At 40.6% G+C, this 288358-nt stretch overlaps 1 protein-coding gene across 1 annotated transcript; it reads right to left on the bottom strand.

The window, feature by feature from the left end:
• Window positions 1–59906: 59906 nt before the first annotated feature.
• LOC126175036 (uncharacterized) lies at window positions 59907–275399 on the bottom strand. Its single transcript, XM_049921538.1, has 11 exons — window positions 273395–275399; window positions 246432–246516; window positions 240990–241049; window positions 223437–224212; window positions 223285–223340; window positions 196324–196452; window positions 192382–193498; window positions 159516–159703; window positions 104434–104598; window positions 77499–77662; window positions 59907–64934 (listed from the first exon to the last, which is right to left on the bottom strand). Exons 1-11 carry the CDS (start codon window positions 275382–275384, stop codon window positions 60929–60931), a joined length of 8736 nt encoding a protein of 2911 aa, XP_049777495.1. The 5' UTR covers window positions 275385–275399; the 3' UTR covers window positions 59907–60928.
• Between the last annotated feature and the right edge of the window lie 12959 nt (window positions 275400–288358).

The raw sequence follows: 288358 nt of genomic DNA, 5'->3' as shown, positions 1-288358 counted from the left end.
AATACGATGACTAGTAAAAAAACCTTGGGTGACAGAAGATATATTGAATTTAACTGATGAAAGAAGAAGATATAAAAATGCAGAAAATGAAGCAGGTGGAAAGGAATATAAACGCCTCAGAAATGAGACTGATAGGGAGTGCAAAATGCCTTAGCAGGAATGGCTAGAGGACAAATGTAAGGATGTAGAAGCACATATCACTAGGGGTAAAGTAGATAAAGCCTACAGGACAATTAAACAGAATAGAGAACCACCTGTATGAATATCAAGAGCTCAAATGGAAAACCAGTCCTAAGCAAAGAAGGGAAAGTAGAAAGTTCAAAGGAGTACATAGAGGGTCTATACAAGGGCAGTGTACTTGAGGGCAATATTATGGTAATGGAAGAGGACATAGATAAAGATGAAATGGGAGATATGATACTGCATGAAGAATTTGACAGAGCACTGAAAGACCTAAGTCGAAACAAGGCACCAGCAGTGGACTACATTCCATTAGAACTACTGATAGCCTTGGGTGAGCCAGCCATGACAAAACTCTTACATCTGGTGAGCAACATGTATGAGACAGCCGAAATACCATTAGACTTCAAGAAGAATATAATAATTCCAGTCCTAAAGAAAGCAGGTGTTGACAGGTGTGAAAATTACAGAACTATCAGTTTAATAAGCCACGGTTGCAAAATGCTAACACGAATTCTTTACAGACGAATGAAAAAACTGGTAGAAGCCAACCTTGGGGAAGATCAGTGTGGATTCTGTAGAAATTTTGGAACAAGTGAGACAATACTGACCCTACAACGTATCTTAGAAAACAGATAAGAAAAGGCAAACCTATGTTTCTAGTATTTGTAGACTTATAGAAAGCTTTTGAAAATGCTGACTGGAATATTTTCTTTCAAATTCTAAGGTTGGCAGGGGTAAAAAACAGGTAGCGAAAGGCTATTTACAATTTGTGGGTTGTAGTCTATCCCTGATGTTGTTCAATCTGTATATTGAGCAGTAAAGGAAAGAAAAGAAAATTTTGGAGTAGGAATTAAAATCCATGGAGAAGAAATAAAAATTTAAGGTTTATCAATGATATTGTAATTCTGCAGAGACAGCAAAGGACCTGGCAGAGCAGCTGAACAAAATGGACAGTGTCGAAAGGAGGATTTAAGATGAACTACAACAAAAGCAAAACGAGGATAATGGAATGTAGTCAAATTAAATCAGATGATGCTGAGGGAATTAGATTAGGAACCAGAACACTTAAAGTAGTAGATAAGTTTTGCTATTTGGGGAGCAAATACCTAATGATGGTTGGAGTAGAGAGGATATAAAATGTAGTCTGGCTACGGCAAGGGATGCGTTTCTGAAGAAGAGAAATTTTTTAACATCAAGTATAGATTTAAGTGTCAGGAAGCCTTTTCTGAAAGTATTTGTGTGGAATGAAGCCATGTATGGAAATGAAATGTGGACGACAAACAGTTTAGACAAGAAGAGATTGGAAGCTTTTGAAATGTGGTGCTACAGAAGAATGCTGAAGATTAGATAGTTAGATCACATAACTAGGAAGGAGGTACTGAATAGAATTGGGGAGAAGAGGGATTTGTGGCACAACTTGACTAGAAGAAGAGATCAGTTAGTAGGACATGTTCTGATCCATCAAGGAATCACCAATTTAGTATTGGAGGGAAGCATGGATGGTAAACATCATTAGGGAGACCAAGAGATGAATACATCAAGCAGATTCAGAAGGATGTAAGTTGCAGTAGTTGTTCGGAGATGAAGAGGCTTACACAGGACAGAGTAGCATGGAGAGGTGCATCAAACCAGTCCCTGGACTGAAGACCACAACAACAAAGAACAGCTGTTGGTTCATTTGTCAGTTATTATTATTGCACACATTTCCCTGTACATAATGACTCTTAGATACTGACCTGTTCCTGACACCTTCTTACATGAAATCAATAGAATAAATAACTAAAAGTCTTCTAAATTCTCCTCTGAACTTTAATCAGTTTCTCTCTTACATGTAAAATGGATTTCAACATTCGTAAAATGTCCCTTTGTGGAAATGGATCACCTTGCTCTACTTAGACATTTCTCAAAGTACCAGCCTAATGTGCTGTTCCTAAATGAAAATGGTTCTGAACTGAACACTTCTTTCTGAAGACATTATTGTATTTCTTTGGACCAATATTTTGTGAGGCATGCATGCTCACATTGACCACAATTTTCATATGAATCTATTAAATCTGTTGCCCATGGAGTGCTGTCACTTGTAAGTATCAGGAAACATAACTGATTTTCTCTCTCGCATTCCATACTCGTAGTAATGCACTGTGAAAACTGCATATAAATATGAATGAATTTATTTTCTTTCCATCCAGTAAGAATGGTTGGAACTTTTTGTATTTCATTAACTTTTCTTCCATTAACCTTGCTGAATAAATATTTGTGGATGGTGGTGACTGAGGGTGGTTTGAAAAGTTCTCGGAACAGAATAGAAGAGAAGTACTTACATCACTGAAACTTTTTTTTTTATTTTTCAATGTAGTCTCCTTGTAGATTAATCACTTGGTCCAATAATGTTCCAGTGCCTTGATACCATATCATAAATGATTTTCCTTCAGGCCTGCAAAATAGTTGTCAACTCTGGCTATCAATTCTTAGTTTGAAATGGATCTTCAGTCCACCAAAAAAAAATTTTCAGTTTTGGGAAGAGATGGAAGTCTGACAGAGCCATATCAGGTGACTAAGCCTGGTTGCGGCGGCGCGGTTCTTTCCATCCCTTTACGACGAACTTGCACCTACCTGTGAACATTGTCTCAGCAGATCATCAGTAGGAAAGCCGAGTGAAAGCTACTGTACTTCGACGTGAACCAGGCTACAATTGAAGTCACTAATCTACATTTCGGGAGAAATACGAAATGAAAGTTTGGAAATTTTGTCCTCAATTAATATATTCTGAAACTTAGGTGAACAAGTATCACTGCCAAGCCCATGCTAGTCTTAACACAGTCACTGGCAATCCCTTTCATTCATGTTAGCAAGTTTATGGTGTTGCATTTCCCAAAAACGTAATAGCTACAAAAATACTGATTGTTTTTGATTGATAATGCTCGCCAAATATTAAGTCTGTCGGTACCAAATACAGTCACAGTTTTTAGCCAGCGACCTACTCAATACGCCGTGTGGAATATATGTCTTTCCTCGTCACAAAATTCACTTAAAAATTCCGAAATTTCTGCACACACATCGGAATAATTATGTTGTCACTTTCCAACACTTTTGATGTTTGAAACACTGCTAGATCTGGCAACTTATCATTTCCATCAGAACTACTACTACACACGTCCGATTTGTTTCATGGCTAGGCTTCGACTCCTTCTCTAGAACACTCTAAGTCTTCTCTACCAGCAGAGAAAAGCGCGCGAAGAATATTGCTTTACCATTGGTCAGTTTACTTAACAGCCAATAGCAAAACAACATTCTCCCGCGTCAGTCCGCACTTTTCATCCATAACCAATTGCAAAATAGTAAACCTCATGACTGCACTTTTTACCGACATTATTATCTAATATGCTGAAGTTTTGTTTATGCATAAAGTTATTTACTATTGTTATTTATACCTGAATTAACTTTCCCTTTACCATAAACTTACTTTACAAATCTATTCTACAAAAATCCCCTTTGTCCATATCCATACTTCTTCAAAATGTTCCCACACTAAATCCTACAACATAACTCGTTAAACAATTATTTTCACATTAACCTTAAATCACACTCATGCATCATTCATACTGCTAAAACACATTTATAACATTTTACATACACAAAAAGACATAACACTTTATGAAAATACTAGAACATTTTATGAAAAACATTCTATTACTTTAGTGCACTCTAGTGGTCACAATCGAAACTAAAATCACATTCCCCCTATTCAATATTGTCCTCTATTGGCTGATACATAAACTATGTACGCATCCCGTCTTGTGGCACCATCTGTCACTCTCCAGCTCTGAGACACATCTCCCATATAACCGCCTCCAAGGCAGGATCGTTATACGGCGCTACGCCTCACGGTGTGGCAACACGTCATACCTTAGTTCAAGTAATTTTGCCATGGCGACAGCACATATGCACAGGCGTGCGTTAAGAGTCGCGGCACCCATCTTGCAGATAATTTTTTCATTTCTAATTCTTCAGTTAAAATGTGATGTACCCTTTCACATGACATCTGGCATGCATGAGCAATTTCATGCACTTTCAATTGGCAATCCTCCACGACCATTTTATGCATTTTTGTAATGATTTCTGGAGTAGTGACACTTCTCGGCTGGCCACAGTGTGGATCATCATTTAAGCTCTCCTGACCAAATTTAAATTCATTTGTCCACTTGGCAACAGTTGCAAATGAAGGAGCAGAGTCCCCCAGTGTATTCTGGAAATCAGCATGAATGTCCTTTGCTTTCATATCCTTCTTTACGATGCACTTAATCACTGCTCGAATCTCAATTTTTTCCATCTTTGCAAATCACTATGCAGGAACAACAACAGAGCTACATAACCACCACAGCTTTCTTCCAAGAGCACTGATGTGACACATGTTTACATTCAAAAGCCCAATGAATATCACATGAACAATTCGTTGCACTAGCACTAACCTCTCATGGTGATTCTGAGAACTGTTGATTGTTGCTGATCAGCTGATGTGACTGCTCCTCACTTGTTTCTTAACTGTGGGATGAATCTCAGTATGCTGTAATTCAGTGTGACTTTCCTTTATAGCCCCCTGCATTTCTTCTACTTCTCTGCTCTTCTACTTCTCTGCTTTGATAACTGTGCTTTCCACTCCAAGAAATCTGAACCAATTTGGCTGTTGACTTCTTGTAGTTCATGTTTTACAAAACTCTCGTCAGGTAAATTATCTACATACAAGTTAATGACTGCTTCAGATATGCTTTTATTTATGCTCTGGATAACTTGTCTCTCCTTTGTCCTAGCCCAAGTATATATTTCCTGTGAAAGAAACTGCTTATATTCATTGAAATTCTGTTTTATTTGCTTTTTCTTTCCCTGAAACAAGTCCTTTAGTTTCTGTGATTTGCACTAAGTTTGATTTCACATCATCCTGCCTTGACTTAATGTCTGAAATTTCCTGATTTATCTTCTGTGTTTCCTGCAAGAAACTCTGCTGCATTCTTCCAAGTTCAGCTAACTTCATAGAGATCTCCTCTTGTTTTTGGACTACTTCAAAAACTTGAGCTCAAATACTTGTGACTTGAGACGACATCTCTGTTTGTTTAGTTGACATCTCTGTTTGTTTGGCTGAGATACCTTCAACTTATTAGAAGCGGTAACTTCTGCAAAATAGGGTCAAAGGGCCTACCTCTCCTTGACTAGTTGTAGAGGCTGAGCAACTTTTCCTGTTGCTTCCTTGGCTGTATATTACCCTACCTTTTGTTGTCAGTTTTATACTGTTGTCTAGTTAGTACCATAACCCGCAAGAGTCCCTCACTAATCTGTTTATTTAATGAGCAATACACTTTCTAATAATTAGTACCTAGATAATACTGTACAATTTTCACCCATAAAACATAAATATCTAATCCACAGAAAGAAGTACAGGATTTATAACACAATTCTGTGGAAACTGTAGAGTCCAAGTATACTATTCCTACTCAATGCTTAAATGTTAAAGCAATTCAGATTGTACAGAAGAATAATTCCTGTGCATGTGCCTGCTTTTCTGATGATCACTGCAACAGAAATTTGTTTATGATGTACCCTACTGCACAGCAATTTGCTCTTTGTATCCACCAGATGCTTGCATGAAAAACAGTGCACCTGTGTTAGTATATACACCTAACATGCACAAAACACATCGAAAATCATTAACTTCTATTTCATTTTTATATCAGTTCTTTTTTATTTATCTTTCTATTTCTTGTTATTATTAAATTTCTTTTTCACCATTACTTCAGTCTATACTTCTTCCTTTCTGTGGTCCTGCACTAGGTCTCCATTCTACTATACTGATCAGGCCTCTGTAGATTGAGCTCATTCTTCACAGATTGGTTGACTTGTCTGATGATTTAGACAGAATTCAAAAAATGTGATCAATGTTTACATAAATCTCATGGCATCTGTTTGTGTGCATTCACAGAGCTCAAATGTCCATTGGATATCCGAGCCCAAGGACTTACGTATAGAAAAATTATTTTTTTTCTTCTCAGAAATTTACTTTCAAAAATGAATTTGACCATGTAAGCTGCAACTCTCCCTGACTTTCCAATATGCATCTGCCTGTTTAGTTTACATGAGTCATACCAGTATATGAATATTGTGTCTAGTTATCACTAAAATGAAACTCCAAAGTACCTTTTCTGTCTTGAAATAACCTTGGTTACATTGTCTTAGTTCCTTATATTCTAAATTTTCCTTTTACAATTGTAACTTACTCTTCTTTCTACATACAATTTAACATCAAAATCTCAGTAATTGAAAATTCAAAATGTCTGCCATTAACAATGTAAGATTCCTTTTTTGGCATGTTTGTAGTACATTCATCTTCTCTGACAGCTCAGACAGAAGTAGTTTATTATCTTTGTTCTTTCTGTGAATTGTAGCATCATGTAATACTAAAGCGCACGACACCGATTATTAGTGTTCGCACTCGCAATAGAATGTAACCGTCTTTTTACACAATTTTATCACAAAACAACACTTTCAGTTAGTGAGATGTCTTTTCCTCTCCCACATGATGCAAACTTCCTTTCACATGCAGCCTCATCTGTGGTATTAATGTGATATCAATAATATTCTGATATATTGTTATTTGCCTGTAGGCACCTTTTGTGGTTTTTAAAAAGCATTTAACTATGTTAATTATAAATTACTATTAGTGAATGCCTTTTGCTATAGCATTAAGGGGCCATCAGCAAATCTCCTTACAACTGTAGATCAGACTGGTGAGTTATTATTGTGCAGTCCCTCACGGTTCTGTCCTCTGCCCTCATTATTCTGGATGTGTATTGACAATCTGTCCTCAGTTTTTAACCACAAATGTAGAGTGCCCTTGTTCTCTGACAAGACTAGATGTACAGTGGAAATGTATTGTCTGTAGACAGAAGCAGCAGCAGCAGCATCTCATACAGCCTTATTTTCTGGGGATACTCTACTTATTCACAAAAGGTATTCCTTGTTCAAAAAACAGAGTAATTATAATCAAATCTAGGGTAAATAGAAGGACTTACTGCTGTAAAGTGTTCAGGAATTATAACTACTTACTCCCTCTCATATGTTTCATTATAAAGACCATAACCTCTGTGAAACAATTAAAAAACCCACAGTCATGAAACCAGTACCATGAAGTGTATCCATTATAATAATAAGACAAATAGTAATAAAAAGACTGTCATTAGTACAAAGTACACTGGCAATGTAATGTTCAGTCCACTTCTCACAAAGATCAAACATTCAAAATATTTTCACATCTCAGTAAAAATAATATATTATGGAAAGGATACATCATTAATCACAGTAAAGCTGACTGTCAGTCTAGCTTGAGTGGCTGTAGATTGCAGTAGAGGGTGGGGAGGGGGGCGGGGGGGGGGGGGGGGGAGAGAGAGAGAGAGAGAGAGAGAGAGAGAGAGAGAGATTGGGGGGGGGCATGCTTGCTTGCAAGAATGCATGTTAATTTTTATTTTCTGAAGAAGGCTTTGACTGAAAGATTATACATAACAGTCTCCTCACTGTGTGCCTGTCTGCAACTCAGTGTGTCATCTTTACAGCAAATAGTAATCTATCCTTTTCATAATATTCTTGATATTCCAATCTGGACTTTCCACTGTTTCAAAACAATGTATGTATGCATGTTGGACTATTCTTTTTATTTTGTTGATGAGCTTGTAATGCAAATTTACCAGACAGTTTACCATCTTGAGCAACTCATGCTTCTTCTAAACTATTATTAGCTACATGCATACTGCACAAGCCACAAAACTGTGCATGGCAGAGGGTACCTTGTACTACTGATAGTCATTCCATTTCATGTTCCACTTGCAAATGGATTGAGGAAGAAATGACTGTCTAGATGTCACCATACAAGCCCTAATAATCTCTTATCTGGTCTTCACAGTACTTACGCGAGATGTATGTTGGTGGCAGTAGAATTGGTCTGCAGTCGATCACAAATGCTCGTTCTTTACAACTTCTCATTAGTGTTTCATGAAAAGAAAGTATTCTTCCAGGGATTCCCATCTGAGTTCAAAAAGCAATTCTGTAATATTCATGTGTTGATCCAGCCTACCCGCAACAAATCTAGCAGTATCACTCTCAATCACATCAATGCTTTATTCCTTTAATCTGACCTTGCAGGGATCCCAAAGAAATTGAGCTGTATTCGAGAATGGGTTGCAGGAGTCTTCTTTATAGATGAGCTACAATTTCCTAGAATTCCCCAAATGAACCAAAGTCAACCTTCACCTTCCCTACAACTGAACTTATGTGCTCATTCCACTCCATATCTCCTCATCTGCACTATCTTACATTTTTCTACATATAGAGCAAGCTGTCATGTAGCATACCAACAAGAATTTCTGTCTGTCATCTGCTATCCTCGTATAGTCACTCAATGATAACACTTTTCCTGTACACTAAAGCATCACAGCATCACCTGCAAACAGTCACAGACTGATGTTCACCCTGTCTGTCAGAATGATAATGTGTGTAGATAACAAGAGCAGTCCTACGACACTTCCCTGGAGCACTTCTGACAATACTTCATCTCTGATAAATACTACCATCCCAGACAATGTATTGTGTTCTTTTACTTAAAAAGTCTTTGAGAAACTGACATATCTCAGAACCTATTCTGCATGCTTGGACCTTCACCAACTGTCTGCAATAGCACACTGTGTCAAACACAAACAAATCTTGGAATATGGAATCTGCCTGTTGCACTTCATCTGTGTTCTGCAGTGAGAAAATGGTAAACTGTGTTTTGGACAAGTATTGTTTTCTAAATCCATTTTAATTTGTGGATAGAGGTTTTCTCTATCAAGGAATCTCAAAATATTTCCAAGAATTCTGCAGCAATATGACTACTTCTTCTCCAGGCCCAGTGGACTGCATGCTGCTACAAGCTTCCTCCTCCATTGCTGCTATCCACCATCTGTCCACATCTATTGATGCTTGGTTTAAATCTTCATCGAGGCCATCCCTCCAACACTGGGGTCTCTTTCCTGTAGGTGTGAAATACAGGAGCTGCCAAGGCCATCTGTGATCTTCCATCTGGCCCACTGCATTCATTTGGCTTTGACAGTTCCTGCTTTGTTGGGCTGCTGGTATAGTTCCTCAAGCTCTTGGTTGTGTCTGATCCTCCATTCCCATGTGTCTGCATCCAGAACCAGACCGAAGATCTTCCAAAGCACTTTTCTCTCAAAAATGAGGAGCTTATGGAAGTCCTGTTACCAGATACTCCATGTCTCACAGCCATATAGAACAATAAACAGGGTCAGGGTTTTGTATAGTTGAATCTTGAATTGTCTGGAGAGATATCTGGACCGAAGCAGTTGTGCTAGGCCATGGTAAAATCAGTTTCCTGCTTGTATTCTGGCATTGATCACATGATGGGTTCTCAGTGAAAAGTAGCCCTAGGTATTTAAATTCTTGCAATCTCTTGTAGGACTGGTCTCCCACCTGCAATGATTGTAGATGACCAGCAGTCTGACCTTGACCATGTGTCATAACAAGGTACTCTGTCTTGGCTTCGTTTATGTTTAGCCCAAATTTGCTGGCAGCCTCCTTTAGTGCTCTGGTCATTTGCTCCAACTCCTCTTCAGACCTAGAGAGTAAACAGATGTCATCTTAATAGGCTAAGTATGTCAGTCTCTTTCCTTCATTCTCTTAGAAGTCTTGCGTACAATCTTCTCGAGAGCAAAGTTGAACATGATAGGGGACAACCCATCTCCTTGCCTGAGTCCTGTCACAATTTCAAATTATCAGCTACGCAATTTCCCATCTTCACCTTTGCACGTGCTACGCTCAGACAGATCTTTATCAGATTGATGAGTTTATCTGCCATGCTAAACTCCCTTAAATAGCTGAGCAGACTCTTGAAACGTATACAATCATAGGCCTTCTTAAAATCAACGAATGAAATATGCAAATCTTCACCATATTCACCCAGTTTCTCAGGAATATGACACTTAGGATATTTGTCTGTAATTTTGCAGGTGCTTCCTTTCACCCCCTTATGTATGGGAGTTACTTGTACTTTTTTGGAGGCTCGTGGGACTTCATGCTGGGTACGAGATTCATGGTAAATGCAAACTAAGTAAGGGGTCATTACTAAACAGTACTCTCTGTATAACCAAGATGGGATTCCATCCAGACGAGGTGACTTATTTGTTTCCCAATTCTTTCAGTTACTTCTCATTACCAGAGATGTCTATTTCTTTGTTCTCCATATGGGCGTGTGTTTGACAGTGAGTGATGGTATGTCTGTACAATTCTCCTGCATGAAAGATTTTTTAATCATAGAATTTAAAACTTCGTCTTTCCTTTTGCTGTTTTCTATTGCCACACCATACTGGTCAAAGAGAGCCTAAATAGACCTGTAATGCACTTAGTGATTTTACTTATGAATACAGTTTTTTTCAGTTTCTCATGAAGGTCTTTCATTGATGTATGATGGTGAAAGCTGTACTAACTGTTCCCTGTACATATTTCTGCATTTTTCTGGACTATGAGTAGAACAATCTCTATTTCCTCAGCATTTTTCGAATTTTATTATTAAACTATAGTGGGTCTTTTTCATCCTTAATCCACTTACTCAGCATACACTTCTCCCAAGAGTTTACAATCCATTAAAACTTTATCCATATGGAAGAAGGCAGGATGGAGTGTAGCGAAAGAAAGAATGAAGTAAAATGAGTAGTGAAGGAAATTAAAGGAAATCTTGAGAGAACAACACAAGGAACTTCTGGAAAAGCATAAAAGTACCAAGAAGGAAACATGGGAAGCAAATAAGAACCATTAAGAATGGAAGTACGCTAATGTCAGAGAAAGCAGCAATGCTTGAGGTGTGAAGTTGTGGGAATACAAGAAGAAGGAATTATCACCATGCAATATGAAATAATACAAGACCAAGAAACTAAAGGAGGTAAAAATGGCAGTTGACTAAGTTAGAATAGAAAACACTGCATGCTCTGATTGGATAGCTCCAGAAATAATCAAGTATGCTGGAGAAGAAGTGGTAAAGGTACTTAATTAGCTATTCCAGAGATTGTGGGAGGAGAATGGGATCCCAGAGGAATGAAAGAACAACTTATATCATTGCATAATAGGGGACCAGATATGACTGTGATAACTAAAGAGTTATCTGTCTATCATGAGTAGTCTATAAAGACTACATTCGTATATCGGAGAGGTTACTGATAAGGGTGGTGGAAGAGGATATGGAGGAGGGGCAGGCTGCTTTTAGGCTGGGATTGTAAACACAGGACCACATCTACATTATAAGAACAATCATGGATAAGAGCACTTTCCAAGAACTGGGATCTTTATCTCATGTTTCTTGACTCTGTGCCAAGATAGTACTTGGGGGAAGCACTGACAGTAAAGAGTGTACCAATGAAATAAACAATACAAAAACCAGTAGGAGTGGTTCTTAGTCATGATGAAAGACCAGGAGAATTCCCATTGAATAAAGGAATCAAGCAAAGTGAAAGCCCCATCCACTTACTCTTTAACATCTTTCTATATAAAGCAACAAAAACATGCAAGAGGCAAACCCAAATAACAAAGCTTGCAATATGGAGACTATGACCAGTCAACCTGCAAAAATTGCTCTATGCAATAATGTAGTATTGGTGGAACGGTATGAAGAACTGAGGAGGAAAGTTGATAGTGAGCATAGATAAAAGCAAAGTAATATGGCTTACTAAACAGAACAGACAGGACAAAGAACTCAGTGTATTAAGTAGTGATGGGAAAATAGAACAAGAGGTGCTAAATAGAACCAAAACAGCAGTCTCAGCATACTATCAGATAAGTAACACAATAGTAAGGAAGAAAGAGATAATTTTGAAAACTAAAATGCAAATTTACAATGCCACTATGGCACCAAAGACTCAATTTTGACCTCAACGGATATATTATTTTTGGCATGTTTTTTCAATTCACACTCGTTGCCTAATTAAATATTATGGAGCTTTGTACTTTGGGCCCACCAAGCTATTGGTTCCATGTATAACTTGAGAGTAATAACTTTCCTGGAGGGTAGTAAATTTAATGATTTCTTTATGAATGTTTCAGCAGTCTGCCATTACGGTCTTGACATTCAAAGCGTCTTTACTCTGAATGTCTGACTTTGCAGTAAAGACCCGTAGGTGTTCAACAGAGGATGTCAAATATCACCTAGCTTATGAGACCTCCACATGTTCTCCGCAAGTACTCTGCCACGCGAGTAGTTGTTCCTTCTTTCTACTGCATCAAGGGGAATCGTGAAGTTCCCCACCCAAAGTACAGGCCCAGAAACATGCAGTCACAATCATCACAGAATCTACAGAGCATCTAGTTCAGATGTTCGACTTGGCTGTGAACCAAATGACCTCAACTATTTCTGGGTACAATACTGAAAGTTGTAATGTCTGCTTGCACCCTGTGAACAAGGCCAGTATAGTTTTCACCACTTCTTTTAGCCACCCATATGAACTAAGGATGGCCTCAGAACCCAAGAGTTAGGAGTAAGTAATGTAGACATGAGCCACAATGTGCAGATGACAGCAACCCAACCCTCAATAGCCACAAGGCAGGGTTGCCCCTACATCTCAGATTATGCTCACTGGTAAACATATTGAGTGCACATTGGACTTCTTGCAAGACAGGGATGCTGTTTCCCTAAGGGGCTCCATAATAGCATAACACTGAAGCTCCATATAACAAGCAAAACCATCCATTTGCCTGTGCTGTTGGATCATGCTGAAGAAATGACCTCTCGTCCCCTCGAACAATGAATGGGTGAGGCCAGTCAACATGCCGCCCTCTTCTTTGAGTGATGCAAATGAGTTACAACCTGCCACTCACATTAAGGTGAGTGCAGTTCTCCTGTGTCAAGTATTATGGAAGGTGCCTCGGGAACAGACCCCATGGACAGAACAAGTGATGCTTAAGATGGTCCATGCAATGTACCATCATCCTCACACCCTGAGGCAGCAGCCTGTAGATGGCTGACCAAGACCAAACTGCATCCACACACAGCAAGCACATTCCATGTCTATTGCACATTATCAACAATATAAAAAGGATAGACTGTTACTCACCCCATAGAGGAGGCACTCACACTCTGCCATGCACCTCACAGTAGTTTGCAGAGTATAGATGTAGTTGCAGACAAGCACATTGAAGACTGATAAACATTTTAGCTTTTGGATAAAAAGTCCTTCTTCCCAAATAGGAAGCTGTTTCCAGCTGCTGGGGCTGCACTGCACGTATGTCATTATCATTTAATGATTACGCTGGTTTGCTTATGTCAGTACTGTATTTATGTTATTTCTGTACAACTCTATTTATTGTCTCATTTCTAATGTTGTTAAGGATTTTTATTACTGCTGTATCTGTGTTTTTACTGTACAACTGCATTTATTGTCTTGTAAGATTACTATACTAGCATCTTTAATGGGTAAAATTTTGGCACATTCCACATCCAGGGCAATTAATCTCTGTATGGATCCATGAAACTTGTATCCAGTAAATAAATAAATGTGTGTCTTTTAATTTCAGGTAGAAGAGTTTGGGTATCGAACCGGGAAACCACGCAAAAAGGTAGTCATAATAAACTGTGGACAAATTTGAAATCTGACTTCACTGTTCTTGTTATATAAATTTGTTGTGTTTCTCTAAAAGTGTTACAGTGTAAGTTCTGAAGTACATTATGTTTCCCATAAATTAGGAAAAATCAGTGTACGTTCAAGCTGATTGTGTCATTGCAACAGTAATTCTGCACGACACCTTGGCATGAAAACCATCATCTGCACAGATCAAACAGTTCCAAGTTTAAGAGTAAATAGAAAATGATGCTGTGAGAGTGAGAAAGAGCAGGTTGATGGAGTAACCATCATCAAATGATATTGGGTGATCATTTACCAGATAAAATTTGATGAAGTCGCATTGCCATTCTACAGTCAGAGACAAGTGGCTAAATAATTCAGTGTTTGATCTTCTATTGTTCATACGCTTGGACAACAATTTTTAACCACAGGTTTGGCATAAAGAAGATATGTCCAGTGATGACCAATTATAATGGTAACATATGTAAGAGGTTTGTGAAGCATCACAATAATTTGGTCAACCTTGTCAGCATGAAACCAAGCTAACGAGTTTATTTGAAGTGCCTCCTACTCATACACAAAACAACCCTTGTTGCAATTGTCAGTGTAACTGTTGCTACTTGAGTGCATAGAGACAGTCATAAAAGAATAACATAGCCAAAATTACACCTTATTGTCTGCAGTTTGATGATATAGATTTTATAAGCTTCAGTTAATGAATGTGAATAAACCAGCTTTTGCTATTCAGTTTTGCACTGTGAATTTCACAATTATTCTGAGAATTCACTCAGGTTTATAAAAATTGCACCTACTTCAGTTCCCTCATTTGGTGGTGATCCAAATGAAGGAATCCAACACTGGTTTGTTGTTACAGAAAAAAACAAAATCACTTCATATGCATGTCATCATATTACCTCATTATTGGTTAATAACAATAAAAATAAAACAAAAATCAAAGAAGGAAGGAAATACAACTGTAGTATTGATTAAGACCCACCCATATAGCTGCTTGTGTTAGAACTCAGGGAGGTATGCCAGCCCTGGCTCGAATCTGCCCAACGGATTGACAATGAGGGCTGGTGTGTCAGCCAGCCTGAATTTGATTTTTAGGCACTTTCTCACATCCAACTAGGTGAATACCAGGCTGGTGCCCAAATTCTGTCTCAGTTATGTGATTTGCTAACATTTCAAACATGTAATCACACTTTAATATGGGATAACACTGTGGAAACAGATGGTGTGAACAAATTTCACTCTGTGTGTGTGTGTGGGGGGGGGGGGGGGGGGGGTTGGCATCCAGTCATCTATTGCTAAATTCAGAATAACATACTGCTCCTATGAAGATATGGAATAAGACCAGAAAAGAAGAATTTTACTTGTGTGTGACAAGAAACACACAGTAAGTAAACCTGGCTTGGTGCTGTACAGAATATGTTATTTTGGCAAATAATTTAATAATTTTTAAATTATGTGTGCTCACTGCTTTTCATAACTTCTGTTGCTTTTGATACTGAAAACATGCTAAACTTTAATAATAGGACCCAAGTGACATGGATGAGAACAATGACAAGGAATAATCCTTGTTGTAAGTCTGTCCAATTTTCAGTTTTCAACATTAACATTCTGAAAAAAAGAATAATTCATAAAAATACTCATTGGTAGAAGAATTATATAAATCCTAATGGGAAGCAAAGAAAGGAAGTTTAGGATTTCATGTCCCTCTGTTGATGAGGTCATTAGATGCGGACCACAATTTTGGATAGGGGATGGAAATGGAACACATTCTTTTTAATGGACCCATCCCAGCATTTGCCTTAAGTGATTTAGGGAAACCATGGCAAACATAAATCTGGGTGGTTGGACAGGAGTGTGAATTGCTCTCCTTCCAAATGCGAGGACAGGGTCTTACCAATGCACCAGCTCACTTTGTCTAATGGCCTAACACCTCTTCATGACTACATCTGCTGCCAGAGCTGTATAGCTGAAGGTATCGTTGCACTCACAGGTGGAATTGTAGGAAAATGGCTCATCTGGGACAGATCAGACTCTCTTCCATCATACAGACCAGTGAACATATCATACAATTTATTCTTTTTTCCATTGTCATTACTGAACATGTAAAGCTGTGGCTGTTATGTACATTGTGAATGCTACTACCTACATTACTTTCTTTGTGATCACAAACATTTTTTATGATCACAAACAACCCAAATTGTTTCCAGCAATGCTTATTCACTGCCTACAATAATGATACCCTTAAAACACATTAACATAGATATGTGCCTAGATTTTTATAACAGAAAATTTGAAACTCACATGCCAAGCAGAGAAAACTCATGATTTATTAATAATTACAATCTAATATTGCACAGAGTTTTAATACTACATAAGATTTCTTTGGCTGCAGATAGATTATTATTGTAATGATTTAAGAGTTCCCCATGTGTAACACAGCCAATGTTCTTGCAGGGAGGGAAAGGGGGGGGGGGGGGGGGAAGGAGGTGGTAGAGTGAGAGAGAGAGAGAATGAATGTTTTCACAACATATGGGGCTACATACTTTACAAAAAAAGTTAAGTATGTACCAATGGTCAAAATTCACTCTTAACACCCTCAAAGGAATAGGGCCATGATAAGCATATCACTTAAACTTTGTCCTTGCTTCAGTCACTGAGGGGAAGCTTTCATCAAATGCTGTGTGCAGATGCATTTGTGGGGACATAACTCTGTGGAGTTGCCTGGAACAATATTCCTTCCCTGACGTAGCTCAACTAACCTCCCTGGACCTGCAGTTAGTTTGCTTCTGATTGATGTTTGTGACAATATGCTTTGTATGTTGTAAGACAATAAAATATATTTGTATGGAATCGTGATGACCTAGTAGTTGTTATTATATGTAACTACTATCCCAAGTACTGTACTTCCTACATATTCATGATGACAGTTCATTTTTCAGACAACATGCCAGATTTATACCCAACAGCATCAATGTAAAGGATTGAATGAGTTCCAGTTTAGCTTACAGAATGGAGGCAGGTGTGTTTTAATTTAATAGAAAGCTGGAACCTATTACCACCCATCAGTTATAGGTGCCATGGATGCCTCTGGATAAGGCTGTATCTGTATGTGAGTTGGTTGATCTTTATCTGTGTAAAAAGGAAAATACCAATTTGTTAAAGTCACATAGACAGATCAGATGCTCAGTACTTACCTTAAGAAGGCAGTATGTCCAATAGAAAAATGTGTAAATAACTGAAAACAAAGACGATATTACTAGCTATTGAGCCACAAGTTTTTTTCTTCAAATAAGAAAAGAGGAATTAGTTGGGCAGGGGGAGAATTGGAACTGGTCATGCAGAACCCAAGTTAAAAAGAATTTATGAAGAGTGATGAAGGAAAAGAGCTCAAAACAACTTATAATTTAAATAATGAATGACACCGTTGCAGGCTTTTCAAAAACACTGACTATGATGAAACAAATTAAAACAATTGAGATGGCAATGACAATAGGTAAATAGGAATTGTACCAGCTTCTGATTGAAAATGGAAAAACATGAGAAGTAAATGTGAATAAATACAGAAAAGGAAATCTTATGTCAGTGGAAAAGAATAAAATAAACAAAATTTAAAAAGTAAATAGAGTAAGTTTGAGAAGGGACTAAGGGGGAGAGAGGGAAGAAAATTTTATTTGTACAAGGAAGAATAATAGTGATGATTTTCAAGTTAGGGCAGGTGACAGACACCATTAAGAAATCATATTAAAACTTTATGCAAGTGAGTGTGGTTTAAAGTGATAAAACAATCACAAATGTCCATTGAAATAACAACAAAATTTTTTTGTAAACCATGTAAGCACACAGAATCATAACAAAAGTAATTCTGAAGGATAAAGCAGCTGAATAATAAGAACAACTGTATTAGCAATTAACAGAAAACCAAAAACCTGCAGCTTGGCCACACAATGGGTAAAAATAATTTGGACTTCATTAGAGCATAAAAAATAAGGTTCCCATACTACCACAGGAAATTGCAAAGTCAAAAATATGCAGATCTCTTATTCAAGAAACCACATAATTTAAGAGTCATAAAAATTAAGGAGATGCATCCAGGACACTAGAAGCTGAGAGGCATCCAGGAGACTAGAAGCTAATATCACATTATTGTAGGCAGAGTATGAAGAGAGGGCTGCCTACATATAGTAAAGTGGTATAAACTTTCAAGCCAGTTACCCAAAAGAGTATTGTGTTGAACAGCTCTGTGAGTGCTGTGCTGTAGTATTAAACCTGGTAAAACACAAAAGAATGGTTCTTACGATTTACATGGTTCCATCAGGAACTTAACAAAAAATTGACTCTGTTGAAGTAATTCATCCCATGTGGTCATATCAGTACTAATTTCACCTCTGGCAGTACTGGTTTAAAGCACCTGAGTGTAACTAAGATTGACAAGCAATTTTTAAATACAATTTTCTTCCGCATAAAATATGTGAGCCTCGTAGTGAACTGGCTCAGTGGTTAGCACACTGGACCCACATTCAGGAAGATGGTGGTTCAACCCTGCATCCGGCTATCCTGATTTAGGTTTTCCGTGATTCCCCTAAATCGCTTCAGGCAAATGCCACAATGGTTCCTTTGAAAGAACACAGTCGACTTCCTTCCCCATCCTTCCCTAATTCAATGGGACTGATGACCTCGCTGTTTGGTCCCCTCCCCCAAAACCAACCAACTTAATAGTAAATAGTTCATCTGATGGTCAACTGCCAATAATAAATCAACCCCTCCCAATCAGACTTAGTTATGAAAGGGTAAATACAGTTTCATAAAATTATAAATACAGGCTCAGTCATATCATTCAGTCAGAATTTAGTGGGTAGATAGGAAGTTTTTTACCAAATCCGCACAGTAAATCAAACATTGGAAATTCCAGATTGGAATATCAATAATATTAGGAAAAGGAGAAATTGCAATTCACACTAAAGATATGTTGAGTTGTACATAGACACAAAGAAAAAGGATGTCACACAGCTTTTCAGTCAAAGCCTTCTTCAGAAAGAACACATACACACACACACTAGATAGAGAGATCAGAAGACTACCAGGCACAGCATCGTGAGGATGTGGGTATAGAAGGGGGAAGAGAGAGGGGGGTTGGGTATGGCTTGGCAGAGAATGGCACACAAAGAGGGTGAGGGGACATGAACAGGGAGGAGGTGACAGGACAGAAGGGGTGGAAACTGTTGTGGAGGGTGTTGGGACAGTAGGTTACCGTAGGTTGAGGCTACAATAATTTCGAGGGCGGAGAATGTGTTCTAAGGATAACTCCTATCTGCATAGTTCAGAAAACTTCGTAATGGAGAGGAAGATCCAGGTGGCTCATATTGTGAGGCACCCATTGAAATATAGTGTTACAAAGGTGTACTGAAAACATTAGAATTATCTTTTAAAAGCTCTATATTTTCAAATTGTTCCCAAAACAACCTTATCCCCTCCAAAATACTCTTCATTACATCTAATACTTGTGTTCACCAGTGTTTCCACTGTTCGAAACTTTTTTGCAGTCATCTTTAGAAATGGCTGGCAGCTCCTCCATCATTTTTTTCTTGACTTATTTAGTGTTGTCAAATTGGTGTCCTCTCATGCTCCTTTCCATGTGTGGAAACAAGAAAAAGTCACATGGAGCCAAGTCAGGTGAGTAAGGTGCGTGGGGCAGCAGAACCATGCCATTTTTAGCCAAAAACTGTCAAACAGAGATGGCTGTGTGTGCAGGTGCATTGCTGTGGTGGAAGAACCAGTCTTTTCATTCCCAAATCTACCATTAAAATTCACTGAATCGAGCTCCAAGATAACATAATAATCTCTGACAGTTGATCAGTTCCAGAATGATATTTTCACTCTACATTGGAGTGTGCACTGATATGAAACTTCCTGGCAGATTAAAACTGTGTGCCGGACCGATACTCGAACTTGGGACCTTTGCCTTTCATGGGCAAGTGCTCTACTGCTGGTAGAGTCTCAGTCCGGCACGCAGTTTTAATCTGCCCGAAAGTTTCAGTAGATCAATTATCTGTTCACGGTCTGTGAGCACAAGCTCTCTAATTTTTTCAATATTTTCATCGATTTGGGCAGTTTGTGGATGTCCAGAATGAGGTTTGTCATCAATCAACATATCAGCATTTTTAAATTGAGCAAACCAATCGTACTCTTCAAGTTTTTCCCACATCATCATATGGATGAACTGTTTTATTGTTGAAAACAGTTTCAGAAGCATTTTTACTGAGCAGAAAACAAAAGTTCACTACACAAGCTCTGCCCGCGCCAATGTGTTTTGTGGGTACCCTCTCATATGTTCGTTGTACCACTGGGTGGTCTACTATGCTGCTGGCCAGAGTTTGAAAGTGGCCATTCATCCTAGTGGACAGCTGGTTCCTAGTCATACCAATATAAAAAGCTGTACAATGATTGCAGTGCAATTGGTATACAACATGGCTGCTTTCACAGGCAGCTCAACCTCTGATTGGGTACAAAAAGCCTGTGACAGGACTGGAATAGGAAGAGCTATGTGGGTCGATTGGGCAGGTCTTGCACTTCAATCTTCCACAGGAATATGATCCATGTGGCTAGGGTTTGGGATTGGAATAGGCATGGGGGTGGACTATGATGTTGTGGAGGTTGGGTGGACAACAGAACACCACTTTAGGATGGGTGGGAAAGATCTTGTGCAGGATGTCTGTCATTCCAGGGCATGATGACAGGTAATCAAAGCTTTGATGAAGGATTTGTTCAGCTGTTCCAGTCAGAAGTCATACTGTTGATGATGAGAGCACTCCTTTACACCTGGTTCTTGGGGTGGTGGGAGAATTGGGTTTGTGTGGCAAAATTGCACAGGAGATCTGTTTGTGGGTTAGGTCTGAGGGATAATGCCTGTCTGTGAAGGCCTTGGTGAGATCTTCAGCATACTAGACAAAGGAGTTCTTGTCACTTCAGATATGCCAAGCTTTATGGGAGGCGTTTTTTGGCATGGAACGGATGGCAGCTGTCGAAATGCAGGGTACTGTTGGTGGGTTTAATGTGGCCAGAGGTGTGGTTGGAGCCATCAGAGAGGAGGAGGAGGTCAAATTCCAGGAAGGTACCATGTTGCATTGAAGAGGACCAGTTGAAGTGAATGGGAGGGAATGAGGATAAGGTGTCTTGATCCTGTGTTCAGATCATGAAAGTATCAATGAACCTGGACCAGACCAGGGGTTTGGGAGACTAGGAAGGTTTCCTCTAGGTGACCCAGAAGCAGGTTGCTGTAGGAGGGTGCTATGTGAGTGCCCATGGCTGTACCACAGATTTTTCTGTATACCTTTCCTTCAAAAGAGAAATAGATGTGTGTTAGGATAGAGTTATTAAGGTGTATGAGGAATGCGCTAGTGGGCTTGGAGTATGAAGGGCATTGGGAAAGTTAGTGTTCAATAGTGCAAGACCACATGTGCAATTGAATGTCGGTGTACAGGGAAGTGGCATCAACAATGATGCTAAAGTGGTGAGGAAGGTGAAGAATCGGTGAAGGAAGTGGATGGCATCTTTGGATGTGGGAGGCTAGATTTCAGGCACCTGGATGGAGGTGTTGGTCAATGAGAGCCAAAATTCTCTCAGTTGGGACATAATAACCACCTCCAATTGGGCATCAAAGATTGTTGGGTTTGTGGATTATGGGGAACATGTAGACAGAATGAAGTGAGGGACATCCTATCCAAGATCCTTCCCACCCCTCCTAATGTGATCGTTATATCGCCCACCAAGCCCCCACAACATCCTCGTCCATCCCTAATGCCACTTTCAATACCAACTCCTTCCCTGTTGAAGACCCAGTTGCAAGTCCTGCCCAATCCAACCACCCAGCACATCCTATTCAAGTCTTGTCACAGGCTTATCCTACCCCTTCAGCAGCCAGGCCACCTGTGAAAGCAGCCATGTCATTTACTAGCTCTGCTGCAGTTATAGTGCAGCTGATTATATTGGTATGACTACCAACCACCTGCCCTGCAGGATGAACAGCCACTGCCAGACTGTGGCCTAAAGCATGGTACACCATCCTGTGGCACAACATCCAGCTGAACATAACATGATTGACTTCAATTGCTGCTTCACAACTTGGGTCATCTGAATCCTCCACTCCACCCCACAGCTTTGCTGAACTATGCAGATGGGAGTTATCCTTACAACACATTCTCTACTCCTGAAATTATACTGCTCTCAACCTATGGTAACCTAATGCCCCACCCTCCACCCAATAGTTTCTGCCCCCTCTACCCAGTCACCTCCTCCGTACTCAAATTCTGTCATCCTCTTTATGTGCAGCCCCCTGCCAATGCACCCACCCTCCTTCCCCTACCCTGTTCCCCTGCTTCTCCACTTATCATTTCCCACTCTCCCCCTGTCTGAACCACAGCAATGCTGCACCTGACAGCCTTCTCATGCCTCCACCTAGCTCTGCACACTCCCTCAGACAGTGCTCTTCTTTCCCCCCACCCTTACCCTGCTATACCTTCCTCTTTCGTGCGCCCACTTGTCTGAGCTGCCATTTGTGGGTGTGAGGTGTGCCTGTGTTTTTTCTATCCTGAAGAACATTTGTAACAGTCTTCTTATTTGTGCCTCTCTGCAACTCAATGTGTCACCTTTATGGTTTGCAGTCTGTCCTTTTCCTTATATTAATTTTTCACATAGTTAATCAGAAATTTAAGACTTTCTTAACCCTTTTCCAAGGGCATTTTTTGTAGCAACTAAGGAAAGTTAATTTTTTTGATATCATTTTAGCATTGCAATCATTTGATTATATTTATTTTTTGATTATTTTTGTGAGTTAGGCTCAAAATTTATGGTGTTGTTGAGTAGCTCCCAAAGCACTTTTGTGAACAGTTAAAACTAAGATGGTAAGGGGATTTCCCACTTATGTGTTTCCATTACACATGATAAAAAAATAAAAAGCATTCTGTGTTTCCATTTTATTTTATTTCAAATTTATTTACATTTTATGTTTACAAGTAGTTTATATTCAATGTTAACAATATAGTACAGGTAAACAAGTAATACTTCTTTCCCAAACAATGTTCAAATTGTAGTGATTATTACACAATAAAAAGACAGCATGCAACAGTTAACACTTTTTTTATTGGTGAAGCACAAGACTTACATAGGCAATATACACAGAGTCCAAATAGTAGTAATTCAAGCAAGTTCCAGCAATGCATCAGGTGTAAGTACTATGATGAGTCACCCCAGAGATGTGACTGAAGAGTAATTTGTAAAGGCAGGAGCAGCGGCTGATATAGCCACCTGTAGTTCTTGGAGGAGCCCATGGTGCTACAGATTGAAACAGCAAGTGCAACCTGCGTCATAAACTTGCACCAGTGGTGGTGATGCTGCACCAAGTGGTGTGCCGCTCAGCCAGCCAGGAGTGAACATTTGTAGCTAGTGCTGGGGGTAAAGATCCAGGAGTGGAGCAGCTGTCAGCCTCTGGGGATCTGGAGGCTTATTGTGTGAGCTTTACCACACAAATGATTTTCACATTTTTAAAAATTTTCCACTAAATTGATGAAAGCATGGTTCAATACACAGAGGCACTCTGCAGGAGCTTTTGTCTCAAGCTTTTATAGAATGTTTCCAGTGCTGTATGTACATTTTTCCGTAAACTGGCACACGATGATCTACCTTTGCCAGTTGAACAAGAGGTGGTATGGAGTTCTTCTTGGTTGTAAAGGTTAGTAAATGGTCTTTCTTTGTATGAGATGTGTGCCATCTATCAATCCATTTAGGGAACATAAATGAAAATTCAGTTGATCTCCATATCCCCCTTGTCATTTATTCATTCTGCACAACATAAAGGCATTTACAATTGGCGCATCTAGTAGGAAGTAGAGGATCCAGAGCCATTCCTTACAAAAACATCTACCTATTGTATGATGTTCTCTTAGCTGATTAAAGTGTCTCCCATTATGTTACTGTATGTTGCTACAGCTCTTGGACAACTAATACTGTTGGTAGCACCATTCTTAATCTTCCTTGAGACAAGTGTGGTGTCTCTATGGTTGTCTGAAGTTGTCAAAATGAAGACATGGTTGTTGTCCATCCATTTTATAGCTGCAATACCACTTTTGCATTCGAAGTGAAATTCTTCTCTTTCATGATACAGTTCTCTTTCATAATTGAAGACAGCCCTTTCCCGTTTGCTCCCACAGTGCCTATAGAATAGATATCACTGTTCCACAGTAGCGAAGTTGTCAAATGCTATCATGCTGCCCAGTGGCAGCCACTGAGGCATTCCAGTGGTGGCCGCTGAGGTATTCCACTGGTGGTGCCAAAAAAAAAAAAAAAAAAAAAAAAAAACTTATTTTGGCAGCATCAAACCTATTACAGAATTTTGTCAATAATTCATATATTTTATAAGATACTATATCAAACAAAATGTATAGGGAAACAGAAATAAACACTTATTATAACAGTGCCCTTCTTATGCACAGTAAGAGTTTGATACATTCCTGGAAAAAAAACGTAACACTAACTATGAAAATCTCTCTTGCACAGACAAATGCATGCACGGGCACACGTATCAGCTGCACAATTCTTCTGCTCGCAGGGTGTGTGGGGTCACTTTTACATGGCAGTTGTAAGTAGGGGGTGTTTTGATGTTTGGTTGCTTAAGATACCGGTGGAGATCGGGCCTGAACTACCACGTTAATGACACTGGCAACCTCGGCTAACACTGCGCTCTAGCCTGTACCGAATGATTTATGTGCTCCGCTTTGCTTTGAATTGTCCTTGCTGCTTGTTTCCTTTTCTTATTTTGAAATGAGTGCAGAGAGAAATCTTGTTCTGTCACAGGGTTCGAATATGACTCTCACAACAACAGATGGAATCAGTGATCCATATGTCCATTATTACATCGGTTCTGCCTTCCCAGGAGCATAGAACATGGATGTAGGCTGCCAGCCCTGTGAGGAGGCGGTGTGGCTTGTCCCCACACTCTACTCTTCTCCCCTCAACAGCCAAAACTACTCATTTGTTTTACATACACGGCCAACTGCCAGAAAAGAGTCCGCTAAAACATGAGTGCCAGTAGTAGGAATAATAGAGCATGTATAAATTATTCGAACTTGTAATCTGGAGCCGGCCGGTATGGCCGTACGGTTCTAGGCACTTCAGTCTGGAACCGCATGACCGCTACGGTCGCAGGTTCGAATCCTGCCTCGGGCATGGATGTGTGTGCTGTCCTTAGGTTAGATAGGTTTAAGTAGTTCTAAGTTCTAGGAGACTGATGACCACAGATGTTAAGTCCCATAGTGCTCAGAGCCATTTGAACCATTTTTTTGTAATCTGGATTTTGTGAAACAAATTTAGTCAAATTAGCAACATTTAAAACTAAAAGCATTGTACTCACCAAAATTAGCAACTCCATCACTTTGGGAATATAACTTCAAAATAATAACTGATAATTAGTAGGAACGGTATTGGAAATCCATTTGTCGCTACTTGTTGTTGGCAAATAAATCTGTCACTCTCAAATTGAAATCTTCAATTTTACACACGAATGACCTCACAGGATAGCATCCCTAAGGCACTCAGTCTTCCATGGTGTTTCATAGGAATGTTTTAATTCTCTTGAGCACTGAAAAGCACCGCTCAGCTTCTGATGTCAAGATAGGCATTATGATTAGCAGTTTCAAACTCTTAACAGTCTTCTCGAATATGTCACAAAGTTCATCCTCCAGAATCAGCAAAAGACGCGGAACTGCACCAGAAACTGCTCACAACTCAGGCCTGGCACAGAAAACTTGAAGCTCATGGTTCAATTTTCTTTTTTCCAGAAATGTATATATGTCTGTAATTTCAAAGGTATTTCTTTAAAAAATTTGTGATGTATTTATCAAACTGATTTACATTAAATAAGCTGGCTGCAGTGAGGTGTCCAGTGAACTGAAAACCTAATTTTAGATTAGATTAGATTAGATTTACTTTCATTCCAATTGATCTGTAGTGAGGAGGTTCTCCAGGATGTGGAACATGTCAGAAAAACAACAATACATGACAAATATTTACAACTAAAACAAATAAGCTAATGTACCATTCCACAGGTCCCAAGTGGAATGATCGTCATTTTTTAATGAACACTAAGAGTCATTTTACAAATATTAATGCACTGAATTTAAAATAAAAAAGTTTTTCATTTATTTATAAGGTAATAAACATGTAATACAACTACTGTAATACTTATTTACAATGAACACATTACTGCACTGAAGTGGTGCAGAAGTTAGATTATACTTACACACAAACAAACAAACACACACACACACACACACACACACACACACGCACGCACATTTTCAGTGAACACATTACTGCACTGAAATTGTGCATAAGTTATGTTGTACTTATATACAAATCAGTTGGTTTTACTAAGAAATTCATCAATGGAGTAGAAGGAGTTGGCCACCAATAAATCCTTTAGGCTTCTCTTAAACTGAATTTCATTGGTTGTTAAGCTTTTTATGGCTGCTGGCAAGTTATTGAAAATGTGTGTTCCTGAATAATGCACACCTTTTTGTACAAGACTAAGTGACTTTAAATCCTTGTGAAGATTATTCTTATTTCTAGTATTGATTCCATGAATTGAGCTGTTAGTTTGAAAAAGTGATATATTTTTAATGACAAATTTCATTAAGGAATAAATATATTGGGAAGCTGTAGTTAGTATCCCTAGTTCCCTAAACAGGCTTCTGCAGGATGTTCTTGAGTTCACACCACATATAATTCTTACTGCACGTTTTTGTGCCCGGAAAACTTTAGCTTGGCTTGATGAATTACCCCAAAAAATAATCCCATATGACATTATGGAATGAAAGTAAGCATAGTCTGCCAGCTTTTTCATTTTTATATCCCCTATGTCTGACAAAATTCGCATTGCAAACAGAGATTTGTTAAGACGCTTCAGCAGTTCTGTGGTGTGCTCCTCCCAGTTGAATTTATTATCAAGCTGTAATCCCAAGAATTTAACACTGTCCACTTCTTCTATCTTCTTGTCATCGTATGTTAGACATATACTCTTGGGACACCCCTTACAAGTTCTGAACTGCATGTAGTGTGTTTTTTCAAAGTTTAGTGACAAAGAATTGGCTAGGAACCAGTGATTAATGTCCACAAATATTTTATTGGCTGATCTTTCTATGACTGCACTTGATTTGCTATTTATTGCAATGTTTGTATCATCAGCAAACAAAACAAACTTGGCATCTGGTAATGTTACTGATGAAAGGTCATTGACAAGAAAAAGTAAGGGCCCCAAAATGGAACCTTGTGGGACCCCACATGTAATTAGTTCCCAGTTGGATGATGCCTGATAGCTTGATACATGTCTCTTTCCTAATAACACCCTTTGTTTCCTGCCAGAGATATAAGATTTGAACCATTTTGCAGCATTTCCTGTTACACTATAATATCCTAGTTTACTTAAAAGGATATTGTGATTTACACAGTCAAATGCCTTTGACAGATCACAAAATACACCAGTTGCCTGCAATTTTTTGTCTAATGAATTAAGTACATTTTCACTGTAAGTGTAGATAGCCTTCTCAATATCAGAACCTTTTAGAAATCCAAACTGTGACTTTGACAGTATGTTATTTGAGATAAGATGGTTATAAAGACGACTGTACATTACTTTTTCGAAAATTTTTGAGAATGCTGGCAACAGTGAAATTGGACGGAAATTTGATGCTATTTCTTTATCTCCCTTCTTAAACAGTGGCTTAACTTCAGCACATTTCCGCCATTCAGGAAATATTCCACTGATAAACGACTGGTTACACAGATAGCTTAATATGTTACTTAGCTCAGAATCACATTCTTTAATTCACTTTGTTGATATTTCATCATACCCACTAGATGTTTTTGATTTTAAAGATTTTATGATGGACATTATTTCTGTTGGGGTAGTGAGGGTCAAATTCATACACTCCTGGAAATGGAAAAAAGAACACATTGACACCAGTGTGTCAGACCCACCATACTTGCTCCGGACACTGCGAGAGGGCTGTACAGGCAATGATCACACGCACGGCACAGCGGACACACCAGGAACCGCGGTGTTGGCCGTCGAATGGCGCTAGCTGCGCAGCTTTTGTGCACCGCCACCGTCAGTGTCAGCCAGTTTGCCGTGGCATACGGAGCTCCATCGCAGTCTTTAACACTGGTAGCATGCCGCGACAGCGTGGACGTGAACCGTATGTGCAGTTGACGGACTTTGAGCGAGGGCGTATAGTGGGCATGCGGGAGGCCGGGTGGACGTACCGCCGAATTGCTCAACACGTGGGGCGTGAGGTCTCCACAGTACATCGATGTTGTCGCCAGTGGTCGGCGGAAGGTGCACGTGCCCGTCGACCTGGGACCGGACCGCAGCGACATACGGATGCACGCCAAGACCGTAGGATCCTACGCAGTGCCGTAGGGGACCGCACCGCCACTTCCCAGCAAATTAGGGACACTGTTGCTCCTGGGGTATCGGCGAGGACCATTCGCAACCGTCTCCATGAAGCTGGGCTACGGTCCCGCACACCGTTAGGCCATCTTCCGCTCACGCCCCAACATTGTGCAGCCCGCCTCCAGTGGTGTCGCGACAGGCGTGAATGGAGGGCCGAATGGAGACGTGTCGTCTTCAGCGATGAGAGTCGCTTCTGCCTTGGTGCCAATGATGGTCGTATGCGTGTTTGGCACCGTGCAGGTGAGCGCCACAATCAGGACTGCATACGACCGAGGCACACAGGGCCAACACCCGGCATCATGGTGTGGGGAGCGATCTCCTACACTGGCCGTACACCACTGGTGATCGTCGAGGGGACACTGAATAGTGCACGGTACATCCAAACCGTCATCGAACCCATCGTTCTACCATTCCTAGACCGGCAAGGGAACTTGCTGTTCCAACAGGACAATGCACGTCCTCATGTATCCCGTGCCACCCAACGTGCTCTAGAAGGTGTAAGTCAACTACCCTGGCCAGCAAGATCTCCGGATCTGTCCCCCATTGAGCATGTTTGGGACTGGATGAAGCGTCGTCTCACGCGGTCTGCACGTCCAGCACGAACGCTGGTCCAACTGAGGCGCCAGGTGGAAATGGCATGGCAAGCCGTTCCACAGGACTACATCCAGCATCTCTACGATCGTCTCCATGGGAGAATAGCAGCCTGCATTGCTGCGAAAGGTGGATATACACTGTACTAGTGCTGACATTGTGCATGCTCTGTTGCCTGTGTCTATGTGCCTGTGGTTCTGTCAGTGTGATCATGTGATATATCTGACCCCAGGAATGTGTCAATAAAGTTTCCCCTTCCTGGGACAATGAATTCACGGTGTTCTTATTTCAATTTCCAGGAGTGTATATTTGCTTTGACATCCGTATTACAGTCTTTAATATTTTGCAGTATTTCTTATAATGTGCTATAGCATTCAGCATTAGTTCAGAAAGGATGGCACTGCACACTTCCAGAGCATCTCTTGCTTATGCCCATCAAGAATCCATGCCTTCTGGGCAGGTATCATTTCGTCTTTGCAAAACTAATCTCATTAAAGGATAGAGTCAAGGTCATCTCTGATGTTTTGCATTACCGCTTCAAAGTTCTGGTTGTCTTACTTTGCTTTAGCAGTTCAGTTATCTTCTTCTGAAGCTGATTAAAAAGTATGTTTGCATAAGGCATTATCTTATAGAAAGCTGACTGCCAGAAAATGAATTTGTTATCTTGCAGTCTTTATATGAACCAGCTTTTCAACATTAGAATATAGTTCTATGCTTTCACTTGTTTGAATGACTTCCATAACAGAAATAAGATTTTCCCTGTTTTCAAAAACATCTTTTACTACTCACAAATGGTAATTCCATCTTGTGGCACACACACACGGGGCAAGCTTCTTTGAATAATGTTATGCAGCACTTTTGATCTCTTTGGGGAATGGGGGGGGGGGGGGGGGGGGGGGGAAAGAAAAAGAAATACCTTAAAGATGAGCAAAAAATATGCAGACTTTGCAATTAACAGAGGCTGCCACAGACATAACAAGGTTGAACTGAGCACATAACAATGGGTGTAGTTTGCATTTGAGTATTTGTCTTTAATTAATTTCTGAACCCCATCCGACTTGCCACTCATAACGTTTGCTCTGTCATAACTCTGAGCTATTAGTTTTGCTCGGTCACTGTAAGTTAATGGTTCAGTTTCTTTCAGAATACCCTTAGCTTGGAGCATTCTGACTTTCTGGATAAACAAAGTTACAAAATCTTTCAACAGGTTTTCTCTCAAGAGCATAACACAAAACAATAACTAATTGGAATTCACAAGGCAGATCTGTGGTTCCAGCCATGATTATTGCAACATAATTTGTGCATTTTATTTCTTTGCAAACTTCATGGTACAGTTCCAACATGCATTGCAGTAGTTCTTTCTGAACACTGATGCTTGACTGAGATGAACTTTATGATCTTTATCCAGTTCTGCACTGAACTGAATTAGCTCATGAAAAAGCCCCTTTATTTTGAGCAGCATCAGAAGCATCGTGGCCCTCAAGAGCCATTTCCAAAGCACCATAGAACTGAATACAGTTTACAAATAAATTCAATATATATCCATTCTTTTCTACATGTTTATTATGACTGACAACTGTTTGTCTATATTGCGAATCTAATTTCTGCTGAATGTTGGTTTTGCCTAGAAATGAAAGACTAAACACATTATTGAAGTGTCATTTTGACATTTCATGTACTTTCATTTTAGACCATATATGCCCAATATCAGTTTTTCCGGTCTTACACCAATGAACATCTCCCCCCAAATAGCACACAAGGAAAACATGAAACAGCAGTGGCTTCTTCATAGCCACAAATCCATTCGTTCTTTTGGAAAATTTCTGGATTGAACTTACAGCACTGATTTTTTGTTTACTGCAGTATACACAGATTTGGGAATGGCCTACCTAGTGTTTTTTATCTGAATTTTTTCACTGAGAGTCATGTCGCTAAATGGCGTTTTTAATAATTCATTTATTTTATTGGTTGGAAGGATCCATATGGCACAGGCTGTGAAGCAGTCATTGAGATGAGGGGTATCATGTTTGTCAGCGTGTTCAGCAACAGGGTGTTCCACTTGTTTTTTGGCCACAGTTTGTCGGTGGCCATTCATGCGGACAGACAGCTTGTTGGTTGTCATGCCTACATAGAATGCTGCACAGTGGTTGCAGCTTAGCTTGTAAATCACATGACTGGTTTCACTGATAGCTGCCTTTGATGTGATAGGTAATGTTAGTGACCGGACTGGAGTAGGTGGTGGTACGAGAATGTATGGGACAGGTCTCGCATCTAGGTCTATTACAGGTGTATGAGCCGGGAGCAGGGGTTGTGTAAGGATGGACGAGTATATTGTGTAGGTTCGGTGGACAGCGGAATACCATGGTAGGAGGTGTGGGAAGGATAGTGGGTAGGACATCTCTCATTTCAGGGCACGACAAGAGGCAATCGAAACCCTGGCAAAGAATGTAATTCAGTTGCTCCAGTCCCGTATGGTACTGAGTTATGAGGGGAATGCTCCTCTGTGGCTGGACTGTGGGGCTTTGGGAGGTGGTGGGAGACTGGAAAGATAAGGCACGGGAGATTTGTTTTTGTACAAGGATGGGAGGGTAATTACTGTCAGTGAAGGCTTCAGTGAGACCCTCGGTATATTTAGAGAGGGACTGCTCATCACTGCAGATGCGATGACCACAGGTGACTAGTCTGTATGGAAGGGACATCTTGGTATGAAACAGGTGGCAGCTGTCGAAGTGGAGGTATTGCTGGTGGTTAGTAGGTTTGATATGGATGGTAATACTGATGTAGCCATCTCTGAGGCAGAGGTCAACATCTAGGAAGGTGGTTTGTTGGGTTGAATAGGACCAGGTGAAGCAAATGGAGGAGATGTAGTTGTGGTTCTGGAGGAATGTGAATAAGGTGTCCTCACCTTCAATCCAGAAAGCAAAGATGTCATCAGTGAAATCTGAACCAGGTGAGGTGTTTAGGATTCTGGGTTCTTAGGAAGGATTCCTCTAGATGGCCCATGAATAGGTTAGCATACGATGGTCACATGCGGGTGCCCATAGCTGTACCACAGATTTGTTTGTAGGTAATACCTTCAAAGGAGAAGTAAATGTGGGTGAGGATATAGTTGGTCATGGAGACTAGGAAGGAGGTTGTTGGTTTGGAATCCATAGGGGTCTGGAAAGGTAGTGTTCGATAGCAGTAAGACCATCGGCATTAGGGATGTTAGTGTACAGGGAGGTGGCATCAATAGTGACGAGCAGGGCACCGTGTGGTAAAGGGAAAGGAACTGTGGAGAGTTGGTCGAGGAAATGGTTGGTATCTTTTATATAGGAGGATAGGTTCCGGGTAATAGGTTGAAGGTGTTGGTCTATGAGAGCAGAGATTCTCTCAGTGGGTGCACAGTAACCAGCCGCAATGGGGTGTCCTGGGTGGTTGGGTTTATGGACTTTAGAAAACATGTAGAAGGTAGCAGTGCGGGGAGTGGTATGGATGAGGGGAGAGATGGACTCCGAGGAGAGGTTCTGGGATGGGCCTAAGCATTTGAGTAGTGACTGGAGATCCTGCTGGATTGCTGGAATGGGATCACTGTGGCATGGTTTGCAGGTGGAAGTATCTGACAGCTGATGGAGTGCTTCTGCCATGTAATTCTTGTGGTTCAAAACAACGGTGGTGGAGCCTTTGTCTGCAGGTAGGATAATAAGATCGGGATCAGTTTTTAGATTGTGGACTGCGGTTCTTTCTGCGTATATAAGGTTAGTATGCATGTTGAGGGATTTGGGGAATGATGGTGAGGCAAGGTTCGAGGATAAGAAATTCTGGAAAGTTAACGGGGGGAGCTTTGGAGGCAGTGGGGGTGGATCACAGTTGGTTGGAGGAGTGAACTGAGCTAAGCTGCAACCACTGTGCAGCATTCTATGTAAGCATGACAACCAACAAGCTGTCTGTCTGCATGAATGGCCGCCGACAAACTGTGGCCAAAAAACAAGTGGAACACCCTGTTGCTGAACACGCTGACAAACATGATATTCCTCATGTCAAGGACTACTTCACAGCCTGTGCCATATGGATCCTTCCAACCAACACCAGTTTTTCTGAATTCCGCAGGTGGAAACTTTCCCTGCAATACATCCCATGTTCCCGTAACCCTCCTGGCCTCAACCTTTGTTAGTCACTGTCCTCACCCATGCAACCCCCTCCCTGTTCCCATTCCAGCACTACACAGCCGTCATTTCACCGTCACACCCAATCTTTTAATTTCTCTCCTTTCCACTACTTACCCCCTCCCCCTCCGCACCTTCTCTCCTGCCCTCCATCTAAACTGCAACACTTCACTGTCCACCACTCACACAATACTATCCTTCCCCCTCCCTGCCCCAGCCTCCTCCCTACCCCCACCCCGTTGCCACTCCCATCATGCACTGGTGCTGCTGCTCGTAGTGTAGTTTCAGCTCTCTGAGAATGCAGACGTGTGTGTGTCTACTGCTGTCAAAGGCCTTAATGGCCAAAAGCTATAAGTGTGTGAATCTTTTTATTGTGCTTATTGCGACTCAGCATCTCCGCTATATGGTGAGTAGCAACTTTCCTTCTCTGGTATTGTTACATTCCATCCTAGATTTTCCATTGTTTGACCTCACAATAACTACAATGTGTTTGTACAGAACTGTATTACATGAACGTAACAAGTATAAACAGAAATACTACTCTGTTGTTTGGAAAACAGATACTCAACAGGTGGTGAATATGTTAGTTTCTTCGTTCTGTAGCAATAGCTCTGCTGTTGTGAAATATACCAATATTGAAATAATGCCCCTTAGTTTCAAAGTCTGATGGCATAATTATATTCAAATTATATATAGCTATTTATAATGATATTTAAGTGTATTATTTCTGTGTTTGATTTAATTATACATTAATTTGTGTTTAGGATTGCATTAGCATTAATTTGCAGAAAGATTGTAAAACTTGATTACAAGAAATTTGCACCTCGATGTACTCTAACACGATTGCTAGATGGCAGATCACGCTTCTATAGGTTCTGCACTTTACTGCCCTCTGGCGGAAGAAACTTAAAGCTCTGACTCAGACCAGCTGTGCCTCCATCTGCACCTTAAGAAGCATATAGAAACTGATGGCTGAGTCCTTCAGACAGTGCTTATGAGGGTAGACGGTGACAATCTGCAGTTGTCTCCAAGCTTCAGAAAACTACTGCGAGAGCACACACAGCAAAACACGGCTCTTCAAATCAGAAAATACATACTCCAAAAAAATGTTTTATGTGCAATTTGCATAGATTTCTCTTTCTTTCTTTTTCATACAAGTGGTGCCACGGCACAGTGGTACTGTTGTGACTCGCCGATTATTCAAAGTGCCGCTGCGCAATTACGCACGTCCTCTACGTGCGGCGCTGTCTGCCAGCCAGGCAGCAGCTGCGCCACCTAAGCGGCCAGCCGAGCAGCGGCCACTAGACTGAGACTCAGTGTTTAATTGAATGCCGACTTGTACACAGGTCAACTTACTCAGTGACTTATATGTGTTGTTGTGTTGTCCGAAAAATGTGTTAAATTTGAAGATATAAAAATTGGCGACGAGGATGGGATTTTTCCTTTTCACCGTTGACTCACAGGGTTCCATGGCTACTGTCGAGCAGCTCTTGCAAAATCTCCTTGAACAGCAAACGCTTCTAACAGCGGCGATTCGCGATTTCGTCGCGGCGTCCAATGCGGGGCGTTTCTCGTCGTTGGCTGTACCTCCTTTTCCACCTTACGACGAGACGGCGGAAGACTGGTCTGATTATGAAAAACGTCTTCGACAGCACTTCTTGGCATTTCATGTCACGGACGAACAACCATGTAAGTCTCTGTTCCTTTCCTGGATTTCACCTCAAATGTATAGGTTGTCATCGCAATTGGCTCCTTTGAAGGATCCTGCGTCTTTGTCCTTTGCTGAAATGTGCTCCCTTCTGTCTGTCTATTTTCAAAAGCAAACGCATGTGGTAGCCTCTCGTGTTGCCTTTTATCGTTGTCAAAAACAACCAAATCAGTCCTATCGCGCTTGGGCTGCTGAACTTCACGGCCTCAGTCGAAAGTGTCAATTTGTTACTGACGTTCACAAAGAATCCAATGCCGATTCCATGGTACGGGATGCTATTATCCGGTCGGCGCCCGACAAAGAAGTTCGGCAACGTGCCCTTCAGTTGGCAAATCCGACTCTCGATGAAGTTCTCTCCATTGCGCAGTCTTCTGAAATTTCTCGCGCCGCTGGGGCGCAAATAGAGGCGTGGGGTGACGTCGGGGAAATACACCCTCTGTGCGCTGTTGACGACGTGTGCGGCGCATCCCCGCCGGCCGACGTGGCCGCAGTACGCTCCCACGCGCAGCCGCGGCCTAGCCGTAAACAACCCACTAAGAAACTGCAGCAAAATCCCCGGCAACTTCCTTCATGTCCGCGGTGTTTTACGAAACATTCACGCGAGGATTGTCCCCAACGTTGGGCTGTGTGTCACAATTGCAAAAAGAAAGGTCATGTGTCTTCCGTTTGTAAATCCGACCGCATACATGATGTTCATGAACATGACGCTGATTCTGATTCTGTGTTGTCTGTCAATTGCACTTCTTCCCTTTCAGGGAAGTTATTCCTCACTGTCCAAATCTTTGGTTGAGATGTTCGCATGCAAGTGGATACCGGTTCTGCTGCCACTATAATTAATTCTCAGACGTATCTTCAGCTGGGTTCTCCACCCCTGTCCTCTGTCACTCGGCAATTACGGACGTACAATAAACAGAATATTTCTCTCTTGGGACAGTTTAATGCTGAGGTATCTTACAAATCCGTCATTCGCACTGTTCCCATATTTGTGGTCGACCAGAGCACCGCAGAAAATCTTTTTGGTTTCGATGCCTTTCGCGTTTTTGGGTTCTCCATAGATGACTCTGTCAATATTGTCTCTGATGCTATTCCTTATGCTCAGCTGGATTCCTTGTCGACGACATTTTCGTCCCTTTTTTCTCCTGGGTTAGGCCGTGCAAACGACTTTGAAGCTCATATCATGCTCAAACCCACTGCTCGGCCTAAGTTTTTTCGGGCTCGGCCCATTCCTGTGGCCCTTCGTGATCGGGTAAAACGGGAGTTGGATCGTCTCACTGCTTTAGGGGTCTTGCTTCCTGTCACTTCCAGTGAGTGGTCCTCTCCTGTCGTTGTAGTTGCTAAGCCCAATGGTGATATTCGTCTCTGTGGCGATTTCAAAGCCACTGTAAATGCTCAATGCCTCATCGACACTTACCCTATGCCCCGTCCTGAAGAACTGTTCACTAAACTCGCTGGAGGACAATATTTTTCTAAAATTGACCTGTCGGAAGCTTATCATCAACTTCCTCTCGACGCTACTTCCCGGCAGTTTCTGGTCCTTAACACGCCTTTCGGCCTCTATCAATACCAACGCTTGCCATTCGGGGTTGCTAGCGCCCCTGCTCTTTTTCAGCGATTCTTGGAACAATTATTGCTCCCTGTCCCTGGGTGTATAAATTACATGGACGACATTGTTGTCACTGGCTCCACCACTGAAGAACATCTTCAAAATCTCCGCACACTTTTTAATGTCTTACAGACTGCCGGTCTTAAGTGTAATCTTCAGAAATCACAATTCTTTCAGGCATCTATCACGTACTTGGGGTTTCAACTCTCTCGGGATGGTATTCGTCCGCTTCAACACACTGTTGCTGCGATCGATGCCCTTCCTCGCCCTACATCTGTTAAGGAACTGCAGGCTTTCTTGGGGAAAATAGCATACTATCACAAGTTTTTACCGTCTGCGACGTCGGTGGCTCAACCGTTGCATCGCCTGTTGCATAAAAACGTGCCTTTTCACTGGTCCGCGTCATGTGACGCGGCTTTCCGGAAATTAAAGACTATGCTGAAACAGGCCCCATGCCTGGCTACTTATCGACCTGGCCAACATCTTGTTCTTGCCACAGACGCCTCTCAATACGGGGTCGGTGCAGTCCTTGCGCACCGTTTTTCTGATGGTTCGGAACAACCCATCGCTTATGCCTCCAAAACGCTCACGGATGCCCAACAAAAGTATTCTCAAATTGAGAAAGAAGCTTTGGCCATCATTTATGCTCTTCATAAGTTTGGTGTTTTCCTCTATGGCTCAAAATTTCATCTTGTTATGGATCACAAACTGCTTGTTTCCTTGTTTCATCCATCAACATCACTTCCCGACAAGGCTGCACACCGCCTCCAGTGTTGGGCTCTTTACTTGTCCCGTTTCAATTATGAGATTCATTTCTGGCCAACGGCTCAACATGCGAATGCTGATGCTTTGTCTCGCCTTCCCATGGGTCCTGATCAGGCATTCGATAGGGACGAACTTTTGTGTTTCCACCTGGATGTTGCCGAGCAGCGGGTTGTGGACGGGTTCCCCATCACTGGGGACAGGCTGGCGGCTGCTACGGGTTCTGACCCTACCCTCTCCCGGGTTTTACGCTGTATTCAGAAGGGTTGGCCAGATCGCCCGTCCTCTAAGACTTCTGATCCGTTGCGGAACTACTACACTTTGCGCTACCGCCTCACGGCTAGGGATGGTGTTATCCTCCTCTCCACTGACAATGCTTCGCCGCGTGTTGTGGTACCTGCGTCTTTGCATGCTTCGGTCTTGCGCCTCCTTCACCAGGGGCACTGGGGTGTGTCTCGCACAAAATCTCTGGCACGCCGTCATGTGTACTGGCCTGGCATCGACTCTGACATCGCACACATGGTTGCTGCCTGCGGCCCTTGTGCGTCACAGGCCGCTGCCCCGAAGTCATCTTTGTCACTGTGGCCTTCGCCTGAGAAGCCCTGGGAGCACAGTCATGCTGACTTTGCGGGACCCTTTATAGGTACTTATTGGCTCCTCGTAATTGACGCCTATTCTAACTTTCCTTTCATTGTCCGTTGCACGTCACCTACCACCGCGGCAACCACCAGTGCTCTCGCCCGCATTTTTTCTTTGGAAGGCCTCCCCTCTACTCTTGTTACTGATAATGGTCCGTAATTTGCCTCTTCCGACTTTGCGGATTTTTGTGCTCGTCACGGCGTTACGCATGTCACGGCCCCGCCGTTCCATCCACAATCCAACGGTGAGGCTGAACGACTGGTCCGCACATTTAAGGCTCAGATGCGGAAACTTCTGACTTCTTCTGCTGCTGATGACGTGCTTCTCCAGTTCCTGGCGTCTTACCGTTTCACCCCCATGGGCGATCACAGCCCGGCTGAACTCTTACATGGCCGACAGCCCCGCACACTACTTCATCTTCTGCAGCCTCCCATCTCACGACCGCGGGTGCCTTCACTTGGCCGGTTCACCGCCGACAACCTCGTCTGGGTACGGGGATATGGCAGGCGGCCAAAATGGAGCCCGGGCCGCATCTTACGACACCGTGGCAGACGCCTGTATGAAATCCAGACGGACACGGGTGTTGCAGTGCGTCATTCAGACCAGCTTCGGCCTCGGGTGCCAGCAACACCTGTTCCGAATGCCGCCACACCACCTTTGGCTCTACCTCATGCTCGGGATCTTGGCATCTCTCAATACTCACAACGCAGCCCTCTCACCGTCATCGCGATGCCAGCACCAGAACGGACGCCACCAGGAGACGTGCCCATGCAGGAACCGGAGGACCGTCCTCTGTCAGAGTACATCTACTCGCCTCCTCCTCCAACAGACGCCGACACATCGCTCATGTCTCCTGTCATATCAACTGGACTTGCCGCAACGGGCAGATTGGTGCAGGGGGCCCCAGCAGATTCAACCCCTACGTCTTCTGTCATCTCGACCCGTTATCATCGGGGACACTTCCGTCCGTACGGGAAGCCTCCTCCTCGAGACTTTACGGCGAGTCAAACAACGCCTATGGACGTTAGCCATCTCCAGGACACCTCCATCAAGACCAGTGCAACAAATTCAAAGGGGGGAAAAGTGTTGTGACTCGCCGATTATTCAAAGTGCCGCCGCGCAATTACGCACGTCCTCTACGTGCGGCGCTGTCTGCCAGCCAGGCAGCAGCTGCGCCACCTAAGCGGCCAGGCGAGCAGCGGCCGCTAGACTGAGACTCAGTGTTTAATCGAATGCCGACTTGTACACAGGTCAACTTACTCAGTGACTTATATGTGTTGTTGTGTTGTCCGAAAAATGTGTTAAATTTGAAGATATAAAAGGTACTACCTCAAAAGCCACCCCTGATGCTGCCACTATGATTCAGGTGTTGTGTTAGGCTAATGACTACTCATTCTCCAACAGAATTTTCTGTAGACTTATCATACTATTTTCCTGTGTAAATATCAATTTTTGTGACACAGCCTGTCTTTGCATCAGCTAACTGCCACACCTTGCACCCTTGTTTTAAAGGCATATACTGCTTGTGTGGTATTTGTCCCTTGAAGGTATCATTCTTCCATCTGCAGCAAATACCTTACTGCCAGTGTATAGCTTACAAACTGTGTTGTTCACAAAGGTTATAAGTGGTCTGACCTTACGAAGTTTATCACGATTTGGATGCCCTCTTGGAGGATTCATCCTGTTGTCATTTATATGAATAGTTTACATATATTTTTGAAACATTTCCATGTCATAGGCTTTGATATATAGGGATGACCTAGAGCAGGTTCAGAACTACAATAGTGCCATACTCCTGGCAACACACTGATCCCCGTCAAGCTATTCATACAAATTCAAGCATGTAACTCATCTACAGATAAATTTTTCCAGTTATTCATCACATCAGTTCAGGTCTGACCAGAATGCTGTTCTTGCTTTTGGATTGCTCCAGATACAGATTTGACTGCTGAACTACATTATCTAATATCTCAGTGCTCAATAAAAAGGAAGTTTTTTCTGTGTTTCATTTTGTCAATGAACTACCTCCAACTGGTTTTCCTTGTGTATCACTGTGAAGCAAGTTGGAAATAGCAGTATCATCTGACAGTTCTTCTTCTGCCAATAACTCTTCTTGATTTATGGTATCATATCAATGTGCACAGCGCACACACACTGTTTACACTATTGTTGTTATCAGGCTGTGAAACAAAACAGGTCACTGTCCTGCAAAGTGTATGAAAATAATTCATCAACTGTAAGTCTATCAGTTTCTGTTTTGGAATCCTCCTGATCACTAGTCAATGATTGACACTTACTTCACTACAATGTGAAAAAATCCCAGAAACTTCATTTGGCACACAATAAAGAAACAAGCTGATATGTTACAATAATATATACTACAGAAATGAAGCAATGTCTTCCAACTTTGCAACTGACAACAGCAGTGATCTCATGAGAAACAAAAACTGATTGTTGCAGTAGTTTTTATACACCTGGTGCAGCTCACTACCACAAGCTGTCAGGCACACCCAGAATTGGTGAGACATATTCCCATGAACATTGTAGAACCACTAAGTTGGTGATAAGTACATTTTTCCAAAGTTCACAACAGAAGTATTAATTTTGTGGTACGTATACTTCCTGTGTCACATGGAGAAACTATTGTGGGGTAAGTATCTCTCCCAATGCCCTTTAAAACATCATTATTTGGCAGTGTGCGTTTTCCCACAACCCCAAAACATGTAATTCACAACAGACAGAAAATATAGCTGGTGCACAGAATGCCACTAGATTCCAGGAGTGTACAGAAGTGGTACGGCATATTCCCATAAATGCAGTAAACAAATACAGTTACTGGTAAGTATATCTCCCAGGGCCTCTCAAAGGGTTAATATGGTAACGTAAAGTCCTTGGTGGAATACAGGCAGTAGTGGAACAATGTAGTCTTGTTTATGTGCCTATTGACTAAACTATTTGGTGAGTTTTCTTGCAACACTATGAATTCCTATGAATCCATTTTTCCTTTACACCAATAACTACAATAAAAAAGAGAGAAATCTTTGAATGATTTTTCTGCCATTTAACAGTATAAACTTTTTTATATTATTATTATGATTTTGGCCTCAAGCAATTATTAAGTACAACACTGAAAGAAATGTTTATACAAATGCTCAGAAAGTGAAACAGACCACAATTTTGCAGTGAACACATAGTGCATAGTGTGGGGATCACTCTGTTGTAGAAATAATTCAAAAGCCAAGATTGCTTAAATACAGTTTACTGGATAACCGGTTTCAACGCACTAAAGGTGCCATCATCAGATCTGTGAAGATATAACATGACAGGTTTGAGGAAGGGCTTACATGAGTTACACTATATACATTACTGTTAGCACAGTACCACATACCTGAATGTAGCTTAACATTTATAAACCATTTAGACATAACAAAACATGAGGCAGACCAGCTGATATAAAATCATTGTCACAAAAATAAAAACAACTTCTCTCATGGTCATTCTTTTCCATCAGATATGTAAAACCAAAGTCACAAGATAAAACAATTTGGTACATGACCGCTGCTCGACTAACAACGGTCAGCATCACACTGCCATATTCCGTGCCAGTTTACCTGCTGTGATTTTAGTGGTTCACAACTGATCACTAGATAGTGCCGTCCAAGCAGTGCACACACAGTCCCACAGTATAACCACTCAGTACTACTACAGTACAACTTTACTATTACTGTTAATCAAATACCCATGCAAAGAGCACTTTCGCATACATTCTCCAGTCCTGCCCCTGGCATCTCCTACCCCATCAAAGACTGGATGTGGATGTACCCATGTGATATACAAACTACATTGCAACCATTGTGTTGCTTTGTAGATGGGCATGATAACTAACAAGTTGTCTGTCCACATGAATTGCCATTGACAAACTGTGCCCATGAAACAACTGGACCACCCAGTTGCTGAGCATGCTATCCAACACAATGTGCTTCACTTCAATGACTGCTTCACAACCTGCACCATCTTTTTTCTTCCTATCAACACCCACATTTTTGAACTGCAAGTAGGAACTCATCCTACAACACCTCCTTTGTACTTATAACCCCCCAGGCATCAAGCTTTGATAGTCCCTGTCCTCCACCCAGTTATCCCCTTCCCTCCTCCCACTCCAACAACATTGAACACACCTTCTATTACACCAATTCACTTAACAGTCTTTTCCCCTTCTCTGTTTCTCTCCCCCCCCCCTCCCCTCCCCCTCCACACACACATTTTGCTGCCTTGTCCCTCCACCAGCACATCCTACCAACACTGCATCTAGCAGATTTATTCTCTTCCCACTATGTCCCTGCAGGTTCCTAAAGGCAGCACAGCATCTTCACCCCTCCTACCCTGCTATGCCTGCCCGTCCCCTCCCCAGGCTTCCACCTTACCCTGACCAACCACACCAGAGAAGATTGTGCAGAAGCAGATGAAATCACAATCAGGTCATGTGTGTATAAGTTGTGCTTTTTTGAATGTGTGTGTGTTTTTTATTTTGTGTGAAAGTTTAATATTTCAGTAGAATTTTTATTGTGCCTATATGCAGCTCAATGTTTCCTCTAGGTTGTGAGCAGCAATCTATCCTTCTATGCTGTTATTCCATCCTCTGTGTTACATTGTTTCAACATTCCCAAACAATTTATTAGATGGGACTGGAAGCCCTGCAAGTTTATTTGCTGGCAACAATGTTGTGTAAAGGAAATCGAGGACCCTCTTGGGTAAATTTAGAGAACCTGTACTCAAAGAAGACTATGCGACCACTACGGAGCCACCATTGTACCCCTCTCATTAGGTATTGTAAGTACAAGAGAGATCAGGGCATATACAGAGCCATTCTTTCCTCGATATTTTAATCAAAAAGGAAAGAAAACTGTACAACAAATACCATGGAAGGGGAAGTAGATTTTTAGAATAATAAATTTTTTAAATAATAATAATAAGGGAATAATAAAAATAAAGGGGAATAATCCATTAAATAAATAAATAAATAAGAAGCAGCATTAATAATGTATTGCATGCTTAACTGAAAAATCACTGTTTTGCAGGCTTTCACATTGACTTTCTGTCAGTGATGTCCAGATTTGAATTGTTTTTCACAGTAAAATTCTCTATGAGCATTGAAGGACATGGCACATCAACTATTGACAACTTGTATTTAGATAAAGCAACTTGCAGCAATTTAGCTGTAAAACCAATGTCGATAACTTATCTGGCTGTGATGGTTAAATTTTAACAACAGAACGTACTGACCAGTTAGATACACATCATAAAAGAAAAGTAGTGTATCGCAGAAATCCAAACAATGGTTCAATTACTGTGTTTAGAGAGAAATTACAAGAACACTGGAGAGGTGTGTATGAAGCAGTGTTTATGGAAAATGTAACTCATTCTTGAACATTCTCCTACAGTACTTTATGTCTTGTTGTTCTCCAAAAAGTAAGGGAAAAACTGAATAGAAGCAAGGATTAGCAGTGGATAACTCTGAAGATTAAAGTATCTTGTGCAAGGGGAAGAGATCTCTACATAATTTACAGAACAAGCAGTATAGTCAAGACATGCAGCACCATTACCACTCTGTAATAAAAAAGTCAAAATTCACATAGTATGCTCAAAAAATAAAACACTAAAAGAAATAAGCAACGACTATTTGGAACATTTATAAAAAGGAACAAATGTAACTAGTGTAACACGTATGAAATGAACCCCACAAAAAATAACTATGGCAGAAATGGTGACACTTTGTAACCATTGGCCACCAGATTTAATGATTGATCCCTCAGAGTGGTTAAAAACACAGAACCCAGTAATAACCAAATACAGAAGTATAAGATTTAGTTGTGCACACTCTACGTGCACCACAAAGAGACAATGGTTTCACAAAGAAGACCCATAAGGAGATTACAGAAATCATATGATCTCTAAATAGTAGTATTTCTGCTGACTACAATGGTGCTTTTATCAGAAAGTTAAAATCTTACTCTGACTTGATAGGATTGCCAACAAACTATCTTGATAATGAACTGATGACTCAGGATATATTTTCTGACCAATATATGTTGTAGTAACACCTACATACAAGACTATAGATAAGCAAACCACCTCTAATTAAAGATATATGTCAATCTTTCTAGTGTTTTCAAAAGTATTTGAGTAAGTTAGTATGCCAGAATACTGAGTCAATTAACTGAGCAAAACTTGTTAACCACTTGTCAGTTTGGCTTTTGTGAGAGATTTTCAACACATAAAGCAATACAGTACATTATGGATGAGGTGTCAGCTGAGCTAAACAATAAAAATTATCCTGTTGGTATATTCTGTGACCTTTCCATAGCCTTTGATTGTATAGATCACAAACTATATTTAGTAAAATAAAGCCTTATGGCACTAATGGCATCCCTTTAGCATGGATGCAATCTAGCTCCATAACAGAAAGCTGAGGGTCTCATTAACAGAATACATGTCAGACATGAAAAGTGACTCAGACTGGCAAAACTTAGTAAGTGGTGTCCACAGTGATCGGTACTGGGTCCATTCTTGAATCTAACCTACATAAATGATCTTCCAATGACTTTAAAGTGCAGTTCAAAAACTGTAATATAATGTATAGATATGGTGGCTGCTCTTTCAGACATGCATTATGGCATATTGATCTTTCAATGCAGATGCAGGAAGGGGAATACGGGACAGGGGACACTATTCTGCTGTGTGCGGCATATGGAGATTTGGGTCAGATGGGAGGACATGCTCAGATAGCAACCAGGAAATCCAGGTTCTAATCCAGGTGTGGCACAAATTTTCATCTGTTGCCACCACATTATCTCAGTGCCCCATTGCAGCAAAAGTCTGAAATTTCTTTCGTCATCTGTAATCTTTGCTGATGGCACAAGTAAACTTATCAAGGGTCCAAATACTAACAGACACAGCTCAGATGAAAGCTATGCAGACATACAACTGGTTCGCAACTAACATTTTAAGTCTTAATCTCACAAATACATTACACAATTTCAAAAAAGTAATAATGGCATTTTAGCACCAGAAATAGACATTATTAATTGTCATACATGGAGTGAAGCACAGTGTATAAAATTCATTGGAATCCAGCTGGATGAAAAGTTAAAATGGAGACAACACATGGGTAAGCTAATCAAGAAGCACAGTTCACCACTTTATGCCTAACCTACAAACTCATCCTTGTCGTATGGAACACCGTCTGGGACAGTGAGCCTAAAGCAAGTAAATGTGTTTCTTCAGAACACTTGAGCAGATAGAAAATCGTCTAAAATGGATAATCCTATAACTTGCAGACATCTCTTAAGGACCCTAGAACCCCACATTCATTTACTCATTAATGATTTTGTTCAAAAGGATGCTCTTGTATTGGAATAAAACTGTTAAGGAGTAAATGTACTGGGAAGTGAATGTAAGGATCCCAAGATCCTTAAGGAGGCATGAGGTAGTTGCTGGCAGAGAAAGGTGTAAGGTATCCTCCTTCAATAAACACCCATTATAGTCACAATGTCTTCCCCCGGTAGCTGAGTGGTCAGCGCGACAGACTGTCAATCCTAAGGTCCCGGGTTCGATTCCCGGCTGGGTCGGAGATTTGCTCCGCTCAGGGACTAGGTGTTGTGTTGTCGTAATCATCATTTCATCCCCATCGACGCGCAAGTCGCCAAAGTGACGTCAAATCGAAAGACTTGCACCAGGCGAGCGGTCTATCCGATGGGAGGCCCTCGTCACACGCCATTTCATTTCATAGTCACAATGCTGCTCCTCCTCCTCCTCCTCCTCCTCCTCAACCAATCTTCAGGAAAAAAATCATGGAGACAACAGATAACATTATCCAAAAGATGTTCCCAATTATCTGTCTCATGGAAGATGAGGACTGAACACCACTGGATGATAGCATCAGAAAACGTAGCTGCTGGTTTCACTGAAGATTGACCCATCTGGAAAACTCTGATCAGCCGCAGAATTGGAGTCACAAGGTCGAAAGACAATTTGCAAAAATGGTGTTATCCTACATCATGAGCCCTTTGTAACTGTGAAGTTAAAAAAAACTATGTCCTGTAAGATTTACCATTAATGACTTGATATCTACAAGCTCTGAAGCTGTTGTGATTGTCAATTACAGGGATAAAGTTACTTAGATTGTCATATCTGTCTTTATTTCCTCTGTTTAACATTCTTTTAATGTATACAATGTGGACTATGATCTGTAACATGTAACACTGTCTTCAATTATATATATATTTTAAATAGCAGTTAGTTTATATATGTTATTGTGTGTGTGTGTGTGTGTGCGCGCGCACTCGTGTGTCATGGTCTTCACTCCAGAGACTGATTTGATGCAGCTCTCCATGCTGTTCTATCCTGTGCAAGCCTCTTTATCTCCAAATAACTACTGTAACTTACATCCTTCTGAATGTGCTTGGCGTATCCATGTCTTGGTCTCCCTCTACAATTTTTATGCTCCACACTTCCCTCCAGTACTAAATTGGTCATCCCTTGATTCCTCAGAACATGTCCTACCAACTCATGCCTCCTTCTTGTCAAGTTATGCCACAGATTCCTCTTCTCCTATTTCTGTTGACTACCTCCTCATTAGTTACGTGACGTACCCATCTAATTTTCAGCATTCTTCTGTAGCACCACATTTCAAAAGCTTCTAGTCTCTTCTTGTCTAAACTGTTTATCGTCCATGTTTCACTTCCATACATAGCTGCACTCCATATAAATACTTTCAGAAAAGACTTCCTGACACTTAAATCTATATACTCAATGTTAACAAATTTCTCTTCTTCAGAAATGCTTTCCTTGCCATAGCCAGTCTACAGTATATTTTATATTCTCTCCACTTCGACCATCATCAGGTATTTTGATCCCCAAGAAGCATAACTCATTTACAACTTTAAGTGTCTCATTTCCTAAACTAATTCCCTCTCCATCACCTGATTTAATTCGGCTACATTCCACTCTCCTCGCTTTGCTTTTGTTGATGTTGATATTATATCCTCCTTTCAAGACAGTGTCCATTCTGTTCAGCTGGTCTTCCACATCCTTTGCTGTCTCTGACAGAATTGCTATGTTGTTGGCAAACGTCAAAGCTTTTATTTCTTCTCCATGGATTTTAATTCCTACTCCAAATTTTTCTTTTTTTTTTTTTTTTTTTTTTTCTTTTACTGCGTGCTCAATATGCAGACTGAATAACATCAGAGATAGGCTACAACCCTGTCTCACTCTCTTCCCAACCACTGCTTCCCTTTCACACCCCTCGACTCTTTATAACTGCCATCTGGTTTCTTTACAAATAGTAAATAGCCTTTCGCTCCCGCTATTTTACCCCTGCCACTTTCAGAATCTGAAGGAGATTATTCCAGTCAACATTTTTAAAAGTTTTCTCTAAGCCTACAAATTCTGAAAACGTAGGTTTGCCTTTCCTTAACCTACCTTCTAAGTTAAGTCGTACGGTCAGCATTGCCTCATATGTTCCAACATTTCTATGGAATCCAAACTGATCTTCCCCTAGGTTGGCTTCTACCAGTTTTTTCATTCGTCTGTAATTCGTGTTAGTACTTTGCAACCGTGACTTATTAACCTGGCAGTTCGGTAATTTTCACACCTGTCAACACCTGCTTCCTTGGGGATTGGAATTATTATGTTCTTCCTGAAGTCTGAGGGTATTTCAACTGTCTCACCAGATAGAAGAGTTTTATCATGACTGGCTTTCCCAAGGCTATCAGTAGTTCTAAAGGAATGTTGTCCACTCCCGGGGCCATGTTTCAACTTAGGTCTTTCAGTATTCTGTCAAATTCTTCACACAGTATCATATATCCCATTTCATCTTCATCTACATCCTCTTCCACTTCCATAACATTGCCCTCAAGTACATCACCCTGGTATAGACCCTCTACATGCTCCTTCCACCTGAGCTCTTGATATTCATACAGGTAGTTCTCTTTTCTCCAAAGGTCTCTAATTTTCCTGTAAGCAGTATCTATCTTACCCCTAGTCATACATGCTCCTATATCCTTACATTTGTCCTCTAGCCATCCCTGCTTCCTTTCAATCTCATTTTCGAGATGTCTGTATTCCTTTGCGCCTACTTTATTTACTGCATTTTTATATTTTCTCCGTTCATCAATTAAATTCAATATCTCTTCTGTTACTCAAGGATTTCTACTAGCCCTCGTCTTTTTACCTACTTAATCCTCTGCTGCCTTCACTATTTCATCTGACCGAGCGAGGTGGCGCAGTGGTTAGACACTGGACTCGCATTCGGGAGGACGACGGTTCAATCCCGCGTCCGGCCATGCTGATTTAGGTTTTCCGTGATTTCCCTAAATCACTCCAGGCAAATGCTGGGATGGTTCCTCTGAAAGGGCATGGCCGACTTCCTTCCCCATCCTTCCCTAATCCGATAAGACTGATGACCACGCTATCTGATCTCCTTCCCCAAAACAACCAACCAATCACTATTTCATCTCTCCAAGCTACCCTTCTTCTTCTGCTGTATTTCTTTCCCTGTTCTCGTCAATCATTCCCTAATACTCTCTCGGCAACTCTCTATACCCTCTGGTTCTTTCAGTTTATCCAGGTCCCATCTCCTTAATTTCCTACCCTTTTGCAGTTTCTTCTGCTTCAATCTACAGTTCCTAATCAATAAATTATGGTCAAGAGTCCACAACTGCTCCTGGAAATATCTTACAATTTAAAATCTGGTTCCTAAATATGTCTTACCATTATATAATCTATCTGGAATCTACCAGTATCTCCAGGCCTCTTCCACGTATACACCTTCTTTCAGGATTCTTAAACCTAGTTTTAGCTATGATGTATGTATAGCGGATAAAGAAAAAATGCCACATTTCGTGGTCGGCATGCGAAAGACAAAAGCGCATCTAGCAAAACCTAGTCACACCAATAGATATAATGGAATGCAATTTAAAAAGACAAGGCTGAGGCAATGCTTTAACTGTGTGCAGTGTTGCCAAGAATAGATAACAAGAACTCTGTTCTGCACTGAGGCTGTCCCATTAGTTCAGTGAGACCAAGCGATGCTCTGGGGAATAGATATTCAGACTTGCCGAAGTCCTAGCCGTGTTATCGTCAAACTTCTTTTAAAAATAATTATCCTTGTCCATAGTCTGTCTCCTCCAATCTTCACCACGTGTTCTTCTAGGATGATACAGAGCCTTCAAAAAAAAATTGTACCCAATTCATACCTCCACAATGCGTACCTTGTGTATTACTTTCTGTTATGTTACCTTTATTTAAACATTAAGACATACCATGAACTTCAAACATGCAACACCAACTTTCCTTCATCCATGACACAAATAAAGCCAATAGAACATAATAGTGGATAGAGCAAAATCGTCTGTATCCAATGAGCGAGAAAACAGCACAGTAGGTAGGCTACACTAAACTGCACATTACTCTATGAACAATAATTACATTCTGTACCTTTCATGTCCAGTCTTATCTTCGCAGAGATGTTAAATACATGTACGAACAACATTCATTTTAGGAAAGATGTTCAAAGGGCCTACCTTGCAATTGCAAACAGTTCGCCAATTGCTGGATCATGCTTTGCTAGACCCTATGCAACATACCTGCATGCATGAAAGATATTAGGTCATGTACATATATGGGCAGAGTACTATAAACTTGTTCCTTTACGTGTCATCGCAAATAAAAATCTACTGGATTAAGGTACAGGGGAATGTGGTGGCCAGAGCACTGGGCCACCATTACCAATCCATTTCCCAGAAAATGCTTCATTTCAATAGTTATGCACATTCATGCCATAGTGTGGCAGTGCACCATCATGCTGGAACCATAGCTGTCCCTCAACACAAGTGGAACATTTTCTAAAGCGGCAGGCAAAGTACTGCAAAGAAACATACAATACAGGGGCACATTCAACGTGTCCAGCAATAGATAAGGGCCTAAAAGCACTCCTTCCACGATTCTAGCCCTCAGGTTTGTTTGTTTGGTTTATGAGGATTGAAGGGGCCAGACTATAATGGCCATCAAACAAAAAAGGAAAAGTCGACCACCAAGAAACACACTAAGAACTCCAATCTAAAACTGTAGGCCAAAGATCGGACTCAACACAAAAAAAGGAGACAAACGCTTAGATCGAGCGATAAAGGCCCCCTGCACGAATAAAACTCAAAACTAAGTCTGCCATTGCAGCGTCATCTGCTAAAAGCGCAGGGAGGGTATCAGGCTGCGCAAATGTCCACCTGGGCGGAGTTAAAAATGGACAGTCCAACAATATGTGGACCACCGTCAATGCTGAACCACATCGACAGAGAGGTGGGTCCTCGCAGCGCAATCAATAAATATCCGTGCGTCAGCCAAGTGTGACCAATGTGAAGGCGGCAGAGGACCACAGAGTAACTGCAAGAAGCCCGCAGACAAGACTTCCACTTAGTTGTGCTCTCCTTGATGGCGCGGAGTTTATTGGGCGTAACTAAGCTGCACCATTCAGCATCCCAAATCCCGAGAACTTTGCGGCGTAACACCGATCGGAGGTCAGGTTCGGGTATTCCAATCGCCAGAAGCGGCTTATGAGTGGCCTATTTGGCCAGCCTGTCAACAAGCTCATTTTCCAGGATTTCAACATGCCCCGGGGTCCATACAAAGACCACTGAATGACCAGATAGTTTAAGAGCATAAACCGACTCCTGGATAGTTGCTACCAGAGGATGGCGTGGGTAGCACTGATCAATAGCCTGTAATCCACTAAGCGAATCACTGCAGACCAGGTAGGACACACCGGGGCAGGAAAGAATATGCTCAAGGGCATGAGAGATGGCCACCAGCTCGGCAGTGAAGACACTGCAGCCATCCGGCAAGGCACACTGTTCGATATGCACCGAGAGAGTATAGGCAAAGCCTACGCGACCATCAACCAGCGAGCCGTCGGTATAGATGACTTCAGAACCCTGGGATTCGTCAAGGATTGATAAGAAGTGACTGCAGAGTGCCTCAGGAGGAAAGGAGTCCTTATGAAAATGCGATAGGTCCAGCCATAGTTTCGGCCAAGGCAGACACCATGGAGGCGTATGTTTATGGACTTGCACAAGACGCTGTAAAGGAAAGGACTCTAGTTCAAACAATAGGCAATGGACACATAGAGCGATAATTATCCCTGAGTGAGGTCGCTGTTCCGGGAGATTAACCACTGTGTTCGGGAATAAAAGACAGTAATTCGGATGCTCAGGCGAGCTATATGTGCACTGTATAGTGGGCGAGCAGCTGGATGTGCCTGATGCACAATGGAGGGACTCCAGCCTCCACTAGCAGACTCGCCACTGGGCTCGTTCGAAAGGTGCCCGCCACTAGACGGGCCCTGCAGTGGTGCCCAGGATCAAGCAACTTCAATGCTGAGGGCGCTGACGAACCATACACCACACTCCCATAGTCAAGGCATGACTGAACTAGGGCTTTGTAGACCTGCAGCAATATAGAGAAATCTGCCCTCAAGTGGTGTTGCTGAGGCAGCGAGGAGGGCGTTAAGATGCCGCCAGCATTTTCACTTAAGCTGACGAATGTGGGGGAGCCATGTTAGCTGGGCGTCGAAAATGAGTCCTAAAAAGCAATACGTTTCGACTACCTGTAGTGGATGGCCATCAAGAAAAAGTGCAGGGTGAGGATGGACTGTCCGTTGCCGACAGAAGTGCAAAATGTAGGTCTTGTTGGCAGAGAAGTGAAACCCATGGGTGAAAGCCCATGACTGTGCATTCTGAATGGCTCCCTGTAATCGGCGTTCAACAACACCAATGGTTGAGGAACTGAAGTAAAGGCAGAAATCGTCACCATATAAGGAGGGCGACACTGATGGCCCTACAGCTGCTGCTAGGCCATTTATAGCGACTAAAACAGCGGAACAGTCAATACAGAGCCCTGCAGGACCCCATTCTTTCAGATATGGGAGGAGCTAAAGGAGCCTCCGTCTTGAACACTGAAGGTACGAAGGGAGAGGAAGTTCTATATAAAAATCGGGAGTGAGCTATGGAGGCCCCAGTCGTGCAGCGTATCAAGATGTGGTGGCACCAGGTCATGTCGTAGGCCCTCCGTAAATCAAAAAAGACAGCTACCAGATGTTGGCGCCTGGAAAAATCCGTTCGGATGGCAGACTCAAGGCACGCCAAATTATCTGTCATTGAGCGGCCTCAGAGGAAACCACCCTGGGATGGAGCCAGAAGGCCCTGAGACTCCAGGAGCCAACACAACCTCCGACTCCCAATTCAAGACAAAAGCGTATCCAGCAAAACCTAGTCCCACCAATAGATTTAATGGAAATGCAATTTAAAATGAGAAGGCTCTGGCAATGCTTTAACAGTGTGCAGTGTTGCCAAGAATAGATAGCAAGAACTCTTTTCTGTGCTGGAGCTGTCCCATTACTTCAGAGAGACCAAGCGATGCTCTGGGGAATGGATATTCAGACTTGCCGAAGTCCTAGTCGTGTTATCGTCAAACTTCTTTTAAAAATAATTATCCTTGTCCATAGTCTGTCTCCTCCAATCTTCACCAAGTGTTTTCCTAGGATGATACAGAGCCTTCAAAAAAAAAAAATTGTACCCAATTCATACCTCCACAATGCGTACCTTGTGTATTACTTTCTGTTATGTTACCTTTATTTAAACATTAAGACATACCATGAACTTCAAACATGCAACACCAACTTTCCTTCATCCATGACACAAATAAAGCCAATAGAACATAATAGTGGATAGAGCAAAATCGTCTGTATCCAATGAGCGAGAAAACAGCACAGTAGGTAGGCTACACTAAACTGCACATTACTCTATGAACAATAATTACATTCTGTACCTTTCATGTCCAGTCTTATCTTCGCAGAGATGTTAAATACATGTACGAACAACATTCATTTTAGGAAAGATGTTCAAAGGGCCTACCTTGCAATTGCAAACAGTTCGCCAATTGCTGGATCATGCTTTGCTAGACCCTATGCAACATACCTGCATGCATGAAAGATATTAGGTCATGTACATATATGGGCAGAGTACTATAAACTTGTTCCTTTACGTGTCATCGCAAATAAAAATCTACTGGATTAAGGTACAGGGGAATGTGGTGGCCAGAGCACTGGGCCACCATGACCAATCCATTTCCCAGAAAATGCTTCATTTCAATAGTTATGCACATTCATGCCATAGTGTGGCAGTGCACCATCATGCTGGAACCATAGCTGCCCCTCAACACAAGTGGAACATTTTCTAAAGCGGCAGGTAAAGTACTGCAAAGAAACGTACAATACAGGGGCGCATTCAACTTGTCCAGCAATAGATAAGGGCCCAAAAGCACTCCTTCCACGATTCTAGCCCACAGGTTTATGCCACTGCATGCCCGTAGAGTTAACTAGTAATGATATGGCTGTAGTTCTTCATTATGCGACACTTCAACCAGTCTTTGAGATATCTGGAACTGCCTTGAAATATCACTGATGCCCAAACAACAGGGAACTGTTAATTTGGGTATCAGTCACAGTTCTTTGAATACCCAGTGTGACTGACACCCAAACAATAGGAACTGAAATGTATTGAGACTAGAAAATAGGGCATTGATAATGGCTAGGCACCAGCCGAAATCTGGATTTGCCAAATAACACTTGCAACAAACGGTAACTGACTGCTGTGCTCTATCATTTATAAGTCAGATCACAGTCGCTGAGTGCACCCACATTCGTAATGGAAGATAATCTGATGTTTCAGAATGGAGTTTTGTGCTCTGGTTATAACAACTAAAGCGAGATATTGGGAATTCTTATTGCAAGACAAAATGAACAAGTTACTTGGCCAGGGTGGCAGCTCTGCCATGTTTATGCCTGAGAAGCAGGGAGGGAAGATAACAATAGTTTGCAATCAGATACTCTTCCAAATGGAGCACTGTCACATGCTACACATCTTTACATGCCATTGAATGAAGAGCCCATTTAGAGCATGAACAGAAACAGAATATCTAATATTTCTCATCGTAGCTCTTCACAACACTTTACTGGCAGCATCCATAAAACTACATTCCCAAGTGACGTCATTATTTTCCTCAGCAGAGTCTGTGGATTTGCCATCTGCTGCTTCACTTACAGATGATAATGCCGATCCTTTTATTGAATCTATGCATGCTGATTTTACTATATTTTAATTATCCTTGTCCATAGTCTGTCTCCTCCAATCTTCACCACGTGTTTTTCCAGGGCGATACACACAATTTTTTATTTCATAAAGACATTAACTCAGTGATATGTGCTCCGATGTAATCAAAGGGAGGCAAGGGGAGAGGGGGGCGACCAGCTGATCACCAATAAAATAAAAATAAATTATAGATGGATGGCTGTATTGCTTACAGGCCAAAAGTCAATTAAATGTTTAAAATGGTAGGGATAAGGATGTGGCTGTAATTACTTCAGGATCGATGACAAAAATCTGCTTAAGTTATACTAACAAACCCAAGATCAACGTCTTTAACATTGTCTCCCCTCAGTAAAGGAATATTCAATCTGTCTGGTTTTAATGCCTGCATAACTGAAATTGATGGTAAAAGATTAGCTATTTGAAGGTTCTAATTAAAAAGTTGCTCATACTGACATATTACCCAATGTATCACTCATGAGCGGGGAATTTTCTGTTATGTGATACAGTTGGTTACCACTGCATACTTGTGAGTTGTACCCCAGATCATCCACATGATGAATAATGTACATCTGAAAGATTCAATTAAACGCATTGGGGGGGGGGGGGGGGGGGGGAGGAGTAACCTCTGGGAGCTGTCTCGGTTGGCTGTGTAATTATCTGGTGAACCTAGGGTTCCTGAATTGTGGGCTAGCAAGTGTTGTCAGTCCTATGTAGCTGTAAACTTTTCGACGGCTTCACCAACCTTGCAGTGTAGGGGTGGAATGTTGTGTGTCACAGGGTTGGGTTAACTGCATGGATTATGGTGTTCTGTGTACCAAATGTGGTTGATGGCTCTGTAAGTGCAAAATTCATTAGTGGACATCTGTTGCATCCCACATGCATAAGGCTCAGACAAGGAAGTGAGGATCCTTCTAGATGGAACATCACTTACCTATGTGCTCATGAGACATATGGAGCCACTAATTCTATAAAATAAAACTCGAGAAGAGTGGACTAGGTGGACCACAGGAGAGCATTCATAGCCAACCAACGAAGTTTGCTCAGATGGCTAGCCTCAAAGAGGAGGGAAATCAGATTTGCACCAGAATATGTACTTACATATTAAAAGAGGGGAAGAGACAGCTGAGAAGTTGTCATCATTTACATTGAGAAAGTGTTACAGGCAGCTACAAAGACATCAAGTCTGTAAAAAAGACTTAGAAATGGCATCCTTGCCACTGAAATGTCAGCATCTTAGCAGGCAAGATGTATTCTTAAATGTAAGAAGCTGGGGGAATGCTGTCGGTGTTGAAAAGCACACTGTTCTTAACACAAAGATGTCAGTCTGGCTGTGACAGTGCGTTGACTGATGAGAGTGAACTGCGAAGTACTAGTCTGACAAGTGTTGCAGAAATGAGGAACATTCTGAAATGGGCAAACAGTGAGCTGGAAAAAAACTGGTGTTTATTGCAACATTTGATTCACAAATTTTCCTAGACCATATGAAGGCAGATTTCCTTTGTTTGTCTCAGTTTACTTAAAATTCTATACATTATCATTAATTTCTAAGACGTGCATACTACTCTCAAGTGTAAGGGTATATGGCACAGCAGCCCTCTGTGAAAGGATCATGTGTTCACTAGTCTCAGTGAGCATGAATCAAGGAAACAATATGGATGTCCTATACTGAAGCAAAAAACACCAAAGAGGTACTGCCACCTCGTACTTTTGCTTCAATGGTGAAGAACACAGCACCTTAAGTTCACTCTTAAACGTAAAAGACTCAAGTAATGCCAGTATGCAGACCCGCACCGGCAAGCACATGTACAAAGCTACAGTTATGCGCAGCAAACAAATTTAATAATAATGATGGAAACATAAAATTGGAAAGTCAACAACAACTGCTACAAGTAATACACAACTTGCAATGTCAACAGCATCGTTCAGACAGAAATGGACCAAGGCTAGGAACCAAAAAGTCCCTATATATACCCCCTGATCATTTCAATATCTCTAAGTGAAAGTAAATGCAAATTGGGAGACAAAGACAAACCATACTAACGAAACGGTTCCCATCCTACAGTGGAACATGAATGTATTTAAAATTCACATCAAGGAGATGAGAAACTCTACACAAGAGAAACTCGTATGTCTGCAGGAAACCCATTTCGAAGAGTGTCACCCCCGTACTGAGGGGGTTATAGTCTCCACAGGATGGTTGACTTTAATGGGGAGAGGGCTAAAGGTGACGTGGCCATATTCATAAAAAAATAATCACTCCTCATCTCCTATCCTACTCTCCAGCAGCAAGCAGTTGCTTTAATGTTGCATATACTGTATACAGTGATTATGTATTCTATCTGCTCCTAATGAAGATCTTCATTCCAAGTTCTCAATATGGCAAATAACCTGCTATGTGCTGTGGGGATCCATTACCATATGCCCCTCTAACAAAGCTATCGAAAACCTCATACAAAAAGAACAATTATATCTTCAGAACAAGGAGAAATGTATGCAGCGAAATAAAATTACAAGATCATTCTCCGTGTCTAATTTTTCAATACTCCCTCCAGACCTCACTGACACTACACAGTGGGATATGATTAATGATTTGCACTCCAGTGACCATTTCCCTATCTGGATGCACCTAGCCGACTAAGCAGTGTCCAGAAGGAAGCTGCTCATATGAATGATAAGCAAGGCCAACTGAGCAATGTACAGCCAACTGGAAGCTGTGACTCCGTTGCAGATTGTGTCCATTCCACAGTCACCAGGTCACACACAGCAACCACCTCTCCCCAGATGGAATAAGGAGTGCTTTTCAGCACTACAATGATTTACATGTTAAGCAGATGCAGAGAAATTGCAGAGTCTCATGTGGTAATAGGAAAATGCCACTGCAGTATTAAGGAGAGCAATACGAGATCCTGGCAAGAATTCCTTAATTCTGTAAATTGTTCCGTGAAGTCTACATCAGTATGGGAGGATTTTTGGGAGGGATGCCCAGTAACTGATATAGAATCCTCAACAGCCTCAGGAGCAGAGGAAACATTCTGGAGCTATGAAGTTTATCTGTTGACTCTGTAAGTGCACTCCAGGTCATCCAGTTATCTAGCACAGAAAGCACTTTGGAAAATCCTCATTCATCTACAAATTTTGCTAGTTACTAGTGCACTTAGGAATTCGGGCAATGAATAAGTGCACACTGAGAACAAGGAACATTACGCAATACCTACAGTGGCTCAATGTTAAGTCTCTCCACATGCAGTCATCTCACTTTTGATCAAACAAATCCCATGTCATTGGGTGATAAAGTGGTTGAAGTGAAGTAACAGATTGCAGTTCATGAAACCAACCATTCAGTTATGGCACAGGTTCTTTCACTTACATGCAGAATGAATTATTCTGTATTGGTTAACCCCCCCCCCCCCCCCGACACACTGATTTTACCTCCAGCAAGAGGACGACTCACTACTCTGCAGTGCTTAGGGTGTTACACAGACAACACACAACATTTTAGTTGACTGTACGCTATTTGCTGTTCCATGGACAATTCTACTACTGCCTATTGACTTGCAGAAGTGCAGCAAGTAGCATGATATTTTCTGAGGTAGCAAGATTAATCCCTAAATTTTAGGGCACAGGCCACTGCTGGAGGAGTGGCTGGCTCTTCACCCAGCCACAAGCTTTTGCAAAAAAAGGTTTAACTACTTTGATTTTACTTTATTTTTTATATTTTGGTAAAAATATAATTTTAAACATTGAGATTGTGTGTCTGACTGAATGTTTAGAAGTGTGTGTGTGTGTGTGTGTGTGTGTGTGTGTGTGTGTGTGTGTGTGTGTGTGTGTGTGCCACTTGCATGCGGGGCTGCTATGTCTACTATTGAGACTTTAATGGTTGGGTACGTAAGGTTTTATTAGTTTCTTACACTCTGAAGTCCAAAGAACATACCTGCGACCGTTAACATCCAATATGATGAGTGTCACAAACCCAAAAGGAAAAGGAAGGTTGGGATTAATGTATCTTCAACACCGAGCTCATTAGAGATGGAGCACAAGCTCGGATTGTGTCAAAGAGGGGTGAGGAAACCAGTCATGCCCTTTCAAAGGAAGCATCCTGGCATTTTCCAGGAGCAATTTGGAGAAACCATGGAAAAAATAAATCTGATTGGCCGAATGTGGATTCGAACTGTCATCCTCCCAAATACGGCTCCAGTGTGCTACAGCCCCAGTACCTCACTCAGTGACTCAAATTCAAACAACAACAACAGCAACAACAACAACAGCAACAACAACAACAACAACAAAGGCACAGTGAATTTTTGCCAACAGCTCAATCAGTGGTAATTGTTGTAACAACTTTCGTTTCAGTACAATGCATATCAGTCTTTGTGTGTGTTGAACACTATTATTGAACTAAAAGAATAATACTGTTTTGTATGAATGTCTGAAGTTAAAGATTTCTAATAAAATATAACACACACATAACACACACATGGCTCCAGATCTGATAGTTCCTGCAGTATGTCTCCCATATCAGTTTTAGACAAACAATGGAAAATCCAGGATGGAATGTAACGATATAATGAGAAGGGAAGTTGCTACTCACCATATACTGGAGATGCTGATTCACATATAGGCATAACGAGAATACTTTCAAAATTAAAGCTTTCTGCCATTGGCCTTACCCCCCCCCCCACGCGCACACACTGAAGCCTCAGTTGCCCGAGACTGCAGAGAGAGAGAGAGAGAGAGAGAGAGAGAGAGAGAGAGAGAGAGAGAGATGCGTTTTGTTTTGTGTGTGTGCGGGGGGGGGGGGGGGGGGGGGGTGAACACTCGCATGCAGGGCATGTGCGTGTGTCCATGCACATGCTTTAATTGCAAAAGTCTTTGTTGTGCCTATCTGCAACTCAGCATCTATGCTATATGGTGAGTAGCAACTTTCCTTCTCACAATATAATAACAGTTTTAGATCATTACAATGCTGCATATTTTGTCTTATAAGCAATACTGAATGGACAAATTAAGATAAAAATTCTAGATTTATAACAAGCCAAAGTCTGCATGTACTTCAGGTTCTCTATGATAACTAAGATTTCTTGAAAGCTGCTGCTGCCTTTGTTACACTATTGTCCCACAATACACTATCTGCTTGACATCATTATGGTGTCAATTGAATAGAGTATGCTGGGACATCAGCTTGATATGTTGTATGTGTTATTTTATTTGTTCCCTGCCACTTTTTACTACAATTTGACCTATCATCATTATGGACTTTCAGTGCTGTAACAATTGTGTACATCTAATAATGTTAGAAGTTCCAATCAAAACCGGTGATGGTAATAAAATGAATTGGTAACAATCTTACAAACTAGATTCTTCAAGAATAACTTTCAAATCACCCTCAAAGACTGACACAAAGTTGAACATGTATAAACATAAAACTATGGAAAATCCAGGATGGAATGTAACAATATAATGAACAGGATAGTTCTTACCATATAGCAGAGATGCTGAGTCACAGAAAAGGGGACTGTTGGAAAGTTAGGTTTCGGCCAACAAGGCCTTTGTCAAAAATAAACAACATACACACATGCAAACACAACTCACAAAAACATGACCACAGTGTCTGGCAGCTGGAGCCAGCTGCCTGAGACTGTAGTCGTGTGTGTGTGTGTGTGTGTGTGTGTGTGTGTGTGTGTGTGTGTGTGTGTGTGTGCGCGCGCGCATTTGTATAAGTGTGTGCGTGTGTGTATGTTGTCTATTTTTGATACAGGCCTTGTTGGCCAAAAGCTAACATTTAGACAGAGCTCCTGTTTTGCCTTTCTGCGACTCAGCATCTCCACTATATTAGCAACTATCCTTTTCATTATATTGATATATGTAAACATAATAAGAGTGTAAAATAGGCTTGAAAAACATGTCAAAGAAAAACTACAGCATCTCCTCAGTATGTTTTATTATGAAAAAGGAAAGTATTGTCTATAAAAAATGTACATCTTGTTCGACAAGGTAGAAAATAACAAACAAAATAGATTAGATGTATTCACAATGACATTAACCCACATGTGGTTCAGTCTTCTTTTACCAATGTGTACATTACAATGGATTATGCTCACATTTTCCAATGTAACTGAGAATTATATTAAATTAACAGATACAAATATTAACTCTATATTTACTATATACAGTAACACGGCTTGAAGATATGGTGCAGATGGAAGAAAAGCAAACAAACAACTTGCACCGCCAAGCATAGCCTGACATGCAGCAAGCAAATTTAAGTGCTTTATGTATCACAGCCAAAAACTGTTTCTATTGACACCAGGCCAGCAGCTGCCATAATAAGTTCATTTCCATTTCAACAAATGGAGTTTTAAAAGAACTGACTTAAATTTAAAACTGAGTTATAAAAAGCAACTGGATATAAATTGCTACAATGCACTTACAGAACAAGTACACTTAGAAACAAATTGACAATATTCCATCCCATTTGTTCCAGACATCGACTGTACATGATATTCACAACAATAAAGTAAACAACACAATAACAATCCTGTATACAGCAGCCAAGTAATGACTATCAGAAATATAAAATTCAAAAATTTTCTCATGTGTTGTTGATGCTGTCACAACAATAAAGTAAACAACACAATAACAATCCTGTATACAGCAGCCAAGTAATGTCTATCAGAAATATAAATTTCAAAAATTTTCTCATGTGTTATTGATGCTGTCTTAACATTGGCAGGAGGAAGAAAAAATACTGGAATTTTTCCAGTTTGTCACTTGTGACAAAAGTTGTAACATTCTGTGTAATCATCACTTCCCTCCTTAACCCAGTCAAAGTCTTTCAATGTTCTCATGTTTGGGGTTGTTGGGTGACAACAGTGTCCTACTATAACTGTATTACTCACATTTTTTTGCAGAGGTTTAACTGTGGTGATGTTTTCGAATGTTGAAATCAATCCAACAGATCAGGAACCGTTTCGTTTTCATTAATTAATGCCTCAGGGCTACCAGCATCTGCTGGAGGATGTTCAAACACTTTCTGTGAAACAATGTCTTCCTTGGTCTGATCTGATAAAGATTGGACTTTAACTTCAACATTAAGGTCCTGGATTAGTGTTTCACTATGCTTTGTCTTGATCTGATTATCATCTTTCTGTTCATTTTGTAATAGTTCCAGGCTTTGAACTTCTCGTTGCATGTTTGTAGAGTGCCTGTAACTGTTCTCTATACCTTTAATATCTGGAGATACAAAATCACTAGAGGTCTTCATCTCAGATGCCTCATTTTGACAAGAGTCACCAGATTTAAATTGTGGTGAAATACAGGTACTGATTTCATTATGTGCAATGTTTGTTTCATCATCCAGAATTTCAGATCTTCCAATATCAAAATTTTTATTTTCAGATGTATTTTTTACCATACATGCAGCAAGTTTCTCTTCAATTTCAACTCCATCTGCACTTAAGGTAACCGGCTGAAGTTCTGTGTTGTGTAGTGCAGTTTTATCACACACTGATGTTCCATTCACATGCTCTTGCAAAACTAATTCTTCTGCTGTGTCTGATGTTTGATCCTTTAGTGTACTGAGTTTTTCCAAGTCACTTTCCTTCAAATATAACTGTTTAAGCATAAGTTCTACTGGTTCTCCATTGTAGTCAAGACTTACGACATTCACAGGCCCTTCTTTCACTAACTTCATATGAAATTCTGTTTCTCCTCCACTGACTAGACTCAAGAATTTTGAACATGCATTTTCAGACCATTCATTCACCTCATCAGGAAACGTTAATGAACAGTGCTCAGCAATGCCTGGCATTTGTAATAAATCAGATGGCAAAACACGTACTTCGTCCGTGGTAGACGTGTTCCCATAATCTATGAACCTTACAGACATATCATCATTATTACGTGAAAGAATTTCAGCTCGATACCAAAAACCATCATCTTTAAATAGCGCAGCACACAGTGCACCTTCCTTTGCATCTGGAAACACACTAAAATTTGTAGCATTTTCCATTTTCTCTGTTACATATTGCAAGTTTCCTACAGCGCTTTTGCGTTGTATCCAGAAATCGGCAGGGGTTTCACAATGGCTAACAAATACTAAATCATCATCGTTTGCATTCTCTTGTAACCCAATGTCTCCACTTTTCTCAACTTCGAAAGATTCATTCACTTTAGGCATCTCACTGATTTGAGAGTCATCACTTCTATTTTGTGATAAAACTGTGGGATCAATTTCTTGAGACGCTTGGTGTATTTCACCATCTGGAATTTCAGATCCACTAACAGCAAAACTTTTTTTCTCAGATACTTCTGCTGTGTCTGATGGTTCATCTATTACCATACTGACTTTTCCCAAGTCACTTTCCTTCAAATATAACTGTTTAAGTATCAGTTCTACCAGTTCGCCATTGTAGTCAAGACTTACGACATTCACAGGCCCTTCTTTCACTAACTTCATATGAAATTCTGTTTCTCCTCCACTGACTAGACTCAAGAATTTTGAACATGCATTTTCAGACCATTCATTCACCTCATCAGGAAACGTTAATGAACAGTGCTCAGCAATGCCTGGCATTTGTAATAAATCAGATGGCAAAACACGTACTTCGTCCGTGGTAGACGTGTTCCCATAATCTATGAACCTTACAGACATATCATCATTATTACGTGAAAGAATTTCAGCTCGATACCAAAAACCATCATCTTTAAATAGCGCAGCACACAGTGCACCTTCCTTTGCATCTGGAAACACACTAAAATTTGCAGCATTTTCCATTTTCTCTGTTACATATTGCAAGTTTCCTACAGCGCTTTTGCGTTGTATCCAGAAATCTGCAGGGCTTTCACAGTGGCTAACAAATACTAAATCATCATCATTTGCATTCTCTTGTAACTCAATGTCTCCACTTTTCTCAACTTCGAAAGATTTATTCACTTTAGGCATCTCATTGATTTGAGAGTTATCACTTTTATTTTGCGATGAAACTGTGGAATCAATTTCTTGAGGTGCTTGGCATGTTTCACAATCTGGAATTTCATCAGATCCACTAACAGTAAAACTTTTTTTCTCAGATACTTCTGCTGTGTCTGGTGGTTCATCTATTACCATACTGACTTTTAACTGTTTAAGTATCAGTTCTACCGGTTCTCCATTGTAGTCAAGACTTACGATATTCACAGGCCCTTCTTTCACTAACTTCATATGAAATTCTGTTTCTCCTCCACCGACTAGACTCAAGAATTTTGAACATGCATTTTCAGACCATTCATTCACCTCATCAGGAAACGTTAATGAACAGTGCTCAGCAATGCCTGGCATTTGTAATAAATCAGATGGCAAAACACGTACTTCGTCCGTGGTAGACGTGTTCCCATAATCTATGAACCTTACAGACATATCATCATCATTATTACGTGAAAGAATTTCAGCTCGATACCAAAAACCATCATCTTTAAATAGCGCAGCACACAGTGCACCTTCCTTTGCATCTGGAAACACACTAAAATTTGCAGCATTTTCCATTTTCTCTGTTATATATTGCAAGTTTCCTATAGCACTTTTGCGTTGTATCCAGAAATCAACAGGGCTATCACAATGGCTAACAAATACTAAATCATAATCATTTGCCTTCCCCTGTAACCCATTATCTCCACTTCTGTCAACTTCTGATGTCTCAAGTAGGGACTCAGACTGCTTTTCCAATTTCATTGATGGAGACATTGCTAGCTTCAGGTCAATGAGAATTGAGGACACATTACTTTCATCGGTGTAGAGAGTCACTACATTCACTTCTGCACTTTTAAGTACCTCTGCAACCATCACACCACCTGTTTCATCAACTATTTCATTGAATTTTTTGATAGCAGCCTCAGACCATTCAGTTTCACCAGGCAATGGTGTTACATCCAAAGAACATTTACAGCCAAATGCTGGTAGACTAATAAGATCAGATTTTAGAGGCTTCAGTCCACCAGAAGACAGAGTTATTTTGTCTGTGTTACCATAATCTATGAAACTTACGGTGACTGTAGTCTGTTCTACATCCATTACAACAGCCCTATACCAAGATGCATCCTCTGAATATTGAGCTGCACAAAGCATACCTATTTCAGGTAACGTCTTCATACTATCAGCAGTATTTGCATGCTTCTGCAACATATTCCGCAGTTTTTCAATTTCATCCAAATTACTTCCAAGTTGCACCCAAAAACTGGATGGACTTTCTACATGGGTAACGTAAACGGATGCCTTCACACCCTCAGTTACAGATTTTACCATAAAGCTTCCAGTGAATGGTGAATCTTCAACTTCTGTAATCAAGCCTAAATTTGAAAGCTCATCTACCACACGTTTCCCTTCTGATATTAGGTCAATAAACCAGTGATCCTCTTCAGAAGTTTTACTGAAAAGTTGGGCAAAAAATTCTCTCTCTGCTGTGTAGTTCTGAAATTCAGTAACTGTTCGTTCATTATCAAGTACATTAACAGGAAGGCGAACTCTCAATGCCATTGCATGTGGGCTATAAAAGCCATCATCTAATGCTTTAATGTTTGAAATGGGCACAATTTCACAATTTCCATAGTCTATAAAGTTCACAGACACATTTTCATTGTCCACTGAGTTTATTCTGGCTCGGTACCAATTATCATCATTTCCTGACTTTGCAGCACATAACTTGCCTGGTTTAATGTCTTTTAAATCTTTTCCATTGCCTTTAGTTTCATAGAAATCAAACCATGATTCCAGTAATTGAGTAAGCCCAGCAATGTCTTGAACATTTTGTATCCAAAAGAAGGGTGCTGTCTCTTCCACATGCGATACACATACCATCATTTTTGAGGATAGCACAGGCAGTGGGCACACAGGTTCTACCTCTTGTAAATTATCATTATATAATTCCTTGAGTAATTCTAGACGCTGACCTTCAATGTCAAACAGACGTACACACAACCTGCACAAATGAAAAATAAAAACAAAAATGTATTACAACTCGCAGAAAGAAATAATATTACATTTGAATTACTGTAATGCTCACATATCCACTAATAAAAAGAACAGGAAAAACTGCAATTTGGGTGGAGGGGGTGGGGGATTGATTTTTGCATACTGACAGTGTAATATTACAATACATTTACCAACAATGAAACACTTTAAGATCAATTTCCAACTGGGACAAAGGTTTCTTAAATAGTGATGTTGTGACAGAACAGTATGGACACTTAGATTCAAGTGGCATGTGGCAGTAGAGGTAAAATACCTCACTAGAATTCATACATCATAATGGATACAACACACTGAAATAACTTCAGACCAACAAAAACAGATTTACGATACATAATAAATATAGGATGAAGTCACTTCATCTACAGCAGCTCAGTATGTGGATGAAGTCACTATGAACAGCAGCAAGGTCTTTCATACATTGTGGCATACAGTCAGTACAGGTTGTGGCACTGAATTAGTACACATGTGAGATGTGTTAAAAAAGAAAGAAAGAACGAAAGAAAGAAAGAGTGCAGCCTCCCTGTTCACAGTTCATTCATACTGACTATTGGAGAAAACCAGACCCATACATTTTCAGTTTTATCTATCCGCAGCTTAACTTCTTTATCAAATCACACTTTTCATTAAATGCACAAACATTGCTATACCCCAATAAGATAATGGCTGACTACATATAGACACATGAGTATAGAAAATCACCCACATGCATATTCTGCCCATTGGGAAAAATGCACTTATGTTGTAGACATCATTGCATCAACAGTATTATTAAAATGACAGATTGCTAAACATCACATACAGGAAGCACTGAGTCACAGACATGGAAAGATTTCTACACATTTTGGGTTTTGGGCAAAAGGCCTCCTTCTGAAGCACAATTCAGAAAAGCTGGTATTAGTAGGAAGGGCCCAGATTCATTCACCTCTGCCTTTCTTGTGTTGTGACCTGATATTTGTGAATGTTTCGTATCGAGCAACTTAACCTCTTGCCTATGTTTACATTCCGCGCTGACCAGTTGCAGCTGTAGCAGCACATCGAAAGTTAAGTACTAATTAATTGTTTGTGTATAGTGGTTTATTTAGGAACTTTAGTAGTCTTCAACTACTTCTTGGTGTTTTCTGGTGAAATAATTTCAGAAGAACCTTTTGGGAACTGTTTACAGCTTCGTTACTGTGTCATTAGACGCTTGATTCTCTTTCTGTATTAGTCTTTTGTTATATTCACATTTGTTGTTTATTAATACTGTTAATAATAGTAGTTACTTCCCTTGTAGAGTAAGTTTGTGATTATTGTAGTCAGGTTTTTAACATCTTCTTATTGTAGTAGCGGAACTTAGAAAAAGTAAAATTTTACCATGAGTGAGAAGTGTGAGCTTTGCCGTAGGTTCGTGAGTAGTGGATTGCAGTGTGAGACTTGTTCGAAGTATTTTCACTGGGGGGGAATGCAGTGAGGAAGCCAGTGGGCATTCTGGTGAGATCCTCTCCTGGAACTGCAGATTATGTAGCAAGAGTAAGTTGATAGAGGAGCAGGAGCGTAAGATCTGTGCCCTTCAGGTGCAGTTGAAAAACGCACAGGAGGAGCTAGATAGGATGAGGAGGGAGAAGGGGGTTGGGGAATGGGAGCTAGCTGTGGCAAGAGATCTGCTAGGAGAAGAAGATTTTCAGATAGTTTTACTATTGGTGTTTACAATAGATATGACCAACTGTCAAGAGTCTAGTGGAGAGGAATCTCTAGTAGCTGTAGATGTAGGAAGTATGCAGCAGACCTCAGTAGTTACTGTGCCTAGAACAGTTGCAAAGTCGAAGAGGAAGAAGAAGGTTCTGCTGTTAGGTAGTTCTCATGGCAGAGGTGTAGGCCAGCAGTTGCAGGAAGTGCTGGGGAGTGAGTACCAGGTCACCAGCATTGTGAAGCCTAATGCAGGGTTGGCTCAGGTGACTGTTAACATAGGGGGGTTATGTAGGGATTTTGCTAAAGAGGATCAGGTAGTGATTGTGGGTGGGGCTGGTAATAGTATTGATAGGGATGGGGAGTGTAACATAGATGGTGACCTGGAAAAGATAGCCACTCAGACTGGCAACACGAATGTGCATTTCGTGGAACTGTTTCAGCGTCATGATCGGCCTCATCTTAATACAGCCGTCAGGCGTAATAACATGAGACTTGGGGGTGCGCTGATGACAGAAAGCATGGGTCACGTTTCAGTGGTGTCGGTGAAGTCTATCAGCAGGACGGGTTTCACTAGACACGGCCTGCACCTCAACAGGTATGGGAAGGGGAGGTTGGCAAAGCTTATAGGTGACAGCATAGGTGGGGTTGGTGGGATCACTCATGGGAAAATTCCTGCAGTAGTAGGTGTTAGAGCTGTACCTTTTTTAGATTGAAGTCAGCTGATAGGTATTCCTGCTTAAGGGAAGTCTCTCTAACAAGGGAATCACTTTTGGCAAAGCTTAGGTATTCGAGTAATGAGGGAATTAGTGTATTTCATCAAAATATACAAGGTATTAGAGATAAAGTTAGTGAACTGCTTATAGATGTTGACTCTGAAATTATTGGTATATCTGAATACTTCTTAAATAAGGAGATAATTCAGAGGCTTCCTTTACCAGGATACAGGTTGGCTGGCTGCTTTTCGAGGAGCTCTTTGCGGTGTGGGGGAGTAGCCATGTATGTGAAAAACAGCATCCCATTTGAGTCAATTGATGTTTCAAAGTACTGCACTGAAAAGGTGTTTGAATGTTGTGCAGGTGTGGTTAAATTTAACGGAGCTAAACTTGTAACTGTTGTTATTTAAAGATCCCCAGACTCCGATTTCACAACATTTTTGCTAAAGCTAGAGGAGGTTCTTGCTTCACTTTATAGGAAATACAAAAAGTTAGTTATATGTGGTGACTTCAATATTAACTGTATAAGTGATTGTGCAAGGAAGAGGATGCTGGTAGACCTCTTTAATTCATATAATCTTATGCAAAGCGTATTCTTTCCAACGAGAGTGCAAGGGAACAGTAGAACAACCATAGACAACATTTTTGTTCATTCCTCACTACTAGAAGGGCATTCTATTAGCAAAAAGGTGAATGGCCTTTCAGATCATGATGCGCAAATTTTAACTTTAAAAGATTTTTATGCTGCAACACGTGTTAAATATAGTCATCAGCTGTTCAGGAAAGCTGATCCAGTTGCTGTAGAGACCTTTGTAAACCTTATAAAGGAACAAGAGTGGCAAGATGTTTATAGCGCTGATACAGTAGACGATAAATATAATGCTTTTCTCAAGACTTTTCTCATGCTCTTTGAAAGTTGCTTTCCGTTAGAACGTTTAAAACTGGGTACTAGCACAAACAGGCAGCCTGGGTGGCTGACTAGAGGGATAACAATATCTTGTAGAACAAAGTGGCAATTATATCAAAACGTTAGAAACAGTCAAAATCTAAATGCAGCAGTCCATTACAAACAGTATTGTAAGGTGCTTAAAAATGTTATTAGGAAGGCAAAAAGTATGTGGTATGCAGATAGAATAGCTAAGTCTCAGGATAAAATCAAAACCATATGGTCAGTCGTAAAGGAAGTTGCTGGTCTGCAGAGACAGGTCGAGGATATAGAATCAGTGCGTAGTGGGAATGTCCGTGTTACTGATTAAAGTCGCATATATGTACAGTATTTAATAATCACTTTCTGAATATAGCAGGTGAACTAAATAGAAACCTAGTCCCAACAGGGAATTATATAGCGCTCTTAGGAAAAAGTGTTCCGAGACTGTTACCTGAAATGCTCCTCCATGATACTGACAAGAGGGAGATTGAGTTAATAATTAAATCACTGAAGACCAAGAACTCTCATGGATATGATAGGGTATCTAGCAGAATACTGAAGTATTGTTCTATGTATGTTAGCCCAGTTCTCAGCCATATCTGTAACTTTTCCTTTAGGAGTGGTCGGTTTCCTGACCGATTAAAGTACTCAGTAGTGAAGCCACTTTATAAAAAGGGAGACATTGATAATGTTGACAATTTTAGACCTATTTCTATGCCATCGGTGTTTGCTAAAGTTATCGAGAAGGTTGTATATTGAAGGTTACTGGAGCATTTAAATTCACATAATTTGCTGTCAAATGTTCAGTTTGGTTTTAGAAATGGTTTAACAACTGAAAATGCTATATTCTTTTTTCTCTGTGAGGTTTTGGACGGATTAAATAAAAGGTTGCGAACGCTAGGTGTTTTCTTTGATTTAACGAAGGCTTTTGACTGTGTTGACCACAAAATATTACTGCAGAAGTTGGACCATTATGGAGTAAGGGGAGTAGCTTACAATTGGTTCTTACTTTAAGAACACAAAGCAGAGGGTAATTCTCCGCAATATTGAGAGTGGTAGTGATGTTCAGTCCCAATGGGGCACTGTTAAGTGGGGCGTTCCCCAAGGGTCGGTGCTGGGTCCACTGCTGTTTCTTATTTATATAAATGATATGCCTTCTAGTATTACAGGTGATTCAAAAATATTTCTGTTTGCTGATGACACCAGCTTGATAGTGAAGGATCTTGTGTGTAATACTGAAACAGTAACAAATAATGTAGTTCATGAAATAAGTTCGTGGCTTGTGGAAAATAATTTGATGCTAAATCACAGTAAGACTCAGTTTTTACAGTTTCTAACTCACAATTCAACAAGAACCGATATTTTGATCAGACAGAATGGGCATATTATAAGCGAGACGGAACAGTTCAAATTCCTAGGCGTTCGGATAGATAGTAAGCTGTTGTGGAAAGCCCATGTCCAGGATCTTGTTCAGAAGCTAAATGCTGCTTTATTTACCATTAGAACAGTATCTGAAATAAGTGACACTTCAACACGAAAAGTAGTCTACTTCGCATATTTTCATACGCTTATGTCGTATGGTATTATTTTTTGGGGTAATTCTTCTGATTCAAAAAGGGTATTTTTGGCTCAAAAACGGGCTGTTCGAGCTATATGTGGTGTAAGTCCGAGAACCTCTGGTCGACCCCTATTCAAAAATCTGGGAATTCTGACATTGCCCTCACAGCATATATTTTCTTTAATGTCGTTTGTTGTTAGCAATATTAGCCTATTCCCAAGAGTTAGCAGCTTTCACTCAGTTAATACTAGGCAGAAATCAAATCTGCATGTAGAATGCACTTCCTTGACTCTTGTGCAGAAAGGAGTGCAGTATTCTGCTGCATCCATTTTCAATAAGCTACCACAAGAACTCAAAAATCTTAGCAGTAGCCCAAACTCTTTTAAGTCTAAACTGAAGAGTTTCCTCATGGCTCACTCCTATTCTGTCGAGGAGCTCCTGGAAGAGCTAAAAAATTAAGCAAATTCCAGTGTTACATTGTTGATTTTCTTCATTTAAACTTACGACTTGTCACCTGAATATTTTTTTTTTTCATTTTATCTGTTTCTAATATCGTGTTATAATTTCATTTATTGACTTGTTCCATGACCATGGAGACTTCTCCTTATTTTGGTCCCACGGAACAATAAATAAATAAATAAATGGCACAGGCTGTGGAACAGTCATTGAAGTGAAGCACATTGCGTTGTCTAGCATGTTCAGTAACTGGGTGGACCTACTATCCCTTGGTCACAGTTTGCCTTTGGCCATTCATGCAGAAGCAAAGCTTGTTAGTCATCATTCCCACATAGAAGGCAGCACAGTGCTTGCAGCTTAGTTTATAGATCTCAAGACTTTTCACAGGTAGTCCTACCTATGGTAGGATACAAGATGCCTGCGACTGAACTGGAGCAGAGGGTCGTGAGAAGATGTATGGAATAGGTCTTTAAGTCTACTACAGGGATACGAGCCATGAGGTTAGGGGTTGGGGGCAGGGTGCTGTACAGGTTTGGGAAGGATAGTGACATGGCATGACAAGAGATCATGTACCACATAGGACAGAAGCAACTGAATCAGTCACTACCAGGATTTCAACACCTCTCATGTCACCATGGCTTGAAATGCGAATATCCTGTCCAATGTCCTTCCCACTGCTCCCACAGTGGTACTTCATTGCCCACCAAACCTACGCAATATTCTTGGCCATCTCTACTCCACCCCTGCCCTAACCCCAGGTCTCATGGCTTATATCCCTAAAACAGACCTGTTCCACACATACCACCACCACCACCACCAACACATACTCCAGTCCGGTTATACGCATCCCATATCCTTATCAAAGGCAGGCCTACCTGTCAAAGCAGTCATGTGAACTACAAACCCTACACTCCAATCACAGTGTTGCTTTCTAAGTGGGCATGACAACTGACAAGTTGGCTGTCGAATACCATCCAGTTGCTGAACATGCTACCCAACACAATGTGCTGCACTTCAATGACTGCTTCACAGCCTGTGCCATCTGGGTCCTTTTTACCAACACCAGCTTTAACGAAGTGTGCAGGTGGGAATTCTCCTTGCAATATATTCTATGTTCCCGTAACTGCCCTGGCCTCAACCTTCTCTCGTCTCTGTCCTCCACTTTCTTTCCCCTTACCTGCTCCCACCCCACCACGGCACAATCTCCTATTCAATCAATGCAGTGCACTCATTGGACCTTTTTCCTTTCTCTACTTTTCTACTCTCCCCCCATCCACCCCTCAGACCTCTGACTGCATGTAGCAACCCTAACCTCTCCCCATCACAGCCCTACTCACTCCCAGAAGCGGCACTACACCTTCCTGCATCCCACCCTGCTTTCTGGCCTCTTCCTCACCCCACGGCTCCTCCTTACCCTACCACCCACTTTGGATTGCTGTTTCCATCAGGTGCAGTTATAACTCAGTCCAGTTACAGTGGACGGTGACAGTAGTCATGTGTGATTTGTACTCATATGAATGTGCACGTTTTCTACTTCAGAAGGATGCTTTTTGGTTGAAAACTAAATTGTATAGCAGTCTTCCATTGTGCCTGTCTGTGACTCAATATCTCCTCTACATTGTGTGTAGTGATCTCTCCTTTTCATAATATTCTTGTTTTTCCATTCTGGACTTTCTATAGCGAGATATGATTCTATTATATTTGTTAGAATGTAACAACATAAAAAAAATTACAACTGCAAAGAATTTTGTCTTTCAGCTGTCGCTATGACAGAAAAATGTTCTGACTCTTAATGCAGCAGCTGGGATTCTCGGAGAAAACTCGACTGTATCCATATTATACATTTTCATTGCACAAATTTTTGAATCAAATACCTTACATGGATAGCATGCATATCCACAGCATTTCCTTTGTCTTCAGCACAAGAGCTGGTTTACTCATAATTAGCAACATATATCTCATCTTCTTCGTTAACTCCATTCTTTGATGTCAGATTCAACTGGAAGGAGTGGTACACCAGGCATTGTAGGAAAGACATTAATTGGAGTTATTTAGCCTTGTTGAGGCTCTCTCTTGCACGTCTGCCTTTTGCTTATGCACCTCAAGATCATTTTTCAGTGCTGCTCTTCATCCTTTATTTGCAATCTGATTATCAATTCCAGATTTATCACATACTGGTCAAATGCCTTGGAATAGGGAAAGTCAGATCAAAATGTTTGTGAAAACATTGTTGGTACAATTCTTAATGAGCTGCAATTCTCTTTCTCTGCAAAAACCCTAAGTACAGATCACTGAATTTATTTTCACATTTTGTATCATACTAAACATAAAATTTAACTTTCATGTTTTACTTACTTTTGTCATCTCCAGAACTACTGCAAATTTGAAACTCCAAATCACAGTCTAATATATTTAACATTCATGGCCCATTACATTACATAACAAAGAGAGTTCACTTCAAAGGAGAACATGAACCTGTCAACAGATGGTATGGAAATATACATTCCACACCAATCTATCCCCCCTCCAAGACAGATCTGTCTTAGCTATGTAAGACGGGTGTTCATTAAGTAAAGCAATACTTTTTTTCTCAGCCAATTTCGGTAGACAAAATGCAGAATTTTTTGTGGGACATTATGGAATATTCCTGCTTCAGTCCCTGTAGTTTAATGAAATTCCAATATGTGGCAGTGCTATAGGTACCCTTTGAAATGGCACCTGTAAAGGTGTGCTTCAAGCCATTGCTGAGTTTCTTTTTGCAGAAAACCAGAGCATCGCACATGTACATGATGCTTACAGGATGTCTGCGGGGACCTAGCAGTGAACGAAAGCACAGTGAGTCTTTGGGCGAGGTGTCTGCCATCACTGAAACATGTCACGTAAACTTGTCTGATTTCCTTGTGCTGGCTGGCCACATTCAGCTGTGACCCCTGGAATGGCAGACATATTCATTCGAGGTGACTGACAAATCACAATAAAACACCTCACAGCTCAACTGGATATGCCTGTTGGTAGTGCTGACACATTCATCCACCAGTTGGCTACTAACAGGTGTGTGCCTGCTGGGTTCCTCACCCCGTAACAGAAGACTTCCATTTTTAAGGTCCAATAAAGGATGCACTCCACGGGAAGCAGTATCGGGATGACGACGACATTACTAATGTAGGAAGACATTGGCTCCAACGTTGACCACTGGATTGGCAACGTGTGGGCATACAGGCTCTCCCATTAACATGGCGTAAGCCCATCGCATTGAATGGTGATTATGTTCAGAAAGAGCATTTTGTAGCCAAAAGAGTGGGGAAGAATATGATTTGTTGGAAGCCTGGATAAAATGAACCTGCTTTCAGAAAAAAATCGTTGCATTACTCACTGAACACCCCTCGTATACATAAATTGGCAATATTGGACGTAACTCCTTTTTTACTCAAGTGTCCACATTGTCACATATCTCTAAGAACTCTTTGTCACTGATCAGATATGAAATCCCTTCGATCTTCTCATTTATAGTAAAGTTGGCAACTCGAGATTCTCTTCAGCATGTCATCATCAATATGTAGTGATGTCAAACAACAACCCATGATACAATTTACTAATACACTAAGAGGAAAACTGCCACACACAGCGAGAGTTTCTACTGTTCATCTTCGTGCTTGCCAAACCCTAATTTGGCCAGCAAGGTTGCTGGCATCTCTCACAACTGAGAACGTTTGGAGCATTATGGCCAGATATAACACAAAGTCATGATGTGCAGACATTCTTATCTCTGCTACCAGTGACTAATCAAACTTTGAAAACAAATTCCCTGAGAATTCCAGGTATGCGGAGCAAGATGATGCCATACGAAGCACCTACGAAATTTAAAGTGAGTGGGTGGGGGTTAAGTATCACACTATTATGACTTTTCTTTCTTCTCAGCTGTAGTTTAACAGCAGTTTTTAAACACTAATATTTATATGGACATTCAAATAATTAACACACTTTGAAATATTAAGTATTTTAAAATTTGTGATTTACAAAGCTCAATAAAGTTAAATTCCAATGTTAGGTTAAAAACACAGAATTCCCTGAGATTTTACAAAATTTCTGAAATTCCCTGAGACTTCCCTGGCTTTTCCACGTAAAATGTAATTCCTGAGAATTCCAGGTTCTTCAGAAGAATCGCCACCCTGGATAATGCAAAATGCAGTGACAGTAATGTGGCTGCACTCACTTATCTTTCATGGTTTAAGTTATACAATGGCAAAAGTTTTCGTATGTAAGTGTCATAATACTGGGTTTGAACATCTTGCTCAGTTCCTTACAAGCTCGATAAAAAAAATTTTAGAAGCAAATCTTAGTGCCAAGTTCTAAATTGAACAAGTAAACTAATTCATACAAGAAGTTGTCAATGACTAAACAGCAACCTGGGATCAACTTGTGATGTCCTGTCATATGCAACTGTTGTAATGTAATGGCTTCACTCAACCGTCATCCAAGGGCCTCCAACCTCAATTGAGATTCAAATTGATATTCTTTGCTAACATTACATGCACCCTGTGAACGGAAATGAATCACCATGTCTTTGCTTCAGATCAGTAACAAAGTGCATGAGTCAGAAATGGAAACACCCAAATGGGATAGTCATCAAACACACGCTGACCATATTCAATGCCATCCTTAGAACAATAATTCCAAGAGAAATGAAAAATACAAAGTTGTCTTTAAGGTCCACAGTAATCACAGCCATACCCAGCCATACCATCAAATAACACACTTAAAATTTTCTACACAGCATTATAGCCTGCATCGCATAGGATAACGCTTCCGCGCATAGTGGCAGAGCAGAAAGGAAGCTTGGTGGGGGGGATGAGAACTGTGCATGCACGGCAGCAGAGAGCAGACAAACAAAGTCCATGTTACTGAACTGCATTGCTGCGGACAACAGTCAGGCACATTTGCCTATGGTACGTCATATTATATGTTCAAATCTATCAGGGAAATAGTAGATTTTAAAACCAATTTCGATCAGTCATTATGAGAGAAATATTAATTCACGTCTTGACAACATTGCATCCACTGCTCCACAGATTTATTCTGCATGACATTGGGAGAAGAGAACAGCTGACACAGCTTTGTGAAGATGTGAAGTACAATTTTTCTCAAAATGACAATTGCCTAATGACAAGATTATTGAAACTGCTTGCAATAATCATCAGTTATTGCTATTGGAAATGTATTATAAGTAAAAATTTAATATACAACAAAATTAACTTAAAGCACAAACCGAAATTATTATATCTGTGCGACAACTGCTTCTACTCAATGGAATTTTTAAAAATGCGTATAAGGTGTATATGTTGATGTATTTGACTAGTTAAGTGTAATCACTGCATGTCAAAAAGAATTAGTGGTGTAAAAGACTATTGTAAAAATGGTCAGTAAATTGTCATATTTTTCACTGTTAAAGAGTATTATGAGTGTAAACTAACTCATTCGAAATTACAGTGAGAGACGGCATTTATAATCCACTGAACAAGCAAACAATTAACCATTATCTGCAAATAACTCCAGGGAATGCTAACCGATAACATTGAGAACCTACACTACCTCAAAAAGTAACAGTTCTGTCATTTTAGGGCCATATTCAGTTCATACTTTGAAAGTCACAGGTGTTTACATGTGAAAATATCAGACTTCTGATGAGTTTATCCAACTGCATTCTCTCGTATTATTTGAGCATACAACATGGCCGGAGAAGCCTAACTTCTCCTTGGGCAACATGTTGAACATTATAGTCCGCATAATTCAAAGGATACAAAGTCCTAATCAAAAAGAGTAGGAAGTTCTCATTATTACATATGCAACTGATATGCTGACAAATGCATTTTTTACACCACGACTCTTTCAAACTAAGAACTCTTTTCCAAAGTCTACATCGTACTACCATCCTCACTTCTATTTGAGTCTGTTTCCGAACAATCTGTAAATTTATGATGATAAGTTCAAAGTTTATATCCATCATCACTTCCCTGTCAAATTCCTCTTTCTGAAGCTTTTCAGCATGCTGCACACAATGCGCCCAAGTTATAGGTGGGATGTTGTCTATTGCCTCATGCACAAGTGATTCAGTGTATGTTATCCTGATTGTTGTTTCCCCCCTCCCACATAGCCCTTTGCTCATATTAATTCCACAGGGCTAAAACGACAGTGACACGTGGATAAACGCAAAACTGTGTGACGCCAGTCACATGCAAGGAAGTCGACTTGTATAAATTAACGAGCTGTAGGAGATCGGCACGAGTCTGGCTTATATTGTGCTTAATATTTTTATTTTTAAGCCAGGGAAAAATATCCGCTTTTCTGGTGTTTGTACTTGATGTTTTCTCTGTAACAGCTGAATTACAACTAGCAATGACGGACTTCAAAGCAAGGTATGACAAGAATTGTGAATCATGTCATGAAACTGACAGCATTCATTTCCAAATGGAAGTCGCTGCTGTTTTTCTTACATGTGAATACAAGTTTATTCTCAGAAGCAAAACCAGAAGAAGAGTCAGCACACAGAATAATTATCTGAGAATCTATTACGGTGAGAACTTTAAAATTGACAGTACCATCACTCGTTTTCCAACAGATCTTCCTGGAATGATTCTAACTGACCCATGTTGCATCAAGGTAATAGACTGTAACTGCCTCTAAAATTGTCAGTGTAAAGCACGTGATCCATTTCATATCTGAAATTTTAATTTTATTATCCAAGCAGACAACAGAAACAAAATATAATAATTATTTGGCTTAAAGAATGGAATTTACATAGTGGAACTTATACCACTTCCATCCAGACAATATACATTCTGGCTGTTGTCTCCTGGCATCCACTTTACAACCCTGGCCTCTCCTTTCCACCATGGAACTATTAAGGAGTTTTGAAGGTAAAAACACAAAAGGTTGACAGTTCAGTTTCGACGAGAAAGTCCATGAGGCAGTGAAATAGCTTATCATCAAATAATTCTGCCCCACTCCCCCCCTTTTCCGGCAGTGTTGGGAGAATTTTGTAAGACTGTAAGTCAGAATTCTGCATCATGAGGAAGAAAAAAAAGAAAACACACACACACACACACACACACACACACACACACACACACACACTGGTGGGGGGGGGGGGGTTAGTGAATGAGGACACAATAGTAGTCTAAGAACGAGTACCTGTCTTCGCAAACACTATCCACGTGCAGGATAACATCTTGCTCCTCTACTTCCAGTTTAAACTGTTCGTCTAGTTCACCAGAAGTATTTGAACTGGAACCCACTACCGAGCACTCGACAGCCAGACGATGACATGGCACCATATCATCTGGGATGGGTGCCATCTGAAATGTAAAATTTTTTTTACATATAACCTTATGCATTCAGTTTCTATTGGTAACTACTTAATTAACATTCACTGGTTCTCCTAGACAATAGTTAAACTTCCAACAGATAATAATCTTTATGGTAAGTTTTATAGTAAATAAGATACACTATTTACAGATATATTGACTGTCAAATACCATTTTAATAATGACGGGCTGTAACTAGAATGATGAGCAATGTAACTTCATTTTTTTCCTGCCTTATAGCTTGACTATATGCACTATTGTTCTGTAATTACCCCTTTATCTCTTTTACAAAAAGTCTCTCAACTGTGAAAACATGACATTTAATTTCTACTTCTGGTCTGTCTCTCGGCCCTTGTTTAATCCATCTGCAAAATTTGACAAGCCTAGATCATCACTGTACAAGCACCAACTGAGGACACTGAAGAGGTTGTTAAAGACGGCTTTTATGAAGAACTAGATCAACTGTGGAATGAGTTCTCCTCGTATGACACAAAATTAATCACAGGTGACTTTAATGCGAAGATCTGGAAGAAGGAAGCCTTCCGGCCTACAACTGGGAAAGAAAGTTTGCATAACATTTCGAATGATAATGGCACAAGGGTGGTTAATTTTGCTGTTTCAAAAGACATAATTGTTGAGAGCACATATTTCAAAAGGAAGGACACTCATAAAGCAACTTGGGTCTCTCCGGATGGACTCACCCGAAACCAAATTGGTCATGTTCTTGTAGATCGGAAATAGCACACTAGTATAGAAAATGTTAGGACTTACAGGGGAGCAGACTGTGATTCTGACCATTTTCTTGTAGTTGCCAAAGTTCACCAATGGCTATCTACAGCAACATCAAGGTGTCACAATGCAGAACTTGTTAGGTTCGACACTGACAAGCTAAATGATGAAAACTTTAGAAGAAGGTACATAATAGAAATTTTAAATAGGTTTGATGCTCTCAGGACACACAAAGATCAAGACGAGGATGTAAATAAACAGTGGATCACTGTGAGGAATAATATCAAAGAGGCAGCGAAGGTCACAATAGGTAAAATTAAGAAGAACAGGAGGAAACCGTGGTTTGATGAGGAATGCAAGAAATTGTTAGAGGAAAGGAGAAAAGCACGATTAGATTGGGGTAGAATGGGAGAAAGAAAACGAGAGGAGTTCTTGAACTTTAGAAGGGAAGTTGGTCGTAGGCTACGGGCAAAGAAGAGGGGTTATCTGAACAATCAAATTACAAAAATGAAAACAAACATAAAACAAAAAACATTAGGGAACTTTACCTAGACATAAATGGGTATAGGAAGGGCTTCAGGGCCAGGACAAATGCACTTAGAGAGGATGCTGGGGGAATACTGACAGACCCCAGTGCTATATTAAGTAAATGGAGGGCGCATTTTGAGCATCTGTTAAATGTACACCAGGAAGCAGGAAATGAACAGGCATACGAAATACATACAGCAGATCCACAGATACCTGAGCCAACGTTAAAGGAAGTAAGAAATGCAATCAACAAATTGAAAAACCATAAAGTACCAGGATCAGACTGCTTAACTGCAGAATTAGTTAAAAATGGGGGACAGAAATTGGTGGAAGTAGTTCACAAAGTGATAACTAAAGTATGGAACTCAGAGATGATACCTGAAGAGCGGCAGGAGTCGATTCTGATCCCAATTTTCAAGAAGGGCGACAAAATGGATTGTAGTAATTATAGAGGGATATCGCTATTACCAGTGTGTTCCAAAATTTTCTCGAATAATCCGCTAAGCAGGCTTACACCATATGCAGATGAAATTTTGGGGGATTACCAAGCCGGCTTTCGGAGGAACAGATCAACTATAGACCAAATATTCCCCCTGCGTCAAATTTTGGAAAAGAAATGGGAATACAATAAACCAGTTCATAATCTTTTCACAGATTTTACAAAAGCATATGATTCAGTATTGCAATCAAAATTGTACAGAATTCTTTTGGAACTTGGAATACCAACGAAATATGTTAGACTTATAGAAGCGAGTTTGAAAAACACAAAAGGTAGAGTACGCATGGGGAAATTGGAGTCAGAAGAATTTGTAATAAAGAACTGACTTAAGCAGGGAGATGCCCTGTCTCCACTACTTTTTAATTTAGTCCTAGAATATATTGTACGAATGGCAGCAGATAACTCAGAGTGTGTGAAGTTAAATGGAAATATTAAGATATTAGGGTATGCAGATGATCTAAACATCATTAGCGATAGGAAAGAATCTGTAACAGCAAAAGCGAATGCGTTAATCAAGGCTAGTGAAGATGTAGGTCTGAGGATAAGTGAAGACAAAACTAAATACCTGGTTACTACTAGAATGCCAACAGCACCAGATCAGGAAATGTTAAGAGTTGGAGACATGCAGTTTGAAAAAGTGAACACATTTAAGTATCTAGGCGTGGACATCACTTTGAGAAATGAGATTGAATCCGAACTGAAGAAGAGATTACGGGCGGGAAATGCGTGCTACTTCTAACTGAATAGATTACTTTCATCACGGATATTGTCTAGGAATTTAAAGATTAGAATATACAAAACTATTATTCTACCAGTTATGCTGTATGGGTGTGAGACTTGGTCTCTCACTGTGCAAAATGAAAAGCCGTTTCGAATATTTGAAAACAAAATTTTGAGGAAAATTTTCGGAGCAAAAAGGGATGACATTAGTGGAGAGTGGTGAAAACTGCATAACTAAGAGCTTCACAAACTCTATTCAAGCCCAGACATAATCAGTATTATTAAATCACGTAGGCTGCAATGACAAAATCTTGAGATGTGTAACTGTGTATGACTACAATCTGTGGCCTAAAGTGACAACTAACAATAAATTTTATATTACTTTTTGATATTGGAGTTGTTGTGGTCTTCAGTCCTGAGACTGGTTTGATGCAGCTCTCCATGCTACTCTATCCTGTGCAAGCTTCTTCATCTCCCAGTACCTACTGCAACCTACATCCTTCTGAATCTGCTTAGTGTATTCATCTCTTGGTCTCCCCCTACGATTTTTACCCTCCACGCTGCCCTCCAATACTAAATTGGTGATCCCTTGATGCCTCAGAACATGTCCTACCAACCGATCCCTTCTTCTGGTCAAGTTGTGCCACAAACTTCTCTTCTCCCCAATCCTATTCAATACTTCCTCGTTAGTTATGTGATCTACCCATCTAATCTTCAGCATTCTTCTGTAGCACCACATTTCGAAAGCTTCTATTCTCTTCTTGTCCAAACTATTTACTGTCCATGTTTCACTTCCGTACATGGCTACACTCCATACAAATACTTTCAGAAATGACTTCCTGACACTTAAATCTATACTCGATGTTAACAAATTTCTCTTCTTCAGAAACGCTTTCTTTGCCATTGCCAGTCTACATTTTATATCCTCTCTACTTCGACCATCATCAGTTATTTTGCTCCCCAAATAGCAAAACTTCTTTACTACTTTAAGTGTCTCATTTCCTAATCTAATACCCTCAACATCACCTGACTTAATTCGACTACATTCCATTATCCTCGTCTTGCTTTTGTTGATGTTCATCTTATATCCTCCCTTCAAGACACCATCCATTCCGTTCAACTGCTCTTCCAAGTCCTTTGCTGCCTCTGACAGAATCACAATGTCATCGGCGAACCTCAAAGTTTTTATTTCTTCTCCATGGATTTTAATACCTACTCCGAATTTTTCTTTTGTTTCCTTTACTGCTTGCTCAATATACAGATTGAATAACATCGGGGAGAGGCTACAACCCTGTCTTACTCCCTTCCCAACCACTGCTTCCCTTTCATGTCCCTCGACTCTTATAACTGCCAACAGGTTTCTGTACAAATTGTAAATAGCCTTTCGCTCCCTGTATTTTACCCCTGCCACCTTTAGAATTTGAAAGAGAGTATTCCAGTCAAAATTGTCAAAAGCTTTCTCCAAGTCTACAAATGCTAGAAACGTAGGTTTGCCTTTCCTTAATCTTTATTCTAAGATAAGTATACTGTTCATATTCCTTGTATTGGTACTGTATATTGAGCTATTGGTTGGAAATAGAGATGTATTACTTGCAACAAACTTCATTAAGGAATAAATATACTGCGAAGCAGTGGTTAGAATACGAAGTTCCTTGAACAGGTTTCTACATGATGTTCTAGAATTTACACCACAAATGATTCTTATTAAATGCTTTTGCACGCTAAAAACTTTTGCTCGGTTTGATGAGTTACCCCAGAATATGATTCCGTATGACATAATAGAATGAAAGTAAGAAAAATATGGAAGTTTTTTTTATATTTATATCTCCTACAGCTGACATCATTCTCACTACAAATACACACTTGTTTAAGCGCTTAAGCAATTCTGTGGTATGTCCTTCCCAACTGAATTTATTATCGAGTTGCAATCCCAGAACACTGTCAACCTCTTCGATCTGAATGTCTTCATATGTTATACACATGCTGGAAGGAAATCTCTTACAGGTTCTGAACTGAATATGATGGGTCTTTTCACTGTCTTTAACGACAGTGAATTAGCTTCACACCATCTATTAACGTCAGGGAAAATTTGATTAGTAGCCCTTTCTAAATCTGTATTTGACTCGTTACTTATTGCAATGTTTGTATCATCGGCAAACAAAATGAACTTAGCATCTGGCAATGTAACAGATGAGAGATCATTAATGAACACAAGAAAAAGCAACGTACCCAAGACGGACCCAATCTGATGAAGACTGACTGCTTACTGCACAGATATTTCGCAACGACACCCTTTGTTTCCTGTTAGTTAGATAAGACTCAAACCATTTCACAGTACTAAAGGTGACACCATAATATTCTAATTTATTTATTTATTTATGCATTTATTTTACCTGGCAAGATTAGGGCCTTCAGGCCCTCTCTTACACCTAACCAGGCATACGCAGATTCAACAAATTTCAGTTTCTACAGAACATTAAGGGCATATAACATGTTATACAGTATTAATGTTAAAGAAAAAAATAGAGATTATAAAAGTAGCACAATGATAATTATAACAATCAAAAACTAAATATAACAATCAAGAACTTAAGAGAATGATGTGATTCACACAGTCCACGGCTTTTGAGAGGTCACAGAAAATGCCACAAGCCTCTAGTTTATTATCTAATGAATTAAGTATATTCTCACTGTAATTGTAAATAGCTTTCTCTATATCAGAACCCTTAAGAGATCCAAACTGTGACTTGGACAATATACAAGGTCCATGAACCATGGACCTTGCCGTTGGTGGGGAGGCTTGCGTGCCTCAGCGATACAGATGGCCGTACCGTAGATGCAACCACAACGGAGGGGTATCTGTTGAGAGGCCAGACAAACATGTGGTTCCTGAAGAGGGGCAGCAGCCTTTTCAGTAGTTGCAGGGGCAACAGTCTGGATGATTGACTGATCTGGCCTTGTAACATTAACCAAAACGGCCTTGCTGTGCTGGTACTGCGAACGGCTGAAAGCAAGGGGAAACTACAGCCATAATTTTTCCCGAGGACATGCAGCTCTACTGTATGATTAAATGATGATGGCGTCCTCTTGGGTAAAATATTCCGGAGGTAAAATAGTCCCCCATTCGGATCTCCGGGCGGGGACTACTCAAGAGGACGTCGTTATCAGGAGAAAGAAAACTGGCGTTCTACGGATCGGAGAGTGGAATGTCAGATCACTTAATCGGGCAGGTAGGTTAGAAAATTTAAAAAGGGAGATGGATAGGTTAAAGTTAGATATAGTAGGAATTAGTGAAGTTCGGTGGCAGGAGGAACAAGACTTTTGGTCAGGTGATTACAGGGTTATAAATACAAAATCAAATAGGGGTAATGCAGGACTAGGTTTAATAATGAATAAAAAAAATAGGAGTGCGGGTTAGCTACTATAAACAGCATAGTGAACGCATTATTGTGGCCAAGACAGACACAAAGCCCATGCCTACTACAGTAATACAAGTTTATATGCCAACTAGCTCTGCAGATGATGAAGAAATAGATGAAATGTATGACGAGATAAAAGAAATTATTCAGGTAGTGAAGGGAGATGAAAATTTAATAGTGATGGGTGACTGGAATTCGTCAGTAGGAAAAGGGAGAGAAGGAAACATAGTAGGTGAATATGGATTGGGAGGAAGGAATGAAAGAGGAAGCCGCCTTGTAGAATTTTGCACCGAGCATAACTTAATCATAGCTAACACTTGGTTCAAGAATCATGAAAGGAGGCTGTATACATGGAAGAAGCCTGGAGATACTGACAGGTTTCAGATAGATTATATAATGGTAAGACAGAGATTTAGTTAGGAACCAAGTTTTAAATTGTAAGACATTTCCTGGGGCAGATGTAGATTCTGACCACAATCTATTGGTTATGAACTGCAGATTGAAACTGAAGAAACTGCAAAAAGGTGGGAATTTAAGGAGATGGGACCTGGATAAACTGAAAGAACCAGAGGTTGTAGAGTGTTTCAGGGAGAGCATTAGGGAACAATTGACAGGAATGGGGGAAAGAAATACAGTAGAAGAAGAATGGGTAGCTCTGAGGGATGAAGTGGTGAAGGCAGCAGACGATCAAGTAGGTAAAAAGACGCGGGCTAATAGAAATCCTTGGGTAACAGAAGAAATATTGAATTTAATTGATGAAAGGAGAAAATATAAAAATACAGTAAATGAAGCAGGCAAAAAGGAATACAAACGTCTCAAAAATGAAATCGACAGGAAGTGCAAAATGGCTAAGCAGGGATGGCTAGAGGACAAATGTAAGGATGTAGAGGCTTGTCTCACTAGGGGTAAGACAGATACTGCCTACAGGAAAATTAAAGAGACCTTTGGAGAGAAGAGAACCACTTGTATGAATATCAAGAGCTCAGAAGGCAACCCAGTTCTAAGCAAAGAAGGGAAAGCAGAAAGGTGGAAGGAGTATATAGAGGGTTTATACAAGGGCGATGTACTTGAGGACAATATTATGGAAATGGAAGAGGATGTAGATGAAGATGAAATGGGAGATAAGATACTGCGTGAAGAGTTTGACAGAGCACTGAAAGACCTGAGTCAAAACAAGGCCCCGGGAGTAGACAACATTCCAGTAGAACTACTGATGGCCTCAGGAGAGCCAGTCATGACAAAACTCTACCATCTGGTGAGCACGATGTATGAGACAAGCGAAATACCCTCAGACTTTAAGAAGAATATAATAATTCCGATCCCAAAGAAAGCAGGTGTTGACAGATGTGAAAGTTACCGAACTATCAGTTTAATAAGTCACAGCTGCAAAATACTAACGCGAATTCTTTACAGACGAATGGAAAAACTGGTAGAAGCCGACCTCGGGGAAGATCAGTTTGGATTCCGTAGAAATGTTGGAACACGTGAGGCAATACTGACCTTACGACTTATCTTGGAAGAAAGATTAAGAAAAGGCAAACCTACGTTTCTAGCATTTGTAGACTTAGAGAAAGCTTTTGACAATGTTGATTGGAATACTCTCTTTCAAATTCTGAAGGTGGCAGGGGTAAAATACAGGGAGCGAAAGGCTATTTACAATTTGTACAGAAACCAGATGGCAGTTATAAGAGTCGAGGGGCATGAAAGGGAAGCAGTGGTTGGGAAAGGAGTGAGACAGGGTTGTAGCCTCTCCCCGATGTTATTCAATCTGTATATTGAGCAAGCAGTAAAGGAAACAAAAATTCGGAGTAGGTATTAAAATTCACGGAGAAGAAATAAAAACTTTGAGGTTCGCCGATGACATTGTAATTCTGTCAGAGACAGCAAAGGACTTGGAAGAGCAGTTGAACGGAATGGACAGTGTCTTGAAAGGAGGATATAAGATGAACATCAACAAAAGCAAAACGAGGATAATGGAATGTAGTCAAATTAAGTCGGGTGATGCTGAGGGAATTAGATTAGGAAATGAGACACTTAAAGTAGTAAAGGAGTTTTGCTATTTAGGGAGTAAAATAACCGATGATGGTCGAAGTAGAGAGGATATAAAATGTAGACTGGCAATGGCAAGGAAAGCGTTTCTCAAGAAGAGAAATTTGTTAACATCGAATATAGATTTAGGTGTCAGGAAGTCGTTTCTGAAAGTATTTGTATGGAGTGTAGCCATGTATGGAAGTGAGACATGGACGATAACTAGTTTGGACAAGAAGAGAATAGAAGCTTTCGAAATGTGGTGCTACAGAAGAATGCTGAAGGTAAGGTGGGTAGATCACGTAACTAATGAGGAGGTATTGAATAGGATTGGGGAGAAGAGAAATTTGTGGCACAACTTGACTAGAAGAAGGGATCGGTTGGTAGGACATGTTCTGAGGCATCGAGGGATCACAAATTTAGCATTGGAGGGCAGCGTGGAGGGTAAAAATCGTAGAGGGAGACCAAGAGATCAATACACTAAGCAGATTCAGAAGGATGTAGGTTGCAGTAGGCACTGGGAGATGAAGAAGCTTGCACAGGATAGAGTAGCATGGAGAGCTGCATCAAACCAGTCTCAGGACTGAAGACCACAACAACAACAACAACAACAACAACAACAACAACATTACAAATGATTGAAGCGATTTCACAGCTCTACAATAACTTTATTATTTGAGATATTTTCACAATGCTTTGCACACACATACAAAAACTCAAAAAGTTTTTTTAGGCATTCACAAATGTTCGATATGTGCCCCTTTAGTGATTCGGCAGACATCAAGCCGATAATGAAGTTCCTCCCACACTCGGCGCAGCATGTCCCCATCAATGAGTTAGAAAGCATCGTTGATGCGAGCTCGCAGTTCTGGCACGTTTCTTGGTAGAGGAGGTTTAAACACTGAATCTTTCACATAACCCCACAGAAAGAAATCACATGGGGTTAAGTCGGGAGAGCATGGAGGCCATGACATGAATTGCTGATCATGATCTCCACCACGACCGATCCATCGGTTTGTAGCAATTGTAAAAGGTAAGGCTTCTGCTTTAGCCTTTTCTGTAAGATTTTCCAAACCGTCGGCTGTGGTACGTTTAGCTCCCTGCTTGCTTTATTCGTCGACTTCCGCGGGCTACGCGTGAAACTTGCCCGCACGCGTTCAACCGTTTCTTCGCTCACTGCAGGCCGACCCGTTGCTTTCCCCTTACAGAGGCATCCAGAAGCTTTAAACTGCGCATACCATCGCCGAATGGAGTTCGCAGCTGGTGGATCTTTGTTGAACTTCGTCCTGAAGTGTCATTGCACTGTTATGACTGACTGATGTGAGTGCATTTCAAGCACGACATACGCTTTCTCGGCTCCTGTCGCCATTTTGTCTCACTGCGCTCTCGAGCGCTCTGGTGGCAGAAACCTGAAGTGTGGCTGCAGCCGAACAAAACTTTATGAGTTTTTCTACATATCTGTAGTGTGTCGTGACCATATGTCAATGAATGGAGCTACAGTGAATTTATGAAATCGCTTCAATCATTTGTAATAGTCCTGTATTATTTGCAGTTAGATGATTGAGGAGACGCTTTAACACAACCTTTTCAAATATTTTTGAGAAAGCTGGCAAAAGTGAAAGATGGCATCAATGTAATGCCGAAACTGGTAGCAATTAAGAAGTTTATAAAATAAATTTCTACAATACATATGGCTGTTGGTAAATTATTGCATCAAGAAATCAAGAAAAAGTGAAATTGGTCAATAGTTTGATGGCATCTCTTTATTCCCCTTCTTGTAAAGTGGCTTAACTTCAGCATATTTTAGCCAGTCTGGAAATGTTCCAAAGATACGAGATTGACTACACAAACAACTTAAGATAGATCTCAGCTAGCATGAGCTTTGATTAACTTCGTTGGTATGTTATCATTCCGACTATAATAATTAGATTTTAAGGATTTTATGATGGATGCTAATTCTTTGGAAGACGGGAGTGTCACTTCCATTTTACTCAAGTTATTTTTAAAGATTGGTCTCAGAGACTGGTTTCACAGAATGGGCATATGATTGGTGAAACTGAACACTTCAAATTTCTAGGTGTTCGGATAGATAGTAAACTGTCATGGAAAGCCCATGTTCAGGATCTTGTTCAAAGACTTAATGCTGCCATTTTTACTATTCTAACAGTATCTGAAGTAAGTGATCGTTCAACACAAAAATTAGTCTACTTTGCTATGTTCATTCACTTATATTGTGTGGCATTATATTTTGGGTAACTCTTCCCATTCTAAAAGGTTATTTTTGGCTCAGAAACAGGCAATTCAGGCAATAGGTGGCGTAAGTTCATGAACCTCTTGTGGACCCCTGTTCACTAATCTGGGTATTATCCAGCCTGCACATTTGGATCAGACTTCCTTAACGCTTGTGCAGAAAGGTGTGCATGCAGTATACTGCTGCATCCATTTTTAATAAGCTACCACAAGAATTCAAAAACCTTAACAGTAATCCACATGCTTTCAAATTGAAAACAAAGAGTTTCCTCATGGGTCACTCCTCCCATTCTGTTGACGAGTTCTTTGAAAAATTAGGCTAATTCTTATGTTATATTGTTGACTGCGTTTATTTAAACTTATGGCTTGACTTTTTCTGGATTCATAGACATTTTATTTTTGTCTATTATTACTGTTATGTTGTAATTTCATGTACTGACATGTTCCATGACCTTGGAGATTTGTTTCTCAATTTGGTTGGTTGGTTTAAAAGGGGGGGAAAGGGACCAAACTGCTTCGTCATCGGTCTTTTGCTCCTGTTAAAACAATCATACAGGGGAAAGAAGAAAACAAACGCAACGGAGAGCACAATACTGAAATGAAGGAAATGTGACAAGAATGACAAAAAGGCAACAAACACTACAAAGAACAAAGGAGAACAAAAAAACCACAGAGTGATGTAAGAAAAAATGTAGAAGAGATCAAAACAAGAAAGCAGATTACCATGGCTGGCTAACCATGAGAATAAAAAGAAGCAGCCAGCCACTCTGCAACACATTAAAACCTCTCTAAAAGCAATAGGCTGGAGGACACAGAGGGACAAAGGACTTGTGCTGAAACTTAGATCAAATGATCAAACCCACCCTCACAAATAAAACGTAAAACTAAAGCTGCTGTTGAGACACTGTTGCCCAACACTGAAGGTAGGGTGCTGGGAAAGTTAAAAGTCCACCTCAGAGCGGCTAAGAGTGGGCAGTCCAGCAAGATGTGGATGACAGTCAGAATGGAGCCACAGCGACACCGAGGTGGCGCCTTGCGATGGAGGAGGTAACCATGTGTCAGCCATGTATGGTCAATGCAGAACCGGCAAAGAGCAACAGATTCCCTGCAAGTGACTCGCATGGATTACCGCCACACATTTGTTGTCGCCTTGATAGCAAGGAGTTTATTTGGTGTACTCAGGATGGTTTACTTTACTGGTGGCCTGTCTGGCCAGGCAGTCAACAAGTTCATTGCCCGGTATCCCAATATGTTCTGGGGTGAAAATGAAGGGTCACTGAGCGTCGACTGGTTCAGAGGGCATTAAGAGACTCCTGCATTAACAGTACCAAAGGATGCCTAGGGAAGCACTAGTCGAGAGCTTGTAGGCTGCTTAAGGGGTCACTACAAATGATAAAGGACTCACCAGAGCAGGAGCAGATATGATCAAGAGCATGATAGATGGCAACCAACTCTGCAGTGAAAATGCTGCAGCCATCCAGAAAGGAGTGTTGTTCAGTATGGCCAATGTGAGCATAAGCATAGCCAACAAGACCGTCAACCAGTAATCCATTCGTGTAGATTATTTCTGAGCCCTCAAACTCGCTAATAAGAGAGATAAAATGCCGATGAGGGCCTCAGGTGGAACTGAGCCTTTGGGGGCTTGCAATAGGTCCATCCGAAGCTGTGGTTGAGGTATGGTCCATGGAGATGTATGGAAATGGGCCTGCAGAAAGGTGGTAAGGGGAAAGCGTCGAGTTCGTGAAGAAGTGACCGGACATGGACGGTGAAGGGATTCCCAGTTCCGGGCCGCTGTTGCAGGAGATGGATTGCCGTGTTGGGGAAAAGACGACGGTAATTTGGATGGCGATGTGAACTATGGATGTGAGCAATATAATTTGTGAGCAATAGTGGCCACCGGAGCCGCAATGGAGGAATGCCAGCTTCCTCAAGGAGGCTGTTCAAGGGGCTAGATCGGAAGGCTTCTGTCACGAAGCGACTCAATTTGGTCCTACGGAACTTGAGATGTAAATAAAATATTCCGTTGTACTGTTCACCGAACCTGATAACGCCAAGCTCTCAATAAGGGAAATGAAGTACTTGTTCAAAAGGTTTGCAACAATACAAGCACTTGTCACCAAAGTCTCATTTATTTTTAGAACTATCTTTTCCTCTACCTTTTTTGGCCCCACCTGTCTCTATCTTCACTATATCCCATACAGTTTTTACTTTTTAACCCGATGTAATTATCTTTTTCTCATAATAAAGCTGCTTCGATTTCTGGATTACTTGCTTCAATATTTTGCAGTATTCTTTGTAATGCATTATAAAGCTAACATCAGAGCTGCTCCTAGATAGTAGATACAGTCTCCTGTTTGTCCCACATGGTATCTTTATTCCTTGAGTAATTCATGTTTTATTTTTTGGCTTCTGTGTGATTTGAGTTACCTTGAGGGAAAAAAAAATTCTGAAGTGGAGGAAACTTTATTAATGAATGCTTTGTATTTTCCATTTGAGTCGGAAGTATTATAACATCTATCCAGTTCACGTCTTTGAGTAATTTCCCGAATTTCTCAATTTTTGACTTATTTATTACCTTCCTGTGCTCAGATTTAATAGATTTTTTTTATTCTGAGAAGTTTCAACATTTAACACAACAAGATGGTGCATGTCGTGATCAGGTAGCCCATTTACTACTGGTTTTGTGATATGGCTTTTTCCCTAGATTTGTGTACAAAAATATTATCTAAAGAAGTCTCAGAGCATTTACATATCCTAGTTGCAAATTTCATAGTAGGAACTAAATTGAATGATACTGTTACTGAATGCAATAATTGTTCACTGATTCCTTGTTTTTTACTGTGAGATGGGACAACGGAGTTTCCAGATTTTTTTTTATGAAGAGATTAAAATTTCCTGCAGGTGATCTGTATATACCTACTATTATAATGGACTTATCATGAAATACCACTTCTGTTGCACAAGCTTCTAAATGCTAATCTGAGTAAAATTTATTACTATCAATATTCTTGAAATCAAAACAGTTTCTGATAAATGTGGCAACTCCTCTTTTCGCCATCGTTTCTCTACAGGAGTAAGAAGCTAACTTGAATCCTGCAACATTTAACATATCTATACCAGTGGTCACATGACGTTCAGAGAGGAAGATTGTATCAACTGGTTTAACTCAACTCTAATCCTTCAAACTCATTAAGCTTACGCCTTAGTCCTCGGATATTCTGATTCCATAAGGATAACTGATTTTGTGCACTGGCAGAATTACAACTGGATGAACCTAATGTTCCTGTCAATTTTTTTAGTATCTCTATTTTCAATCAGAGGCTTTCTACATGAATTGTGTACATTAAAATTTGCTATCTGGCTGCCTGTTTTATCAATGTAAATGTCATTTTCAGCCTGTCTCTGAACATATTTGGTTCTGCCCTCCCTACCCTAAAGAACTGCTGTTCTGTCACTTGTACCCACTGGTACTTTACCACTTGCGACAGTGCTGCTCCCCCCCCCCCCCCCCCAAGTTATTTGCTATTAGCCCACACAGTTTTCCCTTCCCTTTACTGTTAAGGTGAAGGCCATGCCTAGTATAGTCCCACCTGCTGACTGAGTCAACAGGAACCACATTGATATGAGACTCCATACCTGATCCAAGCAGCCATTCCATCTCTAAATTACCTCTCCTAACAGAAGAGTTTAAATGAAGCCAGTCATGGTGCCTCAGAACAGACACAAGCCCAATACCAGTATGTCCCATTGCTGAAGCTACCTTTACCAGGTCACTCTCGACTGAATAATTAGGGTTCCTATCTATTTATGCTGTTGCTAGCCCCACCTACTATTACCATGGTTGTCTTCCTTTGTGAAGTCTTTGCAATGTGAACCTACATCCTATATCACCTGACCCAGACTTGCACTAAATTTAAAAAAACTTGTGACCTGGTAACCTGACCCTAGTTCATTTTTTCACAACATTTTCTAACTTCTTACTTTTCAAGCACTTTTCGAAAGTTTTTTGTGTCCTGCCTACTCCTAAATCTACTTGTGGCTCATAAGTTTCCAACTGTGACAACAAATAAAACCTGTTTTCCACATCGACAACAAAACTGTCTGAGAATGTCTTATTCCTATTTCTTCTATGACCTGTTGTCACTTCCCACTTCTATTTTCCCTACTCACCCCCCCCCCCCCCCCCTCTCTACAGCAAACCCTACACCAGTGAGTCTTGTTTATTTCCCCAATTCCCGAGCCGCTACAGTCACCCACATGAGAGAAACTACAACACCCCTCACACCACACCCCAGAACTAACAATCTTATGGCAAGTCATACACTTCTCACTCATGGCAAACAAATTTTAGCATTAGTCTAATTGCATTTGGAAAGGACTGAGTTTGTTAATATGCCGTCCTCTCCATTTAGCAGACTGTTTGAGAACCAGCCTCACCAAGATATCATTCTGAACCTCTGCATATGAATAAGCACTGTCTTAAACACACAAGACAAATTTTCAGTATAAAATAAATTATACCCAATTTTTTTCCACATATATTTGCACTTGTGTCACCTGAATGCCAATTTAAATCTGACTCCTATTGCACCTTTGCCACATTTAAGCCTTCCACTCCTGATGAACTTTATTCTTATCCGTTTTTGTAAGACAGACTATTGCTCTTTATATTTCCAGTATCTGTGTTGCACCAAACACAGACACTGAAGTTAATTTTTCTTTGTTTATACACACTCATTAAGCACAGTCTAAAATTAGTGGGAGAACTAAGAAGAAAAATAATCAGGCAATGCCTGTTGCAGATGGAAAAAATAAGAAAAAGAGCAACTGTTTTTCTCTCAAAGCAGGAAAACGGACAAGCTCATCAGGTGGCAAACCAGAGCTACTGAATATGTTAATTTATTTTTGACAAAACAATTGAAAGGTTAGGTTGCAATAACAATAGTATTATGGAAAGGATAGATTGTTACTCTCTGTAAAGAGGACACAATGAGTTGCACACAGGTACAACATAAAAACTGTTACACATTGAGCTTCGTTAAATACTGAGCCGAAAGCTCAATGTGTAACAGTTTTTTTTTGTTGTGCCTGTCTGTAACTCAATTTGTCTTAATTGATGAAAGGAAGAAATTTAAAAATGCAGCAAATGAAGCAGGTGAAAGGGAATACAAACGTTTAAAAAATGAGATTTACAGGAAGTGCAGAATCGCTAAGGCCGGTATTACACTATCAAATTTCTTTGTCGAAGATTTGATCAAAGATGTGATCAAATATTCCGTCAAATATATTTGACAAAGATCTTTGACGTAGCGCTAGAAGGGGTATTACACTGTCATCATATTTTTCATCAAAATTCAAGATGGCTGACAACAACAACTGGTTATTAACTGCAGCAGTTGCATGTACCACAATTGCACTGCGTGCACATGTGGAAGAGAAGAAGGAGAAGAAGGGGGGGGGGGGGGGAGGGGGGACATACCTGGGTGAAGCCATGGGTTCTGCGACGATACGATAAAAGCCTTCAACAAAACTTGTTACATGAGCTTATAGTGGAGGACGTCAAGTTGTACATCAATTACTTAAGAATGGATGAGCATACATTTCTGTATGTGCTCAATGAAGTGTATCCTCATATCACAAAGCACAACATTCACTTAAGAACTGCTACATATGCAGAAGACAGGCTCACTGTAACACTCCGATTCCTTGCTACAGGAGAGGGTTGGGTTGGGTTAGGTTAGGTTTCCAATCTTCTTAATCTACTTTTGTATTCAGCGTGCCTCATGTTGTCAAGCACCTCATCAGCTTCATACATCTCTATTAATTTTGTAGTTGTCGGCACACACCAATTGTATTTACCTGCCATGTTTATAAAAACACTACAGACGACAGAATGCTGCAGCGATGCTAGCACTCCATGTGGTAACATGTCACATTGCAGTGAACAGAAGACAAGCGACTTCTTTGATCAAATCTACAGTGAGGCCCTATATTTGATCAAATATTGGACGACATTTGACAAAGTTCCCTATTACACCATCAAATATCTTTGACAAAGATATTGGACAAAGATATTTGACAAAGAAATTTGATAGTGTAATACCGGCCTAAGCAGGAATGGCTCGAAGAAAAATGTAAGGATTTAGAAGCATATTTCACTAGGGGAAAGATATACACTGCCTACAGGAAAACTAAAGAGGCCTTTGGTGACAAGAAGCGGCTGCATGAATATCAAGGGATCTGATGATAAACCAGTCCTAAGCAAAGTAGGGACAGCTGAAAACTGGAAGGAGTACAGAGAGTGCCTATACAAGGGAGATGAAACTGAAAGCAATATTATAGAAAGTGAAGTGGAGGCAGATGAAGACGAGATGGGAGATATGATACTGTGAGAATAATCTGACAAACCACTGAAAGACCTAATCTGAAACAAGGCTCCGGGAGTAGACGATATTTTATCAGAACTACTGATAGTCTTGGGAGAGCCAGCCATGACAATACTCTTCCGTCTGGTGTACAGGATGTATGAGACAGGCGAAATACCCTCACACATCAAGAAGAATGTAATAATTCCAATTACAAAGAAAGCTGCTGCCGAGAGGAGTGACAACTTCCGAACTATCAGTTTAATATGCCATGGCTGCAAAATACTAATACAAATTCTTTACAGAAGAAGAATGAAATAACCTTGGGGAAGATCAGTTTGGATTCCATAGAAATGTTGGAGCATGTGAGGCAATATCGATCAAATGACTTACCATAGAAGACTGGTTGAGAAAACGCCAACCTATATTTGTAGCATTTGTAGACTTGGAGAAAGTTTTTGACAATGTTAACAGGAATATTCTCTTCGAAAGCGTGAAGGTAGCAGAAGCAAAATACGAGGTGAGAAGGACTATTTACAACTTGTACAGAAACCAGACAGCAGTTATAAGATTTGAGGGGCACGAAAGGAAGGCATCGCTTGAAAAGGGAGTGAGGCAGGGTTGTAGCCTATCTCTGACATTGTTCAATACGTACAATGAAAAGCAGTAAAGGAAACCACAGAAAAATCTGGAATACGAATTAAAGTTCAGGGACAACAAACGAAAACATTAGTTTTCTGATGAAATTATAATTCTGTCAGAGACAGCAAAAGACTTAGAAGAGTAGTTGAACATAATGGACAGGGTCCTGAAGGGAGGATGTAAGTTGAACATCAGCAAAAGCAAAAAAACAATAATGGAAAGCAGTCGAATGAAATCAGGTGATGTTGAGGGAATTAGTATAGGAAATGAGACACCTAAAGTAGCAAATGAGTTTTTCTATTTTGGGCAGCACAGTAACTGATGATGGCTGAAATAAAGAGGATATAAAATGTACAAGGCTGAAGTAGAGAGGATATAAAATGTAGACTGGCGATGACAAGAAGAGCTTTTCTGAAGAAGAGAAATTTATTAACATCAAGTGCCTGTAACAAGTTTAGCACCAGTGCTCTCTATTAGCGCTTGGAGTCTGGTACTTTCTCAACACAGCTATGACAATTTACAACTATTATACCGATGGTTCCTGTATCTACGGTCTTCCTGTGTTCGGCCTGCACCCTTTGTGGCTGAAGTCCTTCTTGTGTTTTCCCGAGACCCTCTAACGTAAAAAACAGCATAGTGCACACCACACAGCCCCTGCTACCCGTGTAGCCGCCTCCTGCATATAGTGAACACCTGATCCATTCAGCGGAACCTGAAACCCAACCACCCTTTGGTGCAAGTTGAGGAATCTTGCAGCCGGCACAGTCGCAGAACCGTCTGAGCCTCTGATTCAGGCCCTCCACTTGGCTCTGTACCAGAGGTCTGCAATCGATCCTGTCGACTATGCTGCAAATGGTCAGCTCTGCTTTCATCTCGCAAGTAAGACTGGCAGCCTTTACCACTTCTGTCTGCCGCTCGAAACCAGAGAGAATCTCTTATGATCCAAAGTGACACACATTACTGGTACCAACATGTGTAAACATCTGCAGTTGGCTGCACCCTGTGCTCTTCATGGCATCTGGGAGGATCCGTTCCACATCTGGAATGACTCCACCCAGTATGCACACGGAGTGCACATTGGTTTTCTTTCCCTTCTTGGCAGCCATGTCCCTAAGTGGTCCCATAACACACCTAACGTTGGAGCTCCCAACTAGCAATAATCTCACCCTCTGTAACTGTCTGGATCTTGCACGCTGAGAGGTTTCCTCTGAAACAGGACAGGTGACAGCATCTAGCTCAGCGACGGTCTCAGCCACAGACAGCACCTGGAACCTATTGGTCAGACAAAACCGGGGAAGCCTCACGTGCGGCTGCCTGGGGAGTCTTTCGCCGCCTGCTACACCGTGGAGCAACCCCACACTCTACCACAGGTGAGGGGTCAACCTCAGTGCGAGGAGTTCTGTATTGACGGATCAATGGATGTGCTGGATGTCCATTGGATCCCCACAGCCGGCCCGCCCACAATAGTGCTGCCCATCCACTGCAGCCTCAAGCTGTGTAACCGAAGCCATCATGCCTGAAGCTGAGAGCTAAGTGTCACCAACTCAGCTCGCACCTGCACACAACAATCGCAGTCCCTGTCCGTACTAAAGGCAGTGGAAAACTAAACTATGCAGATAAACACTGACTGAAACGCAGGAATAATTCGCCCCTGAACAGGAACTTGTAATGTGTCACAAAATCGATTTAATTTCCGATGCAAACGAAAACGTGAGCACCGTGGCTATTATATATTAAATAAACAAGCAGAAACACATGAAGCTAAACTATTAAAGCACACAGATGATCTCATAAAATTCACTCCTGGTTAGGAATCTGTAAAAGTCACAAAATCGGTTACTCACCTGTTGCTGCTTGTGTCTCAGCTGGCTACTGCTACTGAAATAAACAATCACAGTGCTCTGTTTCACTGCCAAAAATATGTTTACATGACATCTTATGTCCTTTACTGTGATCGGGTGATGGAAGCAAAGCGACCAGCCATTTATTTGTGTGTTTCTGAAGCTAAAGTACCATACTTGGTGGATTCTGTAATTGTACTTGCACACTACAATTGCTGGGCAAAAATATTGGGAAATATGACATCACCAGATATACTTTAAACTTGCTTCATTATTGTGACAAAACAATTTATTGCTGATGAAATGGTGATGAATGGACGGGCATGTTTTAGGCAATTGTGAGAGAAATGTTGAAACACAATGGGTTGCACCTTCAAACTAGGCTAACACTTAAGGCCTTACATCAATGCAAGTCTGTATTCAGGCATACGATCTTGTTTCAACCAGAGGATGAGGATGATGATATCTGTTAATACTGATGTGGCAAAGAACCAGTTATACCTGTAATGGCCAGGATTCAACAGTGTATACACTCTGAAAGGATACAAATCCTTTCATTATTTATTGAAAAAGCAACCTCTCATGCTTAAAAGAAATTTGGACACTGTCAAATGTCTGGTGTTTTGCTGAAGACAGTTTACTTCCATGTTCAAATATAGACACCAGGTGGCTGTTCTGTATTGACGGATCAATGGCAAAATGTGCCAGATGAGAACCTTGGGAAGTTGGGACAATGTTCACATAATGCAAACAAATGTCATGTATGATGTCAGAAAGTGCAATGTAACTGATAGGCATATTTTCATTTTCAACATAACACTGAAAAACAATTAAATAAGACCAAAATATGGTGCTTCAAAAAATAACCATCAGAAACTAGTAGAAAAATTGGCAAAAATGTAATGCTGAAAATGGCCACAATTTTATCATGTCCCTATTTATACCTCTTACACTTAGTTCAAGTTTTCCCTCCTCCAATCCTCAATGAATTTAACAGAACACAGAAGGACAACAATTATTCTTTAGTTCAGCTTCTTAATTCTCAGACAGCATCAGCAGCACTATAAGATTGTTCCCTAACTATCCTGTTGTGCACAGGAAAGTATTTCCACTGGCCAATTGTAAAAAATTTCAGAAAGACAATAACAAAATTTCCCCTTGGTATTATGAATGGCAGCTCTTATTAAATACAAATAAATGTAACATTAGATTAGATTAGATTAGATTAATACTAGTTGCATGGATCATGAATACAATATTTCGTAATGATGTGGAACGACTCAAATTTTCCAATAGATGACATAATTAAGTTAATTTAACAACATACTTAAGTTAATATAACAACTGTTTCATTTTTTGTGTTATTTTATTTTTATTTTTTTAATATATATTTTTTTAAATTTATATCTAAAAATTCCTCTATGGAGTAGAAGGAGTTGTCATTCACAAATTCTTTTAATTTCTTCTTAAATACTTGTTGGTTATCTGTCAGACATTTGATACTATTTGGTAAGTGACCAAAGACTTTAGTGCCAGTATAATTCACCCCTTTCGGTGCCAAAGTTAGACTTAATCTAGAATAGTGAAGATCATCCTTTCTCCTAGTATTGTAGTTATGCACACTGCTATTACTTTTGAATTGGGTTTGGTTGTTAATAACAAATTTCATAAGAGAGTATATATACTGAGAAGCTACTGTGAATATCCCTAGATCCTTAAATAAATGTCTGCAGGATGATCTTGGGTGGCCTCCAGCTATTATTCTGATTACACGCTTTTGTGCAATAAATACTTTATTCCTCAGTGATGAATTACCCCAAAATATGATGCCATATGAAAGCAACGAGTGAAAATAGGCGTAGTAAGCTAATTTACTAAGATGTTTATCACCAAAATTTGCAATGACCCTTATTGCATAAGTAGCTGAACTCAAACGTTTCAGCAGATCATCAATGTGTTTCTTCCAATTTAATCTCTCATCAATGGACACACCTAAAAATTTGGAATATTCTACCTTAGCTATATGCTTCTGATTAAGGTCTATATTTATTAATGGCGTCATACCATTCACTGTACGGAACTGTATGTACTGTGTCTTATCAAAATTCAGTGAGAGTCCATTTACAAGGAACCACTTAGTAATTTTCAGAAAGACAATATTGACAATTTCATCAGTTAATTCTTGTTTGTCAGGTGTGATTACTATACTTGTATCATCAGCAAAGAGAACTAACTTTGCCTCTTCATGAATATAGAATGGCAAGTCATTAATATATATTAAGAACAACAAAGGACCCAAGACTGACCCTTGTGGAACCCCATTCTTGATAGTTCCCCAGTTTGAGGAATGTGCTGATCTTTGCATATTATGAGAACTACTTATTTCAACTTTCTGCACTCTTCCAGTTAGGTACGAATTAAACCATTTGTGCACTGTCCCACTCATGCCACAATACTTGAGCTTGTCTAGCAGAATTTCATGATTTACACAATCAAAAGCCTTTGAGAGATCACAAAAAATCCCAATGGGTGGTGTTCGGTTATTCAGATCATTCAAAATTTGATTGGTGAAAGCATATATGGCATTTTCTGTTGAAAAACCTTTCTGGAAACCAAACTGACATTTTGTTAGTACTTCATTGTTACAGATATGTGAAGCTACACTTGAATACATTACTTTCTCAAAAATTTTGGATAAAGCTGTTAGAAGGGAGATTGGACGGTAATTGTTGACATCAGATCTATCCCCCTTTTTAAGCAAAGGTATAACAATAGCATATTTCAGTCTATCAGGGAAAATGCCCTGTTCCAGAGAGCTATTACACAGGTGGCTGAGAATCTTACTTATCTGTTGAGAACAAGCTTTTAGTATTTTGCTGGAAATGCCATCAATTCCATGTGAGTTTTTGCTTTTAAGCAAGTTTATTATTTTCCTAATTTCAGAGGGAGAAGTGGGTGAGATTTCAGTTGTATCAAATTGCATAGGTATGGCCTCTTCCATTAACAGCCTAGCATCTTCTAATGAACACCTGGATCCTACTATATCCACGACATTTAGAAAATGATTATTAAAAATATTTTCAACTTCTGACATTTTGTTCATAAAGTTTTCATTCAATTTGATGGTAATACTGTCTTCCTGTGCTCTTGGTTGACCTGTTTCTCTTTTAATAATATTCCAAATTGTTTTAATTTTATTATCGGAGTTGCTGATTTCAGAGATGATACACATACGTCTGGATTTTTTAATAACTTTTCTTAATATAACACAGTAGTTTTTATAATGTTTGATAGTTTCTGGGTCACTACTCTTTCTTGCTGTCAGATACATTTCCCTTTTCCGGTTACAAGATATTTTTATACCCTTAGTAAGCCATGGTTTATTACAAGGTTTCTTACGAGTATATTTAATTATTTTCTTGGGGAAGCAGTTTTCAAATGCATTTACAAAAATGTCATGAAATAAATTATATTTTAAATTGGCATCAGGTTCACGGTACACCTCATCCCAGTCTAACTGCTGTAGGCTTTCCCTGAAATTTGCAATTGTTAAATCGTTGACTGAACGTACTACTTTGGAGGACTGTTTAGTATTGCTGAATGGAGCTATGTCATATATTGTAACTAGCTGTGCACCATGATCAGAAAGACCATTCTCAACAGGCTGAGCATTTATCTGGTTAAACTTATCTTGGTCTATAAAGAAGTTATCTATCAGTGAGCTGCTATCCTTTACCACCCGAGTAGGAAAACCAATAACGGGTGTCAAATTGAAAGAACCGAGTAATACTTCAAGGTCATTTTCCCTATTACCCTCTTTCAGAGAATCTACATTGAAGTCCCCACAAATAATAATTTGCTTCCCCCCGTCTGACAGATAGCACAACAAGGAGTCCAAATTTTTCAGAAATTGATGAAAATTTCCTGATGGGGACCTATATACAGTTACAATTATAAATGTGCCTTTATTTAATTTAAGCTCACAGGCACATGCTTCTATATGTTTCTCTACACAAAACTTTTTTGTTTCTATACTTTTTGCACAATGATAACTTTTGACATATATGGCAACTCCTCCTTTCTCCATATTTTCTCTCATTACATGTGCAGAGAGCTTATATCCACTTACATTTACCTTATCCATATCAGTAACAATGTGATGCTCAGACAGGCGTAGTATATCTATTTCATCCTCAGCTTCTAAATCTTCTAAACAAACCAGAAGCTCATCTATTTTATTCTTTAAACTCCCAATATTTTGATGAAATACACTTACATTATTTTTAATTATACTTTTATGAGAACCTTTTCTTATTCTAACATTTGCAGTACTCTCCTGTCTGAGTTTCTCATTGTGCTTAGGCCTAGTTGCTATACCAGTGGTCACATGGTGTTCAGAGAGGCAGATTATGTCAACTGGGTTGGGTGACTTTAATTCATCAAAGCAATTACCTAGGACTGAGATACAACTTGGTGGAGATAAAATTTCTGGTGATTGGTGAAAATTTATAATTGACAGCTGTGATTGGTGATCCAATGTGCTAGAATTGTGCTGTTTAATTTCTTTTCTAAACTGAAGATTTGTTTCAATCCTGACCTCTCGTAGAACTTGGCATCTTTCTGTCTTACCTATCCTAAAAAAGGTGCTGCTCCAACACCTGTAACCACTGGTATTTTACCATTCATGGCAGTGCCTCCCCCCCTTAAATTTCCTGCTATTACCCCAGCCAGTTTCCCCTTCCCTTTCTTGTTGAGATGTAGGCCGTGCCTGGTATAGTCACTCCTACTGAGAGAATCAACAGGAACCACACCAATATGAGCCCCCGCACCCGACCCAAGCAGCCGTTCCAACTCCAAATTAACTCTCCCAACAGAAGAGTTCAAATAAGGCCGGTCATGGCGTCTCAGGACAGATACAATTGGGGTGTCTCCATGCCGACGCAATCTTTTCCAGGTCACACTCTATACTGTACCCAGGATATCTGTCGATGCTGTTCCCTGGCCCTCCCACAATAACCACGGTGTCTTCCCTGGTAAATCCTTTACAGAGTGAACCTAAATCCTCTGTCACCTGATCCAGACTAGCACTTGGTTTGAAAAAATTTGTGACCTGATATTCTGGTCCTAATTCCTCCTGCAGAAGTTGGCCTACACCTCTGGCATGAGAACTGCCTAACAACAAAACTTTCTTCCTTTCCGATGGCTTTCCTACATTCTTTCTCAATTTCCTATTGAAAATTTGTGGTGTCCTGTCTACACCTACCTCTGCTTGAGGCTCATCAGTTTCTAACTGAAGCAACAGATCAAACTTATTTTTGACATTCACCACAAAACTGTCAGACTTAGTTCTAGGCCTGTTCCTTCTGCTAACTGTTGCCGTTTCCCACCTCTCTTTGCCCTTATCCCTCCTTAACCTGTCCAGATCTTCCCTAGCCTGATCTAGCTCAGCCTGAAGGGCAGCAATTTTCCCCTCCTGTTCCACTACCTTCCTATCTCTGCTGCAAATCCTACATAACCACTGATGACCTTGATCCACTTTCCCGACACCCACACCACTGCAGCCCCCCCCCCCCCCCCAGTGAAAAAAACTACTGCATCCATCACACCAAATCCCGAAACTAACAATTCTACGGCAAGTCAGGCACTTATCACTCATGGCAAAAATAATACTTTAGCTAGAATAAATCAATTAAATTACCGAAAATCAAAAAAGACGTTACAAGAATTAAGCCTATTCACAAATGTATATAAGCAAGTTTCTGATTTAAAATTCCGCTGTTTTTCTGAGATCTGTATTAAAACAATGAAGGTATACGCTATTTATTTTATATTTCACTCGATGGAATGAAAAAAAGGACAATTAAACGAGATACTTTAACTTTGATTCTCCAAAAACGTTACGAGAATTAGGCCTATAAACAAATGTATATAAGCAAGTTTCTGATATAAAGTTACGCTGTTTTTCTGAAATCTGTATTAAAACAATGAAGTTACACGCTAATTACGGTAGTTTACTTATTTGTTACCGAGAAATTAGTTAAATTACCGTGAAACAAGAAACAAACACGTTTACAAAATTTAAGCCTAAGCGCGACTTCGCGAAGTTACGATCTTTTCATGTTTTCTGAAGAAATACGCAAAGAAAAGTCAAACCTTTAACGGCAAGACTAAATGATACACTAATGCATGTATTTAATTTGTTGTCGGCGTTAAACTAAATTATATTCCTGTCTAAATCACTTAACTTTGTGGAAATGGTTTCTGGCGTCACTTACTCGGTGGCCATCTTGGAACACAAAATTACTTGAAGAACAAAAATAAAGTACTCGTGCACATTCAGCACTAATGAAATATGTTCATTAATATAAACATCATGTCTACCTCTTCCGCCCTGTCAAAACACTGCATTGGATGTATACTTTGTTTTGTATTTGTAATTTAAATTTATAAAAATGTAAGTGTTGGTTTGTTCAAAATCTTAAATTTCACGAAGTTCTTCCTGAGTGCTTCAAAATTTTGACACAACATTGCATACAAATATTCACTTTTTATAAATCTATTTTTAATGTATGTAATACATAAATAAATAAGTACACATGACTGTAAGAAATGTATGGACACATAAATAGGGCAAAGCTGTTAGAAAAAGGGAAGTTTTATTTATGGTTTGTTGGCTTACAGAGGGTAGAAGGAAATGCACATAAAATGCGGAAAGAACAAGATGGACGGGGGGGGGGGGGGGGGGGGGCAGGACAAGATGGAGAAAGTGGGGAGGATGTGATGAACAGAGAGAGGGGAGGAGGATGTGAGGGACAGAGAGAGGGGAGGAGGATGTGAGGGACAGAGAGAGGGGAGGAGGATGTGAGGGACAGAGAGAGGGGAATAAGTGGTGATGGACAGAGAGACAGGAGCTTTCTCTTTAACTTTCTTTTCCATTTAACCAAACTGAGCCACCCACCATGTGACAGAGAAGTTAATAAGAAGTTTTGTGGTGAGTCACTAACCTACACTGAGTTTTAGTAATGGTTCTGCTCAGTAATTTTGCATTATACGTATCTATATGAATTTAGGTAGTAATCAATAAAAGTGTCATCCAATTAATACATAAGGAATCTTTTGCTATGGAGTCTTGCCAGTAAATGTTTGTGAATATTTCTCAAATCTCATCCAGTGCTGCCCACTACAATCTATTTTTTCTTCTCATCCCATCCGGTAAGTCTCCTCTAGTCAGGGGTTCTGGGCAACTTTCCCACAACGCTAACCAGTTCCTTATCTTGCCAGTTCTTTTCCTTCATCCCTCTTTTCTTCTGTATCAACCCTTCTGCCAAAAGGATGAGCCACTGGCTCTGAAAGACTTCACATTTCATCAACTTCTATTTGTGTTTTCTCCAACTACCACATGGTGAGTAGATTCTGAGTAGATTCTTTTATCTGTCAAATTATATTACATGTCCATAATGGTAATTAGAACTTATATATAATTATACATAAAAAACAGATTACTGATTTTTAGCATATCTAGTGGCAGCTGTAGTCTGCAAAAAATCTACCCATTATATTAAAACAAGGATAATGCCCAAATTTATAAAAAAGGATTGTTTAGTGTATGTGACCACTGGTTCCACTAGCTCTTTTACATGTTACTATTTTAACAAAACTGCTAAAAGATACAAAATGAAAATGTTGGCAAAATGTCCAAATGTAGGATTACATTAACCATGACTTTAATTTTTTATCTCACCCTTTCCATAGGTACTTCAGCTGTATCTCCAAAATCAATAAAATTATTTGTCACATGATCCTGATGGATTTCCATTATAACAGCACGATACCAACACACTCCATCTGGTGTTGCTAAGCACATTTTTCCTTGTTGCAGCATGCTAGAAGGTAGTTTGCCTGCAGTCTGGAATAGCAGAAAAATGTATCTTACAAATATGCTCAGAAAAACTGCACAAATACACAATCTGACTATGAAACAGATTAAATTTTGTCAATCTAACATACAGGAAAAAGGTTTACCATTTATTTATGGCACACATGATGCAAGATATTTATAGAGCAAATATCTCCTAATTACAGCATTAGTGATTAGCAAACAGTATTTTTTGTTCTTTTCTAATCATGTTCACTTTCATTACATTTGTCACACTTCTGATTCAGGTATGGATAGAAATAATGCAAATTCCTGGATGGAACTACACCTACAATAAGAGAAAGCTAACCATTCATCTATAGCAAATCAGTGTGAGGAGCACAGAAACACGTAACAGGAAACAGTGTCTTTCAAGCACTAGCTCTTTATATAGCAGAAAAAAAATCTGCACGCGTCGCCGCCACCCCCCCCCCTCCCACCCACCCACCCACACACACACACACACACACACACACACACACACACACACACACACACACACGAAATCAAGTACAAGCACACGCTCACAGAGTACTATAGGTATACTCCCATGGGGAAGGATTATTGATAATTAATGAAAGCTGTTGCCTGAGTTCATGGAGGTAGGGACGGGGAAGAGAAGGATACAATGGTGGGTAATGATGCTTTGGACAAGACAATAATAGTACAGAGGGTAGAGCAAAAAGAGATGTGGAAGGAGGGACCGGTTTGGAGAAAGGGGGAAGGGAAAGAGAGGAAGGATGAGAAAAGATGATGAAGAGGGAGAAAGGGAGAGGGGTTGAGAAATATGGGGAGAGTTGAGAGGAGGAAATTGAGTGGGGGGGCGGGGGTAGAGAGAAGAGTGGGGGCAGGGGAGAACAGGAGGGAGGGGGGAGGAGGGAGGAGGAGAATAGGAGGGAGGGAGGCAGGGGGAGAACAGGAGGGAGGGAGGGAGGGGGAGAAGAGGAGGGAGGGAGGGGAAGAAGGGGAGGGAGGGAGGGGGAGAAGGGGAGGGAAGGAGGCATAGGGAGAAGGGGAGGGGAGAAGAGGAGGGAGGGAGGGGGAGAATGGGTGGGAGGGGGAGAAGGGGAGGGAGGGAGGGGGAGAAGAGGAGGGAGGGGGAGAAGGGGAGGGAGGGAGGGGGAGAAGGGGAGGGGGAAAATTAGTTGATTGGTTGTTGTTGGCGAGGGGGGAGACGTAGACAGGGCAACTGAATGAAAACAATCACTTAGTTAGTTGGACTAGTCATTCATTCTTTTGAATGAAACCAGTCTGTGGGAGCAGCTAAATGAAAACAGTCAAGTCAGTCAGTCGTAGTTTGACATGTCAGTTGGATTATTATTCATTCCTCCCCTCCTGAGTGAAAGCAGTCTGTGGGAGCAATGGAATGAAAAAATTCAACACCACTGTTTACTTTGCATATTGACTGAATTGTTCATCTTTTCTTTTCAAGCGAAAACCATCAGTAGTTTTTGTGTCAGTTGAACCATGTATTAATTATTTCAGCTGAAACCACTCTTTAGTGTGTTAGTTGACTGAGCTATACTTTCATTCTTCTGAGTAAGACCAGCGTGCAGTACTTTCATTAGTTGAACTAAAGCAGTGATTGCTACTTTATCCCATCAGACAGTAGTTGCACTCCCCACCCCCAGGGGTAAGTGAAGACATATCTCCGGGTGTATGTCAAAGTTAAAAAACACTTTATACATTTTAGTTTAATTATGTACTGAATGGAGTAATTTTTCTTTTAGTCACTTAGAACAGATTCATACAATGTTGTGGATTAAGGTGTTCCAGGTGCCATTAACATGAAACTACACTCCTGGAAATTGAAATAAGAACACCGTGAATTCATTGTCCCAGGAAGGGGAAACTTTATTGACACATTCCTGGGGTCAGATACATCACATGATCACAATGACAGAACCACAGGCACATAGACACAGGCAACAGAGCATGCACAATGTCGGCACTAGTACAGTGTATATCCACCTTTCGCAGCAATGCAGGCTGCTATTCTCCCATGGAGACGATCGTAGAGATGCTGGATGTAGTCCTGTGGAACGGCTTGCCATGCCATTTCCACCTGGCGCCTCAGTTGGACCAGCGTTCGTGCTGGACGTGCAGACCGCGTGAGACGACGCTTCATCCAGTCCCAAACATGCTCAATGGGGGACAGATCCGGAGATCTTGCTGGCCAGGGTAGTTGACTTACACCTTCTAGAGCACGTTGGGTGGCACGGGATACATGCGGACGTGCATTGTCCTGTTGGAACAGCAAGTTCCCTTGCCGGTCTAGGAATGGTAGAACGATGGGTTCGATGACGGTTTGGATGTACCGTGCACTATTCAGTGTCCCCTCGACGATCACCAGTGGTGTACGGCCAGTGTAGGAGATCGCTGCCCACACCATGATGCCAGGTGTTGGCCCTGTGTGCCTCGGTCGTATGCAGTCCTGATTGTGGCGCTCACCTGCACGGCGCCAAACACGCATACGACCATCATTGGCACCAAGGCAGAAGCGACTCTCATCGCTGAAGACGACACGTCTCCATTCGTCCCTCCATTCACGCCTGTCGCGACACCACTGGAGGCGGGCTGCACGATGTTGGGGCGTGAGCGGAAGACGGCCTAACGGTGTGCGGGACCGTAGCCCAGCTTCATGGAAACGGTTGCGAATGGTCCTCGCCGATACCCCAGGAGCAACAGTGTCCCTAATTTGCTGGGAAGTGGCGGTGCGGTCCCCTACGGCACTGCGTAGGATCCTACAGTCTTGGCGTGCATCCATGCGTCGCTGCGGTCCGGTCCCAGGTCGACGGGCACGTGCACCTTCCGCCGACCACTGGCGACAACATCGACGTACTGTGGAGACCTCACGCCCCACGTGTTGAGCAATTCGGCGGTACGTCCACCCGGCCTCCCGCATGCCCACTATATGCCCTCGCTCAAAGTCCGTCAACTGCACATACGGTTCACGTCCACGCTGTCGCGGCATGCTACCAGTGTTAAAGACTGTGATGTAGCTCCGTATGCCACGGCAAACTGGCTGACACTGACGGCGGCGGTGCACAAATGCTGCGCAGCTAGCGCCATTCGACGGCCAACACCGCGGTTCCTGGTGTGTCCGCTGTGCCGTGCGTGTGATCATTGCTTGTACAGCCCTCTCGCAGTGTCCGGAGCAAGTATGGTGGGTCTGACACACCGGTGTCAATGTGTTCTTTTTTCCATTTCCAGGAATGTATTTAAGCTCACGTATCGCTGGGGTAGGCCTGCCATCACTTAAACTGCCAACCTCAGACAAAAACTTCAAAGATTCCAGACATCTGTGTCAAATCAGATTATTTTCTTGGACACACACAGTCTGTAGAACACAAGTTGGTCACTGGCCACGTATCTTAGTGCTGAATTTGCACGAGTACTTTATTTTTCTTCTTCAACTAATGTTATTAAGACTATTTAACACTTCTGTTACACTGGTTATATGGCTATTAACAACTAGCAGCATAAATTAGCTAATGCAAGAAGCTAAAATATGCTGTAGACATGTGGTAATAACATGTATCGGAAGTCTGAAAATGTATATTTAGGAAATTTCACTGATTAATTCCACATTTGTTTGTGTTTTCGTAAGATAATAATGCTTTTTCATATCCCAGTACCTACTGCAACCCACATCCTTCTGAATCTGCTTAGTGTATTCATCTCTTGGTCTCCCTCTACGATTTTTACCCTCCACGCTGCCCTCCAGTGCTAAATTTGTGATCCCTTGATGCATCAGAACACGTTCTACTAACCGGTCCCTTCTTCTGGTCAAGTTGTGCCACAAACTTCTCTTCTCCCCAATCCTATTCAATACTTCCTCATTAGTTATGTGATCTACCCATCTAATCTTCAGGATTCTTCTGTAGCACCACATTTCAAAAGCTTCTATTCTCTTCTCGTCCAAACTATTTCTCGTCCATGTTTCACTTCCATATATGGCTGCACTCCATACAAATACTTTCACAAATGACTTCCTGACACTTAAATCTATACTCTATGTTAACAAATTTCTCTTCCTCAGAAACGCTTTCCTTGCCATTGCCAGTCTACATTTTATATCTTCTCTGCTTCGACCATCATCAGTTATTTTGCTCCCCAAATAGCAAAACTCCTTTACTACTTTACGTGTCTCATTTCCTAATCTACCGCATTTACTCGAATCTAAGCCGCACCTGAAAAATGAGATTCGAAATCAAGGAAAAAAAATTTTCCCGAATCTAAGCCGCACCTGAAATTTGAGACTCGAAATTCAAGGGGAGAGTAAAGTTTTAGGCCGCACCTCCAATTCGAAACAAAGTTGGCCCATTGTAATATGAGACACAATTTAGGTCGAATGAATGACGATACAGCTACAGTAGTTTGGTTCGCGTAGTAAGCTTAGCAGTTAAGCTTTACCAGGTAGCCATTGCTATGCGTCAGGCGCTCCGTCCGTATTTATACGGGTACCCTTCCTTTTTCACGTGCTTCGTCTGGTTTGGATTGATTGCTTATTTTTCTTTGATCTGATAAGTGCCGACTCTTTGTTATAGGTGTTTACGTCACTCTAAGCTGAAAATGCATTACTGTACTGTGTCATGCACTGTTTGTCGCATTCTGATAATGAGTGTTTACGACCTGTCCTGCTCGTGGCATGGCTTGCTTTTGTGCGCTCTACCGCCGCTTACAATTTCCAGAAAAAGAGAGGAATCGTCTCATTACCGAAACAATGGCAAGAGACTGCTATTTGTTTTTACTAACACTGCTGCTTTCTTTGACGATGACCAACAAGAACCAAATAATAGAATGCGTATGATAGAAGATGTTCTGAACGAGAGTTTAGCAAAAATTTTTCTCCGTTTGAAAACCTTTGCAGACGCCTCTTTAGTACATAACATTCTGCACAGAAATTAGAGTCATCTTAGATTTAAAAATGTAATCAATTGCCATGCTTCATTTCTGACTGTATCACTATTAGGCATAAGAATAATACGAATATAAACATGATACATATATTTTTCCGCGTTTGCTGTTGTCTCACTTTAGTTTCGTAGTTTATTAAGCAGACAGGATTTAAATGAGATAGCAGCAAACACGAAACAATACATGGCAAAATGTTTATATACGTATTTTTCTTATGGTGAAGAGAATACTGCATGTGATTCACAATTCATAAAAGTTCCTATTAGCAACCATCTCTTCTCATAAGTAGAAAAAATTCAGAACGTAGAGTTGGCCATATTGACAAACATCCCAAACAGTCTTGCCAGTCGGATTTTCGTAGTACAGTACATTGAAATGTTGCTACATTCGAAGATGAACAATACGGAATTTGTATTTACTTCGTTGGATAATGTATGAAAATGCAGTAGTCGAAACTCGGGGCGGAGAAAAAAATCTCCGTCTTCCACCTTTTTTTTATTTATTTACTGACGCAGAGGTTTTGGCGCCAGTATTTATCTTTGTGCCTGAAAAGCATGCCTGTGAATCGCTACATATATTCGATGGCAGAAGTTAGTTGTGGCGGCACCTACCAACATTTTTCAGAACTTCCGCTTACTTTGCACTCTATTCTAAGACGCAGGCGGTTTTTTGGATTACAAAAACCGGAAAAAAAGTGCGGCTTAGATTCAAGTAAATACGGTAATTCCCTCAGCATCACCCGAGTTAATTCGACTACATTCCATTATCCCCGTTTTGTTTTTGTTGATGTTCATCTTATGTCCTCGTTTCAAGACACTGTCCATTCTGTTCAACTGCTCTTCCAAGTCCTTTGCTGTCTCTGATAGAATTACAATGTCATCGGCGAACCTCAAAGTTTTTATTTCTTCTCCATGGATTTTAATACCTACTCCGAATTTTTCTTTTGTTTCCTTTACTGCTTGCTCAATATACAGATTGAATATCATCGGGGAGAGGCTACAACCCTGTCTCACTCCCTTACCAACCACAGCTTCCCTTTCATGTCCATCGCCCCTTTAACTGCCATCTGGTTTCTGTACAAATTGTAAATAGCCTTTCGTTCCCTTTATTTGACCCCTGCCCCTTTAGAATTTGAAAGAGTGTATTCCGGTCAACATTGTCAAAAGCTTTCTCTAAGTCTACAAATGCTAGAAACGCAGGTTGCCTTTCCTTAGTCTTTCTTTTAAGATAAGTCGTAAGGTCAGTATTGCCTCACGTTTTCCAATATTTCTACGGAATCCAAACAGATCTTCCCCAAGGTCGGCTTCTACCAGTTTTTCCATTCGTCTGTAAAGAATTCGCATCAGTATTTTGCAGCTGTGAATTATTAAACTGACAGTTCGGTAATTTTCACATCTGTCAACGCCTGCTTTCTTTGGGATTGGAATTATTATATTCTTCTTGATGACTGAGGGTATTTCGCCTGTTTCATACATCTTGCTCACCAGATGGTAGAGTTTTATCAGGACTGGCTCTCCCAAAGCCATCAGTAGTTCTAATGGAATGTTGTCTACTATCGGGGCCTTGTTTTGACTCAGGTCTTTCAGTGCTCTGTCAAACTCTTCATGCTGTACCATATCTCCCATTTCATCTTCATCTACATCCTCTTCCATTTCCGTAATATTGTCCTCAAGTACATCGCCCTTGTATAGACCCTCTATATACTCCTTCCACCTTTCTGCTTTCCCTTCTTTGCTTAGAACTGGGTTTCCATCTGAGCTCTTGATATTAATTCAAGTGGTTCTCTTTTCTCCAAAGGTCTCTTTAATTTTCCTGTAGGCAGTATCTATCTTACCCCTAGTAAGATAAGCCTCTACATCCTTACATTTGTCCTCTAGCCATCCCTGCTTAGCCATTTTGCACTTCCTGTTGATCTCATTTTTGAGACGTCTGTATTCCTTTTTGCCTGCTTACAGTAGAAGAAGAATGGGTAGCTCTGAGGGATGAAGTAGTGCAGGCACCAGAGGATCAAGTAGGTAAAAAAATGAGGGCTTATAGAACTCCTTGGGTAACAGAAGAAATATTGAACTTAATTGACGAAAGGAGAAAATATATATATATATAAGGCACCTACCACTCAGCAAACACAAATTACACATGAGAGTAACAAGGATTTGTGAAAGCATGTTATACAGACGTCCAAGTTCAACATAGTATTCATTTGCAGAGAGGAATATGAACATAAATTAAGTCTGTTTTAATACAGCTCAGTTGTCTCATGGGCAAGGTGGCACCATAGTGCATGGGATCATCGACTGTTGGCGGCTTCTCATTGTCTCAACAAAGTACACTACTGACCATTAAAATTGCTACACCAAGAAGAAATACAGATGATAAACGGTTATTCATTGGACAAATTTATTATACTAGAACTGGCATATGATTACATTTTCATGCAATTTGGGTGCATAGATCCTGAGAAATCAGTACCCTGAGCAACCACCTCTGGCCGTAATAATGGCCTCGATACGCCTGCGCATTGAGTCAAACAGAGCTTGGATGGTGTGTAAAGGTACAGCTGCCCAAGCAGCTTCAACACGATACCACAGTTCATCAAGAGTAGTGGCTGGCGTATTGTGACGAGCCAGTTGCTCGGCCACCATTGACCAGACGTTTTCAATTGGTGAGAGATCTGGAGAATGTGCTGGCCAGGGCAGCAGTCGAACATTTTCTGTATCCAGAAAGGCCCGTACAGGACCTGCAACATCAACGCTGTAAATTTTCTTCATCATGGCTCTATTTTCCGACAGTTTATAAAAATATTCACCTCAAGTTTCACAATAGTTCGCCATTGTCATTAACATTACCTTCATAGTTTCTACAGCAAATGAGCATTTAATTCAGGATAAATCGTGACAAAATTGCTAAATCTCGAACAAATGAGTGTGCTGAATTACTTTTGAAAAAGTTCATGACAGAGCTAGAAAAATTGTGATTGTCATGACAGAAAAAAAGCAGTGGATGAGGTGGGGTAGGTAGAGGGATGGGGGTGGGACCACATGGATGTCATCTTCAATGTGTGCACCATTTGTAGCACACAGGATATCTAGACAATATTCCAGTACGCATCTGGCTTAGCGTGTCCTCATTAACGTGTGCTGTTGCTGGTTTGATGTGAGCTCGCAGTTCCTGCAAGTCCTACACAAAGAAAATAAAAAATGTAATGGGGTTGCGCAGGATCTGGGTGTCGGATCTGGTCTGTACCAACCAGTCCACACACTGTGCTAACTATTGGGGGTGGGATGGATGAGATACCAGAATTAGGTGCATGAACGTTATGCTGCAAACTGCAAATTTCTATCTATTTCAACTCCTGAAATATAAGTGATCAAATCTGTAAAGATCATTTTGGATCAAGTGTGTGTATGTGTGTGTGTAGGAGAGTGTCTAAGCGTGCTCACTTCTGGGTTTTTAATAGAGTAAAACGAAGAAACTACCTATGGGCCAGTCATCATTTAATGAATTTGAATTAAGGTTTGCTACAATTTATTCATTTCCAATCAATTGAATTTCCATTGACACAAAAAAAGGTCCAAGTTTATGCCAGACAGTAGTATAGAAATCCCTCCAGTATGCCTCAGGACACCCTCAAAGATGGGACCAACCCGGGGAAACCTAGTGTTGCAAAATTACAACTTTCCTCAAAGCTAATTAACTGAAACATATTTGTGCTCATAGTGCACAGCTTAATTAAATGCAGGTACAAGATGTTATAAAGTAATTCAACTGAGCAGCTTTTTTCTTCAAACCACCTCCTCACTGTGTGCCAGATTTGAGAAGGTGTGAGCCATCTTGGTTTGATTCTCTGTCATTTCGAATCACTTTTGGAAGCCAGCCTGAGCATGGTTTGTCACACTGTTTCTTCACATTCGTCCAGGCAAAGTCTGAGCTGGTTAACCATTTCAGCCCCATTTACATGATATACAAATGCTTACAACATGAAAAACATATCTATCTATTAACACTACTAAGCAGACACATTTCAATACACATACAATTACCATTAGATGTAGCCTTGGGTTGTATAGTCAAGACTATTATGTTTTGACTGTTGTAAGAAGCTGCAAAGCTTGAAATTCATAAATGAATTTTGTTTATTTGTACCACTTAAGTGGAAACAAATAATACTGCAAGTGATTGTGATGTACCAAAAGCCTGATGAAAATGAAGAAGCATTAACTACTGCATAAATATACGAATCAGAGTAATATACAGGGTGATTTTTTCCACCAGGTACACACTCTAGGGATTGATCGATCGATGAGAGCATATGGAACGAAACAGGTCTAATGAACTTATGTCAGGAAAGGCATTGTTTCCACGCTGGAGACCATCTATTCAATCGTACATTGTTACACAGACTGTGGTCTAATATGTGCTGTACCATGCAGCCACAGTTACAGTATATGTTGAAAATTGTTTCCATGTGCCTCAATACACAAGTGTACGCGTTGTAACATATTCTGCCTCACATGTTACATCAGCCATGCTGCATCTAAAAAGTGTCAAAGGCAGCAAGAATACACTGCTCCAGTGCCTCCACATCTGGGATGGATTTTGCATACACAGTACGTTTGAGGTGGCCTCATAACCAGAAACTGCACGGTTTGAGATCCAGTGAAATAACAGGCCACACAACTGGATCCACTCATCCGATCCATCGACAAAGGAAAACACGATTGAGATACTTCCAGACACTAACGGCGAAGGAGACTGGAGCACATCAAGTAACAGCCACATAGCCCTTTGAATCACCAATGGCACTTCTTCCAGTACAGGAGGCAAAGTAACCCGCAAAAAATGCCAATAGTTACAGCCTGTTAGGCGACATGGAAGAAGGCTGGTCCCAAAATACAGACGCCAATTATCCTGGTTGACACATTCCAGCTGCACCGACGCTGATGATTCACTGTCACCGTGCCATGGGGGTTCTGCATACTATCGCACAGATGACTGTTAGGAAAGTTTAAGATAACTCTATGCGTAAATGTGGCCTCGTCTGTGAATAGGATGGATGACACAAATTCTGGAATCGTGGTTGCCTGGTGAAGAAACCAGTGACAAAACTGCTCCCAATGTGGACAGTCTGTCACTAGTAAGCCCTTCAAATGCTAGAAGGGATAAGGGTAGTAACAATTGTCATGGAGAATATTCCACACAGTTGTCTGGCTTACCCCGTACTGGCAGGCTAACTGCCTGGTAGTGCCGCAGCTGTCGCCTTCCACAGTGTTAATCACATTTTCCTCAAAGTCTGGTGTCCAAACATTTCGGGTACATCCTTCATGATTTCCTGTTTCCTGAAACGACCCTACCTCAGACAAATGGTGAAACACTGTTGCAAACACTGAATGCTGTGCTTGCTGCCCACCGCCATTTGCCTTTCCGCAAGTTAACACCATGTCGGCAAGCTCTCGATTCGAATATGGAACCATTGTGTACAACGCTGTATCATATCCACTACAAGGTGAATCAGCAAGAGAAGTGGATTGACGCAACACTAGCTATCAATATGGCACGAGAGAGCACTAGGGCATGATGTATAAAGATTGGTACCACCCTCAAAGAGGAAACCATGTATACTGTAACTATGGCTGCATGGTGCAGCACATATTAGACTACAGTCTCTGTAACAATGTATGATTGAATAAATTGTCTCTAGCATCATGCAATTCCAGACAAATTCAATATACCTTTTTTGTTCTGTATCCTCTCATGAATCAATCCCTCTAGAGTTTGTACACGGTAGAAAAAATTACCCTGCATAGGAATGAGAGAAATCATATGAATAAGAAGTGATCCTCAAGATAAATTCAATGCAATACACAATATCTGCAAGGATGATTCTTATTATGAAACTATATTAAGCAAAGAAATCAACAAATGATAAGTATTCTTCGTGGAAAAATACAGCCTACAAGTGGCAGAATATTCTTCAAATGCAACAGATCAAGTCACCAATTTAAAAAAAGTATAATATTTAGTTTCTGTTCACGTCACCTCAGCATTTACAAAAATAGATACATAAACAAATAATTAATGTTGGGTGTTAACTGGTGGAAGAGAGAGATAGAGCCTCAATAAATTTAAATTAAAAATAATTATTTAAGAAAAACATTCTAACATAATACGTTTTTTAAACTGACTAAAATATATGAGGTAATTTCTCCTAGCCCCATACACATTCCTAATACCATACGAATGATCCTGAAAATTTGTGCTTGTTAATTTTTAATACCTACAACAATACTCATAAAATTTAAAATGTAAAACATAGTATGCATGCAATACATAAGTAATGCATCAATAGTTCACCTAAGTTGTTAACAATTTTACTGAACTTCAAATAATACAAACAGTTCTGCGATATTCCTCATCGACAGTCACTCTCTACACTTCTTACGATTACCCAATGCATGTGCCATGTGTGTTCCGTTTACAATTTTACAGGTATTATCATAAAAAATTCAGAAGCACAAATTTTCAGGACCTTCTGTATGGCATTAGGAACCTGTATGGGGCTACCAGATATTATTTAATACTTTTCAGTCCATTTAAAAAAAGTGTTATATTAAAAATCAAACAATCCAGGATGGAATGTAACAATATTATGAGAAGGAAAGTTGTTACTCACCATATAGTGCAGATGGTGAGTCGCAGATAGGCAAAACAAAAAGGTTCTCACAACACACGCACATGCAAACGCAACTTGCACACATGTCTGCAATCTCAGATAACTGAAATCACCCTGCAAGCAGCAGCAGCATCAGTGCATGACGAGAGTGGCAACAGGGTGGGGGTAAGGAGGAGGCTGGGGTGGGGAGGGGGAGGGATAGTATGGTGGGGTGGCGGACAGTGAAGTGCTGCAGTTTGGATGGAGGGCAGGAGAGAAAAGGGGGGGGGGGGGGTGTAAGTAACGGAAAGGAGAGAAATAAAAATATATTGAAAGACTGGGTGTGCCAGTGAAATGACAGTTGTGTAGTGCTGGAATGGGTACAGGGAGGTGGCTGGATGGGTGAGGACAGTGACTGACTAAGGTTGAGGCCAGAAGGGTTACAGGAATGAAGGATGTATTGCAGGGAAAGTTCCCACCTGTGCAATTCAGAAAAGCTGGTGTTGGTGGGAAGGATCCATATGGCACAGGCCATGGAGCAGTCATTGAGATGAGGGATATCATGTTTGGCAGCGCATTCAGTAACAGAGTGGTCCACTTGTTTTTTGGTCACAGTTTGTCGGTGGCCAATTCGTGCGGACAGACAGCCTGTTGGCTGTCATACCTACATAGAATGCAGCACAGTGGTTGCAGCTTAGCTTGTAAATCACAAGAGTGGTTTCACAGGTAGCCCTGCCTTTGATGGGATATGTGATGTTAAGTGACCGGACTGTAGTAGGTGGTGGTAGGAGGATGTATGGGACAGGTCTTGCATCAAGGTCTATTACAGGGGTATGAGCCATGAGATAAGGAATTGGGAGCAGGGGTTATGCAAGGATGGACAAGTGTATTGTGTAGGCTCGACGGACGGCAGAATACCACTGTAGCAGGGGTTGAAAGGATAGTGGGCAGGACATTTCTCATGTCAGGGCATGACAAGAGGTAATCGGAACCCTGGCAAAGAATGTAATTCAGTTGCTCCAGTCCTGGATGGTACTGAGTTACAAGGGGAATGTTCCTATGTGGCCGGACTGTGGGACTTTGGGAGGTGGTGGGAGACTAGAAAGATAAGGCACAGGAGATCTGTTTTTGTACAAGGTTGTGAGGATAATTACGGTCAGTGAAGGCTTCAGTGAGACCCTCGGTATATTTAGAGAGGGACTGCTTGTCACTGCAGATGCGACGACCACAGGTGGCTAGGCTGTACAGAAGGGACTTCTTGGTATGGAATGGGTGGCAGCTGTCAAAGTGGAGGTATTGCTGGTGGTTAGTAGGTTTGATATGGATGGAGGTAGTGATGTAGCCATCTCAGGTGGAGGTCAACATCTAGGAAATTGTCTTGTTGCGTTGAGTAGGACCAGGTGAAGCAAATGGGGGAGAAGTTGTTGAGGTTCTGGAAAAATGTGGATAAGGTGCCCTCACCTTCAATCCAGATAATAAATATGTCATCAATGAATCTGAACCAGGTGAGCGGTTTAGGATTCTGGGTTTTCAGGAAGGATTCCTCTAGATGGTCCATGAATAGGTTGGCATAGGATGGTGCCATGTGGGTGCCCATAGCTGTACCTTCGACTTGTTTCAGTCGGATGTCTCGCACTGAGTAAAACATTCATGTAGCTGACATAGGCGGAGAGACTAGTTTCTTCTGGTTTTTTCGTTCACCTGAAAAAACTGACTGAAGGAAAAAGCAATTGATTGGATACATCGCAATCTCCGGCAAGTGAAGCATTCACGGTCACGCATTGCCCAGAGCATCTGGTAACAGGGCAATCCCACAACCAATAGAGTGGCGCCAAGTTTCTGTAGTTTAAAAATTGTGCGTTGTCAACCTACACAACACTATTAATTTTGGTTCCTACCGGCATCAGCTATCCACGAATAAAATTTCATGATACAATTTTTCTCCACCCTGTAAATGAAGCATACAGGATCAAGAGTCAGAAAACCATAGGGTTTTCAGTCACCCACTTCAGATCAGGTACAATTAAGGTACAATAAAGCCCCTGCTACACTGTCACCAACAATGACACAGTGAAATTATTTTAAGGAAATCCTAGGAGCAAAAATTAGATGAGAGGATACAATTATTACCAGTGACATGAATGCACGGATGGTGTCTTGATAAATAGATAACAATGATATAGGGCAATATGGTATATGTACGGAGGTTCTGATGTAGCCATCTCAGGTAGAGGTCAACATCTAGGAAATTGTCTTGTTGTGGCGAATGGAAAAACTGGTAGAAACCGACCTCGGGGAAGATCTGTTTGGATTCTGTAGAAATGTTGGAACACGTGGAGCAATACTGACCCTACAACTTATCTTAGAAGAAAGATTAAGGAAAGGCAAACCTACGTTTCTAGCATTTGTAGACTTAGAGAAAGCTTTTGACAATGTTGACTGGAATAGTCTCTTTTATAATTCTGAAGGTGGCAGGGGTAAAATACAGGGAGCGAAAGGCTACTTACAATTTGTACAGAAACCAGATGGCAGTTATAAGAGTCGATGGACATGAAATGGAAGCAGTGGTTGGTAAGGGAGTGAGACAGGGTTGTAATCTCTCCCCGCTGCTATTCAATCTGTATATTGAGCAAGCAGTAAAGGGAACAAAAGAAAAGTTCAGAGTAGGCATTAAAATCCATGGAGAAGAAATAAAAACTTTGAGGTTCGCCGATGACACTGTAATTCTGTCAGAGACAGCAAAGAACTTCGAAGAGCAGTTGAACGGAATGGACAATGTCTTGAAAGGAGGGTATACGATGAATATCAACAAAAGCAAAACAAGGATAATGGAATGTAGTCGAATTAAGTCGGGTGATGCTGAGGGAATTAGATTAGGAAATGAGACACTTAAAGTAGTAAAGGAGTTTTGCTATTTGGGGAGTAAAATACCTGATGACGGTCGAAGTAGAGATGATATAAAATGTAGACTGGCAATGGCAAGGAAAGCGTTTCTGAAGAAGAGAAATTTGTTAACATCAAGTATTGATGTCGTTTCTGAAAGTATTTGTATTGAGTGTAGCCATGTGTGGAAGCGAAACATGGACGATAAATAGTTTGGACAAGAAGAGAATAGAAGCTTTTGAAATGTGGTGCTACAGAAGAATGCTGAAGATTAGATGGGTAGATCACATAACTAATGAGGAGGTATTGAATGGAATTGGGGAGAAGAGGAGTTTGTGGCACAACTTAACTAGAAGAAGGGATCGGTTGGAGGGCAGCGTGGAGGGTAAAAATTGTAAAGGGAGACCTAGAGATGAATACACTAAGCAGATTCAAAAGGATGTACGCTGCAGTAGGTACTGGGAGATGAAGAAGCTTGCACAGGATAGAGTGGCATGGAGAGCTGCATCAAACCAGTCTCAGGACTGAAGACCACCACAACAACAACAACAACAACAACATGGTATAAAGAATGTTGTGTATGTAGTCTTCTAGATTTCAGCTTGAGAAATGATTTTGTTACAATAGAAAAGTTAAAATATTCTTAAAATATGGTTGGAATGGGCACCAGCGGAACAAAACGTCTTTTACGCCCTTCTTGAAATCTTTCCCACACAAAGTGTTCATTCACCACTTAGTTCCAATGAGACACTATAAAAGTATTTGTTTCTTTAGCACATAGTGCACTATACATCCAGTAGCAGCACATCTTCAAGACCAGAAAACCAACTTGTCAGCATGTAACAAACAACTTAGCAGATAGCACAAGACAAAGTGTTTGCTACTATTAAAATTTGGCACCATAAACCTTCATCTTAGTTACATTCTGTCTTCAATTAGCTACCATATGTCTTATGTCGCATAGAAAAAGTAACCTGTGAATTCCTACACCCTGCTCACCTCTGACGAAGTCAGTTTTCATTTGCGCACAATAAACAAAACTCAAAAATTCTCAAAACAAATACCACAAAATATGAAAAATACATTTTCGGTAACTGAGAATTGCACAAAGCACTGTTATCAAATGAAAGGAATTGCTGTTGAAGAGATAGATTGGTTGATTTGGGAGAGGGGACCAAACAGCGAGATCAGTCCCATCAGGTTAGGGAAGGAAGTCGGCTGTGCCCTTTCAAAGGAACTATCCTGACGTTTGCCAGAAGTGATTTAGGGAAATCGCGGAAAATCTAAATCAGGATGGTTGGATATGGGTTTGAACCGTTGTCCTCCTGAAGCGACTCCGGTGTGCTAGCCAATGTGCCAGCTCGCTCGGTGAAGAAGTAGAGAAGGGTGAGAAAACGGTAACTAGAGGTTTGCTGATCTGGAAAATGTTTTAATTTAGTGAGTACATCAAAATGAGCCTGCAGCATTTCCTCTAACGAAAGAGTCAGTAGTTCACACAGATGTCTAGAACTCTAAGAGAAATGAAGCAGAAAATTTATTGTATGTAGGGATACAAAGACCAACCCATTATGCCTATGCAATGTTTTGGACCTTTTTTAACAAGAATAATGGTGAAGTTTAATGGCAACATTGAATCCACCTATAAAGTTTTAGCCTGTAAAAACAATGCTCTAGCATGTCTGATGGCAGATTATCAAAAGGCTGACATATTTAACGCAGACACATTTAGACTGTTATATGAAGTCATGATTAACACAGCATAAAATCTTGCTTTATACAGCATAAACTCAAACTTGCCACAGTAGGGTGCTCAGCAAACACACAGTCACGCTAATGGGGCAAAGAACTAAAAATGTTCATCAATCACTGATGTTTCACAAACTCATGTAACATACCAAGTAAGAAAATTTATTCGTGAAGAGCGAAAATGAAAAGTTCAATTTGTCACATGGTGAAAGTGTTTCAGTTAACTAAACTGCAAGACTATGTTTCTTGTGAACAGTTTTGGTGACACTGAACTTACTCTTCCTTCCAATGATACCAATCCAAAAGTCGTAAATTACTTATATGGAAAAAAAAATGTTTACTGGATAGATAAAAAATCTACTCATCAGGTGGCTGCAAGGGAACATGCGTATATAAGGTATTAAAGTATGCGAGCTTTTGGAACCAGTGGCTCCTCCTCCTGGCAGATGGGTTGAGGATTGGTCAGTTGGTTTAAAAGAGGGGAGGGGTAGGGTGGGACCATACTGCAAGGTCATCGGTCCCTCGTTCTGATTAAAATAATTCCACAAGGGTGGGAGTAAAATAATCGAGACATACAAAACACGGCTGGAAGAAAGGAGAAAACCACAAGAATGACAGAAGGGCAACAAACACTAAAATGGACAAAATCAGACAGGAAAACCACAAAAGACGCAGGAAACATGTAGAAAAGATCAAAACAAGAGAGCAGATTACCATGGCTGGCTGACCATGAGAATAAAAAGGAGGAGAAGCCAGCCACTCTGCAGCACATTAAAACCTCCACACTAAAAGCACAAAGGTGGAGGACACAGAGGGACAAAGGACATGCGCTAAAACTTAGATCAAATGATAAAACCCTCCCTCACGAATAAAATGTAAAACTACAGCTGCTGTTGAGGTATTGTCACTCATCACCGACGGAAGGGTGCTGGGAAAGTTAAAAGTCCGCCGCAGAGCGGCTAAAAGTGGGCAGTCCAGCAAGAGGTGAATGACCGTCATTTGTGAGGCACAGTGACACAGAGATGGGTCCTCATGACAAATAAGGTAACCATGCGTTAGCTACTTATGGCCAATGCGGAGCTGGTGAGGACAACTGATTCCCTGCCAGAGAACTGCATGGCAGACTTCCACAGATTTGAAGTCTCCTTACTGACACGCAGTTTGTTGTGCGTACTGTTATGCCATTCTGTCTCCAACCGCCGAAAAATCCAGAGGTGTAAGACAGAACACAGGCCAGATTTGGAGATGCCCATCTTCAGAAGGGGTTTCCACGTAGCCTGTTTGGCCAGCCTGTCAGCAAGTTTGTTGCCTGGGATTCCAACATGTCCTGGGGTCCACACAATCACCACTGAACGACTGGACTGTTCCACGGCATAGATGGACTCCTGAATGGACGCTACCAAAGGATGGCGAGGGTAGCACTGGTCGATAGCTTGTAGGCTGCTCAAGGAGTCAGTACGCAGGAGAAATGACTCACCAGGGCATGAGCGCATGTGCATCAAGAGCACAAGATATGGCCGCCTGCTCTGCAGTGGAAACATTGCAGCCATCTGGCAAGGAGTGCTGTTCAATACGTCCTTCATGAACAAACACAAAGACTACGTGACCATCAGCCATTGAGCCATCTGTGTAAACCACTTCATGGCCATAGTAAATGTCAAGAATCGAGAGGAAGTAATAGCGGAGAGCCGCAGGGTTAACGGAGTCCTTAGGGCCATGCAAAAGCTCCAGACTAATCTGCAGCCTAGGTGTAAACCATGGAGGTGTAGGTGAATGGATCTCGAGGAGAAGTGGTAACAGGAAGGACTCCAGTCCAGAAAGAAGGACCTGGATGCGAACTGCAATCGTAACCCCTGACATAGGCCATCGATACAGAAGATGAACCGCCATGGTTGGGAAAAGGAGACGGTAATTCGGATGCACAGGAGAACTACAAATGTGCGCAACATAACTGGCAAGCAGTTGTGCACACCTAACCTTCAATGGAGGGACTCCGGCCTCACCAGAACATTTGTCACTGGACTTGTTCTATAAGCTCCCGTCGCTAGGTGAACACCAAAGTGGTGCAGTGGGTCAAGTAAACGCAACGCTGAGAGTGCCACTGAACTGTAAACCAGACTCCCACAGTCAAGGCAGGATTGAACAAGGGCTCTGTAGAGCTGCAACAGCATAGAGCGATCTGCACCCCAGTTGGAGTTGTTCAGGCAATGGAGGGCACTGAGGTGCTGCCAGCACTTTCACTTAAGCTGATGAAGGTGAGGTAACCAAGTCAATCGGGCGTCGAAAACCAGTCCTAAGAATCGATACATTTCCACTAGAGTGAGTGGTTTGTCATTAAGGTACAGTTCTGGTTCTGGATGAATGGTGCGATGCCAACAGAAATGCGTGACACACGACTTCACGGCTAAAAACCGGAAGCCGTGGGCTAGAGCCCATGACTGCACCTTGTGAATTGCTCCCTGAAGGCGCCACTCAGCAACACCAGTACTGGAGGAGCAGTATGAAATGTAGAAGTCATTCGCATACAGAGAAGGTGAAGCCGACGGCCCTACAGCTGCTGCTAGACCGTTAAAAGCCACTAAAAATAGACACATACTCAATACGGAGCCCTGCGGAACGCCATTCTCCTCAATACAGGGGGAACTATGGGAGGCACTGAATTGGACATGGAAAGTACAGTGCGACAGGAAGTTTTGGACAAAAATTGGGAGCAGGCCATGTAGACCCCAATCATACAATGTGGCAAGGAAATGATGTCGCCAGGTCGTGTTGTAAGCTTTACACAAGTCAAAAAAGATGGCAACCAGATGTTGGCATCTGGCAAAGACTGATCCGATGGCAGACTCAAGGGACATATGATCATCAGTGGTAGAGCAACCCTGGCGGGAAGCCACCCTGACGTGGAGCCTGTAGGTCACGTGACTCCAGGACCCAACACAACTGCCGACACACCATACATTCCAGCAGCTTACAAAGAAAGTTGGTGAGACTGATCAGCCAGTAGCTATCCACATCAAGAGCGAGTTGACCGGGTTTGAGCACCGGAATGATGGTGCTCTCCCGCCATTGTGATGGAAAGACACCATAGCACTGGATCCAGATAAAGATGATGAGGAGATGTTGCTTGTAGTCAGACGAGAGATGTTTAATCATTTGATTGTGGATCAGATCAAGCCCAGGAGCTGTGCCGGGGCAAGGATGCTGAGGAGCTCCCACTTTGTAAATCGGGTGTTACAGGGTTCACTGTGGCGTGTACTGATAGACAGGACTTTCCTGTGTGAAAGGCTGAGGGGTAGTTCTCCGACACAGAGGCTCGAGCAAAGTGCTTAACAATTGCGTTTGCGTTGGTAGATAACGCACCATTGATGTTAATGTCAGGTACTCCTGTTGCCGTCTGGTACTCAAAAAGACATCTGATCTTCGTCCAGACTTGGGAAGGTGACGTATGGCATCCAATGGTCGACACATACGTCTCCTAACACTCCTGTTTACAAAACTTTATAAGCTAGCGAATGAGGGCACGGAGCCGCTTAAAGGCTATTACGTGCTCTCGGGAAGGGTGCCGCTTATGTCACTGTAGAGTTCGCTGACACACTTTAATTGCCTCAGCGACTTGCAACGACCACCATAGGACTGTCTTTCGCCAGGGGCACCATACAAAATGAGGGTTGTGTTTCCTATCGCAGAAACAATTGTTGTACTGACCTGCTGTAATGGATCTGGGAGATGTGTTATTTTCTAACGGATTTGTCGATACCAAATTGTAAATGTTTTCTTATATTTTTGTCAGAATTTTTTTTTATTGTAATTTGCCTTATCTTATGTTAATTTACTTATATTTTTGAGAGTGAAAGCATATTGATTACTATTAGTAAATATGAAGAAGAATATCAAAGAGACTGATTACAAGTGGGAGCTTGTGTGTTGTGTAAAATGTCTTTGACGCTGGAGTCGTCTTTTACTATAGTCAGTCGGCAGTTAACTCTTGGTGTGTGTTGACGGTAGAACAATGTGCAGGTCGCCGTCATAAATAATTTTGAATTATGTTACTATTTTTTTATATAAACTTTAAGAAGAAACTACATTCGAAGAAATGGTATCTGAAGCACCAAAAATGAGGCAAACTCATTGAACCAGGTCATTTCTGCAGCCGACAAAGATGCATTGTGGAATCATACTTCCACTAGACAACTGAAGCCAAGACCAATATCGCCTTGTAAGCATTTAACGGAAAAGGTACTGTCACGAAATATGCCAAATTTAAGTAAATAAAAATAGTGAGCATATTTCAACTTTGTGTCTCAGCTGGGATACCATATTTCAACTGGGGACTGTAGCCGGGATATTGCGTTCACGAGATCTTCAACAGTGCTACGAGGAAGAAAATTTTTGTGTGTTAATACGAGTTTTTTCAGAATGTGTGTTACAGTATTTGTGTTCATCAGGAAGTAAAAGTTTTGGAGAAGAAATGTTTCGGCAAAAAATGTAGTTCACGACAGAAGAAGTAATTTCAAGAATTTTGGGCAACAATCACATGGATGGAAAACGTGGATTTGCAACAGTAGAAGAGTGTTCCAGATAAGTCACGAAACCCTTGTATTTTGTTAAAACAATATTTTTACCTTGTTTTGTATTGTTGTGTATATATATTTATTTATTTATTTATATAATTTTTTTTCTGCAATGACTTATGAGATTTTCAAGAGTATTGTGCCTAAAATAGAAAGTAGTAATTTAATAGACTTCGAAAATCATGACAGGTCAAATGAAACAGAAAGAACCGATCAATTTTATTTAAAAAGTTTTCTCGTAAATTTCATAAAAGAAATTAAACAATCAGTTGACGACAATAAGACTTACTGGGATGAAAAAGTTGATAACATTTTGTTGCAAGTCCAAGCAGTCAATACCCAAGTGGGTGATCTTTCGAACAGAGTTGGCAGCGCTGAGGAAAAAATTGAATCTGTGGAAGCAAAAGTAAATGAAATTGATGCTAAATTGAGCGATGAAATTAATACTGTAAAAAATGAGTCACTGGCAGATAGGGAAAGAAATTTAATTGATTTTAATGAGATAAAAGGGGATATCAAAAATTTGGATTAGAACACAAAAGTTTTAGTAAAAAAATGTACAACAAGAAACTGACAATCGTTTGGATACTCTAGAAAAAAAAAGTAGAGTGCAATGATTTAGAAAACAAAAAATCTGTCAAAGAACTTAGCGAAAAAATTGAAAGTTTTGACATTGAATTTCAAAGCAAAAATCACAATGTCAACACATGCGATCTTGTATCTAATATTCCAGTGAAGCACTTTTCGGTAGATGGTCCCTTACATCCCATTGATTTTATACAGTGTTGTAAGGATTGTTTTTTACCTCACTCACCAGATGATATGAAAATTAAATTTGTGAAAAAATTCTTGGAAGGGGAAGCTTTGACTTGGGCAAACCAGATTGTAACTTTGGGGATGACCTTTTCAGAATTTGAATCAAAATTTCTGGAAAATTTTTGGGATGATCTTACACAACTAGAATCAAAAGTGAATTTTTTGAATGGGAGAAACTATAGAGAATCAGATGGGAACATGAAACAATTTTGCAAAAGTGAACTTCAAAAACTTATTCATTTAACAAAACCTTTGGATGACTTGATTAAAATTGATACCTTAAAGAAGAAGATTGCCATCAGCAACACAGTTGAGTTTAGTTCATTGTCCTGATAGTAATGTAGAGCAGTTTCTCAATTATATTGAAAAGATGGATAGGGTAACAACAAGAACACACAGTGGATTTACTCAGAAAGGTAATGGTCAAAATTGGGGAAATGATAACTTTCAAAAAAGGGAACAAAACAATCATCATGGTGTCAGTCAAAATTCAGGGGGATATAACAATTTTCAAAAGAAGGACCATAATTTTCATCCAAAACAAGAACAACATTTTTGTGGAAATAATCAACAAAATAGAGAACACTTTAGGGGTCAAAATCACAGAAATTTTGCTAGAGATCAGTACAATAGAAACTACCAACAATCAGGTAGTGTTTGGCATAGGAATGGGAACAGAAATGTTGATCAGAGACATTGGCAGAACCACAATCAGCAGTTCAAGCAGGAACAAGTTGTAATTCAGGAAATAAAAAACGAGTAGACGCCCCCTTGAAGGTCCGCAAGGTTGAGGCAGAAGGTGAGCATGATGATAGGACCAATGGATGTGACTATCATAAACCCAAACATGACAGTTCCAAACCTAAGAAGCTATCACATGAGGTTATTAGTTGTTACTTATTGAAAAAATTTCAAGAGGAAAATAATAATGATATTGATAAAGATAAAATTTTTAGTACACAAGAACATACAGTAGATAAAAGTAATTTTGATTCATTTAATTTGACAGAGTTTTACACTTGGGCAGAAAAGAACAACACTTTGTCAGATGGTGTAATTTGTAGTAGTTCAGAGATGTGTGTGAATGAAAGAGAGAATGCATGCTGTGAGAATGAAAATATTGGTGAAAGGGATCTGGTAACTTTAGAAAGGGGAAATTATATTTCGGGGGATAATTTGAATGTGTATGACCTGAATATGTATAATGATAATGATGTTGATGATAAAGTTGATTATGATAGTAATGGTATTGATGATGATGTTGAGGAAAGGTATTTCATTAGTTTAAATAGGGAGTTGGGTATACACATGGTGGAAAATGGATTAAATAGTGAAAATGTTATAGAAATTCCCAGGGATGTTACCAGGATGAAGAAGGCTCACAAGCTGGGTGTATGTGAAAGTGTGAATTTTGATGTTGTTGGTAAAGAATCTAACTACACAAATAATGACGACACATGTATAACTTCTAGCCTAAGTGAAACTTTTGCAGATACTAATGACACACACACATTTCTTATGAATCTATGGCTGAACAGTGAAACTATTTCTTTTGACAAGAACTTTAGAAAGATGCTTATTAATGTATGTGAAACTGTATGTCTTGAGTGGTGGAAAAAGATGAGATATTTTATTTTTGAACAGCTGAAGGATAAGTACTTCAATAGTATACAATGTGATTTGGATGAAAATTCTTGGCTATTTGAGATAATAGAGAGTACTAATGACAATTTTGTATCTTGTGCAAATTTTATAACTGTGACAAATAATACATATAATAAAATACCATATGATTCTGATAAGTATAGGTTTGGGGAAATTGAAAATGATTTATTACATGAGGATACAGGTTCTGAGAAAAGTGATCAACTTTGCAGTCCTTATATAAAAGTTCAAATTGGGTCATGGATTGGTAAATGTTTAATTGATACAGGAAGTCAGATCTCGGGAATATCTGAAAGGTTAAGCAAGAAATTGAAATTGGGGAAAGATTTTGTTGAAATTCCAGTTGTTGGGGTAAAGATAAAAGGTGCTACTGGGAAGAGCAGTAAATTGGTAAAAAGCCAGGCTTTAGTGACATTTGTAATTGAAGGCAAGTTGTTCACACATGGATGTTTTGTAATTCAGGAATTTAATGAGGATTTTCTTTTGGGTATGAATTGGATAGTAAAAGTAAATACAGCATTTGATTGGGTTGGAAGAAAACTTTTGATAGAAACTAGTGAAAGGGAATACATTCAGACAAATTTTGTGAACACACTTGGTGATCAGAGTAATGGAAATTTTGACAGTATCAATTTACTAAAAGAAAATAGACTGGAGAATATTGAAACTCATAGATTTGATACTGATGGAGTTGAATTTGGGAATTCAGTAAATTTGAAAATTTCAGAAACACAAAATTTATCTGGGGAGCAAAAACAACAGTTAGAAAATCTGCTGTGGGAATACAGTGATGTTTTCAGTGACATACCTGGTAGGGTAAAGGGTTATCAGTGTGAGCTTCAGGTAAAACCTCATGAACCATTTTTCGTAAAACCATACAGTATTGCAATATCAAAAAGACCTGCTGTTGAGAAAGAGCTGAAAAAGATGGAAGGATGTAATATAATAGAAAGGAGTATCAGTGCATATAATAATCCTCTAGTAGTAGTTTCGAAAAAAGATGGTGGAGTAAGATTGGTTTTGGACTCTAGACACTTAAACAAAATTTTGTTCAGACAGACAGACCATCCCGAAAATATTGATGAGTTACTCTATAAATTTACAAATATAAAATATATGTCAAGTTTGGATCTAACTTCGGGTTTTCATTAGGTACCACTTTCGGTTAATTCTAGGAAATATACTGCTTTCTTGTACAATGGTAAGAGTTACCAATATTGTGTTGTGCCATTTGGGTTAAATTCTTCTGTTTCCGAATTTATAAGAGCTTTGGATCATGTACTGGGGCAAGAACTTGCGTCTAAATTGTTAATTTATGTAGATGACAATTTGGTTACAGGGCAAAATTGGGAGGAACATTTTTCGATTTTGAAGTCAGTTTGTGAAAAACTTAGAAAAGGGGGGATGACATTGAAATTAGAGAAATGTAAATTTGCAGTTTCTGAATTAAAATTTTTGGGTCGTTGTCACAGACAAGGGAATTGTGGCAGATCCAGAAAAAATTAAAGCAATTTCAGAAATTCCTAAGACTAAAAGGTTTCTGCTTGTGTCTGTGTATGTGCGGATGGATGTGTGTGTGTGTGTGTGTGTGTGTGTGTGTGTGCGCGCGCGCGCGCGCGCGCGCGCGCGCGCGCACGCATGTATACCTGTCCTTTTTTCCCCCTGAGGTCAGTCTTTCCGCTCCCGGGATTGGAATCACTCCTTACCGTCTCCCTTAAAACCCACATCCTTTCGTCTTTCCCTCTCATTCCCTCTTTCCTGATGAAGCAACTGTTTGTTGCGAAAGCTTGAATTTTGTGTGTATGTTTATGTGTCTATCGACGCTTTTGTTTGGTAAGTCTCATCATCTTTCTTTTTAGATATATTTTTCCCACGTGGAATGTTTCCCTCTGTTATATATATATATATATATATATATATATATATATATATATATATATATATATATATATATATATAAAAAGGAAAGATGATGAGACTTACCAAACAAATGTCTGCTTGTGTCTGTGTATGTGTATGTGTGGATGGATGTGTGTGTGTGTGCGCGAGTGTATACCTGTCCTTTTTTCCCCCTAAGGTAAGTCTTTCCGCTCCCGGGATTGGAATGACTCCTTACCCTCTCCCTTAAAACCCAAATCCTTTTGTCTTTCCCTCTCCTTCCCTCTTTCCTGACGAGGCAACCATTGGTTGCGAAAGCTAGATTTTGTGTGTATGTTTGTGTTTGTTTGTGTGTCTATCGACCTGCCAGCGCTTTTGTATATATATATGTATATATATATATATATATAAAAGCACTACACTATATATGTCCAGTATCATTTTTACTGTACAATATGTAAGCATAATGAAATTAACATTAATATAAAAAAAACTTAAATCGTATTCTAGGAAATGAGTTTTACCTTTCTATTATTTTCAATCTGTATGTGGTATGTTAGAATATTTCTCATGTATGTTTTATGCCATGTATATTTGTCATGTTAAATAATTTCTTTACTTGAATTTTTTGTGTATGAGATTGATGGGGAAGGATCATTGCAACAACAGCCAGTAACAAGTCCACAGATTCAAAGAGTCCAAATTTGGAAGAGGTTATCAGACTGCATCATTAATGTACTAATTGTGTAATACAGATCCATTACTGAGTGTGGTCGGGATTTTGTTGTATATGTTCATAACAACAAAAGCCCGGGAGCAGTTGTAATAGATCTGGGAGATGTGTTATTTTCTACCGGATTTGTTGATACCAAATTGTAAATGTTTTCTTATATTTTTGTCAGAATTTTTTTATTGTAATTTGCCTTATCTTAAGTTAATTTACTTATATTTTTGACAGTAAAAGCATATTGATTACTATTAGTAAATGTGACGAAGAATATCAAAGAGACTGATTACAAGTGGGAGCTTGTGTGTTGTGTAAAATGTCTTTGACGCTGGAGTCATCTTTTACTATAGTCAGTCGGCAGTTAACTCTTGGCGTGTGTTGACAGTAGAACAATGTGCAGGTCGCCGTCATAAATAATTTTGAATTATGTTACTATTTTTTTTTTTAAACTTTAAGAAGAAACTACATTCGAAGAAATGGTATTTGAAGCACCAAAAATGAGGCAAACACATTGAACCAGGTCATTTCTGCAGCCGACAAAGATGCATTGTGGAATCATACTTCCACTAGACAACTGAAGCCAAGACCAATATCGCCTTGTAAACAATTAACGGAAAAGGTACTGTCACGAAATATGCCAAATTTAAGTAAATAAAAGTAGTGAGCATATTTCAACTGTGTGTCTCAGCCGGGATACCACATTTCACTGCTCAACTACAACATTGATGGCACCATGTGGGGGAGATGCAGCAATGACAGCAGAGGTGAAGGCTTCTGAGTCTGTCTTGTTTAAAGCCCATCTGGGTAGGAGTCTGTGGGCATGATGCCAGGGAAGTGACAGGAAAATGAGGAAGTGGTCACTACCGCACAGGCTGTCATGTCCTCACCAATGGATAGCTGGGAGAAGGCAGGACTGCAAACTGAGAGATCAATGGCTGAACATGTGCCTTGTGCCACACTGAAATGTATGGGGGCATCTGCATTTAAGAGACAGAGGTCGAGTTGTGACAGTAAATTTTCAACCTCCCTACCTCGGCCAGTACACATGGCACTACCCCAAAAAGGTTTATGCGCGTCAAAATCTCCCAAAAGTAGGAAAGGTTTACGGAGTTGATCAATCAGCACAGCCAATACGTTCAGGGGTACTGCACCATCTGGAGGGAGATATACATTGCAGATAGTTATTTCCTGCGTCATCCTTATCCTGACAACCACAGCTTCAAGAAGGGTTTAAAGGGGCACAGATTCACTACATACCGAGTTAAGAACATAGATACGAACTCCACCTGACACTCGATTTTAGTCACTACGGTTCCTGTAATATCCCTTATAGCCGCAGAGGGCAGGGTTCCTCACTGCCAGGAACCAAGTTTCCTGGAGGGAAATGCAGAAAGCAGGTGTAAAGCTTAACAGTTGCTGTAGCTCAGCCAGGTGGTGAAAAAAATTGCTGCAATTCCACTGGAGGATTACCATGATCGTGAGACTGGGAAGGCATGAAACACTCTATGAGGCAGTCTACACCTCAGCGTGACCTGCTGCCACGAGATGAGTACCTGTGTGATCGACATCCAGTGTGTCTCAGGGCCCAGCGAGATCTACGTCCTCAGCGGACGAGAGAATCTCCACCTCATCCTCTGACACAGAGCTTTTAGGTAGTGGTGGTGTGGGTGCCACCGCAGTGTCTTGGTTCTTGGGGGTCTTTTTCTTTTCAGGTTTCTCTCACTGCTTCTTAGGTTTGTCCAGCTGGGAGGGCTTCACTGATTCAGTCTCAGGGACTGAGGAGGATTGTGAAGCCCTACGACCAGTTACCTGTGGTTGCTTCAGTCCCTGGCGGGTGTCAGCTTTGCCATTGGTAGGAACCTGGGAAGGGAATGTCCCAAGGGATCCCTTCCTGGCAAGATGAGCCGTAGAAGACTTACAGTTATCCAGCTGATAAGTGGGGACTGACATATCTGATCTGATGGTTTTTGGGGCGGGGGGGGGGGGGGGGGGGGGGGGGGGTTGCTCCTGAAGTAGATTGTGCAGGAGCAACAGGGAGGGAAGTGCCGCCCCGCCCGCCCCCCAATAAGGGAGGCAGGTGGAGTCTGGTGGATCTGAGAGCCAATTGTATGCGGTGGAATGGAAGATGGTGGACCCATTGTCGTAGTGGCAGCGTAGGTTGACTCATATGCTCAGGATGTAGCCTCTCATAGTTTCTCTTATCCTCAGTGTAGGTCTGTTGGTCCAGGATCTTGCATTTCATTATTCTTCTTTCTTTCTGGAGAATCCTGCAGTCTGGCGAGCAAGGTGAATGAGCTCTCTGCAGCTGACACAGATGGGAGGCAGGGCACAGGAAGTATTGGGATGTGAAGGACATCCACAACCCTGACAGGTGACGCTCGAAGTAAAGTGGGAAGAAATATGCCCAAACTCCCAGCACTTAAAGCACTGCATTGGGGTTTTACATCACAGTGGTAAACCATCACCTTCACCTACTCGGGTAATGTGTTCACCCTCGAAGGCCAAGATGAAGTCACCGGTCGCAACCTGATTATCCCTCGGACCCCGGTGGATGCGCTGGACAAAAGGGACACCTCGCCGCTCTAAATTGACGGGCAGCTCGTCGTCAGATTGCCAAAAAAGGTTCCTGTGAAATGTGATACTCTGGAGCATAGTTAAGCTCTTATGGGGCGTGATGGAAACAGAAACATCCGCCAACTTGTTACAGGCGAGTAGCGCCTGTGACTGGGCAGAGGCAGAGGATGGTGTTTTGATCAAGACTGACCCTGACCGCATTTTGGACAAGCCCTCCACTTCCCCAAGCTTGTCCTCTAAATGTTGCACCAAAAAATTGAGGTTTCATTGGTGAGAAAGATTCCCCATAACTCTTGTACATACGAGGTACCAGGGTGAATAAGCTTTGCTGCCATCCTTAGCCTGGTGTTCCTCCCATGGTATGACGGGGGGAGGGGGGGGGGGATGATTTGTGGTCGTATTTCTTAGTATTTCTTGAAGTTAGACCTTGACTGCTTAGGGACTGCTGGTGTTTGACCACCAGCAAGAGATGAAATACTACACTTCATGCCATGTCAACCGCCGTGATGCCACCCACTCCGACCCCACGGGCACCCACCCAGTCGCAGCAAAGGCCACCTGGCAGGATGGCCCATGCCCCAGGGTAACTGACATCTAATCCTTGGCGTATGTGGGGAGTTAATGGCACAGGCATCAGCAAAGCAATCCCTATGTGGTCAGGGGCTACAACCAACAGGGTCCATGGCGGCCCCACCACAATGGACTAGCTACCATGCTGGATATCAGGTGCAAACGAGCTAAAGTGTCCATTATCATCGACAGTGCAGAAAGCGATACTGCACAGAGGATGGAGGAAAATGCACCCAGGAGGGTTTTTTTTTTTTTTTTTTGTTTTGGTTTTAGGGCGCAAAACTGCTATGGTCATTAGCGCCCGGTCCGTGACTTAGGAAACAGTAAAAAACCGAAAATGGAAATCAGCAGCAATGGGAACGAAAGTCATAAAATTGGAGAAACTAAAAACAGAACGAAGGCTTAAAAATCCTCTACAGAAAGGGGTTGGTTGTCCCCAAAAAAAGCTTCAAATGACTGACGTCATTTCACTGGCACTAATAAATTCGAGAACGCGATCGGCCGAGCGCGTGTCATCTGCTAAAATCGACGATATATCACGCGACAGCTGTAGACGGGAGCGTAACGGATTAAAATAGGGGCACTCAATTAAAATGTGTCTTACCGTCCACAGCTGAGAGCAGTGGGGACAGAGTGGGGGAGGATCGCCGCTTAAAAGATGTCGATGGCTAAAAAGACAGTGCCCTATCCGGAGTCTAGTTAAAATTACCTCCTCCCGACGACGCGTTCGGGAGGAAGAGGTCCAAGCACAAGGCAGAGCTTTCACGTCCCGCAATTTATTATGGGGAAGTGTCGACCAATGTGCGTGCCATAAAAGAGTAACACGATGACATAAAACACTCCGTAGATCGGCGACGGGAATCGATTGAATAGCTGGCCAGAGAAGAGAGACTGCACCCTTGGTCGCAATATCGACCGCCTCATTTCCACAGATACCAACGTGTCCCGGGAGCCAGAGGAACGCCACCGGGACGCCCTCCAAGTGGAGCAAGCGCAGACAGTCCTGAATCCGGTGGACCAGAGGGTGCACAGGATAAAGAGCTTGGAGACTGAGGTGAGAGCTGAGAGAATCTGAGCAGATAACGAACTGTATCCGCTGATGGCGGCGGATGTAGTGGACAGCCTGGAGAATAGCGTAAAGCTCCGCAGTATAGACCGAACACTGGTCGGGAAGCCGAAAGTGATTTGGGGTGTCGCCAACAACATAGGCACTCCCTACACCTAACGATGTTTTCGAGCCATCGGTGTAAATAAATGTGGCTTCCTTCATTTGTGCACATAGAGCAGCAAATACCTGACGATAAACAAGTGAAGGGGTACCATCCTTGGGAAATCGACAAAGGTCACGGAGCAGGCAGATCCGGGGACGGAGCCAAGGCGGTGCTGTGCCCCAAGTTGTCAAGAAGGTTTTAGGAAAGCGGAAGGAAAGAGAATGGAGCAGTTGACGGAAGCGGACTCCTGGTGGTAGTAGGGAGGAGGGGCGGCCTGCATACCCTACATCAAAGGAGGTGTCAAAAAAAAATGTCATGGGCTGGATTAGCAGGCATGGAAGACAGATGGCTAGCATAACGACTCAGAAGGACTGCTCGCCGATTGGACAGCGGAGGTTCAGCAGTCTCAGCATAAAGGCTTTCCACAGGGCTGGTGTAAAAAGCTCCAGACACTAAACGTAATCCACGGTGGTGGATAGAGTCGAGACGCCGAAGAATAGACAGCCGAGCAGAGGAGTAGACTATGCTTCCATAGTCCAATTTCGAGCGCACTAAGGCGCGATACGAGGCGGAGAAGGACCACTCGGTCCGCTCCCCAGGAGGTACCATTCAGGACACGGAGGGTGTTGAGGGATCGCAGACAGCGAGCCGAAAGATACGAAATGTGGGAGGACCAGCATAGTTTTCTGTCAAACATAAGACCCAAGAATTTAGCGACGTCTGAAAACGGAAGGTTGACAGGTCCTAGATGTAAGGAGGGTGGAAGAAACTCCTTACGTCGCCAAAAATTAACACAAACGGTCTTACTGGGAGAAAAACGGAAGCCGGTTTCAATGCTCCAAGAGTGGAGGCGATCGAGACATCCTTGAAGATGTCGTTCAAGAAGGCTGGTCCGTTGAGAGCTGTAGTAGATCGCAAAATCGTCCACAAAGAGGGAGCCCGAGACATCAGGAAGGGGACAATCCATAACTGGATTTATGGCAATGGCAAACAGTACAACACTCAGCACGGAGCCCTGGGGTACCCCGTTTTCTTGGGAGAAAGTACGGGAGAGAGTAGAGTTCACCTGCACCCTAAATGTGCGCTCTGCCATAAATTCGCGAAGAAAAAGGGGCAGCCGACCTCGAAAGCCCCAAGAGAACAGTGTGCGGAGGATGCCTGTCCTCCAACAGGTATCATATGCTCTCTCCAGATCAAAAAATATTGCTACTGTTTGGCGTTTCCGAAGAAAATTGTTCATGATATAAGTGGAGAGAGCAACAAGATGGTCAACTGCAGAACGATGCTTTCGGAATCCGCATTGGGCAGGTGTTAAAAGACTGCGGGATTCCAGCCACCAAGCTAAACAGTAATTCACCATACACTCCAAAACCTTACAGACACTACTCGTGAGAGAAATGGGGCGATAGCTCGAGGGGAGATGTTTGTTCTTTCCAGGTTTTGGAACACGAATGACGATAGCTTCCCGCCATCGCCTGGGAAAAGTACTGTCAATCCAAATTCGAGTATAAAGGCGAAGGAGGTAACGCAGACTACGGGTTGATAAATGCAGCAACATTTGGACGTGGATACCATCCGGTCCTGGGGCGGAGGAGCGAGAAGAAGGGAGTGCATGGTGGAGTTCCCGCATGGAGAAAACAGTATTGTAGCTTTCGCGATTTGGCGAGGAGAAAGCAAGAGGTCGCACTTCCGCTGCACGTTTCTTCGGGAGAAACGCTGGCGGGTAATTGGAAATCTCAGCAAAGTGCTGACCCAATGAGTTAGAAATTGCGACGGGGTCCACTAATGTATCATGCGCGACAGTGAGCCCAGAGACCGGGGAGAAACTAGGCGCGCCTGAGAACTGTCGAAGCCGACTCCAAACTTCCGAGGAGGGAGTGAAGGTGTTAAATGAGCTAGTAAAGAATTTCCAGCTTGCCTTCTTGCTATCGCGGATGACACGACGGCATCGCGCACGGAACTGCGCGGATACAGTTGGCCAAAGTAGGATGGTGGCGGAAAACGCGAAGAGCACGTCGCCGCTCACGTATTGTGTCACGGCATGCCTCGTTCCACCAAGGAACTGGGGGGCGCCGGGGCAATTCGGAGGTGCGTGGTATTGAACGTTCTGCAGCTATAAGAATAACGTCGGTAATATGTATGACCTCATCGTCAACGCTGGGAAAGTGACGGTCATCGAATGTCACTAGAGACGAAAAAAGTGTCCAATCGGCTTGGGCAAACTTCCAGCGTCGCGGGCGCATACATGGCAGTTGAGGCTGCAGTCTGAGAACACATGGAAAGTGGTCACTCGAGTGTGTGTCATCAAGGTCGAACCATTCGAAGCGCCGAGCTAGCGGAACAACACCGACCGCAAGGTCCAAATGAGATAAATTTGTCGTGGAGGCAGACAAAAATGTAGGGACCCCAGTGTTGAGGCAAACGAGATCCACTTAGTGGAAGACGTCTAGCAATAATGAGCCACGTGGACAAGGATGTGGAGATCCCCAAAGCGGGTGGTGGGCATTGAAGTCCCCAACCAGCAAATAGGGGGGTGGAAGCTGACCAAGAAGATGAAGGAGATCAGCTTGTGCCATTGGTGTGGACGATGGAAAGTATACAGTACAAAGAGAGAACGTGTATCCAGAAAGGGAAAGACGGACGGCGACAGCTTGGAAGGAAGTGTTTAAGTGAATTGGGTGATAATGGAGAGATCATGGAGAAGAATCATGAGTCTTCCATGGGCTGGATTGCCTTCAACAGAGGGGAGATCATATCGGACGGACTGAAAATGAGGGAGAACAAAGCGGTCATGGGGACGCAGCTTTGTTTCCTGAAGACAGAAGATGACCGGCGAGTAGGATCGTAAGAGGATCGACAATTCATCCCGATTGGCTCGAATGCCGCGGATATTCCGGTGGATAATGGACATAGGGTGAACAGAAAATGGAGGAATGTGACCAAGGTTGCTGTCAACTCAACGACTGCTCAGAGCTTGCGACCGACAGCATGGAATGGCATTCAGCCGAAGGCAGAAGATCCTGATCCATAGGTTGCTCAGGAGCAGCTCCTGCCACCAGTGATCGGCCAGTTGATCGGCCGCCAGCAGTGCGCCTCGGTGACACAGAAGACGGCCGAGGGCGATTTCCGCCAGGTGGTGCTGTAGATGGGACACGCCTTGGCGGAGAAGGAGATGAACTGGGTTTCTTTGTAGCCTTCTTGGAATTATGATGTTTAGATGAAGGAGGAACCGATGGTTGTGAAGTTGGGGTACGTAACAAATCTTCACGAGTATGCTCTTTTTTCGACGTCTTGGTGTCTGACTTTTGGGCTCGAGATTTTGCAGAACCCGATGAAGGGTGAGCCATTGAGTGGGAAGGCAAAAGTGGTGAGGTTGAATGGGCAATCTTTGCGCTGGCCGATCTGACGACCGTGGCACTAAAGGTGAGGTCGCAAGTCTGCGTGGCTGCCTCCTTTGTTGGCCGAGGAGAAGCAAGGACAGTGCTGTATTTTCCTGTCTGAGGCACGGTGGGCTGTCGACTGGCGAATAATTTTCGAGCAGCAAAGGTCGACACCTTTTCCTTCACTCTGATTTCCTGGATGAGGTTTTCGTCCTTAAAAACGGGGCAATCTCAAGAGGAAGCAGCGTGGTCACCCATACAGTTGATGCAGCGAGGGGATGGAGGTGGACAAGCACCCTCATGGGCATCCTTGCCACACGTAACACATTTGGCCGGATTGGAACAGGACTGGCTGGTGTGATTGAACCGCTGACACCGATAGCATCGCGTAGGGTTTGGGACGTAAGGGCAAACGGAAATTATCTCATAGTCTGCTTTGATTTTCGATGGAAGTTGAACTTTGTCAAACGTCAAGAAGACAGTGCAGGTTGGAATGATGTTCGTGTCAACCCTTTTCATAACTCTATGTACAGCCGTTATGCCCTGGTCAGACAGGTAGTGCTGAATTTCTTCGTCAGACAATCCATCGAGGGAGCGTGTATAAACGACTCCACGTGAGGAATTTAAAGTGCGGTGCGCTTCAACCCGGACAGGGAAGTTGTGGAGCAGTGAAGTACGCAGCAATTTTTGTGCCTGGAGGGCACTGACTGTTTCTAACAACAAGGTGCCATTCCGTAATCTGGAACAAGACTTTACAGGACCTGCAATTGCGTCGACACCTTTCTGAATAATGAAAGGGTTGACCGTGGAGAAGTCGTGACCTTCGTCAGACCGAGAAACAACAAGGAACTGTGGCGACGATGGAAGAACTGTCTGTGGCTGAGACTCAGTAATACTTACGCTTGTGAGCAGACATAGTAGAAGGTGAAGAAACCATTGCGGAAGAATCCCCCATGATAACCGGCGTCTCCGATGGCGCGCTCCTCCCTTGTGGGGGCCCTCTCTGAGGGCACTCCCGCCTTAGGTGATTGTTCACACCGCAGGTCACACCTCCCGACAAACGGACGGAGGGACCAATCAGCACTTTCGGAAGGTATCAGCTCGGGTAATCACCCCTCCCTGGGCCTGGCCATTACCAGGGTGTACGTACGTGTCCTACCTGTCTACCCGGGGCGGGGAATTACGCATTACCCCGTCACCGGCTACGCACAAAAATGCGTGGGTCGGCCTTCAGACATGCACAGGGAGGAAGAAAGAGGAAGGGAAAGGAAAGAAGAGAGGTCTCAAACGCCGCAGCGGAGAAAAGGGTAAAGAGAAGAGGTAAGGAAAAGAGAAGGACAAAGGAAGGAAGAAGACATACAAGCAAAGAAGACGAAGAATGCGTTACATTTTCGAGCGTCCGTCTCCGGACGTAGGCACAAACCATACTCCCAGATGGGGAGAAAGGGAAGGAAAGAGCCAGAGGTGAGGGGAGGAGGGGTGAAGATGGGGGATGGGGAAGGATGCGGAAAGGGAAGGTATGCAGCCCGGAAAGGAAGGAAGGCCACATTAGCTCGGGGTCCCGTGCTCGCTACGCACGTATCCACAAAAGAGTTGTGGTCCCCCTGGGGGGACCCAGGAGGGTGATCTCGCCCAACAGCTGGAGAATGACCGGAGTTGCAGATCCACGTTGACCAAGGCTACGAGAGGTCTCAGCGCATGACGGACACTATGCACCATGTAAGGCGCCCTTCCCCAATTGGCTCGCTCTTTGGGAAAATTTTGAAAAATGGAGGTCAAACCCTACAGGGGACCATCACATATGGGTCAAAAGGTGAGAGACTCCTTTTAGTTGCCTCTTACGACAGGCAGGAATACCTTGGACCTATTCCAACCCCCGGACTGGCAGGGGGGAAGGTTGAGAGGAAGGAAGAGGGGTGAAGGAGTAGGACTGGTGAGGTTCAGGAAAAGAGGCAGAGTTTGGAAAAAGTCAACCCAGAACCCGAGGTCAGTGGTGACTTACTGGGTGGCATGAGAAGGAAAAACTGATTGTCAGGGACTGCAGTGTACAAGATTCGGAAGCCTGAGAGTTTAATTTGGAGGATAGGGGAATAAACAAGAAAGAGATTACTGCCGAAACATCAAACATGAATAAATAAGAGTGAAAAGCTGAGAGAATTGTAAGTAATGGAGGTAGGAGGGTGACAGCAAAAAAATAGATAGTTCAGAAAATGAAAGATGTAGAAAACTAAAAGTGAGTGATGAAAGGAATAGTTAGTGGAAATAAATTCTGAGACTGAAGAAATTAACGTAAATTAGGGCCAGGTGGTTGCCAAGAACCAAGGAAATATTGTGGTGCCAGTTCCCACCTGCAGAGTTCTGAGAAACTGGTGTCTGGGGAAAAAATCCAAATGGCACAACTGGTGAAACAGGCACCAAGATCACAAGTTTCATATTGTTGAGCATGCTCTGCAACAGGATATTGTGTGCTGCGGGTATACACCCTCTGCCTAGGCCTGTTTATCCTAAATGATAACTTGGTGGTGGTCACGCCGATGTAAAAGGCTGAACAGCGTTTACCTAACACATAAGACTTGTTGTTTCACATTTGACTCTCCCTTTGATAGTACATGTTCTGCCAATTACAGGTCTGGTACGGGTGGTGGTAAGAGAGTGCACAGGTGAAGTCTTACAGTGGGAACATCACAGGCATAGGATTCATAGGGTAGGAAGATAGGTGCAAAACGAGCATATGGCTTGACAAGGGTATTATGGAGATTGGGAAGATGGCGAAAAGCTATTTTACATGTGGTGGGCAAAATGTCGGACAGAACATACCTCATTTCAGGTCATGATTTTAGGAAATCATAGCCTTGTTGAAGTAGCTGATTGATACATTCCAGAGCAGGATAGTACTGAGTGACAAGTGGAGTACACTGAAGTTATTTTTTGAAGGGATCAGCAGTATCAGGCTTGGATGTGACAGCCCAGGAAATCTGCTTTTGAACTGGGCTGGTGGTATAACAACATCCAGTGAAGGGTGAAGTGAGAATGGTGGTGTATTGCTGTAACGAGTCTGCATCTGGACAAATATGTTTGCCTCGAATGCCAAGGCTGTATCGGAGAGAATGTTTGACATGGAAAGAATGGCAAGTGTCAAAATGTAAATACTGTTGTTTGGTGGTAGATTTAATGTGAAAAGAAGTGTGTCACTGACCTTTGGTGAGGATGAGATCTATGTCAAGGAAAAAGGCATGAAATTTACTGGGAGAATGTATTTAGAGATACCAAAAATTGTAACATGTCAGCCGCATCTGGGGCCCATATGCCAAAGATATTGTCAATGTATTCCAACTGAACCAGGGGCTGAAGGCTTATGCATCACAGCCAAGCCCCCCTCCAAGTGGCCCATCAAGAGGGGCATAGTAAAGAGCCAGTCTGATTCCAATGGCTGTGCCCCTGATCTGTGTATGCGCGTCTGTCCATTCCTCAACGGTAAAGTAGTAGTTGGTAAGTATAAAGTTGATGAAGGAGAGCAGGAAGAATGTGATAGGTTTGGAATCAGGTGTGCATGACTCAGGAAATGTTCAGTACACAAACAGACCATGTACATAGGAGGTGGCATCAATGGTGGTGGTGGGATGGGCACAAATTTCAGGTGATCTAGGAAGCGGTTGGTGTCTTCAATATAGGAGGGATGTCTTTATACTATGGATTGCAGCTGTTGAGCAACTGAGGCAGATACACATTTCATGGGTCCTCTGAAGCCAGCAATTATGGGACAGCCAGGATGACTGGGTTTGTGGGACCGATGGGGGTATGTACATGAAGGTCTATGCCAGCTGTCTGACACCTCTACGTACAGCATCTGCAGTCAAGGGCTAATCCCTGTGATTCAAACTGACCTGCAGTCCTTCCTTAAAACTTCAAGTCCCTCGCAAGTACTAACACCTCAATCCATAGAATTTCTAAACCCCAGCTAAAGCATGAACTCTCACCTTTTACCTTCTTACTAAGATCCACAAACCCAAGCACCCTGACCATCCTCTAGTTGTTGGCTTCAAAGCACCCACCAGACGTATAACTGCCTTAGTTGATCAACTCCTACAACCTATAGTACAAAGACTTCCCTTCTATATAAATATAAGAGAACCAACCATTCCCTAGATCGTCTGAAATCTGTATCTGTCCCACTATCATAACACACACCTTGCTTGTAACCATTGATTCTACCTACCATGTACAAGGTCTGCCTGCTGCTGAACATTTCTTCAGTCATGCACACCTGATTCAAAACCTATGACATCCTTCTTGCTCGTCTTAATCAACTTTAAACTTACCAACAACTACTTTAACTTTGAGGGGCAGACATACAAACAGATCAGGGACACAGCCATGGGAACCACGATGGCTCTTTCCTATGCCAACCTCTTGGGGGTTTCCCTATGATCCATAAGCATTCAGCCCCTGGTTCAGTTAAGATACATTGACGACATCTTTGCCATATGGACTCATGATGTGGCTGACATGTTAAAATTTTTCGAATCTCTATATATATTCTCCCAGCTAACTTTCACATACTCCTATTCTGAATTCCAAGCCACTTTCCTCGACATTAATCTCATCCTCACCAACAGTCAGTGACACTCTTCTTTTCACATTAAACCTACCAACAAATAACAGCATTTACATTTTCACAGTTGCCATCCTTTCCATGTCAAACATTCCCTCCCATACATCCTTGGCATTCATGGCAAACATATTTGTCCAAATGCCCACTCTTCACAGTAACAGACCACCATTCTCTCCTCACCCTTCACTGGAGCAGTTCAAAAGCAGAGCAGATTTTCTGGGCTATCACACTCAATTCTGATACTGCTGATCCCTCCAAAAAACAACTTAGGAGTACTCCACTTGTCACTCAGTATTATCCTGGTCTTGAATGTATTAATCAGCTACTCTGACAAGGCTATGATTTCCTCAAACCATGACCTGAAATGAGGTATGTTCTGTCCGACATTTTGCCCACCGCACATAGAACAGCTTTTCGCCACCTTCCCAACCTCTGCAATATCCTTATTAGACACTATGCTCCTTTTGCACCTATCTCCCTATCCTATGACTCCTACCCCTGTGACGTTACCACTGTAGGAATAGCCCTATGTACCCTCCTACTGCCGTATACCAGACCTGTAACTGGGAAAACATATACTATCTAAGGAAGAGTCACCTGTGAAACAACACATCATATACCAGCTGTTATGCAAGCACTGTTCATCCTTTCACATCGCCATAGACATCATCCAGTTATTAGTTAGACGGAATGGGCATTGGCAGAAGTTGCCATTTGCAACACACAATATCCCGTTGCAGAACATGCTCTACAACATTACAGTTGTGACCTCAGTGCCTGTTTCGCCACACGTGCCATCTGGATTCTTGTTCCAGTCACCAGTTTCTCAGAACTCCGCAGGTGAGAACTGGTGCCACAATGTGTCCTTCGTTCTCACCACCCACCTGACCTTAATATACGTTAATTTGTGGAGTCTCAGCATTTCTTTGCAGTAACTATTCCCTTCTTCACTTTCTTTTATTTTTCAACATCTTTCATTTTCTGGCCTGTCTATTTTTCACCACTACCCTTCTGCCTCTATCACATACAATTCACTTCGCTTTTCACACTTATTAATTCTTGCAGTTCTGAGACTGGCAAGGTTGTCCACACACAACTTCGTGACATCCATGTTCAGACTCAAATGAAAATATACTGCACAAGGAGTATGGTTAGCATGCAAATCTCAAGAGGTTACCCCTTCAGAACATGAAGTCCCATGCGCAATTATTCTGGTTCACAAATATGTCTGCAGGAATCAATGAATTGCCTGATGATTTTAGAAACAGAAGCTTAACTGTATAGAAAATGTTGCTTAAAATCAATGCAGACTGAAACAATAGACAAAACTAAGTCTGTGCTCCTGATAAAGTAGTTTGTATTTGGACTGCTGTTCATACAGCACAGAGATGCTCAACGTTTTTTAGGCTTGAGAACATATAGCCCATTTAGAGACCTGTTGGCTTAAAAATTCATGAAGCTTTAAGCACAAATCAACATTGTAGCCAAAGTTAACAATTTTAATTACACAAACTACATAAAAGGTAATTTTCTCTCCATCAGAAGCTATAGACTGGCTACTGGATATACAAGACATTTCACACGTGAAAAAAATTAAACTATACATCATCATAAATGCTGAAAAAATTTTCGTGAGATACCTAGATTTGCGTATCATTGGTAGGTTTATTATAATCTGGTGAATAACTTGTCACAGCCAACCTTACACAGTCTGAAATACGAGAATCAGCAAGAAGTTTATTTCTACACTTACATTTCACTATGCTCATCATTAAAAATGCAGCCTCATACAGATAAATTAATCCAAAAATAATAAAATGCCAATTTTTTAATGGTAGTGAGTGTAAAAACCTACTCTAATTTCCAAAAGTTATTTTCATTGTCTTCTGACTTCAAGGAAATGTGACTTTGAAATTCAATTATTTCTTCCATTGTTCATATTGTTGTTTCGCAGTAACTCAAAAACTGAGATCTGTGCTCTGGATGCAGAGCTCGGTGCACCCCCTCCTCCTCCCCTCTCTGGTCCGGCACTGCACACCACACCTCATTCCGCAGCAAACCCTGAGTGAATTTCCGCTTACCACAATCCCCAACACCCACTCACAGTGCAGTGAAATGCAGGTCAGGACAAAAGAGATGGAGATGGTGTTGTCAGATTTACCGCCTACGAATACCATGCAAAACTCTCAGTCAACAAACTGGTATTTTACAGAAATGGATTTCTGGCAAAAGTTCTGAAAGATTGACTCTTAAAGCCATGGTGATTGAACGGCTGATGACGATCCGTGGATTGAGTATCCGTGGTATAGAGAAATTTGCACCATGCCAGCTTGCATGAAGGCTGGATAGAATCTGGGCGGCAGATTAACAACTGTAAGCCAGAATCCCCATCTGCTATGTGGTATTTTTTGGTTGTTTCTCATACTTTTTTAGGCCAACGTTGGGCTGGTCTCCAAAGGAGTAATCCACTAAATTACAGGCCCATATCATTAACGTCGATATGCAGCAGAATTTTGTACATATATTGTGTTCGAACATTATGAATTACCTTGAAGAAAATGGTTTATTGACACACAGTCAACTTGGAATTGAGAAAACATCACTCTCGTGACACACAACTAGCTCTTTATTCACATGAAGTGTTGAATGCTACTGACAAGGGATTTCAAGATTCTGTATTTCTGTATTTCCGGAAGGCTTTTAACACTATACCACACAAGTGGCTTGTAGTGAAATTGCGTGCTTATGGAATATTGTCTCAGTTGTGTGACTGGATTTGTGATGTCCTGTCAGAAAGGTCACAGTTCATAGTAACTGGTGGGAAGTAGTCGAGTAAAACAGAAGTGATTTCTGGCGTTCCCCAAGGTAGTGTTATAGGACCTTTGCTGTTCCTTATCTATATAAACGATTTGGGAGACAATCTGAGCAGCCTTCATAGGTTGTTTGCAGATGATACTGCTGTTTATCGACCAAGTCATCAGAAGATCAAAACAAATTACAAAATGATTTAAAAAAGATATCTTAATAGTGCGGAAATTGGCAGTTGACCCTAAATAACAAAAAGTGTGAGGTCATCCAAACGAGTGATAAAAGATATTCATTAAACTTCAATTACACGATAAATCAGTCAAATCTCAAGGCCGTAAATTCAACTAAATACCTAGGAATTACGATTACAAACAACTTAAATTGGAAGGAACACAAAGACAATGTTGTAGCGCAGGCTAACCAAAGACTGCGTTTTATTGGCAGGACACTTAGAAAATGTAACAGATCTACTAAGGAGCCTGCCTACACTACGCTTGCCCATCCTCTTTTAGAATACTGCTGCATAGTGTAGGATCCTTACCAGATAGGACTGATGGGGTACATCAAAAAAGTTCAAAGAAGGGCAGCACGTTTTGTATTATCGCGAAATAGGGGAGAAAGTGTCACTGAAATGATACAGGATTTGAGCTGGACATCATTAAAACAAAGGCGTTTTTCGTTGCGATGCAATCTTCTCATGAAATTCCAATCACCAACTTTCTCCTCCGAATATGAAAATATTTTGTTGTCACCGACCTACATAGGGAGAAATGATCACCATGATAAAATATGGGACATCAGAGCTAGTAAGGAAAGATACAGGTTTTCATTCTTTCCACGCGCTATACAAGATAGGAATAATACAGATTTCTGAAGGTGGTTCGATGAACCCTCTGCCAGACACTTAAATGTGATTTGCAGAGTATTCATGTAGATGTGGATGTAGAAATTTAGCCTCAGGGAATATAATACACAAACGGTTAAATCATGATCATATACAGAGCAAAGTATACACAACTTGTAGAAAGAGCATATGATTTCCCTCCTTTAGGCCACCTCGACGAGTGTGGCATCTTGAAGGATATCAAGCCACAACGTTAAAAAATAAATAAAATTTGCCATATCCCCAAAAAGCAGACCCCCATACTGATGTGATAAAAGCTAGGGAAAAGACAAAATATTTAGACGATACTAATGTTATTCACTACTTTTTTTATATAATCTGGGACATCATATGCGGCATCATATTTCAGTTGCTTGTTACAGAACCTGCCACTGTGATGTCGAATATTGCTTTCTGCTTAATAGTATCAGCCACTTAATAAATGTTTCTGTCTGTGGGCGCCTGAAGAGAATAATGACGTTTCATTGTAGTTAATCAGGTATCTTGTCCATCAAACAATCACATAACATATGTTTAATTAATTAATGTTTTGTACCTGACCGTCAGGAATGAGGAGTAAATTATGTGTACTTTTTTTAATAATATTATGAAAAGGAAAGTTGCTACTTAACATATAGCTGAGATGCCAAGTCGCAGATAGGAAAAACAAAAAGATCGTCACAAATAAATCTTTTGGCCAGTAGGCCTTCGTCAAAAATAGACAACAGATACACACACACACACACACACACACACACACACACACACACACACACACACACACACACAAGCAACTCACACACGACTGTAGTCTCAGGCAACTGAAACCACACTGCGAGCAGCAGCAGCAGTCATTATTTGATTTTCTTTTTTAGTCATAAGTCTTCTGACTTGGTTTGATGCAGCCCACCACAAATCCCTCTCCTGTACTAAGATTTTCACCACAGAGCAGCAGTTGCAATCTATATCCTGAATTATTTGCTGGATGTATTCCAATCCCTGTCTTCCTCTGCAGTTTTTACCCTCTACTGCTCCCTCTAGTACCATGGAAGTTATTCTCTTGTCTTAGCAGATGTCCTATCATCCTGTCTCTTCTTCTTGTCAGTGTTTTCCGTGTATTTCTATATATTTCTTGCTGATTCTACAGAGAATCTCTTACATTTTTACCTTGTCAGACCACCTAATTTCCAACATTTTTCTGTAGCACCGCATCAAAAATGCTTCAATTCTCTTCTGTTGTGGTTTTCCCACAATCCATGTTTCACTACCATACAGTGCTCTGTTCCAAACATATAGTCTCAGAAATTTCATCCAAAAATTAATGCCTAAGCTTGATACCAATACACTTCTCTTGGCCAGCAATGCCAGCCTTGTCTGTGCTAGTTTGCTTTTCATGTCTTCCTTGCTCCTTTCATGATGGGTTATTATGCTGCTTAGGTAGCAGAATTCCTGAACTTCATCTACTTCATGAGCCCTAATTCTGATGTTAAGTTTCCCACTGTTCTAATTTCTGCTACTTCTCATTACTTTCGTCTTTCTTTTATTTGTTCTAAAACCATATTATGCACTCATTAGAATGTGCATTCCATTCTATGCATCCTGTAATTATTCTTCACTTGCATGTCATGAGTAAATTTTGTCACTGATATCCTTTCACATTGAATTTTAATCCTACTCTTGAACCTTTCTTTTATTTCTGTCTTTGCTTCTCCGATGTACAGAACGATCATTGTTGGTGAAAAATTACATCTCTGTCTTACACCCTTTTTCATCTGAGCACTTCATTCTTGGTCTCCTATTCTTGTTGTTCCTTCTTGGTTCTTGTACATATTGTATATTACCCGTCTCTCCCTATAGTTTACCCCTATTTTTCTCAGAATTTTGAACACCTTGCACTATTCTACACTGTCTCAAGATTTTTCCAGGTGGACAAATCCCCCTTTCCTAAAGTTAAACCCATCATCATCTAACACATACAAAATTTTCTATTCCATTCTTCTGTATATTATTCTTGTCAGCAACCTGGATGCACAAGCTGTTAGGCCGATTATGCAATATTTCTAACACTTGTCAGCTCTTGTTATCTTCAGAATTGCAATGATGTTTCTCCAAACTCCGACAGTATACCGCCAGCCTCATACATTCTACACACCAACAGGAATAGTTGTTTTGTCGTCACTTACCCCTCAATGATTTTAGAAATTCTGTTGGAATGTTGTCTGCTGCTTCTGCCTTAATTGATCTTAAGTCATCCGAAGCTCTCTTAAATTTTGAATCTGTTTCCCCTATCTCTTCCCTGACAACCCCAGTGTCTTCTACCATGTCATCAGACAAGTCCTCCCTCACACAGAGGCCTTCAAAGTACTCTTTCCAACCATCCACTCTCTCCTCTGCATTTACAGTGAAATTTCCATTGTGCTCTTAATGTTTCTGCCCTTGCTTTTAATTTCATCAACAACTGTTTTGACTGTTTTATATGCTGAATCAGTCCTTCGAACATTTATTTCTTTTTCAATTTCTTCATTTTTCATGCAGCCTTAGCTTCCCTGTACTTCCTATTTATTTCATTCCTAAGTGACCTGTATTTCTGTATTCCTGAATTTCTCTAAACATTTTTGTACACCTCCTTTGATCGATGAACATCCAGCTATAACTTTCCAAATGTTATGAAGAGCCAATAAGATAAATGAAGAGGCCTTCAATGGCAAGCAGTCTTACTACAGCAAATACCTACACTACCCAATATCAAGGACACAAAAACATCTGCTGCGGTAAGGAGTCGCCCTTGTCCTGCAGTACATGAAAGTGTGTGCCTAAAATTTCTTGTGAACCAACTGCATAGCAGCCGTAAATGTACAGTCACACAATTGAAACACCAGGTTGGATGGCAGTCATGTTTGCTTTGAGGTCTGCTTGCTTTTGTGACTGAATGAATGAATGTGTGTGTGTGTGTGTGTGTGTGTGTGTGTGTGTGTGTGTGTAATAAGCAAGAAGCTCAGTTTTCACTTGGAGGACATCTGATTGCATTGACTTGAAAAGAAAGATTCTACTTAATTTTGGGTGCTTCCAAATACCTTAGGCTTCTTCATTGTAGATGGTACACAAGCGATCTGCCAAATATGAGCCAAATCGACTGACGGCTTCTGAGGCCTTTCCCTCATTAGCCACTACGTTATTTTAGGTGATTGTTGCAGCATAGTGAATGTGCATGTGATCAGGAGGTACATCATATCAGATCACAGAGTCACTGGCTAGCTGGAGGTCATTAATGAAGGAAATGGACTTAGCATTGTCTAATTGAATCCAGTAACTGTCTCTTCCTGATGAAAGATTTCTTGTTTCCATTAGCAACACACCTTTGTTCCTAGTTTTCATTTAATTTTACCCTGATCTATTCTCAGAGTAAACTGGATAAAAATTATGCAGAAACTTGTCTCATACAGCTTCTTAACCATCACTGATATTTTGGCTTGTTATACGAGGTGCATTCAAGTTCTAAGGCCTCCGATTTTTTTTTCTCCAGACTGGAAAGAGATAGAAACATGCGCATTGTTTTAAAATGAGGCTGCGGTCATTGTCAATACGTCCCAGAGATGGCAGCACCATACGGCAGATGGAATTTTACTGCCGGCGGCGAGAATGAGAACTGTTTTAAATACTTAAAATGGCGACGTTTTCCTTACTTTAACAGCGTGCAATCATTCGTTTTCTGAATTTGCGTCATGTGAAACCAATTGAAATTCATCGACAGTTGAAGGAGACATGTGGTGATGGAGTTATGGATGTGTCGAAAGTGCGTTCGTGGGTGCGACAGTTTAATGAAGGCAGAACATCGTGTGACAACAAACCGAAACAACCTCGGGCTCGCACAAGCCGGTCTGACGACATGATCGAGAAAGTGGAGAGAACTGTTTTGGGGATCGCTGAATGACTGTTGAGCAGATCGCCTCCAGAGTTGGCATTTCTGTGGGTTCTATCTACACAATCCTGCATGACGACCTGAAAATGCGAAAAGTGTCATCCAGGTGGGTGCCACGAATGCTGACGGACGACCACATGGCTGCCCGTGTGACATGTTGCCAAGCAATGTTGACGCGCAACAACAGCGTGAATGGGACTTTCTTTTCGTCGGTTGTGACAATGGATGAGACGTGGATGCCATTTTTCAATCCGGAAACAAAGCGCCAGTCAGCTCAATGGAAGCACACAGATTCACCGCCACCAAAAAAATTTCGGGTAACCGCCAGTGCTGAAAAAATGATGGTGCCCATGTTCTGGGACAGGGAGGGCATAATCCTTACCCATTGCGTTCCAAAGGACACTACAGTAACAGGTGCATCCTACGAAAATGTTTTGAAGAACAAATTCCTTCCTGCACTGCAACAAAAACGTCCGGGAAGGGCTGCGCGTGTGCTGTTTCACCAAGACAAAGCACCCGCACATCGAGCTAACGTTACACAACAGTTTCTTCATGATAACAACTTTGAAGTGATTCCTCATGCTCCCTACTCACCTGACCTGGGTCCTAGTGACTTTTGGCTTTTTCCAACAATGAAAGACACTCTCCGTGGCCGCACATTCACCAGCCGTGCTGCTATTGCCTCAGCGATTTTCCAGTGGTCAGAACAGACTCCTAAAGAAGCCTTTGCCGCTGCCATGGAATAATGGCTTCATCGTTGAGAAAAATGTGTACGTCTGCAGGGCGATTACGTCAAGAAGTAACGCCAGTTTCATCGATTTCGGGTGAGTAGTTAATTAGAAAAAAAATAGGAGGCCTTAGAACTTGAATGCACCTCGTATATATGGGTATAAGCAATAAAACATCAGTCAAGACACGATAACGCATCCTTGGTACAAAGTGATGTACAATATTGTTTGGAGAGTAAATACTAAGTATTATTAAATCAAGAAGACCAATTCATTAAGAAGAAACCTGACTGAGGGACTGCCTTCATTGGAATCTCTAAATGTTTTTCAGGCACAGATTACTCTAAATGTAATGGCAGTCACATGGTGCCAAATCTGGTGAACAGGGTCAGTGGTGGTGTTATAATTTGTATTTCCAATTCATCAATGTTCCCATTAATATGTATTTCCAATTCCTCAATGTTCTCATAATGAAAACATCTTTGTGGACTTGTGCAGTGTTCTGGTGGAAAGTGGTATTTATCTTTCACAATCAAGGCCTGTTCTCAAGTATTATTTTCATAAAATTGGTCTGAAATACAAACACGGTATTCACTAGTTATTGGTTTATGAGAAGTATTGATAAAGTTTTTAATTATCACCTGACAAAATAAAGTTAGGTAATAATTTTTAGTTTATTTCCAGGTACATGTCTGCAGTTCCGATACACAGCTGAAATATCTCTGCCACAATACCTTAGGCTTCACAGTTTGTAGCACAAGAAAAAGCATGACAAACAGTAAAACCAGTATGTTAGCATGTTGGTGATTTATTGTTGATAAAAATGCATAAACAATCATCCTAGGAAGCGTGACAGACGTGAAATCCCATTATAAACATGAAGGTCCACACCATATCATTGCCCAGGATGCCTCAAATACAATCATTCAAGAAACAACATTTTTCATAACAGTAAGATGACGGATGCAAATGGAGAGAGAGAAACTATCAAACATTTGAATCTTTTCAATAATGACAAACATGATAAAACAGTGGAGGAGAGGAAAAACTTGGGCTGCAACATGGGAGGCAGCGACTGGGTTCTTTGACCACGAAAGAATTCTTACATTAAGACATAAGGAAAAAACAGAGGTTATGTTATGTTAGTATTGACGTCAAAGGGGAGCAAGTAGGAACAAAAATATGATATCCAGTTGGACTGCACCACTGCAAAACTTCAGTGCATTACTGTACTGAACTGTGATTCTTGTGTATATAAATGTCTTTACTGACAGTACGACACCAGTACATGCAAAATTTATTATTTTAGTAGTAGATCACAAAATATTCTGAACTTACTCATACAATAGTGAACAACAAATATTTAGACCTAGCTACACACACATGATTAACTGTTGTCAAACGTACAGTGCAACTGATTATTTCATTAAAGGATTTTCAAATATACATGAGTGTATTTTTGAGTTTGTGATATATTATTCAGAACTTGTCTTGGTACTTACTTAGTTAATATTTTCAGGTACATTATATTGCAGCTTGGACACCGTGTGGTTGCAACCTATGTATTATCGAAAGGTGAGTGACTCATACAAACTCCGTTGTGCTCTGGATGGATATTAGTGCACATACAAATACACCACACACATTTTTATTTTGTAAAGGCATACAAACGTAGTCACATATTATAATAAAAAATCCAGTACCAAAGACCATGAATTACAAAAGACGTTTTCACACTTTCTCGATGTTTTCGCCTATGGCTGCAGTTTCTTGATAGACCAGGAACCTTTCATATTGCCTTCAAAATGGTTCAAATGGCTCTAAGCACTATGGGACTTAACATCTGAGGTCATCAGTCCACTAGACTTAGAACTACTTAAACCTAACCTAAGGACATCACACACATCCATGCCCAAAGCAGGATTTGAACCTGTGACTGTAGCAGCAGTGCGGTTCCGGACTGAAGCGCCTAGAACCGCTCGGCCACAGCGGCCGGCGTATTGCCTGAATTCTTCAACTTCAGGTATTATCTCACAACTATTGTCAAGAACTGCATGTAAAGTAAGGGTGATATAATTTACTGATAATTAGGTTAAATAAAATTTGCAGTAAGGAAAGGCAGTGAGAGAGAGCTTTTGCACTGTGAAGTGTAATGGTTAGATTGTGGACTCCTTTTGATTATCGTTACTACTTCCTCACAGTCTGCTCGAATGAGTAGCTCAGCTGTAGTGCACTTTTCAAAAGTTCACAAGATGCAGTACACTTACCCAAACTAACACCGATGTAGAAATAGGTAGTTGACTGGCAAGAATATCGATTATGCTAACTGCAGGCACTAGCTGACGAGCCTTAGCTTCTAGAACTTCCTGCAGTCCCCTGCCTTTTTGTCTAGCAAACAGGGCATTGATGTGTCACATCAGCAATGAGAGTTAGTAGTGAGCACATAGGAGCTGCAGTGGGGCATACTCGTTGGAGTGCAGATGAGCAGCAAATCAGAAATACGCAAAATTGGATTTAGCACATTGAAGAGAATATTTAGTCAGAATAGGATTGGTGAATCACCTATGACTTCAACTTTAAAATTTGTCCATATCATCAAAGTGAATGAGTGCGATATAGTCAGGCCTGTTTCCAAGGTTGTCACAAGTTTTCCCCCTGACAAATTTTGAGATCTGAAGGGTAGTAAACACGGAAGTTGACAAAAAATGTAATGACTTCTGTATTTCTGAATACGTTATTAACTCTAATTTTGAATGAACAACAAATATTGTCTCCTTAATAGGGTTTATGATCTGAGAGGTAAGTTGCGTCAATAAAATCTATTTTCAGTTAAAGGATTTCTGTATTTATTAACAAGTATTGGACAAGAAACATAAGGACTGTTAGCCAGGTGACACTGTGTAAACTCCCACTTTCTTTTGCCAAAAGCAGCAGCTTTTAACGTGGCAACAAGAGAAATGTAGGTGCTACTTGAAATTTGCCACTGTTAAATGAGTGGTTTTCAGCTGACCGCAAGTTTTCATTGCTGAAAGTAAAATGACGGGGCTGGACCAATGACAACATTGAAAAACTAGTACAATTGTAACATGAGATACCTTATTTGTGGAAACTGACGCATAAACATTACACAAAGAAAAATCTAAAAAATTGAGAATACAAAGAAATGGCTGAAACATTTCTAGGTGGTATTCCAACAGTGGACCACAGCATTATAAAAACCAAGCTACAAAATTTGAAATGAAGATTCTGAAAAAATTCTGCATGTGTGCGGCCATATTGCTTTATAATAACTAAATGTATTTTAAATCTGTCTTTGCAATCATGTTACAAGAAACACCCACACCAAACGAGGGAATAACTATAAAATATGCAAGCCAAATCGTAAATATGTTTCATTACAGACCACTGATGATATTTCATTTCAATAAAACAAAAAGCATTTGGTGAAAAATATATGCATTTTCTCATAGTTGCAAAGATGGATTTAAATTGCCTTCAATAACTTCAGAAATAAGATCAGAAAAAAGTAGGTCTATTGAAAGAAGTGTGAAAGGGAAGGATGAGTTGTACAAACCAAAATAAAATAGCGAGCACCAATGAAATGCTGCTTGTGCTATGTTCATTATTGTAGGATATAACCCACTGCCACAGCTGCAAAATAGTAACATGAATTCTTTACAGGCGAATGGAAAAACTAGTAGAAGCTGACCTCAGGGAAGATCAGTTTGGATTCCGTAGAAATATGGGAACACGTGAGGCAATACTGACCCTACGACTTATCTTAGAAGCTAGATTAAGAAACGGCAAACCTATGTTTCTAGCATTTGTAGACTTAGAGAAAGCTTTTGACAATGTTGACTGGAATGCTCTCTTTCAAATTCTGAAGGTGGCAGGGGTAAGATACAGGGAGCGAAAGGCTATTTACAATTTGTACAGAAACCAGATGGTAGTTACAAGAGTCGAGGGACATGAAAGGGAAGCAGTGGTTGGGAAGGGAGTGAGACAGGGTTGTAGCCTCTCCCCGATGTTATTCAATCTGTATATTGAGCAAGTAGTAAATGAAACAAAAGAAAAATTTGGAGTAGGTATTAAAATCCATGGAGAAGAAATAAAACCTTTATGGTTCACCAATGACGTTGTAATTCTGTCAGAGAGAGCAAAGGACTTGGAAGAGCAGTTGAACGGAATGGACAGTGTCTTGAAAGGAGGATATAAGATGAACATCAACAAAAGCAAAATGAGGATAATGGAATGTGATCGAATTAAGTCGGGTGATGCTGAGGGAATTAGATTAGGAAATGCGACACTTAACGTAGTAAAGAAGTTTTGCTATTTGGGGAGCAAAATAACTGATGATGGTCAAAGTAGAGAAGATATAAAATGCAGACTGGCAATGGCAAGGAAAGCGTTTCTGAAGAAGAGAAATTTGTTAACATCGAATATAGATTTAAGTGTCAGGAAGTCATTTCTGAAAGTATTTGTATGGAGTGTAGCCATGTATGGAAGTGAAATGTGGGTGATAAATAGTATAGACAAGATGAGAATAGAAGCTTTTGAAATGTGGTGCTACAGAAGAATGCTGCAGATTAGATGGGTAGCTCACATAACTAATGATGAAGTATTGAATAGAATTGGGGAGAAGAGAAGTTTGTGGCACAACTTGACCAGAAGAAGGGATCGGTTGGTAGGACATGTTCTGAGGCATCAAGGGATCACCAATTTAGTATTGGAGGGCAGCGTGGAGGGTAAAAATCGTAGGGGGAGACCAAGAGATGAATACACTAAGCAGATTCAGGAGGATGTAGGTTGCAGTAGGTACTGGGAGATGAAGAAGCTTGCACAGGATAGAGTAGCATGGAGAGCTGCATCAAACCAGTCTCAGGACTGAAGACCACAACAACAACAACAACAACAACAACCTACTGTGTTTTGTCCATTATACAGATATTGTGCAATTTTTGTTTCAAGAAATATATGAATACACAGCTTACAAACTGCCAGCTGTTGCCACAATTTTCTTCCTATCATCATCTATACTCTCTCTCAAATACATGAACAACTTTGAAAGTGTGAAAATGTACAACAATAAAGAAAATGCCTATAAAACAACACACCTGTGGTGATACACAGTTGCAAGTCCTAAAAATTCATCATCCGTGGACTATGGCCAGTTGCACATGCACTGCAGTGCTGGGTTCACGGACTATTCATGAAAAATCTGTCAATTTATGCCACACACAAACTGTTCAATCATGTGGGCAGATCAGTGAGACTACATCAGACATGCACAGCCTGTACATTAGTGGTAAATGACAGGTCTCAAATCGGTGGCTCCAAATCATTAGAGATAACTGCCGTCCCGGTCTGTTGCAGAAATCCACTCCCGTGTAGCCAGCTATTCATACCCATAGTCAAGAGTCACCGACAATGCAGTGATGAACTGACACCACGGTCATCAATCCATGCAGTGGATAAATTGTGTAAATGCTGTGAAGTGCTACAAAGGATGGAGTAGGGAGGAGGAGCAAGACACCCATGAGCTACCTGGCTGCACCCAGCTAGTGACAATGTGTCTCCGCAAACAAACAATTTCACCAGTTAAGCCAAAAATGAGGGTTTTCAGGCCCCCCGACACGTGTGAAATTCCATTATTTTTAAAACTTGTGCCAACCCTGGTTTTACAGTGTCCAAAGATAAATAAATTAATATCAGAGATGTCATCTAAAAATTAAGGGCAAAGAGGTTACACCTAGCACCTTTGTGAAGAGCCCACTGCATGTCTGATACCATAGTATGTGCCCCAATTACAATATCATACTGCAGAAACCACATACTTTGGCCAAAAAAACATTATTTTTACACGCACACCAATGCGTTGTAATTTAATGTTGAGCACGACAGCTAATATGTTTATGTCAAAAGTGGGCCAGCCAGAAAACTTCGCATAATAAAACTTGCAATGTTGTACCTCATCACTGCAAAAAGTTTCAAGACTAGATAACTAAAAAAGAGAGAAAAGTTACGATGGAGGTTTTAAAGCTTCAGGTGTGCTCACAGTATCCTCACCCCACCTTCCCTGTTGAATACAAAACGCAGAACATTCACACAATCATGTGAAACAGTAGGTAAAGTTCTTTTTCGGGATGATGTTTGACTCACACTTCAAACTGGCTTGAATGTCGGTTATGTCATTGAAGTGTTGACACTTCATGTGAATTTATGCATTCTGTTATTTTGTGTTAGGGTTGTATCCATTACATCAAGTTTCATCACCAGTGACAATTTTTTCCAGGAAAGAACTGTCCACATTTTGCATTTCAGTCAAGTTGTGGAAAGCATTCCATGTTGCCATCTTCATTCGGGAGCCAAGATGTGCAGAAGGAACTTTTCACACAATTTTCTCTTCTTAAAAATGTTATGGAGAATATCTTGAACACTTGATTTAGAGATGTTGCTCAACTGCAACTTGTGGCAAAAATGTTGTCACATTATAGTCGCACAGCAACTACTCAACGCTGCCTGGTCACTACTGACTGGTTGAATTCCCATCTCTCATTTAGGTGCTCAATGCCTATGTTAGCGATTTGTTGTGAATTAAAACTGCCACTGTAGTTACTGCAATGATGTCGCTTATGTGCCAGGAATAAAATCATTCTTGGTGCTTTTTGGACGGATGGTGTACAGCGAATGGATGAAAACATGAACAAGCATTGCCAGACACATGCTCCTCCATGTCATCCAAAATGTTTCTTTGGCAGCTAATAAGTAGAGAGATGTGATCCACTCTGCAGTAGTTGGTGCTATTAGTAATTCTTTCCTATTCGGGGTAAAAATATTCCCTATCATCATAAAGCTAAGTTTCCTGTTAATTACTAGACGGTATGGCAATCACTCTACTTCCATAGAATGTAGGTCACATCTGAGTTAGTTTAGCCTGGAATGCACTGCAACAGAGCCAGCCAACAATTGAATGTGAATGTTCTTCACTAATACTGTGAATCTCATCAATAAACTCACTGTATGTATGTTATGTTGCTATCAATAAGTATTGTGGATTTATTTAGAGCATACACCACATTAGGTGGTGAGCAATCTTATTTATTCTGTCCATTATTAAACTATTTAATTAGTACAAAAAATGTCCCCTTCCCAATATTTTCCAGTCCATTTGCAAAACAGTTTATCATCCTACACTAAAGTTTCTGGAAATATCAAGGAGGATACAGACAGATTACAACAACAGTTTAATTATATGACAATATACAAATGATTAAAGCTGTAACACTGAACAATCTCTAACACTGACAGTTTAGGATGGCATGAATCTGCTACATGCTGCAACCAGATGATCAAAATGTGCAGACATGGAATCAAAGAGTCTGGACATGTTTTTGCAGAATCTCCCCACACACGATTTGGATATGAAGTTGCACAGCACCCACACTAATTCCTGGCACAAAGTTATAACCAAATTACAAGCGTCTGTTTGACGTTGAGCTGGTCGAATGAATACACATGCCCTGGAAGCAGTTGTACTTCTCATTTTTTTGAAAAATGTTCCTACATGTGCTTGGACAGTGTGTGTCTGAACTATGGCATGCAAGGTTGCCTGAAGGAAGCTCTATCTTAAACTTCCCTGATGTACCAGTATTGTTTAGATTTCCTTCCATCCATAGGAGACATCATGTTTTATCCAAATGTACACCTTACCACCACATTAGCCCACTGTCTTGGTCAACAATGCAATATGCAAGACTGCAGTCACTGTGGTGGCATCTAATGTGTGTGTGACTGTCACTGTAGGATGGCATGAAGTGAGATTTTAACAAAAAGTATTACATTTTGCCACCCAGCATTCCAATACAGACAATCACATCACCATGACTGACTGAGGCAGTTGTGGTTTCTGGAAAAAATTTAAGCCAATGCAACAGTGTGCATGCCAGCAGTCCAGCTCATAATCAACATAGGCATGTTAACATCAACTGTAGTGCTACAGTGTCTAGGTCAAAGCTGGGCAATTTATTACACACATAAAGATAAGATGATTAGTATCCCATACTGCGGTCACACTATGTAGAGCAGCATCGTGTAGGGCCCCCGCGAGCAACCTCCCCCCCCCCCCCCAACACACACACACACACACACACACACACACACACACACACACACACACACATTGTGGTGGCAATATGTCCTGTAAGAGCCAAAGATGAAGGTATAACTAGCAAATAAGGAAGACAGCTATTTGGTTTAAAGTGAGCTAGTATTTCTGGATGTGCATTTGTATAAACAGTAGTGGAAAAGTGAAATCTTGAGTAAATCTCAAATTGTTTTGAGTGGTGAAGTTTACTGTACAAATACATACCTCACTGTATTGCTGCATGTGATTTTCTATGCAAGCTTGTATTTCTACAGCACGTGCTGGGTTCAGATGCACAAAGAACTTGGAAAGTGAACATACATATGTAACATGAGCTGCCAAACACTGGCCCTGGCACAGTGACAAATCCAGCTCTTCCTCAGCATTAACTGAAATGTTATTGGCAGGTGGTGCTAAAACAAGAGAGATGACACAAATCAATGCAATAAAAAACTGAACACAACAAATTACAATCTAGTAAAAACACAAACATTTAATGAAATATGTATTTTTTTTTTTTTTTTTTTTTTTGTAATTTTAGGATACAATGAAGAATGCATCCTGTTATTTTTTACACCAATTACAAGGGCACAAAAGAAATTTTAACATTATGAAAAACTAATGCAACAGATGATAGAACAGTCAAAAACAAACATTAGCTTAAAGTATGATTTTGATTTACACCTGTAATTTTCTGCTGTATTCAAAAGCTTTTCCAATTTTTATCTGTGTTAAATTATTGTGGTGTAGTTATACTCTCAAGCCTTACAGTGATGAAAGTTCATGCATAATACATTACGTCCAAAGACTTCAGGAATATTTTTCAGTTTCATCAGTTGCTCTGTCCCAAAGCAAATGGTTGCTTGCACAAATGTCAATACATTGTTCGCCTTACCTGAAATAATGTTTGTGTGTTCTTTATGACACTGACAATGAACACAATGGGAAAATTGCCATCACCATGTTATTTGAATCATCACAGGGGAAGGCGGGGTGTACTACGTGTGTAATGGTGTACATAACTGACAGGACTGGCAGAATGACAATATTTGCCAGCATCATACAACACTATGCCTCTTGCTACGATCATTTCACCATTGCTACCTGCCTCTGTGTAAGCTGATAATGGTGATAACAATACTGATTTGTCTTCATTTTAAAAAAAATATGCTCATATTTCAACAATGAAAAATCAAATATGGAACACAAAAAAAAAAAAAAAAATGCTGAGGGAAAGAATACCACCCAAATTTGTGCACAACTCCATGCACCCAATAGATCAGTTTTCAAATAGGCCTAAGTACTAAATATAAATAAAATTACAATGAATGTCAAAGTAAATAGCACTACTGGTCATCATGCAGCCTTATTTCACAGAGAAAACTGCTTATACTTGTAAATCTATAGGAAGATACTGCATTACTCCGGATGAAACATATGCATAACAAATGTGTATGCACATGTTGTGATTTCGGCAGGGGGGGGGGGGGGGTGTTCAATGCCTTGTTTTTGCTACTGTCCTCCCACACCAGTACCTTAATTCAATCAATACATCATCAGCAACAGCCGCAGCCACTGCACTCTATTTGCTGTAAAATGCCCATGTCCTGAAAGAAAAGGGTACCACTCACAGATAAATGCTTTACACAATCTGAATAGTTTAATTGGAATTTGAACAACCCATATTGGCAATCTAAACTTGGACCCGTGGAAGTTATTACTTCCTTTTATTTCTTAATTCTTACTTTTATTATTTAGATTTTAGATGATATATGCAGTTAGTCTAGCACTGAACATGTGCCACTACCTGCTGTTGAATTACTGGACCAAAGTCCCAGGACAGGACAGAGTCAGTAGAGGATGCAGCATAACTCCATTTAAAAAAGTTAATTACTTGTGCTTAAAAAAAAAATTACTTACAGAATAATACTCAAATGATGTCACCATTTTACAACATTAATGCTTGAAAACACCACCTCCCAGGTGAAAGCCATTTTCAGCGATGCACTTAAGCCATTCTCGGGAGTTGGCTTCCCCTCTCTCCAACATTGCTCTGTCATTAGAAAGACTTTCATCACACGAACTGCTTCCTTCAGTTCTTCAACTATACATGATTTGTGCTCACATACACGACTTGAGGCAACCCCACAGGCCTGAGGAATGAAGAGGCCAACTAATGTCACCAAACGAGGAAATGATGCGACCACAAAAAAACAGTCCAACTTGCTCCCACTGACATTCTTGCTTTGTGAGCTATGGCCCTGTCCTGGTGAAACCAAACTGACCAGATAGAAATACATTTTCTTCTTAGTTCAGGTAGAAAGAATTCAGTGATCATCTGCCTGTAACGTCCCAAGGTTATAGTTACAGAGTTCCCACTATCGTCTTGGAAAAAGTACGGACCAATAACATCTGTACCGGCTAAAGCAAACCAGTCACCTTGGGACTATGTAATGGTCTTTCATGCATTAGTTTGGGATTTTCACTGGCCCAATAATGACAGTTCTGCTGATTTATCATGCTGTTCAAATGAAAATGAGCTTCATCACTAACAAACAAAATAATGTTATCATTTTGATGAAGTATGGCCTCCATTTCTTGAGCAAAATTTAGATGCTCACGTAATCTCTAGGGTTCGATTATTGCACCATGGCCATTTTGTAGGGATGAAATCTCACATCAATACGCAAAATACACCATATTGAATGATTAGTGAGGCGCAGTTCAGCAGAATGTCTCAACAGATCGATCAGTTTGGACTGCCGAACTCTTTCAACATTTTCTGCAGTACGTACTGAGCAAGGAACTCCTGGTGGTTTCCTGTTCATCACTGTTCCTTGTAAAAGAAATGGTTCAAATGGCTCTGAGCACTATGGGACTCAACTGCTGAGGTCATGTAAAAGAAATGATTCAGTCCAACATGAAATGGTGTTATGAGCGAGAACACTACCATGTCTCGCAAGATTGAAATGGCAATGAAACTCTCACTGAACTGCAACGTAGACTCATTGTTATGCAAAAAACTAATGTAAGCAAACACACAATGCTGCATAGCCCATGGCTCCATGACTTTGACTAAACAAAATGGCAGGAGCCACCAAACACGTGACCGCATCAGTTCTCCCCACTCCTACTACCAGAGTTGAATGCTATCTGTTCTAAAAACGTCCATTCTTTCTGCTTCATCCTGTATAACTATTTACAATTTTGACGTTAAACTTATTTACAACTGCCCTCTTTCATTTAGCATTTTCTTTCATAAAAAGTGAAGACTACAAAGCATTTTTATACTCTGTTGATAATACGTTTTTTTAATGCACATACGATTCACAGCCGATTCAAAGATGTATAAATGTAGAGAGTTTCTAATTAGCTGCTAACTTTATAATTTAATAAAATCTTGGATTGCCTATTCCACTATGTTATCGTAAGAGATCAGCAAGTTAACAGCATATACCTATGCATATGATCAATGAAGTGTGCTCACTCGGCAGTCTGGTGGTTAGTACAGGTCCCAGGTTCGATTACCAGTGACTACCTCAGATTGTTCTGTGGTGGGAAGATTTAAAAAGGGGTCCCCTCAGCCTTTTGAGGGGTAACACAAAGTCATGAGGTGCATACTTCGTATCCTATAAATAACAATAAAGATAGAGTAAAGTAAAGTAAAAATCCCATTTGCAAGTATCTAATGGGGCAATTCCACACACAACTGTTGTATAACGGCTTGTTTGTTCACACGTCATGAAACAGGCTTTTTCTGTGTCAGATGCCAAGAACGAGTTACATAGTGCTCTTCTGCTACGGCCAATTCCTTTTCAGGATACATTAACATTTTCCTGTAGAACTTAGGATGAAAACTTAATCCAAAGATGTTAACACAAAGATGTTATGGCTCAGATTTCCCAGACAGCAGAGTCATTCTATGGCAAGTGACCTAGAGGTTACCACATGACCATCACGGATTTTGATGAAATTTTGTATGAGCAACCACATTTGTTCCCAATGAACATGCTAAAGTTTCATGATCATTAATTCAATACATCTGCCATATAGCAATTTGTTTGACCCCATAGAGCAATTATCAACAGTGGATGTATTAGTTTTCAGCAAATTTGTGAATAATATCTCTGGCAGTAATTTCTAGAAAGAAACAAAACTAGGTCATCTTGCACAGCTTCTTGTCTGCTCTTTTACAAAAATAAATAAAGTAAAATAAAAAAAGATTTCCTGGGTGATTTGTATATAGGCATTTGAAGTAAAGTTGGCCAAAAAATTGACACTCAAAAAAATGTGAAGTTTACCTTTTTTATACCAACAGTAGAAACTGCAGGATAAACCTCAAACTAAGCAAGTAATAATTTATCAATATAAGGTCTTAGAACATGAAATTTCATTCTCTTACTGCTTTCCAATATTTTGCAAACTGATTGCAAAGTTGATGATTTTTCTAAAAACACTGCAAACTCTTGTAAACTATTTTCATGAGAAAGGTCATGTTCTAAACTGCCTAAAAACTATATTTTGTTAGCATGGTTTACAGTTGATGTGGAACATTAGTGTACACAATAAAAATTGTGTAAAGGTATTGGTATGACCCATGGTGGTTTAACTGCTACTGGTTCCTTTCAAAACAAGAAAATCCTCCATCCCTACAGGGACTGCACCTGAATGGCCATATGTGACTGATCGGATTATTCGGGAAGAAATTTTGACAAGAACAACCCCAAAAAATACCCTCTTCAAATGTGATTACCTCAAATTATTGTGTGTGTGTGTGTGTGTGTGTGTGTGTGTGTGTGTGTGTGTGTGTGTGGGCGCGCGCGCTTTCTGGCTCGATGGCACTTCCCAGTCATCAACTTTGTGTCGCAACAATCCAACACCTTCTACGATTCTATCCTCAAAGAAGCTGTAGAGATCCGACTGCATAACAGACTAATAAATAAGGACAGTGGTTTTCAATTAAGCAAGGCCTGCGACCCAGCCTTGGGCTTGACCAGAGCACAGCAGTAGTCTACGTGGAAACTGGCTCCCATCACGACAACTGAAGAGGACGAAGAAACAGTCACCATGTCAGCACAGATCCGCATCCAGAACTGGTCTGGCCTTGGATCAATGCCAGATGCCACACTTTCTCCACCACTGCACCAGGTTTGTTCCTGGAGGCACTGGCTGGAGGAGGAGGAGGAGGAGGAGGAGGAGGAGGAGGAGGTGGGGAGGGGGGGGGGTGTGGATATAAGACTGCACCCAGCATATACATTATGTGGTCAAAAGTATCCGGACACCTGGCTGAAAATGACTTACAAGTTCACGGTGCCCTCCATCGATAATGCTGGAATTCAATATGGGGTTGGCCAACCTTAGCCTTGATGACTACTTCCACTCTCACAGGCATACGTTCAATCAGGTGCTGGAAGGTTTCTTGGGGAATGGCAGCCCATTCTTCGTGGAGTGCTGCACTGAGGAGAGGTATCAATGTCAGTCAATGAGTCCTGGCACGAAGTCAGCATTCCAAACCATCCCAAAGGTGTTCTATATGATTCAGGTCAGGACTCTGTGCAGGCCAGTCCATTACAGGGATGTTACTGTCATTAAACCACTCCACCACAGGCCGTGCATTATGAACAGGTGCACGATTGTGTTGAAAGATGCAATCACCATCCCCTATTTGCTCTTCAACAGTCGGAAGCAAGAAGGTGCTTAAAACATCAATGTAAATGTAGACCCGTGATGTGATAGTGCCACACAAAACAAGAAGGGGTTCAAGCCCCCTCCATCAAAAAAGTGACCACACCATAACACCACTACCTCCGAATTTTACTGTTGGCACTAAACGAACTGGCAGATGACGGTTACCAGGCATTTGGCATACCCACTCCCTGCCAGCGGATCGCCACAATGTGTACCAAGATTTGTCACTCCACACAACGTTTTTCCACTGTTCAATCATCCAACATTTATGCTCCTTACACCAAGTGAGGCGTCGTTTTGCATTTACCGACATGATGTGTGGCTTATGAGCAACCACTTGACCATGAAATCTAAGTTTTCTCACCTCCCGCCTAACTTTCACAGTACTTGCAGTGAATCCTCATGCAGTTTGGAATTCCTGTGTGGCAGTCTGGATAGATGTCTGCCTCTTACACATTACGACCCTCTTCAACTGTCGGCAGTCTCTGTCAGTCAACAGACAAGGTCGGCCTGTACGCTTTTGTGCTGTACGTGTCCCTTCACATTTCCACTTCACTATCACATCAGAAACACTGGACCTAGGGATGGTTAGGAGTAAAGAAATCTCGCGTACAGACGTATGTCACAAGTGACACCCAATCACCTGACCACGTTCAAAGTCCTTGAGTTCCGTCGAGCACCCCATTCTGCTCCCTCACGATGTCTAATGACTACTTAGGTCGCTGATATGGGAGTACCTGGTTTTAGGTGGCAGCACAATGCACCTAATTTGAAAAACTTATTTTTTTGTGGATGTCCGGATACTTTTGATCACATAGTGTATCATCCAGTCATCCGTCAGATGGCAAGAAGTCAGCTTGCCAAAATATTGCATCTTTTAGATGACTCCACCTGGCTAAATACTCAAGAACTGTTCAAAATTAAGGATTGACGACTGTCACATTATACATACCCCTCCAGTCAACTTTCTCTACGACTGCTTTCAAACTTTGTTATCTATTCATTAATTACTCTGTTTTCCATATATCGTTTGATTCTGGTCATATAAGACAACTCCCATCCTTCTTTTTCTACAGTTGAGTGAGGCTCCACCCTTTCAACAGGTCTACAGGCTATATCTGTTCTCCAGCTCAATGGTGGAGAACTATGCAGACTATTTCATTTTTGCCCCTGCTGCCCTGTTTGCAAGGGCAATGTCGTAGCCAGAAGTGAATGAAGGGCTTTTTTCTTACATCTTATGGATTGGGAGCAAATACAGCTTGGATGGGTATTAGGTTTTATCAACTTCCAATAGGTTATCCTTCACATTCAGCCAGTCCTCCTTCCAGTGACAATCACCCTGTGCCTAAGCAACAAAGTTACTGCACATACAGAAATTAGCTGTTAACCAAGTAACCAAGCAAGTGATAAGACAGTGGACTTCCTACATCACTAAAGACAAATGCCAGATGGTTCCTTTGAAAGGGTACAGCCAATTCCAATCTTGTGTTTGGTCTCTGATGACCTCATCATCTATAAGACATTAACCCTGATCAATTATATCCCTTTTTTGGATGGGGAGGGGGGACGATGGTTAATTCTAGATATCCCAAGTTTCAATGCACACAGCTACCTGTTATGTACCTTTTGCATTTCTTGCTTTTATGTTTTCGTTTCTTTTTAAAGCAAAGAGAAAAGGTGAAGTGGTAGCCCAGCGTAGAGCCTGTGCCTACTGTCATGTATTTTTGATTATCAAATGTTAAAAAACAAGCTGTTTTTCCTGTGCCTCAGCAAGAGGAAGGACTCGCTCTCTGCTAATTAACAAAGGTAGACACTTGTATTTCAGAGCGTAATTGGTGGTAGCCATTTTTGTTATGAGAATAAGCGAAAAGTCTGTATTTTTGACATGTGTGGAAGAACTAATACATTCGTAGTTCGTTAGTGAAAAATTGAGTTACTATTCCAAGTAGTACAGTAATAGAGAAGAATTGAAGAAGCCTACCTTACGAAGATCCGATCACCATATAATGGACACAGTCAAGATTTTGTAGGTGGATACGGTGATCGGACATAGTATTGTTAATTGGTAAGCATAAATCTACAACCAGAGAAAGACTATTTCGTCCATGCAGAATGAATATGAACTAATACGAAGCCATTTACAGGCATAGCCCACCCTATTGTGCTTGTCCAAGCGCCAAAAAATTAATCTCATTACTTCCAGATATCTGGATATTATTATATAATAAAAAATATGTAATAAAAAATAAAGTGGCGATAATTTACAGGCACGATACGTAGTGGGCAAAACTGTTAGTATTAATATTGCTAAGACAATGAATATACATGCACGTTAATAATTTGTTTATGTGCCGTGTACGCTGATAACATGATGGAGATGATGATGTAACACTGGAAAAATACTAACTGAAAGAAAAAGAAATAATAACTAAATTAGAAGGAAGAAAACAACAATATCAAGAGTGGACAACTAAAAGTACAATAGAGGGAAGTACCAATTACAAGACAACAACAAGGTAGTACGCGCAATGCATGTAGAAAATGTGTTCCTTGTAGACTTATTAGAAAATCCAAGCACCTATTTCCTAAAATCCAGAACCTAAAGCTTCAGAGGTTAAAACAATTGCAATCAAGTAGAGAGAATGACATTTCTTTATCAGGACGAAAAGCATACTGAGTGAACAACAACTGAGACTACAATTACATGTATTGTAGTTGTATATGCAGTCTGTCGTGCGAGAAAGCATGCAAAAGTAAAATCCAAACAGAGAAAATATTAATTTTGGTAACTATAATGGATGAACAAAACAATAAGGAAATATCATTTCAAAATCAAAATGCCAATGTAGTAGACTTGCATTCGCAAAACTTAACAATGAGTGGTTCGGAACCGACAAGAGATGATTATTTGGACACTAGGCGCGACATGCCATTGTTGCATTCGACGCCCATGAATATGGAACATTTTATTACAAGTCATATGTTGATTACAGTAAACGAAATTAATGACACCTCAAGGCAACGGAATATTTTAAATAAAAGTACTACGTGTAGTACAGATGCAGATTCTAACATACGTACGCCAGAAGTGACTAGGAAAGATATGCAAAGCCTTATTTCGAGCCTTAACAAAAACAATACAAACAGGCATGAACGTAATGAAAACATACATGAATGCAATAAAAACAGACATGAACGCGATGAAAACAGACATAAATTCAAAAATATTGAGTTTAGAACCAACAAAAGCAGGCATGACTACAGTTAAGTCCGAGACCAGGAAGGTAAAAACAAACATAACACACATTTCAGCAAGGTAAAAAATTTGCGCACCTAACTCAATAATCTGGATACGAAGATCAGACAGCAGATTTCGCAATCTCCACAGAGGTGGATAGGAAAATTAATGAGCAAGTACAAACTTCAGTTCACGCTATTTATGAGAAATTAAAAGGCACAGTGGGAGAAAAATCTGAAACACTCACATGCACGTATGGACAGGAGCTATCTGGAATCAGGGAAACTTAGGATAGTTTACAGGTAATGTAGAAGAAAACACAGGTTAATATAGATAATGTACAATCAGAAGTAGCGAAGCTGCATTCTTTCTGTGACGACTTACCAGAAAATGTAGAGAAAATCACTGTGGAGATAGGATTACTTAGTTAGAACATAAAAGAATCAACTCAGACATTGTGCAACTTTACGAAAGAGTAAAGGCTAATACAAAAGATGAAAACACAACATTCACGGAAAAATGCATTTGCAAACAGGGTACTTATGTGGAAGAGGTAAAGGAAGTAATGGCGGACAAGGAAGAAGAAATGTTAAAACACGTAATATATGATATCAAACAGGTAGAACAAAGATTAATGGATGAAATAGTTAACAAAGCGCGATAATATCATCGCCGGGGGCAGTAATCAGAGCTATAAACAGCTGTCCGCCGGTGAGAGAAATCAGTGGTGTCGACAATAATGCCCAACCCACACAGCGCGAGCGCATGCCAACGTGCAACCAACAGAACTTTTGTGAGACATTTATATCATCACCGCATGTAAATGCTGTTCCGTCCTGCTGGACAGCGTTGTTAATGGATGAGAGATTAATAAAACACCGATAGTTCCCTGTATTTTCAAATGAAACAAAGCAAACGCACCCAGTAGTGTTTGTCCAAGCCTTTAGGAAAGTGTTGCCTAGGACTTGGACAGAAGCTCAAAAGATCAAATATGTGGTAGGACACACAGGAGGCCATGCCCTTATGTGGCCTACAGATGTGTGTGAACTCTGTGAGGCACATGATCAATTTGAGAATGCATTTTTTGATAAATACTGGTCAACAGCTATCCAGGAGAGATTAAGACGAAAAGTATTTAACCCATATCATGTTGTTGTTGTGGTCTTCAGTCCTGAGACTGGTTTGATGCAGCTCTCCATGCTACTCTATCCTGTGCAAGCTTCGTCATTCCCCAGTACCTACTGCAGCCTACATCCTTCTGAATCTGCTTAGTGTGTTCATCTCTTGGTCTCCCTCTACGATTTTTACCCTCCACGCTGCCCTCCAATACTAAATTGGTGATCCCTTGATGCCTCAGAACATGTCCTACCAACTGATCCCTTCTTCTGGCCAAGTTGTGCCACAAACTCCTCCCAAATCCTATTCAGTACCTCCTCATTAGTTATGTGATCTACCCATCTAATCTTCAGCATTCTTTTGTAGCACCACACTTTGAAAGCTTCTATTCTCTTCTTGTCTAAACTATTTATCATCCATGTTTCACTTCCATACATGGCTACACTCCATACAAATACTTTCAGAAACGACTTCCTGACACTTAAATCTATACTCGATGTTAACAAATTTCTCTTCTTCAGAAATGCTTTCCTTGCCATTGACAGTCTACATTTTATATCCTCTCTACTTCGACCATCATCAGTTATTTTGATCCCCAAATAGCAAAACTCCCTTACTACTTTAAGTGTCTCATTTCCTAATCTAATTCCCTCAGCATCACGCAACATAATTTGACTACATTCCATTATCCTCGTTTTGCTTTTGTTGATGTTCATCTTATATCCTCCTTTCAAGACACTGTCCATTCCGTTCAACTGCTCTTCCGTCCATTCCCTTCAACTGTTCTTCCAAGTCCTTTGCTGTGTCTGATAGAATTACCTGGTACCTTTACTCTGTGGCATGTGAACCATATGTAACTCTCACAAAAAAATTTAAAAAAGGTACTAAAATGCCATATTTTCACTTTATTTGCACGTAACAAACTTGGAGCAAACTAAAGCAGGATATTGAAAAAAAGTAAATGGTCCCAACAGGTCGGTAACCCAACTATACCGTGGCAGTCAGTTGTTCCCAACTATACCGTGGCAGTCAGTTGTTCCTCCTATTTGGGTTATGTTCATTAACGTTACGATAAATAGGCATGGCTTGCCCATCCTCATGAATTAGATCTACTGGTGTCGAACACTGAGAGAAAATACTCGATCATATTCGTGAATGGTTACTAAATTTTCCCTAACATTCGCAGGCAACTTGTTCTTTAAGATCTTCAATACACTGACATGAGATACTGGATTATTCCAGTAGCGGGTTGTGTTTAGATATGTTTCAAAACAGTTTCTTAGCCCCCCACCCCCCACACCTCCCGAATTTTGGATGATATGATAGTGGGAATGGCTAAGCAGGGATGGCTAGAGGAAAAATGTAAGGATGTAGAGGCTTATCTCACTAGGGGTAAGACAGATACTGCCTACAGGAAAATTAAAGAGACCTTTGGAGAAAAGAGAACCACTTATATGAATGTCAACAGCTCAGATGGAAACCCAGTTCTAAGCAAAGAAGGGAAAGCAGAAAGGTGGAAGGAGTATATAGAGGGTCTATACAAGGGCGATGTTCTTAAGGACAATACTATAGAGATGGAAGAGAATGTAGATGAAGACAAAATAGGAAATATGATACTGCATGAAGAGTTTGACAGAGCACTGAAAGACCTAAGTCGAAACAAGGCCCCGGGAGTAGACAACAATCCATTAAAACTACTGACAGCCTTGGGAGATCCAGTCCTGACAAAACTCTACCATCTGGTGAGCAAAATGTATGAGACAGGCAAAATACCCTCAGACTTCAAGAAGAATATAATAATTCCAATCCCAAAGAAAGCAGGTGTTGACAGATGTGAAAATTACTGAACTATCAGTTTAATAAGCCACTGCTGCAAAATACTAACACAAATTCTTTACAGACGAATGGAAAAACTGGTAGAAGCCGGCCTCTGGGAAGATCAGTTTGGATTCCGTAGAAATGTTGGAACATGTGAGGCAATACTGACCTTACGCCTTATCTTAGAAGAAAGATTAAGGAAAGGCAAACCTACGTTTCTAGCATTTGTAGACATAGAAAAAGATTTTGACAATGTTGACTGGAATACTCTCTTTCAAATTCTGAAGGTGGCAGGGGTAAAATACAAGGAGCGAAAGGTTATTTACAATTTGTACAGAAACCAGATGGCAGTTATAAGAGTCGAGGGACATGAAAGGGAAGCAGTGGTTGGGAAGGGAGTGAGACAGGGTTGTAGCCTCTCCCAGATGTTATCCAATCTGTATATTGAGCAAGCAGTAAAGGAAACAAAAGAAAAATTTGGAGTAGGAATGCTATGTCGCTAATAATTTTAGATTTGTACTCCTGTCAGTTTTTCATTCCACACCATTATTTGTGAACAGTTCCATTATTGCTTCCTGCATTGTTGCTAGTCTTATTCAGTGTTGTTTGCTTTGTAACAAAGTGATATTGTGGCAGAAGAAAATGCCTCGTAGATATTATTAATGATGAACAAAGGCATGTACAGCAGCTTTTAGATGAAGTTACGGACATAAGTGATGACAATTCTGTGTCTTCATTTGGTGATAGCTCAGACGAATTTTTACCAGAGGAGACCTGAAGCGAAACCGGACGTTCTGATGATGGAATCACATCAGTGAAGGTAGGAAGAAGAGTTTTATGTCCACATTCAGTCAAAGAACCAGACTTCACAGCTGTAAAAACCAGGCAACAATGCACCTCGAACCGTGTTAGTGCCATAACTACTGCAGTTGATTTAGGTTCAATTGAGATAAGCATAATATCAGGAAGTTCTTAAGGTGAAGATGACACACTTAGAACAAATTCTAAAGAGATTGTCTGGGGGCCAGTTACGGGTAAAAATACGAACAACTTTACATTTATTCATTCCAGTTCTGGTATAAATGCTTCTGTTGCACTAACTCTCAGAGGCAAGACACCATACAATTTCTTCAAATATTTTGTAACTGATGAAATTTTCAAGAAGGGACGTCAAACAGATGTGCAGAACTATAGACCTATATCTCTAACGTCGATCAGTTGTAGAATTTTGGAACACTTATCATGTTTGAGTATAATGACTTTTCTGGAGACTAGAAATCTACTCTGTAGGAATCAGCATGGGTTTCGAAAAAAGACGATCATGTGAAACCCAGCTCGCGCTATTCATCCACGAGACTCGGAGGGCCATAGACACGAGTTCCCAGGTAGATGCCGTGTTTCTTGACTTCCGCAAGGTGTTCGATACAGTTCCCCACAGTCATTTAATGAACAAAGTAAGAGCATATGGCCTATCAGACCAATTGTGTGATTGGGTAGAAGAGTTCCTAGATAACAGAACGCAGCATGTCACTCTCAATCGAGAGAAGTCTTCCGAAGTAAGAGTGATTTCAGGTGTGCCGTAAGGGAGTTTCGTAGGACCGTTGCTATTCACAATATACATAAATGACCTTGTGGATGACATCAGAAGTTCACTGAGGCTTTTTGCGGATGATGCTTTGGTGTATCGAGAGGTTGTAACAATGGAAAATTGTACTGAAATGCAGCAGGATCTGCAGCGAATTGACGCATAGTGCAGGGAATGGCAATTGAATCTCAATGTAGACAAGTGTAATGTGCTGAGAATACACAGAAAGAAAGATCCTATATCATTTAGCTACAATATAGCAGGTCAGCAAATGGAAGCAGTTAATTCCATAAATTATCTGGGATTACATATTAGGAGTGATTTAAAATGGAATGATCATATAAAGTTGATCGTCGGTAAAGCAGATGCCAGACTGAGATTCATTGGAAGAATCCTAAGGAAATGCAATCTGAAAACAAAGGTAGTAGGTTACAGTACACTTGTTCGCCCACTGCTTGAATACTGCTCAGCAGTGTGGGATCCGTACCAGATAGGGTTGATAGAAGAGAGAGAGAAGATCCAACGGAGAGCAGCGCACTTCGTTACAGGATCATTTAGTAATCGCGAAAGCGTTACGGAGATGATAGATAAACTCCAGTGGACGACACTGCAGGAGAGACGCTCAGTAGCTCGGTACGGGCTTTTGTTAAAGTTTCGAGAACATACCTTCACCGAGGAGTCGAGCAGTATATTGCTCCCTCCTGTGTACATCTCGCGAAGAGACCATGAGGATAAAATCAGAGAGATTAGAGCCCACAAAGAGGCATACCAACAATCCTTCTTTCCACGAACAATACGAGACTGGAATAGAAGGGAGAACCGATAGAGGTACTCATGGTACCCTCCGCCACACATCGCCAGGTGGCTTGCGGAGTACAGATGTAGAAATTTTAGAATATGTGACTCAACAAACTAATTTGTATGCAAAACAATTCTTAGAAAGTCATTTAGTAACTGTTAAATCACGACTGAGAAAGTAGACTGATGTCAGCAAAACTGAAATTGAACAATTTTTAGGATTTTTGTTACGGATGTCACTAAATGTAAACCCGACGACTCCAATTTATTGGTTAAGAAATATGCTCTGGATCACAACAATGTAAAAAATCTTAGGTCACGCAATCATTTTGAACTGCTTTTACGTATGTGGCATTTTTCTGATAACAACCAGTGCCCACTGGGAAACCGCTTATTCAAAATTCAACCTCTTATTGATAAATTACTACAGAGATTTCAAAGTGCAGTTGTGCCGGAGAAAGAAGCTTGCATTGGTGAAACACTTGTGCCATTTTGAGGAAGACTAAGTTTCATTCAGTATATAAAGAATAAGAGCCATAAATTCGGAATTAAATTGTTCAAACTTTCTCTAAAGGGTGGCTACAACTGGAATATGGAAGTTTACTGTGGGAAGAATGCGAATCATGGTGTTCCTCTTGCCACTTCTGTTATGAGCCTTGTGAGTGGCTTACTAAATGAGGGCAGAATCATATACAGACAATTTTTACACAAGTGTTCATCTAGCAACACCAGCTTCTTGAACAATCGACACATTTAGTTGGTACTCTAAGATCAAACAGAAAATTGAATCGTCAAGATGTTGTACAGACAAAACTGAAGAAGGAAACACAAAGCAAAGGAAAGTACCACAGGTGTAGTAGTACTGAAATGGAAAGGTAAGAGGGATGTTCTCATGCTGAGTACTGTTCATGGAGAAGAAGTAGTTCAAACCAGGAATGGTACAAAGAAAAAAACCGGCAATGATAATTGACTATAATCAGTCAAAGTCTTTTATAGATCTTTCTGACCAAATGAAGTCGTACTCCCATTGTCTAAGGTCGGGTGTGAAATGGTACAGGAAGTTTGCAATTGAATTGTTGACAGGGTCAGCACTGGTAAATGCTCATCTGATTTACCGATACATCAACAACAAGATGATCTCAATCACAGAATTCAAAGAGGAAGTGACTTTGAGACTACTCCATACATAAGATGCCCAGGACATCTCTCACCAAAGCCACCACATTACCTGCAGATTGTGCACATACGTGTACAGTGTGCTAAGAAAAAATGAAGTTGTCAAGAAATGCAAACTAACTGCATGGAAATGTAAGAATTGTGACTCATATTTTTGTGTAGAGTGTTTTTTCATAAAGCACAGTGCAAACAACGTGGAATGACGCAAATTTTTCTGTTTCATTGTTGTTGCAATTAGAGTTGAAGAATGTAAATAAAACTACATGTTATTTGCAATATATTGTGTAAGTAGTATGTCGAACTAAATAATAAATACATAATAAAAAGAAGTAAAGTCCAATACAACTGAGCCATGTAAGATATATAACTCACGAATTCAAATGTCAATAACTACTCTTGAGCTCTTGAAAACCGTAAGCCACGAACATGATTTGTTACTGGGGCCATAACCTACTATAACAATGAGTCACAGCATGCTCCTGTGAGTTACAGCTGCACCACAGAGCTTTAAATGGAAAAATGTCAGCGAGTTGTATTTACTTCGCGTGGCCCGAAGAGAACGCTTCCTGTGAGTTATATTTAACTCACGTGGCAGTCAATATGATAATGGTCACGTGCGTATGAATGAATGGCATCCTTATGCACCAATGCGCCACAACCGAAATCCATACAATCGGTTTAGCTATCAGCCACAGGGTGACTGATGGTACAAAAATAAATATCAGCCCCATTGGTACAGCAATGGCCGAGATAGGAGAAATTCGAGAGAAAACTTTGATACTAGGTGACAAGGAAATGCAAATTACCAGGATCAGAATGTGGAACACAGGGATCAAAGAGGGAACCAGCAGCCCGTACAGTCAAACTGAAACAATTGGGTCACGAACTGGTGAGCACGCGAACATACGGTGAACATAGTAGAGATGACAGCAGAAAATGAAACAATACCTTTACCGCCTCCAGGAAATAACAATTATCGAGCGTGACTAGAAGAAGGAGGTAATGAACGGTAAGTGTGACACAGTAATAATATTAGCGACACAAACACCAACACGAACAGAAACAGAAAAGAGGAAGTAGACACTGAAATAAGCTTACATGTACGAGGTGCATTCAAGTTCTAAGGCCTCCGATTTTTTTTCTCCAAACTGTAAAGAGATAGAAACATGCGAATTGTTTTAAAATGAGGCTGCGTTCATTGTCAATACGTCCCAGAGATGGCAGCACCATACGGCAGATGGAATTTTACCGCCGGTGGCGAGAATGAGAACTGTTTTAAATACTTAAAATGGCGACGTTTTCCTTACTTTAACAGCGTGCAATCATTCGTTTTCTGAATTTGCGTCGTGTGAAACCAATTGAAATTCATTGACAGTTGAAGGAGACATGTGGTGATGGAGTTATGGATGTGTCGAAAGTGCGTTCGTGGGTGCGACAGTTTAATGAAGGCAGAACATCGTGTGACAACAAACTGAAACAACCTCGGGCTCGCACAAGCCGGTCTGATGACATGATCGAGAAAGTGGAGAGAATTGTTTTGGGGATCGCCGAATGACTGTTGAACAGATCGCCTCCAGAGTTGGCATTTCTGTGGGTTCTGTGCACACATTCCTACATGACGGCCTGAAAATGCGAAAAGTGTCATCCAGGTGGGTGCCACGAATGCTGACGGACGACCACATGGCTGCCTGTGTGGCATGTTGCCAAGCAATGTTGACACGCAACGACAGCATGAATGGGACTTTCTTTTCGTTGGTTGTGACAATGGATGAGACGTGGATGCCATTTTTCAATCCAGAAACAAAGCGCCAGTCAGCTCAATGGAAGCACACAGATTCACCGCCACCAAAAAAATTTCGGGTAACCGCCAGTGCTGAAAAAATGATGGTGTCCATGTTCTGGGACAGGGAGGGCGTAATCCTTACCCATTGCGTTCCAAAGGGCACTACGGTAACAGGTGCATCCTACGAAAATATTTTGAAGAACAAATTCCTTCCTGCACTGCAACAAAAACGCCCGGGAAGGGCTGCGCGTGTGCTGTTTCACCAAGACAAAGCACCCGCACATCGAGCTAACGTTACGCAACAGTTTCTTCGTGATAAGTTTGAAGTGATTCCTCATGCTCCCTACTCACCTGACCTGACTCCTACTGACTTTTGGCTTTTTCCAACAATGAAAGACATTCTCCGTGGCCGCACATTCACCAGCCGTGCTGCTACTGCCTCAGTGATTTTCCAGTGGTCAAAACAGACTCCTAAAGAGGCCTTCGCCGCTGCCATGGAATCATGGCGTCAGCGTTGTGAAAAATGTGTACGTCTGCAGGGCGATTACGTCGAAAAGTAACGCCAGTTTCATCGATTTCAGGTGAGTAGTTAATTAGAAAAAAAATCGGAGACCTTAGAACTTGAATGCACCTCGTACAGTACATTTGGAATCTAATTGTAAGGTACGATAAGGAAACAGAAATGAAAGAATTGTTCACTGAAGAGAAAGAAACAACATGCAAGGTAAGTGAAATAATTCAAGCAACAATAAAGGTAAAGGTGGGAAACGTAGATATACCAGTTGTTTTGGATACTGGCGCATCAGCAAGCCAGATGTCAACCAGCTTGTTTACAGAGAGAGTGCAGGAAGTAAGTATACCCACGCTACCCATAGATTGTAACGGTGAAGGGAAGTAAATCTAAAGTTATAAAATTACAGGACAGCATACCCATTAGCATATGTGGTGTAACTTTGCAGTGTACTTTCTTGTTGGTAAACAAACTTACAGTGAACTGTATACTTGGTATGGAGGTGTCCAGAAGATATGGGGTAAAAATAGGCATCAGCAACGGGGAATGTCAGTTTCATACAGGAGAGCGCACACTACAATGACAAATCAGACTATGAAGACACCAGACATTAATGTTTAATTTATCTACCCTAAAATCTTAATGGTAAATGAAATGGAACATTATGATGTTGGCAGGGAGATCCTCGATGAGCAAACAGTACACAGTAAAATAAGCAAATCCACTTGTCTTTAACAATGAACAGCGAAGTGAATTGACAAAATTATTCTTTAAGTATCATAGCATTTTTCGTAAACAACTCAGTGTTATTAAGGGATATGAATATAAAATGGAAGTCTACCCACATGAAACCTATCGTAGAAAGTCATATGGCATTCCTTGGGCAAAGAAAGATGCAATAAGACAAGAAATGGGGCATATGATTAGATGGAAGGTTACTGAAACATCACACTCACCTTATTGCAGTCCGATTCTCGCAGTTGGTAAAACTGACGGAACGGTGCAGTTGGTGATAGACGCAAGTGAAATAAACAAAATCATCATTCCTATAAGAACAAGGCCAGAGAATTTAGAAGAGCAGTTATTGAAGTTTCATGGCGTTAGGTACTTAACATCCCTCCATTTGAAGGCTTCATAATGGCAAATTTTATTACATGAAGAGAGTAGAAAGTATACAGTTTTCATAAATGCCAGGAGAAGCTACCAATTTAGGGTGCTACCTTCCAGATTAAACGTGAGTGCTGGTGTATTCATTGAAGCAGTAGACAGAGTACTTGGACCTGAACTGCTCAACCAGGTTACATTCTACATTGATGATCTACTAATTGCGACCCAAACATGGAATGAACATATATGTATTTTGGAAAAGGTTTTCAAAAATTTGATAAATACGATATCACAGCTAACTTTAAAAAGACAAAATAAAATTCTTCGGTCATATCATATCACCAGTAGGAATTCTAACTGACCCCAGTAAACTAGACATGATATGCAATTTCCCAACACCCCACACAAAGAAACAATTAACAGGCTTTCTAGGACTGGCCTTGTTTTTCAGGAAATTTCTGTCACATCAAATGTTGAAAAATAGTCCACTATTAAACTTACTGCGTAAAAACCACAGTTGGTTGTGGACTAAAGAATGTGAAAATGATTTTCAGCAGATTAAGCAGGCACTGATTAACACAACTACCCTTAAATACCCAGATACGGAGTATGACTTCTGTTTAAGCACCGATGCTTGTTATCAGGGGCTTGGTGCATGTCTGTTTCAAATAATAAAAAAGGATGGTTAAGAAGAAGTCAATATAATCAGTTTTGCTAGTAGAACCCTCACAGAATGGGAAAGATCTTATTCCATAACCAAGTTAGAAGCCATAGGGGTAGTCTGGGCATTTCACAAATTTCAATATTACTTTTGGGGAAAACATACTAAAGTTTACTGTGATCATTAAGCTTTGTCCTTTCTTCTTATGTGTAAGCTGTTACATAAGAGAATAGTGAGGTGGTGCACTTATGTTCAAGAGTTTGATTTTGAAATAGTGTACATAAAAGGGGAACAGAATGTTTTGGCAGATGCACTATCACAGTTTCCCAAGGCCTCACCAATTTCTACAAATCAAAAGAACATACATCAGATTTCCAGGTACTTTTAATAAATGATGGAACTTTTAAACTATATGATATCAAAATGTGCAAAAACATGCAAAGCTTGCAGGAAGAAGACCCAAGATGGAGCAAGGTAATTAAAAATTTGCAGTCTAGAGCACATGAACATTTAAAGCAGCACTACATTATACATAATGGCGTCCATTTCCATAGATGAGATTGACGAATATGTGGACAGCTTAATTCAACACACGCATTGCACATGGGGACACTATGGCTTGCTAAAGTGTGCTGCCAAAATTTCTACATATTGTTATTTCCCTAATATGGTGTGACATAGAACAAGTTATCAGATGCTGTGCAGATTGTTAAAAAGTCAAGCTTCAGAATAGGACATGTCTTAAGGTACAACACCCAATAATACCAAAACAACCAAGGGATCTTGTATCCATTGACGCTGCCGGACCTGATCCCCAAGCCTGCGGAGGGGTCAAATACATCGTAGCCCTGTATGATGTCTAGTAGTTATCTCCGGCTATATACAGTCAAAACAATTCGGTCTGGACCAATTATAAGAGCGGATTCTGAAAGACTACATACCCCATGTTGGGAAACCCTGCGCAGTACCTACCGATAATGCATCCTATTTTACAAGTGACCAATGGAAATCATTTTTGAAATCACAAAACGTGTCATATTTTAGTACTCAAGTTCCACCCCGAAGTAAGTCCCATCAAACGATGTTTTCGTGAATTTAATAGATTTACCCCGACATATATGCCACAGAATCGAAAGAAATGGATATATATTTGGGTCCGTTTCAGCATTTAGGAAATCACTTACCGCACACATCAAAGGGTACACACTGGTCGAACTTCTGTTTGAAAAGGTGGGGCTAGACGAATGGGCAAAACTGATACCTAAATTAGGGCACAAAGATGTAGCCTTAGAAGAGAAAGTACGGCGAGCGCTAATAACATTGGAAGAGCAAGCTCAAATAAGGAAAGGAATTTACGATAGGAGATTGAAAAATGTAACAGAATTTCAGATTGGACAGGAGGTACTACTAAGAACTAATCCAAAATCATCGAAGTTAAAAGCATTGAATAAAAGATGGCAATTGTTATATGTTGGTCCATCATATCATTGTTGACAAGCCACATCCTGGGTGCTACTTGATAGGAAATATAAAAAATGGTAAAATAAAACGCATGTATCGACATAAAGATTTGCGCAAATTTATTAAATGAAAATTCAAGTATCATTTTTTCCCTATCTGTGGTATCAATAAAACCCATGAAGGTAAGAGGTTTGTCGCCCTTTGACGAATAAATCAACTGGCGCTCGGTTCCTCTCCAGCTAGGGGGTACAATACTCGTGTTTCTTGTACCATCTACCTCGTCTACTATCCTGTTTAGCCAATAAGGAATGTTTAATTTTCTTCTACTATCTAACATACAAAGAATGAGATGCAGCCTAGTGAATAGATATTTTCCTTATATTTTGATACTGTACTTTCCTAAGACTTAAATATCTATAGAAGCAAAGGAAACCTTTTGATATTCCTTGAGCAAACACAAAACATACAACAAGAACTAAAATAACTATACACAATACTGAACGAGTGAAAACCATTAGATGACGTAGTTATACTACATCAGGCGCAAAAACTTGAATAAGAGTGATGGAGTGTTGTGAGCTTTAAGCGAGAGTCATGAGCGCTGCGGTGTACTGAGACGCGTAGCTGCACTTAAAGTGGAGCGTGCATTAACAACTATATGTGAAGCGGCTAACAGCTGATTGTACGAGCAGACTATGCAAAATGTGAAGTTATGTTCAGTGTCCCCTTTAAGATATGCAAAGACACACTGCGCACCATGATGGAAACCATTTTAGAATTTAAGTGAATCGGCATCCACGGCGCACAGCCAACTGGACAAAACAGAAGCAATATGAAATGGAGTACCTGTCAGCTGACTCCTCTAACATAAATCAGTTACACAAACAAAATGAATACACACATTTATTCCCAAGTCAGAGACTATACTGTAAAGAGCACTAATTTTATGAGTATATCGTTAGGTTAAGCATACGAAGTTTTAAGAAAAGGAGCGCATCGGCGCAAGTAAACTATAAGGAGCGTAGAATATGCTAAATTTGTGAACTTAATGTAGGCTATTGAATGCACATAGTTAGAAATAAGTATGGATTCAAAGTAGAAGAGAATATACACAAGAAATGGCCTATACGAGTATATACAACAGGATTAAGACAAGTTTAAAAGAGAAGTAACAACATGTACACTTAAAAGAACGCGACTAGCACAGAACTTAAGAACCAAGCGACTTACATACAGCATGCACATAAGTGACGACGAGAAAGGTGGAATGAAATATACACACAGAAAAATGCGTGTGACAGAGACGTGAACTATAAATCATACAAGATTTAGTGAGAGGAGCAGTTGTGCACTTATAGAACTACACTTCTTTACAGACAACATTAGCAGTAGCGATCTTGACGTACAAGGAGAACATATACCCACAAATTTGCTCCTATAGAACTAACTTATGTTAATTGCTACTAATTACATCGTACCTTATACGAAAAGCATAAGCAGCAAAATGAAACTGTGAACACGAATCGTACAACGCACGGGAGATAAGCTAAGTAAATATGAAAACCAACCAATAGGCACACAATGTAATTACATGAACTTAAACCAAATAACTGAGGTTACATGAATTTAAACCAAATAACTGAGGTAAGTACTATATGTTTAAAAAGCAATATAGAGAAATAAATGAATTTCACTTCTGGATAATACTAGGAAATAGAGAGAGTGTGAAAGATTTTAGATTCAACTGGAGGTATTAATTAGTTAATCTACATTTTTGGTGATGTATCATACATGGAGTGAAACTAGGAAGAGAATGAAAGTGTATTATAGTAATATGAGTTTGTTTACATTTGTGGGAAGAAATAAATAGGACGGTGGTGCTAGTGTGAGAACCCCACAGGTAATACATGGGTATAAATGGAGATTTACGTGGAAGACTTTAAAGGAATATTTATATGGGTATACAGCGATGACTATGAAGATCAATATTACAGCGGTACCAAGGAAAGGGCCACGAAGGAGACGTAAGAAAGAATAGATTATATAGTTTTAAGTCTCAGAATGAATGATTGTGTGAGTGTGGAAAGCGAAGTATGATGCTACATGTACGGTAAGTAATTGTGAAAATGAACATCTCAAAGAAGTTATGAACAGTAAAGAAGGAACTGTGAAGTCAATAGTAACAAAGGTTCATGGTACATTTAACGTACACCACAGCACAGTAATTTGCTACACATACATCAGAATGTAAAACAACTTAGTATGACAGATTGAGCAACTACAAGGTGAACATAAATGAAAATATGGATATAATAGACGGAAACATTCCACGTGGGAAAAATATATCTAAAAACAAAAGCACTGGCAGTTCGATACACACACACAAACATAAACATACACACAAAATACAAGCTTTCGCAACCAACGGTTGCTTCGTCAGGAAAGAGGGAAGGAGAGGGAAAGATGAAAGGATGTGGGTTTCAAGGGAGAGGGTAAGGAGTCATTCCAATCCTGGGAGCGGCAAGACTTACCTTAGGGGGAAAAAAGGACAGGTATACACTCGCACACACACACATATCCATCCGCACGTACACAGACACAAGCAGACATTTGTAAAGGCAAAGAGTTTGGGCAGAGATGTCAGTCAAGGTGGAAGTACAGTGGCAAAGATGTTGTTGAAAGACAGGTGAGGTATGAGCGGCGGCAAATTGAAATTAGAAATTAGCGGAGATTGAGGCCTGGCGGATAATGAGAAGAGAGGATATGCTGAAGGGCAAGTTCCCATCTCTGGAGTTCTGACAGGTCGGTGTTAGTGGGAAGTATCCAGATAACCCGGACGGTGTAACACTGTGCCCAGATGTGCTGGCCACGCACCAAGGCACGTTTAGCCACAGGGTGATCCTCATTACCAACAAACACTGTCTGCCTGTGTCCATTCATGCGAATGGACAGTTTGTTGCTGGTCATTCCCACATAGAAAGCTTCACAGTGTAGGCAGGTCAGTTGGTAAATCACGTGGGTGCTTTCACAGGTGGCTCTGCCTTTGATCGTGTACACCTTCCGGGTTACAGGACTGGAGTAGGTGGTGGTGGGAGGGTGCATGGGCCAGGTTTTACACCGGGGGCGGTTACAAGGGTAGGAGCCAGAGGGTAGGGAAGGTGGTTTGGGGATTTCATAGGGATGAACTAAGAGGTTACGAAGGTTAGGTGGACGGCGGAAAGACACTCTTGGTGGAGTGGGGAGGATTTCATGAAGGATGGATCTCATTTCAGGGCAAGATTTGAGGAAGTCGTATCCCTGCTGGAGAGCCACATTCAGAGTCTGATCCAGTCCCAGAAAGTATCCTGTCACAAGTGGGGCACTTTTGGGGTTCTTCTGTGGGAGGTTCTGGGTTTGAGGAGATGAGGAAGTGGCTCTGGTTATTTGCTTCTGTACCAGGTCGGGAGGGTAGTTGCGGGATGTGAAAGCTGTTTTCAGGTTGTTGGTGTAATGGTTCAGGGATTCCGGACTGGAGCAGGTTCGTTTGCCACGAAGACCTAGGCTGTAGGGAAGGGACCGTTTGATGTGGAATGGGTGGCAGCTGTCATAATGGAGGTACTGTTGCCTGTTGGTGGGTTTGATGTGGATGGACGTGTGAAGCTGGCCATTGGACAGGTGGAGGTCGTCAAGGAAAGTGGCATGGGATTTGGAGTAGGACCAGGTGAATCCGATGGAACCAAAGGAGTTGAGGTTGGAGAGGAAATTCTGGAGTTGTTCTTCACTGTGAGTCCAGATCATGATAATGTCATCAATAAATCTGTACCAAACTTTGGGTTGGCAGGCCTGGGTAACCAAGAAGGCTTCCTCTAAGCAACCCATGAGTAGGTTGGCGTACGAAGGGGCCATCCTGGTACCCATGGCTGTTCCCTTTAATTGTTGGTATGTTGTATGTTGGTATGTGCGGATGGATGTGTGTGTGTGTGCGCGAGTGTATACCTGTCCTTTCTTCCCCCCTATGGTACGTATTTCCGCTCCCGGGATTGGAATGACTCCTTACCCTCTCCCTTAAAACCCACATCCTTTCGTCTTTCCCTCTCCTTCCCTCTTTCCTGATGAAGCAACCGTTGGTTGCGAAAGCTTTAATTTTGTGTGTATGTTTGTGTTTGTTTGTGTGTCTATCAACCTGCCAGCGCTTTCGTTTGGTATGTCACATCATCTTTGTTTTTAGATATATTTTTCCCATGTGGAATGTTTCCCTCTATTTAACTCATAATATGATGTCATATAGATACTATCCCCAGCTCTAGTTGTTTGTTAAGATTTTAATAGTTTGCTTGTCACACCTATATACAAAAACTACAATTGTTTTAGTTTAATGGAGTTAATGATGATCAGTTTTAAAAGTAACTACACAGTTTGATAATGCATTTTATACAGTCATGACCAAAAATATATTCGGAGACTGAAGAAGATAACACCAAAAATGACTGCAAATAATTTAAGACCTATAAGTACAGCTGGAGGTGCCATCCCTATCACATGAAGATACAGTAACAGCCTTTATCCCATGACCTATCAAAAGATGGATGTATGGAAAGAGAAGGAATGTGACCTTGGTGTTGGACACATGCACTGAGTGGCTTGCAGTGCACTCATGGATGTGGAGCAGATGAGGAATATTGTGACTAACACATCTCGTGATTTCATGTGCTTTCAACTCAAAATATAAATTGTAAGTGGATATTAAGGACTCAATCTGGGTAAGCCACAGAGCACTGTTTACACCAGACAGACAAATACGCACATAATAGCAGTGTGTTGGAAATGAATGTTGTGAAACTTTAATATAGGGCACTTTTCTTATTGTACACGAACAACTATAAAATCACTCGGGCCTTTTCAGCACCCAAGCTGACAGTCAGTCTTCACTACATGTTAAGGACTGAAATATGATACATACGAAGTGCTACTACCTCTGCTTTGACTGAGATTACAAATTACTTTACAGGTTGCACACATTTTAAGAGTTCCTTTTCCATGGATTGGCACTCTGAGAAAATTGTTGACTGTGAATCACACAATAATCTATTTCCAGAATATATATTTCATTTTGCACTAGTCTGAAACTTCATAACTAAAACTGTGTGCTGAATCAGGACTCTAGCATGGACCTTACCTTTTGCCTGCAATGCTCTTATCTGACTAAGCTACCCAGGCAGGTGACTGACGAGGTTCTAGTTTTGACTCCTGACCTGGCACACAGTTTTAGTCTCGCATGAAGTTTCGAAAACCTGCAAACCTGCCACACCACAAGGAGTTGCAGCCAGTTGGAGAGTGGCAGCTCTCCAGCCTCTGCAAATAGTCAGGTGCAGAGCTCAGCCTATGCGAACACATGGCCGACATTACCATCTCCCCCCCCCCCCCCCCCAAAGTCTGAATAACACCTATGATCTTCAGATGTGTAGACCTAGCCGACCCATACACCTTACACCCATAATCTGACCAGCGATGCTCAGGAGCCTGCAGGGAGCTTGAAGTTTGTCCATTCCTCCACCCTTACTAACTTCTGTTGCACTACCAGGTTACTACTGATGCTTCAGAGGAAGAGCAAAATATAGCAAAACTGGCCACAAATAAGGGACACAGTACCAGCTTCTTTACTGTGGTAGTTGTTGTTGTTATTGACGTCTGCAGAAATGATAGTGATACGCGACAAGGTTCCTCGAGTTAGTATCTGAAATATCACAGCAACAAAACGACTTCATAAAGACAAAAAGATATCAGCAGAAGCTCTTTTTTGGAGCTGTCTTGAGATACTTTGCATCTGAATGGTATCACAGGCTTCCTCAGAGAAGAGAGAGACACCTAAAAATGTTGCTTACTAAGCAACTCACTGAATTTAATCGAGACAAAACAACAGTTACTGTACACTTCTAAAGGTCTTTCCTACACAGTTGTATGCTCTTTACCTGATTTCAGATGAGTGAAAAAGATTTCTACCTATGATATGGATCACAAAATTGTGCTTTTCTCTATACTCAGTTGAACAATGAAGTAGTCTTTCTTTTGCTCCACCTGCGAAGTGCCCCAACATGGTGTAATGTAGTTTCTTCTGCCTAAATGTCAAGCCATGATCAGCAGACAATGCCAAATCCAGCTCACACATTGAGAGGGGATAGCTGTAAAGTTCTTTGGCACTATAGCCAAAGTCTTGACCAGTTCCTCAGTGACGGGTCTCTGTCAGAGAAAGACTGGCCTCTGGCTGTATTGCAGCCACTTTGGCAGAATGTTCTGCCAGTAATGTGCTGAGTGACAGATTTGTCTGTCGACTACAGTAACACATTTCATCGGGAACTATGCACCTCCCTCTTCAGCCAGAAATCTTCCCCATGGTCTACCATACTACTGTAGATTTTGTGGCACAGTTCGTACAATTCAGGAACCCTCTCAACACAAGCCTTCTTACACTCCTTAACGATATGGTATCATTTTGCCCATACTATTATAAACTCCACAAGAGCCTCAGCCACTCGACAGTATTTGAATTTGAACACAGCTGTAGACCTACTGCTGGCTGCAAGAGCACCACTTCTCACTATGCCAGATGACAGGTAGCCTTCACAATTGTCCTGAAGGCTCAGTGGCATTTGTATTAAGGCTGCAGGGGTCACATCTGTAACATAAGCCACACCTTTCATATTTAAAGTTCCCCACACTTGTCATTTGGACAGTTAAATCAAGAAACCCATTTACTGACACATACAACAATCCACTGTCATGCCTAACAGTGATGACTGAAATGTGCCAGACTTTACACCATTAGAGAACTAGTGACACTGAAGAAATCCTGTTTGTGCCAGGAGTAGCAGAGTTCCCTCAAGATGCTCACTGTTTCACACAACACAAATTAGGGGAGGGACAGCACTATGCTAAGCAGCAGCAACAGTCAGCATCACAAAAGTGATCACATGCCCCACTTCCACTGTGCCCTTATTACCTTGTTCAGCATGAGTGGGCAGCATGCCCAAAGCCTTGGGCAATGTGCAACTGTTGCAAAAAAACAAGGATATATTTGTCTGAGTGCACCTCTCAATCTCAGGCAACAGACATTAACATGGAGGCGAACAGTGTTTCTCTAGTGATGGTCACCCCAAACAAACTTCATATTGATGAATGTGTTATGGACACAAACGCAAGTAGACACGTGTGGCAGTGACCTTGTTAAATTCTCAAACTTGTGCGAATCTCAGATCATCAGTGTTGTTCCATCTCTTGTTGACTGATGCATTACAACAAACAACAAATACCCATACTGGGACAGTTTTCTAGTCCCATAGTGCATACAACAGTTGTTTGGTCTTCGACCTTTCTAGTGGTAGATGATACCGACACTGAAAATTTATTTTTGAATTCTCTATTTCAGATGAAGTGCATCTGGTATCAAACCAAATTCCATACCAAAAACTGGATGCACTATGCCTGTAACTTTCCCCACTGTTTTCAAATGGTTTAGGGTGTGCTACCAATTTCAAGGCTCACATCACAATGAAACTGATGGCATGCCTCCACTCTCTCTCTCTCTCTCTCTCTCTCTCTCTCTCTCTCTCTCTCTCTCTCTCTTCTTCTTCTTCTTCTTCTTCTTCTTCTTCTTCTTCTTCTTTTTTTTGTGCCCTCTCAATGCCCATTGCTTTACAGAAGCAAGTCAAAGTTGAACTCTATCGACTTATGTCCTTGAGTATTGTCATGCCCATCTCCTCCAGTGAATGGTCTACTCTGTTGGTAATCCTCGCAAAACTAATGCCAAACTCTGGCTTTGGGGCAATTTTAGGAAGTCTGTAAATTCACAGTCAATTAATAATACCTATCTCTTACCCCAGCTGGATGAACTCTTAGCTCGACTTCTGGAGAGTGATATTTTTACAAAATTGACTTTTCTGAAGCCTACCTGTAACTGAAGGCTTCAGAAAAGTCAATTTTGTAAAAATATCGCCCTCCAGAAGCCGAGCTAAGATCTGAAGACTACCTGTAACTGATGAGGAGGTATTGAATAGAATTGGGGAGAAGAGGAGTTTATGGCACAACTTGACAAGAAGGGACCGGTTGGTAGGACATATTCTGAGGCATCAAGGGATCACAAATTTAGCATTGGAGGGCAGCGTGGAGGGTAAAAATCGTAGAGGGAGACCAAGAGATGAATACACAAAGCAGATTCAGAAGGATGTAGGTTGCAGTAAGTACTGGGAGATGATGAAGCTTGCACAGGATAGGGTAGCATGGAGAGCTGCATCAAACCAGTCTCAGGACTGAAGACCACAACAACAACAACCTGTAACTGCCTCTGGATGATGATTCCATGCATAACCTCATATTCAATACCCCATTTGGGTTACACCAATACCAACGTCTGCCGTTCAACGGAACTAGCACCCCTGCTATTTTACAATGATTTCTGGAGCAACTCCGGCTTCCGTGGCAGGATGCATTGACTACCTGAATGATATTGTAGTCTCCAGTTTCTCTACAGATGAACATTTGCAGAACCTTCATGCCTTGTTCAGGTGCTGCAGGCTTCAAATGTAGACAAATAGCAATTTTTTGACCCCTCTATTATTTACATCAGTTTCGAAGGCTCGTGTTGACATCAAGCCTGTATACCAGCATGTCAATGCTATTACATCTTGGCAGCATCCTACCAATATCGAAGAGTTTCGGGCTTTTCTCAGAAAGATGGAGTACTACCAAAAATTTTTACCTGATGCAGCCACAGTAGCTTGCCCCCTTCAACTTCTGGTTCCTCTATTCCATCCTTCAGCATCTCTTCCAGACAATGTGGCCCATCCCCTGCAAAGCTGGGTTCTGCTTTTGTTGGACTATAACTATGAGATTCACTTTCACCACATAGGACAACACGCTAATGCAGATGCTCATTATCAGTTGCCATTTGGGCCCAATCCTGCATTTCATCAGGATGAACTGTTGTGTGTCCATTTAGACATCGAAGGCCAAAACACTATTGATGGTTTTCCCATTACTAGCTCTCTAATTCCAGTGGCTGTTGTGGCCAATCCTGTCTTGCATCAGGTTGTGCACTTTGTCCACCACATCTGGATGGATAAACCACTGGGCCAAGCATTGTATACTTTGCATAATAATTATGCTCCCCACCCTGACTTCCAGTTCTTGGTTTGTTACTGTGGGCTACGCAACAGTTGGCTCCCAGGGTTGTGATCCCATCCATGTTGCAGTGGGACATCATGCACCACCTGGACCATTGGGATGTTTTTCGTATGAAACTGGTGGCCCACAGACACGTTTTGGCTGGGTATTGACAATGAAATCATGCATGTTGTGTCAGCATGCTCACAGTGCGCCTCCCATCAGGTGGTATCATGGGCCTCTCTTTCCGCTTGCCCCCTCGGATCCTGCACTGTCTTTGTTCTGGGTGCCACCACAGCTGGGCAGAGTCACATTAGCACCAGGCCACCTCCATTTCCGCGGCCCCTGTTGCCACTGCTTCTGTCTTCTCTGCTGCCTTCGTCGCAGAGTGCCTGACCGGATGAGGATATGGATATGACGACGTCATCAACAGTACTCCCTTACGGTCTCTCACGAGGGAGTGGGTGTCACACCTGCGCCATTTCAGACCATCTTCTCCTGCAACGGTACAACACCTGCTCCAGCAGTCGTCCCCTTCTGATGAAGACCTGGACATCTGCACAGTCAACAGCTTTCCCCGAAGGGGTGAGGAGAGCTGTACCGTATTTACTCGAATCTAAGCCGCACCTGAAAAATGAGACTCGAAATAAAGGAAAAAAATATTTCCCGAATCTAAGCCGCACCTGAAATTTGAGACTCGAAATTCAAGCGGAGAGTAAAGTTTTAGGCCGCACCTCCAAATCGAAACAAAGTTGGTCCATTGTAATATGAGACAATTTAGGTCGAATGAATGATGATACAGCTACAGTAGTTTGGTTCGAGTCGTAAGCTTAACAGTTAAGCTTTACCAGGTAGCCATTGCTATGCGTCTGGCGCTCTGTCCGTATTTATACGGGTACCCTTCCTTTTTCACGTGCTTCGTCTGGTTTGAATCGATTGCTTATTTTGCTTTGATCTGATAAGTGCCGTTTTCTCTGTTATAGGTGTTTACGTCACTCTAAGCTGAAAATGCATCACTGTACTGTGTCGTGCATTGTTTGTCGCATTCTGATAGTGCGTGTTTACGGCCTGTCGCCGCTCGCGGAATGGCTTGCTTTTGTGCGCGCTACTGCCGCTTACAACTAAAAAGAGGCGAATAGTCTCATTAGCGAAGCAATGTCAAGAGACTGCTATTTGTTGTTACTTACACTGCTGCTTTCTTTGAGAATGATCAACAAGAACCAAATAATAGGCTGCATACGATAGAACATGTTCTGAACGAGAGTTAGGCAAAAATTTTTCTCGGTTGAAAATCTTTGCAGCCGCTTCTTTAGTACAGCAAATTCTGCACAGAAATTAAAGTCATCTTAGATTTAAAAATCTAGTCAGTTACCGTGCTTCATTTCTGACTGTATCACTATTAGGCATAAGAATAATACGAATATAAACATGACACGATAAGTATATTCTTCCGCGTTTGCTGTTGTCTCACTCTAGTTTCGTAGTTTATTAGGCAGACATGATTTAAATGAGATAGCAACTAACACGGAAGAATACATGGCAAAATGTTTATATTCGTATTATTCTTATGGTGAATGGCGAAGAGAATACTGCTTGCGATTCACATTTCATCAGGTTACTATTAGCAACCATCTCTTATCACAGGTAGGAAAAAATTCAGAACGTAGAATTGGCCATATTGAAAAACATCCCAAACAGTCTTGCCAGTCGGATTTTCGTAGTACATTGAAATTCGAAGATGAACAATATGGAATTTGTATTTACTTCGTTCGATAATGTATGAAAATGCAGTGGTCGAAACTCGAGGCGGAGAAAAAAAAGCTCGTCTTCCACCTTTTTTTCTTTAATTTATTTACCGACGCAGAGGTTTTGGCGCCAGTACTTATCTTTGTGCCTACAAAGCATGCCTGTGTAGCGCTACATATATTCGACGGCAGAAGTTAGTTGTGGCAGCACCTACCAACATTTTTCAGAACTTCCGCTTGCTTTGCACTCGATTCTAAGCCGCAGGCAGTTTTTTGGATTACAAAAACCGGAAAAAAAGTGTGGCTTTGATTCGAGTAAATACGGTAATCCTATACAGTAAGACTGCATATTTAAACAGCCTGTGCCTGCACGGCTGGCCTACAGAAACTGCCACTCCTATGTTTTGGTGACTAACAAATCTTCACTATTAAACTGTATGTTCATGTAACCCATGACTTTGTGTGCTTGTTCTTATTACAACAGCCTTCTGTGGTTGGAATTCTAATATTGTGCTGGTGCAACATTATAAGACACCTCTTGTCAATTAATCACATGTTTTTTTCATACTTGCACAATTCTTTTGTGGTCAGAAAGTTCCATCATGAAACCCACAATATTTTTAAGCTTCTTCATTACAGGGAACATTTTGAGAGACTTCTTTTTTTCCCATAAGTTACTGCTGTTTTGAAGTTCCACAGCCAAAATGATATTGTCTCACAAATTAATGGGCAGTCAAGATTAAAGAGATGCCTATCAGCAGCACACCCACCTGTAATTTCCTTGTAAAATGTTTGTCAAATACTGCGCAATTTGCAATCACCTGCTAACTGCAGTTTTCAGGTAGCAGTCAGATTCTCACCTTTTGATCATTACTACTTCTCAATGCTTGTTTAGAAGAAAAAAAAAGCTAAGTAAAATGGCAACAGGCTATTGCAGCCAGACACACACCAAGTGATCATAAGAGGTATTCTGGACAGAAAAAACTGCAAATAATTCAGGACTGATTTCTCCATAAAACAAATAAATGGAAGTTAGAGCAACAAATTACATTAGGATTTCCCTCTTACTGTTGTATAGTTACAGTCGTATACTTTTTTTAAAAGATATTCCACAAAACAAAAAAATCACCTGGAATTCCACATGTAAATTTAACTTTAATAATGAAATTACATTCATTTTTTAAAATAATATTGTACTTATTAATTTGTAACATAATAACATGAACTATATCTATGTAAGCATACACAAAAACCAATGGAGCAACTAACCTTTCTCATCTTTCACAGCAATCCTTTCTGTTACAAGTGCCTCTGCAACAGAAGAGCCATTGTTTTCCAATGTAACTGAATATTTGTGATCCTCTTGCTCGTGGAACGTACAAGCTTGTTTCTCCGAGAAGAACTTTCCAACTTCTACTGGGCTGACTTTCCATTCAGAATTTGGAGGCTTCACACCTTTTAAACAACATTGCAAGGCGTAAACTGGATAAGAAAGGTACTTTTTCTCCAAGGGCCAAATGTCTGAAGCATCTGCAATATCACAGTTGCCAAAATCAACATATTGTACAACTACTGCATTCCCTTTAAGTTCTTTCACAATAGCTCTGTACAGAACTTTGTCACTTTTAAATCTCGCAATGACTGGAGTATCTGCAACAATGTTTATCTTCCGACGTTTTTTCTTGCGATAATCAGTCTGAATTGATTCCATCATATTTTTTAATTCGGTCTGTAAGGAAATTAGCTGACAATAAAAGTTTTCTGGGTCAACAAACCATGACACTATAATATCATGCTTGGTGCCAACCAAAGTATTCTGCAATTGATATTTGTCTCCAAAAGTAGCACAAATGCTGTCCACATTATCACCAATTCCTGAAGAAACACTTGCCCCAGCCTCAATTTTCTCCAGTTCAGATGGATCAGCACCAAAATCTTCATTGATTGATTTACTAGTATCTGCAGCTTCTCTTAAAATAACCTCATACACATCTGATTTCCTTTTGACAAATTTTGTGTTGATTTCTTTCCCATCAGTAGCCTCTTTGAAACGCAAAATTTCTTCTTCAGACCACGAATCTCCAGAAGGCTTTGCACAGAGCAAAACACATTTTATTGCCTGTGCTGGCAGAATTTCAAACTCCTTTTCCAATATTTTCAGGCCTGAATGTGGGATTTCATCACTGTTACCGTAGTCTACAAACCGACATAAGACAGTGTCAGTGTAAACGGCTTCAATCACAGCACGATTCCATGAGCCATCCAAAGAATAAAGTGCTGCACATGCAATACCTTCCTTGATATTGTCTAGTGGAGTACCACCACCATCACCATACTTCATTGCAATCTGCTCCATCATTGAATTAAGTTTCGAATCATCAGTCATCTGCAACATCATATTACAATCTTGATATTTCAATATCTGTGCAAGACATCATAAATGAACAATTTCAGTACAATTAATACATACTAGCTAATTCACTTTGGACTTTATTTTAATACACTGAAGAGCCAAAGAAACTTGTACACCTGCCTAATATCATGTAGGGGGCCCGCGAGCACACAGAAGCGCCGCAACACAAAGTGGCATGGACTTGACTAATATCACATTCAGTGCTGGAGGGAGCTGACACCACGAATTCTGTAGGGCTGTCCATAAATCTGTAAGAGTACAAGGTGGTGGGGATCTCTTCTGAATAGCACATTGCATGGCATCCCAGATATGCTCACTAATGTTCATGTATGGGGAGTCTGGTGGCCAGTGGAAGTGTTTCAACTCAGATGAATGTTCCTGGCGCCACTCGGAGCAATTCTGGACATGTGATGTGTCGCATGGTCCTGCTGGAATTACCCAAGTCCATCGGAATGAACACTCGACATGAACGGATGCAAATGATCAGACAGGACCCTTATGTATGTGTCACCTGTCAGAGTCGTATCTAGACGTATCAGGGGTCCTGTATCACTCCAACTGCACACACCCCACACCATTACAAAGCCTCCACCAGCTTTAACAGTCCCCTGCTGACACACAGGGTCCATGGATTTATGACATTTTCTCCATATCCCTGCATGTCCACCCACTCGATACAATTTGAAACAAGACTCATCTGACCAGGCAACATGTTTCTAGTTATCAACAGTCCAATGTCGGTGTTGACGGACCCAGGCGAGGCACAGAGCATTGTGTCAAGCAGTCATAAAGGGTACACGAGTGGACCTTCGGCTCCCAAAGCCCATACTGATGATGTTTTGTTGAATGGTTCACATGCTGACACTTGTTGATGGTCCAGCACTGAACTCTGCAGAAATCTGTGGAAGTGTTGTACTTCTGTCATGTGGTGATCCTCTTCAATCGTCGTTGGTCCCATTCTTGCAGGATCTTTTTCCAGCCGCAGCGATGACTGAGATTTGGCGCTTTACTGGATTCCTGATATTCACCGTGCACTCGTGAAATGGTTGTATGGTAAAATGCCCTTTTTCTTGCTACCTTGGAGATGCTGTGCCCCATCGCTTTTGATAAACTGCCATTGTAGCAGTAGTAATTGATCTAACAATTGCGTCACACACTTCTTGTCTTACATAAGCGTTACCGATCGCAGTGCCGTATTCTGCCTGCTTACATATATCTGTATTTGAATACGCATGCCTATACCAGTTTCTCTGGCACTTCAGTGTAATATGAGGATGGTTTGAAAAGTTCTCGGAATCACCACGAGAAGTCAGCACTAGCGCAACAAGTTGTTCACGTGAGATTCATTGGAATGTTGCCTGTAAACACATGCCATGTCAGTGCTCTTGGAAGAGAGCTGTGGCGGTGACATGGCTCTGTTGTTGATCCTGCTTAGTGATTTGTGAAGGGGGGGGGGGGGGGGGGGGGGGAAGAAGATTCGAGGTGTCATTAAGTACTATGTAAATAAAGGTATGAAAACAAAGGACATTCATGCCTATTTCCACAATACACTGGAGGACTCAGCTCCTTCCTAGTCAATTGTTGCCAAGTGGACAAATGAATTTAAATTTGGTCGGGAGGGCTTAGACGATGATCCGCACAGTGGTCGGCCAAGATGTGTCACTACTCCAGAAATCATTGCAAATGTACACAAAATGGTCATGGAAGATCGCCGATTGAAAGTGCGTGAAACTGCTCACGCTTGCCAGATGTCATCTGAACGGAAACATCACATTTTAACTGACAAATTAGAAATGAAAAAATTATCTGCAAGATGGGTGCTACGAATCCTGATGCTAGATCCGAAACGTATGTGAATGGGCATATCGGAACAGTGTTTGGCCCATTTTAGGAGAAATGAACAAGATATTTTGCACTGATTTGTGACCACAGATGAAACTTGGGGGCCCTACTATACCCCAGAGACAAAACAACAGTCAAAGCAATGGAAACGTGTTGATTCTCCGCCACCAAAGAAAGCAAAGACAATTCCTTTGGCGGGAAAGGTCATGGCATCAGTGTTCTGAGATGCGAAGGGGATTCTGTTCGTAGATTATCTCCCCCCTGAGCAAACAATTACTGGAGAATATTATTCTAGCCTCCTGCAGAAATTGCAACAAAAGATACGGGAAAAAAGGCCAGGTTTAGCAAAGAAGAAAGTCACCTTCTTCCATTAGGACAATGCGCACCCACACACATGCCATCGCCATGGCAAAATTACACACACTAAGGTATGAATTGTTGCCATGCCCATCTTATTCACCTGATATGGCTGTCAGACTGCCATTTCTTCCAAAAACTGAAAATGTTTCTTGGTGGACAAAGATTAACTTCAAACAAAGAATTGATAGCTGGAGTTGACAACTATTTTGCAGGCCTGGAGGAAACTCATTTTCGAGATGGGATCAAGGCACTGGAACATCGTTGGACCAAGCGCATTAATCTACAAGGAGATTACATTGAAAAATAATAAAAGTTTCAGTGATGTGAAGTACTTTTTTCTATTCCGTTCTGAAAACTCTTCAAACCACCCTCATACCAGCACTATGCACACAAATCTGCTGTAGCGGAGATTCTGAAATGCTATCCTGACAAAAATGTAGAAACAAATTTCTTGGAACAAATAATTTAGCCATTAAAAAAATTCATATAACAAATTGTGTGATGGTAAATTTAACACAAGTCACATTAGCAATGACCTATGCTGCTATGGCAATAAAAGAAAAATTTAACACCAACCAAAATTTACACATATTTACCTGGAGGCAGAATTCACTTGGATTTACAACATAGATGAGCTGCATTGTGTGCACAGTGTTTAGCTGAACATCTATATGAGGGATTGTTTTAACTGATGGTTCAGTTTCAGTGTCATTCCATAAGTCTCCCTGAAAAAGAGCAACCATATAAAAACTGGGAATAACTGTTAGTTATTTGTTCCATAGATCACATTCACAATAAACATTTTGACATGGAACATGCCTTCAGAAAAAGAAGCAAAACGATGAAAATTTCTCATGGTGTACAAGGAGTTGTGGAGAAACATTTGATCTAGATTTCAAAATGCATTTGACAGCTTATTTTCATGGATAGCTTGTCAAAGATTTTTATAGCTGTATACAGGGTGTCCCAGGATAAATCGTCAATATTGAGGGATATGGCCGGAACAATCACGCGAGCGAAAAAGTCTAGTAAACATGAGATATAAAATGCACACTTTAAGAGCTATGAGCACTGGTTCAATAAAAGACACATGTTTAATAGCACCAAAGATAAACAAGTGCTAATAGCTCCTAAAGTATGCACTTTGGAGGCCATGTTTGGTGGACATTTTTTCTTGGTTTGGTTCATAATACCACCTCTCAAAACATGGGAAGCAAATAGCTTGCAGTAGAAGAGATTTGTTTCACATTATCGAAGATGAAGAAGTGCCACAACTCTAAGTTATGCATTTTACAGCCCATGTTTACTGTCATATCACTGAATATCAACAATTCCTCCTGAGACACCTTGTACGAGTATTTCACTCCTTTCCCTGCCAAAGTTAGATTCAATAAAAGATACTGTAGATCATTTTTCATTCTAGTGTTGTCAGGGTTGCCACAAGTTTCTCCAAGTGAAATTCCCTGATGTTTCCAGGCAAGTTTTAGCATTTTTCCCTGACAAATTTTGAGGTCTCAAGGATAAGTAAAGACATAAGTTGACAAAAAATATAAGGACTTCTGTATTTCTAAACATGTGAGCAAAAATCTCAAGTGTTAACATCAACACTTGTGCAATGAACTGCTTTTAGATGGAGAAAGCAAACCAAATGGAATATATGTTTCATTAAGACCACTGATGTTATTTCTTTTCAATAAAGCGAAACACATTTGGTGACAAAAATAAACGTTTTGTTGGAGTCACAAGGCAGATTTAAAATACCTTCACTGCTTTCAGAAATAATCTCACAAAAAAAGTAAGCCTCTTGAAAGAAATGTATAAGGTGGGGAAGAGTTGTGTAAACCAACACTGTAGGTGACCACGAGTAAAATGTTGGTTCTACTATGTTTGTTATTGTCGGTTATTACCCATCATGTTATGTCTATTATTCTACAGGTATTGCGTGATTTTTCTTCTAAGAAATACATGAATACATAGCATACAAACTGCCAGCGACTGCCACAATTTTCTTCTTCTTATCGTCCATACTTCCTAATATATAAACTACTTTTGAAGTGCTACAATGTACTAGAATAAATAATATGTCTATAAAATGTCACACTTTGTAAAGTGCACTTCGCCCGTGGTCTCTGGCCTGCCGAGGAGCACCACAGTCCTGGGTCCATGGACAAACTATAAAAACCCGCTGCTTTACGACACACACACACACAGACAGACCCAGCCTGCAGGCAGATCAATAAGACTAGATCCGACAGGCAGGGCCTGCACATTAGTGGGAAACTATAGGCTTCAGATTGGCAGGAACAATCCGTTAAGAGATACCCAAGAAATGGCCTGTGGTTTTGGCCCATCATGGAGATCCACTTGTGTGACCAGCTATTCACACGTCACAGACACCATGTGGATGAAATGAGACCATGGTGATCACTCGGGAGACAGATAACTTATGCAAATACTGTGAGAATCAATACTAATGAGGATAGGTAATACCTCATCGTAAAGATGATCGCTGAGCCACAGACAGGCACATAGAGAAGACAATCACACTCTCACAACTAAATTTTTGGTCATAGCCTTTGTCATAAAAAGAGACTGCACACACACACACACACACACACACACACACACACACAATCACCCAGACACAACTAATGAATGGACACATTACCGTTGTCTCTGAACAATGCGTCGACAAGCTCTGAGAGTCACATCCACTCCTCACCCTGCCCATCATCTGTAGCTGTTAGGCTAGCAGCAAGTAGTGGTGGCAGCACTGACTGCAAGCTGAGGGGAGGTGTAGGAAGGGGAGAAGAGGTAAGAAAGAGTGTCGGGAAGTGGCCCACATACTCAGCTGCACCTAGCCAGCGACAAAGCATGACATCTCAGTAAACAAACAATTTCATGCTACTGAGACAAAAACGAGATTTTCCCAGGCTTTTTTTTTTTTTTTTTACAAATTTCCCTGTTATTCCCTGATTTCCTGAACTTGTGGCAACCCTGGTTGTTCTTGTGAATATCTCTGGTACTCTCACAACAAAACAACATGCTATCAGATTTACATATTTTTTATAGTTATGGGGAGGTGTTGAGGTTCTGGAGCAATGTGAATACGGTGTCCTCAGCAAAATTACCCTCCCTTCTTTGTTCAGAAACAGGTCTCCTGTGCCTTAGCTCTCCAGTCCTCTACCACCTCCCACATACTGATTGTCCAACCACAAAGGAACACTCCTCTAACGACACAGTACCACCCAAGACTGAGCAACTGAATGACATTCTCTGACAGCGATCAACTAACTTTTGTCATGTCCTGAAATGAAAAATATCCCACCCACTATGATCCCATCCCCCCCATAGTGGTATTCTGCCAACCACAGAACCTATGCAATATCCTTGTCCATTCCTACTCCACCTCTGCTGACAACCCATTGCCTTGTGGCTCATATCCTTGCAACAGACCAGTCCCAAACATCTTCCCACCACCACCAACTATAGTCCTGTCACAGTCATCTCCCATCCCATCAAAGGCAGGGCTACCTGTCAGGATAGCCATGTGATCAACAAACTAATCTGCAACCACTGTGCCGCTTTCCACACGGCATGACAACTAACCAGCTGTCTGTCCACACAAATGGCCACCATCAAACTGTGGCCAAGAGTCAGCTGGGTCATCCAGCTGCCCAACACAATGTGCTTCAATTCAATGACTGCTTCACAGAATACACCATTTGGATTCTTTCTACCAACACCAGCTTTTCTGAAATGTGTATCCCTACAACTACCCTTCTTTCCCACAACAGCCCTGTCCTTAACCTTTGCTGCTCCCAGACCTCCACCTACCTATTCCCTTCCCTTCCCTACTCCCACTCCCACTCCCACTCCAGCACTATCCACCCCACCCCACCCCACCTCCCTCGAAGCACAGTTTCCCAACTATGCATCTCATCTCACAGGCCTATCCTGTCCCAACTAGGGCAAACAGCTCTCCTGTTTTTCCTGGGATCCCCTGTATTACAGCTACTTTTCTTCAATCCTCTTGGCTCCCTTACTGAACGCCTATTTCTCCTGTATGTTTTGTCTCTGATCACTGTAATACACATTAATCCTGAGAAGTACTATCGATAGTTAAAAAGCGCTGACCATCAAATCTCGAAATATTTTCCTATAATAATTGATACTATTGTCTATACAGTCTTTTTTTTGTTCATGCTTGTAGGAAAGAAGACCGTTGGCTCAAGGCAATGGGAGGAGTGGAGAAAAAATGACATAGCCTAGGTGTCCAGAGTGGTCATGAGAGAGAGAATGTTTACTTGTTTCTCTGTCAGTACTGCAGCCAACAGGTGCACTCGCCTCGTACCAATCAGCAGCTGTGGTATTAAAGCATGGAAGTATCAAGGACTCTTAAAATCGGATACTACAGATATTCAGGTTTAAACACTCTTGTTACACTATTTGTTTCTCAACTTGCACACACAATCACTCACATAGGTAATGCCCCCTAAAACCAACATTCTTGTATAGTCATCCACAATCAGAACAAAAAAGAAGTGAAGGCATCTTATAATTTACTCAATATTTTGGTAATGGATGCAAGGACATTAAGAACATTGCAGGTGAGCTAGCAATTATTTTCATACTGTCAAATATAATGTCAACTACAGAATTATGGATTGTTGAAATAAATTATTGAAGGATGTTTTCCACGAGTTTAATCTGGCTAAGGTGATAGCACGTGGTCAAACTAGACAAGAAGCAGTCAAGAAGAAGATTTTGGCTCCGAAAAGTGTTCAGATCAATGTCTTGAAAGATCCAGCTAAATCAAGTAACTTTTTATCTGCTGCAGCCGATGCCTCCAATCACAAAATGAGAAAGACCTTCCCTCTAGTTGTACGGTATTTTGATCCTGAAAAGGTAATAAGAAATAAGTTAATAAACTTCACTGAAGAGGCTAATGAGAGAGCTACTGGTGTTCACGGTCTGATCAAGACTTCATTGAATTTTATTAATTTAGATGTAATCAATCTCACTGTACACTGCGCAGATAATGCAAATGTAAATTATTGGAAGATAATTCTGTGTTTAAACTGCTTCAAGAAGACAACAAGCATTCAGTGACACCAAATGCTTATATCACACTGCATAATTCAATTGAAATGCATGTGATACATTAGATGTCAATATAAAAATACTTGTCTTGAAAATATATTAACCTTTGTCTGTATTACCCAATCCTAGAAAATACTATGTAGTACCACAGATGAAATTTATTGTGATTAAATCTCCCTTAGGCTTCCCTTAAAATCATGGTCAGATGTTGGTCACCTCCCTTAAAACTACCATCAAATGTCGGTCGCCTTAGCCCCACCAAGTCACACTCTCACATGCTGCACAACCCCCCGCCCCCACTCCTAACCTGCTATTACTCCCCCTCATGGCTCTATGTCACCTCCTTACCACTACCATCCACCCTGGATTGCTGCTCCAGTGAGTGTGTGTTTCCAAAGAAGGCCTTTTGGCCAAAAGCTTAAATGTTTAATGGTGTTTGCTTTTGCCTAATGGGCTTTTTCCCGGTCCGCAACCCCTGTGTTTTCCTCTGTTACTATTCTCTAATGTACACTTTACTAAGTGTCCATACTTTCATTTCTCTCCCTGTATTTTACTGTCGCCTTCCAAACCACACATTCTCTGGCTTCTGAGCCAAATTGTATCAATGGTCTCATCCATGTACAACATGTGACTGTGAGCATGCAGAATGTTCCAGCATCCCATGTCCCACATTTTTCTGCCAATACAAATGCTCCTAGTCCTCCAAATTGATTGCACTTCCTCCCCAACCTTTATGTATTTTTTTCCTGTAGCTTTACGTGCCACATGAACTTTAGCCAATTTCTTTGTCAAAGATTTGATCAAAGATAAGATCAAATATTCCGTCAAATATATTTGACAAAGATCTTTGACGTAGCGCTAGAAGGGGTACTACACTATCATCAAACTTTTTGTCAAAGTTCAAGATGGCTGACAACAACTTGTTATTAACCGCAGCAGTTGTACATACCCCAATTGCATTGTGTGCACATGCGGAAAAGAAGTGGGGGAAAAAATGGAACCATACATACGAGGTTGACAGTCTTAAGTCCTGGGATTACAACTTGATAATAAATTCAGTTGGGAGGAGCACATCCCAGAACTGCAGAAACGCCTTAACAAATCTGTTTGCAATTCGAGTGTTAGCAGACATAGGCAACATAAAAATGAAAAAGCTTGCATACACTCATTCCATAATGTCATATGGTATAATATTTTGGGGTAAATCTTCAAGTCAAACAAAAGTATTCCGAGTCCAAAAGCGTGTAATACATATTATTTGTGGAGTAAATTCACGGACGTCCTGTAGAAACCTCTTCAAAGAACTGGGTATACTAACTACTGCCTCTCAGTATATTTACTCCTTAATGAAATTTGTCGTAAATAATATATCTCTTTTTCCAACAAACAACTTAGTTCATACATACAATACCAGGAACAAAAATGATCTACACAAGGACTTTAGTTCAAAAAGAGGTCCACTACTCAGGAACACACTTCTTCAATAATTTGCCAGCAAACATAAAAAATTTAGTTACAAATAAAGATCATTTTAAAAGGAGCCTGAAAGACTTACTAGTGGCCAACTCCTTTGACGAAATTTTTAATAGAAACAAATGATGTATTGTATTTATTCATACTATTAGTATTTTTATTTCAGCTTAAAAAAATTGTCATGTTCCACATCCACGAGGATCTCCTCAGCACGAATCTATGGAATGAAAAACTAATCTAATCTGGGTGAAGCCGTGGGTTTTACGACGACACGATAAAAGCATTCAACAAAACTTCTTACGTGAGCTTACAGTGGAAGACGTCAAGTGGTACATCAATTACTTAAGAATGGATGAGCATACATTCCTGTATGTGCTCAGTGAAGTGTATCCTCATACCACAAAGCACAATATTCACTTAAGAACTGCTACATCTTCAGAAGACAGGCTCACTGTAACACTTCGATTCCTTGCTACAGGAGAGTGTTATGTTATGTTATGTTATGTTATGTTATGTCAGGTCAGGTCAGGTCAGGTCAGGTCAGGTCAGGTCAGGTCAGGTCAGGTCAGGTCAGGTCACGTCACGTCACGTCACGTCACGTCACGTCACGTCACGTCACGTCACGTCACGTCACGTCACGTCACGTCACGTCACGTCACGTCAGGTCAGGTCAGGTCAGGTCAGGTCAGGTCTCGTCTCCAATCTTCTTATTTTATATTTGTATTCAGGGTGCCTGACGTTGTAAAGTGCCTCATCAGCTTCATACATCTCTTAATTTTGTAGTTGTCGGCACACACCAATTGTATTTACCGGCAATATTTATAAAAACACTACAGACGACAGAACGCTGCAGCGATGCTAGCGCTCCATGTGGTAACATGTCACATTGCAGTGAACAGAAGACAAGCGATTTCTTTGACCAAATCTACAGCGAGGCCCTAGATTTGATCAAATATTGGATGACATCTGACAAAGTTCCTATTACACCATCAAATATCTTTGACAAAGATTTTGGACAAAGATATTTGACAAAGAAATTTGATAGTGTAATACCGGCCTTAGGAACCACCCCAACCTCTCTCTCTTCCCCTATTCCAGCATTCACATATTAACCTCATGTAGCCTGTTTAAACCTACTGGCCCCTCTCTTCACTAGGATCGATAGACCAACATGCATCTCACTTTCATCATATTTTTACTTGTTTTCTTCTTTGATCTGATTACATTTCCTCATTGATTTTAGTTCATCTTTCACTATTGCCCCTATTCCTGCAAGTTTCAGATTTCACCTTTTTAACCCCATACTTCATCTGTCACATTCTCATTGTAATTCCCCTCTCCCTCATATTTGTTATGGTTCACTATGGACCCTTGCTCCTTCCATGTGTGACAATACAGAAAAACTTTCCCCTATCCTTAGCCACAACCCAGTCCCATATCATTCACACGTTGTTGCCTGAACATCAAATTACCCATCTCCAGTTGCAACCTTTTCTACCGCAACGAACTGTTCAGATTCCATCAGTGCATAGTCCTCATCAGCCTAGTCCTGCAAAAAGTATGTAAATCAGGCTCAAATTTCTTGCCACAAACTGTCCCTAAGTGTAAAATTCTTAGACTAATAGTATCCACCATATCTACAAAAGACTCCAAAACTCCCTCCGCATTCCACTCAAACAACACAAACTCTGCCTCGCAGACCCATTACATTTACCTCACCCTCAGAGAAACACACTCCCACCATCACACTCAACTTAGAACCTAAACAGACCCAAAACACAGTCATGAACCTGTCCTTACAAAGGCCTCAGCCCCACAGAAGTATCCGTCCTTTCCTTTTGCCACACTCTAAAATTCAATCATGCTGGACTTCTTGTAGACCTCATCTCATTCTCTCAGTGGAAACAGTTTTTCACCACCAACAATACAAGTAAGACTCAATCTAAAGCCAATGTAGAACTCTGCCTAAATCAGATAATTTCTCCATCCAAACTTTATGCACCAGCGCTGCTCTCAAATCATTCCATTAACTTTCCAGAACTATCTAATCTCTAACCTCACCTCACCATCACTCCCCATATCCCACAACATGTAACTGCAGCCCACCATCTATAAACTGATCCTAGCCTTATAATCCTACCTGCTGACAAGGGCTCCGCCTTACGGTTGTGAACTGCAGGAATTACCTGGCGGAGGGACTCCACCAACTGTCAGATTAGTCCTCCTACAAATCTTGTCACAGTGACAAAATTCCAGCAATCCAACAGGATCTCCAGTCCCTCCTCAAATCCTTACATCTACCCAAGAATCTCTCCAGAGTCTGTCTCTCCCCTCACCAATCACCAACACATTCCTACCTTCCACATGCTTCCCAAAATCCATAAACCCAAGCACCCTGGGCACCCTATCGTGGCTGGTTAATTTGTCCGCCACGGAGAAAACCTCTGTTCTCATGGACAAACACCTTTAGCCAATTACCTGAAGCCTACCCTCCTATTTAAAGTACACAAAACATTTCCTCCATCAAATCTCCACAGTTCCTATTCCTTTAACACCTGCCACTCTGCTTGTCACAGTCGATGCCACATCCTCAAACACTAAGATCCCTAATCACTGTCACCTTGCCGCTACTGAACACTACCTTTCCCAGTGCCAGACTGACTGCAAGCCAACAACCTTCTTTCTCATCACCATCACTAATTATATGCTCAAACACAATTACTTCTCCTTTGAGGGCCTCACCCTGAAAAAAAAATCCATGCTATAGCAATGGACACATGCAGGGCACCATCCTATCTATGCCAAACTATTCGTGGGTCCTCTAGAATAATTCTTCCTAACCACCCAGAATACTGAACCCTCATCTGGTTCAGATTCACTCATGACATCATCTTGATCTGGACTGAGGGAGAGGATACCTTCTCCACATTCCTCTAGAACCTCAACATCACCTCCCCAACTGGCTTCACCTGGTCCTCCTCAACTCAAAAAGCCACCTTCCTCGACGCTGACCTCTACCTCAAAAATAGCTACATCAGTAACTCTGTCCACATCAAACCTACCAACTACCAATGATACCTCCCTATTGACAGCTGTCACCCATTCCATACCAACGAGTCCCTTTCATACAGCCTGGCCACCAATGTCGTTGCATCTGTTGTGACAAGCAGCCCCTCTGCTAATATTCAAGGGCTTCACTGAGGTCTTCACAGACTGAAATTACCTTCACAACCTTATTTAGTCTCGGAATGTCCATCTTTTTAGAGTTGGCTTCAGGACTCAGCTGTCCGGTACAGTATGTCAAATCAAACACCTTTCAGCCATCTAATTTCCAAACTGTTATTTTATCTGGTTACCAGTTTCGGCAATTTACTATGCCATCTTCAGGCCCCCTGACTGACATGTAGGAAGATTCCGACCTCAGTTCTGGTCAAAATAGCAGCCCGCATTCAGATACTGGTATCTGCAGATTTCTGTTTGATACAGCAATCTCTTCAACCATCATCTCATGTTGATGGTTAAACTGAACACTGTATCAAGCGGAAACCTACAGATACGAGTATTTGAATGCTGGCCCCTATTTTGACCACAACCGAGGTTGGAATCTTCCTACACACCAGTCAGTGGTGTTTGAAGATGGCGTAGTAAATCACCGAAACTGACAGCCACATATATAAGAGTTTGGAAATTAGATGGCTGAAATGTGTTTGATTTGACATCCTCAACCAAGTTTAGTTTGATCTCCCATGCCTTGCCTCTCCAGGCCCCTACCACCTGTTACATACCCACTGCCTGGTCACAACAGAGCACTCTCATGACTATCACCCAGGACTGGAAAACTGAATCACATTCTCTACCAGGGTTCTATGGTTCATATCCCTGCAACTGACCAAAATGCAAGACCTGACCCATACATCCTCCCATCACCTACTGTAGTCCTGTCCCAGCCATCTCTTATCCCTTCAATGGCAGGGCTCCTTGTGAAAACATCCATATGATCTAGAAACTAAACTGCAACCACCATGCTGCTTTCTATGTGAGCATGAGAACTAACAAGATGTTCATCAACACGAATGACCAACACCATACTGTGGTTAAGAGACGTTCGTACCACCAGTTTCCGAGCCTACTGCCCAACATGATGAGCTCCTCTTCAATTACTGTTTCACAGCCTGTACCATTCGGATCCTACCAACCTGAATTGTGCAGAGCCCTAGATTCGAAAGGCACCTACTCCTCAATGTACATGGGGAGGTTACAGTTCCTTGGCATACATGGGGAGGTTACAGCTCCGGCGTCAGCAGTGCGATCCTTCCCACAACCATAAGGATACATGATGACCTGTCCATGTTGGACTGGCTACTGTGCTGAATTTTGGGTGCAAATGAAAATCTATTCTTATCATAGGTGCAGAAGGTCACAGTGCACAACTGATAGGTTACGTACCAAACACGGTATGTAACAGTTTGGAAATAAGATGGCTGAAATGTGTTTCATTTGACATCCTCAACCTTGTTTAGTTTGATGTCCCATGCCTTCCCTAAAAGGCCCACACTTCTATGAAATTTAGGAAAGTGGAGGTTAAACCCTGCAAGGGGACAATAAGTAAATATGCCAAACACATTCTAGAAAAGGTTGTGAAATAAGTGAAAACTGAGAAGTGTTCTAGTAACAGCTGAGTCATCAACGTAACAGCTGCACTATGTATAATATTCCTTTTAGTCAACTCTTACAACAGGCGAGAAATAGCCGCATGTCTACTCTAGACCCTGTCACAGAAGGAAGGGTGGGAGCTGTTATCATGATGATGATGATGATGATGATGATGATGATGCAGTGGTCACACAACAGCAAATTCTTTGGTGGCTGTTCTAAACTGCAATGAAATCAGTGTGGTGAAATTGCACAAAATTATGAAAACTGTAACTAAAAGGAAAACCACAAATAATGCCATAAGCATGCACGCGCATGCATGTGTGCCGCACCCCCCCCCCCCCCCACACAAAATCTTATCTTATCAGCTAAAAAATGCGGCCAGATCCCCACTGAAATTCGCTTCTGCTCTCCCATAACAATAAAAATGTAATCAGTAAAAATGTGGCATACAGTAAACTGCACACTGCAGGCAGCATACAGTAAACTGCACACTGCAGGCATCACAGACTGGTGGATCCTCTTGCCAGAATAGGCAGTCATGTGTTAAAAGGACAGTGCCAGTTCATAAGTGGACCAGGATCACTTTATCCTGTCCGATTGAGATATGTCAAGGCCAGATAGTTGGCATTGTTAACCGCAGCTTATTGTCCCTACTGCTAGCCACTCTTCCCCCCATCATTGTGTGGCTCTCTGATCCAACAGTGAAATTACTGTCTGTAGGTTAATGGCACATTGTGTTATGCCACATTCCCTATGGGCCCTCCTAGGCAATTTGGTCTGCCTATTCATTTTCCCAAATTCCCAGCCGAATGGTACATGTTTGCCCACCTCTGAAGGACGTACAGATTATCATTTACTAGCTGGATCTACTTCTCTGTTGGTTACATGTCCTGTAATGAGTTTAGGACGACACTAAATAAACTGGAGCAGATGAGAAACTGTTTTCCCTAAAGATACCTCATCTACTTGAGTGGCTTCAGGATTCCAAAGAGCTCTGCACTAAATACAGCGTATTCAAGGGAAAGGTGAATCCTAAAGACACATTCAGGGGGCACAACCCCTGACTGAGAGCTAGCACTAGTATAATCTACCTACCTTCCATTAGGTCATCCCCTTGGTTTTTTCTTATCTCCTTGGAGTGAGCAAAGAATTCACTTCATCTATCTACCATACAATCACCTTGTTAAATGTACCATCCAGCTCAATTTTATTTTCATTACAATATTTCCACCATCCACTCCAGTCTGCTCCCTGATAAATATGTTTGATTTCCTTTATCTTTTAGCAGTTTCCAAATACACAACTCACTATTGTACTCTAAGCGACCACTTTTTCACATTCCTTGTAGGCTTTCCTTTTTGGGCACATCAAAATCTTAATCTTAGTATTGAAAACCTTATTTAGTTCATCCCACATAGTGAATTTTTTATTCTATTTCTTTTTCAGTCCACCCAATAATTTGCTTCCACTGCTCTAACTTACTAACCGGTTCTGTTAATCTTTTTTATATATGTTATAAATTATTTTAGTCCTTTTGCAATGCGTTTTAGGCCAGCTTTCAAACTTGCTACATCAATTCTTCCATTTGTTGTTGAAATTTATTTGCACTAAAAGCAAATATTACAGTGCCATCAGCAAACTGTGACTGGTTCCTGGATTTTTCATTGACCCGTATCCTTTGTTCATCAGTACAGTTTAAAATGCTGAAAACTTGTTCTAAGGCAGCTGAGAATTGTATGATAATACTGGCCCTCCTTCAATTTTGAATTTCTCACTACCGTGAGTAAGTCTAATGTAAGCTGTACTACTAGTATTGAAACATACTAACATATGTTGAATAGAGAACTCATTTGTTGAAGACTGTTTGTAGAGATGTTGTTGAAACTGAGTTGGCAATTTATACTAGTCACACACCCACATTTATGACTTACAATGTTGCGAAAGGATATTGCCAAAGTTTTGTTTTATTGAATGTCAATCCTTAATGGATTTCAGTATGAGATCACCTGGTGGCATGGCAAATATTCCAATTCATTCCATGTAGCCTGGACCATGTAACTGCTGCCACAGCTTCCTTTATGCAGTCTTTCATGCACTTGAGACTGTTGGTCTTAACCTGGTAGGCCCTGGTTTTGCCATAATCCTATCAGAAAAAGCTCTTGTTCACTGAAAGATACTTTTGTGGTAGTTGTTGGAGGACATGTTGTTCCAGCATATCCAGGTATCAAAATTCCAGTCACTGTTGGTTCCACGAATGATCCAGCCACCGTGTTACATATTAAAAAGCCCATATGTTGATTTTGGGGGTGTCCCTCTCCAGTGCACACATGACGTGGATTCCATTGCCTCATATTCTACAGTTGTGTCTGTTTACAACTCTACTACCGCAAAATGTTGCTTCATCAGGGAAGCGCACTTGTTGGACATAGTTGCATGACTCATCAATCTTTTGTAGCATTTCTAATGGGGAGTTCATATGTACAACTCTGTCACAAGGTTTTCTTGTGTGAATAATCTGAATCAAGTATGCTGTTGAGACATTTTTGCAATACATAACACATCGTGCAGTGTTGAACACAGAATCTGTAACTGCAAATTAAAATCACAAAAAGCTCTATGCTTCTTTTAAGTGCTTCTCTAATGTGGTCAACTCTTTTTTTTTTCCAAGGCCCTTGGTCTTCCAGGAGATTTTACACACAACAGACTACTTGTAGTTCTCAGTCAGTTGTTCCAGAATTGAATCCTTTTCCTCATACGTGGTTGACATTTGTATCAGGTTCTAAAACAACACTGTACAGATCTAAGAGATTGCACCCATCCAAACACATTGAATCTGCCCTTCCACTGTCACCATTTTAACTGTGTACATAAATTAGTTTACGAAATATTAAACTTGTATTTTGAATACCTATCAAACAGACGCCCATTATTACTGTTCAAGACTTGTACTTGGTTCATTGTGTTATGCATTTTAAAACCATTCATAATTATCAAATTAAATAAGCAAATAACTAACCAGTCAATTCTGTTTCCAATAAGCATTTTGAAGGACTAAACCTTCACCATCAAGTGGATTTATTTAAAATCAGTGTGACTGAGATAGTATGCTGGTCCAATTCTTTGGGCATCTGTATAGAAGCAGACACAAAAATAAATATTTTAGTACATCAAACTGAAAGCTTTACAGTCATGTGGCTGATTTTGTTGCATAATTAAATAGTGGCATAAATTCCAGTCATTGATCACAGCTATATTTCGATTCATTCGATTTCATACAATACGCACTTCACTTTCCATCAACTGACATTTATAGATCATTTAACAAGTGCAAAAAACCTCTGATAATATAGGATTATCAAAAGGAAAGTTCAGTTGTGGAAACTATAGAATTATGAGACACAACTGTTGGCAAGTATGTACCTCCATGAGGTGAAGTTGCAATGCTGCCAAGAGATATACACATAAAAGTACATAAACTACCCTAATTTTCAGAACTAGAAGTACTTTCCCAGGGGAGGAGAGTTATTTTTCTCTCCTCTCCAAGCAGGGAACTATTAGTTCCAAAAGCTAGGATAGTATATATACAGTTTTATGTGTGCCTAGAACCATAGCAATTAAAATAAAAATCAGAAGAGGAAGAAGAAGAAGAAGAAGAAGAAGACGAATATGCAAAGGCTATCAAAGGCTCAGTCCTGGAGAAATGCATGATGGAAGGATATGATGGAGTGTGTTAACAAAAATGAACACTGGCTGGCTGCAGGAACAATTACTTCAAATGGCTCCAAGCACCTTGGGACTTAACATCTGAGGTCATCAGCCCCTAGACTTAGAACTCCTTAAGCCTAACTAACCTAGGGACATCACACACATCAATGCTCGAGGCAGGATTCAAACCTGCGACCGAAGCAGCCACGTGGTTCCGGACTGAAGCACCTAGAACCACTCGGCCACAGCGGCCAGCTGCAGGAACAATTAGGATAGTTACAGTTTTGCACAGGGTGGGCATGACAAATATCCTGTAAAATAATACTACACACCTTCTCTGAAACAGATAGTTCAGAATCCCACTCCTCATGATGGAAATATACTGGATCTAGTGGCAACAAATAGACCTGACCTATTTGGGATGTCCATGTTGAAATTGGGATCAGAGAGCATGAGACAGCTGTAGCAACAATAATTACTAATTTACAAAGGGTAACCAAAACTTTTAGAAAGAGATATTTGTTAAGCAAACTAGACAAACAGGCAGCAGTACCATCATATCACAATAAGGAATTTCATGCATATAGCTCCAGACCTGAGCTTGCTAAAGAGCTAAGATGTACATTTAAAAGAATAATTGGCAATGCACTGGATAGGTGTGTATCCACTACAATAGTTTATGATGGGAAAAACCCTCCATGGCACACAGCCACTGTAAAGAAGCTTCTAAAGAAACAGAAACTACTAAATACTATGCATAAAACAAAGCAAAGAGCTATAAACAGAGAGGTGCTGAATGAAACACAACTGGCTGTCATGAAGGCAATGTGTGAAGGCTTAAACCATTACCTTACAAGAATATCACCGTAAGATCTTTCAAAAAATGCAAAGAACTTTCTGGTTGTACTGTTAATGGTACCAAAGTTAGTGACCAGACTTTCTGGATGATATAGGGATGGAAAATGAGGGGAGCAAAATAAAAGCAGAACACAACACGCCGTACATGGTGACAATAGAGGCCGTTGGCAAACTGCATCCCTTCATTCATCTGACGTGTTAAACACTGAAAATAGGCCCGCAAGTATCCATCAATGAGGCAGCTATTTAGGCCTGTGTATGAGCTCCAGAAAGTAGTTCCACTGCAGCCAGACACCAGAAGACCTTCATATATGCCTTATCAGAGACTCGGCTGCTGTATATGATGGCACACCATCTCCACTACCATGGGACTCTTAAGTGTTTAGTGATGTGCCAATTGGGGCCTGGAATCATTTGTACTACTGACTGACAAGAAGGTGTCAGACATGAAGTTTTCTACCATTATCGGACTCATAAATTTTCATCACTGTTGGACTCTTGAGACTTCAGCAAGTCAAGAACCTACTCCCTTCATCAGAAAAGTTGAAGAACAGTTTAAAAAAATAGAAAATTGCACTTACCAAGTAATGATTCTATCTCCTATCGAAGTAGTCCCTTTGGCTATCTATACAAGTTGGCAATGTTTCTGGAGATATTGGAAGCAAGCAGGGAAATTTTCAACTGTCATGCTCGTAAGCTCGTTTTTCACAGCCAGTTGGATGTTTACAATATCTTGATGAAACAAGAAAAAAATCACAAGGTGAGAGGTCGTGTAAATATGGCAGATGTGGGATGACAATAACAGAATGTCTAGCCAGATACTCGATAACAGACAAAGCAGTATGGGGTCTTGCATTGTCGTGCAGTAAGAAAAATTCCTGAGAACGCCACAAATCAAGGCAACAACACTGAAATGCTTGTCACAGATGTTTCAGGACTTCGATGTAAAGGGTTATGTCCACTGTTTGACCTGGACGAACATACTCGTGGTAAACTAATCCTTTACTATCAAAGAATACAACTGGCACTGTCTTTGTTTTTTAAGGTTGTCATTTGACTTTTTTCCAAGGCTGGTGAACCATGCTCCACCATTCAGTACTTTTGACGCCTCATGTCAAGGTCATGCTGGTAGCACAGGCGACCAGCTCTGGGATTGTCTTGCACTGAACCTCTGCCTTAACAAAACCTTTTGTGCCACTCGAGAACAACACAACTTCTTGAAAGTGCCTCGCCTGCATATGCTAGCATAATCATTGGTTGCATATGTACAAGGTTACATTAAAATAACATTTGTTCCCTTTTAGTACTGCAAACCCAGAAATAAAAAAATTAAAAAAACTTGTTCTGGAACTTTTCTGGCAAAGGGAGTACAAAAGATTTCATCAAGTATTTGTTCCTTCTATAAACTGAAGTTGGGCGGAGACTTGTTTTCTAGAACTCAGCTGAGGAAAGCTTCTTTTCTATTCAAGTTATAGTTCTGCTTTTCTATTTAAGTTAAAGTTCTGAATACTACTTTATTTGGTCACTTAAAGTGATTGATTATTTCAAGCATTGTGGAATTTAATTAGTTTATTTTGTATACTTGGAACTTTAAACTAATTTCACTGGTGAATTTTGTTTTTGAACACTTACGTTCCACCACTCACATGAACTTGGAAGTGTTGGAACTGTGTTTATCAATAAATTTGTGTGATTGTCACTACTTGCCTTCTTTTGTGGATGACTCCCTAGAAAGCGGAACAATAGCTCCAAGGATAGACGGAGCCCATATCATATCTTATACAGAATTTACAGTTGAGTTTCTCGTATCTATTAACCATGATCTGGCATAGGTCGTTCAAATAAGAAGCTATGCCCAATAGTTGGAACGAAGCCCATACCACATAGCTCAACAAGAAGGGTAGCAGAAGTGATCCACGAAACTACAGTCCAACTTCCTTAACATCTATCAACAGCAGGATCTTGGCAAATGTTCTCAGTTCAAACATAATTAAATATCTCAAACAAAATGACCTCCATGTCAATGGAATAAATTCCGGAAACAATGGTTGTGCAAAACCAACTTGTGCTTTCCTCGTTTGACATCCTGAGAGCCATGGATCATAGCAATAAGATGGGTGCACTATCTACTGACTTCGAAAAAGCAGTTAGCTCAGTGGTGCTCAGTGGTACAGCTTCACTTAGTATCAAAAATGTGATTACATGGGATATCAAGTGAAAATTTAACTGCACTGAGGTTTTCTCAGCAGTGAGGACATAGCATGTTATGTTGGATGGAGAGTCATTGGTACATGCAGAAATCACTTCAGTCATGTCCCAGGGAAGTATGTTCGGATCCTTGTTGTTCAGATTAATGACCTAGCAGCCCAATATCAATAGTAACCTTTCGATCTTTGCAAATGATGCAACTGTTTATAACTAAGTGTTATCTGAAAACAAGCTGGACGAATATCCAGTAACACTTAGTAAGATTTCAAAGCGGTGAAAAGATTGGCAATTTGCTTAAGTGTTCATAAATGTAAAATTGTGCACTTCAAAACATGAAAAGACATAATATCTTATGACAATGATACCAATCAGTCACAACTGCATTATGTCAACTCATAAATATACCAGGGTGTCACAATTTGCATAGATACTAAATGAAACACTCAAATATGCTTAATCGTAGGTAAATAATGTGATAGACTTCAATTCATCAGTAGAACACTATAAAAATGCAATCAGCCAACAAAATACTCCCACGACCCATCCTGGGATATTGCTAAAGTGAGTGGACTCCTTACCAAATAGTATTGACAGGATAGTGACAATACTCAAAGAAGGATAGTCAGAAATGTCACATGCGTGCTACTCAAATCTCATCCTGGGATATTGCTTAATTGTGTGTGTTCCTTATCAAATACTGGGTGAAGCAAATAAAAGTGGCCCAGACGAGTGGATCCGATTGGACGTGATAGCCACACCCGTGATGTGCAAAACACGTATTCACCCACCACATGATCCACACCGATTCAGAGCATATGCAGACAACATCAGTGCAAGTGGAGCAGTGAAAAGGGGGCAATGGTACTCACAGTAGAGCAGTATGAAAAGTTCTGGTCAGTTGTTAGCTGAGAAGTGTAACGGTGTCAAAGTGCCAGAAAGACCGCCTGCAATGCTTAGTCTGAAAATGTGTCAAGACAGGATCTAAACGTGCCCACACACCAGGATCCAAAAGTGCCAACAGATGGAAGGTGGTCACTTTTAATATCTCCTATAGTCAGGTAGTACTGTATTCCCTTTCCTCTGCTGTCTTTCTTTGTACTCTGTTCACTGGGCAACTTTTATTTGCCCCATCCTGTACAGCTAACAGGGGATATAGAACATACACAAAAAAGGACAACCAGAACGGATACAAATTTCTTTTACCCAAGGGCAAGTACTATGGAAATGCTGAAAAAACTGTACTGGCAGACACTACAACAGACACAAACTACACACTCAAAACCCATTTTTGAAGTTTCAAAAACCAGCTTCAAGTGATGCATCTAGGAATGATCTACGTATCATTCCCATAGTGATGGCAAAGACAGGGTCAGATTAATGAGTGATTACAAAGTGCACCATACGTGAACAGAATGGGTACAAAAGCCTTAATAATTGTTGCAATAAAAAGTTCCCTCTCATTGACACAGTGATTTGCAGAGCACAGAAGGAGATTTGTATTTAATCTTCTGTCAACCATGGTAATGTCCAGTAAGCAGATAGTGTGCGCCAGCATACGATTCAGTGGTAGCAGAAGATTGTAATAGATTGTCTAATAGCACATCTCAAACACATGTGGGTCAATCCATATAAAGTGGTCCAGTGAAGGTTGCTTGACCATTTTTAAATATTTTAATTTTTTTATATGTGATTGCCCTATATTTGAGAAGTTCAAAACAGATTTTTTAAATAATTTATCTTGTACCTTTACTGGATGGCGGCCATTTTTATTTGTAGGCTCGCAGCAATTTTTCAGTCTGGAGACATTAGCGAAAATTTGAATCTCTCTGCACTGGATTAAGTTACAACATTGCAATTGACATGATTGTTTTTAGAAAAGTATCCTCTACAACATTGCCTATTACACAAAATACATTAAATTCAAAAATAAACAGTCAAAATGACCTCCAGAGTTTGGTATCCAAATTTTCAAAAATCCACTTTTTGGGCCAAAAAATAACAAACAAGGAGTGATTTATGAGACACTATTTTTTTTCCCCCCCCATGAACCATGGACCTTGCCGTTGGTGGGGAGGCTTGCGTGCCTCAGCGATACAGATGGCCGTGCCGTAGGTGCAACCACAACGGAGGGGTATCTGTTGAGAGGCCAGACAAACATGTGGTTCCTGAAGAGGGGCAGCAGCCTTTTCAGTAGTTGCAGGGGCAACAGTCTGGATGATTGACTGATCTGGCCTTGTAACATTAACCAAAACGGCCTTGCTGTGCTGGTACTGCGAACGGCTGAAAGCAAGGGGAAACTACAGCCGTAATTTTTCCCGAGGACATGCAGCTCTACTGTATGATTAAATGGTGATGGCGTCCTCTTGGGTAAAATATTCCGGAGGTAAAATAGTCCCCCATTCGGATCTCCGGGCGGGGACTACTCAGGAGGACGTCGTTATCAGGAGAAAGAAAACTGGCGTTCTACGGATCGGAGCGTGGAATGTCAGATCCCTTAATCGGGCAGGTAGGTTAGAAAATTTAAAAAGGGAAATGGATAGGTTAAAGTTAGATATAGTGGGAATTAGTGAAGTTCGGTGGCAGGAGGAACAAGACTTTTGGTCAGGTGATTACAGAGTTCTAAATACAAAATCAAATAGGGGTAATGCAGGAGTAGGTTTAATAATGAATAAAAAAATAGGAGTGCGGGTTAGCTACTACAAACAGCATAGTGAACGCATTATTGTGGCCAAGATAGACACAAAGCCCATGCCTACTACATTAGTACAAGTTTATATGCCAACTACCTCTGCAGATGATGAAGAAATAGATGAAATGTATGATGAGATAAAAGAAATTATTCAGGTAGTGAAGGGAGACGAAAATTTAATAGTCATGGGCGACTGGAATTCGTCAGTAGGAAAAGGGAGAGAAGGAAACATAGTAGGTGAATATGGATTGGGGGGAAGGAATGAAAGAGGAAGCCGCCTTGTAGAATTTTGCACAGAGCATAACTTAATCATAGCCAACACTTGGTTCAAGAATCATAAAAGAAGGTTGTATACCTGGAAGAATCCTGGAGATACTAACAGGTATCAGATAGATTATATAATGGTAAGACAGAGATTTAGGAACCAGGTTTTAAATTGTAAGACATTTCCTGGGGCAGATGTGGATTCTGACCACAATCTATTGGTTATGAACTGCAGATTGAAACTGAAGAAACTGCAAAAAGGTGGGAATTTAAGGAGATGGGACCTGGATAAACTGAAAGAACCAGAGGTTGTACAGAGTTTCAGGGAGAGCATAAGGGAACAACTGACAGGAATGGGGGAAAGAAATACAGTAGAAGAAGAATGGGTAGCTCTGAGGGATGAAGTAGTGAAGGCAGCAGAGGATCAAGTAGGTAAAAAGATGAGGGCTAATAGAAATCCTTGGGTAACAGAAGAAATATTGAATTTAATTGATGAAAGGAGAAAATATAAAAATGCAGTAAATGAAGCAGGCAAAAAGGAATACAAACGCCTCAAAAATAATATCAACAGGAAGTGCAAAATGGCTAAGCAGGGATGGCTAGAGGACAAATGTAAGGATGTAGAGGCTTGTCTCACTAGGGGTAAGATAGATACTGCCTACAGGAAAATTAAAGAGACCTTTGGAGAGAAGAGAACCACTTGTATGAATATCAAGAGCTCAGATGGCAACCCAGTTCTAAGCAAAGAAGGGAAGGCAGAAAGGTGGAAGGAGTATATAGAGGGTTTATACAAGGGCGATGTACTTGAGGACAATATTATGGAAATCGAAGAGGATGTAGATGAAGACGAAATGGGAGATAAGATACTGCGTGAAGAGTTTGACAGAGCACTGAAAGACCTGAGTCGAAACAAGGCCCCGGGAGTAGACAACATTCCATTTGAACTACTGATGGCCTCGGGAGAGCCAGTCATGACAAAACTCTACCATCTGGTGAGCACGATGTATGAGACAGGTGAAATACCCTCAGACTTCAAGAAGAATATAATAATTCCAATCCCAAAGAAAGCAGGTGTTGACAGATGTGAAAATTACCGAACTATCAGTTTAATAAGTCACAGCTGCAAAATACTAACGCGAATTCTTTATAGACGAATGGAAAAACTGATAGAAGCCGACCTCGGGGAAGATCAGTTTGGATTCCGTAGAAATGTTGGAACACGTGAGGCAATACTGACCTTACGACTTATCTTAGAAGAAAGATTAAGAAAAGGCAAACCTACGTTTCTAGCATTTGTAGACTTAGAGAAAGCTTTTGACAATGTTAACTGGAATACTCTCTTTCAAATTCTGAAGGTGGCAGGGGTAAAATACAGGGAGCGAAAGGCTATTTACAGTTTGTACAGAAACCAGATGGCAGTTATAAGAATCGAGGGGCATGAAAGGGAAGCAGTGGTTGGGAAAGGAGTAAGACAGGGTTGTAGCCTCTCCCCGATGTTATTCAATCTGTATATTGAGCAAGCAGTAAAGGAAACAAAAGAAAAATTCGGAGTAGGTATTAAAATTCATGGAGAAGAAGTAAAAACTTTGAGGTTCGCCGATGACATTGTAATTCTGTCAGAGACAGCAAAGGACTTGGAAGAGCAGTTGAACGGAATGGACAGTGTCTTGAAAGGAGGATATAAGATGAATATCAACAAAAGCAAAACGAGGATAATGGAATGCAGTCAAATTAAGTCGGGTGATGCTGCGGGAATTAGATTAGGAAATGAGACACTTAAAGTAGTAAAGGAGTTTTGCTATTTAGGGAGTAAAATAACCGATGATGGTCGAAGTAGAGAGGATATAAAATGTAGACTGGCAATGGCAAGGAAAGCGTTTCTCAAGAAGAGGAATTTGTTAACATCGAGTATAGATTTAAGTGTTAGGAAGTCGTTTCTGAAAGTATTTGTATGGAGTGTAGCTATGTATGGAAGTGAAACATGGACGATAACTAGTTTGGACAAGAAGAGAATAGAAGCTTTCGAAATGTGGTGCTACAGAAGAATGCTGAAGATAAGGTGGGTAGATCACGTAACTAATGAGGAGGTATTGAATAGGATTGGGGAGAAGAGAAGTTTGTGGCACAACTTGACTAGAAGAAGGGATCGGTTGGTAGGACATGTTTTGAGGCATCAAGGGATCACAAATTTAGCATTGGAGGGCAGTGTGGAGGGTAAAAATCGTAGAGGGAGACCAAGAGATGAATACATCAAGCAGATTCAGAAGGATGTAGGTTGCAGTAGATACTGGGAGATGAAGAAGCTTGCACAGGATAGAGTAGCATGGAGAGCTGCATCAAACCAGTCTCAGGACTGAAGACCACAACAACAACAACAACATTGTACACCTATATGATAGCAACCTACTGTAAAAATTTCAACATTGATATCTGACTATGAACAAAGATATGAATTTTTGAAAATGAGGAAATAATTCACATTACTTTACAACTGATCTTATGACTGTTGCCTATTTAAATGGTTTATTGTTTCATTGTAATAAAATTTAATTGTGACATATATTTAGTTAACACTATCACCCAATATTCATTTAGTTTATTTATTTTTAATAATGCAATATTAAACAATAGGAGCTTTCACTTTTTGTTCTATGGTAATAAAATGCCCATTTACATTTAGGTTTATTGTCAATGAAGAAGTAAATTATTGCTGGGTGTGGCATTGTTGTAGTCAGTCTGTTCTGAAACCTCTGTTAGAGTGGATGTACATACTTCGAGTATGTAGAATGTCTTATGTGCTTTGTTCTGTGCGTAATTTGTAATTCATTTTGAGAGATTAAATGGAACACAATAACATGGATGAACAGCACTCTGTTGGACAGATAGCAAGTGAAGTGTGTCACAAAACAGTTTACAGTTCAGTTTCAAAAAACTTGAAAACTGTCAATGACTTTGATGAAGCTAGACAAACTTTGTTTAAATTTCGAGTAAGTTCTTCTGTAACATCAGTGTGTGAGTGTCATGAGAAGAAATATATTCTGAAGTACAACCACATTTTTGGAAGGAAAAGTGCTGTGATCCTCTTGAAGTTCATAAAATGCCATTTAATAACAGTTTGAGGGAAATAAAACTTTAACATTTGTCCTTGTTATGTGAGAGCAAAACAGCTTCCCAAGGGAAACATAATGTGATCCCTGGAAATACCATGTGCCCAAATTGTTACTCAAAAATATTTGTTGTGAATCCAGAACCAGAATCATGTACCCTTGATAATGACAATTAATATTCCTAATGATGAAGCTGTTAGCATATTGGATTTTGCTTGTTCCAAGTTAGACGTATCTCCTGCTTCGAAAAAAATAAAATTAAGTAGCAGAAGAAGAAAAGCAGCTATTGAAAATAAGATACAACAAATTCCAGACAAAATTAGAAAAGACTTGGAATCATGCTTTAATAATACAGATACCAACATTATTTCTAAAGAAGAAGAAAACCAACACCAGCATCATCTGAAAATGGATATTTGAGCTTAATAGAGAAAGTAAAAATTATATGTTCAGTGACATCTAAAGTGGAAAAAGTTAAAATTTTGAGTTTTCTCCCTGACTCATGGTCAAGAGAAAAAATAGTTCATGAATTCAACATTTCTCATCGTTTGGTTAAACTAACCTGAAAATTAGTGAAAGAGCAAGGCATTCTTTCAGTTTTAGGAAAGAAGAAAGGAGTAGGTCTAAGTGAAGAAACAAAAAGATCCAGCAGTTTTTTGAAGATGATGAAAACAGTAGAATATGCCCAAGTTGCAAAGATAGCAAAAGAGTTGTTATAAATGGAGTTAAAGTAACAAAGCAGAAACGACTAGTGCTGTCAAATTTTACTGAACTTTATGTAGCTTTGAAAAATTCTCATCCTGAATGCAAAATTGGAAGGTCGAAATTTTGTGACCTCAGCCCTAAGTGGTGTATTTTGGCTGGATCCTCAGGGACACACTCCGTATTTGCTTATATCATCAAAATGTCAAACAGACGATTGCAGGTGCAAAATTCAGTGATCTTAACTACAAAGAGTTACTAGATTTAATGATCTGTGCACTAACAGTTATGACTGCATGATGAGTTTGTGGAATAAATGCCCTGGTAAGGAAACAGTTACTGAATTGTTTCACGAATATGATGAGGAAATGCCAGACAGTATTACCTTCAAACAGTGGCTCAGAACCGACAGGGCAGAAATGATAAAAGTGGTTAAATCTCAGGAAGAGTACTTGGAATCTTTAATTGATAACTTACAAAAACTCAAGTCACCACTATGTTTCTAAAATCCAAAGTAAGTTTTTGAAGGACAAAAAAGCCAACTTCATGAAACTGAATGCATAGTGCTAGCTGATTATGCAGAAAATTTTACATTTGTGATTCAGGATGCAATACAAGGGTACCACTGGGTCAATGACCCGGCAACAGTGTCGCCATTTATTCTCTACTTTAAAAATGAGATGAAGCTTGCAGTTCTTCAATTTGCATTCTAAGCGACTACTTGGAGCATAACACTTCGGCTGTAGATGTGTTTCAAAAGTATGTTATAAATTACATAACAGAAAATTTTCCCAATGTTGAGAAGCTGATATACTTTTCAGATGGAAGTGGTAGTCAGTATAAGAACAAATAGAATTCTTCAAATCTGTGCAACCACAAAGTAGACTTTGGGTTGGAGGCTGAATGGCACTTTTTTGCATCTTGCCATGGTAAAAATGCATGTGATGGAGTAGGAGGTACAACAAAACATGAAGTAAGTAAAGCCAGCCTACAAAGACCAACCACAGACCAAATTCTCACAGTACAGGACATGCATGTCTTTTGCAAGGATAATATTAAAGCCATTACTATTTTCTTATCAAGAAAGAAGAAGGGGTTCTGCATATGAAAACAACACTTCAAACCAGATTTGAGAACTGTATAGCAATAAAAGGAACAAGGCATTTCCACAAATTCTTTGGCATTGCAGAAAACTTAGTTCGATGCTATGTAACATCAGAAACCGAAATTTATGAGGATCATTGGGTCAGTAAAATTACATCTATGTCTTTAACATTGAATGACATAGTGGCATGTGTGGACAGTGGTGGCTTGCAGAGGTTGAAAGAATAAGTTTGGAAAACAATGATGTTTTTGCGCATTTTTACCACCCTGCTGGCCCAAGAACATCATTCAAGAAATCTACTAGTGACAAAGTTTAGATACAAATGAAAAATGTTTTAAAGAAACTTTCAGGGCTTGAACTTACCACAACAACTGGGAGGTCTTATTCTAGATCACAGAAGCAGTCTTAATAAATAAGTGTTCTTAACATTCACCACCAGGTTTAGGAACAGTCGCATCTCAAAGGATCTTAATTGAAAATATTTACCTCAAGTATGTCAAAATAATATAAATGTTAATTTCAGTGATGTTTCCACTTTTTTATATAATTCAGTACCTTACTTCAATAATAATTGATTATATCCCACCAATATCACACATGAATAGGCAACAGCCGTAAGATCAGTTGTAGAGTAATGTGAATTATCTCCTCATTTTCAAAAATTCATATCTTTGTTCACAATCAGATATCAATGTTGAAATTTTTACAGTACTTTGCTATCATATAGGTGTACAAACGGTGCAAAAATCATATTTTTATATTCAGTCCCACCCGAGATAACCAACCCCAAACTTTAAAAAAAATGAAAATTTTCAAATTTCAAAAATTCATAAAAAATTAAGGAAACATTTGTATGTGTTCTTGCTCTGTATGAGGCTAGTAGTGTATGATGTCTAACTATAGGAAAAAATAGACTCTCATAAAACACTGTTTGTTATTTGTGGGCAAAAAAAAAAATGGATTTTTTAAAATTTGGATACCAAACTTTGGAGGTCATTTTGACTGGTTACTTTTGATTTTAGGGTATTTAGTGTAATAGACAATGTTGTATAGGACACTTATAAAAAAAACTGTGTCAACTGCAATGCTGTAACTTAACCCAGTGCAGAGATATTCATATTTTTGCTAACGTCTCTAAACTGAAACATCGTCGCGCGCTTGCAAACGAAAATGCCCGCCATTCAAAAAAGGTGAAAGGTAAAATTTTCTTAAAAACTGTTTTGAACTTCTCAATTATAGGATAATCACATATAAAAAATTAAAATATTTAAAAATGGTCAAGCAACCAACTTAATTTTTATTGGACCACTTCATTTGGATTGAACCAAGTGGCAAAGTGAAATAGCGTAAATGAGGAGGGAGGGGGGCAGGGGGAGGGAGGGAGGGAGGGAGGGAGGGAGGGAGGGAGGGAGGGAGGGAGGGAGAACGTGATAAAGGAAACAAAATCTGGTAGTAAAGATGGCTAACACACAGCACACTTGTAGCAATGTATACACACCGTCTCCTTATTGGACATAACTAAGGTTAAGGTGGTCAATAAAAAATACATGAACGTGACTGAGGAGGTCAATAAAAAATAAATGAGTATGACTAAAAATATGGGTCAAATCCAGGCAGGCATACATGACAATTCAGTGAAAATACAAAATTAATAACATGTGAAAGAAGCCCAAAACAAAATTCTTACCTCAGCTGACACAGCAGTAGTATTCATATCATTCTGATAACCACCATGTGAACTCCCTAAATGGACAATAAAACAGTAAACAATAACTCACAATGCAAAATTGTTTGAATTACTTCTTATTCACAAAATCAACAAATTTATTGCTTGCTTACCAATATCTCTCGAGTTCCACCGATCTCGTTTGTTGGCATTTCGATCAGACTTTTCCTCCCATTTTCTGTTATTGTTCCGTGCAGAGTCTTCAGAACTTGAATTTTCAACTGTTGTTCCATATCTTCTACCACCTCTGCCTCCTCCATTCCAATCACTGTCTCTGTCTCTACCTTTATCTCTATCAGCAAATCTCCCACCTCTTCTGTTCCCTCCATCTCTTTCACGATTTCCATAACTTCCTCCTCTGTTATCGCTGTATGATCTACTGCTATCCAAATTAGAAGGCCTTCCACTCTCACCATCAGTTTCTCGGTCAGATCCACGGGATCTTCCTCCATTTCCTCTTCTGTTACCATCATATGGCCTATCCCTCCCTCGTTCTGGTGCCCATCTGTTCTCAGTATCATCATCTCTCTCATTACCAGGAATTCTCCTTTGGTCCCTGCTATTCCCCTGCCTTGTTCCCCTGTCACTTTGAAATACATCACTTTGTGACTCACCACCAGCCTCCGTGTTCTCACCCCTATATCGTCCACCTTTATTACCAAACTTTGTGTTTCTATCCCACTCTTTCTCTGTCCCCATTCGTCCTGCTTCACTGTTTGACTTATGGTCATCTCTGCGATGTGTACCACTCGAACATCTGTAGCCACCTTTCGCTATCCCTGCATCAGAAGACTCTGATGACATTCCGTCTCCTTTGTTCTGCCAGTGTGACACTGAATTGTCATGCCTCTGTGACTTTCTAAATGGTGAATTTCTGTCCTCACTACCTCTGTCAAAAAATAAATAAAAAATGGAGAGTAAAAATTAAACAAAAGCACAAATCTCATGTACTCAACAAAGCATAAATAACTTAACCTGTTATGTTCACAATCGACACACACATTTCTATACTAACACAAGCTGAAAATCTGACCTAATATGATTACATCAGAGAAGAATACAATAAAGAAGTCTATTTATTACATATCAATCACTGTATCAAACTGCAGTGGTAGCTCAGCCTTTATCTCCACTAAAAAGGTTTAATAACACTGATACAAAACATTTAGCCATTAAAAACATACAGCTTGTTTCACAAGATGCTACCAAGCACAAAAACTTTCAGATCTCAATCTTCTTAGGTAAAGTAAGTATTTAATGAAAATTCATTATCAACCTTCTATAAACCTGTTTCATTTAAATTAATCAAGAAAAAAACTAAATAAAGCTCTATCACAAACTCAGACTGGGACCTAGTCTCATAACTTCAGCACCAGGCAAGCCTTCAGCTCTCACATCAAATTCTTCATAACGAACAATAGGAACTCACTCTTTCACATTAAAATTAGCCTAGAATACACTCACTTATACATGGGAGGTGTGTGATTTCAAATGGACACAGGCACAGAAAACAAACACACAAAACGTAGTACGGCCAGCATACAGCTTGAGCCACTACAGAATACTCCACACTGCAGTTGGTAGCGAAATTCACTTAAGAAGGGTGACCAGAACATACCAGCAGGCCCACCACATGAAATGCAAACATAGCTCTCTGTGTGCCACCATTTAAAATGGTATGGAATCCATCTTTATGACAAATCGACACAATGCACACAGAATATCAATTCTCTAGGTCATTCTTGGGAGTTTCCCCCACCTTCATCAGTGTGATTGTGGAATGAGCTCACTGAAGGCACAGACTACAGTGGCCAATTTTTTGGTTCCATGTAGCTAGTGGTGGCAGATGTCCTGTCAAACATCCCACACATCACCCACATGACATTTGCCACCACAAAAGCTACCATAAATCCTATAGCATATATTTTCACAACTGCAGCAAGATCTGACAGTAATGAAGTTTTCCTTTATTTTAACTTTTTTTAATAAATGAGTATACATTGATGTACATGAATGCTGCTAAAATCCAAGAACCTAGACAACTGATGAAACTCTCAAAAATTCACAATTACAAATTCAACGATTACTACATTGTAGTTATGTAAGCTTGCAACATTGCAAATTCTCAACAGACCACATCCACAACATTTTGCAATTTTTTTGTTTGAAAATGCTGTGGTCTCAATGAATGCACTGTTAACCATCAACAAACACGTATCATTCCTCAATGTGATTAGACCTGTTTAACCCAATCGACTTCTCCGACATTTCACAACAGTAGAAAAATGTGGGTGCTTCATTATAAGGGAGAGATGAAGATGCTACCAAAATAACGGAAGACAAAAATGTAATTGCTGTAAAAAATATTTTTAGCTGTTTGTGGTGTGGTGTTCAGAGACAAGGACAGAAGCATCACTGGTGAGTAATATAGTCTATTCCTGGACAGACCAAAGACGCTATTCACACACAACATGAAAAATCTTACAATAACAATGCAACTCCTCATACATTTACTCTTACTGTTGCATAACTGCAAGACCTTGACTACAAAATGCTTCTAATATGCAATTCAGTGAACTTGGCTCCCAGTGATTACCATTTGTTCCAAAACCAGAAGAAATAGTTGGATGGATAGATGGACATTTACTTCAAATTATAATGCTGAATCTGAGGCAGGCAGTCTTACGAATCTTATTTTACTGACATGAAGTTGGAAAGTAACTGGACAATATCTTTTGATTTAAACAGGGCAGCAATAAAAATATTATCTTTTAAATATTTTGTTATATTTCTCCTGTTGCGAAGAACTATATAAAATCTAACTGAGGAAGGGCAGAGCTGGATTCAAGGATCAATGTTTAAGGTAAAAAATTTAGCGTTTGCTCATGATACTGGTTTGCTCAATGTTACAAATACTCCCTGCACAGTAAAAACTACTGTTATTTTGATTTCTTCTAAATTTAACAATATATTATCATTATACATATAAAACCTACTGAATACAACTAGTGTCTACATAACACTACTGCCCATCAAAAGCTACCCTTCTCCAGCAAACACCCTCGTCAAGCCCTCATAGTAACCAGACCTCGCCTTGCCGAACTTTTAAATATGGCACATCCCCAAAACTCTCAACATGACACAAAAAAAGCACACAATCCAAAACACTGTTGTCAACTAATCTACCAAAAAGCTCAATCCTACAGTCCTCAATCAATCAGTCCAACCTCAGCTTTAGCACCACTTCCAAGTTCAATCATACTGCACTCATTAAAGAACTACTCTCCTTCTACTGATTGTAACACGTTTGCTACAATCTCACCAAATAAAATCCAACACTGAACTTTGTCTTCCCCAGTTCATACCTGTGTACAATAGCAGCTCTCCTCCACAATCACATAACAACTCCAAGTTACCTTCCAGGAATTCTTTATCTCCAAGTTGGCAGAACCCCTCCTTTCCTAGGTCCCTTTCCAGATTTAAAAACTTTTAAACAGAGGGAAGAACAGTCATCCAGAATCTCAAGGCAGACTCTGATTCAATCATACACCCAACAAACAAAGACTCCATTACTGTCATGGTAAATCACAATGATTACCCGAAACAAGGTGTCTGTCAACTGTCTGACTCTTCCACCAATCGGAACTGCCACAGTGATTCCATTAAATTTCTACCCAAATCGTTATGTCTATCCCAGAATCTCTCCCCTGAAACCATCTCCCTCATTCTAGTTACTCCCCCACCTCCCCTGCATCCACCTTCTCCATGTTTACCAAAATCCATAAACCTAACAATCTCAGAGATGCCATTGTGGTTGGCTATTGTGTTCCCACCAAAACAATCCTGATTCTAGCTGACAAGAACCTGCAGCATAGCTTCCCACATCTACACAGCCTCAGCTGTCCCTGCACTATCATCGCTTGAATCTCAACTTATCACTGTTGCCACACCACCCTATACACAAATATTACCATGGCCTAGCCTTGCCTCTATCGAACACTACATCTCCCAATGTCCTCCTGACTCCAAACACACCACCTCATTCCTTATACGCCTTACAAAGTACATCCTTACAAATAACTACTCCTCCCTTGAGGTGAAAACACACAAAACCACAGCAACGTCATTGGTGTCCACATGGCATCATCGTATGTCAACCTATTTACGGGCCATAGAGGAAATCTTCCTAGCCACCCAAAATACCAAATCCCACCTAGGTCAGGTTCATGCTATCTTCATGATCAGGGCCCCAGAGCTCTATTCTCATTCCTCTACAGCTCAACACATTTGTGTCCTATCCACTTCAACTGGACCTCCTCAGCCCAGGATCTCTACATCTGGACTGTTGACCTCCACTTTTCTAATGGCTCCATCAAAATCTCTGTTCACACCAAGCCCACCATTTGTTACGCCATCCATAGATGGTGCACTTGCAACAAAGTACGCAAGAGGTATTAGACCTTCAAAGAGAGGTATTACATTACGTCCAGCCTGCACCCAACAAACCCAAGTTCGCAGGCAGATTTCCTCTGCCATATTCACACACACCTTTAACTCTTCTGGGCATCCCTATGAACCAGCTGTAAAGGCTGCAGCTGCAGGGCTTCACAACCACAATTCTTCCCAACTTTCTTAAAGTGATATTCTGCCAGCCACCACATCTGAGCAGTATCCTAGTCCACACCTACACTTTACCTGCTCCTACATCACAAGGGTCACCCCCCCAGCAATATCCCTCGAATTTCTACACAGTATTTTGTGGGCATGACCACCAACCAGCTGTCCACCCAAAGAAATAGCCACCACCAAAGTGTGACCAAGAGCAGAGTTGACACCCTAATGCCAAAACATGCTGCTGAGCACAACATGCTGCAATTCAAAGGCTTTTCACAATCAAAGCTGTCTGGATCCTTCCCTCCAACACTAGCCTGTGTGTGTGTGTGTGTGTGTGTGTGTGTGTGTGTGTTTTACATTTAATCCTTATGTTGTGTAGATAAAAAATGACAGTCTAAGACTGCAAGTTCTATGGAGCTTTGTTCAAAGAACATAACACAATTTGCTGTAGAGCAAAATTCAACTTTCTTATTTAATTCATATACTACAATGAATCATCAAGCATAGCAGATGATAGAGCTTTCTTATTAGCCACTAGCTGAGAGATCCAACACTGCTAGGGTATTTATTTATAGTTGTGCCCAAAACTTTGTACATGTGGAATTTATTTTTTACTTATAAAAGCTTCTTTGTATCCAACATCGGAAGTAGTATTATTGGGGAGATGAACAATGAGCTTGTTGGTTGGTTGGTTGTTTTGGGGAAGGAGACCAGACAGCGAGGTCATCGGTCTCATCGGATTAGGGAAGGAAGTCGGCCGTGCCCTTGAAAGGAACCATCCCGGCATTTGCCTGGAGCGATTTAGGGAAATCACGGAAAACCTAAATCAGGATGGCCGGATGCCGGATTGAACCGTCGTCCTCCAATGACCTTGTTAGCTTCACCAACATTAGAGAGAGCCATGTAAAGCTGGCCATGTGAAAAGTAATTGACACCAAGATCCACACCTGCAATATGCATCATCTGGCCTTTTGCTTTGTTTATGGTCATGCCATGACATAAACTCACTGGAAATTGTACACATTTAAAGTGAAATGGTAAGCTGTAAGGCATAAGCAAGACTTGAGGTATAAAAGCTCACTCTCCTACACCACTTCCCGTCAACATTTCCTGCTTTTATTATGTTATGTTGGAGAGAAGTAACTTTAAGCCTCTGTGAGTGTTCTGAGGAGTGAGATAATGCATGACGCTCTCAATCACAGTTATGTTGCACCTCACTTTTGGAAGGAGTTTCCAAAGAGTAAGTTAAGCCTGATGTTCTCAAGCCACAGCAGTTCTCCCCTCAAGATCTCCACTGGACTCTTGAGACTGCTAAGTCCTCAGTTTTTTAGCCATTCGGTTGTATTCAGAAAAAAAAAAATCTACCATTTTAAGGCATTTTTACTCATAAACAAAACAAAATCAAAATGTAATGAGTAGGCACCCAAATCACAAAGCAAACTTAATAGTTTTTCCTAGCAAGAAATAATAAAAAAAAGGTCAAAAGAAGCAAAGCAATGTCGTGAAGTTTTTAATACTAAAGGTGAAATCAGTAAATTCGCCATTAGTTTGTATTTATAAAGATATGACAGCAGTGTTTAATTCCGTCACTGATGCTAAGTTCCGAAAATACAGCTGTCATCACGTTAAAGAAACTAACAACACCTCTACTGGTTCCTTGGTTTACTGTGCCATTGTGATTAAACATCCAAACTATTAAGCTGAAAAGACAATTTTAGATGAAACTTTAAATTACAATATCTCTCTTTTCTGTGATCCAATTTTGATGAGATAAAGCCTATACCATTACCTCAAGGTACTCTCATGTTACCTAGCAAAATCGCATGAAATTCATCTAGTAGTTTCAGAGATCATCGTTTTCAAACAGACAGACAGACACGATGGTTTTACAATTTTGTTATCAGTACAAACGATCCTATACAAAACCATCACAAAACACAAGGAGATTTAAATGAAAAATATAAGAACAATAAAAACAGCTAGAAAAAGAAAATCAATAATGTCATTTTTATTCTCATATGCAGAACATATTCACATCTTAATCATTTTATGTGAAAATTATTTAATTGGATACACGTTAACAAATTTATTAATGTAGGCTGCAAACTTATTTTCTGTAATCTTAAATAAAATATACTGCAAAAAATAACCTGAAACACCCACCTTCAGTCACAAATTGTGGTATTTATTAATAAGCACAACTGATTTTGAGCCCTAAAGACCTATCATCACGTGATTAACATATCACTTCATCATCACTATTTGTACAGGGCAGTTATCTCTTGTCCTATTTCACAAATATAGTTTATGGCTGATGACGAAACAAAACTGACTAAAATAAACATTACATAAAAATTAAATATGTCTTCAGTTACCACTTGAATAGACAAAGCATGGATAATTTACATTGTAGAAACACTTTTGCATATATCTATGAGGTGACCGTAGCACAGTACGCTACCAAATGTGGTGTTTTCAATTTGCACAGTAACTGAAACTTCAATATTAATACATATTTGTTCTCTTTTTGACATTAATTTATTATTAATGGTAGTCATGAATAATAACTGCTGCTATCAATGCAAATCAGTGTATTTTAGAGGTGGGACAGGTGCTCTTCGTAAGTACCACAATAGGAGGCTATATACAGAGTGATGATGTTACAAGCTTTCAGGGATGATGGAGACAGGTAAATGTATCAATCTGAGGTAAGGGACCCTGGTCCAGAAATGATAAATTTGAAAGTTATAAGCAAAAATCATTCTGATACCTCTGTCGGTGGAATACATGTAACGGCATTGTTCTTGCTGAAGACTATAGGGTGGGCAACTTTCAACTTTAAGATGTGGTAGTATGGAACAAAACAAGGAAAACGTCACATAAATATAGTCGCTAAAATGGATACCTTTAAAGCTACGTACATTTGTTCTGTAGAAGACTTTTTCTCAGTAGCAAAGATGTCAAGTGTTCATAGCTCCTAAGGTATGCATCTGACAGCCCTTGTTTACTAGACTTTTTTTTCTTGTTTTGGTCCAAACTATAACACAGTTGTCTACCCTACAATCTTAACAACAGCAGTACCAGTACATCTGCTCCACTGTCAGCGGCATAGGAACAATTTTCCCTTATAACTTTCCATTCTATCATTCCCGGATCACGGTCCCTTACCTAGATTGATACAATTACCCATCTCCATGATCTCTGCAAGTTTGTATTATCACCACGAAATCACCCTCTATATGTTGGCGGCAGGAATCATATTCTGCACATCTCAGTGCTCACTCCATTGTTGTTCTTGTGCTTACATGAATATTTGTGTATTAATGTATAACAACATAGAAAGATATTGAATTTTTCCTATTCTGACATGTGACTATACTTGATAACAACCATGATTTGTGACTGAAGACAGCTGATGTTACCTCTATATATAACTGTCAATGCTGTACTATGGTTCAAATTAAATGTAACTATCATGTCTAATATTTTCTTACTAGCATGTTCACACAAAAAATACTAAGGCCACTAGCAACAAAAAATTTCACTTTGCAATGATTAACAAACATTCCTATTAACTAGTCAATATTAATAACAACATTCCCTGATACAAAAACATGCTTACTGAAACAAGTCACACATATATACACATTGTTCAAGCAAAGAGTGTGCATGATAATAACAACAACACTACTCCATGTTGTGCATCATGAAGAAATAGGTAGAATTATTCATACAGTCCATCAGTTCATATTACGACACTACCGTATTTACTCAAATCTAAGCCGCACTCGAATCTAAGCCGCACCTGAAAAATGAGACTCGAAATAAAGGAAAAAAAGTTTCCCGAATCTAAGCCGCACCTGAAATTTGAGACTCGAAATTCAAGGCCGCATTGGTCCATTGTAATATGAGACACAATTTAGTTCGAATGAATGACGATACAGCTATAGTAGTTTGGTTCGAGTCGTAAGCTTAGCAGTTAAGCTTTACCAGGTAGCCATTGCTTTGCGTCAGGCGCTCCATCCGTATTTATACGGGTACCCTTCCTTTTTCACGTGCTTCATCTGGTTTGAATTGATTGCTTATTTTTCTTTGATCTGATAAGTGCCGTTCTCTTTGTTATAGGTGTTTAAGTAACTTGAAGCTGAAAATGCATTACTGTACTGTGTCATGCATTGTTTGTCGCATTCTGATAATGAGTGTTTACGGCCTGTCGCCGTTCGCGGCATGGCTTGCTTTTGCGCACGCTACAGCCGCTTACAATAAAAACGAGAGAGAGAGAGAGAGAGAGAGAGAGAGAGAGAGGGGGGGGGGGGGGGGGGGGGGGGGGAATCGTCTCATTACGGAAACAACGGCAAGAGACTTATTTGTTGTTACTTACACTGCTACCTTCTTTGATTATGATCAACAAGAACCAAATAATAGACTGCGTATGATAGAAGATGTTCTGAACGAGAGCTTAGCGAAAATTTTTCACCGTTTGAAAATCTTTGCAGACGCCTCTTTAGTACATTACATTCTGCACAGAAATTACAGTCATCTTAGATTTAAAATCTAGTCAATTGCCGTGCTTCTTTTCTGACTGTATCACTATTAGGCATAAGAATAATACGAATATAAACATGACATGATATATATATATATATTCTGTCGCGTTTGCTGTTGTCTCGCTCTAGTTTCGTAGTTTATTAGGCAGACAGGCTTTAAATGAGATGGCAGCAAACACGAAAGAATACGTGGCAAAATGTTTATATTTGTATTATTCTTATGGTGAAGAGAATACTGCATGTGATTCACAATTCATGGAAGTTCCTATTAGCAACCATCTCTTCTCACAGGTAGGAAAAAATTCAGAACGTAGAGTTGGCCATATTGACAAACATCCCAAACAATCTTGCCAGTCGGATTTTCGTAGTACATTGAAATGCTGCTACATTCGAAGATGAACAATACGGAATTTGTATTTATTTCGTTGGATAATGTATGAAAATGCAGTGGTCGCAACTCGGGGCAGAGAAAAAAAGCTCGTCTTCCACCTTTTTTACTTTTTTTTTATTTTATATACTGACGCAGAGATTTGTGCCTGCAAAGCGTGCCTGTGCGCTACATATATTCAACGCAGAAGTTAGTTGTGGCGGCACCCACCAATATTTTTCAGAATTTTCGCTTACTTTGCACTCGATTCTAAGCCGCAGCCGGTTTTTTGGATTACAAAAACTGGAAAAAAAGTGCGGCTTAGATTCGAGTAAATACGGTATTTCGACAAGGAATACAATCCAATAAGAAAGAAAGACACACTGGGCATACTGCATCTCAAGGACTTAAAAATAATAATACAAATAAAAAGCAATATAGTCTCTCCAAGTAAACATTTCACTATGTAAATTCCCGCATGCTCCAGCAAAAATGTTTTCTGGCTTTAGGGTTACAGATGGATGTGCAACGTGAGTTAAGTGCAGCCAAATGAAACAATTATTGGTAATCGCTAAGTCAGTTATCTGTGAGATCTTAAGCAAATTTCAGTTGCAATATTCTACTGAAAGTGAAGCAGTGGTAACATGCAAACAGAAATGATTTATAATCATTTTCACCATATTCAATAAGCAGAGCTCCACAAATGTATCTGGATTAGACTGTGCAGTAATGGCAGCAAGCAGTCGGTATTTATCAATGCTTATCTTCACAAACTATCTCCAAAACTTATTTGTCATACTTTCATCCCCTCCTCTTCCCATCATTTGTTCCCACATTTAACATCAAACTTATCTACATGCAGAGTATGCCACAGTCTACATCGATTTTAATAACACAATTAACCTTTGTGTACTATGTTCTTTTAATCATAGTAAAAAGAACTGAAATCAACGAACTGATCCATCATACAGTTAACAACCAAATGATTTGACACAAAGTTGTTAAATAGTACCCCTACACCAACTTTTGTAATAACATCCAAAATAAGTATATGTAGGCTACCAAATTTATATCTGTTAACAAATATACTAGGCAATAAGACAGATCAGGATCACCATGGTCTAGGTATATCATCTTTGATCATCATAAATGGTGGCCACAGATGCCTGCTGTAAATTGTTACCCAAGTTTGCAAACAGCCTTGTTAATGAGAACAGAGGAGTGGGCAGAGGTTCATGTCACATTCTTGCCCTTGGGTTGTGATGCCACCTCAAGTCAGAAGAATCAGCAATGACCAGTGGCATGGGGATGCAGAAGGTAATAGAAACCACTGCATAATTTACACAAATGTATTCACACGTGTGGCCTATAATTGAAAATGTGTCTTGATGATCTCTCCATTGGTAAAAGAAGATTGGTTGGTCCTATCATTTGGATCTGCAGAAGGGGATTGACCAAAGGCGACCATGAGAAAAAGACTGAATAATTGAAAGGGTAAGGTAGGGAAGCTAGAAAATCTGAAAAGGGAAATGCAAAGGCTCCGTCTTGGTATTGACAGGGTTCCATAATATGAAACAGAAAGTTTATACGGAATTTTGGTCACATGAATATAAGGTAATATCAAAAGCAGCAGAAAATAGTGTTGTGAAAGTAGGATTCACCACAATAGGAACGTGGTGCAGAATGAGTTACTGTGATAGGATTAGCCTCCTCAGAACTGACAGCAAACAAATTCCAACAATAGTACAGTTCAGGTATACATGCAGAGGTCACATGCATACGATGAAGAGACGAAGGATGGCAGCAACACACTTGACTTGTGTGCGATTCTTCTTGTCAGCAGCTGTTGTTGAAAATTCGATGTTTTCAATTGTTTTATAAATTGTTTGCTTAGAACGTCGACGGATCCTTCTGTAGGTCCTTCTGGAGGTCCAGTGTGGGCTGTAATTATTGTACAGCAGCGAAACTTGGTAAATATTCTAATGTAGAACCGATTTATACCAGAAAAAAATTTGTTCCAATTTTGACCACCAGATGCAAATCTCGTGCTGTACAGAATCTTGTCGTCATTTCTAGTGCTTGTATTGAAGAAACTGCGTAAGTGGCAGTTAATAATAAAAACATTTTGCCTTTCTCAATTGTTTGACCTTTTCTGCCCAAATCCCATTCTCAATCCATTACATATGGAAACATTTATATGTCTCTCTTGCATTCACAGAGCCAGATTTGTACCCTGTGGCCAAATTTTTTCCCCACATAAATCAATTCCCCATTAATGCATTAGAATATCTATCAAGTTTTGCTGCCATATGATAATTACAGCATACACTGTACCTCAGTGAGCAACTGCACTTCAATTACAACCACCCTATCGCTATAATCGAGGTTTGAAGTTTGACATTATATGTGTGGTCTGTGTACATAACTTCTCTGCTGCTTGCACCATTCCATCAAAAGTTGCAACGTCATTTTTGTTGATGACTTTGGGGAATTTTTGCTGTCTTACTGAATGTTAACATTTGAAAATTTTTTCCCAGGAATCACTAGCAGTAAACTGAAAATGTTTGGACATATATGGAAATGTGACTGCCATTGCCCATTTTGTGGTATTCTTATCATCACTTGTTCATAATAGCCGTGTACATTCTGAAATCTTCCCCATGTGTTGGAGTTAATGACCGCAATTTTGTCATTTCTAATGCTATCTTTTTGTACTTTTTTTTTGCATATTGAATTTTTCCTATTCTGACATAACAGTTATCATAAGGTACTAATCTGGTATCATAGCACCATGTACTGGACCAAACACAATGGTACATAAACTAAAATGATATTTAAATTTGCAATCTTTCGGAGCTGGTGGATAAGTTTTAGTGCATGTCCTTTGTTCCCTCCATTCTAATGTTTTTATGTTGGTTGCTTTAGTGTGTTGCAGAGTGGCTGGCTTTTCTCATGGTCAGCCAGCTGTTTTTACCCCTTCTACCTGTTTCTTGCTTCTCTCTCTGGTTTTCATTTTCTGTTTTGTACATAGTGTTGGTTGTCCTTCTGTCGTTCTTCTGGTTCTTCCTTTCTCTTGTTATTGTGCTATATGTCTCCTTTCTTTTCTTCTTTTCCCTGTGTAATTATTTTACCGGGAACAAAGGACCGTTTTCAACCAACCAACCATCATCATCAGACAGTTCTTCCACTCACAGGGGCCTTCGGAATACTCTGTCCACTTGTCTGCACTGTTCTCTGTGCTTACTTAATAGTGGAGTTTTTATAACATTCTTAATGTTGATGACCTTGCTTTTTGATTTCGCTGGGGGTTGTTGTGTCTCTCCTTCAGTCAGTGCTCCTGATAACCGTTTCTTTTTATTTCTTCAGATTTTCCCCACTGGCATTTTGCCTTGGCTTCTTTAACTTCTGGTTTGTTTCATGCCTAAGTGACTTTTGTTTCTGTATTCCTGTCTTTTTCCTGAACATTTTTTACTTCCTTCTTTTGGTGATCAATTGAAATATTTCATCCATTGGCCAAGTTTTCTACACTATTACTTTCTTCATATCAGTATTTATCTGTTTGACTTCTGTGATCACAATTTTTAGAGTTGTCCATTCCGCTTCAACTAAGCTGCCTATTGTGGTGTTCATCAATGCAGTATCTGCTAGAGAATTTCAAATGTACCTCATCGTTCCTTAGTATACCACTTCTTTCCACTTTGATTCTTCCAGGTGGTTCTCTTACTCTTCAGTCTACCCTTCATCATTATGAATTGTGATTGGAGTCTATATCTACTCCTGAGCATGCCTTGATTTTTGAATCTCTGTCTCACTATGATATAATCTAGGTAGGATCTTCCTGTGTCTCCCGACCTCTTCTCTTGTGATTTTTCAACAGGATATTCGTTGTTACTAGCTGAAATTTACTGCACATCTCATATTGTCTTTCTCTTCTCTCATTCGTACTACTGAGTCCATATTTCTTGCTACTCTATCTTCTATTGCTTTCTATTGCCTAGTCAAAAATCTAATTAAAAAACTACTAAGTGCTCTTGAATAGCTACATTGACAGTAAGAATCATCATCGACCTTGCAGAACCAATTCAGCGCTCGTGTTTTCACTCCAATGATTCAAACTGACAGACTGAAGACTTTCCTTTAAAAACTTGAAAGAAGTATGCTTTTCAGTGAAGTATATTTCGGTAAAATGTTCTTGCTCATGAAACGCTTTCATAAAATGTACACAGAGCGGACATTACTTATTTTTTAAATGTTTCTTTGATGATTATCACTCAAAAAATGCAATGTGACTTCCAACACTACATTAAAAGCACATAAATAATTGCTACAATTTTTGGAACTTTGACTATCATTCACAGCTTCACAAAATTACATAAATTAACTGTTCAAAAATTTAAATTAATTAAATTTAAGTAATCATAACCAAACTGAATACATTAAATTTTGTAACTGACAGTTTAACAATGTGATGAAGGAAAAGGTAAATAAGCAAATAAATAACAAGAGTAGCAACAGGAATCAAACCAGAACCGGTGAATTGCCAGTCTGTTCTCTTGACCACTGTGCTTATTTGACAATTGTTGCTCAAAAATCCTTCACAGTTTGCTCAAAAATCTTTCGAGAGCATTACACCTTTTCCTGTAGCCCACTCAGATGAGATATTCTAAGAATTTGTTAGGGATATCTACCTTCTTAACTACCAACACAGTCCGAGCCAAACTGGGAAGCCCTGTACTGTGCTCTCCACTTGTAAGACACGAGTGTATGGCCTTTAAAGTTCGGCTTTTGAGAACCTGTACAAATGTTTTTCAAGCTGTTTGATAGTGGGCAACATATTCCAGCAAAAGTGACATGCGTAAGTATGGATAGCGCTAATGGTCATAGTAGGTACACCAACATGATATGTTTGCTTGGACACTGTTGCTGGACACTAATTTTGATTATTTTTTAAATGTTTTTGAAGTTATCATCAAAAGAATCTAGCAAGTCTGGGTACAGAGAAAGAGACCGGCTAGAGCACTGAGGTACTGATGGGAACAGTTGCGAACAATGGAATGCAGGTGGTTCTTGGAGTTTAACAGTCAAACTGTGTGTGAGCTTGGTGAATAATTTCAAGTAAGATTACATTTTGATATCAAGGCATAACAAACTAAAATTTTTTAGGGAAGAAAAGTGTATAGCAATGAACTAAGGCCAAGAGGTAATAAATAAATTTGGTGTTTCTCAGAAAACTTCATTGAAAACACAAAGTATAATAAATTTAAATCAGCATTTCCCACTAAAGCCACACACACTTTAAAAACCCACTTTAAAACCGTAAACGTCAAGAGCACGCAACTGCTACATTTTGTAATGAACTACTGAGGAAAAGCATTCTTCTATAAAATTAAACTAAAGTTTCCAATAACAGCTACCTATAGATTACAATCCCATTCTTTCATATTTAATACATACAGTTTTAGTATTTCAAGGAATAGTCAATAATATCCACATACGGTCTGCAAAATCTGATATGGAACACATGTCACACCTCTTCTGTGACAGCTAACATTTCAACTGACAGTGGCATTGAAGGAAATATATCTGAAGACATGTTCATGTGCTCCTCCAAAATGAAGTTGTATTGGTCTCAGCACATGAAAATCATGCTGCTCTAGTGACATCACTGGCAACACAGGAATAAAATTGGAAAGAGCAAGGTACACAAAACATGTGTAGTGGTACATCGGGGTTCTTATTAAATAAAAATAACAAAAAAACTGCACTAAATCCAAGTTAACCCTTTCCCTGGTGCCTCTTTTAGTAGCAACTAAACGAAGTTAACTTCTTTTTGCATTGTGTTAGAATTATGTCAACTAACTTTTTTAAATATATTTTGTTATTTAAGATAAAAAACTATGGTGGTATGTGAATCTCCCATGGCCCTTTCGTGACTGTTAATGTATAGTGGTAAGTGGATTTCCCACTTTCCCTCTTTTAAGCCATTACACTTTAAGCATTTTATGGCTTTATTTTACTTACCATAATATGACAATAAACCCAGAAACTTTTTTATTATACAATAACAAACTCAGCTGATACAAGTCACAATAATATGCACTGTAGAAGAGAAGCAAAGTGTTCTGACTTCAGAACTGACAATAATGATCCCACAACAAACAGAAATTTTTACACACCTGGCACAGCATCACGATCAATCAGAGATCATTACACACATTCTCAAAACCTTTGTAAAACCACTAAGTTGTTGATAAATATGCTTCCCAAAGCTCACAAAAAACATTAATTTTGTGGCAAGTAAACTTTCTGTGTCTCATGAAGACACTGCTGTGGTAGTAATCATACATCCCAGTGGCATTTCAAACAACGTAATTTGTTGGGATGTACACTTCCTAGGCTCCTAAAAAGCTATTTCGTAACAAACAGCATACTACCACTAGATGCCAGGAGCCTACAGATGTGACAAATTATATTTCCATAAATTAGGTAAAGAAATATAGTCACATGTAAGCATATCTTCCACGACCCATGAAAGAGTCAAATGTAAGGACTGAAATAAAATTAACGATTTTGATAATAGTTGTTTCTGAACCCGCACATTATATTGTACTGATAATGTAACAGCTAAAGACACAAAAGTTACCAGTAAAAGTTTAGCTTCTAAAATGTAAGGACTGACTGTTGATAACAAAAATACATGTTACTAAGTGTCAATAGAAGAGACTTTAATGAATAATTATGTATGGTGAGAACTTTTTTTAATGTAATTACTATCACATTTACATTCACTGTATTACACATAAAATAAATCAAGAGGAACTAACATGCACTGACAAAATGGAAAGTGTTGCACAATGAACATCTTAAATGAACACTACCAAGCTGATACCTTTGGGATACATTTCGTCCTTATGTAAGCTGTTTTTGGTCCAAAAAAAAAGCCATTCCTACAGAAAGGATGGTGTGAGTACCTGATGCCCATTGGGTGGACATAACATCACTGCACCTTTTCAGGTGGAGAACGCAAAACATCATGCCCAGAGGACATGCATGTGCAGCTTATCATCACCTTACAGACTTTGACATGGGTATCCTCACTGGCATGAGGTACATGGAACCACTTCTAAGTGGTTTTCTGAGGTCAACATTAGCTGATGATCATTCATCATTATCAGGAGCAATTTGAGGGCTAAGCAGTATAAGGAAATGAGGCTCCAACCTACTGGCAAGTCCTACATTCAATGTGTCAGTGATGGGTTCACCTTAAATGACGATAATGCACAAGCACACCCCGCACACACTGTGAACAGCTTTCACTAGGAGGCAGAGGCGGAATCTTATCTGCTGACATGAACCTTGTTGAAATCAGCAGTTTGTCAGTGCAGTAACCTGATGACCTAAGGAGGGCCGCGACTGAAGTGTAGAACAGACTTGACCAGCAATGTTTCAACCATCTTGTGGTGTAAATGCCAAAGAGTATCTAGTAATGTTATGCTGTACTGGTACAGCAACACAGTACTGAATGTTACCTGTTGCCTAGAAGATTTTCGATTACACATATCTGAACTTTAAAAATATATTGCCTTTATTTTGGTTATTTTTTCACTTCACAGGTGATTCCCTTATGTTTTGGAAACAAAGTGGTGGTGCGACCTCCAGGCAAGATGAGAGTAAACACAGATGCCAACAAACGATTAGTAGTTATTTATTTACATAAAAAAATGTGACATGGACTGTCTGACAATCTAAAAATAAAGAACTGTATCGCTCTAGATCCCACTGGAGATGCCTTAGAGTAAGAAAAAGGCAAAACATGTGTGGGAAAAATAAATTAAGTTGCAGCAAGCAAAGGTGGTTTTATTTACAAAAAAAGTATTCCTGTGCTTGTTGTGGTGGATGGCCACACAGACAGACTTGTTAAATGTATTATCATTTACAGTTACGTCATCTTTATTCAAATTCACAGTATAAGCTGCTAGATGAATCCGTAATTTCTGCTACAGATTTTTAATTATTTTGCCGTGAAAGCAAATTAGTGACACTCACAAAAGCCCACACCTGCAAAGCTTCAAACTTTTTGCTTTGTAAGCAACATGAAAACACAGAAGCTGTAGCAGCACAAATAAATGAGAGTTTACCGTTGCCTATTGTAAGGTGCTGTGTCAGATGGTTGGCCTGCTTTGTTCCTTTTCTTCGATCTATACTGGAAAGAAGACTGACAATGTACATAACAGGATAAAATTATTTTGTGCTCTAAATTCATGCAAATGAAAATTTTAACAACAGTTATTTAGTATAAACTGCTTTCACTCTAGTTTCACACAGTTTACAAAAAAATCTTTTCTCTCTGTGTCAAGACTGGCTCGTACTTGGAATTTGTTTCAAAGTGAGAGTGTGAGTGAGTGAGTGAGTGAGTGAGAGAGTGAGAGAGTGAGAGAGAGAGTGAGATATGTCACTGAAGAAAATAAAAAAATAAAAACAGAACAGCTGGACTGGGATTCATACCACAGCCAATAGTACACTATAATTATGTTGTCTCAAAGGCTGTCTGTTTTTTTTATTCTTAGTGCACAAAATGAATTTCAGAAAGTGCTCATTTCAAGAGCATCAGTTGGAAGAAATAAAAGAGGTTTCAATATGGAGATGTTTTAACAGAACTTAATACTTTGAAACCTTGCATAGCCATCAGTTTTAAGTATACAATCTGTTAATGAATCAAAAAGAAAATTGGGAAAACTAAAAAATTATTTCTTCAACAGGTGGGATCCTCTCAATGTGTGGGAGATCTGTCTCTTCTTTCTAAGCTTTCCCAATCCATCTCTCTCTCCCTACCTGAGAGGAAAGCAACAACTGTTTTTCTTTAACTTGCATCTAACAGTAGTATTAAAAATTTTGACTGCTGATAGTAACTACTGGCCAATCTGCCTCCTTGTAATTTTACAATTTGATAATTACTTTCATTACCTGTATCTGATAAATTAAGATCTGGGAACTAGTTTGGAATCCACCTACAAAGGCTAACTAGAAGGTAAGTATTCCAGCACACAAAGTGATATGAACAAAATTTCATTAAGTTTGTCTCTGCAACCAGTTAGCACTGCACCTAACATTCCATCATTTATCCACAGCTTAAGCAATTTTCCTTTAAGGAAGTGAAGGACAAGCACCCAACCTTACACTATTTTGTAAAACAAACACAAAATCACTGTGGAGTATCTGTCTTCTCTGTAAGATCTGATCAACACATCAAAAACTTCAGTGCTGGTGTTAAATTTTTTGATGGTTTTCAGACAATTTTGTTTCATGTTGCTGATGAACAATGTACTAATCATATTATTGGTACTATTAATTTAGTTGTGAAGTTAATGAATTTTGTAGAATTCAGTGGCCTACATTTGCCTTCATTCAGATTTGAAAACCTTTTTAATAATCACAAAATATGGCTAGAACACTCCAAGATAAACTTCGCACTCTAATAGCATTCACAAACACAAGCATTCAGAACCTAGCTCAAAATTACAATTTTGTTGAGGAAGAGTGTGTGGAAGGATAAAATGTAAGACCTCCCAATGTAAGAGGACAGTTCAATAATGCATGCCATGTCAGAGTGGTTGACTAGAAGCTGAAGCTCACTGTGTCATACGTGTGAGGTAGCCTCTTTAGTTAGACAGAGTAAATAAAATTTCTTGTATAATAGGTTGTATGGACAGAAACAATTCTAGGTAATAACATCTGCAGAAGGTTGTGATACTCTGCTAGGTGACAAGTGGCATGAGTTCATGGCAACAATCGGTGGATGCAGCAGACTGGAAGATACATGTACTGATCTGGCTCAATGTAATCCCATACATGAAGGCCATAGTCTAATGTGGCAGTGAGGTGACAGGTTGGGGAGAGACCCCAAGTTAAGAGTTATTACAACAAAAACATGATCAGGGTTTCCTTCTAAAATACTAACTAAAAGATGCTCCATTATTATTAATACTGAATGAGTTGCTCCCACATTTTTAGAGTTGAAATATCACTCTGAGATTTACAAAAACCCTTTCTACAAAGCTATAGTTCTCCTGTAATACGAACAACCATATGTGATTCATAAGATTGATTGATTTCCTCGAGATCAACTTCTGCCTATAAACTTATCACACTCTACAAATCCAGTGACAGCAGCATGTGTCAAACTTTCTGTATTCTTACTATGCCTGGTGTCCCACCTCAACATCATCATAAACAGGCCTTTATTTTAAAAACAATAAAAGAAGCTCAAAGCACTTTTGGTGTTCCATATCTTTTTCTTTTTTTAGTTAAAAGCATTAAACTCACAAGTCAGTTTTAATATCACAAAGCTCTACTTGGCCAGATCCTATTAGAAGCAAATGTCATTGTCTTTCTCTTATCTCCACCAGGTTACCTTCCATTAGGAAAGTGTGTGCACTCAGTGACTGCAGTATCATTTATAAATTAGAGGGCGCAGCAATCAGTCATTTCTTTTTTTTGTGCAGGTTTTATTTGGCAAATCCAGATTTCGCTAGTGCCTAGCCATTATCAATGCACTATTTTCTAGTCTCGATACATGTCAGTTCCCTGTTGTTCGGATGTCAGTTGCAGTTCTTAGAATACCCAGTGTGACTGATGCCCGAACAACAGGGAACCTACATGCATCAAGAGTAGAAAACAGTGCATTGATAATGGCTAGCAACTAGCCGAAATCTGGATTGGGGGGGGGGGGGGGGGGAGGACCGATTGCTGCGCTCTATAATTTATAAATGTCTCTTATCTGTTATGTAGCTCGACTAGTCTGTCATGTGGTGAACCTATATTTTAACATAGAATCTGGATCAAAGTTAACTGAACATTTTTTTTATGCATACAAGTGTCACCAGAAACATCCAAAGGGGTGAAATGTAAACATTTTATATCAACATTTATCCACCAAGCTACAAACTAACCATCTACATTGATACTCTGCAAGACACTGTATGATGGGAGGTGGAGGGTACCCTGTACCACCACTAGTCATTTCCGTTCCTGTTCCACTCACAGGTAGAGCGAGGGAAAAGCAAGTATCCATATACCTCAATATGAGCCCTAATTTCTTGTATCTTATCTTAGTGGTCCTTATGCGAAATATATGTTGACGGTAGTACGATCGTTCTGCCCTAAGCTTCAACTGTCAATTCTCTAAATTTTTCTCAATAGTGTTCCTCAAAAAGAACATTGCCTTCCCTCCAGAGATTCCCATTTGAGTTCTCAAACCATCTCCCTAACACTTGCTTGTTGTTCAAACCTACCAGCAACAAATTTAGCAGCCCACTTCTGAATTGCTTCGATGTCTTCCTTTAACCCGACATGGTACAGATCCCAAACACTCTAGCAGTATTCAAGAACAGGTCGCACTAGCATCCTACTTGCGATCTCCTTAACAGGTAAATCACACTTTCCTAAAGATCTCCCAATAAAGCCAAGCTGAACATTTGCCTTCCCTCCCACAATCATCAAATACTCATTCTATTATATACTGCATTACACCAAGATATTTATATGACATGACTGCGTAAGCAGGACTCTTATTAACGCTGTATCTGAACATTACAGGTTTATTTTGCCAATTCTTCTGCATTAACTTACATTTTTCTACATTTACAGACAGCTCCCATTTGCCACACCAACTAGAAATTTTGTCTAAGTCTTCTTGTACCATCCTACAGTCAATCATCTTTGACACCTTCTGTACACCACAGCATAAAAAAAAAGCACAGACTGCAGTTCACCCTGTCCATCAGATCATTTGTGAACAGAGAATAAGAATGGCCCCATCGCACTTCCATGGGGCACTCCTGACAGCACTCTTGTCTCTCATGAACCCTCACTATCGAGGAGAATGTGCTGAGTTCTGTTACTAAAGAACTCTTCAAATCACTCACATACCTGGGAACCTATTCCACATGCTCACACCTTCATAACAATCTGCAGTGAAGCACCATGCCAAAGACTTTCTGGAAATCTATAAAAAATCTGGAATCTGCCTGTTGCTGTTCATTCATAGTTCACAGCATATCATACAAGAAAAGGGCAACCTGAGTTTGACACTAGCGATTCTTTCTAAAAGAGTGCTGATCCATGGACATATAAGCTTATTGGTATCGAGGACATTTATCATATACTCACACTTGGAATATGTTCTAAAATTCTGCAGCAAACTGATGTTAAGGATACTTGTTTGTAATTTTGCAGGTCCGTTCTTTTACACTTCTTATATACAGGAGGAACCTGTGCTTTTTTCCAGTCACTTGAGACTTTGTGATGGATGAAAGACTCGTGATGAATGCAAGCTAAGTAAGGGGCCAATGCCATAGAGTACTATTTTTACAACTGAATTGGGATTCCATCGGGACCTGGCGACTTACTTGTTTTCAACTCTTTCAGTTGTTTCTCTATGGTAGGAATGCTAACTGCTATTTCATGTACAGGGGACATGGTCAAACAATGTTATGCTTGTACGATTCTTCTGCATCATCAAACAATGTTATGCTTGTACGATTCTTCTGCATAAATGGTTTCTTAAATGCATAACTTAAAATGTCATCTTTCATTTTGTTACCTTCAACTGCCACACCAGACTGGTCAATGAGTGACCGAGTGGAAGGCTTAGACTGTAAAATTTCATTCAATAATCAAGACAAATGGCAAACACCATTATTTCAAATTTGATTCAATCATTCCCATTACTACATGAAGATGGCATCCGTTCTTTCGGACATGTCCGAAAGAACAGATGCCACTGGTGACCGTGCAGCTCTCTAGAATGAAATTACAATTAAATCAATACCATTAGCCACTAACAGGCATTGATATACATCAATGGGGACGTTTGCCTACCAAGGGCACAGGGGATAGTGCAACTGCAGGGATTTATCATCGGCACACTCACCGTGAGACTCACATTCTCAACTTATAGTCCACACACTACATTCATAGTGCCCCTGCCACTGTACCCATTACTCACGGCAGACAATCCACCGAGTCCAGTGAGGGTTCAGGCAAAGATGGCATCCGTTCTTTTGGACATGTCCGAAAGAACAGATGCCATTGGTGACCGTGCAGCTCTCTCGGCTGATAACCTCCTTCAGTGCGGATGTACACGAACTGCCAGATCCCTCACGGGACTCGGTGCATTGACTGCCACGAGTAACGGGTATAATGACAGGGGCACTATGAATGTAGTGTGCAGACTATAAGTTGTGAATGTGTGTCTCATGAGGAACGTGCCGGCGGTAAGTCCCTGCAGTCGCACTACCCTCTGTGCCCTCGGTGGCTCAGATGGATAGTGTCTGCCATGTAAGCAGGAGATCCCAGGTTCGAGTCCCAGTTGGGGCACACATTTTCAACCGTCCCCGTTGATGTATATCAATGCCTCTCAGCGGCTAATAGTATTGATTTAATTGTAGTTTTGTTCCTATTACTGCCCCGTGAAAAGAAATAATATGGCTACTCTCTTCCAAATTTTAATTAAAGTGATACTACATTAATTTTTTTAAATTATGCATGATAATTTTGTAATAAAACTGTTGCATACTCACCCTTTACCACCGTACTGTTCTCTTTGGGTACTCCCCGAAGCACTATCGCCATAAGCAGTGCCAACTGAAGTACTCTCCTGCCAATCTGGACAATTAACATTTCTTTCAATCTTATTTTATAACATTTCAAAATGACAGCAAAATAATCGCACTTTAGTATATTATTATTGTTCATAGTGAGTGAAACTTGCAGCATCTATCTATCGAAATGTCCACATTTGCCATTCAGTTTCCATGCAATACAAAGTGCCAGTCAGCAAACAACATTTTGCCTAACTGGCTACACTATTACTGGATTTATTTGGCACATCTATCCAGATTATGTACATGGAGTGAGCAAATTTTATTTTCTAAGGTTAGGCTGAATACATAAATAATGTAGTCATTTAAATTTAGGGTCCTGTGCTAGTCAAACAGATTTAATATAAGGAAAGCAACTGCAATGTGCAAGGTTTATGTTGACTGACTCCCAGGCTAATATGATTTTGACAGTCACAAACATAATGCCAATGAGTAATGTAAATGTTTTGTTTCAAATAATGGGAAAAAATCATTTGTTATGATCCAATAGATTACCTTACCTTTTAAGCCACTGGAACACAAAAATTTAGGGAGGGGGGGGGGGGCAGCTAATGCTGAAATATTATGGAGGAAAGGTATAAATCTAACTAAGAAAGCACTGGTAGAATGAGACACAATGATCAGTAGGTCAGCTACTCAGCTACTGAAGATTGTGAAAAATAATGGAAAAGTGAAATCAAGTGCCAGAAGTTATTAGTATCAAAGAGCATAATAGTTACAAGAGAATAATCAGTCTCCAGGAAATGGGTTTGCCCTACTATGACATTTTAGCTCACAGAAGCCATGTTATGACTACAATAACACGTGTGAAAGCATATGCAGCAGTAAGCACGTACTGGTACTTTGGAATGTGCACACTGTACCCAATTAGAAGGAAGAATTAGGGTTTACCATATCTTTGAAACAGAGGTCATTACAGACCGAGTTCAAGCGCAAATTGGGACAGGAAATTGGGCATGTCTTTTTGAAAGAACCATCCCAATATTCCCTTATGTTGTTAGGGAAAACACTCAACGAGTCACAATCCACCTGGAAAATGGGTCACAGGAGGTTGGTCCTCCAGTGTCAACAAATAACAATGAGGTTTGACTCCGACTGTAATCATGTAAAGAGGGAGTTGTCACAGGATTCAGACCAGGATCCATTTCTTATCTTGATATATATCTTTACCCTTCATCTAACAGTAAATGTGACAGACAGCTCAAAAATTACCCTCTTTGCAAATGACAAATGTTATTGTAACATGGAACATAATATAAATGATACAGCTAATGAAATGAAATGTTCGTATGGCATCACTGGTTGGCAGACCTCATCTGGGATTGCTCACAGATAACTGATTAACACTTAACTGCACTAACTTAACACTTAACTGCAACAAAATGCAATGTGTACAGTTTCTGATGTAGAACTATTGTAAAAGCAAAAGCAAAACACTATTATCTGAAAGTAGTCAAACAATCAGTGAAATCAACTATCTTGATATTCAAGATCTCGTGCAGAAACTGAATGCTGCTTTCTACGCTATATGTATAATCTCCACCATCTCTGACAAACACAAAAGTTACTTTGCTTCCTTCCACTCAGTCATATCATATTATGTTATATTTTAAGGCAACACCGTGCACTGATGTTTTAACCCAGGAAAAGGGCAGCCATACTGATCTGCAGGGTCAGTCTGCAAGTTTTGTGTAGGCTGTTGTTCAGGTGTCTCTGAACTCTTAATTCTGCCATCCCTGTATGTATATTCTCCTATTATAAGATTTGTTGTTGACAATGATGACTCATTCAAAGACAACTTCAATATTCATTCAGTGAACACTAGTCGGAAAGAGATATGCTCGCTGATAACACTTGCTTAAGCATTGTACAGTAAAGTGTGGACCATTCAACAGGTTTCATTTTCAACAGGCATTCACAGTAGGACTAAAGAAACTGAGTGAGGAATCCCAAATACACGAATTTGAGTTGAACGGTTTCTTTGTATGACACCACTTCTATTTTGTTTAGTAGTTCCTTGCAGCAGTTTAGAACTTTTCTCGGTAATGTGTTATTTATTCATACAGACTCAATTCTTTTTTTCCTTCATTTTTAATAGTTCTTTTGTTTATAAATATCCTGATCAGCAATCTTTAAACTATGTACCGACTCACATGACCAAGTAGCTTTGGCTCCCACTGTCCTTGTCCTCTTGAATGCAAATCCGATGTCTTGCCACTGTGGCACCTCACTGCACACACGATCTTGGGTCTTAATAGGCCCTGCAGCTTTCCCCACAATGTACGCACAATGCTAGGGTACTGCACTGGGTCTGGATCTTGCCGTAGCAATGGTTTGACCATCTCCAGCATGCGCATCAGTGCTTCTGCTTTTATTGTCCTGAACTTACCAACCACCATTTATGGATGCAAGAAACATGTCCAGGCTCTCTCTGATTCCATACCACAATATGTAGACATTCACTAACCACCATTTTAAAAGGTGAACTTAGGACAATTACATAAATACATACTAAGTAAATACATCACGGATGACAACAACCCACCTCCATTTAACAGGTAACATTGCAGAAACAGACTACTATAATCTCTTTCAAAAGGGGGCTGCAGGTAAAATTGAATGCACCTCTTTCACCCCAAATGGCTTGGGACTTAAAGAAAGCATCTGAGCATGTAGCACAACTAAGGTTAGACAGAAAATCGTGCTTAATTGCAGATATCACAGGATGACAAAAAGAGCTCATATAACTCCTGTTTACAAAAGGGGCAAAAGAGCAGATGCACAAAATAACAGACCAATGCAGCTGAAGTCTGCGCGTAACGACCAGAGAGCATATTCTAACCTACAAAATAATGACATTCTTGGAGGAAAGGAAGCTTCTTTCAGAGAACAAGAACAGATTCATGAAAAACAATTGAGAGAAACACAAATTTATTCATACACAAAATCTTATAAATAGTGGATGCAGAAAACATACACATTTAGTTATCCTAGATTTCCAAAAATGTTTGACACTGTACCACACTCTCGATTAATATCCAAGACAGAATCTTATAGTTACCTTCTCATATATGCAATGGTTTGATAACTTTTTTAATAAGAGCACCTAGTAATGCTGTGGTGTATCGAGAGGTTGTAACAATGGAAAACTGTACTGAAATGCAGGAGGATCTGCAGCGAATTGACGCATGGTGCAGGGAATGGCAATTGAATCTCAATGTAGACAAGTGTAATGTGCTGAGAATACACAGAAAGATAGATCCTTTATCATTTAGCTACAAAATAGCAGGTCCGCAACTGGAAGCAGTTAATACCATAAATTATCTGGGAGTACGCATTAGGAGTGATTTAAAATGGAATGATCATATAATGTTGATCGTCGGTAAAGCAGATGCCAGACTGAGATTCATTGGAAGAATCCTAAGGAAATGCAATCCGAAAACAAAGGAAGTAGGTTACAGTACGCTTGTTCGCCCACTGCTTGAATACTGCTCAGCAGTGTGGGATCCGTACCAGATAGGGTTGATAGAAGATGTAGAGAAGATCCAACGGAGAGCAGCGCGCTTCGTTACAGGATCATTTAGTAATCGCGAAAGCGTTACGGAGATGATAGATAAACTCCAGTGGAAGACTCTGCAGGAGAGACGCTCAGTAGCTCGGTACGGGCTTTTGTCAAAGTTTCGAGAACATACCTTCACCGAAGAGTCAAGCAGTATATTGCTCCCTCCTACGTATATCTTGCGAAGAGACCATGAGGATAAAATCAGAGAGATTAGAGCTCACACAGAGGCATACCGACAATCCTTCTTTCCACGAACAATACGAGACTGGAATAGAAGGGAGAACCGATAGAGGTACTCAAGGTACCCACCGCCACACACCGTCAGGTGGCTTGCGGAGTATGGATGTAGATGTAGATGTAGATGTAGTACGTTACACAGGACAGGGAATACTCAACAGAAACAAAAATAACATTGGCTCTATCCTAATAAAGTATAGCAGCATCTGTAATGTTCTCAATATATGAAACTGATCTAGAATCAAACAATGGAAACACTAGATTGAGTACCAACAATGCAAGGAAAAGATAAGATTGCTACTTACCATAAATATGACACGTTAAGTTGCAGACAGGCACAACTAAAGGACATTTATACATTAGCTTTCAGCACAGCCTTCGGCAAAGAAGCAAATGTGCACACATTCACTCATGCAAGCAAACACACTTCACGCACACATGACAGCCATCTCTGGCAGCTTGGATCAGAATGCAACTTTCATGTAGAATGGAAGCAGCAACCTGGAGATGGCAGGGAACGGGAAAGGATAACAGAGTACGATAGGAGGAGATAAGAGCGCTGTCTCGTGGAGTGTGCATCGAGTGGCTGTGGGGCAGGGTCAAATGGGTGGGCAGGGTCAAGTGGGGGGAGCACCAAAAAAGGAGAGAAAGGAGAGGAGCACAGAAAGATGGGTGGGTGCATTGGCACAGGGCAACATACAGAGAGGGCGGGAGACGAGAATAGAGAGGAGGTGATAGGACAAAGGATATGGTGGGCTGTGGGGACAGTATGTTACTATAGGTTGAGGCTGGGATAATTTCAAGAGTAGAGAATGTTTTGTGAGGATAACTCTCATCTGCACAGTTCCAAAAAGCTGGTGGTGGAGGGGAGGATCCAGATGGCTCGGGAAGTGAAGTAGCCATTGAAATCAAGCATTTTATGTTAAGCTGCATGTTGTGCCACAGTGTGGTTTACTTTGCTCTTGGCTACAGTCTGGCAGTGACTGTTCATCCTGGCAGGCAGCTGGTTGGTAGTAATACAAAAAGCTGTGCAATGATTGGTATATAATATAGCTGCTGCCACAGGCGACACAGTCACTGATGGCATTGGATAAGTGTATGACACGACTGGAATACAACTGATGGTGGGTGGATTGAGCAGGTCTTGCACACAGATATGATCCCTGTGGCACGGGGGTGCGATTTGGAGTGGCGTATGGATGGACTACGATGTTGTGGAGGTTGGGTGGTACACAGAAAAACATTTTAGGAGGGGAAAGGAAGGACCTTTGGTAGGATGTCCCTCATTTAAGGGCGTGATGATAGGTAATTAAAGCCCTGGTAAAGGATGTCCAGGATGGTACTGGGAGATTAACGGGGCACTTTACTGTGGCTGGTTTTTGGGGGTGATGCGAGGACTGGGGGGTCCAACAGAAACAGCACAGAAGTCTGTTTGCAAGCTAGGTCCGGGGAATAGCGCCTGTCTGCGAAGGCCTTGGTGAGACCTTCAGCATACTGGGCAAGGGAGTTTTTGTCACTGCAGATACCCCGGGTGGCCAGGCTGTATGGGAGAGACTTTTTGGAGTGGAAGGGATGACAGCTGTCGAAATGCAGGTAATGTTGATGGTTGGTGGGTTCAATATGGACAGAGGTGTGGATAGAGCTCTCAGAGAGGAGGACATCATCATCCAGAAAGGTGGCACATTGGATTCCGGAGAACCAGGTGAAGCGGATAGTAGGGAAGTTGCTCAGGTTGTGAAGGAATGAAGGTATTGTTTGTATATCTTCACTTCAAAATACAAGTAGTTGTGAATTAGGATGAAGTTAGTAATGTGTATGAGAAATGAGGTAGTGGGTTTTGAGTCTGAAGGACATTGGAAATGGTAGTGTTCAGTAGGCATAAGACCATGGGCATGAAGGATGTTGGTGTGTAGGAAGGTGGCATTAACACTGATGAGTAGGGATCCAGCAGGTAAGGTGGTGGGGACTGTGGAAAGTCAATGAAGGAATTGGTTGATATCTTTGACATAGGAGGCTGGATTACAGACAATTGGCTGAAGGTGTTGGTCAATGAGGACCAAAACTCTTTCAGCACGACACAATAACCAGCCACAATACGACATCTATGATTGCAGGGTTTGTGGATTTTGGGGAGTATGCAGAACATGAGTGTGTGGTGTGTCATAGGGGTGAGGAGGGAAACGGATTGAGGGGAGAGGTTCTGGGAAGAGTCTAACACTTTAAACAGAGACTGGAGGTTATGTTGGATTTCTGGGAAGGGATCACTCCTACACAGTCTATAGGTGGAGGAGTCAGATAGGTAGAGACCTTCCACTAGTAGCTAAGGCAATTCTTAAAAATAGTGCTCTTCTAGCCCCATCCGTACACTGCTATCCATTCCCCTTCTCTGCCCCCTCCAGATAGCTGCTTCCATTCTATGTGACAGTTGCATTCCGGTCCAAGAGGCCGGAAATGGCAGTCCTGTGTGTGCGTGTGTGTGTTTCCTTTTCTAATAAAGACTGTGGCTGAAACCTAATGTATAAGTGTCTTTTAGATGTGCATGTCTGTACCTTTGCTTGTTATCTATCTTTTCCTTACACTGAGCTGATTTGTAACATAACAGTCAGCACCACTGTTCACTGATGATACTGTTGTCTACAGGAATATTTCTTCATTGGTCAACAGGAAGGAAGTGCTGACAGATAGACAATATTTCTGCTTGGAGTGACCACTGGCATCTTTTAAGCAAGATCATTGCTATAACAAATAAGAAGCCATTACTATTCAATTACATACAGGATTAGTGGTCAACATCCAGAACATATCACAGTGCATTAAATAATTAAGAGCTGGATAGCACTATAAGTCAATATGAAATTTGGCAAACACACAATCAGTGCAATGGATAAGTGGGGTAAGTGTAACCACGTTTTGGCATACCGTATTTACTCAAATCTAAGCCGCACTCGAATCTAAGCCGCACCTGAAAAATGATACTCGAAATAAAGGAAAAAAAGTTTCCCGAATCTAAGCCGCACCTGAAATTTGAGACTCGAAATTCAAGGCCGCATTGGTCCATTGTAATATGAGAGACAATTTAGGTCGAATGAATGACGATACAGCTATAGTAGTTTGGTTCGAGTCGTAAGCTTAGCAGTTAAGCTTTACCAGGTAGCCATTGCTTTGCGTCAGGCGCTCCATCTGTATTTATACGGGTACCCTTCCTTTTTCACGTGCTTCATCTGGTTTGAATTGATTGCTTATTTTTCTTTGATCTGATAAGTGCCGTTTTCTTTGTTATAGGTGTTTAAGTAACTTGAAGCTGAAAATGCATTACTGTACTGTGTCATGCATTGTTTGTCGCATTCTGATAATGAGTGTTTACGGCCTGTCGCCGTTCGCGGCATGGCTTGCTTTTGCGCACGCTACAGCCGCTTACAATAAAAACGAGAGAGAGAGAGAGAGAGGGGGGAATCGTCTCATTACGGAAACAACGGCAAGAGACTTATTTGTTGTTACTTACACTGCTACCTTCTTTGATTATGATCAACAAGAACCAAATAATAGACTGCGTATGATAGAAGATGTTCTGAACGAGAGCTTAGCGAAAATTTTTCACCGTTTGAAAATCTTTGCAGACGCCTCTTTAGTACATTACATTCTGCACAGAAATTACAGTCATCTTAGATTTAAAATCTAGTCAATTGCCGTGCTTCTTTTCTGACTGTATCACTATTAGGCATAAGAATAATACGAATATAAACATGACATGATATATATATATATATATATTCTGTCGCGTTTGCTGTTGTCTCGCTCTAGTTTCGTAGTTTATTAGGCAGACAGGCTTTAAATGAGATGGCAGCAAACACGAAAGAATACGTGGCAAAATGTTTATATTTGTATTATTCTTATGGTGAAGAGAATACTGCATGTGATTCACAATTCATGGAAGTTCCTATTAGCAACCATCTCTTCTCACAGGTAGGAAAAAATTCAGAACGTAGAGTTGGCCATATTGACAAACATCCCAAACAATCTTGCCAGTCGGATTTTCGTAGTACATTGAAATGCTGCTACATTCGAAGATGAATAATACGGAATTTGTATTTATTTCGTTGGATAATGTATGAAAATGCAGTGGTCGCAACTCGGGGCAGAGAAAAAAAGCTCTTCTTCCACCTTTTTTATTTTTTTTTTTATTTTATATACTGACGCAGAGATTTGTGCCTGCAAAGCGTGCCTGTGTAGCGCTACATATATTCGACGCAGAAGTTAGTTGTGGCGGCACCTAACAATATTTTTCAGAATTTCCACTTACTTTGCACTCGATTCTAAGCCGCAGCCGGTTTTTTGGATTACAAAAACTGGAAAAAAAGTGCGGCTTAGATTTGAGTAAATACGGTAGTTCAACTTTGACACCAAATCGAAGATATGATTTTGAAATTTCTCATGCTTAAAGTTTGAGTTATTGACTTTTAAACAATATATTTTTGTTTTTGAAAAAATAACTTATATGGTCAAATAATTGTTTTCAAAATTTTTCATTGTGAGGTTACACTTGCCCCATGATTCGGGGCAAGTGTAACCCCGCATTCGTGTACCCATACAGAGCATTGTAAAAGAGACTTGGGGTAAGTAACCTGATTACCCCATTTTCACTGCATTTGAGGGGTTTTAAATTAAATTTTAATCAAGATATGAACTTTTTTGCACACGTCTCTTTGTATATTATGAAATACACAGAAAATGTTAGCTTAACTAAAAAATAAGTGTTAGCCTAAACCATAAATCAATGAAACAGAATGCTTCATAGATGATTTATTTTTGTTTTAGGCCAGTATTTTATTAGTTTAAATTCTACAAAAGTAATATTTTGTTCTTTAGTAGGCAATTTAACAAAAATAATAAAATATCTAGTATCAAGAGAAAAGAAAATTCACTTTATAAGTTCACTTTCTATTATTTTTCATTGTAATTGAACTAAAGTTGCTGGCAATTTGTGTTTAATGCTAAACTGCTCTAATTCAACTTATTATATTCACACTTAGGCCCTAACTATTATTTAGTCACTGAATGTTGTATGAATCAAATGTAACACCAAATGTCAGGTCTCCCCTGTGACCCAAAGTAGGCTCAGGCAGCACTGAAATGACATCAGAGGATGGAACTTCCGTCTCATCTCTTCTATCAGGCCAGTAGAATGTGGTGCCACGCTTTGCCTTATTTTTGCATCTGAAGAAAATCGCTTCTGGATCTCCTAAATCACTAATTTTGGTAACTTGGCCAATAAAATGAACTTTCTTAAATTTTGTTGCAAAAGCTACCAGAACATAGTTTCCAACTGTAATTTTATCTTTGGCTTCAAAAAAGTTTGCCCCCTCCTTCTTCTTCTTCACAGTTTATCATTTCTTTCCTGAGATCGTCCAGCGTTATTATGGTCCCATTTTCTTCATCACTACTTATTAAAGATAGGCCTTCAGTTTCACTTTCTTCACTTATTGATTCAACTTCCAGTCTTTTTTTCTTGTTACTCACATGATCAATCAGGGATTTTTTTTTTTTTTTTGTTTCATATCATACCGAGATGTCATTTCGGATAAAGTAACAGCACTTTGTTTGGAAGATTTACTTTTCATTACCAAGCCCCTTTTTTATGCCAATAATGGTTTTTTGTTTTGCTTTCTTCTTATTAGTCTTGTTTCCTTTAAAATCTTTTTCTTTATAGATGGCATCTTGAAAAGTGATAACTTCAGCTCCTGGTGCAATCCTTTTCTTCTTTGTTTTCCCAGGGGGACTACACTGTCGGACTGTTTCCAATAATAAGCTTTCAAATGACAAATCAGAAGTTCCAGAACATAATGAAATATTGGTTAGCTTGGGAATGATTGACAAAGAACTCTGTCTGATACTGGGAGAACTGCAGGGCTCAGTCAATGTAGGCCTATAAAATTCTAGAGGTTGTTCAGCTGGAAGCTTCCCAAAAATCTGAGTACTTTCTGTTAGAGAGATAGCTTCCACACAGTCTATGGCTGCATTATCGTGAGCTGGCAATGGATTTGTTTCTGCCAAAGATTTGGTATGAGCTACGTATCTTTTATATGCCTCCGGATCATATTTAGTTTTATCAATTCCTTCTTTACTGTAAGGGAATATGCCTGCTTTTTGAAAACCACTTTTCAACAATTCAGGTGGTGTTTCATTCCATACAGCAGTGAGGAGATTGGAAAAGTCATGTTTGCTAATTTTTACCCCTTGATGATGTTGCTGGTGACGAGTTAGATTTCACACCCTTAAACACTGCTACATCCATTGGATGCAGGATGAATTATCATGCTCAACATTGTTGTCAGTCAAACAATGCTTCACATACTGTACTGTAATTGAAATGGTAGCATTCTTTACAGTCCTGTGTCATATTTTATAAAAGGAAATGTGGTTTAAAAATATAGTAGACTTAAATAAAAAATAAAATATATCTCACACAAACTCAGTAGACCTACAAATCCAGCACATCAGGTATTCTGGTATCCATATGTACAGGAAGGCCAATTTAGTTGATCTTGTGTGATAGCAAAAACAAGGTTATGGCTTAAATAAATAAATAAATATGATCCAGTAAGTTTGTTTGGGGCAAGTGTAACCCCCCCCCCTCTCCCATCCCCCACCCTGGTTACACTTGCCCCAGCTGACTGGTTACACTTGCCCCACATGGGAAAAAGTTGGGGTAAGTGTAATCTTGTTTGGCATATCAACAGCTTTATCAGAAGAGCAAAACGAATCTCATATTTGAAATTATCATGCAAAAGTTAAACTGTAACCAAAAAATTGTGTAGTTATCTTTAAAACTGCAAAAATGACAGACCACCAAATTCTGAACATGTCGCTCGCAGAGTGAAAATGTAGACGTCAATTCAAGTCCAAAAATTAATTACCAATTTATGTCAGATTTGACAACTTACGGTTAAATATAACAAAGAAAGGAGTAAATTAACATGTGTGATAGGTCAGAGGTAAAAATACAGCTTCAAGGCACCATAAGCCGTGGTTACACTAACCCCATGGTTACACTTACCCCACTTCACCCTAATCAGCTTAACAGCTCAAGCATCCAAGTTGCTGACAAGAATAATACACAGAAGAATGGAAAAGAAAATTGAGGAACAGCTAGAGGACCATCAGTTTAGCTTAAAGTAAATGCACCAGATTAGCAGTTCTGACATTGCGTTGATAACAGAAACAAGACTAAAGAAAAATCAAGAAACGCTCATAGGATTTGCTGACTTGGAAACAGTTCGACAAGGTAAAATGGTGCAAGATGTTCAAAATTCTGAGAAGAACAGGAGTAAGCTACAGGGAAAAACAGGTAATATGGAAAAACAGGTAATATACAATATGTACAAGAGGGAGTAATAAGACTAGAAGACCAAGAATGAAGAGCTTGGATTAAAATGGGTGTACAACACACATGTAGGATTTCATCGCTACTGTTCAATCTATAAATTGAAGAAGCACTGACATAAATAAAAGAAAGGTTCAAGACTGGGATTAAAATTCATGGTGAAAGGATATTAATTATAAGATTCACTGATGACATTGTTATCCTCAGTGAAAATGAAGAAGAATTACAGGAGCTGCTGAATGGAATGAACAACCGAATGTGCACAGAATACAATATGAGAGTAAATCAAAGTAATACAAAAGTAATGTGAAGTAGTAGAAATAACAGGTAGAAACTTAACATCAAAATCAGAGAAGACAAAGTTAAGGAATTTTGCTACCTAGGCAGTATAACAACACATGGTAGACGGTGCAAAGACAACATAAAAATTAGACTAGCACTGGCAAAAAGGGCACTCCTGGGCAAGAGTATCAAATATAGACCTTAGGCCTTAATTTGTGGAAGAAATTTCTGAGAATGTACATTTGGAGCACAGTATTGGATGATAGTGAAACACGGACTGTGGGAAAACTGGAACAGAAGAGAATTGAAGTATTTGAGATGTGATGCTACAGAAGACTGTTGAAAATTAGCTGGACTGAAGAGGTAAGGAATGAGGAGGTTCTCCGCAGAATCGACAAGGAAAGGAATATTTAGAATACATTGATGAGGAGGGACAGGGTGATAGGACATATGTTACATCATCAGGGAGTAACTTCCATTGTATCAGACAGTTCTGTAGAGAATAAAAACTGAAGAGGAAGATAGAGGTTATAATACATCCAGCAAATAATTGAAGACATAAGTTGCCATTGCTACTGTGAAACTCATGGTGAGCCACAACAAAATATTCAGAAGACTGATGACCTTCAAAATAAAAAAATAAAAATATTACTTCAATTGCCCTGACAGAATGACCTACCACATATAGTAACAAGGGCAATTATTACAATTCATTCCATAAACACCTGAATTCAAAACGGGACTGTTAACATTGTTGACTGCATGCACAACATTTTTCTTTAAGCTATTGTCAGTGAAAAAAGTTACATTCGATTTGTATTTACTCACTAATAAGTGTTTTTTCCTATAAGTTACATCTCCTAGGAAAGGAACAGAAATTCGTTTACCATTTATCACTTTGGTGGCACTGGTTGTATTTCACCATAACGTGGATCAGTTTAGGGAAGTTTTCTTTTTGATGATTTAGTCAGTAGCAGCAAGGAACAATGCAAACTTGCGTGCAAGGGGTTGGGCACAATCAGCTAGAATAATATTATCCAAATATGTAGGCTTGCTGAAAACATTAAAGCTAAAATTATTACCTACTACTGAAATTGTGAGATCAAGAAAATTAAACTCACCACTTTAAATTTTATCATGAAACATGCTGAAAGTACTAAACAACAAATCTAGTTCTTTGAAGTTATGATCAGAGGCAAGAATTTATGAAAATGTCAGCAAGGATTCCAGTAAGAGGGCTAAGCAAGGATTCCAGTAAGAGGGCTATCCATTGCTGTCGTATGGGTGTACATACATTTTGCCACTGAAGGTGAAATAATTATGTTTGAGACTGACTTGTAATAAACTTATTAGTTCAGCAATTTGTATTTCAGAAAATTTCCTATTTTGCTGTAAGTTTTTCTTGATAATATTTAATGTCTCATCTGTGGGAACATCTCCACATACATTAGTATTCTGTTTTTTCATGGCTCTAATTTGGTTTTAATGATGGCATATGTAACCATGTCATTTGACATGAGCTGGTTTAATCTGAAATTTGTCACCACCAGTATGTGATTTTACATGGAAGTAATTTTTTGTTTATTACATTTCGATCCAGTGGTTTTGTACATCCTTTACAGCTTGATAATTCTTTTAAACGATGTTGTTGTGGTCTTCAGTCCTGAGACTGGTTTGATGCAGCTCTCCACGCTACTCTATCCTGTGCAAGCCTCTTCATCTCCCAGTACCTACCGCAGCCTACATCCTTCTGAATCTGCTTAGTGTATTCACTCATAGTGTATTTTAACGGTGATGTGAAAAAAATTCCTCACTCTGTCTATGTACTTCTGAAGAATACAATTTTACAACTGTTGAAAGCATGTTCAAGGGTTGTTAATAGACATTTATACTTGCTGCAACTAGTTGGCTGATATTCTCATATCATTCATTTGCATCCACTGTTGCTGAAGAGCAGCTATGTTCTAAATTTTAATCTTTCGATAAGTCTGCCTTATAGATATGTATACACAACTGTATTGAAGTTGGGACTTTGAAAAACTGCAGAAGATGAGACCTGTCTACTTTCCAGGTTAGTTTGGTAAGGTTCAGAATGGGATCAACTCCCTGAAAAGTGAAATTCGAATACATTTAGATCATAAATATAACTGCATTATTAAAAGTCAAAATCATGCTGTTCGTGAGAGTTCAGGTAAAATACAACGACAGCACCAACAACAACTCTATAATCATTTTTTTTTATGATAATTTAAAACCAAAAATTTTTTTTCCCTCTCCCAACTTAATTCGACATGATGTCAAGCTGAGTTGGTGGGACAAGAAAACTGATAAATCATTTACAAATAAGAAACACTGGCCTGCACTTTTCTACATCTACATCCACACCTGCATAGATACTCCACAATCCATCATACAGAGTATGGCGGAAGGCACCCTGTATCACTAGTAGTAATTGCCTTTCCTATTCCCCTTGCAAATAAAGTAGGGGAAAAACGAATTGTCTATTTGCCCCATATGAGCCCTGATTTCTCGTATCCTATCTTCGTTGTCCTTACACGCAATGTATGTTGGCAGCAGTAGAGTAGTTCCTCAGTCAGCTTCAAATGCAGGCTCTCTAAATGTTCTCAACACAGTGTTCCTCAAAAAAAAAAAGTCACCTTCCCTCCAGGGATTCCCATTTGAGTTTCTGAAGCATTTCTGTAACACTTGCATGTTGTTTAAACCTACCAGTAACAAACCTGGCAGCCTGCCTCTGAATTGCTTCAAGTCTTCCTTTGATCCAACCTGGTACAGATCCCAACACTCCAGCAGTACCCGAGAATAGGTCGCATTAGCATCCTATATGCAGTTTCCTTAACAGATGAATCACTGTTTCATAAAATTTTCCCAATAAACCGAACTCAACCATTCACCTTCGCTACCACAATCCTTACATGCTCATTCCATTTCGTATCGCTTTGCAACGTTACACCAAGATATTTAAACGACATGACTGTATCAAGCAGGACACTACCAATGCTGTGTCCAAACAGTATGGGTTTGTGTTTCCTACTCATACATATTAACTTACATTTTTCTAAATTTAGAGCCAGCTGTCATTCATCACACCAACTGGAAATTATGTCTAAGTCATCTTGTATCCTCTTAGTCACTCAACTCAACTCATCAGCAAACATCAGCAAATTGCTGCCCACCTAGTCCACCAAATCATTTATGTATATAGAGAATAATAGTGGTTCTATCACAATTCCCTGTGGCACTTCTTACTACATCCTTGCCTCTGATGAACACTCACTGTTGAGGACAATGTACTGGATGCTACAACTTAAGAAGTCTTAGAGTCGCTCAAAACACTGTGAACCTATTCCATATGTAAGTACCTTCTTGAACAGACTGCAGTGGGGCACCATATCAAACACATTCCGGAAATCTAGAAATAAGCACTCTGCCTTCTGCTCTGCATCCATATTTCACAGTATATCATGTGAGAAAAGGGCACACTGAGTTTTGCATAATCGATGCTGTCTAAAACCATGCTGATTTGTGGTTGGTTGGAATTAAAAGAGGGGGAAAGGGACCAAACTACAAGGTCATCAATCCCTTTTTCAGAATAAAACAATGCCACATGAGTGAGAATAAAACAAACAAAACTGACAACTCAAAAAGCGGAATGAAATAAAAAATCACAAGAACGATGAAGGGCAACAAACATGTAAATGGACAAAAGAGGACAAGAAAACCACAGAAACACAAGAAACGGGATGAAGAGATTAAAACAACAAAGCAGATTACCATGGCTGGCTGACCATGAGAATAAAAAGGAGAAGCCAGCCACTCTGCAACACATTAAAACCTACATCCTAGAAGCACTAGGGTGGAGGACACAGAGGGACAAAGGACATGCGCTAGAACTTATATCAAATGATAAAACTCACCCTCAAGAATCAAACGTAAAACTAAACCAGCCGATGAGACAATGTCACATAAAATTAGCGGCAACGAGTCCGGTAACCCAATATTTCGCACTGGGCACTGACTGTGGGACAGTGCATCAGAATATGGGCCATTGCTAACCAGGCACCGTTGCCTGGGATGCCAACGTGTCCCAGGGTCACCACAAACACCACTGAACGATGGTACCAGTCCAGGGCATAGGTGGACTCCTGGATGGATGCTACCAAAGGATGGTGATGGTATCACTGGTCGAAAGCTTGTAGGCTGCTCAAGGAGTCAGTACACAGAAGAAACAATTCCCCGGGGCATGAACTGATATACTAAAGTGCATGACAGATAGCCAACAGCTCTGCAGTGAATACACTGCAGCCATCGGGCAAGGAATGCTGTTCAAAATGGCCACTGAGAACGTAGGTGAAGCCAACTTGACCATCAGCCATCAGGCTGTCTGTGTAAGCCACTTCAGAACCCCAGAACACTTCAAGAATCGAGAGGAAGTGACAGCGGAGAGTGGCAGGAGTAACTGAGTCCTTACGGTCATGCGAAAGGTCCAGATGAATCTGCGGCCTAGCTGTACACCGTGGAGGGATGGGAGGTAGTAAAGAGAAGGAGGACTCCAGTTCAGACAGAAGGGATCGCACGCAAACCGCAATCGTTAGCCCTGACCTGGGCCACTAATGCGGGAGATGAACTACCGCGGGTGGAAAAAAAAGAGACAGTATTTAAGATGCTCAGAACTACAAATGTGTGCAACGGCACTGGCGAGCAGTTGTGCATGTCAGATCAACAATGGAGGGACTCCGGCATCCACCAGGACACAGCTCACCGGACTTGTTCTAAAAGCTCCTGTCGCTAAGCAAACGCCACAGTCATGCGGTGGGTAGAGTACACACAACGCTGAGGGCGCCACTGAACGATAAATCTGATTCCCATAGTCAAGGTGGGATTGAGCAAGGGCTTTGTAGAGCTGCTGCAGCGTACAGCAATCTGCACCCCAGTTGGTGTTGCTCATGCAGCGGAGGGCACTGAGATGCTGCCAGCACTTCCGCTTAAGCTGACAAAGGTGAGGTAGCCAAGTCAATCGGGGGTCGAAAACCAGTCCTAAGAAGCGATATGTCTCCAATACAGTGAGTGGATCATCATGAACAGTATGACATCGACAGAAGTTCATGACATCCGACTTCGCGGGCGAAAACTGGAAGCCATGGGCGAGAGCCCATGACTGCACCTTGTGGATGGCTCCTTGTACATGCTGCTCAGCAACACCAGTACTGGTGGAGCATGGAGCAGTATGAAATGCAGAAGTCGTCTGCATCAGAGAGGGTGAGGTAGACGGCCCTACAGCTGCTGCTACACCATTAATGGCCACTAAAAATAGTGATACACTCAATACAGAGCCATGAGAGACACCATTCTTCTGTATATGGCGGGGGGGGGGGGGGGGGGGGGGGGGGGACGACTATGGGAGCCACCAACTTGGAAACGGAGAGTACGAAGCGGCAGGAAATTCTGGATAAATATCTGGAGCAGGCCCCTGAGACCCCACCCATATAATGTGGCAAAGATATGTGGTGGTGGTGGTGTCATACGCTTTGTATAGATAAAAAAGATGGCAACTACGTGTTGGTGTCTGGAAAAGGCTGTTCGGGTGGCAGACTTGAGGAACACAAAATTATCAGTGGTAGAGCGACCATAGTGGAAGCTGCCCTAACATGGAGCCAGTAGGCCACGTGACTCCAGGACCCAACCATACCTCCAACACACCATATGTTCCAGCAGCTTACAGAGGACATTGGTGAGGTTGATAGGTCGATAGCTACCCACATCAAGTGGGTTTTGACTAGGTTTGAGCACTGGAATTATGATGCTCTCCCGCCTTTGCGAAGGAAAGACGGCATTGCACCAGATCCGGTTGAAGATTATGAGGAGATGGCGCTTGTAGTCAGACAAGAGATGTTTAATCATCTGACTGTGGATCCGATCTGGCCCACGAGCTGTGTCGGGGCAATGTGCAAGTGCACTGAGGAGCTCCCACTCTGTAAATGGGGCATTATAGGGTACACTGTGGCAGGTAGTGAACGAGAGGACTTTCCTTTCCATCCACCATTTGAGTGTGCAAAAGGCTGGGGGGTAGTTCTCTGATGCAGAGGCTCAAGCATAGAGCTCAGCAAAGTGCTCGGCAATCGCGTTTGCATCGCTAAATAGCACGCCATTGATGGTAACGCCAGGGACACCTGTTGGGATCTTGTATCCACAAAGATGTCTGATCTTCATCCAGACTTGGAAAGGTGATGTGTGGCACCCAATGGTCGACACGTACCTCTTGCAACACTCCCATTTCTGTCGTTTTATAAGCCAGCGTACATGGGCACAGAGCCACTTAAGGCTATCAGATGCTCTAGGGACGGGTGCTGCTTATGTCACTGAAGAGCTCACTGACACTCTGTAATTCCCTCAGTGAATTCCGGCGACCACCAAGGGACTGTTTTACCCTGGGGGCACCCTAAACAGCGAGGGATCGCATTTTCTGCCGCAGAAACGATTGTGGTAGTCACCTGCTCAACCATCACATTTATGTTACCACGTGGGGGAGAGTCAACAGTGACATCAGAGATGAAAGTTTCCCAATCCGCCTTGTTTAATGCCCATCTGGGCAGGCATCCCTGGGGCTGATGCTGGGGCAGTGACAGGAAGATGGGGAAGTGGTCACTACCACACAGGTCATCACTTTCTCTCCAATGGATAGATGGGTGAAGTCCTGGGCTGCAAATTGATAAATCAATGGCTGAGTAACTACCTTGAGCATGATTGAAATGTGTGGCGGCCCCAGCATTTAAAAGGCAGATGTCGAACTGAGACATTAGAGTTTCGACATCTCTGCCTCGGCAAGTAACCATGGTGTCACACCAGAAAGGGTTTATGGGCGTTAAAATCTCCCAAGAGTAGGAAAGGTTTAGGGAGCTGATCAATCAGTGCAGTTAATACATTCAGGTATACTGCACCATCTGGAGGAAGATATACATTGCAGACAGTTATTTCCTGTGTCATCCGTATTCTGACAGCCACAGCTTTAAGAGTGGTTTGAGGGGCACAGTTTCACTACAGACTGAGTTTAGGACATAAATGCAAACTCCACCTGACACTCGATTATAGTCACTACTGTAATATCCATTATAGCTGCGGAGGGCAGGGATCTACATTGTTGGAAACCAGGTTTCCTGGAGGGCAATGCAAAAGCAGGTATAAAGCTTAACAGTTGCCATAGCTCAGCCAGGTGGTGGAAAAAACCGCCACAATTCCACTGGAGGATGACAGCATCATGAGACTGGGAAGGCATGGAACTCAATGAGGCAGTGTACACCTCAGGGTCACCTGGTGCTAACGACTTATCTCAGCAGTCTATATCCATTGTGTCTGAGGGTCTGGCGAGATCTACAGGGTGTTACAAAAAGGTACAGCCAAACTTTCAGGAAACATTCCTCACACATAAATAAAGAAAAGATGTTATGTGGACATGTGTCCAGAAACGTTTAATTTCCATGTTAGAGCTCATTTTAGTTTCATCAGTATGTACTGTACTTCCTCGATTCACAACCAGTTGGCCCAATTGAAGGAAGGTAATGTCGACTTCGGTGCTTGTGTTAACATGTTCTGTGAACGTTTGGGCAGGCATTGTTGGTGATGTCTTGATTGGGCCCCATGTTCTTCCACCTACACTCAATGGAGCATGTTATCATGATTTCATACAGGATACTCCACCTGTGCTGCTAGAACATGTGCCTTTACAAGTACGACACAACATGTGGTTCATGCACGATGGAGCTCCAGCACATTTCAGTCGAAGTGTTCATACGCTTCTCAACATCAGATTCGGTGACCGATGGATTGGTAGAGGCGGACCAATTCCATGGCCTCCACGCTCTCCTGACCTCAACCCTCTTGACTTTCATTTATGGGGGCATTTGAAAGCTCTTGTCTACGCAACCCCAGTACCAAATGTAGAGACTCTTCGTGCTCGTATTGTGGACGGCTGTGATACAATACGCCATTCTCCAGGGCTGCATCAGCGATTCCATGCGACGGAGGGTGGATGCATGTATCCTCGCTAACGGAGGACATTTCAAACATTTCCTGTAACAAAGTGTTTGAAGTCACACTGGTACATTCTGTTGCTATGTGTTTCCATTTCATGATTAGTGTGATTTGAAGAGAAGTAATAAAATAGGCTCTAACTTGGAAAGTAAGTGTTTCCGGACACATGTCCACATAACATATTGTCTTTCTTTGTGTGTGAGGAATGTTTCCTGAAAGTTTGGCCATACCTTTTTGTAACACCCTGTATGTCCTCAGCAGACACCAGAATCTCCACCTCATCTGCAGATGCAGAGCTTGTAGGAAGGGGTGGTGTGGGTGCCACCACAAGCCCCTTGGTCTTGCCACAATTCCCTCACTCTTGGGGACCTTTGTTTTGGATTTATCTCGCTGCTCCTTGGGTTTCCCTGGCTGAGAGGACTTTACTGATTCAGTCACCTGGATTGTGGATGAGCATGAAGCCCTACAACCAGCTGCTTTAGGGCTCTTCAGTCAATGGCGGGTGTCATCTTTCCCACTAGCAGAAACCTGGGAAGGGAGTGACCCAAGGGACCCCTTCCTAGCGAGAGGAGCCAAAGAAGATTATGCTTCTCCAGCTCAAAAGTGGGAACTGATATCCCCAATAGTTGGGGGGGGGGGGGGGTGTTGCTCGCGAAGTAGGTGGTGTGGGAGCAACAGGGAGGGAAGTGCCACCCCCCCCCCCCCCCACTATCAAGGGGGCAGGTGTAGTCTTCTGGTTCAGAGAGGCGACTGGAATGCGAGGAACTAATGGGGGCGACAACTGTTCTTGTAGCGGCGGCATAAGAAATCATAGCCACAGGATGCAGGCACTCAAATTTCATCTTAGCCTCAGTGTAGGTCAGTCAGCCCAGGGTCTTATATTCCACAATTTTCCCCTCTTTCAGTAAAATCCTGTAATCTGGTGAGCAGGGCGAATGATGCTCTCCACAGTCGACACAGATGGGAGGCAAGGCACATGGAGTACTGGGATGTGATGGAGATCCACAATCTTGACAGGTAGGGCTGGAAGAACAGCGGTAAGACATATGGCCAAACTTTCAGCACTTAAAGCACCGCATCGGAGGAGGGATATATGGCTTGACGTCACAGCAGCAGACCATCACCTTGACCTTCTCGGGCAATGTGTCATTCTCGAAGGCCAAGATGAAGGCTCTGGTGGCAATCTGGTTATCCCTTGGCCCCTCGATGGATGCGCCGGACGAATTTAACACCTCGCCGCACTAAATTGGCCAAACTGGCACGCAGCTCGTCGCCAGACTGCAAAAGAAGGTCCCTGTGGAATGTAACACCCTGGACCATATTCAAGCTCTTATGGGGCACGATGGTAACAGAAACATCCCCCAACTTGCCACAAGCGAGTAATGCCCGTGACTGGGCAGAGGATGCTGTTTTTATCAAAACTGACCCAGAGCGCACTTTGGACAAGCCCTCCACCTCCCCAAACTTGTCCTACAAATGCTACAAAAAAAAAAAACTGAGGATTCATGGACATAAAAGATTCTCCATAAACTCTCATAAATGCAAGGGACCAGGGTGAATAAGCTTCGCTGCCATACTTAGCCTGGCATTCCTCCCATGGTGTGGCCAGGGAGGGGAACGACTTGGGGTCATATTTCTTAGCACTAAAATTAGACTTTGTCCATTTACAGACTGCTGGCAGCAGACCACCAGCAAGAGATGACGTACTACGCTCCATGGCGTGTCATCTGCCCTGATGCCACCTTTCGCAATTGGCTCGCTCTTTGGGAAAATTTTGATATATGGAGGTCAAACCCTACAGGGGACCATCACATAAAGGCCGAAACATGAGAGACTCCTTTTAGTTGTCTCTTACAACAGGCGGGAATATCTCGGGCCTATTGCAAGCCCTGGACCCACAGGGGAGGGGCAGGGGGTGGGGTGTGGGGGTGGGGGGGGGGGGGAGGGTGATTAGTGGACACAAGATTCTAGGTCTCAAGAAAATTTACTACATTCAAAATGAGAATGTGGTCAAGGATTATGCAGAAAAAAAGATGTTAGGGACATTGGTCTGTAATACTGCATACATAATGTTGTTGGTTGTTATGGCGAAAAGAGAGTTGTGTACATTTTCTTGGGGTAAACTATTATCATGAGGAACTGACAGGGCCTATCTGATTCTACAATGCAAACAGCATTAGCTCAGAAGGACGTTGTGAGAAGGAAAAAGTGTACAAGTTCTATCACAGGTTTTCCTCTCAAAATAAAAAAAGACACTCAAAGTGTGTTTATGGAGGAAGGCTCCCTGTACAGCTGCCTACAACTGGGTAGATTAACCAGAGTGGAGTGGTATCCCTGAAAGCACAGTTTTCTGTACTCCAGACAATTGATAGTTAACGAATTGTTTAAAAATCTTTCCCAATAAAGGTATTAATCCAATGTGATGATTACTTGATTACTGGTAGGGACTGTACTAGCCTTCCCTCAACAAAGTCCACCCAGAGAGCCCAGGTGGCCTGAGCAAGCTTTATGCTGCCGAGTTCCTGCAGGTCCCCAAATAATGCTCATTAAAGCCTCTTTCCACTGAAGTGAACACAAGCAAATGCCCCATCGTGAATGAGAATTCTCTATGGTGTTAAACACTAGGCATGCATGTGCAAATGGCTTTCGGTCATGCACTGGTCACATTTGCAGGTGTTGACTGAAGCGCTTCGCTGGTTGTCGGTTTTAGAGTGGACCATCGAGGAAACTTTGGACCCTCTCCAGCCTGGCACTAGCGCCAGGCAGATAAAGTACACTTGATTTGCCGTAGTATGCTATTTTTCACACGTGAGTGGTGGGGGTTTTTTAATAGTGTTTTTCCTGGTGATGGAGTGGCCGGACAATAGCATACTTCTGTTGATAGAAGAGCACAGATCCCACAAGTGCTTCATGGATCCTAAGATCCACAGCATAAAATACTTAACACACACAATTACATTGGCAAGAAATTGCTGAAAATGCGAACAGAGGAAGTGAAGTACAAAATGAATACCTTACTATCTTTTTATAGATGAGAAAGGTGAAGAGAACACACAAGTCCTGAAATGCAAGTAGTGGAAAAATAATGGTATGCCTACAAATTTGTCATTTCTCCTTGATAAATATAGAGTGAGGAAAAGCAGATCATGGTTTAGTACAGTCATGAGCATGTAGTAACATTATTTTCCATTTATTTAGTTTAATGAGAGCTGTACAGAGTATTAACTCAGTCTAACAATATTTATCCTGTCCTTCAAATCTCCCATTATCTAATTTAAAATATTATGCAAATGCATACTTCTGCAGAAAATACTGTTTCAGAGAGATATGGGCAACCAACTGTTCTGAAGAAGTCCGCACTGGTGAAATAATACACTCCTCTACCCTCACCACATCTACAAGTACTGCGTGACTTACAGAGAATGAGATGCACAATCTTTCTGGTCTGATTTTTGCTCCATTTTTTGGTTTACTTTTGTTTCGTTCCATGTAACTGCTGTTAGAAAAATAAATGCTATCACAATACACAGATAACATAGATTAATATGAAATAGAGAGACCTGATCACTCTTGCTTACCATACAAATTAAACCAAGCTGTACTAATTTGCTCTCCATAACACTGAACAGAATACAATTTAAGCAACTTTACGTAAGTTCCCCAATCATACTGTAGTCATCAGTGGACATTTTAATCATCCAATGATCAATTGGGAAAATTACGGTTCTGTTAGTGGTGAGTGTGATAAGACATCCTGCGAAATGTTACTAAATGCCTTCTCTGAAAACTACCTGGTACAGATAATTAGGAATCTCACTCATGAGGGAAAGATATTTAATCTAATAGCAATCAATAGAGCTGAACTCTCTGATAATTCCCAACTCAAAACTGGAATCAGTGACCCTGATGTTGTTGTGGTAACAGTGATTACCAAAATACCAAGGACAACCAAAACAAGCAGAACGATTTCGATTTACATGTTCTGTAAGTTAATTGAAAAACCAGTAGTGTCATATCTCAATGAGGAACTTGACACTTCCAGAACAGGGCCGGAGCACGTAGTGCTATGGCTCAAGTTGAAAAGAATAATTCACCATGAGCTGAACAGATATGTATCCAGTAGTACAGCTCATAATGGGATAGATCCTCTAGGCAGGTACTAGACATGTTAAAATATCACAAGATTCTCATAAAAGTACAATGAAAAATAATGTTAGTAAGTTACAAGATTCTCATAAAAGCACAGTAAAAATAACATTACTACATCACATCAGAATATCAGATAATTATAAAGCAAAGTAGATGAGCTTCTTGTTTGTTTAGAAGATTTAGAAACTGCAGGTGGAATAGGTGTAATACGCCTGTCTGAACATCATACAGTCACAGATATGGAAAAGGTAAAGGTAGGTGTACACACACTTTCAGCACATGTAAGTAAAGACACTATGCAGAGAGGAGTTGCCATAATGTTAAAATTTATGATACTGTAAAAAATTTAGGAACTAAAAAGTTTTGTGTAGAGCAATGTACAGAAGAACGTGCATGTGAGCTTAAACTAAATAATGGTACTTTTGTAATTGTAGCTATGTATAGGTCCCCATTGGGAAATTTTCAGCTATTTTTGAAAAACTGATTCTTTGTTGTGCGATCTGTCAGAGGAAAGCAAATTTTGTTTATAAGGATTTCAATGTATATTTTCCGAAAGAGTCTGATAGAAAGTTTGACCTTAAAGTATTACTTGGTTCTTTCAATTTGACATAAGTTATTGAATTTCCTATTCAGGTGGTATAGTAAAGCAGCATACTGATAGATAATGTTTTTACAGACCAAGATAAATTTAATCAAATAAAAACTTTTTGTGTTAAGAATGGCCTGTCTGATCATGGTGCACAGCTAGTTACAGTATATGACACAGCTCCATACAGCAATGCAAACAATCCTCCAAAATAGTGGATTCAATTAACACTTTGAAAATTGCAAATTTTAGGGAAAGCTTGCAACAGTTAGTGTGATGAGGTGTTCAGGGAACCTGATGCTAATTTAAAATTTAACCTCTTTCATGATATCTCTGTGAGAATATTTGAAAACAGTTTCCTCAGAAAAGGGTGAAACATAATTTAAGAAACCATCTAAAAAGCCATGGCATACTAAAGGGATAAAAGTGTCTTGTAAACAGAAAAAAGAAATGATCCAGGAATAGTCAAACATTATAAAAACTACTGCACTTATTAAGAAAAGTTATTAAAAATTCGAGAAGTATGTGCATCATGTGTGAGATTAGCACCTCTGATAATAAAAGTAAAACAATTGGAAATATTGTTAAAACAGAAACAGGGCAACAGAGAGCACAGGAAGACTGTACTTCTACCTAACTTACTGATAAATTTGTTAGCAAAACGTCAGCAGTGACATTTTTGTGTCTTTTTACTTTTATTTGCATTTGTTAGCATGTGTACTTAGTGATGTCATTGTCATCATTTTGTGTACACTGGAAGTAGCTGCTTCTGCCGCATTGATGATGCCATGGGTCAAAGCAGATGGATGTAATCTGATGCTCCTGTAATGCCCTGGGAATCACAGTAGTGGAAGATGCAAAAAAATTTCCTTGTAGAGGAAAGTCAGTATAATAAGGTGGGTGAAGCAAGGAAGCTATTAGAAGTAGACTTACAGAGATGTAAAAAGTCTTCTTTAATCAAACAGTTTTCTGATATCACATATTGATATGGTACTGAGGAGTAAGTTCCTGACAGTGCACATCTGGAGTAGAGTTGTTAAATGCAGTGTGAACTACCAGAAATATCTTAAACAATAAAATAAATAAAAAAGGAGAGAGGGAAGGAGAGGGGAGAGAGAGAGAGAGAGAGAGAGAGAGAGAGAGAGAGAGAGAGAAACACTAGATGCAGGGCCATCAAAGACGGTTAAAAATTAAGTTGAAAACAAACAGAGTAGTAAAGATGAGAATAGAAGCCAATGGAAACACCTAGAAGAGACACGATAATGGTCCATCTACTATACTGTCTAAGAATAGCACCTACTTGATTTAGTACCATGGAAGAAGTGTTAGAGGGCACAAATATAATAGGAGCCAATCAAGACTAGTATACAAGATGGTGAATGCAACAGTAGTAATAGTATAAGACAGAAGAGACGGAATACATCATCAATCTAGTCCAACAACTGTTGACTAAAAAAATAAATCAAGGGTTTTAAAAAAAAAGGTATCCAAGGTAGGTCAACTGAAGTGTCAGATTCCACCCATCTGCTTTGACCCATGACATAACGGTGTTGTGGTGTGTGACATCATTACAGCGTGGAGTTTAAGAGTTGGTTGTGTTTGTAGATGTCTTCTTGTGTTTGATAGCGCCCTGTGTGTGTGTGTGTGTGTGTGTGTGTGTGTGTGTGTGTGTGTGTGTGTGTGTGTGTGTGTTTTTTTTGTTTTCCGTAGTTGTAGGTGTTGGTTTTTTCGTATCAATAGTTATGGTTGACCTATACTGGTCACGGAAAATGGCCGAGTCCTATTTTCGTAGTTTTATATGTAGGTATCCATGTTTTCGTATCATCAGCTGTGGTGAAGGGAAATGTCTGATTCCAATTTCCTTAGTTTTTGCTGTAGGTGTTGGTGTTTTGGTATCGTCAGCTGGGGTTGGCCTATATAGGTCAAGGGAAGTGTCAATTCCTGTAATTAAAAAAAAAAAAAATTTTTTGTCATCATTTTGTGTGTTTTGGGGTCGTGGTTTTTTTAACTGTTATATTTAGTTTGTCCCCTCTCTAGAACTCCCAATTTCTCACATCTGTCCCATTAGTTTAATTGTAGTTTTGGAGGGAGATGTTACTGTCTTATTTATATGTATTTTCGTGTTTGTTGCCATGTGTATGTAGTGACATCAAAGGCACCATATTTTGAGATGCTTAGAATAGCCATTTCCACCATATTGGTGATGTCATGGGTCAAAGCAGACGGGTGGAATCGGACACTTCCATAATCCCTCTAAGCTATCATTAACAAAAACTAAATGAGATATTGTTAACAAGATACACAACCATAGCCAAGTTAAAATATAAAGTACAAAGAACAATATTGTAGATCCCATTTACATACAAGTCACACTTCATGAACGTATACTTGGCCTGCGTTCTTCCCAAGGTACCAATGATAAAGTTCACAACAGCGGCGATATTAAATACTAACATTACAAAATTTATACACAACAGATTGATAAGAAGAAACTTACTTTTAACACTTTTCCTCGCTAGCAGAGGTGGAATAGAACATCCATGCATGAGCAATTTAATGCAGTCACACTTTTTACAAATGATATATTATAAAATACGGGACTTCCAAGTCAGACATATACATACAAGCACATATCTTACCTCTGTCCAATTCAGCAGGAGCTGCAGCTGTTTCTGCCTTTGTTTGTGCTACAGTCAGCAAATCAGATATATTCTTCACTGGCTGAACGGTGGTGTCATAAAGATCAACCACTATGCCACCTGGAATGTGTTTCAATACCTTCATTGACAGCAACTTTTCTATCACAGCAAGTTCAAATGTTGCCGAAAGATCGTCTTCAGCACCACGGTGTTCATAACCATTAAGTATACAGTGGATGGCCTGCTCAGGAGGCTGGCTTAGAAGTGTTGGTTCAATTTTGCACAGAGAGCTAATGGGCACAGTATCAGAATTACCGTAATCCACATAAAAAACATGCACCATATTAGATTCAATACTCTTAATTTTTGCACGATACCAACGGCCATCATTTGCAAACAATGCGCAACATGGCATACCAACTTGCAACTGTGTGTGAGAAAATCCTTGAACCTGGGTTCTGTTGCAATATGAAGCCAAATAATTCATAATATTTGTCAGTCCACTGACATTGGCTTCCAACTGAACATAAAAACTTGAAACTGATTCAACATAAGAAACATAAACATTCTCAATTAAGCCCACAGCAGGTAGCGCCATTTTTTTGTACCCCTTAGACAGTTGCTGAACTCTTAGTTTTTCAAGTAGCAAGTCTTTAACACTTTTACCATCAACATACAACTCACAATATTGCTTCACAGGTGGACCTTCTGGATTAACTACCTTCATCTTTAATAACTTATCTAGCACTATTTTCTTGAATTCATCTTTGAGATCATCATTTAAAGGAATATCCCTTATCCCTGCAAGAGAATATCTAAGTGCCATAGACTTTAGGTTCATGTATTTGTCTGGAATTTCGTATATTTCTGAATAAGGAAGAACTTCTGAATTCCCAAAATCTACATAATATACCATACACCTGTCATCCATTACACTCATGACAACAGCACGACAAAGCAAATGATCTTCCGAAAATCTTCCTAAACACACTGAACCTGGGAGCAATGGCTTCAGCATTGGCTGTGGAGGATTGTCATTTATTTCATTCGACATGCTGGCAAGCTGATCTTCAAAAGCCTTTAACTGGACAGAAAATGCAAGAGGGCCATCGTCCACAAATGATACATATACCAAATGCTCTGAGTTAACTTCCAAAACAGGTACTCCAAAGACTCTTCCACTGCCCTGTTGCACAGGGTTTTTCTTCATATTGACATTGGTTCTGGCAGCCCGCATTGTTTCAACTTGGTATGCTGGATTGGGCCTAATATTGGCAACACGGTTTATAGACGGCGGGGGCGTGAAAGTCTGCCAAGGGGCTGTGGGTGCATTAACATTAACTTTGTGGGTTACAGACTGAGGAGTATGCAAACTTTGACTGATCATCTGTTGTGCACTGGGTGTAATAGAAACCGCCAAACCTTCCTGAATCAGAACCTGTGAAATATCTATACCTCCAGAAGAGTACAATGCCAGTATCTTTCTTCTAGCAGTTTCTCCAACAATAACGCCCTGAAACTCTTCATAGCCAAGTTTTTGTCTTATATGCTCAACTGTAGAATCTTCCCACTCTCCTCCTTGAGGTGGCAGTACACCAGCGAGATAAAATTCCGTAGCCTGGTCCGGAACTGCAACCAAAGGTGGTTGCGGATCACCAGCACGCACCTGCACATTTCTAATATTACTAACTGGAACCACTTCCTTATTTCCAAAATCGCAAAACTGTACATAAATCTCCCCTTCTGACACGTTTGCGAGGCTGATTATTCGTGCCCTGTAGTAAACTCCATCGATGTATTTCGCACAACAGATGCCACCGACTATTAGAGCTGAAGGATGAGTTACGAAGAGGCCTCTTTCGAACTGATCCGTGTACTGGCGTATAAGTTTTTCCACGAACATAGCACTTGACCTGTTGAGTTGCACCCATAGTTTCAAAAATGGGCCTTCTTTCTCTAGATAAGTGACATACACTTCAGTACTGCTCATGTCAACGTTTTTAAACACAACACTGTACTAACAATCAAACATCACGCTATCCTTCTTCCTTGGTACATGCTTCAGTCAACGATACAACTTTTGGGTTTCAAAGAACTTAGGTCATGGACAAAAGGAGCATTTTCCAAAGACCAGCTTACGTGTACTAACTTCTTCTAGATAATCTTCCATATGCATTTAAACTTGCAAACGCAAGTTGACAGCTGTAGCGACAGAAGACAATTGCTGTTTTAGTGTGTTATTTCTTCTGAAACAGTTATCACTATGAAAGATACTGTAATGTTTCATAGGATTGGCAATGTATTAAACCTTACTTTACGCTAAAAATTGAGAAAATCACTGTGAATTGCGAAACAGGCCCACAAATATTAGAAATGAAGAAGAACTTCTAAAGATCACTTCACATCACTCGTTTTCAATAGTCAACATTAATTCCCAATTGGTGATAAGTAAAAGCGATATAATACTAGAGAGAGGTAGTACCGCAAAACCAGTGAAGCAAACTTGAATAATCCTCCGCCATGATTTATGCTGACAAAACATATGTGTCTGATGTAGAAGAGTTGTCAAGTAATCACTAAAAAATATCCTATGTTAATGGTCAGCAGTTACAGCCAAATGCGAAATTATCCTGATTACGACCGACGAATACTTGCTACACATCGTCTTTCACAATAACTGGAACACATACATTATACACAATCTACTCCTAGACGATTTATTGTGTGGCATTCAGAAAAAGAAGACACGCTCTCGAAAATTCAGTTTAGGATCAGCATTTGTGTGGTTTAAAACACCCCATGAACTATGGACCTTGCCGTTGGTGGGGAGGCTTGTGTGCCTCAGCGATACAGATGGCCGTACCGTAGGTGCAACCACAACAGAGGGGTATCTGTTGAGAGGCCAGACAAACGTGTGGTTCCTGCAGAGGGGCAGCAGCTTTTTCAGTAGTTGCAGGGGCAACAGTCTGGATAATTGATTGACCTGGCCTTGCAACACTAACCAAAACGGCCTTGCTGTGCTGGTACTGCGAACGGCTGAAAGCAAGAGAAAACTACGGCCGTAATTTTTCCCGAGGGCATGCAGCTTTACTGTATGGATAAACGATGAGGCATCCTCTTGGGTAACATATTCAGGGGGTAAAATAGTCCCCCATTCGGATCTCCGGGCGGGGACTACTCAAGAGGACGTTGTTATCAGGAGAAAGAAAACTGGCGTTCTACGGATCGGAAAGTGGAATGTCAGATCCCTTAACCGGTCAGGTAGATTACAAAATTTAAAAAGGGAAATGGATAGGTTAAAGTTAGATATAGTGGGAATTAGTGAAGTTCAGTGGCAGGAGGAACAAGACTTTTGGTCAGGTGAATACAGGGTTATAAATACAAAATCTAATAAGGGTAATGCAGGAGTAGGTTTAATAATCAATAAAAATATAGGAGTGTGGGTAAGCTACTACAAACAGCATAGTGAACGCATTATTGTGGCCGAGATAGACACGAAACCCACGCCTACTACAGTGGTACAAGTTTATATGCCAACTAGCTCTGCAGATGACCAAGAAATTGAAGAAATGTATGATGAGATAAAAGAAATTATTCAGATAGTGGAGGGATACGAAAATGTAATAGTCATGGGTGACTGGAATTCTGTAGTAGGAAAAGGAAGAGAAGGTAACGTAGTAGGTGAATATGGATTGAGGGTAAGAAATGAAACAGGAAGCTGCCTGGTAGAATTTTGCACAGAGCATAACTTAATCATAGCTAACACTTGGTTCAAGAATCATGAAAGAAGGTTGTATACATGGAAGAATCCTGGAGATACTAGAAGGTATCAGATAGATTATATAATGGTAAGACAGAGATTTAGGAACCAGGTTTTAAATTGTAAGACATTTCCAGGGGCAGATGTGGACTCTGACCACAATCTATTGGTTATAAACTGTAGATTAAAACTGAAGAAACTGCAAAAAGGTGGGAATTTAAGGAGATGGGACCTGGATAAATTGAAAGAACCAGAGGTTTTACAGAGTTTCAGGGAGAGCATAGGGGAACAATTGACAGGAATGGGGGAAACAAGTACAGTAGAAGAAGAATGGGTAGCTCTGAGGGATGAAGGAGTGAAGGCAGCAAAGAATCATGTAGGTAAAAAGATGAGGGCTAGTAGAGCTCCTTGGGTAACAGAAGAAATATTGAATTTAATTGATGAAAGGAGAAAATATAAAAATGCAGTAAATGAAGAAGGCAAAAAGGAATACAGATGTCTCAAAAATGAGATCGACAGGAAGTGCAAAATGGCCAAGCAGGGATGGCTAGAGGACAAATGTAAGGATGTAGAGGCTTATCTCACTAGGGATAAGATAGATACTGCCTACAGGAAAATTAAAGTGACCTTTGGAGAAAAGAGAACCACTTGTATGAATATCAAGAGCTCAGATGGAAACCCAGTTCTAAGCAAAGAAGGGAAAGCAGAAAGGTGGAAGGAGTATATAGAGGGTCTATACAAGGGCGATGTACTTGAGGACATTATTATGGAAATGGAATAGGATGTTGATGAAGATGAAATGGGAGATATAATACTGCCTGAAGAGTTTGACAGAGCATTGAAAGACCTGAGATGAAACAAGGCCCCGGGAGTAGACAACATTCCATTAGAACTACTGATGGCCTTGGGAGAGCCAGTCATGACAAAACTCTACCATCTGGTGAGCAAGATGTATGAGACAGGCGAAATACCCTCAGACTTCAAGAACAATATAATAATTCCAATCCCAAAGAAAGCAGGTGTTGACAGATGTGAAAATTACCGAACTATCAAATTAATAAGTCACAGCTGCAAAATACTAACACGAATTCTTTACAAACGAATGGGAAAACTGGTAGAAGCTGACCTCGGGGAAGATCAGTTTGGATTCCATAGAAATATTGGAACACGTGAGGCAATACTGACCTTACGACTTATCTTAGAAGAAAGATTAAGGAAAGACAAACCTACATTTCTAGCATTTGTAGACTTAGAGAAAGCTTTTAACACTGTTGACTGGAATACTCTCTTTCAAATACTAAAGGTGGCAAGGGTAAAATACAGGGAGCGAAAGGCTATTTACAATTTGTACAGAAACCAGATAGCAGTTATAAGAGTCGAGGGGCATGAAAGGGAAGCAGTGGTTGGGAAGGGAGTGAGACAGGGTTGTAGCCTCTCCCTGATGTTACTCAATCTGTATATTGAGCAAGCAGTAAAGAAAACAAAAGAAAAATTTGGAGTACGTATTAAAATCCATGGAGAGGAAATAAAAACTTTAAGGTTCGCCGATGACATTGTAATTCTATCAGAGACAGCAAAGGACTTGGAAGAGCAGTTGAACGGAATGGATAGTGTCTTGAAAGGAGGATATAATATGAACATCAACAAAAGCAAAACGAGTATAATGGAATGTAGTCGAATTAAGTCAGGTGATGCTGAGGGAATTAGATTGGGAAATGAGACACTTAAAGTACTAAAGGAGTTTTGCTATTTGGGGAGCAAAATAACTGATGATGGTCGAAGTAGACAAGATATAAAATGTAGACTGGCAATGGCAAGGAAAGCGTTTCTGGAGAAGAAAAATTTGTTAACATCGAGTATAGATGTGTCAGGAAGTCGTTTCTGAAAGTATTTGTATGGAGTGTAGCCATGTATGGAAGTGAAACATGGACGATAAATAGTTTGGACAGAAGAGAACAGAAGCTTTCGAAATGTGGTGCTACTGAATATTAGATGGGTAAATCACATAACTAATGATGAAGTATTGAATAGAATTGGGGAGAAGAGGAGTATGTGGCACAACTTGACAAAAAGAAGGGACCGGTTAGTAGGACATCAAAGGACCACAAATTTAGCATTGGAGGGCAGTGTGAAGGGTAAAAATGGTATAGGGAGACCAAGAGATGAATATACTAAGCAGATTCAGAAGGATGTAGGTTGCAGTAAGCACTGGGAGATGAAGAAGCTTGCACAGGATAGGGTAGCATGAAGAGCTGCATCAAACCAGTCTCAGGACTGAAGACCACAACAACAACAACAATACACCCATTACTATATGTAAGATACATTCAGTAACTCCAAAATCAATTGGGGAACTGTGTAACCTACAAGTTCGGAGAACAGAGTTTAAAGCAAATTTTTCTAGAAAAGTTTGCTTCTTTATAAATTATACGTAGTACAGCACCAGTATAAGGATAAATTTGAATTTGAAATACCTGAAATAAACTTTGTGTTACATGGGTCAACTACAGAAACTGCAACTCATAAATCAGGTACATTACGACCAAATCCACTTTGTTGAATACCCGAAGAACTTATTAGATGATCATAAGTTTAATAAATTAATAATTAAGGTACTATTTAGTTAAATTAACTTTTCCTGAATCAGTTTATCATTTGGTCATTATATAGATACAACTCTGCAAAATGGCTACCCTTGCACAAAAGAATACCAAGATTGTCTCATAGAGTAATAAGACATGAACATTGGGGATTGAAGACTTTATTGGCTGTAATCCATAGTTCCTAACATTAAGGCATACTTCATTTAAAACTTCCAAAAAACAGCAAAATAATTATTGGGGTATGCTTAATGCAACTGTCAAATACTGAATCAGTTAGGTTACTTCATAATATTCATATAAAAATGACGTAATCACCATACCTTCCATCCAGCAAATAAGTTTTCAGTCAGGACAAAAATGTATGAGCTTCATTATGAACATAAGAACCTGATAGTGGTTCAAAGAAGTGTCAAATAAATAGGTGCAAAAATTTTAACTCTCACCTTGAACAGATAAATGTTTAAGAGACAGTGAATCGGGTTTCATAGCGAAATTGTTTTGTATTGTACGGAATGGGGGACCTAGAAACGATGAAGAGACTTCGTCCCCACCATAGCCCGCAGTAGTACACAACCCCACAACAGGCTACAGCAGTTCACTCACGCCACTGCCGCCCCACACCAAACCCAGGATTATTGCATGATTCGGCCCCCAGTGGATCCCCCGGGAACATCTCATACCAGATGAGTGTAACCACAATGTTTGCGTGGTAGAGTAATAATGGTGTACGCATACATGGAGAAAGTGTTTGCACTGCAATTGCCGACATAGTGTAACTGAGGCGGAATAAGGGGAACCAGCCCGCATTCGCCAAAGCAGAAGGAAAACCGCCTTAAAAACCATTTGCCGGGCTGTTTTGTGCTGGGGACCGGCACGTCTATCTGCCAGGAAATGGCTAAATTACAGAAATATTTGTTAAATATGCCCATCTATTGATTAGAAGAGTTTCATGCACCAAAAGGGGAAATTGCATTTAGATAAAACAATACATTTTGTAAACAAAGAAATGTGATATCAATTTCCAATTTGAGACATTATAGTACTGATATTTATTTTTTTAATCATTAAAGAAATCTGTTGTTATATGTACAAGTACATTACCTACTTTCGCTTTAAATTTTGTGTTAACAAAGTCCAAATATGTAGAATATTTTTAGATATGCAAAGAAGATTGTTTCGTATATTTTGGTATTATATTATTTTGTATGAGTGGCTCATTCCACATCTCACGTGATGTGCACACAATTCGAGACCTAAGGAACATGAAATAAGTAAATGCTCCCAATGTTTGTAAAACTTCAACTTTCGTTTTGTTATCTGCAACTGCCACACTAAACTGGTCAGCAAGAGGTTGAATGGAAGCATTAGACGCGCTTAGCGATTTTACATAGGACCAGAATTTTCTTGGGTTCTCCAATCTTTTGCTAAGGTGTGACTGTGGTAGTTGTTGTATGCTTCGCACATAGATCTCTTCACAGACGCACGAATATCTACTAACCTTCACTTGTCGTCATTTATGCGACCGCTTTTGAATCTAGAGTGCAACAGCCTCTGCTTTCTCATCATCTGCCGAAATTCGTTATTAAAACACAGTGGGTCTTTGCCGTCCTTCATGTACTTACTAGGCACGTAAATCTCCAGACAACAATTAACAATCTGCTTAAACTTTGCCCATATTCCTCTACAGTCATCTTACTGGAGTTAATGATGATAATTCACTGTCTATGTTAATAACTGCTTATCTACTCTATCTAGCAGAAACACTCTCCTAGCCTTCTTGACTGATTTATTAACTTTCATAATCATAGTTGCTATAATGACATTATGATAGCTAATCCCTGTTTCTATACTGACGTTGTCGATAAGGTCCAGCCTATTTGTGGCTGCAAGGTCTAAGATATTTCCATTGCGTGTGGGCTGCCGAGCTAGCTGATCAAGATAATTTTCAGAAAACGAGTTCAAAAGAATTTCGCAAGACCGTGTCTCTGTAACTCCCCCCTCCCCCATCCCCCCTCCCCCCTCCCCCCTCCCCCCTCCCCCCTCCCCGTCCCCCCCCCCCACACACACACAATGAATCCATAGACATCCCAGTCTGTACTCGGCTGGTTAAAGTCGCCTCCAAATAGTGTTGCATGATCTAGTATTTACGCGCTATTAACTGTAGACTTTCTCTGAATGACTCTAGAACCGTCACAGTGGAATTGGGTGGCCAGTAAAAACATCCAACAATTAACTTAGTTTCATCTGCACCTATTATACACGATCAGGTGACTTCACTGTCACACTCAACTTCGACGTCTACCCCCCCCCCCCCCTCCCCCCTACGGCCTCTAATCTGTCTTTCCAATATACGTTCCATGACCCACTAAATATCTCAGAGCTTCCACATCAGGTTTCAGCCAGCTCTCAGTCCCAAGAATAACTTGAGTGCAGTAAATTTGGGAACTTTATTACGAATACTTCGACAGTTTAGGTACTGATAAAATTGTAAGAGTCGATGTGTCTTTATTCTGAATGGCATTTGACTTCCCATACTGTGAATCGACTGGCAACTGTTCATTGGAGCACCTGAAATTGCGGCCTAGCCTAAAAAACCCTCATGTGCACTCAACAAGTACTCTGCTACCCAAGTAGCTGCTTCCTTGGTGTAGTGCACCCATGACCTATCAAGGGTAGTCCTACAAATCTCCACACGATAACGCTGGTCTAGAAATCTGTAGCCAAGGCCGCTACAGAATCGACGAAAACTTTGGTTGGGACCCGTCAACTCGGCCCTAAAACAAAGGACCCTTATCACCATGGGAACAATGCAACAATTTGCAAGCTCTCTCTACACCCTGCGTGAGAGTCCAGCAGTATTGACCACCTCCACCAACCACCTGTGCGAACTGAGGATCACCTCAGAACCCATGCAACAGGTGTTGGTGCCAACGTGAGCCACAACTTGCTGACGATTGCACCCTGAACGCTCGATCGCCACAGGCAAGGCCACCTCCACATCTCGGATGAACCCACGCCAGCAGAGATACTGAGTGCACACTGGCTAGGAAGCCAGGATTCCAGCCCTGAACGCTATCTGGCTAATGGGCTCCATAATGCGTCTAACGTTGGAGATCCTGATAACTCATAAACCCCTCCCCCATGTGCGTGATTATACCCTGCTGAAGGAGCGGTCGCCTGTCCACTCACAGGGTGAATAGACGAGGCCAGACAGCCTGTCTCCACATTGGCCCTCCGCCTCAAGAGACGCGAATGCGCTACCATCCTCCACTCACCCTGCTGTGAGGGCAGATCCACCACGTCAGGTGCACTAGGTGGTGCCTCAGAAGCAGAACCCATGGGCAAAGCAAGTGACAGCTGATGTGCCATGCGACACATCAGATTCTCTGCCACCACAACACTCCGAGGTAGCAGCCTGAAGATGACTGACTGCAGCCAACAGCACGTTCAGCAGTTCACGAACTGCGGCCAGCTCCTTCTGCATCTGTACACAGCATGCACAAATCTTATTCATAATAGCAAGACTAATTGAAGAAGTGAACTATAAAAGCAAAGAAGCCTAGATACGCGATTTGCTACCCTCCTGATGAGTCACCAATGAACGTTGATGCGTTAAAGAACTACGTACCTGGCTGTTCAGTGAGCAACTATTGTGGTGAAGACTGAATGAATTTACACTTACAATAACGCGATATTAACCCTCTTAACCAGAGGAACACGCACGAAATTTAATAAATATATTACGTGAAAAACACAGAAAAGGATAAACACATAGCTTGTCGCATACATATCACAGCCGAGAGCTGAAGCCTGACCCCCTTGTGCGTTCATCTTCCATCTGCTGCTTTTATGCTCGGGGTATCCAATCCACTGGAATCTGAGCGACGACTAAGTCTGAACTCAGTCTTATGCTTCGTCTTCTACACACCAAAACAGGGATCTACGCTCAGCAGAACAAGTGTCGCTGCAGTGGCTGGCATGACAACAGTCAATGCTGTCTCCCTCTGGCACTGGTCTTCTCATATAAATCCACATGCTGTAATAACGGTTCCAGAGAGACTCATCCCTACAGGTGGTTCAGAAGGGTGTCTGTAGACTGCGTTAATTCGAGCCCTAAAGTTTGATTTCAGCTGATTAGATTTGCGGCAGGTAGCACTTTCATGGGCTGCCCTGGCCAGTACAAACAAGGCTGTGAAATATTCAGGTGAGCTATCCCTGAAACCGTGATAGGGGAATGAGAAGTAGGCTCCATTATCTCACAAGTTGTTCCACTTAATAACAAACCACTCTTGGGTGACGTAAGCTTCCCATACCCGTAACAACTAGCCAGTACTACCATTTTGTCAAAAGAGGAGTACATCCAATGTGCGTTGATCTGCTAAAAGTACAAGTCTGGCTCGATCACTTCTTTATTACATTCTCTTACCTCCTTTTCTCCCGTTAGCAATTTCACTGCCCAGGAATCCTGCTTCTCTCTTATTACTATATTCGGACAGATTGAGATTTCTCCTTGGTATCATTTTAAAACTTTGCTTTCTCTATTTCTGCATATCTTCCCCTGACTTAATAATAGTCGCTGCGTTTTTACTCTTACAGATTTCTTAAATATCCCCCACTTGACAGTATCTGCATGAACTGTGTAGCATTCGTAACATGCTTGTTTCCCTTCTACTGATATAGAAACGGAGATTTAAACTGTCGCTCCATCAGTTCTCACCGATCCCGTGGCTAACTTAAAATAAAAAGGTACAGTTTTGTGCTCAGGTCCTAAAACCAACCACACCTTCGACGGCAGTCCCTTCCCTACTTTCCTTAGACCCTCTAAATACTGTTCTGGCAACAACTTTACCCCTAGCTGATTTCTTACAGCCTGCTGCATAGCCTCCTGTAGTTCTGTTACTTTCCCTCGTGCTTTCCAAAAACCATCTTCTATGTACTGCAACAATTTTGTCATTACTACCTCCCTACCTAAAACTTCTACTTCGGTTTGTGGTTCCCTGATATTTTGCCTCTTCTGCAGCTCACATACAGACAGGAATACCTAATACTTTCCTCCCACTTATATTCATTGCTGCTCCACAGCTGCTTCTACTAATTACATTAAATCCATACCTAGACCCCAATAAATAAACGACTAATTCCTAGGTCTTAATCCATATGGGTTCTTCGTTACCATTTCATTCACAACTTCTTGTTTATTTTCCGATATCTTTATCTTCCCTCTCCCTTTCCAGTACGCATCTGCTATCCCTGGAATAACTTCCAGATTCCCTTAAAAAGATTTAAACTGCCCTACATCCACAAATGTAGTTCCCGTCGGCACTTAAATCTTGACATTTACTGGCGCCGCAGACTCCACCACTTGGCATGGCCCCTGATACTTCGTAAAAAAACGTCTTTGTCTTTCCCTTCAGCATGTACCTTGTTGGCCGAGCGGTTCTAGGCGCTGCAGTCTGGAACGGCGAAACTGCTACGGTCGCAGGTTCGAATCCTGCCTCGGGCATCGATATGTGTGATGTCCTTAGGTTAGTTAGGTTTAAGTAGTTCTAAGTTCTAGGGGACTGATGACCTCAGACGTTAAGTCCCATAGTGCTCAGAGCCATTTGAACCATCTGATTTTGTACGAAGTTGATAGTGTCACACACTGATGAACCTTATACTGCGGTATTCTTGCTGTATAGCCCACTGTTTCTTCCTGTTTTACCAGTGATCGTGTATTTGCCCTCTGTACTCTATTCCAAATTTTCCTAATCACTCTAGCAAATTCCTTAGCAGACTCTTCAGTTTTCCCTTTCTTCATTTTCAATATGTCAAACAGTGATAGCATTTTACGACCGTATAGTACTTCAACTGGCGATAATCCTGTATTTGTATGCTATTTTGAGTTGTAGGTGGAGACGACGTATTTCAAATAGAGAAAAAAGTCGGTGTGAGTTAACGTAGTATCCAAGAATCTAGCTGAAGGTCCTATGCACCCTTTCAGTTCTTCCATAGACTTCTCATACATTAACTTACACAAATACTTGAATAGATTCGACGTGAATTTCGTTCACTGGTCTGTTATTATTGTTTCAGGCACTCCAAACTTCAGTATCCAATTATTTGTAACTGTTTGTGCCACTGCTGATGCCTGCTTGTTTGGCATTGCGACCATTTTCACGAATATTGAAAAATGATTGTGAGTACGTACTTATTACCTGTAGGTATTTTATTGAATTGACCTAAAATATCAATGCGCAGAAATTCGAATGCTGCTAATGTTTCAGGTAACCTCTGCTATGGACTCTTGTTCGACCGATAGCCGCTCACTGTGCGCACTGTATGCAATGCCGCACATACTGGCTTGCGTCCGTCTACCTATTCTTCCACCAGTGCCTCTCTGCTACTCTTCTGTTGATGGATCTGCAACCTCCATGACCCGCTAATATGTGATCATGAGTTTCTTGTAGCACTCTATTTCTTAGCTTCGCTGGTACCACTGCCTGCAGTCCCATCATGCTTTCTCTGCATAGCAACCCATCACAAAACTGTGATTGCTTAAAATACTGTTTACATTCGTGATCGGTTCTCTGTGCGATTTGCCATTCCCTTATGCTCATTACCTCCAATATGTAACATTGCAACTTTTCTGCTTAAGCCATCCACATTTCTGTGCTTCTTCCCAGGTTTATGCGTGACTTCGAAATACAATTTATTTAGTCTTACTGCCCGTCGTGTCAACCTGCTAGAACGATCCTTTAACCCCAACAGCCATTTTAATGCCACGTGATCATTTATTACTCTAACTTTTTATCATACATTTGAAATATGTGATTCCATAAATAAGACTTAACATCTCTTTCTCTGTGAGGAATAATTTTTTTCTGCAGAATTTAGCTGTATTGGTGCATAATGGACGTTCTACACTCTCTACCTCTTGTGACAACTTGCAGCCACATTATAAAACAAATTCTCTATTAAAATCCGGAAATACTAATATACTCGATATTAAAGATTCTTTTATCTTCTCAAAAGCATACTGGCACTCTTCTGACCGCATGGGTTTAGTACCCTTTTGTAACAATTGTGTCAATGATCTGGCAATACCTGCAAATCCTGTTACACCAACCAGCTTTAATAGTTTGCGGGCCCCAAGAACGATTACAACTCCTTTACAGATTCTGGCACAGGAAATGCAAGTACAGCTCATCTTGGGTCTGTCTTAACCCTCATCTTTATGTATGATAATGACCTACATATGCTACCTCTTCCATCATGAAATTATCAGTGTTAACTTCACAGTTATCAACCTTAGGAATACTCATCTTAATAGCTGTGAATGCGGTTCTATATCAGTCCCATAGACTTTTATGTCAGCGAGATACATTAAGCATTACCATGGTTTTAACCCTCTCAGTACTCCATCCAACAACCACTCTGCAAATCCATTGCTGAAAAATGTTTGCATTGGCCTGGATGATCCAAGCTTTCTGTAATATTTGGCAAAGGGTAGGTGCCCGTTATCGTTTTTGCATTTAGATGTCTGTAACCACAACAAAACCTATATTTTCGTGTTCCACCCACAGATTTTTTTTTTTTTTTTTTTTTTTTTTTTTTTTTTTTTTTTTTTTTTGGCATGATGACTATTCCTGCTCCCCTGTGGACTATAACTTTCTTCAATTATTCCATCTTTCAGATGTTGATCGATAAATTGCTCCAAAATTGGCCGTTAAGTACCTAGATATTCTGTATGGTTTGCAGTAGACTGATGATTCACTTCCCATTGGTATGCATAGCTAGTAACGACCCTTTAGGACAAAAATAAATCCTTAAATTCCAAAAGTCATTTTTCCATCGATTGCCTGTTGCTTCCCTCTAGATGCTTCAGTTTTTCTCATAATGCAGGTTCAATGACGTCTGACAATTGTCTGTGGCTGACATCACTCATGTCTCATTCTTCTTCCTCCAGGATATTCATCTTATCGGTTAACAACCCCTTTGTTAATCCTACGTTCTCTGCGACAAAATTATCTATAGAAACAGGGACCTCCTTTTCACCCTTTCTTTCTTGTACGTGCACAATACCTGTATTAACTAAGTAGCCCACGTCATCCAATACTTCATTCTTTTCTGACGGTTCCACCACACACAAAATTCCTATCGGCAAGCTAGACTCAACACTGATGCAAAGTTATTTCCCAGTACCCTTAGGTACACAATCATGTGAATCGAGTGATCGTCCACAATTTGAATGGTTCATACTTCGCGACAGACTCCCCTCGACACATAGCTACACTGGCAACATCTTCACACAACTGAAACATTTTGCCGAAGATCGATTGTGCTGCAATGCTGTTATAAGAAATCTAATCCTAAAATCACGTTGTAGCTCTCACTCATGTGTGGCATAATCTCTACACATTGTTTAAATTGAACAATACCCAGCCAAAAGTTTGTGTCCATCAATCCTAATGGTGTGACATATTTATCCACCACCCCATAATCTGTACCATGGTGGATCCCATTGCTTATGGCACCAAATCACGCCTGGCGACCGACACATGCGCCCCTGTGTCCAACAATATACTGCAACCCTTTTTCCTACCATTCCTCTTATTGCAC

This window comes from Schistocerca cancellata, chromosome 3, assembly GCF_023864275.1.
Source record: "Schistocerca cancellata isolate TAMUIC-IGC-003103 chromosome 3, iqSchCanc2.1, whole genome shotgun sequence".
In the NCBI taxonomy this organism is placed as follows: Eukaryota; Metazoa; Arthropoda; class Insecta; order Orthoptera; family Acrididae; genus Schistocerca; species Schistocerca cancellata.
This window is presented reverse-complemented; position numbering and strand designations above follow the sequence as displayed.

Coding starts and splice junctions, on each gene's coding strand:
- LOC126175036 (XM_049921538.1), bottom strand. CDS start 275,384: ATGAGCAGTACTGAAGTGTATGTCACTTATCTAGAGAAAGAAGGCCCA. Junction 193,499..196,323: donor CAAGTGAATTCTGCCTCCAG/GTAAATATGTGT, acceptor ATGATGTTGCAG/ATGACTGATGATTCGAAACT. Junction 159,704..192,381: donor TGCTGTGAAAGATGAGAAAG/GTTAGTTGCTCC, acceptor CTCTTGTTTTAG/CACCACCTGCCAATAACATT.